Source organism: Elephas maximus, chromosome 25 (assembly GCF_024166365.1).
Source record: "Elephas maximus indicus isolate mEleMax1 chromosome 25, mEleMax1 primary haplotype, whole genome shotgun sequence".
In the NCBI taxonomy this organism is placed as follows: Eukaryota; Metazoa; Chordata; class Mammalia; order Proboscidea; family Elephantidae; genus Elephas; species Elephas maximus.
The window spans coordinates 59,254,430-59,542,787 of NC_064843.1; the positions used below are offsets into that span (position 1 = coordinate 59,254,430).

Sequence of the window (288,358 nt, forward strand, 5' to 3'; positions counted from 1 at the left end):
TAAATTCTATAGAATATCTCAACACCTCCACAACAAAAAGAAAAATAACCCAATTAAAAAATGTGCAAAGGCTATGAACAGACACTTCACCAAAGAAGACATTCAGGCGGCTAACAGACACATGAGGAAATGTTCACAGTCATTAGCCGTTAACCCAAACCAAACTAAACCAAACCCAGTGCCGTTGAGTTGATTCTGACTCATAGCGACCCTATAGCCATTTAAACTACAATGAGATAACATCTCACTCCAGATGTGAAAGCTGAACAGTGAAAAAGGAAGACCAAAAAAAAAAAAAAAAAACCCAGAAAATAAATAACAAATGTTGGACAGGTTATGGGGAGGTTGAGCGTTTATTATTGAACAGTGCTGTACTAGGGACGAAGCCCTGGTGCCATAGTGGTTAAGAGCTTAGCTGCTAACCAAGAACCCAGCAGTTCGAATCCACCAGCCACTCCTTGGAAACCTTTGGGGCAGTTCTACTCTGTCCTATAGGGTTGCTATGAGTCAGATCAATTCGATGGCAACAGGCTTGTATTTTTTTGTTTGTTTTTGTTTTTACCAACAACACAGTTTGAATGCATCAATTCTTCCTTTTTCATTATCCAACTTTCCCATGCATATGAGATATTTGAAAAGACACAAGTTAGTCATCAAAGTGACATCTTTGCTTTTTAAAACTTAAAGAGGTCTTTTGCAGCAGATTTGCCCAATGTAATACATCATTTGATTTTTTTAAATTAACTTTTATTGAGCTTCAAGTGAACGTTTACAAATCAAGTCAGTCTGTCACATGTAAGTTAATATACATCTTACTCCTTACTTCCACTTGCTCTCCCCCTAATGAGTCAACCCTTCCAGTCTCTCCTTTCGTGAAAACTTTGGTAGCCTCCAACTCTCTCTATCCTCCCATCCCCGCTCCAGACAGGAGATGCCAACACAGTCTCACGTGTCCACCTGATATAATTAGCTCACTCTTCATCAACATCTCTCTCCCCCCCACTGTCCAGTCCCTTTCATGTCTGATGAATTGTCTTCGGGGATCGTTCCCGTCCTGTGCCAATAGAAGGTTTGGGGACCATGACAGCCGGGATTCCTCTAGTCACATCCAGACCATTAAGTATGGTCTTTTTATGAGAATTTGGGGTCTGCATCCCACTTATCTCCTGCTCCCTCAGGGGTTCTCTATTGTGCTCCCTGTGAGGGCAGTCATCGATTGTGGCCGGGCACCAACTAGTTCTTCTGGTCTCAGGATAATGTAGGTCTCTGGTTCATGTGACCCTTTCTGTCTCTTGGGCTCTTAGTTGTCGTGTGACCTTGGTGTTCTTCATTCTCCTTTGCTCCAGGTGAGTTGAGACCAATTGATGCATCTTAGATGGCCGCTTGTTAGCTTTTAAGACCCCAGACGCCACATTTCAAAGTGGGATGCAGAATGTTTTCATAATAGAATTATTTTGCCAATTGACTTATAAGTCCCCTTAAACCATGGTTCCCAAACCCCCGCCCTTGCTCTGCTGACCTTTGAAGTATTCAGTTTATCCGGAAACTTCTTTGCTTTTGGTCCAGTCCAGTCCAGTTGAGCTGACCTTCCATGTATTGAGTGTTGTCCTTCCCTTCACCTAAAGCAGTTCTTTTCCGCTAATTAATCAGTAAAAAAACCCTCTCCCTCCCTCCCTCCCTCCCTCCCCCCCTCGTAACCACAAAAGTATGTGTTCTTCTCAGTTTATACTATTTCTCAAGATCTTATAATAGTGGTCTTATACAACATTTGTCCTTTTGCCTCTGACTGATTTCGCTCAGCATAATGCCTTCCAGGTTCTACCATGTTATGAAATGTTTGACAGATTCGTCACTATTCTTTATCGATGCATAGTATTCCATTGTGTGAATATACCACAATTTATTTACCCATTCATCCGTGGATGGACACCTTGGTTGCTTCCAGCTTTTTGCTATTGTAAACAGAGCTGCAATAAACATGGGTGTGCATATATCTGTTTGTGTGAAGGCTCTTGTTTCTCTAGGGTATATTCCGAGGAGTGGGATTTCTGGATTGTATGGTAGTTCTATTTCTAACTGTTTAAGATAATGCCAGATAGATTTCCAAAATGGTTGTACCATTTTACATTCCCACCAGCAGTGTATAAGAGTTCCAATTTCTCCGCAGCCTCTCCAACATTTATTATTTTGTGTTTTTTGGATTATTGCCAGCCTTGTTGGAGTGAGATGGAATCTCATGGTAGTTTTAATCTGCATTTCTCTAATGGCTAATGATCGAGAGCATTTTCTCATGTATCTGTTGGCTGCCTGAATATCTTCTTTAGTGAAGTGTGTGTTCATGTCCTTTGCCCACTTCTTGATTGGGTTGTTTGTCTTTTTGTGGTTGAGTTTTGACAGAATCATGTAGATTTTAGAGATCAGGCGCTGGTCGGAGATGTCATAGCTGAAAATTCTTTCCCAGTCTGTAGGTGGTCTTTTTACTATTTTGGTGAAGTCTTTAGATGAGCATAGGTGTTTGATTTTTAGGAGCTCCCACTTAATCTGGTTTCTCTTCGTCATTTTTGGTAATGTTTTATATTCTGTTTATGCCTTGCATTAGGGCTCCTAGGGTTGTCCCTATTTTTTCTTCCATGATCTTTATCGTTTTAGTCTTTATGTTTAGGTCTTTGATCCACTTGGAGTTAGTTTTTGTGCATGGTGTGAGGTATGGGTCCTGTTTCATTTTTTTGCAAATGGATATCCAGTTATGCCACCACCATTTGTTAAAAAGACTATCTTTTCCCCAATTAACTGACACTGGGCCTTTGTCAAATATCAGCTGCTCATACGTGGGTGGATTTATATCTGGGTTCTCAATTCTGTTCCATGGGTCTACGTGCCTGTTGCTGTACCAGTACCAGGCTGTTTTGACTACTGTGGCTGTATAATAGGTTCTGAAATCAGGTAGAGTGAGGCCTCCCACTTTCTTCTTCTTTTTCAGTAATGCTTTGTTTATCCGAGGCTTCTTTCCCTTCCATATGAAATTGGTGATTTGTTTCTCTATCACCTTAAAAAATGACATTGGAATTTGGATCGGAAGTGCATTGCATGTATAGATGGCTTTTGGTAGAATAGACATTTTTACTATGTTAAGTCTTCCTATCCATGAGCAAGGTATGTTTTTCCACTTAAGTATGTCCTTTTGAATTTCTTGCAGTAGAGCTTTGTAGTTTTCTTTGTATAGGTCTTTTACATCCTTGGTAAGATTTCTTCCTAAGTATTTTATCTTCTTGGGGGCTACTGTGAATGGTATTGATTTGGTTATTTCCTCTTTGATGTTCTTTTTGTTGATGTAGAGGAATCCAAGTGATTTTTGTATGTTTATTTTATAACCTGAGACTCTGCCAAACTCTTCTATTAGTTTCAGTAGTTTTCTGGAGGATTCCTCAGGTTTTTCTGTGTATAAGATCATGTCATCTGCAAATAGAGATAATTTTACTTCCTCCTTGCCAATCCGGATGCCTTTTATTTCTTTGTCTAGCCTAATTGCCCTGGCTAGGACTTCTAGCATGATGTTGAATAAGAGCAGTGATAAAGGGCATCCTTGTCTGGTTCCTGTTCTCAAGGGAAATGCTTTCAGGTTCTCTCCATTTAGAGTGATTTTGGCTGTTGGCTTTGCATAGATGCCCTTTATTATGTTGAGGAATTTTCCTTCAATTCCTATTTTGGTGAGAGTTTTTATCATAAATGGGTGTTGGACTTTGTCAAATGCCTTTTCTGCATCAATTGATAAGATCATGTGGTTTTTGTCTTTTGTTTTATTTATGTGGTGGATTACATTAATGGTTTTTCTGATATTAAACCAGCCTTGCATACCTGGTATAAATCCCACTTGATCGTGGTGAATTATTTTTTTTATATGTTGTTGAATCCTATTGGCTAGAATTTTGTTGAGGATTTTTGCATCTATGTTCATGAGGAATATAGGTCTGTAATTTTCTTTTTTTGTAATGTCTTTACCTGGTTTTGGTATCAGGGAGATGGTGGCTTCATAGAATGAGTTGGGTAGTATTCCGTCATTTTCTATGCTTTGAAATACCTTTAGTAGTAGTGGTGTTAACTCTTCTCTGAAAGTTTGGTAGAACTCTGCAGTGAAGCCCTCCGGGTCAGGGCTATTTTTTTGTTGGGAGTTTTTTGATTACCATTTCAATCTCTTTTTTTGTTATGGGTCTATTTAGTTGTTCTACTTCTGAATGTGTTAGTTTAGGTAGGTAGTGTTTTTCCAGAAATTCATCCATTTCTTCTAGGTTTGCAAATTTGTTAGAGTACAATTTTTCGTAATAATCTGATATTATTCTTTTAATTTCAGTTGGTTCTGTTGTGATGTGGTCCTTCTCGTTTCTTATTTGGGTTATTTGTTTCCTTTCCTGTATTTCTTTAGTTAGTCAGTCTAGCCAATGGTTTATCAATTTTGTTAATTTCTTCAAAGAGCCAGCTTTTGGCTTTGTTAATTCTTTCAATTGTTTTTCTGTTATGTAATTCATTTAGTTCAGCTCTAATTTTTATTATTTGTTTTCTTCTGGTGCCTGATGGATTCTTTTGTTGCTCACTTTCTATTTGTTCAAGTTGTAGGGACAGTTCTCTGATTTTGGCTCTTTGTTCTTTTTGTATGTGTGCATTTATCGATATAAATTGGCCTCTGAGCACTGCTTTTGCTGTGTCCCAGAGGTTTTGATAGGAAGTATTTTCATTCTCGTTGCATTCTATGAATTTCCTTATTCCCTCCTTGATGTCTTCTATAACCCAGTCTTTTTTCAGGAGGGTATTGTTCAGTTTCCAAATGTTTGATTTCTTTTCCCTAGTTTTCCTGTTATTGATTTCTAGTTTTATTGCCTTGTGGTCTGAGAAGATGCTTTGTAATATTTCGCTGTTTTGGATTCTGCAAAGGTTTGTTTTATGACCTAATGTGTTGTCTATTCTAGAGAATGTTCCATGTGTGCTAGAAAAAAAAAGTATACTTTGCAGCAGTTGGGTGGAGAGTTCTGTATAAGTCAATGAGGTCAAGTTGGATGATTGTTGTAATTAGGTCTTCCGTGTCTCTATTGAGCTTCTTACTGGATGTCCTGTCCTTCTCCGAAAGTGGTGTGTGGAAGTCTCCTACTATAATTGTGGAGGTGTCTATCTCACTTCTCAGTTCTGTTAAAATTTGATTTATGTATCTTGCAGCCCTGTCACTGGGTGCATAAATATTTAATATGGTTATGTTTTCCTGATCAATTGTCCCTTTTATCATTATGTAGTGTCCTTCTTTATCCTTTGTGGTGGATTTAAGTCTGAAGTCTATTTTGTCAGAAATTAATATTGCTACTCCTCTTCTTTTTTGCTTATTGTTTGCTTGATATATTTTTTTCCATCCTTTGAGTTTTAGTTTGTTTGTGTCTCTAAGTCTAAGGTGTGTCTCTTGTAGGCAGCATATAGACGGATCGTGTTTCTTTATCCAGTCCGAGACTCTCTCTTTATTGGTGCATTTAGTCCATTTACATTCAGTGTAATTATAGATAAATAAGTGTTTAGTGTTGTCATTTTGATGCCTTTTTATGTGTGTTGTTGACAGTTTCATTTTTCCACATATTGTTTTGTGCTGAGACGTTTTTCTTAGTAAATTGTGAGGTCCTCATTTTTATAGTGTTTGACTTTATGTTTGTTGAGTCGTTATGTTTTTCTTGGCTTTTATCTTGAGTTATGGAGTTGTTATACCTCTTTGTGGTTACCTTATTATTTACCCCTATTTTTCTAAGTAAAAACCTAACTTGTATTGTTCTATATCGCCTTGTATCACTCTCCATATGGCAGTTCTATGCCACCTGTATTTAGTCCCTCTTTTTGATTATTGTGATCTTTTACGTATTGACTTCAGTGATTCCCTGTTATGAGCATTTTTTTTTTAATTAATCTTAATTTGTTTTTGTGATTTCCCTATTTGAGTTGATATGAGGATGTTCTGTTTTGTGATCTTGTGTTGTGCTGGTATCTGATGTTATTGGTTTTCTGACCAAACAGTATCCTTTAGTATTTCTTGTAGCTTTGGTTTGGTTTTTGCAAATTCTCTAAGCTTGTGTTTATCTGTAAATATCTTAATTTCGCCTTCATATTTCAGAGAGAGTTTTGCTGGATATATGATCCTTGGCTGGCAGTTTTTCTCCTTCAGTGTTCTGTATATGTCGTCCCATTCCCTTCTTGCCTGCATGGTTTCTGCTGAGTAGTCTGAACTTATTGATTCTCCCTTGAAGGAAACCTTTCTTTTCTCCCTGGCTGCTTTTAAAATTTTCTCTTTATCTTTGGTTTTGGCGAGTTTGATGATAATATGTCTTTGTGTTTTTCTTTTTGGATCAGTCTTAAATGGGGTTCGATGAGCATCTTGGATAGATATCCTTTCGTCTTTCACGATGTCAGGGAAGTTTTCTGTCAGGAGATCTTCAACTATTTTCTCTGTGTTTTCCGACCTCCCTCCCTGTTCTGGGACTCCATTCACACGCAGGTTATCCTTCTTGATAGAGTCCCACATGATTCTTAGGGTTTCTTCAGTTTTTTTAATTCTTTTATCTGATTTTTTTTCAGCTATGTCGGTGTTAATTCCCTGGTCCTCCAGATGTCCCAGTCTGCATTCTAATTGCTCGAGTCTGCTCCTCTGACTTCCTATTGCGTTGTCTAATTCTGTAATTTTATTGTTAATCTTTTGGATTTCTACATGCTGTCTCTCTATGGATTCTTGCAACTTATTAATTTTTCCACTATGTTGTTGAATAATCTTTTTGAGTTCTTCAACTGTTTTATCAGTGTGTTCCTTGGCTTTTTCTGCAGTTTGCCTTATTTCGTTTCTGATGTCTTGAAGCATTCTGTAAATTAGTTTTTTATATTCTGTAACTGATAATTCCAGAATTGTATCTTCATTTGGGAAAGATTTTGATTCTTTTGTTTGGGAGGTTGTAGAAGCTGTCATGGTCTGCTTCTTTATGTGGTTTGATATGGACTGCTGTCTCCGAGCCATCACTGGGAAACTAGTTTTTCCAGAAAATCTGCTAAAAAAAAATGCAGTCAGATCCCTATCAGAACTGTGTTTGGATTATAACCGCCACCTTGTTCCCTGTAAGGGGGAAAGTCTGAGATTTGGATCATATATGCTTGGCTGTAGCTGGTTCTGTGTTTTTAGTCCAATTAGGGGTGGATTTTTTCATTTGATTTCTTGACTGCTACTTTCATGATCCGAGTAGAATGAAATCATTGACAACTTCAATTTCTTCTCCATTTATCATGATGTTGTTTATTGGTCCAGTTGTGAGGATTTTCTTTTTTTTAAGTTCAGGTCTAATCTGTACTGACGGGTGTAGTCTTTGACTTTCATCATTAAATGCTTGAAACTGTCTTCACTTCCGGCAAGCGAGGTTGTTTCATCTGCCTGTCATAGGTTGTTAACGAGTCTTTGTCCAATCCTAATGTTGGGTTCTTCCAGATATGGTCCAGTTTCTCACATTAATTGTTCAGTGTACACATTGAATGTTGTTGTTGTTAGATGCTGTCAAGTCACTTCCGACTCATAGAGACCTTATATACAACACAATGAAACACTGCCCAGTCCTGTGCCATCCTCACAGTTTTTGCTATATTTGAGCCCATTGTTGCAGCCATTGTGTCAATTCATCTCATTGAGGGTCTTCCTCTTTTTCACTGACCCTGTAGTTTATGAAGCATGATTTCCTTCTCCAGGGACTGGTCCCTCCTGAGAACATGTTCACCGTACACAGAGACACAGCCTCAGCATCCTCACTTCCGAGGAGCACTCTCGCTGTATTTCTTTCAAGACAGACTTGTTCGTCCTTCTGGCAGTCCATGGCATATTCAGTATTCTTTGCCAACACCATTAATTCAAAGACATCAATTCTTCTTTGGTCTTACTTATTCATTGTCCATATTTAGCATGCATATGAGGTGACTGAAAACATCAAGGCTTGGGTCAGGCGCACCTTAGTCCTTAAAGTCACATCTTTGCTTTTTTAACACTTTAAAGAGGTCTTTTGCAGCAGATTTGCCCAATGCAATAAGTCCTTTGATTACTTGACTGCTTCTTCTATGGGTGTTGATTATGGATCCAAGTAACACGAAATCCTTGACAACTTCAGTCTTTTCTGTTTATCATGATGTTGATTATTGGTTCAGATGTGATGATTTTTGTTTTCAAATTGACTACATCTGTGGAAGGAGATGATGAAGAACCTCAAGATCATCAGTCAAGACAAATCCAGGAGTTAAATGCAGGACATACAATAAATTGCTTATGTGCAAATTCCAGTTGAAGCTGAAGAAAATCAAAGCAACTCCATGAAGGCCAAAGTATAACCTTGAACACATCCCACCTGAATTTAGAGACGATCTCGAGAATAGATTTGACACACTGAACACTAATGACTGAAAATAAGAACTGTGGGAAGACATTAAAGACATCGTACATGAAGAAAGTAAAAGATCATTAAGACAGGAGAGAAGGAAAAGGCCAAAATGGGTGCCAGCAGAGACTCTGAAACTTCCTTTTAAGCACAGAGTAGCTAAACGGAACAGAAGAAATGATGAAGGAAAAGAGCTGAACAGATGTCAAAGGTTGACTCAAAAAGACAAGGTAAAGTACTATGAAGAAATGTGCCAAGACCTGGAGTTAAAAAACCAAAAGGGAAGAACACCGTTGGCATTCTACAAGCTGAAAGACCTGAAGAGAAAATTCAAGCCTTAAGTTGCAACAATGAAGGATTCTATGGGTAAAAAATGATGCGGGAAGCATCAAAAGAGCATGAGGAACACAGAGTCACTGTACCAAAAAGAATTGGTTGACATTCAACTATGCAGGGGGTAGCATATGAGATTAAAAACTGCTGATAAACTGAAGGAAAAAGTTCAAGATGCACTGAAGGCACTGGTGAAAAATAAGTCTCCAGACATTGACAGAATACCAGTTGAGATACTTCAACAATGTCTGTAACAGTGGAAGCACTTACTCATCTATGTCAAGAAATTTGGAAGAAAGCTACCTGGCCAACTGACTAACAAAGCTACCAAAGGCTAAAGCTACCATATGCATGCTCATTCCAAAGAATGATGATCAACAAAAGGACAAATACTGTATGAGAGTACTACTACAAACTCATGAAAAGGTTTGCACACAAAAATAAACAATCTTTGACAGTTACGAGGGCGGCAAGGGGTGGAGATGGAAAAATACTAAATAGATAATAGATAAGTGGTAACTCTGGTGAAGGGTAAGACAGTACACAATACTGGGGAAGCCAGCACAGCTTGTACAAGGCAAGGTCATGGAAGTTCCATAGACATCCAAACTCCCTGGGGGACTGAATTACTGGGCTTAGGGGCTGTGGGGACCATGGTCTTGGGGATCATCTAGCTCAACTGGCATAATACAGTTTATAAAGAAAACGTTCTACATTCTACTTCGGTGAGTAGCCTCTGGGCTCTTAAATGCTTGTGAGTGGCCATCTAAGAGGTTCCAATGGTCTCACCACATTGGGAGCAAGGGAGAATGAAGAAAACCAAAGACAAAAGGGAAAGATTAGTTCAAAGGACTAATGGACCACAACTACCACACCCTCCCTCAGACTGAGACCAGCACAAGTAGATGGTGCCCGGCTATCACCACTGACTGCTCTGATAGGGATCACAATAGAGGGTTCCGGACAGAGCTGGAGAAAAATGCAGAACAAAATTCTAACTCACAAAAAAGACCACACTTACTAGTATGACAGGAATTGGAGAAACCACGAGAGTATGGCCCCCAGACACCCTTGTAGCTCAGTAATGAAATCACTCCTGTGGTTCATCCTTCAGTCAAAGATTAGACAGGCCCATAAAACAAAACCAGGCTAAAGTGGCACATGAGCCCAGGGGCAAGGACTAAAAGGCAGGAGGGGACAGGAAAGTTGGTGATTGGAAGCCCCAGGTAGAGAAGAGAGTGTTGACACATTATGGAGTTGGTAACCAGTTCGCAAAACAATGTGTACTAATTGCTTAATGAGAAGCTAGTTTGTTCTATAAACCTTCACCTAAAGTACAATAAAAAACACACACACAAAGAATGGTCATCAAATAGGATGTGAAAATTATCAAACAGTATCATTAACATCACATACTAGCAAAGTTTTGCAGAAGGTAATACAAAAAGTACTTCAGCCATATATCAACTGGACACTACCAGACGTTCTAGCCAGATTCAGAAGAGGATGTCGAACAAGGGATATCATTGCTCATGTCAGATGGATCTTGACTGAATGCAGAGAATACCAGAAATATCTTTATCTGTGTTTTATTGATTACAGAAAGGCATTCATCTATGTGGCTTGTAACAAATTATGAATAACATTACAAAGAATGGGAATCCCAGAACACTTAATTGTGCTCATGTGGAACCTGTACATAGATCAAGAAGCAGTCATTCGAAAAGAACAAGAGGAGACCGAGTGGTTTAAAATAAAAAAAGGTGTCCCCCAAGGCTGTATCCTTTCATCTTACTTATTCAGCTCAAGAATACAAAGTAAAATATCATAATGAAATTTTCAAAGACCTAGAGTTAGAAAACAAAAAGGGAGGAGCACACTTGGCATTTCTGAAGCTGAAGGAACTGAAGAAAAAATTCAAGCCTCCAGTTGCAATTTTGAAGGATTCTATGGGCAAAATATTAAATGATGCCTTCAGTGCAGCTTGAACTTCTTCCTTGAATAACATCTGTTCTTAGTCATGTGCTACCTTCTGAAATGGTTTGTAAAAAGTTGAACATACACTTATAGTATGACCCAGACACTTCACTCCTCGTTATTGACCTCCCTCCCCCCAAAATGAAAACATATGTCCACACAGACATGTACACGGATGTTCATAGCAGCTTTTTTCATAATAGTAAAAAATGGAAACAACCCAAGTGTCCATCACCTAACCAATGGAAAAGGAGATGGACTGACACAGTGGGCTCAAGCATACCAATGATTGTGAGGATAGTGTAGGACTCCCAGTGTTTCCTTCTGTTAAACATAGGGGCGGTATGAGTCGCAGTTGACAGGCGGACACCTAACAACAAAACAATCTTCATAAAAGTGGACTGCCACATCTTTCTCCTGCCAAGCGGCTGGTGGGTTCAAACCGCTGACCTTTCAGTTAGCACTATAGCCTTTAACCACTGCGCCACCAAGGCTGCTGCTCCTGGAGGGATTGTTAGGAGACCAAAGATTCACCCAGACGAGGATCCAGGAAGAAAAATGGGGAAGAAGATGGGTAGAGGAGGGTCAAGTTGTATCTCCACAAACCTTGGAGGCGAAAGAGGAGATGAAATTCACCTTTTACAAATACGGTCTGGAGCCTCTGTAAGGTATTCATTACAATGCCTTTAGTAAGTGGTAAGTTTCCGCTCAGAGAAGGCATCTCGCCCCCATCTACTAGAAAGCACTGTCGACAGTCCGCAGTTGAATCTTGAAACCGCCCAATCCTAAACTCCCCTGCCCCAGTCAGAATCCGGTGGAGACGCTCCGGGACCACGCGCCCCAAGATGCATCGGGGCTGGCGCAGGAAGCGGCCTCCAGCGGCCGGCTTCCCATTTGCGGCGGTGACGCGCTGGGCGGAAGGCCCGCCTCTGCCCTGGGCCTCGGAGGACAGAGGTGTCTCCCGAGCGCTGGCATGCTTCCTCAGCAGGCCAAGACCTGGTACCTGCGGATGTCTGCGCTCTACGCGTTTGGCGCCTGGACTGTGCTGGGCTCCTTGTTTTTACTACCCCGGAAAAAGGACGAACTTCCAGGTAAGGCTCTCCAGCGGGGTCTGTCGCCAGACGCGCAGTCTTCATGGACGGCGCTTCGCTGCGCCATTAAGCCCAGGTTTTTTCTGCAGAGCTCGTTGAAACAGGTGCTGAGAGCCGTTTGTTATAAAGGAATGTGCAAGAACTAGACGCTGGGGATTATTACCCTCTATTTTAAATCCACTTGCCTAAATCTTACTGAATAGGGCCTTCATAATCAAGCGCTTGAAGAATTTGTGTGTAGAGTTCAAGATAGAATTTCGGAGACCCTGGGCTATACGACTTAAAAGGTGATGTTTCTGTAACGTTAGCCTGTATCGTATTCAGCAAGCAACCAAATGCAGGTCTCTGACCAGGCAAGGAACAGTAAATCTTTCCAGTTACTCGGTGGGAAAGGTAGCTTCTCAGCCTTCAAAAATGTCCTGGAAATCTGTAGTAGATTGAGTGGATCTCTGGTAAATGAGTTAGTGGTTGCTAGGGGTTGAGGTTACTAGGAGTGGGAATCGACTCGATGGCAAGTGTTTTTTTTTTTTTTTTTAGGGGCTGAGGGTATTGGGGAAAGTGGGGAGTTGATGCTTTTGTGATGGTTGTACAGCTGTGAATATACTAAAAACTTTTGGGTTGCACATTTTAAATGGGCCAATTGTGTGAGTGAAGTATATCTCAGTAAAGGTTTTACATTAAAAAAAAAGTAGTGAGGATTATATTTGGTGATGAAGATTTTCAGTAGCCTGAGAATATGCATGTCCAGCATTAAACATTTAAAAGCATTTAATGTCTGCAGTGGTCCTATTTCATATCTTAAGCTGAACAGCGAGCACTGGACGTTTGTTATATTGGTCTAAATGCCTTTTGGCGTGTTGTAACTATTTCTGTCTTTTTTTGAAGAAAGAAAATGGTATCAGGAATCTGATGGGGATGGAGGTAATTCCTACTTTATTTCCAGGACTTTACTAGTAATTTTAATGACTGCTCTCTGAGTTAAAAATTAATAATTACAATGTCGCTTTTTTTTTTTTTTTAATTAAAGGCGATGAAGTAGAGCAGAAGGAAGTCTCAACAATTGAACTGCCTGAGCTCCCGAAAGGGTTTTATGTGGAGACGATTGTCACTTATAAAGAAGGTTTTGTTCCAATTACTGAGAAAATCTACAACTATTTGAAGTCATGGACTGGTGGCCCAGGTGCAGAGTCATGATCCATGGCTGAATTCTGAAAACCAGGGCTGTGGTTCAGTCCGTAAATTTGATAAAAGCTTTGATTACCATTTCATGGTTGTGAGAAGTGTATACGTTTAATTTAATTTTACTGTAAATTGTGATCATTAATGATCTGCAATAAATACTTCCTGAGAAAAAACTGAACCTGTATTTCAGGAGGCATCTTTCAACATTTACAAGAGTAAAAGGTAGAAGTCAAGTTTCACTTTGAGCTTCCATAAGCTCGGTTTAGTGTTGCTGTTAGACACGTCTTCATGGTCTCGTTAAGGTTAGATTCAGCAAAGCTCCACGTTCAGGTCGGCATTTACAGCAGTCCGTTGGGTACTATTGGGTCCTGGCTGAGTATGTTATGAACTGGAATATAACTCTTGGATTGAATATTTGCCTACATTCGATCTGTTCTTTAGGACCAGTACACATACCTCCTCATTCCTTTTGCAGACACGGTGTCTTAGTTACCTTGTGCTGCTGTAACAGATACCACAAGTGGAAGGCACCCAAATACTGGGATCTGTAAGTCAGTTTTCTCAGAGAAAAATTCCCTAATGTCACACTTTAGGGTGGATGCCTGGTTGTGGGATTTCTTGGAGTTGTGGCGGGTGGTGGTGGGGGTGCGGGGAGGGAGCTTGGGAGGCTTGTTCAGAATATTTTCACTTAGTCCATTGCCGTGTCCCTATCCATTGCTCTGGCTGGTATCCCTGAGTCCCTCTGGAGTTAGAAACTTCAGGTTTCCTGAGTAAGGTACAGTGAGATTCTCTGTCTGTGGCGTGGGGTGGGACTTGGGAGTCCAGTTACTTATTATGCAGACTCAAATAGCCCCTCTCTTTTCAGCTCACCTCCCCACCCCTACCTCCACTTCTACCTGTGGCTCCCAGTTCCCGTGCCCTTTCAAGTTTCCATGGGGCGAAATAGCCAACTCCTTGTGGGTATTGTCATGCAGGTCATGAGGCCTCTGGTTCTTCTGCTCTGTTGAGTCAGTCACCACTCCACCTGATTTCCCTCTTCATAGATTGTATTTTGGGGATACAGATAGTTCCAAGTTTATTCAGAGTTGGAGCTTGTGTTTGTGCATAAAAAGATCTTTAAAAAATGTGTGTGTGTGTATGTGCATATTGTTGCTGCTAAGTGGACTCCAACTCATGACGACCTTATGTATAACAGAATGAAATGTTCCCCAGTGCTTTGCCATCTTCATGATTGTTGGTCTGTTGGGGCTCATCTTCCAGCCCCAATAAAGACCCTGGGTATAGAGTCTCTAATGAGCTTCCCTTGTAGACAGCATTTCTCACATGTGGTGTCCAAGTTTGTTGCTGGAGGAATTAAGCGTGCCCTGTGACTCGATGGAAACCCTGGTGGTGTAGTGGTTAAGAGCTATGGCTGTGAACCAGAAGGTTGGTAGTTTGAATCCCCCAGGCACTCCTTGGAAACCCTAAGGGCAGTTCTGCTCTGTCCTGTAGGGTTGCTGTGAGTCAGGATCGATTCGATGGCAACGGGTTTGGTTTTTGGCTTTTTTGTGACTTGGGGAGAGGACTCTTGGGAGCTTGCACTTGGTTTCTTCCAGATTTCATGCCACGTACCATTTCCCTTTGCTGGTATTGCTTTGTATTTTTTTGCTGTAATAAATCCTAGCCGTGAGTCTGACTATATGCTGAGTCCTGTGAGTCCTCCTAGGGAATCACTGAAACAAAGGATGGTCTTGGGGACCCTGAAACACTACCTGTGCAAAGTATGGAAGGTGGCTGTTATTGTTGTTAAATTATAAGGGCTGAGGATTGTCAAAATACACTTTTCAAAAAGTTTAAAACATAAACTACATAATGAACATATATATATCAAAGATTTTTTCATCTCATTCATGAGAAAACTAGCAGGATGGTAAGGCTGATTAAAAGAAGAGAGGAACAGGGGTTAGATAGGCATTGGAGAAAGAAAGGTTAGAATAAGGCTATTAGTTAATGTTCTACAGGGAAGTAAGAGTCTCACCTTTGGGGTTGTCTTTTTTTTTTTTAAGTCACTTGCGTCTTCACTGAACAGAAAATTGCAAGTTAACACATGACTTCCCAAAATTCAGGCCTTCGATAAAAAGTAGTGGATCAAAGGACGGTCATTCCCCCAGATGATTAAAAAAATCCTTGGGTGGGTCTGTTAGACACGGTGCTCTAGTATGACACTGAGAGGACATGCTGTTTTAGTCATCTAATGCTGCTATAACAGTAATACCATAAGTGGATGGCTTTAACAAAGAGAAATTTACTCTCTCAGAGTCTAGTAGGCTAGAAGTCCGAATTCAGGGCACTGGCTCCAGGGGAAGGCTTTCTCTGTTGGCTCTGGAGGGAGGTCCTTGTCATCAGTCTTCCCTTGGTCTGGGAGCATCTCAGTGCAGGAGCTTCAGGTCCAGAGGACATGCTCTGCTCCTGACACTGCTTTCTCGGTGGTATGAGGTCCCCCAACTCTGTTTGCTTCCCTTTCTTTTTATCTCTTGAGAGAGAAAAGTTGGTGCAGGTCACACCCCAAGGAAACTCCCTTTACATTGGATCAGGGAGGCAACCTGAGTAAGGGTGGTGTTACAATCCCACCCTAATTCTTTCAACCACAGGCAGAGATTATGATTTATAACACACAGGAAAATCAGAAAATGGAGGACAACCACACATGGCCTAACTAAGTTGACACATATTTTGGGGGGACACAGTTCAATCCATTATACATGCTAAGTTCTTGCTTTATATTCCAAGTTTTGGATAAGTTTTATTAACAGTATTCTGATAAAACCCAGTCATTTGATGAGCGAAGGCTAGGTTGCTGAATTGCCAGCACTGCTGTGTAATAGCTGCCTCTCCAGACACCACAGACGAGACAAGGGTAACATCCAAGGTGAGGAGGTATTTTGAGCAGGTTCCCTGAAAGGGTGTGTTTAATTGAGGACTAAGCATGTAAGGCTTGTGGGTCTTCTTTGTGATGTCACCTCAGAGAACTACCTTGTCATGGTATGTCCACGCTCCAGTTGCTGTCAAGTTGATTGCTATACATGGCAATCCCACGTGTATCAGAGTACAGCTGTGCTCCATAGGGTTTTTTTTTTTTTGTTAATAGTTTATTGTTTTCTCCCTGAAAGTTTACATAGCTTACCTGGTTCCCATTTGACAATTCCTACACAAATTGGTCAGTGACATTTATTATGTTTTTCACAATGTGTCAACATTCTCTTTAATTGCCTTCAGGTTATTCTGTTTCCAGAACGTTAGTTTCCCTGTGCCCCTTATCCTCTCATCGTTGCTTTAGAGTGATTGTTGATTTTTTGGTCTCATATAGATGGCTTTTTACTAGAGTACTATACTCATGGGTTGTCATTGTTGTTAGGTGCCGTTGAGTTGGTTCCAACTCATAGAGACACTATGTACAACAGAACGAGACACTGCCCAGTCCTGTGCCATCCTTTGTCGTTTGCTATGCTGAGGCCATCATAGCAGCCACTGTGTTGATCCATCGCATTTTCACTGAACAACCCTTTACTTTACCAAGAGTGATATCCTTCTCCAGGGACTGGTCCCTCCTGATAAAAAAAAAAAAATTTTTTTTTTTTTTTTACATGTCTAAAATACATGAGATGAAGTCTCATCATCCTAGCTTCTGAGAAGCATTCTGGCTGTTCTTCTTCCAAGACAGATTTGGTTATTCTCTGGCAGTCCCCAACAACACAATTCAAAGGCATCAATTCTTCAGTCTTCCTTATGCATTGTCCAACTTTCGCATGGATATGAGGCGACTGAAAACACCGTAGCTTGTGTCAGGCGCACCCTAGGCCTTAAAGTGACATCTTTGCTTTTTAGCACTTTAAAGAAGCCTTGTGCAGCAGATTTGCCCAATGCAATATGTCGTTTGATTTCTTGACTGCTGCTTCCATGGGTGTTGATTATGGATCCAAGTAAAATGGAATCCTTGACAACTTCTGTATTTTCTCCATTTATCATGATGTTACTTATTGGTCCAGATGTGATGATTTTTGTTTTCTTTAAGTTGAGGTATAATCCATACTGAAGGCTGTTGTCTTTGATCTTCACCAGTAAGTGCTTCAAGTCCTCTTTACTATCAGCAAGCAAGGTTGTGTCATCTGCATAACACAGGTTGTTAATGAGTCTTCTTCAATCCTGATGCTGAGTTCTTCTTCATAATAGTCCAGTTTCTCAGATTATGTGCTCAGAATACAGATTGAATAAGTATGGGGAAAGGATACAACCCTGAGGCACATCTTTTATGATTTTAAGCCACGGGATATTCCCTTGTTCTGTTTGAACAACTGTCTCGTGGTCTATGTACAGGTTCCACATGAGCACAGTTAAGTGTTCTGAAATTCCCATTCTTTGCAACGTTATCTGTAATTTGTTATGATCCACACAGTCAAATGCCTTTGCATAGTCAATAAAACACAGGTAAACATCTTTCTGGTATTCTCTGCTTTCAGCCAGGATCCATCTGACATCAGCAATGGTATTCCTGGTTCCGTGTCCTCTTCTGAATCCGGCTTGAATTTTTGGCAGTTCCCTGTTGATAAGCTGCTGCAGCTGATTTTGAATGATCTTCAGCACAATTTTATTTGTGTGTGGTATTAATGATATTGTTAGGTAATTTCCTCATTCTGTTGGATCACCTTTCTTGGGAATAGGCATAAACATGTGTCTTAGTCATCTAGTGCTGCTGTAACAGAAATACTGCAGGTGGATGGTTTTAACAAACAGAAGTTTATTCTCCATCAGTCTTCCCCTGGACTAGGAGCTTCTCTGGGCAGGAACCCTGGGTCCAAAGGACATGCTGTGCTCCTGGCACTGCTTTCTTGGTAGTATGAAGTCCTTCTGTCTCTGCTCACTTCTGTCTTTTATATCCCAAAAGAAATGGGCTCAAGGCAAAATCCAACTTGTAGATTGAGTCCTGCCTTATTAACATAACTGCCTTCTATCCCCGCTCATTAACATCATAGAGGCAGGATTTACAACACATAGGAAAATCACATCAGATGACAAAATGGTGCACAGTCACACCATACTAGGAATCATGGCCTAGCCAAAGTGATACTCAAGTTTTTGGGGACACAATTCAATCCATGACAGTATGGATCTCTTCCAGTTGGTTGGCCAGGTAGCTGTCTTCCAAATTTCTTGGCATACGTGAGTGAGCACTTCTAGCACTTCATCCATTTGTTGAAACATCTCAGTTGCTATGGAATGTCTTTTTTTGACTATGAAGCGACGCCATTCGTCTTTAGTTCATCACTCCCAGCATAGTAGACTATATGATTGTCCAATTTAAAATGGCTAATACTTGTCCATTTTAACTCACTAATGCATAGGATATCAATCTTTATGCATTCCACTTCATTTTGGAACGACTGCCAGTTTTCCTGATTTGTACTTCATACATTCCATGTCCCGATTATTAATGGATGCTTGCAGCTGTTTCTTCTCATTTTGAGTTGTGCCACATCTGCAAATGAAGATTCCGAAAGCCTTACTCCATCTATGTCATTAAGGTTGACTCTAATTTGAGGAGGCACCTCTTCCCCAGTCATATTTTTTTGTCCCTTACAAATTGAGGGGCTCATCTTCCACCACTGTATCAGACAATGTTCTGCTGCTACTCATAAGGTTTTCACTGGCTAATTTTTCAAAAGTAGACTGTCAGTCCTTCTTCCTAGTCTGTTTTAGTCTGGAAGCTCTGCTGAAACCTGTTCACCATGGGTGACCCTGCTGGTATTTGAAATACCAGTGGCATAGTTTCTAGCATCATAGCAACATGCAAGCCATACAGTATGACAAACTGACAGAGGAGTGGTAGTAATATCACGGGAAATGTTCTTTATTTTGTTTGACAATCTGTTATTTCATTAAAAGGTAACCTCGGGATAGTTTCAGTTCAATATCTAAAGAGTATATGAGGGCGATAGGGAGTCTTCTAGTCTCAACTAGTCAAGTAAGTCTGGACTTCTTAAGAATTTGAGTTCTCTTCCATGTTATTCTCCCATTCTATCAGGCCCCATTTATTGTGGCCCTGATCAGAAGGGTAGGTGATGGTAGTGTAGCCAAACGAGAGTTCTTGTCCTGTCCTATTAGCTGATGGAAATAAGATGGGCGCCACACCACCAGTTGCAAGGGCAACAGGAAGTGGAAATTTTTTGTATGCACAAACAGAAGCCAAAAGACTACGTGCTCCCTGTCTGAAGAGGTTGGGGAGATTTTTATTTCCAGTGGCATCTGGGGGTTGGGTTTGGTGCCCAGAACTCTCCGCCCTTAACCCTCCCATGTCCACGTTTGGAGGTCCGGATGTTGAATCATGTTGATGACGTTCAGGTCCAAGGACAGAATGAAGACACAGCTCTCCAGGTCCTGCGCATGTGCCAAAATCCTGGTTCGCACTTGCGCGGGATTCTGGCACCAAATTCAAACTGCCGTTAGGGCCACAGCGTGCTCAGGCCAAACCACGATTAGAAGCAATGGCTTGGTGGGTTGCAAGGCCAGGGGGACTGCACGGGAGCAGGGGAAGTCTCGGCGGAGGCTTCGGTAGCTGGGCACCATCTAGTTCTTCTGGTCTCAGAGTAGATGAGGCTGTGGCTTGTGTAGGTTATTAACCCTATAGACTAGTTTCTTCTCTGAGGCTTTGGTTTCCTTCTTTGTCTTTTGCTCTGGGTTTATAGAGGCCAATAGTTGCATTTTAGTTGCTTAGGACGTTTTAAAATCTCAGACGCTACTCACCTCTCTAGGATGCAGAACATGAACTTTGTGGTGCCAGTTGACTGTCCTATGAGACTAAGGACCTCAGCCTTCAAACCGAGAAAACCTTTCTCAAGGTATTTGGATGTGTCTAAGTATTATCTGTAACCGTGTCTTCTATGAATATATATGTGTGCTCACACATATCTGTACGTACATGTACATATAAATCCTTCTGTGTGTGCACACATATCTACTCACTGTACCCACCTATACACACATATGCCTATACACCTACGTATGTGACCATATACTAGTTTTTTGGCTGTTATTGGTGTTGTTGCCAAATTATATACGTTATATTCTTTAGTACAAACATTCTTTTCTTTTGTGTGCTTCTTAGTGGCATCATTTACTTCAGTCAGGCTGTGCTCACTACACCCACGTTCAGTGCTACCTTTTCCATCACCAAAAATAACAAGTATCTGTGATCTAGAGAGTGATTCCCCCTCCTCACTCCACCCATCCCTGGTAACCACCGGTGAACTTTGGTCTCTCTCTGTGTATCTATTCTTGTCTTCTTGTAAAAATGGGATCATATAATATTTGTCCTTATGTGATTGACTTGTTTCTCTTAGTATTGTATGTCCTCCAGATCCATCCATGTAGTAATATGTTTCACTCATCATTGTTCTTATGGTTGTGTAGTATTCCACTGTATGTATGTGCCACAGATTGCTTATACAAGCTCCACAGGGTTTTCAGTGGCTGATTTTTCAGAAGTAGATTGCCAGGCCTTTCTTCCAAGGCACCTCTGGGTACACTTGAACCTCCAACCTTCTGGTTAGCAGCCGAGTACATTGACCATCTGCACCACCAGGGACTCTGTTCCCATGCTAAGTACTTCTACTTCTGTTGGGGGAAAACCCAGCAGCAGGGTTTATGGTGAGTTGGCACTGATGAGAATATTTCTGTATTTTCCTGCCTGAGATTTAGCATATGTCAGGCAAACACGGGCCTCTCCTGGACTCACAGTCAATTTTCAGAGAAGAAGATCACTTCTCAGTGATGTACTGATGGAGTTAGAGAAAAACGTCTGAATGGCTGATGTCAAAGACGCAATGGAGTTAAGGTTCTCTTAGCAACAGTAATTCACCTGGATGGACAGAAGAATGTGTTTTTTAGGATATTCTAACACGCTCTAGCATGCAGAATGCTGAGCTTTAAATACTTGGGGATCTCTGCTTTAGCTGCCTAAATTAGACTTTTAAGTTTTGTTATATGATCTATTATCATTTCTAAAACAACAGATATGACCCAATCATATTTGTGTGGCTGTGAAAATACACTTAGAATATTTGCTCCAAGTACATTTTCTGAGTGCCTCCTGAGTTCCGTTTAATACTCACCACAATCCTGAGATCATCCCCATTTTACAGATAAGAAGACTGACAGTGAATGAAGTTAAATCACATTTCCTAAGGTCACATAGAAAGCGGCAGAACTAGGACAGAAACAAGGGTTTTTCTGGTGCTAAAGCCTAAGCTTTTGCCACCATACCAACTTCTTTTCATAAAGCAAAGAAAGGAACTGTTGACTATAAGCTTGGAAAAGAAACCGAAAACCTATCTTTTTCTAAAATCCAAATGCCAGAAAACTCAAGTTACCAAAATATTTCATGCTTTTGTGCCAGCCTGATAACAAGTAAAATACTATTGTCAGGGAACGATCAAAAACAAAAGCACAGTGGATTTAAAGTAAGTAACAGTTTGGCTACATTATTTACTATCTACTGTAGTAAACCTGGTGGTGTAGTGGTTAAGTGCTGTGGCTACTAACCAAAAAGGTTGGCAATTCAGAATCTATCAGGTGCTCCTTGGAAACTCTCTAGGGCAGTTCTAGTCTGTCCTATAGGGTCGCTATGAGTTGCAATCGACTCGATGGCAACAAGTTTGGTTTTTGGTGTAGGATCACTGCAGGGTTGCTATGAGTCAAAATAGATCCAATCGCAACAGGTTCGAGGTTTTGTTTTTTGGTTTTCTAGAATCACTATGAGTCAGATTCTACTGGACAGCAACAGGTTTAGAATGATGGTTAAGGGGCCCTGGTTTTGCAATGGTTAGAACCCACTCTGCAGCCCCTTGGGAGAATGGCCTGCCGATCTGCTTCTGTAAAGATTAAAACCAAAAACCCAAACCCTCTGCTGTCGAGTCGGTTCTGACTCATAGTGACCCTTCAGGGCAGGGTAGAACTGCCCCATAGAGTTTGCAAGGAGCGCCTGGTGGATTCGAACTGCCGACCTTTTGGTTAGCATCTGTAGCATTTAACCACTACGCCACCAGGGTTTTCTAGTGACCCTGTAGGACAGAGTAAAACTGCCCCATAGGGTTTCCAAAGCTGTAATCTTTATGGAAGCAGACTGCCACATCTTTCTTCTGCAGAGTGGCTGGTGGATTCGCACTACTGACCTTTTGGTCAGCAGTGTAGTGCTTTAACCACTGGACCACCAGAGCTCCTTCCTGTAGAGATTACAGCCTAGAAAATTCTATGGGGCAGTTCTGCTTTGTCACATGGGGTCTCTGTGATTTGAAAACGACTCAGTGGCACCCAACAAGAATGATGAAGTCCCTGGTGATGCAAATGGTAAACACACTCAGCTGCTAACCAAAAGGTTGGAAGTTCAAGTCTACCCAGAGGTTCCTTGGAAGAAAGGCCTGGAGATCTACTTCCAAAAAACATCAGCCACTGAAAACCCTATAGAACACAGTTCTACTCTGACACACATGGGGTTGCCCTGCCAACTGGTTTGTAGACTGATGGTTGATGGTTTGGTACACAGAAGCATCCTGTATTATCAAAGAAATGCTGAATATGCAAAGAGGAAGGTCAGTTTTAAGTGTATCTTATTTTATTTTAGTTTTAAAAAGCATTATAGCCAGGTATTACTGCTAAGCAGAAGACATCTTCCGTACTATGACTAACTCTTAAGCAGAAGTTAGCCAGTTCATTTCATTTTATTTTCACTCATTCTTCATTCTGTTATTCATCCACCTATTTATGTCACATCTATAAGGCACCAACCATAGTCATCACACTGAAAGGAACATAAAAATAATAATTAAATTCATAACTCACAGAAAAAAACAGAGGCTCAGGTAAACAGTTACTTCTCTATGTCAGATTTATATGAGATCAGTAATATTTTCTACTTAAAATGTCAGCCATCTGCGTTGGATTTCTTATTTCGTGCAGCCAAAAAACATGCCAACTGGCTCAGACCTGAATGCTCACCATTAGGAGATTAGTTAGGTGAATCATGACACATACACTGGCATCCCAATCATTAACACGATTATCTGCCTACCTGTTAACAGAGAAATATATCCATGATACATCATTGATGCATCATTGAGCCTAACAAACAAACAAACCCGAGTCTGTATAACATTTATTCATTCAGCAATATTAACTGAGCTCCAGGCACTGTGTTAGGTGCTGAGGATGCAGTGGTAAGCACGAGAGACACAGTGTAGCAGGCAAATAAAGTAATTGAATTTGCTAGAAATGTTTGAGGGAAAAACTACAGGACAGCACTGCAGAGTAACAGGGAGCAGGACACCTACTTTTGTTTGTATGGTCAGAGAAGACCTTCCTGAGGAGGTGACATTTAAGCTGAAAACCTAAAGGAAGAAGAGGAGCAAGGTGTGTGAAGGATGGGGGACAAGCATTCCAGGTGGAGTAATAGTAGATGCTGAAGTCCTGAGGTAGGAATAGGTGAATTATTTGAGGAATTTAAAGAAGCCCAGAGTCTGGAACTTAGGGAGATGGGATACAAGACAGAGTTGCATAATAAACATGAGAAGTTTGGATTTTATTCCATTGTGACGAGATTTAACTGCAGAATTTGAAGAGTTTATATTGAAGTTGTCAAGGACTTCATTTTACTTGGATCCACAATCAACACCCGTGGAAACAGAAGTCAAGCAATCAAACGATGTGTTGCATTGGGCAAATCTGCTGCAAAAGACCTCTTTAAAGTGTTAAAAAGCAAAGGTGTCACTTGGAGGACTAAGGTACACCTGACCCAAGCTATGGTGTTTTCAATTGCCTCATATGCATTCCAAAGCTGGACAATGAATAAGGAAGCCTGAAGAAGAACTGATGCCTTTGAATTATGATGTTGGCAAAGAATATTGAATATACCACGGACTGCCAGAAGAATAAACAGATCTGTCTTGGAAGAAGTACATCCTTAGAATTGAAGATGGCAACACTTTGCCTCATGTACTTCGGAAGTGTTATCAGGAGGGACCAATCCCTGGAGAAGGACATGGTACTTGTTAAAGCAGAGGGTCAGTGAAAAAGAGGAAGACCCTCAAAGAGATGGACTGACACAGTGGCTGTAACAGTGTGCTGAAACAGGATGGTGCAGGACTGGGCAGTGTTTCATTCTGTTGCACATATGGTCGCTACAAGTTGGAACTGACTTGATGGCACTTAACAACATCAACAACAACATATTGCAAGAACCCTGGCACACACCTCTTCTAATTTTACACCAAAGGAAAAAGTGTATGCTAGGGTTGTATTATTTCACCACACTTATTCAATCTGTATGCTGAGCAAATAATCTGAGAAGCTGGACTATATGAAGAATAACGGGGCATCGGGACTGGAGGAAGGCTCATTAACAACCTGTGATATGCAGATGACACAACCTTGGTTGCTGAAAGTGAAGAGGACTTGAAGCACTTACTGATGAAGATCAAAGACTGCAGTGTCCTACACCTCAACATAAAACAAAAATTCGCACAACTGGACCAATGAGCAACATTATGATTAACAGAGAAAATGTAGAAGTTGTAAAAAGATTCCGTTTTACCTGGCTCAAAAATCAACACCCATGGAAGCAGCAGTCAAGAAATCAAAGAATGTATTGCACTGGGGAAATCTGCAAAAGATTGCTTTTGTGTTACAATGCAAAGATGTCACTTTGATTACTAAGGTGCACCTGACCCCAAGCCATGGTTTTTTCAGTTGCTTCATATGCATGTGAAAGCTGGACAATGAAAAAGGAATACCGAAGAATTCACACATTTGAATTATAGTGTTGGCGAAGAATATTGACTATACCATGGACTGCCAGAAGAATAAACAAATCTGTCTTGGAGGAAGTACAGCCAGAATGCTCCTTAGAAGCGACTTCGTCTCGCTTACTTCGGAAATACTCTCAGGAGGGACCTGGGCAAGGACATCATGTTTGGTAAGGTAAAGGGTCAGTGAAAGAGAACATCCTCAATGAGATGAATTGATACGGAGTTGCAACAATGGGCGCAAACATACCTACAACTGTGGGGATGGCACTGGACCGGCAGCATTTTGCTCTATGACACATGGGGTCTCTGTGAGTCACAGCCGACTCGCCAGCACTGAACAACAGTGATGTTGCAAAAACATCACCTTAATCTCTGTGTGGGGAATGGGTCACAGGAGGATAAAAATGGAAGTAGGGTATGGTGAAATGAGTTCCTTTATGTAGTCTTTTGCTTTGGTTCTATGAAAAAACAAGAACAAAAACAGCGTGGGAGATTTTTCCTTAGAGACATGAGAAGTTGTTATTGTTGCCTTACTTTGGAGAAGCTTATTACTTTTGCCCAGGGAAGAAGCCAGTGGCTGCTGGCAGAAGATGTTGGTTATTATGCAAATAGGTGGAGTCACTTGTGGTCCAGCCAGGGGATTTGTCGCTTGTCATGCAAATAGTGGCTTGAAAATCTGTCCGTAAAGGATTGAGCTACTTGACTATAGGAGGAGCCAACCCCACACAGACAGTCAGAAGCAAGGAAGGCAGAACGAGAGCCAGCTGAGCGCCTTGCCAGTGGAGCTACAGGTGTCAAGGCTAGAGGCCCAAGAGAAGGGGTGTGCATGGCCAAGAGGGCGTGCACAGTGGAGTGAGAGCTGAGAGAGCTGTCTGCGCTGCAGCGAAGGGGGGAGGGGGGATGTGCTCTTCACTTTCAGGGCAGCTTCCAGGCCTTTCCTGTGTGCTTCTTGATGCTGATCCTGAGTTGTATCCTGTTAACTTCCAAGTTGATCCTGTTACTTCCTGATCACTGATACTTTCCTAAGAAACCATGTAACTGTAAGTACAGTTTGTGAGTTCTCTGAGATGTTGCAGCAAATTACTGAGCCCCACAAAGACAGTAGAAGAGAGCCGAGGGGAGGGAGAAATGATCAATGTCAGAGATGATGGAGTCGTGCAGCTTGGAGAAATTGGAAACCTGGGGCACTTTTGACCTCGGCTGCCTCAGAGGAACCAGCCTTGTGCTGATTCTAATTAATGGAATAATGCGTTTATAGTGAGACCAGTGAGGAAGCTGTGGTAGAAATCCAGGTGAGATATGGTAGTGGGACCTGGACCATGATGGTGCAGAGGTGGACAGAAGACGGCATTTCATGTTATATTTTGGAGAGTGAGATTTATTCACGGGCTAGTTACTCAGGGAGAGTGGAAGAGAGCACTCACTGGTCACTTCTGGCTTGACTATGTGTGGTGGAGCCATTTATTGACACGGGGATAACGCAGGTGATGGGGATGGAGGGTCTGGGGGCTGGGTCTTGAACTCCATTTGAAACCTGTTAGCTTTGTGATGTCTGTGTCTCAGGGAAATGGAGATGTCAAGAGGGCTTTCGGATGCAAGAGTTCAGAGGAGATAGCTGGGGTGGAAATGGAAATTTGGCAGTCAACAGCCTGAAGGTGGAATTCAAATAGGTGAGAATGGAGAGTTAACACTAAAGAGAAAAAACTGATCAAGAATCCGCACATTCAGGAGCTGCGTGGAGGAGGTTGAGCAGGGGTGAAGGAGGGAATTTGAAGCAGGCAGTCATGAAAAGGTTATTAACCATCCCGTAATAGTTGTTTTTCAGAAAAGTCTACTCTTGCTACATTTTTTAAAATAATTTTTATTGTGCTTTAAGTGAAAGTTTACAAATCAAGTCAGTCTTTCACACAAAAACCCATATACACCTTGCTACACACTCCCAATTACTCTCCCCCTAATGAGACAGCCTCCTCTCTCCCTCCACTCTCTCTTTTCGTGTCCTTTTCGCCAGCTTCTAACCCCCTCCACCCTCTCATCTCCTCTCCAGGCAGGAGATGCCAACATAGTCTCAAGTGTCCACCTGATCCAAGAAGCTCACTTCTCACCAGCATCCCTCTCCAACCCATTGTCCAGTCCAATTCATGTCTGAAGAGTTCGCTTCGGGAATGGTTCCTGTCCTGGGCCAAGAGAAGTTCTGGGGGCCATGACCACCAGGGTCCTTCCAGTCTCAGTCAGACCATTAAATCTGGTCTTATGAGAATTTGGGGTCTGCATCCCACTGCTCTCCTGCTCCCTCCCTCCTGTGTTCCCTGTCAGGGCAGTCATCGGTTGTAGCCAGGCACCATCTAGTTCTTCTGGTCTTAGGATGATGTAGTTGCTAGTTCATGTGGCCCTTTCTGCCTCTTGGGCTTGTAATCACCTTATGTCCTTGGTGTTCTTCATTCTCCTTTGATCCAGGTGGGTCGAGACCAATTGATGCATCTTAAATGGCTGCTTGCTTCTTGCTACATTTTTGTTACAGCTTTTGCTACAGCACTTCACTATGACTGGTCCAATCCCCAGGTTTCTTCTCTTCTCCTGGAGGGAGGCTGTGGCTCCGGTGTACTGACTCCGAATTTACCTGCTATATAACCTTCCTGGGGTGGCAGCAGTGAGCATTCGCCAGTTTTGAACCATACTTAAAGACCCAGTCACCAAAAATTAGGCTTTCGCCACCTGCGGACTGCGGGTGCCTCTTCCTGTCACAAGATTGAAGATGCTCCCCTCACTGTTCATGCATATGTATGTCACTCCCTACAAAAGGAGCAAATCTGCCCTGGTTCAGAGAGCTGGCAGCCTTAGGTCATGAGACCCCGCCTTCTCTCAGTTTGCAAACTATGAATAAGCCTTCCTGTTCTTCCAACTCTGCGTCTGGCTGACTTCAATTTGCTAGTCTGGTTGATAAGAACCTATTGGTTGACGGCTTCAAATTCAGGAGAGAAGGGCAATTTGGAGGTCACAAGAGAGCACGCAGTGGAGAGGCGGCCACCGTAAGAGATGCTGCTAGATGCTTTTGCCTCCTGATAGTGATCTTTTCGAGTTAAATAAACATAAAGAAGACCAGTGTTTTGATATATTTTAAAAGCTTTATTTTGAAATGATTTCAAACTTAACAAAAAAAAAATAAGTACCCTTCACCTACATTCCTGGTTATGAGTATTTTCCTTTATTTGCTTTATCATTCTCTTTGTTTTCTCTGTATATATTATTTTCTTCCGAAACATTTGAGAGTGAATTGCACATAGAATGTACCTTTACTGCTAAATACTTCAGTGTGTGTTGTCTGAAAACAAAGACATTCTCTTACATAAAAGTTAGGAAATAGACATTGATTCAATACTATTATAGAATCCAGCAGTTCTCAGAGTGTTCTCTGGGAAGCTTTTTAAGGATCTGGTAGCTCCAAACAATTTTCATCATAATATAAAGACATTTACTTTTTTCATTCCCATTCTTGCTCTAGTATTAATACGTAATGGATTTATTATTGTTATATTAAAATGTATTAATAAATATTTAAAAATTTTTCTTAGTTGTAATTGGTAATACAGTAAATATCTTTTGATATAACCCACATGTTGTGTTGTTGTTGTTAGGTGCTGTCAAGTCGGTTCTGACTCATAGCGACCCTATGCACGACAGAACGAAACACTGCCCGGTCCTGCGCCATTCTTACAATCGTTGTTATACTTGAGCTCATCGTTGCAGCCACTGTGTCAATCCACCTTGTTGAGGGTCTTCCTCTTTTCCACTGACCCTGTACTCTGCCAAGCATGGTGTCCTTCTCCAGAGACTGATCCCTCCTGACAACATGTCCAAAGTATGCAAGATGCAGTCTCGCCATCCCTGCCTCTAAGGAGCATTCTGGGTATACTTCTCAGACAGATTTGTTCGTTCTTTTGGCAGTCCATGGTATATTCAATATTCTTCCCCAACATCACAATTCAAAGGCGTCAACTCTTCTTTGGTCTTCTTTATTCATTGTCCAGCTTTCACATGCATATGATGATTGAAAATACCATGGCTTGGGTCAGGCGCACCTTAGTCTTCAAGGTGACATCTTTGCTCTTCAACACTTTGAAGAGGTCCTTTGCAGCAGATTAGCCCAATGCAGTGCATCTTTTGATTTCTTGACTGCTGCTTCCATGGCTGTTGATTGTGGATCCAAGTAAAATGAAATCCTTGACAACTTCAATCTTTTCTCTGTTTATCATGATGTTGCTCATTGGTCCAGTTGTGAGGATTTTTGTTTTCTCTATGTTGAGGTGCAATCCATACTGAAGGCTGTGGTCTTTGATCTTCATTAGTAAGTGCTTCAAGTCCTCTTCACTTTCAGCAAGCAAGGTTGTGTCATCTGCATAACGCAGGTTGTTAATGAGTCTTCCTTCAATCCTGATGCCCCGTTCTTCATATAGTCCAGCTTCTCCTATTATTTGTTCAGCATACCAGCTTTTCGTATTATTTGTTCAGCATACAGATTAAATAAAATAGGTATGGTGAAAGAATACAACCCTGACGCACACCTTTCCTGACTTTAAACCGATCGGTATCCCCTTGTTCTGTCTGAACAACTGCCTCTCGATCTATGTAAAGTTTCCTCACAAGCACAATTAAGTGTTCTGGAATTCCCATTCTTTGACTATTATTAAAATTCACGTACCAACCACTAGGGCCAAAGATGAAGAAATAGAAGATTTTTATCAGCTGCTTCAGTCTGAAGTTGATTCAACATGCAATCAAGATGCATTGATAATTAGTGGTGATTGGAATGCAAAAGTTGGAAACAAAGAAGAAGGATCAGTAGTTGGAAATATGGCCTTGGTGATAGAAACAATGCCGGAGATCGAATGATAGAATTTTGCAAGACCAACAACTTCTTCATTGCAAATACCTTCTTTCACCAACATAAACGGCGACTATACACATAACCCACACAAGGAAAAGCTATTTGGCATGCTCAATTATTTTTTTTTTAAATGTAAAAGGGCCCTAAAATAAAAATGTTTGAGATATGCTGATTTAATGTAAAGAATATATTCAAATTTTACCAATTATCCCAATAATGAACTTTAAATCCCCCCAAAAACCAAACCCATTGCTTTGCGAGTCAATTCTGACTCAGAGTGACCCTATGGCATATATATATATAATTTATTTTTATTTTGCTTTTATTCTGGCAAGGATACAACCCAGATGCGGGTTATTGCGTCACATTTCGTTTTTCTGTTTTTAAAAAGTCTCCTTTAATGTGGAATAGTTGCTCTGACTTTCTTTGCCTTGATGTTTTGAAGAATCCTGGCTAGTTATTTTGTAGAATGTTCCTCAGTTTATGTTTGGGTGGTTCAGTGGCAGAATTCTTGCCTTACTTGAGGTGACCCAGTTGGATTCCTGGCCAGTGCACCTCATGAGCCGCCCCTCTGTCAGTCTGTGGAGGCTTGTGTGTTACTATGCTTAGCTTCCAGACTAAGAAGAGTCCAAGAAGAAAAGAAAGGCCTGCTGATCTACTTCTGAAAGTCAGCCAGTGAAAACTTTGTGGATCTTAATGGTTGGATTCACAGTGGACCACGGGGATTGCCCAGGACTGGCAGCGTTTCCATCTGTTGTGCATTGGGCCCCCATTAAACACAAGCTAACAAGAACATTTCTTCATGATTAGATTCCGAGTATGTGTTTTTGACAGAAATGCTGAAACACTCACACTGTATCTTTCTCAGTGGAACATTAGGAGGTACATAAGTCCGATTGTCTCATTACTGGCGATGTTAACCTTGACCTTGACTTTGATTAAGGTTATCTAGCATTCAATATTCAAACATAGTAGTTTGTAGTCCTTTCTGGCGAAACGGTGGTCCTTGCTCTCCATTTCCATTCTTTCTCCACATCCACCAACGATATTAGAGGACTTCAAGGGGGAAAGCACACTGTGACCGAATGATTCCTCTCAGGGATGATAGTTTCCCAGGTTGCTTAGCGGGGGCCCAGGGCGGAGCCTATCCGTGGGCGGTGGGTCGCCTCTGGGTGGGCGTGGCCGACGCGGGGCGGGGCACCGCCCACCTGGGTCAGACCGGTCGGCTGCCGCACTTCGGAGTGTCACCTTCAGAGGGCGCCGGCCGCAGAGCCTCTCGGCATCGCGAGGCCCGAGCGTACGCGGCGCCGCCCAGCCGCCGAGCCGCCGTCATGAAGGCCGTGGTGCAGCGCGTCACCCGGGCCAGCGTCACAGGTCAGTCGGGCGGGGCCGGGGCCCGGAGGAGCGGTCCGCGACCCTGTGCCGGGCCGCCCCCGCGCCCCGCGGGGTCCCCGAGGCCGCTCGGCCGCCGCTGCCCAGCGCGAGTCGCCGCAGCCGCTAGGCCAGCCGCTAGGCCGAGCGCTCCGTCCCCGTGGCGGGGGTCCCGCCGTCCCTGCTCTAAGGCTTTCCCCTCGGGGCTGGTGTTCCCCGGCTTGTGCGGGTGGCGAGCCTGCGAGGCTACGCGCGGCCCGACCCTCAGCGGGATGCTGCGCGAACAGCGTTTCGGGAGCACTTCCGGAGCAGGGGCTCCCCCTCCACCGTTCCCGCTCACAGCTTTCATTTTTATGTCATTTTTAAATAACGCAGTTTTTGTGGAGCTGGACTCCCGATGAAATGTACAGATCTGAAGAGGTGGATGAGGTGACAGTGGGTGCAGCCACAGGGCCAGCGCCCAACGGGACACAGGACGCGCCTGCCCACGCCGTCTGCCTCCTTCACTCGCCGAGCCCCGCGCTGCCGGGGTCAGAACCTACAGAATTCCAGAGGAAATACCTCTTTTTTCCCTCGTTTCTTGTGGACCGAGCCACCCAGCCGTTAGTCATGACTCGGTCACTGTAGCCTGGTTTGAACGTTTGTTCAGAGGTTCCAAATGATAATTGCAGAGAAGGGAGCCGTTTTAAAACTCAAATCATGATATTAAATACAGCAAATAAAAAAATATATGGTTTTCTAGTCTTTTCTATTCTTATTGGTAAAATTACATCGTTTCAGTTTAAGTATTTTTTCTTTCCATCTAATCTACACCAAATACGGGTTCTTGTATCCACAAGAGTATAACTCTCAAAACAAAAAACCCTAAAGAAATAACAAAACCCACACAAACCGTATGCTTAGATCTAAGATTCTGCTTTCAACCCTGACTGATGATTTCTAAGCCCTTCTGGCAACTTTGGTTTTGGGTATGGCCTTGGTCTAAAAGAGAATAGGTAGCACTGTGAGTTATGAGATTGTTAAACAAGGGTTTTATAGCTGAATTTCAGTCAATATTTAAGTTCACTAAAAGTGGGAAAGTTAATAGGTGACAAGAATTTTTGCTTTTTGAGCAGAATCTTCCAGCCTGCTGTGTGAGAGTTGATTTTGTCTTTTCCGCAGTTATCTTCTCCTGAATTCACCGTTCTGCGTATGTGGAATATTGAAAACGCGTATTCTGTGAGATTTGTGGAATGCAGTTAGAGTTATTTTAGTTTACTATGCAAATTATATGCCTTTAATTAACAGGAACAACGAGGACAACAAAACCAAACCCTGTGCGTTAAAAAAGATAAGGGTGTTACTTGAGGGCAGGTGTTCATGGTTTGTGACTTCTAGTCTGGAGAACCACGCAGTTCTAAGTTGTTGGAAGGACCTTCAGTTTATCCAGGCCTTCTAGTTGAATTGTAATGAAAGGGATTTTCTGATTCTTTTAAAATGTGCCAGACCCTACTGAAATGTGGCAGTGTTTGAATGACATTTTATTTCGGGGATTCTAAAATACCACTTTCTGTTTTATGGTTGTAAACTCTGGTGGTGTAGCGGTTAAGTGCTGCGGCTGCTAACCAAAACGTCGGCAGTTTGAATACAGTAGGAGCCCCTTGGAAACCCTATGGGGGCAGTCCTACTCTGTCGGATAGGGTCGCTATGAGTCGGAATCGAGTCGATGGCAGTGGGTTTGGTTTTTTGGTTTATGGTGAGGATAGAGTAGAATGTTAGTAGGAGTCACATCTCATTATGTGATAGATTCGATTTATAATATTTATTGGATCTATTTGATGCCTTAACATGGTGATTGTGATAATCTAATTAAAAAAACTTTATTATGGAAAGTTTTAAACATATTCAGATGTAGAAAATCTTTAGTGTCAGTCACCACAGTGTTATTTATTGAAGTGAAACTTTGAAACAAGCTATGTATCCAACAACATGAGATGGTTAATCCACTGGTTAGAATACAACTCTTCATGAGATGGGATGCAGCTATTAAAAAGTGTCTAGGAAAAGCTGATGATACAGAAAGATCCCTATCAAGAGAAGAGATAAGATAAAGTTAGATACAATATTATTACAGTGGTTGAAAAGAAATGTAAAATAAAATCTGCAAATGGAGAAAATATAAAGAGGAAATCATTAAAATGCTTATCTATGGGTATTCTTTTTTCTTGTATTTTCTGAGTTTTCTATAGTGTGCATACATTAATGGTGGGCATAGCTGAATAACTTATTTTTTAAGCTTTTAAAACATACTTTGGGAGGAAAATTTAGAAAGCGTATTGACATGTAAGGAAATGCGGATTTATTTAAAAACAAATAAAGCCAAAGGTTTTTCCTAAAGCAGTGCAGACAAGCACACACACTGCAGTTATTTACTGCTTATGTCAGGATAAGTTATTTCTATTTCAGCTTTTGAATTAGTGACTTAATGGATGGTAAGTCATTCATAGTTTGTTAAGAAAAAAGCAACACAAAGGAAAACATTAAAAACTAATTTAAGCATAAAACTGGAGAAATTAGGCTTTACTGATATGTGTGTATATGTGTGTGTATATATATATATATATATATGTATTTATGTATGGAAACCTTGGTGGTGTATTGGTTAAGTGCTACAGCTGCTAACCAAAAGGCCAGCAGTTTGAATCCACCAGGTGCTCTTTGGAAACTCTATGGGGCAGTTCTACTCTGTCCTATAGGGTCGCGATGAGTCGGAATTGACTCGACGGCAGCGGGTTATATATATATGTGTGTATATGTATATTTACTGTGCGTTAGGTGGAAGTTTACAGAGCAAATTAGATTCCCATATGATAGTTTGTACATAAAGCGTTTCATGGTCTTGGCTTCATTCCCTACTGTATGCCAGCGCTTTCTCCATTTCTGCCCTGGTTTCCCTTTTCTTTCGTCCTGATTTTGTACTCCTTTCTGCGGTCTCATCTTTGCTTTTGGGCAAATATTGCCCTTTTTATCTTGTATAATTGATTGTTCTAAGGAGCACGTTCCTCTTGGGTATTACTGTTTATTTTATGGGCTTGTCTATTGTTTGGCTGTAAGGCGGTCTCTGGGAATGGCTTCAGTTCCAGCTCAGAAGGGTGTGTTAGGGCCATAGTCTTGAGATGGTATCTCACTGTAGTTTTGATTTGCATTTCTCTAAGTTGGGAATGGCTAATGATCCAGAGCATTTCCGCCTGTGTCTGTTAGCCACCTGAATGCTTTTGGTGAAGTGTCTGTTCAGATCCTTTGCCAATTTTTTTTTTAAATTTTATTGTGCTTTAAGTGAAAGTTAACAAATCATAGAAAAATTTATAAACACCTTGCCGTATGCTCCAAATTGCTCTCCCCTAATGAGACAGCACACTCCTTCCCTCCACTCTCTCTTTTTGTGTCCGTTCCACCAGCTTCTGACCCCCCTCTATCCTCTCATCTCCCCTTCAGGCAGGAGATGCCAACATAGTCTCATGTGTGTACTTGATCCAAGAAGCTCATTCTTCACCAGCATCATTGTCTGTCCCATAGTCCAGTCCAATCCCTGTCTGAAGAGTTGGCTTTGGGTATAGTTCCTGTCTTGGGCTAACAGAAGGTCTGGGGACCATGACCTCTGGGTCCTGCTAGTCAGTCAGACCATTAAGTCCGGTCTTTTTACGACAATTAATTTGGGGTCTGCATCCCACTGCTCTCCTGCTCCCTCAGGGGTTCTCTGTTGTGTTCCCTGTCAGGACAGTCAGTAGTTGTAGACAGGCACCATCTCGTTCTTCTGGTCTCAGGGTAATGTAGTCTCTGGTTTATGTGGCCCTTTTGCCTCTTGGGCTCATAATTACCTTGTGTCCTTGGTGTTCTTCTTTCTCCTTTGTCCCAGGTGGGTTGAGACCAATTGGTACATCTTAGATGGCCTCTTGCTAGTGTTTAAGACCCCAGACGCCACTCTCCAAAGTGGGATGCAGAATGTTTTCTTAATAGGTTTTTTTATGCCAGTTGACTTAGATGTCCCCTGAAACCGTGGTCCCCAAGCCCCTGCCCCTGCTATGCTGGCCTTGGAAGCATTCAGCTTATTCAGGAAACTGCTTTGCTTTTGGTTTAGTCCAGTTGTGCTGATCTCCCCTGTATTGTCTTTCCCTTCACCTGGAATAGTTCTTATCTGCTATCTAATTAGTGAAAACCCCTCTCCCTCCCTTTCCCCCGCATAACCATCAAAGAATATTCTCTGTTTAAACTATTTCTTGAGTTCTTATAATAGTAGTCTTATATAATATTTGTCCTTTTGCATCTAATTTCACTGAACATAATACCTTCCAGATTCCTCTGTCTTATGAAATGTTTCTCAGATTCATCATTGTTCTTTATCGATGTGTAATATTCCATTGTGTGAATATACCATAATTTATTTATCCTTTCATCTGTTGATGGGTACCTTGGTTGCTCCCATCTTTTTGCTATTGTAAACAGTGCCGCAGTGAACATGGGTGTGCATGTATCTGTTCGTGTAAAGGCTCTTATTTCTCTAGACTATATTCCAAGAAGTGGGATTGCAGGATCATATGCTGGTTCTATTTCTAGTTTTTTAAGGAAGTGCCAAATCAATTTCCAAAGTGGTTGTACCATTTTATATTCCCACCAGCAGCATGTAAGTGTTGCAGTCTCTCCACAGCCTCTCCAGCATTTATTATTTTATGGTTTTTGGATTAATGTCAGCCTTGTTGGAATGAAATGGAATCTCATTGTAGTTTTGATCTGCATTTCTCTAATGGCTAATGATCGTGAGCATTTCCTCATGTATCTGTTAGCTACCTGAATGTCTTCTTTAATCTGTTCATATCCTTTGCCCATTTTTTAATTGGGTTGTCTTTTTGTTGTTGAGTGTTTGCAGTATCATGTAGATTTTAGAGATCAGATGCTGATCAGAAATGTCATAGCTAAAAACTTTTTCCCAATCCGTAGGTAATTTTTTTACTCTTTTGGTGAAGCCGTTGGATGAGCGTGGGCGTTTGAATTTTAGAAGCTCCCAGTTATCCGGTTTCTCTTCTGCATTGTTAGTAGTGTTTTGTATGCTGTTTATGTCATGCATTAGGGCTCCTAGCGTTGTCCTATTTTTTCTTCCATAATCTTTATCATTTTAGATTTTATATTTAGGTCTTTGATCCATTTTGGGGTAGTTTTTGTGCATGGAGTGAGGTATGGGTCTTGTTTCATTTTTTTGCAGATGGATATCCAGTTATGCCAGCACCATTTGTTAAGGAGACTGTCTTTTCCCCATTTAACTGTTTTGGGGCCTTTGTCAAACATCACCTGCTCATATGTGGATGGATTTATGTCTGGATTCTCAATTCTGTTCCATTGATCTATGTATCTTTTGTGTACCAGTACCAGGCTGTTTTGAGTACTGTGGCTGTATAATAAGTTCTAAAATCAGGTAGAGTGAGGCCTCCCACTTTGTTGTTGTTTTTCAGTAATGCTTTACTTATCCAGGGCTTATTTCCCTTCCATATGAAGTTGGTGATTTGTTTCTCCGTCTCGTTAAAAAATGTCATTGGAATTTGGTTCGGAATTGTGTTGTATCCATAGGTGGCTTTTGGTAGAATAGACATTTTTACAATGTTAAGTTTTTCTGTTCATGAACAAGATATGTTTTTCCACTTACGTAGGTCTCTTTTGGTTTCTTGCAGTAGCTTCCTGTAGTTTTCTGTGTATAGGTCTTTTACATATCTGGTAAGATTCATTCCTAAGTATTTTGTCTTCTTGGGGTTACTGTCAACGGTATTGATTTGGTGATTTCCTCTTGGATTTTCTTTTTGTTGGTGTAGAGGAATGCAAATCTTGTATCCTGATACTCCGCTGAGCTATTCTATTAGTTTCAGTAGTTTTCCTGAGGATTCTTTAGGGTTTTCTGTGTATAAGATCATGTCATCTGCAAATAGAGATACTTTTACTTCCTTACCAATCTGGATGCCCTTTATTTCTTTATCTAGCCTAATTGCTCTGGCTAGGGCCTCCAGCACAATGTTGAATAAGAGTGGTGATAAAGGGCGTCCTTGTCTGGTTCCTGATCTCAAGGGGAATGCTTTCAGACTCTGTCCATTTGCATGATGTTGGCTGTTGGCTTTGTATAAATGCCTTTTATTATGCTGAAGAATTTTCTGTCTATTCCTATTTTGCTGAGGGTTTTTATTATGAATGAGTGTTGAACTTTGTCAAATGCCTTTTCTGCTTTAATTGATAAAATCATGTAGTTGTTTTGTTTTATTTATATGATGGATTACATTAATTGTTTTTCTAATGTCGAACCATCCCTGCATACCTGATATGAATCCCACTTGGTCATGGTGAATTATTTTTTTGATACGTTGTTGAATTCTGTTGGCTAGAATTTTGTTGAGGATTTTTGCATCTAAGTTCATAAGGGATAAAAACCCCCAAGGGATATAGGTCTGTAATTTTCTTTTTTTTGTGATGTCTTTACCTGGTTTTGGTATCAGGGATATGCTAGCTTCATAGAATGAGTTTGGGAGTATTCTGCCCTTTTCTGTGTTCTGAAATACCTTTAGTAGTAGTGGTGTTAACTTTTCTCTGAAAGTTTGGTAGAACTCTGCAGTGAAGCCATCCGGCCCAGGGCTTTTTTTTTTTGTTGGGAGTTTTTTGATTACCTTTTCTATCTCTTCTTTTGTTAAGGGTCTATTTAGTTGATGTACCTCTGTTTGTGTTAGTTTAGTTAGGTAGTGTGTTTCTAGGAATTCATCCATTTCTCCTAGGTTTTCAAATTTGTTAGGGTACAATTTTTCATAGTAATCTGATATGATTCTTTTAATTTCAGTTGGGTCTGTTGTGATATTGCCCATCTCATTTCTTATTTGGGTTATTTGCTTCCTCTCCTGTTTTTCTTTTGTCAGTTTGGCCCATGGTTTATCAATTTTGTTAATTTTTTTCAAAGAACCAGCTTTTGATCTTGTTAACTCTTTCAGTTGTTTTTCTGTTTTGTGTTTCATTTAGTTCTGCTCTAATTTTTATTATTTCCTTTCTTCTAGTGCCTGAAGGTTTCTTTTGTTGCATTCTTTCTATTCAAGTTGTAGGGATAATTCTTTGATTTTGGCCCTTTCTTCTTTTTGTATGTATGCATTTATTGATATAAATTGATCTCTGAGCACTGATTTCACTGTGTCCCAAAGGTTCTGATAGGAAGTGTTTCCATTCTCATTGGATTCAATGAATTTCTTTATTCCATCCTTAATGTCTTCTATAATCTAGTCTTTTTTGAGGAGGGTATTGTTTAGTTTCCAAGTGTTTGATTTCTTTTCCCTGCTTTTTCTGTTATTGATTTCTACTTCTATAGCCTTATGGTCAGAGAAATGCTTTGTAACATTTCAGTGTTTTGGATTCTGGTAAGGCTTGCTTTATGACCTAATATGTGGTCTATTCTAGAGAATGTTCCATGTGAACTAGAAAAGAAAGTGTAGTTGGCTGCTTTTGGGTAGAGTGTTCTGTATATGTTTGTAAGTTTGAGTTGGTTGATTGTGGCATTTAGATCTTCCGTACCTTTATTGAGCTTCTTTCTGGATGTCCTGTCCTTCACTGAAAGTGGTGTGTTGAAGTCTCTTATACAATTATGAAGCTGTCTATCTCACTTTTCAATGCTGTTAGAGTTTGTTTTATGTATCTTGCAGCCCTGTCATTGGATGCATAAATATTTAATATGGTTATATCCTCCTGGTATGTTGTCCCTTTAATCATTATATATTGTCCTTCCTTATCCTTTTTGGTAGATTTATCTTTTAAAGTTTATTTTGTCAGAAAAATTTTCTTTTCTAGTATTGCCACTCCTGCTCTTTTTTGGTTGTTGTTTGCTTGATATATTTTTTTCCATCCTTTGAATTTTAGTTTGTGTCTCTGTCTCTTTATCCATGCTTTTAGTCCATTAACATTCAGTGTAATTATTGATATGTATGAGTTTAGTGCTGTCATTTTGTTCTCTTTTTTTGTGTGTTTTTTTTGACAGTTTGTATTTCCCACTTAGTTTTTTATGTGGTGTAGTTTTTATATTGTCTTTTCTTCTTCTTTGTAGTTGCTGATTTTGTTTCTGCTGAGTCTCCATTTTTTTCTCATATTTTATTTTGATGAGTAGGATAGTTAGTCTCCTTTGTGGTTACCTTCCTTTGCCATTTTTTAAATTGGATTATTTTCGTTGTTGAGGTGTTGCAGTATCTTATAGATTTTAGAGATTAAATCCTTGTTGGATATCTTCTAGCCAAAAATCTTTTCCCAGTCTGTAGGTTCTTTTTTTACTTTTCTGAAGAAGTCTTTTGTTGAACATAAGTGTTTAATTTTTAGGAAGTCCCATTTATCTAGTTCATCTTCTATATTTGGTATTCTATTTATGCCATGTGTTATGGTCCCTAGCATTGTACTTATTTTTTTCTCCATTTTTATAGTTTTAGGTTTTATATTTAGGTCTTCGATCCATTTTCATTTAGTTTTTTGTATGGTGTGAGGTGTGGGTCCTGTTTCATTTTTGTACCGATAGATATCCAGTTTTGTCAGTATTAAAAGGTGTTTAGGAAAAGTTGATGACATAGAAAGATTCCTATTTAGAGAAAAGATAGGAAAGTTAGATTCAATATCATTATAGTGGTTGAAAAGAAATGTAAAATGGGGAAGAGACTGTCTCTTCCCCATTTAATAGGCTTTTGTTGAAGATCAGCTTTCTGTATGTGGATTGATTCACATCTGGATTCTCAGTTCTGTTTCATTGGTCTTTGTGTCTGTCCCTGCACCAGTACCAGGCTGTTTTGACTGCTGTGGCTGTCCAGTAGATTTTGAGATCAGGTAATGTGAGGCCTCTCCTTTGTTCTTCTTTACTATTCGGTGCCTCTTTCCCTTCTATATAAAGCTAGTGATTAGTTTTTCTATCTTGTCGAAGAATATTTTTGGGATTTGGATAAGGATTGCATTATATCTATATACTGCTTTATATTGACATTTTCACAACATTAAGTCTTCCTATCCAAGAGCATGGTAGGTTTTTCTAGGTACGTAGGTCTCTCTTGTTTTCTTGCAGTAGTGTTTTGTAGTTTTCTTTGTATAAGTCTTTTATGTCTGTGGTTAGATTTATTCCTAAGTATTTTATCTTTGGGAGGGCTTCGTAAATGGTATTGCTTTCCTGATTTCATTTCAAAGTTCTCTTTGTTGATGTAGAAGAATTCTATGATTTTTTATGTTAATCGTGTATTCTGCAACTTTGCTGAACCCTTCTATTAGTTTCAGTAGCTTTCTTGTGGAAGCTTTAGGATTTTTTATGCATAGGAACATATTATCTGCAAATAGGGGTGGTTTTACTTCTTCCTTACCAATTTGGATGCCCTTTATTTCGTTTCTTGCCTTACTGGTCTTGCTAGGACTTCCAGTACAATGTTGAATAAGAGTGGTGATAAAGGGCATCCTTGTATAGTTCCTGTTCTCAGGGGAAGTGCTTTCAGTCTCTCTCCGTTGAGGATAAGTTGGCTGTTGGTTTTGTATATATTCCCTTTATTATATTGAGGAATTTCCCTTATATACCTATCTTGCTGAGAGTTTTTACCAGAAATGGGTGTTGGATTTACAGAGACTTTTTCTGTGTTGATTGACATGATCATGTAATTCTTTTCCTTTGCTTTATTTATATGGTGGATTATGTTGCTTAATTTTCTAATATTGAACCATTCTTGCATGCCTTGTATGAATCCCAGTTGGTCGTGGTGTATTATTTTTTTGATGTGGTGTTGAATTCTATTGGCTAGAATTTTGTTCAGATTTTTGTGTCTATATTCATGAAGGATATTGGTCTGTACTTTTCTTTTTTATTGATGTTTTTGCCTGGCTTTGATAACAGGGTTATGGTGGCTTTATAGAATGAATTTGGGAGTATTCTTTCCTTTTCTTTGTTCTGGAATAGTTTGAGTAGAATTGGTGCCAACTCTTCTCTGAATGTTTGGTAGAATTCTCCAGTGAAGCTGTCTGTGCCGGGACTGTTTTATGGGGGAGGTTTTTTTTTTTTTTTTTTAATGATCACTTCAATTTCGAATTTTGTTATGAGTCTGTTCAAATTTTCTACCTCAGTTTTTGTTAGTACAGGTAGGTAGTATGTTTCTAGAAATTTGTCCATTTCCTCTAGGTTTTCAAATTTGTTGGAATACAGTTTTTTGAAGTATTCTGTTATGCTCCTTTTTATTTGGTTGATTCTGTCATAATGTCACCCATCTCATTTCTTATTTGGGTTATTTGCATCTTTTCCTGTTTTTCTTTTGTCAGTTTGGCCAGTGATTTATCAATTTTATTGATCCTTTCAAAGAATCAGCTTTCGGTCTTGTTGATTCTTGTTTTTCTGTTCTCTTTTTCATTTACTTCTGCTCTAATTTTTATTATTTTGTATTTTCTGGTGACTGTGGGCTTCTTCTGTTGATCTTCTCCTAATTATTTGAGTTGTAGGGTTAGCATCTTGATTTTTGTATTCTCTTCTTTTTTGATGGGTGCATTTATTGCTATCATTTGACCTCTGAGTACTGCTTTTGCTTTGTCCCAAAGGTTTTGGTATGTTTTGTTTTCTTTCTTGTTTGATGCTAGGTATTTTTTAATTCCATGTTTTGATTTCTTTTATCGCCCGCTAGTTTTTAAGCAGAGTCTTATGTAGTTTCCAAGTATTGGATTCTTTTTCCTTTCTCTTCCTGTTATTGATTTCTGCCTTTAGAGTGTTGTGATCAGAGAAGATCCTTTTTATTGTTTTGATGTTTTTCAATTTGTTGAGGCTTGCTTTGTGGCCTAAAGTGTGGTCTGTTCTGGAGAATGACCAACGAGAATTGGAGAAGAATGTGTACTTTGCCACTGTTGGGTGAACTATTCTGTATATATCTATGAGGTGAGTTGGTTGATTGTGGTGTTTAGATCTTTGGTGTCTTTGTTAAGTTTCTTTCTAGTTTTCCTGTTCTTCATTGAGAGTGGTATGTTAAAAGTCTCCTAGTATTATTATGGAAGTGTCTGTTTCACTTTTTAGTGCTGTTATAGAGTTTTATGTACTTCGGAGCCCTGTCACTGGGCGCAGATATATTTATTATGGTTATATTCTCTTGGTGGATTGACCCTTTAATCATTATGTAATGTCCTTACTTGTCTTCATGGTGGATTTTGCCTGAAAGTCAGTCTGTTTTATCAGAGATTAATATTGCCGCTCCTGTTCTTTTTTTGATTATTCTTTGCTTGGTATTTTTTTCCCCGCCTTTAAGTTTTAGTTTACTTGTATCTTTGTGTCTAAGTTATGTCTTTTGCAGACAGCATATTGATGGGTCATGTTCTTTTTGTCCATTCTACCACTTTCCCTTTCCTTACTGGTGCACTTAGGCTATTACATTCAGTGTGATTATAGATAGGTGTGAGTTTATTGCTGCCATTTTGTTGTGCTTTTACGGTGGTGTTGATAGTTCTCTGTTCCACTTAATTTCCTGTGCTGAGTTTTTATTTATTTATTGTGGTTGTCTTTTTTTTGTTTTTGATTTTGTGTTACTGAATCTTTATGAATTTCTAGTTTTATATTTTGATGAGTAGACTTACTTTCTTTGTGGTTGCCCTGCAATTTACCTTCCTAAGTTTAAAGCAGTAATTTTAATTCTTAATATTGCTTTGGTTTCCTCTCTGTGTGGAAGTTCTAAACCCTTGGTGTTTTGAAGTGGTTGTCAGTTACAGGTTGATGTCTCTGGTTCCAGTTTTCCATCTCTTAGCTTTATTTTATTTTTGAGGTTTTTTTTATCTGGGTTGTTATCTGGCTGATGTTGTCATGTGTGTTAGTCTCAAGTTGTTGTCTGGTGTTGTCAGTTTTCTGTCCAAAGGACTCTCTAAAATTTTTTTAAAGTTGGTCTGGTTTTCACAAATTCCTTTAATTAATTTTTATCTCAAAATGTTTTAATTTCACCATCATGTTTGAGGGATAATTTTGTTGAATATAACATTGTTGGTTGGCAGTTCTATTCTTTCAAGATTTTATGTCATCCCATTGCCTTCTCTTCTGCATGGTTTCTGCCAAGTAATCAGAGTTTAGTCTTATTGATACCCCTTTGTAGGTGATCTTTTGTTTTTCCCTATCTGCCTTCAGGATTCTTTCTTTGTCTTTGGTTTTGGAAAGTTTGATTATGATATGTCTTAGTGTTCTTCTTTTGAGATCTGTCTTGTATGGGGTTTGTTGTACTTCTTCGGTGGTTGTCTTCTTGTCTTTCATGATATTAGGGGAGTTTTCTGTCAGGAAATCTTCAACAATTCTTTGTGTGCTTTTTTTTTGTTGATTCCTCCCTTTTTGGGATTCTGATCACACGTTAAGTTATTCTTCATGGTGTCCCACATAACTCTTAGGCTTTCTTCATTTTTCTTGATTCGTTTTTTTTGATTGTTCCTTGAACAGATTAGTGTCAAGGGAGTTGTCTTCTATTCCACTGATCCTTTCTTCCGTTGTTTCAGTTCTGCTCCCATGACTTTGCATGCAGGTGTCTGTTTCTAATTTTATTGCTAAGCTTCTAGATTTATAGTTGCTGTTTTTGTGTGATTTCTAATTGTCTGTTTTGCCATTTTGTTCTTGTATTATTTTCCCAAATTCTTCTGGTGTTTCATCTTTGCTTTCCTTGGTTTTGTCTGTGTTTTCCATTGTCTTGTCTTTGTTTTTCTTGATTCCTTTGATGATCCTATATGTAAGTCTTTTGAATTCCTTATCAGGAAGTTCCATTACCTTTTCTCCCTCAGGGATATTTTCTGGTTCTTTAATTTGATAGCTTACTGGAGCCATCTTGCCCTGCTTCTTCAGGTGATTTGCTCTTGTCTGTTGTCTCTGGGACATTAAGGGGTTATTGAATGTTTTTTTTAAATTGTATAATTGTTTGCTGGTTCCTGTTGTTTTGCTGATCCCTGGCAGACGTGGCTGGCATGGTGGTCTGGTTGTGGAGTGGCCATGCTGGGGCACTCCTTGCTTGTCTCCAGGTGAGTGGGATGGCAGGTAGGTGTGGGAGATTGTGTCTCTGTTTACTGGTCTTGTTGGGTGGCTGAGGGTGAGTTGGTTGGGCTTTGGCTTCCGACTGTCCTTGGTTTGGTTTCACAGGAGCAGGCAGTGGTGCTCTCTTTGCAGGTAGAGCGGCCGGTCTGATGGGTGTGTTGGGTGAGTGGTGGTGGGTTGTCACCTCTTGCTGGTTCGGGGGGGAGGTGTGGGTGGTAGAGAGGGAGCAGTGGGCAGACGCACACACAGTCACTCTACCTCCACCTTCTCCTGGTGGGAAGAGGAAGGAACAGCAGGTGGATGCTTGCTCAGTCTTGCTGCATCCGCCTATTGGTGGTGAGAAGAGGGAGGAAGGTGCAGTGAGCGGATGTGTGCACACTTGCTCTGCATCTGCTCTGCACTGGCGGGGGAGAGAGGAAAAGGGCTGCGGGGAGATGTGTGTGCAATTGCAGCTCCTCTGCTTCTCACTGGATGGGTTAAGGGAGGGAATTGTGCCTGTTGGATGTGTGCACAGTGGTGCTTCCTCTGCTTCACACTAGGCAGGGAGAGGGAGGAGAGGAGCTGTGGGATGTGTGTGGAGTCGCGACTCCTCTGCTCCTCACTGGGCAGGTCAAGGGAGGGAGTCACACCTGGTGGATGTGTGCACAGTGGCAATACCCCCACTTTGTGTGAGGTGGGGGGAGGGGAGATGGGGTGGCAGAGGGGTGTGCATGCAGTCTCGTCTCCTCTGCCCCTTGTGAGGCAGGGGAGAAGGAAGAGGAAGTGGTGGGTGGACTGTCTTGCTGCCACTGCCCTCTACCGGGGCCTTAGTGGGGGGCGTAGGTGGCTGATAGGGGCATGCCTAGTCTTGCTCATTGGGTGGGCAAGGGGGAGTAGTGGATGGTGTGGGGTTGGGTTGGGTTGGGGGGGAGGATAGGCTCGTGTTGTGGTCCCCGGTCAGGCGAGGTGGTCAGGGTATGGGACTCTCTGCTGCCTACGATCAGGAGGATGGGGTGAGGGGAAGTCCGTCTCTCCAGCTAGGATACACAGGTGCCGGGGCACCTTGCACCCATTGCAACTAGCAAGTGGGACCTGTCACCTCGAGTGTGAGGAGGGGGGCCGCCTAGGGACTGGTCGGGTGGGAGACCTCCCACTGCCAACACTCCACAAGTCCACCGCCTCGTGCATGCCACTTACCCCTGAGGTCAGGGGCTGCTGTTCCTGGGCGTCTATGATTCTGGATCCTGGCTCCCTCCCTGCCTCTGGTTTTTTGCCATGTGTGTCTGTAGAGTTCCTCTGTCCCTTTTGGAAAAGTCATGAAGTTGCCTTTCTGTTTTTTTCACCCAGGGTCGCCGCTGGCTTTGTCCTAAGATGGCCACATAGGGCTGGGACAGCTGGCTCAGCCCCTCTGTTCCATGTTACTGCTCTTTCACTGCTTTCATTCATTTTTTCTTCCAGTCAGTGTTGAGTTCAGTTCTTAGACTTGCTTTTCTGATGTTCACCATTCCCAGATTGTTACCTGCTTCTGTGTTGCTTGGTTTTTTGGGTCTTTGGTACACAGGGATGTTACGGTACATGTGACTAAGCTGCTATCTTGGCTCGGCCTCTTTACTGATATTTAAGTAATGGATTGATAGTGGTGCCCCCAGTGTGAATGTCAGGTGGTCCCCTGAAAGAAGAGGGGAGTTTCTGTTTCCTTAGCTGCCAGTACATTCCAACATGGCAGAGCCTATGTTGCCTGGCTAGGTATATTTACTGGTATTATTATCCAGTATAGTAACAAGAAAACAGTAGGAAAAATAACAAGAAAATGGCAGAACTGACCCTTGTACTCCTTATTGTAACATAGTTCAGCATATGATGAGATAAACCCAGTGCCGTCAAGTCAATTCCGACTCATAGCAACCCTATAGGACAGAGTAGAACTGCCCCATGGAGTTTCCAAGGAGCGGCTGGCGGATTCGAACTGCCGACCCTTTGGTTAGCACCCGTAACACTTAACCACTATGCCACCAGGGTTTCCATGATGAGATAAAACAACCATAATTAATAAGATTTGGTAAAAGCCCCCCCCCCCGAAAGAGAAAATTATCAAGATCACCATCTCAAATATGGATTTAAAATCACCCTCATAATGAGGAATTTTGGCTTAAATGAACTGTATTAATGTTTGGGATATTGTCTAATGGTGGTAGTGCTTTATTTGATTATAAGTACAGAATGTTAGGGGTGTGTGCTCATATTTTTTATGAATGAGATGCATGATTGAAAAAGCTCAAATGATCATTGGCTTAGAATGTAACTTCAGTGCTAAACTGGGAAATAATAGTTTGCTGAGTTGAATCTTAACACAAAAATCATAGTTCCAGTGTATAATCATCTTCTCTGCAGTAAGTAGGAGAACCATAGTTTGTTTTTTTTTGCCGGGGGGGGGGGGGGTTGATTTTTTTCCATTTCTGCTGTTTGTGTGTTGTGTTACCAGCTTTGCTGATTTCTCTGGGGGAAGGAAACACTGTTCTGTAGGTACAGATGGGCAAATTCAACCATAGGAAGTTGTAGGTGTACAACTTACACAGATGAAAATGTACCCCTAAAATCCTGCTTAATGGGTTGTTCACTTCATGGCTCCCCTTATTCTAGACACAAAATCAGAATGAACGTGACTTATGATCGTCTCACCGCATTTGTGTAACTCCTTCACTTTTAAACGCCTACTGACTTTAGCCAAAGTAATGACAAGAAGTACGCGGGATGTTTAAAACATTCTCTTCAGTTATAAGTGCGTCATGGTGTCTGCTTCTGAGTCTTTTTCCCCTTGTGTTTCCTTCTAGTTGGAGGAGAGCAGATCAGTGCCATTGGACGGGGCCTCTGTGTGTTGCTGGGTATTTCTCTGGAGGATACACAGAAAGAATTGGAGCACATGTAAGATGCGAATTTCCAAGTCATTGCTATTTGAATGGTACAGGTGGTGGTCATTCCGGGAGTTTCTGTATTATTTTGTGCCCGTATCAGTTGTCCCATTCTATGTAGTATGGTTTCCTCTGTTGTTTAGAGACTGAGGAAGAGGAATCTATCATCCACTAGGTCAGCATGAAGCAGAAGTCCTGATTTGCTGCTACGTTGTGAACTAGGCCTCTTTTTCTCTTTATACAAACACCGAGCTCATTATGTATGATTTTCGTTTTTTAATTTTATTAGGGCAATATAATCTGGGCACTATTTATGCATTTTTAAAACGCCCCATTGTTCACTGTACACATAAGGACCTGGAGCTCAGAGACATTATATTAGATGCCCAAAGTCATGCACACACTCTCAGTGAAAAGCCTGAGCTTGAGTAGAATCTAGGTGATCTGACCCTGAAGCCGAGTGCTCTTTTCACTGACTTAGGGGAGGTTGCCATTGCTGCTGCCTTGCAGGCTGTCATAGTACAGTTGATCCACCCTCATCTTATGTTTCCCCCCCACCCCCCAGCACCACTTGACCCAATTACTTTAGATGCTTAACATCTGTTTATTTTGCTCCTTGGTACCCAGAGCTTGGGCATAACTTGCCCAGTCTTGCCTCTTCCTATCAGTTTTTACTATTTTGTTGTTGTTTCTTTTGCATTAGGATGAAAATCAGACTCAGAACCTAATTCTTGCTAAGATGCCGATGACTGGTAATGCACAATTCGGTACACTTCAGATGTTGATATTTTAATATTTGTCCCCTGGATACTCAAGAGGCAGCAAAAGGGTGTAGTGGTTGAAAACTGGGCCTCGGGTCTACGTCTTCCTATGGCCCTGATGTGCTAGAGAGCTAACGCTTAACTTGGTGGTTAAGAGATATGACTCATCATAAGACAAACCCACCACTTAACTGTTACAAGGTTCCATGAAATTAGTATTTGTAGAGCTTTTGGAACTTCGACCCATAGGAAGCACGCTGGAAGTGTTAACTGCCATTGTCTTCAACACCATCCGAAAGGGTGGCTTTCAGGTGGTGGAATTTCAGCTTTCACGTAGGTGATTCTTTGCCGTGCTTCTCAAATCTGACCATCTACATCTTACCTGGTCCACTTCCTTGACCAGGTGGCTTTCTTTGTCATGTACAAGTATTGGTCAAACCCCTCTGAGGCTTAAGGAGCATGTGACATAGTTGTCAAGCTTCCTTTCTCTAGATCCCTTTGCGTATTTGCAACAAGGATGGGTTTTCTCTCAGAGTATTTGCTGAGTTGTTTATTTTGAGTAACTCCAAGAAGGTGTGTAAAAATGAGGTATTATTTATCCCAGTGTAAAGATTGAATTTTTCTATAAAAAATTCTGTAAAATAGATGTCTGTGTTTTATTAACTATGCAAAGGCATTAGCTGTGTGGAACACAGCAAAGTATGGAAAACATTGCAAAGAACAGGAATTCCAGAGCACTTAATTGTGTTCCTGTGGAATCTGTACATAGACCAAGAGTTGTTCGAATAGAACAAAGGGATACTGTGTGGTTTAAAATCAGAAAAGGTATGTGTCAGGGTTGTATCCTTTCATCATACTTATTCAATCTGTGTGTCGAGCAAATAATCTGAGAATCTGGACTTTATGAAGAAGAATGAGGCATCAGGATTGGAGGAAGACTCACTAACAACCTGCAACATGCAGATGACACATCCTTACTTGCTGAGAGTGAAGAGGACTTGAAGCACTCACTGTACCGATGAAGATCAAAGACAACAAACAGCCTTCAGTATGGATTATACCTTAACTTAGAGGAAACAAAAATACTCCCATCTGGACCAATAAGCAACATCATGATAAATGGAAGAAATCACGAAGTTGTCAAGAATTTCATTTTACTTGGATCTACAGTCAACACGCATGGAAGCAGCAGTCATGAAATCAAATAACGTATTGCATTAGGCACATTTGCTGTGAGAGACCTCTTTAAAGTATTAAAAAGCAAAGGTGTCACCTTGAGAACTAAGGTGCACCTGACCCAAGCCATGGTATTTTCAATTGCCTTATATGCATGCGAAACCTGGATAATGAGTAAGGAAGACAGAAGAATTGACGCATTTGAATTATGGTGTTGGTGAAGAATATTGAATATACCATGGACTACCACAAGAATGAATAATTCTGCCTTTGAAGAAGTACAGCCAGAATGCTCCTTAGAAGTGAAGATGGTGAGACTTTGTCTCGCATTCTCTGGACATCTTATCAGGAGGGACTGGTCCCTGGAGGAGGACCTCATGCTTGGTAAAGTAGAGGGTCAGCAAAAAAGAGGAAGACCCTCGGTGAGATGGACTGACACAGTGGCTGCAACAGTGGGCTCAAACATAGCAATGATTTGTGACCATGGCACAGGACTAGGCAGTATTTTTTTCTGTTGTACACAGGGTCACCATGAGTGGAAACCAATTGGACAGCACCTAACAATAACGACAACATAAAAAATTAGAATTTGGCTTTTTTTTGAAATACCCGCCCCCCCCCAGTTTGAAGGAGCAGATAATGAGTGGTTGTATTCTTTACCCCAGTTCCTACCAGTAGCTCCAGTGAATTGGAGGAACTGGCAAAAAAGAAGAAAATCATGAAATAATCCTATGAGATAGGACTGTTATTACCCCTGTATTACAGATGAGGAAACCCTGGTGACGTAGTGGTTAAGTGCTATGGCTGCTAACCAAAGGGTCAGCAGTTCAAATCCACCAGCTGCTCCTTGGAAACTGTGGGGCCGTTCTACTCTGTCCTATACGGTCGCTATGAGCCAGAATCGACTCGATGGCGCTGGGTTTGGTTTGGTTTGATTACAGATGGGGAAACTGAGGGATGGAGGCATTAAGTAACTTGCCCAAATTCATGCCTCCTGGAAGTGATGGAGTCAGCATTCTGTCCTTATTTGGCAGGATGCGGGTCCTGCTTTGGGGGTGTAGGGTGTGGTGGGGCCTTGTGATTCTTCAGGTAGTTCTCACTGCTGTTTTTCACTGCAGGGTCCGAAAGATTTTAAACCTGCGTGTGTTTGAGGATGAGAGTGGGAAGCACTGGTCAAAGAGTGTGATGGACAAAGAGTACGAGGTGCTGTGTGTCAGCCAGTTCACTCTCCAGTGCGTCCTCAAGGGGAACAAGCCTGACTTCCACCTGGCCATGCCCACGGAACAGGCCGAGGGCTTCTACAACAGCTTCCTGGAGCAGCTGCGGAAGGCGTACAGGCCGGAGCTCATCAAAGGTAAGCAGGAAGGGAGTCTCCAGGACACTTCCAGGCACGGGGAGAAAGAATCTGCAGTTGCAACATCTCCTTTCCCGGAAAGTTTATTGTTTAGGTTTATTACTTACTTAAAACAACGTAATAGCTGCCGCTGCCTCTGTTGTTGTAGCACTTAACCTGTGTCCTCTGAATGCACCTGACACTGCTTACCGGTCTTCATTCCTCTGGTTGCATTTTGAAAATGTTCAGGAACCCAGAAGTACATCTGATATAGTGTTGCTTCTGTGGTTGTTTAGGTCAGTCCTATCCACTAGAAATACAGCGTGAGCCACAAATGCAAGCTGCGTGTCATTTAAGATTTTCCAGTAGTCACGTTAAAAAGAATGAAAAGAAACAGGTGAAATTAATTTTAATAATTTATTTAACTCAGTATATCTAAAATATTATATTTTACCATGTAATCAGTATAAAAATATTATCAATGAGATATTCGACATTCGTTTTTTAACCTTCAAAACCGGTTATGTAATTTATACTTAGAGCACATGCCATTTGGACCAGCCACATTTCAAGTGCTCAGTAGCCACATGTGGCTAGTGGCAACCATATTGGACAGCGCAGGTTTAGGTCTTTTCTTACCTACGTGTCTTAGTTATCTAGTGCTGCCGTAGCAGAAATATCACAAGTGGCGGCTTTAAAAAGCAGAAATTTATTTTCTCATGGTTCAAGGTTTTGGCAGTAGGGAAAGGCCCTTGTCAATCTCAGCTTCTAGGAGCCAGCAGTCTTTGGAGTTCCCGGGCTTGTCGATTCATCTGCCTCCATCATCATCAGACAGTTCCTGTCTTTCCCGGTTTGTGTTGCCCTATCCCTGTGTCTGTGCTGCTCTTTATGTCACCCAGAAGTGATTAGGTTTAGGACCCATCCAGCACTGATATGTCCTCCTTAACATATAAAACCCTATTTCCAAATAGGATTATTTTCACAGATATAGGGGTTAGGACTTCACATATTTTTGGGGGATACGTTTCAATCCATAACGTTGCATATTGTTAGGAACAATAACCTGCTTTGATTAATCAAGATTTAGCCTAGAAAACATCTTAGAATAGTAGTCCTAGTTTATGGAAGAATTATGAACCTGAACGACTTTTTAAGAAGGACATTCGTCTCTAGTCTGATTGCACATTTCTGGGGGTAAATTGCATTTACTACCGTCCCAGAAAGAGAATGTTCTGCCCTTTTTTTCAAAAATAGTAGGAAAAATTATTCTGCTTCTTCTAGGGGTACACTTCAATGTGAGCCCTTTCTTCATAGGGTGCTGCCTTAATGCCCTTTAGCAGTGGAAACATCCAGTAGTTGTTACCATTAACCCTATAACGTTTCCTGTACTTTAACTTTCTCTCTCTAGGTTAGACAAACCCAGGTCCCTTTTTAATTGGGCCTGTTTGCGACCTTAATTAGTGAAGTTTATGAAACGTGTTTTAAGCTCTGTAGCAGATCTCCATACTGTGGATTGTCCTTGGCGAGTGATGAGTGGTATTCCTATCCCTCTGTGACATTTCCTTTAATTTTTCTTTCACTAGTGTCCCTGGGTGGTGCAAACAGTTGAGTGCTCAGCTACTAGCCAAACAGTTGGCAGCTCAAACCCACCCAGAGGCACCCCAGAAACAGGCCTGGTGATCTGCTTCTGAAAGGTCACAGCCTCGAAGACCCCATGGAGCAGCTCTGCTTTGCACGCACAGGATTGCCATGAGTCAGAATCGACTCAGTGGCAACTAATAGCAGCAGCAGCAGGGAGTGTACAGCGTCCACTGGCTGTGGCCATGTGCACTGCCGGGCGCTGTGTGGTCAGGATGCTCCTGCTTTAAGTCAGATCCCACTTCACTTTGATTCTGCTAGAGCAGAGTGTTTGTCTTTTCTGGAAATATTCAAGTGAGAGCACTATTTAGGAGTTCCATCTAGGTCAGGTCATAGAAGTTGCCAGCATTTTCCCCACCCCATGTGTGTCCACCAGGATCCTCCGACACAGCTTTGCTGCAGAGTGTTTCTTCACTAGTAATTAAGTCAAGTCTTCTGAATAACTTTTGTTCTTTGCTGAGCCAAGGGTTAGCTGCTGCCAGCGGCCTTCTCTGCTTAATGTTGGTAGAATCATTTTACTTTGCTGTCTTTGGTTGATTTTGAGAATTGGCTTTCAAAATGGAAAGTCCTCTGTGAGCTGGAGGGATGTCGGAATGCAGATGAACTGCAGAATACATTTTCGTTGTTTTAGGGTTTTCAGGGCTACTGGAGCAACTTTTATTCCTTCTCTGTCTCCCTTCACTGCCCCAGGCCATGTCCATGTTCCTGGAGTCACTGCCGTGACCAGCCATATCTCTGCCCCACATGGACCCAGCAGTGGTTACTGAGCTGGACATCAAAGTCAACTGATCTTATTTTCCATTCTTTTGTGACCTGGTTGGTGATATGGCCCAAGCTGTGTCTCTGCATTTCCATATAGAATGGGAACCCTGGAAGGCAAGCCAGTTGTGGTTTGTCCTCATGCACTTTTATTATTACTAGTGGTTAGCATAACAAAGTACATCTGTTGAGGGCTTATTATGTGCCAGTCTGTATGCAAAGTAAACACTCTCAATTCTTTGTCTCCTGGAATCTTCACAGTAGTCTTATCAGGTGGGCATTGTGCAGCTGGGGAAACTGAGGTATAGTAGCGTCACCTGTGGAAGGTCATGTGGCACACAGGTGGCAGGCAGAGCCTGGAATAGAACCAGCAGCAACCTCCAGAGCCTGACCTCCTAACCGCTGAGCTTCACTGACAAAATCCACGTCCTCTTGATCTCTGTCCCTTTCCTGTTACCATTTGGTGTTCATCAAGGCTACTGGGGCTCTCCTACCTCCTCTGCTATGTTCAGGGAAGTCAAGGAGGGGTTTTTGGACCTCCAGTGGACCTAGTAAGAGGGGAGCAGTATATCCTGAGGCCAGGTTGTCCTCTATTTCAGAGCCCTGCTTTTAATGCAGGATCCCTGGTAGCACAGCAGTTAAAGCACTCAGCTGCGAACCAGAAGGTCAGTGGTTCAAACCCACCAGCTGCTTCATGGGAGGAAGATGTGGCAGTCTGTGTCCGTAAAGATTTACAGCCTTGGAGAACCTATGGAGCAGTTCTACTGTGTCCTGTAAGGTCACTGTGATTTGGATTGACTCCGTGGCAGTGGGTTTGGTTTTGGTGAGTTGTTAATACAGAATTTTAGATCCTGTTTTTGCTGAGGGAGATGTTATTGGTTTTCCTTAAATCATATTTTTGTCCCTTCTTTATTGGTAAGGTACTGCTTATCTGCCAACCCTGCTACTGTTGTTAGTTGCTGTCGAGTCATCTCCGACTCATGGCGAGCCCATATGTGCAGAGTAGAACTGCTCCATGGGTTTTCAAGGCTGTGACCTTTTGGAAGCAGATCACTAGGCCTGTTTACCAAGATGTGTCTGGGTGAGTTCCATCCACCGAACTTTCAGCTGGTAGTCAAGCACTTAACAGTTTGCACCACCCATGGATTCAATCCTGGTTCTAGGCTCTGGGTATACAATGTTGAGCAGGGGAGATGCGTCCTTGCCTAAAGGTGGCTCAAGAATTTGAATTCTCTCAAAAATCTTAGGAAGAAATAAAAGCCAGTCTCATATAAGAATAGACATAAATACTTCCCAGCTCATTTTATGAGGGTAGCATAACTGTGATACCCAAAACCTATAAGTAAATTATAAAGAAAATAATAAGCCAATCTTTCTTATGAATTTAGATGGAAATATCTGAAAAAGAAAATAAACTGAACCTCTCGATACAGGAAAAGACTCATACATCAAGACCAAGTTGGATTTATTCGAGGAATGCAAGATTAGCTTAACATTTGAAAGTCACTGTGGTACACACACACAATGGAATACTCCTCAACGTTAAAGAATAATGATGAATCTGCAAAACATCTCACGACATGGATGAACCTGGAGGACATTATGCCAAATGAAATTAAGTCAATCACAAAAGGACATATATAGTATGTATATAGTAAGTCAAGAAAAGGTTTATACTCAGAAGGAAACATTTTTCAGTGGTTACCAGGGCTGGAGGCGGAGGGAGGGAAAATTACTAAATAGATAGGAGGCATGTATTAATTTGGGTCAAGGGAAAAGCAATCCAGAGGGGGCTGTCAGCACAACATGGCCAAGACAAAGGAAGACACTGGAAGGAACACAAGAGTAAAGGGAAACAACAGTCAATACTATACATACACAATTCTGCGATAACAGTAATAACAAGAATTTAAGAGTGGATACGTAGATAGGTGTGTAAGCCGAACAGGTGTGGGATGGTGTATGGGAGTACACCCACCAGCATATGTGGGTTTGGCAGAAGATATTCCTACATACGTATTTGTATGTGCTGCAAATACATCCATGTATATAGTGGGCAAAGTTAAGAAAACTTCATAGCCATAACCAAACGCCTTGAGGGACTGGGTCAGTGGGCTTGAGGGCTTAAGACCATAGGCTCAGAGGAATCTAGATCCGTTGGCATAAAAAAAGATAACATTTTTTCTCTACTTTGGTAGGTAGAGTCTGTGACCATAAAAGCTTATGAGCGTGGATAGGAAGACGTAACGTAGTAAAAATGTCTATTCTACCAAAAGCCAGCTATACATACAATGCACTTCCAATCCAAATTCCAGTGACTTTTTTAATGTGATGGAGAAACAAATCACCAACTTCATATGGAAGGGAAATAAGCCCTGGATAAGTAAAGCATTACTGAAAAAGAAGAACAAAGTGGGAGGCCTCACTCTACCTGATTTTAGAACCTATTGTACAGCCATAGTAGTCAAAACAGCCTGGTACTGGTACAACAACAGGCTCACAGACCAATGGAACAGAATTGAGAACCCAGATATAAATCCATCCACATATGAGCAGCTGATATTTGACAAAAGCACAGTGTCAGTTAATTGGGGAAGAGATAGTCTGTTTAACAAATGGTGCTGGCATAACTGGTTATCCATTTGCAAAAAAATGAAACAGGACCCATACCTCACACCATGCACAAAAACTAACTCCAAGTGGATCAAAGACCTAAACATAAAGACTAAAACGATAAAGATCATGGAAGAAAAAATAGGGACAACCTTAGGAACCCTAATACAAGGCATAAACAGAATACAAAACATTACTAAAAATGATGAAGAGAAACCAGATAACTGGGAGCTCCTAAAAATCAAACACCCATGTTCATCTAAAGACTTCACCAAAAGGGTAAAAAGACCGCCTACAGATTGGGAAAAAAATTTTTAGCTATGACATCTCCGACCAGTGCCTGATCTCTAAAATCTACATGATTCTGTTAAAACTCAACCACAAAAAGACAAACAACCCAATCAAAAAGTGGGCAAAGGATATGAACAGGCACTTCACTAAAGAAGATATTCAGGCAGCTAACAGATACATGAGAAAATGCTCTCGATCATTAGCCATTAGAGAAATGCAAATTAAAACTGCGATGAGATTCCATCTCACTCCAACAAGGCTGGCATTAATCCAAAAAACACAAAATAATAAATGTTGGCGAGGCTGCGGAGAGATTGAAACCCTTATACGCTGCAGGTGGGAATGTAAAATGGTACAACCACTTTGGAAATCTATCTGGCGTTATCTTAAAAAGTTAGAAATAGAACTACCACACAACCCAGAAATCTCTCTCTTCGGAATATACCCTAGAGAAATAAGAGCCTTTACGTGAACAGATATATGCACACCCATGTTTATTGCAGCACTGTTTACAATAGCAAAAAGCTGGAAGCAATCAAGGTGTCCATCAACAGATGAATGGTTAAATAAATTATGGTATATTCACACAATGGAATGCTACGCAGCGATAAAGAACAGTGAGGAATCTGTGAAACATTTTATAACATGGAGGAGGAACCTGGAAGGCATTATGCTGAGTGAAATTAGTCAGATGCAAAAGGACAAATACTGTATAAGACCACTATTATAAGATCTAAGAAATAGTATAAACTGAGAAGAACACATTCTTTTGTGGTTACGGGAGGAGGGAGGGTGGGAGAGAGGGTTATTTACTGATTAGTTAGTAGATAAGAACTACTTTAGGTCAAGGGAAGGACAATACTCAATACAGGGAAGGTCAGCTCAACTGGACTGGATCAAAAGCAAAGAAGTTTCCAGGATAAACTGAATACTTCGAAGGTCAGCGGAGCAAGGGTAGGCGTTTGGGGACTATGGCTTAAGGGGACTTCTAAGTCAATTGGCAAAATAAATTCTATTATGAAAACATTCTGCATCCCACTTTGAAGTGTGGCGTCTGGAGTCTTAAATGCTAACAAGCGGCCATCTAAGATGCATCGATCGGTCTCAACCCACCTGGATCAAAGGAGAATGAAGAACACCAAGGTCACACGATAACTATAAGTCCAAGAGACAGAAAGGGCCACATGAACCAGAGACTTACATCATCCTGAGACCAGAAGAACTAGATGGTGCCTGGCCACAACCGATGACTGCCCTGACAGGGAGCACAACAGAGAACCCCTGAGGGAGCAGGAGAACAGTGGGATGCAGACCCCAAATTCTCATAAAAAGACCAGACTTAATGGTCTGACTGAGACTAGAAGAGTCCCGGCGGTCATGGTCCCCAAACTTTCTGTTGGCCCAGGACAGGAACCATTCCCCGAGCCAACTCATCAGACATGGATTAGACTGGACAATGGGTTGGAGAGAGATGCTGATGAGGAGTGAGCTGCTTGTATCAGGTGGACACTTGAGGCTATGTTGGCATCTCCTGTCTGGAGGGGAGATGGGAGGGTAGAGAGGGTTAAAAAAAAAAAGTTTTTTTTTTTTTTAATAGAAACTGGCAAAATGGTCACGAAAGGAGAGACTGGAAGGAGGGAGTGGGCTGACTCATTAGGGGGAGAGTAAATGGGAGTATGTAGTAAGGTGTATATAAGCTTATATGTGACAGACTGACTTGATTTGTAAACTTTCACTGAAAGCACAATAAAAATTATTTTAAAAAAAGCTTATGAGCAGCCATCTAAGATACAACTATTGGTCTCTTCCTGTCTGGAGCAAAGAAAAGTGAAGAAAATCAAAGTCTCAAGGAAACAATTAGTCCAAAGGACTAATAAAACACATGAATCACAGCCTTTACTAGCCTGAGACCAGAAGAACTAGATGGTGTCTGGCTACCACAACCGGCCGCTCTGATGGGGATCACAATACAAGGTCTTGGACAGAGTGGGAAAAAAATAATAGAACAAAATTCAGATTTATAAAAAAATAGCAGACTTACTTATCGGTTAGAGACTGGTGGACCCCTGAGACTTATGGCCCTAAGATGCCCTTCAACCCTGGAACAGAACCCACTCCCGGAGATCACCTTTCAGCCAAACAGTAGACAGCCCTATCAAGTGAGCAGTAACACCTGTGAGGAACGTGCTTCTCCGAACCATCAACCATGCGAGACCAAAGAGGCAGCATTTACCCAAAAACAAAGTTCAGATGGCAGGACAGGAAAGATGGGCCGATGGAAATGGGAATCCCAGGGAGAAACAGGGTAGAGTGCTGTCACATTGAAGGGATTGCAACTAATGTCATGAAACAAAATATGTATAAATTGTTGAATGGAAAACTAATTGCCTTGTAAACTTTCACCCAAACCACAGTAAAATGTTAAAGAGAAAAATCAACATAATTAACCACAGTAACAGAATAAAGCAGGAAAATCATGATTATCATTAAAAAGCAGCTGATAGAATTCAGCACGCATTCATGACACAAAATCTCATCAGAGTAGAAATAGAGGAGAATATCTTTAATCTGAAAAAGCATGTTATTGTTATTTCCATTCATGGTGACCCCATGTGTTTCAGAGTAGAATTGCACTCTGCAGGGTTTTCATGACTAACTTCTCAGAAGCAGACCACCAGGCCTTTCTTTCTTCCAAGGTGCGTCCTGATATCCACTGAGCAGCCCACAGTCCATGGTTGATTTCCGAGTATTGATTTTTGCATAAGAAATGAACTAGTGAAGACTTCCCAGCACCTGAGTCCACCGGCACCAGCACCGTTACCCGATCCGGGGAAGCCATCTCCTTGTGGGCGGAGATACTGAACAAGCACAAATATCTCTGCCACCTAACCCTAACCTAACCCAGTGCTGTCGAGTCGATTCCCACTCATAGTGACACTACAGGACAGAGTAGAACTGCCCCATAGAGTTTCCAAGGAGCGCCTGGTGGATTCGAACTGCCAACCCTTTGGTAAGCAGCTGTAGCAATTAGCCACTACGCCACCAGGGTTTCCATCTCTGCCTCAGCAGGATGCATGTGTTCCTGAAAAATCTCATGCTCTGCAAAGTTCCCACTGAAATGATTGGGCCTCGTGGAAAAAAACGGGTCAAGAGCAAAGCACTGAAGACTTGTGGCTGGGCGGGAGGGGCGGACTCTGCTTGGGGAGGGGTCCCCAGTGCTGCCCCTTGTTTCTCATTTCACATAATACAGTCAGAGGCCTCCTGGTGCCGGTGCTCAGGGCTTTTCTCTTTTCTGCTGAAGGCTGTCGTCTTACCCCGCTGTCTAGCTTTTTCTTCCATTCTATCCTGGACCAACTACTGTGACCCTGGTCAGAATGGCCAGTGGTGGTAGCTGGGTACCATCTAGTTCTTCTGGTCTCAGGGTGGACGAAGTTGTGGCTTTTGTAGACTTATTCCTTCTCTGTGCTTTTGGTTACCTTACTGTTTTGCTCCTGGTGAGACGAGATCCGTAGTTGTATCTTAGATGGCTGCTCGCAAGCTTTTAAGATCCCAGGTGCTACTCACTTCACTAGGATGCAGATCCTGATTTATGTGAACTGTGTTATGCCAGTTGACTGAGTTGTCCCATGAGGCTGTGGTCCTAAGCCTTCAAACCCAGAGAACCAGTGTAGGAAGGTGTTTGGTTACGTCTGAGGAGTGTCTGTATTTGTGTCTTCAATGAATATGTGTCTGCACTCAGTTATTTGTATTTACACATACCTGTAGATACTTCTGGAAACCCTGGTGGCATAGTGGTTAACAGCTTTGGCTGCTAACCAAAAGGTTAGCAGTTTGAATCCACCAGGTGCTCCTTGGAAGCTCTGTGGGGCAGTTCTACTCTGTCCTATAGGGTTGCTATGAATTGGAGTCGACTCGATGGCAACAGGTTTGTTTTTTTTTTCTATACATCTGTCTGTTCTTGCCTGTGTACGCACCCATCCATGCTTGTATACCAGTTCACCTGCGCCCATGCGTATGTGCTCAAACGCTTGTTTTCGCTTTGGTTGTGCTGTGCTCATTACGTCATCCACAATCGGTGCCACTTTCCCTATCACCGTAAGTAATCTCTACCGCAGGAAGTGAGTTTCCTCCCTCTCCCCGCCGCCGTAACTGCCGTATTTATCTATTCTTGTCTTATTATAAAAGAGGGATCATGCAATATTTGTCCTTTTATATTTGATTTATTTCACTTAGCATTATGCCCTCCAGGTCCAACCATGTTATAAAACATTTTGCAGACTCGTCATTTTTCTTTATGGTTGCGTAGTATTCCGTTGTATGTATGTATGTACAACAGTTTGCTCATCTGTCCGTCTGTTGATGAACACGTCGATTGTTTCTATTTATTTGCTATTGTGAATAAAAAAGCAGTGAACATAGGTGTGCGTATGTCTGTCAATGTCATCGTTTTTAGGTCTCTGGGTGTTTACCTATGGGGCAATTCTTACTCTGTCCTGTAGGGTTGCTATGAGTCAGAGTCAACTTGATGGCAACGGGTTTGTGTTTTTTTTTTTTTTTGGTTAGGGTACATACCTCAGTGTGTGTCTTTGTCACTTAGTACTGCTGCAACAGAAATACCACAAGTCGATGGCTTTAACAAAGAGAAGTTTATTTTCTCACAGTCCAGTAGGAGAAATGTCTGAGTTCAGGGTGCCAGCTCCAGGGGAAGGCTTTCCCTTTCTGTCAGCTCTGAAGGTAGGTCCTTGTGATGCATCAGTTTTCTCTTGGTCTGGGAGCATCTCAGCATAGGAACCTCAGGTCCAAAGGATGCGCTCTGCTCCCGGCTCTGCTTTCTGGTGGCATGAGGTCCCCATGTCTCTCTGCTCACTTCTGTCTTTTATAGCTCAAAGAGATTGGCTTAAGACGCTATCTAATTTTGTAGATCTCATCAATATAACTACCGCTAATCCATCTTATTACATCATAGTGATAGAATTGACAACACATAGGGAAATCACGTCAGATTTTAAAATGACAGACAATTATACAGTCATACAAGGGAATCATGACCTAGCCAAAGAGGTGACAGATATTTTCGGGGAACACAGTTCAGTCCATGACAGCATGGGATTGCTGGATCATAGGTAGTTCTAGTTCTAGCTTTTTAAGAGAGCGCCATAACGTTTTCCATGGTGGTTGTACTGTTTTACAGTTCCATCAGCAATGGATAACGGTTTCAGTTTTGGAGGGGAGACTCTTGAGTCTGGCTTCGCCGTGGCCCTGAACATCAGATGGACTCGGGCCATAGTTCTAGTGCTATACACCTAGTCTGACCCTCCCACCTGAGGGACCCAGCTGCCAGGGCCTGGAGGGCCTATTATGTGCCCTTTCTCTAACCACCCAGTCATTGTCCTGGCCAAGCCACTTAGGGCACAGCATTCCTCTGGCCACTGGGCCCTGCCTGGGCTCTTGGCTTTTGCTTTCTGGCCCCTGTGCTGGGTATCTCTCTGGTGCCGTGTTCGAATCCTTGCCCAGGCAGTGGCACATTGGCATTGGCCAGGCTCTCTGGGATGAGGGCACTGAGGAGCATTCCTGCCTCTATAGGAGCAACCCACACTGGAGGACCGAGTTGGCATAGGTGCCAGTGGCCCACCCAGGGCACATTTCCTCAGGCTGTAAGGTGCAGTCTGAGCCTGGCCGCAGCCCAGAGTGGTGGCTCCAGGCAGGGCAGTGGCACCAGCCCTTGTCTAGTGTTTATTTTGAGCCCTCAGTTCCATTCGCTTGCTTGATTCCTTAATGTTTCTAGCCTATACCCACGTTGTTCAAGTCTCCACCAGTGACGCCCTCTGCCCTGCCCAGGTTTGGAACAGGTCAAAAGCTAAAACAAAGGGGAAGACTGGGTGATGAGAATGCCATCTGGACGGCAGAGCTGCTCTGGGGAACTTGGATGGGCTGCCCAAGGGCTCACAATGCCAGCCCAGAGGGAGGCTGAGCCTGGCACAGTGGACATTTCAGGGCTGGCTTTGGAGGGCCGGGGACATGGGCTGGCTGGAAGCAGGCCAGTTCCCAACATGGTGAAGAAGTAACAGTATGTGTGCCCCTCCTCCTCCCGTTTCTCTTCAGTAGCGTGCTTTTTGGGTATGTTTTCCTGTTCTGTCCCTTCTCCTTGCCCGCCCCCTGTTTGTGCTTATGCCCACCATGGACAGTGTGATAATAGTAACTAAGATTTACTGAGCCCTAGTGGTGCAGTGGTTAAATCGTCAGCTGTTAACTAAAGGCCGGTGGTTCAAACCTACCAGCCGCTCTGTGGGTGCAGAGATGTGGCAGTCTGCTTTTGTAAAGATTACAGCCTTAGAAGCCGTATAGGACAGTTCTCCTTTTGCCTTTAAGGTCACCGTGAATCAGAATTGACTTGATGGCAATGGGTTTTTAAGATTTATTGAGCGCTGACCGTCTGGGCCCTCTGTCTGTGCTCCCTCAGGCACCTCCTCCACCCATCTCAGGACGACTTTCTTCCCAGGTGTGGGGGTCTCCCTGGTGTTTTCTGGCAAGTCAGTCAAGGATTTCAGAAGGGCCTCAAAACCCACCCTTGCAGTTAAATGGTAAGCAACAAATGAGGTAGTTCTGGGTCATGGTGTTGGGGCCTCCTGCAGCTGGAGAGTCTTTCCAGTTGGGTTCGGCTCCAGCTGGGCGTTTTCCCGTTGTAGAATGTTGCATAAACACCTCTGACACATGCCGGTCCTTCAGCTCTGGCCCCCATCTTAGGACTTACGTTGAAGAGCAACTTGATTCTATCGCTGTAGGAGCCCAGATGTACTTTTGTAGATACGTTTTTATCTTTTAAGATTATTTTAGAAAACGTATTTATTTTCCCTGGCCGCCAATATGATTTTTCTTGGGGGCTTTACTCTGATCCTGGACTGGAAAAAATGCTCCCATTTTAAGACCTCTTAAAACTTTTCTTTTGGATTTATTGTCTGCACAAATGGAAATTCAGAGAATAGTTCTATTCCAAACTGATGAAAAACAGGAAAAGAAAATACATTTCTTGCTGTTTGGAGTGATGAACGTGGTGACGTATATGCTGTATATCCTGGCAACAGAAGTTCAAGGTCGGAAATAATTCCTTTCCTCCTGAGTCTGCCTTCAGCTTCCCCAAGGAGTGCAGACCAAAAACCAGACCAAACCAAACCAAACCCGCTGCCGTCGAGTCGATTCTGACTCGTAAAAACCAAAACCAAACCCGCTGCTGTCGAGTCGATTCCGACTCATAGCGACCCTATAGGACAGAGTACAGCTGCCCCAGAGAGTTTCCAAGGAGTGCCTTGTAGATTTGAACTGCCGACTTCTTGGTTAACAGCTGTAGCACTTAACCACTACGCCAGCAAGGAGTGCAGCGGCTGAAATTCACTCCTAATTGTAGCCATAACTTTAGCATGCAGTTAAACACATGATTTCCTTCCCAGCTGACGTCTGTTTAGCTAGTCTGATATGGATAAAGTGGAGAGCCCGGTTTGTTTGAACGGCCACTTTGATCTGATAGTAGGTCACAGAAAGTCACCATTATTTGAGTATGTTTGGCTACCCAGGAGGAACTAGATCAATCTTGCCTGTAAAAATGGTACACAGCTCAGGCACTTCCCACACGGGAAAAGTGCTGCTGTCTTTGTGCATAAGGAAACCAATAGTTGGTGCATCCATTTTGCTATAACCCTGCACGAGGTTAAGGATTGTTGGGAGGGTGCGACCCCAGCTGGGGAAGAATCCCAGGTGGATATTGTAGTGGCAGCAAGCAGGGGTGCCTGCAACTTGCCTCAGGTGGTAGAGGGTCAGGCGTCCAAGGAAACCCAGGAGTGAGGCCTGGTGAACCCATCAGGCCTGGGGCAGAGCCAGCCTCCAGGGTAGCCATGGGGATGGGAGGGGCTCCAGGCCCCACCTGCCCGCCTTGGCATTGGTGGGCCTACTCTCTGCTTTTCTCTTCTCAGCTTTTCCTGGAGGGTCACCTGCGCAGTGCAAGGATGTTCCATTTGAAATGAGGACTCCCTGCCCAGGGAAGTTTGGGAAACCCCAGAGTCAAAGAAAACAAAGTGGGTTTCTGTACTCAAAGGTATCCTGAGAACCTTAACTTGCTGCTGTAGTTGGTGATTCTGCAAGGGAGAGTTAAAACAAGTGTGATTTCCAGAAGTACTGAAGACACACCTTGCCAGGCACAGTTTGGGTGGCATTGCTCCGCTTGTGTGGACCCTCCTGAACTTACCTTTTGGTTTTGCACTGTCATACACTAGCTGTCGTCCCCAGCACTTGGCATGTACTGTCTTATTTAATTTTCAGCATGATTTAGGTCCTGTTATTAGTACCTGGGTTACAGATGAGAAACCAAGGCGTTGAGACGTTAAGAAATTTGCCCCAGGCCACATAGCTAGTAGGTGGCTGGGCCTCTCCTCTTGCAGCCTGACTCCTGGTGGCCCTTTTAGACTTAGACTGTGCGTAGCCCCATCCAAGAAGCCTTTTCTGATTCCCTCCCCAGGTCAGGGATGCAGACCCTTTTCTGGCCTTGAGGGCCAGGATCCGGCATGGCCCTCAATGTGCTGCCCTGTCACTATGATGCCTCTCTGTCTCCCACACTAGACTCTGGGGTCAGGAGTGCCAGCCAGGGCTGGTCTTATCTAGCACTGTGCTTTGGCACATAGTTGCCAACTATAAGTGAGAACCAATGAGTGATTTCTAGATACGGACTGGATTTGATGTGCTCTCTTTGCGCTTTAGTGGTGGGCGGGGACAGAATTTTCTCTTAATTTTGGGTTAGAGAAATTGTTTTATCAGACATGGTATATGAGGAACCCTCTCTAGTTTTCAGGAACAGTGTGTCAGTATGTGCCATTAGCATGTTTAGACCCAGTGTTTAACAGAGGCTTTGATTATTCTACAGCCTCATCTCTCCAAGCATAGTTTTGGCTTTCTTTATAAATGTAATTCAGCATTTGGTCCTTGATCAGAAACAAACGAGTGGGTTGGGTGTCAGAACAGGCGGTTTGGAGTTCTTCCTCGCAGGCGGAGTGAGGCACTCTGTCAGAACAGCACAGTGGCTGGTTCGACCACGCAGCCCGGGGAACAGAGTGGCTCTGCGGCCTCACTTTGGTCGGCGGGGGAGTGGGGGGGTATGTGGGGCAGGGGCAGATGAGGGTCTTGGACCCTGTGTGCCAGCTTTGGGCATCCGGTCCTGTGAGGCGTGAGGTGTCTCCTCAGCTGTGCCCCTGTGGTGGCTTCTGTAGTGTGAGCTGCCTTTTGACTCCCCCAGTGAGGGAGCAGAGTCCCCTCCCCCAACACTGTACACCAGGGAAGCACGCAGGTTATTGAGCAGCAGTTTTATGAGGTTATTTTAGGGAATCTCCTAAGAGTTCTTTCCCTTTTAGATTTCATTTGTTAAAAAAAATTTAATGATGAAGCATACCGAAAATAGGTATCTGTTTACTTGCCATTTAGTTTGTCCAGTTCGCTTCAGAATCCCGCCCCCGCGAAATCCTGCCGACGGCTGCCCTTTCTGTAGCCTGTTGCTGCTCTCTTGCCATGTTAGGCTTTCAGAAGCGAAAAGGTCATAGGACATCTTCGCAGTTCAGCCGCCTTGACGGATGTAGCTCGGGTTTGTTCACTGCCGTGTGGTATTGAACACGTCAGGTAGGGCTATGCGTACGTCACTGAAGGGCAGTTAGATTGTGTCCACTGCTTTCCTTTATAACACCCTTGAGCGTTTTCCCTTGTTTACATGTGTCAGAGTTTCTAGGCTAGACTACCCAAGTTGTCTAGGGTTTAGTCAAGTTGAACTTCGCTGATGCAGCGCCAAATGCCCTCTAAAGCGGTTGTATCAATTTGCCTTTCCACCGTTTTGCATTTCTGTTAACCCGTATTCTTTCCAACACTGGTGTTACCAGACCTTACAGCTCCTGCCAAGTCTTTCAGGTGTGTGGCGGCATCTCTGCTGTTTAACTTTGCGTTTCCTTCATTGCTTACGGGGTTGGCCACCTTTCCTGCATGGACTGGTCAGTCTCCTCCCCAGGTTTCTGGTCACTCTGGTCTAGGTGTGCTTCTGAGACGGTGCCATCTGGTGTCTCCAATTCCTGTAACGATTTGCATTGCTCTTTCAGACGGCGAGTTCAGTGCCTACATGCAAGTTCACATTCAGAACGATGGGCCTGTGACCATAGAACTGGAATCCCCAGCTGCCTACGCTGCCACCTCCGATCCGAAGCAGGTAAGCCCAGGAAGCCCCGAGTCAGGTCCGGGTCCCCCCCGGCCCCGTCGTGTCTGACGGCTTTGGTCTCGTCTCCGGAGCCGTCTGCAGTCGGGGGGCGCCGCGGTCTTCAGTTGCTGTGGAGCCGTCTGCAGTCGGGGGGCACCGCGGTCTTCAGTTGCTGTGGAGCCGTCTGCAGTCGGGGGGCGCCGCGGTCTTCAGTTGCTGTGGAGCCGTCTGCAGTCGGGGGGCGCCGCGGTCTTCAGTTGCTGTGGAGCCGTCTGCAGTCGGGGGGCGCCGCGGTCTTCAGTTGCTGTGGAGCCGTCTGCAGTCGGGGGGCGCCGCGGTCTTCAGTTGCTGTGGAGCCGTCTGCAGTCGGGGGGCGCCGCGGTCTTCAGTTGCTGTGGAGCCGTCTGCAGTCGGGGGGCGCCGCGGTCTTCAGTTGCTGTGGAGCCGTCTGCAGTCGGGGGGCGCCGCGGTCTTCAGTTGCTGTGGAGCCGTCTGCAGTCGGGGGGCGCCGCGGTCTTCAGTTGCTGTGGAGCCGTCTGCAGTCGGGGGGCGCCGCGGTCTTCAGTTGCTGTGGAGCCGTCTGCAGTCGGGGGGCGCCGCGGTCTTCAGTTGCTGTGGAGCCGTCTGCAGTCGGGGGGCGCCGCGGTCTTCAGTTGCTGTGGAGCCGTCTGCAGTCGGGGGGCGCCGCGGTCTTCAGTTGCTGTGGAGCCGTCTGCAGTCGGGGGGCGCCGCGGTCTTCAGTTGCTGTGGAGCCGTCTGCAGTCGGGGGGCGCCGCGGTCTTCAGTTGCTGTGGAGCCGTCTGCAGTCGGGGGGCGCCGCGGTCTTCAGTTGCTGTGGAGCCGTCTGCAGTCGGGGGGCGCCGCGGTCTTCAGTTGCTGTGGAGCCGTCTGCAGTCGGGGGGCGCCGCGGTCTTCAGTTGCTGTGGAGCCGTCTGCAGTCGGGGGGCGCCGCGGTCTTCAGTTGCTGTGGAGCCGTCTGCAGTCGGGGGGCGCCGCGGTCTTCAGTTGCTGTGGAGCCGTCTGCAGTCGGGGGGCGCCGCGGTCTTCAGTTGCTGTGGAGCCGTCTGCAGTCGGGGGGCGCCGCGGTCTTCAGTTGCTGTGGAGCCGTCTGCAGTCGGGGGGCGCCGCGGTCTTCAGTTGCTGTGGAGCCGTCTGCAGTCGGGGGGCGCCGCGGTCTTCAGTTGCTGTGGAGCCGTCTGCAGTCGGGGGGCGCCGCGGTCTTCAGTTGCTGTGGAGCCGTCTGCAGTCGGGGGGCGCCGCGGTCTTCAGTTGCTGTGGAGCCGTCTGCAGTCGGGGGGCGCCGCGGTCTTCAGTTGCTGTGGAGCCGTCTGCAGTCGGGGGGCGCCGCGGTCTTCAGTTGCTGTGGAGCCGTCTGCAGTCGGGGGGCGCCGCGGTCTTCAGTTGCTGTGGAGCCGTCTGCAGTCGGGGGGCGCCGCGGTCTTCAGTTGCTGTGGAGCCGTCTGCAGTCGGGGGGCGCCGCGGTCTTCAGTTGCTGTGGAGCCGTCTGCAGTCGGGGGGCGCCGCGGTCTTCAGTTGCTGTGGAGCCGTCTGCAGTCGGGGGGCGCCGCGGTCTTCAGTTGCTGTGGAGCCGTCTGCAGTCGGGGGGCGCCGCGGTCTTCAGTTGCTGTGGAGCCGTCTGCAGTCGGGGGGCGCCGCGGTCTTCAGTTGCTGTGGAGCCGTCTGCAGTCGGGGGGCGCCGCGGTCTTCAGTTGCTGTGGAGCCGTCTGCAGTCGGGGGGCGCCGCGGTCTTCAGTTGCTGTGGAGTCGGCTCCGACTGATGGCGACCCCGCGTAAAACAGAGCGGACTGTCGCTGGTCCTGCTCCGTCTTTGCTCGTCGGTGTGCTCGAGTCCGTCGTTGTGGTCACTGTGCATTTGGAGTGCCTTCAACTTCTAACACTAATTGGACTCCAGGTCTTTCTTCCGAGTCTGTCGTAGTCTGGGAGCACCACTGACACCTGTCCACCGTGGGCGACCCTGCTGGTATTTGAAATACTAGTAGCATAGTTGCAGCATCATAGCAACACACAGGTCACCAGAGTGTGACGCACTGACAGGTGTGTGGCGGTCACCACCATAACCTAGTACTTAATACATTCCTTCCCGGGCACGTTCAGCACGTCCACGCATCTGTTCAGAGTGCGTCTCTTAGTGCACCCCCGGGGCTGGGGCAGCACTTCCCCTTGACTCCTCCTGCCTTTGCAATCCAGATATCTTGCCACAGAAAATACAGTGTCCTTCTTAGAGCCCAGTTCTTCCTCTGGGCTCCTGTTCCCCAGGGAGGCGCCATGCTCCCACAGGCCGCTGGGTGGCAGCAGAGTAACGGCACAGCCCGACTGCCCCGGAGTGGCCAGGCACCTATTCGGACAGGATGGGTTACCTGGAGAAAATTTTATCACAGGTGTGGGGGATTGTGTCACCTGAGGTTCTTTGTAAATCTTCGTTTCTCTAAAGTGACATCTGACCTGAATTTGCTGCCAACTCTGTAAGCTTTCAGAAAGAAATTTAATTAAAACAGAGAAAGGAGATCTTGAAGAGCCCCTGCAGCCTATGTGAATCTCATAGATGTTTAGCTCACTTTTAAAGACTTTCATTAACGCTCCCACTTAATAACCTTTGAGGCAGAGAGAGAAGTAAGGGCTGAAGGACGTTCCTGCTCTTCCCAGCCCCGCTCCGTCCCTCGCTAGGATGCTGTGAGTGGAATGATGGGGTAGCTGTGTGTGGGGGAGACACTACATAAACCTAAAGCAGCATGACTTCTCAGAGCCGTGCTCTTTAAGGGGAACATGCCCTTTCTTTTTTGTTACTGACCGTGTGGATTGATGCCAAAGCAGGTTGGGTAGTGGTACGAGAGTCCTGAGTTATTGCCAACAATTAAAAAATCACAGATGAATAATCTACATGAAAAGTTTAACTTTTTATTTTGAAATAATTTGAGACCCACATAAAAGTTGAAAAAATAGAGTTCTCACAAAATCTTTTACTCAGCTTCCTCTAATTTTAATGTCTTACCTAACTATAGGGTCGCTTTGAGTTGCAATAGCGGTGAGTTTTGGTATGTAACCCCAGTACCATGATCAAAACACTGAAGTCGGTATTGATACATTACTGTTAACTGAACTACAAACCTTATTTACATATTACTAGTTTTTTTTCTCTAATGTCCTTTTTCTATTCCAAGATCTAATCTAGGATGCCACATTGCATTGAATTGCCGTTTCTTCTTAGTCTCCACCAGTTTGTAACTTTTCCTCAGCCTTTTCTTGGCTTTCATGACCACGACACTTTTCAAGAGTACAGTCACATGCCACGTAACATCCGTTTGGCCAACATCTGACCGCATATACGTCCGTGGTCCCATAAGGTTATAAAGGAGTTCAGAAATCCTGATCGGAAGATGTAATGTAGCAGAAGGAACCAGACGTAGTAAATGCAGCAGCTTCCGGCAAGCGGCATTGTATCTCATGTCTTATATACGGAGCTGTCGTGCTGCCAGGGGTGTAATGGTACCGTGCGTGTATAACCGACGATACATATGTCTTGACAGTCATAATAAACGCTTAAGTTCATAGTTTATGTATGTACTGTACTTTCTGTTGGTATTTTAATGTAAATTTTCTGCACTTACAGGTAAAAAGTTCACCGTGTAACAGTGTGTGCTTCAACTTGTAGGCAGCAGCATCTCATCTTGTGTATCACGTGTCTCTTGAGTGTAGTAGCGTTATCTCTCTGTTTAATTTTCTTTCAAAAATGTTACCATGAAGTGCATCACGGCTCGCAAACACAGCAAAACCAGTGCTAGTGATAGCAGCAGCAAGAGGCAAAGGAGAAGTGTGGATTTGGAAGTGAAACAAAAGGTCATTGAACAACACGAATGTGGAATATCAGTTGAATGCTATTGCTCGCGATTTAGGCATTTTCACACAAAGTCCAAATCACATAATGCCCTGTTTCACAGAACGTATCGTGGACGTTGAGTGATGCATGCCTGTACTGGTCAGGTATTTTGTAGAATGCCCCTCTATTTGGGTTTTCCGTGATCACGTTGGGGTTTTACCTCTTGGCAAGAATAACACAAAAGTGATGTTCCCTTCTTAGTGCATCACATCAGGAGGCGGTTGGTATTGATTGTCGTGTTACAGGTAATGTTAACCTTGATTACTTGGTTCAAATGGAATCTACCAGATTTCTTTACCCTACACGAAGTGTTAATCTCTGTCTTCTTGTCTGTTCTCTTGCACTTTCTCAGCAGATGACTTTTCTTTCTGCTTCACAGAGAACAGAAGCTATTGGGTGGTGTTGACCCTACTTCCCGCTACCAGACCAGCTCCTTTGGTTGCCATCCATCTCTTCTTGTCTCTTCTAGTAGCAGAGCTGCCCTTCCCTGGCCCAGGGCCAGGACTGGCTATATAATTTGTGAGGACCATTGCAAAGTGAAAATGAGGGGCCTCTTGTTAAAAAATATTGATAATTTTTCAAGATGGTGACAGAGCATTAAACAAGAGTGGGGCCCTATTGAGTGTGAGACCCCGTGTGGCTGCATGGGTTATGTGCCATGAAGCCAGACTGACTGGGGCCTTGGAGCTCTCCCCTTTTGCCTTGACAGCCTCAAACTAAGCCCTTTGTCCTCTTGTCTAGTCAGTCTGTCTCTCCCTTAACTCATTTGTCTTACTGTCTTTATGCTTAGGTATCTACAGTTAAAAAAATGTCTCCCTTCCTGCTCACTCCACAGTCTTTTAGCCAGTGTTCCCATCGAGGTCCCCAGTGACCTCCATGTTGCTTAATTTCATGGCCATTTTTTAGTCCCACTTTACTTGACCACTCAGCAGCTTTTGCCACTGTTACCCACTTCTTCCTGGTCACTTGTGAACCTTGTTTTCCACAACACCATTTTCTCCTGGTTATTCCCTCCAGTGTTATTTGATAATTATCCTGTAGTTTTGCTTTATCATACTTTAATTCTATTTGAAGAAAAAAATTTTTTTTTAATTTTTATTGTGCTTTAAGTGAAAGTTTACAAATCAAGTCTGCCTTTCATACAAAAATTTATATACTCCTAGTTGCTCTCCCCCTAATGAGTCAGCACACTCCTTTCCTTCACTCTCTATTTTCGTGTCCATTTGGCCAGCCTCTGACCCCCTCTACCCTCTCATCTCCCCTCCAGACAGAAGCTGCCCACATAGTCTCATGTGTTCGCTTGATCCAAGAAGCTCGCTCTTCACCAGTATCATTTTCTATCCCATAGTCCAGTCCAACCCCTGTCTGAAGAGTTGGCTTTGGGAATGGTTCCTGTCTTAAGCTAACTGAAGGTCTGGGGACCATGACCTCCGGGGTCCTTCTAGTCAGACCGTTAAGTCTGGTCTTTTTATGAGAATTTGAAGTCTGCATCCCACTGCTCTCTTGCCCCCTTGGGTGAAGAAAAATTTTGGTCAAGTATTTTTTCTCTTCTAAATACTTTTGGAAATGGTAATGTGTTATATCTTTAGGATATTCAACCTTCTTTCAACTAGTAACCCTCTTTTCTTATTCAAAAAATAAAAACATATAGGCATTTTTTAAACCTCTAGAGAGCCAATGGTTAAGCGTTTGGCTGCTAACCCAAAGGTCTCTGGTTCCCATTGCCAGGTGCTCCTTGGAAACCCTATGGGGCAGTTCTACTGTGTCCTATAGAGTCGCTACAAGTCAGAATTGACTCTGAGGCAGCAGGTTTGGTGTTGGGTTTAGAGAGACATTTTAACTTATGAGAATAAAAATCCTTTATTTTAATTGTTTCTGAATCTTTTAGGAGTTTCCCCTTCAAAAGCATAAATTGTCTGTGTTGTTTTCAATTGTTCGTAGCAGTTAACTGATCCCCAGAAGTCTCAGACCCTAGAAAACTGCACGAATCTCATTTGCTCCTCCAGTTCTCCAGTAGGTGGTGACAAGTAGGCACAGAAAGGGCCTGTGTTACGTTGTGGTGCTGGCATATGCCTGTGATGAGGTTGTGTGATGGGCCCGTCTCCGCCTTTCCCTTCTCACTGAGAAGGGGTTCCTCTTGGAACAAATAGCTAAGTTGTCTGCTTTTGTGTTGGTAGGAAGTCTACAGCCAGATTCTTTTTACTGTAGATAAATTTGCATTTCTATCAACTGAGCTTTTAGTTCTAATTTTTATTTTCCGATTATAATCCAATTAATAGTGAAACTGCATACGTTACAGAGAATGTGGTTATTTTGGGAAGTTGTTTTTAAATACAGATTCTTTAACCCATCTTAAGAACGTGTGTGTGTGTTTGTGTGTGTGTGTGTGTTTATGTGTACGTAGATACAAATCAGGTGTCTAGTTAGTATATGACTGTGCTGGGTGCTGTGAGGAAAAGACCAGTCCCTGTCCTCAGGGGTAGAGTTAGGGCTGCATAAACCTGAAAGGTTAGTAACAGTGAAAGGAGTAAATAACAGTATAGGACAACTTAGGAAATGTCACAAGGCCGTCCATTTTGTGCTCCTCCTTGTAGCACTTAAATGCCTTCCAGGTGCATTTAGGTTAAAATCTACATTCCTTCCTGTCCTTAACCAAGGCCTGGACGACCAGGTTTCTGTGGCTGTCTCCTGCCTGCCCTGTCAGCTGCCTTTCCCTCAATCCCTACACTTAACCTATTCTTGCCTCCTCTCTGTTCTGACATTAGGTTGAACTCTTTCCTTCCTCAAAGCTCTTGTCTCAGTTGCAATGTCTCCTCCTCAGAGGGGAAATTCCTTGCCCCTTCAGCAACAGGTAAGCCCCCACTGACTGCTCTGTTGGGTTGCTCTGATGATTTCCTTCTCAGCATTTGGTACCATCTGTTATTACCTGCTGTTTCCTTGCTCCTCATGTGTCCGTACCACTCCTAAACCTTAAGCTCCGTGAGTCTTGTTTACAGCCATGTCCCCAAAGGCCTGTGTGAGGTGCGTAGTTTGCTTTGGAGTGACGCATTGTAGTGGTGCGCAGTGCTGTCTCTGCATGTCCTGAATTCCCAGGAGGCTGGTACCACTGAGCTGCGCAGGCCTCCCAGGGGACCAGAGGTTTCTTCTGGTTTTTAACATACAGAAAGAAGCATTGTCAGTTGTTGTTTTTCAAACTAGTACTTCAAATAGGGGTGAGTTCTTATTTTTCCAAGTTCCAGGGCTCTCTTTGTGGGTGATGCCGCCACTGCTGCTGAAGACCAGGTGGTGAAGGTAACTGGGGGCTGGCTTGCCCTAACCAGGCCCTCATTGTTTTGGAACTGACCGCTGCAGCCTCTGAGTGTTCCCCATGACCAGGTCAGCAGCACAGCCCGTGCACACATAGGCTGCTGTGTGGGTCCCATGGTGCGTTCTGATAGTGAGGACAAGATGAAGAATATGAAGTTTGTGTTCTCAGGGACATGCTTCCAGAAGGAGCAGAATACAGAGCAGCAGCAGAACCACCGAACAGAAGCTGTTTTCCCTGTTGGAGTTTCCGGAAGATGATGATTCTGGCAGGAAATCCCGACTGTTAGCTAGAGAAGATCGCTGGTGCACAGACGGGTTCTCCCACGGGAAGCCAGATACTGGGTGGTTTACTACCCAGGCAGCCATTCCTGGCAGTAGAAGCTCGTTCTTGCTCTTGTTTTAATCTCAAATGTCCTTCCCTTTGGTGGAAGTTGTTTTCCAGGTCTCCTGTGGACGGAGTTACCCATGTGTGAGAGCAGGTGCTGTGAGAGCAAGAGCCCATTGAGGGGCTCTTCCCTGGGGCCCAGGAGCCACCTAGTTCAGAGTGTTGCCATTATTTATGTTTTCATTTATTTAGTGCGATTGAAAACCTCACTAAATTGAAATGCTGGAAGGAGCTGTAAAAATGAACTTTGAAATACACGTCTTTGAATTAACTTGTGTGTTTATTGACAAGCCACTGGGATGAGTTGACCCTTGAAAAATGGTTCCAGAGCTTTAATTTTCTGCCTCTGCAAAGATCACCACAGCTTGACCTATAACCTCTGTGCACTTGTATCAGCAAGCATCCTTCCTCATGCCTGGAAACCTCTCTAGCTTGAAACATTCACGGCTTCTGCGGCAAGAAATATGCCGGGTAGAGCAGGAGATTAATTCCATTTACTCATGCTTGCAGTGACAGGAGCAGCTCTTTTCATAATACCTGCTGTGAAGTCCAGAATGTGAAGTAGAGGACAGTCTGGGACACAGTGGCTGCCTTCTGTTCGGCACCCCCATTGCAGGTTCATACCGGCGGCCTCTCAACCACTGCACATTGCAGTCTGAGGGGCAAATTGAATGAGAACCATTCTGAGTATTAAAAAACCCAAACCTGTTGTCCTCCAGTGAATTCCAACTCACAGCGACCCTATAGGATAGACTAGAACTGCCCCATGGGGTTTCCAAGGAGAGGCTGGTGGATTCGAACTGCCAACCTTTTGGTTAGCAACTGAGTCTTAGCCACTTTACCACCAGGGCTCCATTCTCAGTATAAAAAAAAAGAGGGGAGAATTATCTTGATGCCAATAAGTTGGGATTTCTTCATAAAGGAACATTTATTTAAATGTGTTTATTTCCCTTTTAGTTCTTTTCCTAGGCTTGCACCCTAGATTCTAGTTCCACAGTTTTGGGTGGCTTCAGCTTCAGTTTTCGCACAGCCCCATAGCAGGCCCAAATTGTTGACTTGCCACAAAAATGTGTTTCTAAATCTGGTTGCCAAAATGGTACCCAGGTCATGTCAGTTATTCCAAACATATTAGTTAGTTTCGTCACATTAATTTATTGAAAAACGTTGATTGAGAATTCGGCTTTATTTATACGTTATTAAGACAAAAGTGGGAGTCTCTGTAGGGTCCTATGAGTCGAAATCGACTTGATGGTAGTAGATTTTTTGTTGTTGTTTTTGCGTGGCGTGGACAGTTAACGTGCTTAACTGCTAACTGAAAGAGGCGGTTCAAGTCCACCCAGAGGTGCCTCAGGAAAAAGGCCTGGTGATCTACTTCCAAAAAAATCAGCCTTTGCAAACGCTATGAAGCACAGTTCTGTTCTGACACACATGGGGTTGCCATGAGTCAAGGTTGACTGAATGGCAGCTGCTTCGGACAAAAGTGGGAACGTAGAAATAGCTTCACTGTGGTGTTTTGTTGTTGCTGTTGTTCGTGGTGTCATGGTGGACATGTCTGATCTTCTCCTGTTCTCCTTTTGACACATAAAACGTTTCTAATCTCCAACCATTAACAAAACATCCTTTTTGCTCTAAATCATTCTCTCAGGACACCGGTGGGATAAGTACATTTAAGGTTTAAGGGCTTTGTTTATACCCGTGTATGCGTTTTGGGTAGGATCCTCAGTTATTTTAATCTTATCTTGCTTGTGGGTGTATTATAAGGAAACCCCCACAGAAACTCCTTACTTTACTGACTTGCCAAAGATGAACAGCATCCTTTTTATTTCCAAGGGAAGGAGGTAGAGTTTATCCTTCCATGAATTTATATATGGCGTACAGCAATAATTTAATTACGCTGACTCAGGATTTTACTGGGAAATTCTTAGCTTCTTAGCTAATTCATTAGGAGCTTCACAGTCCTAGGCAATTGTAGGAAAGTGTTTTGTAGAAAGCCTTGTTCAAATATTTGCATTACTAATAGAGAAGAATGATCCGGAAGTGATACAAATGAGAAAATGAAGCTCTTCCTGTAGGTTTGTTTAAAGGACTGCCCGGTGGGTAAAACACTTAAGTACAGAGATGTTTTGCCAACCTGACCTTTAAGAGAAGATAAGGATGGGTGAGTGAGGTGTGAAGTGGGATCCCTTAGATCAGAAGTCAAAGTGGGCTTTTAGGAGCTCACGAGCTGGCCTGTGCGTGCCCCCTAAGGTTTGTGTGTTCACATGTGTGTGAGTGCCTTTGCTGGAGAAAGGGCCCAGGGCCTTCACTGAGTTCTTGAAGGCCCCAAAGAAGTGAAGATGCTGGTGGGGTGGGAGCTCTTATGTGCGTGGATTACGTTTTCTCTCTGCTAAAGTCACTTAGGAGCTGGTAGTAGTATTCCTCCAAAGGCTGACTGTGGAGTACCAGGCTCAGAGCCACCAAGGGTGCGTATCGAAATGCAGAGTCCTGGGCCCCCAGGCTTTCTGAGCCAGAGTTCCTGGTATGTCTGTGTGTGAGGGTAGAAGAGTACCAAATTTATGTTTTCAACCAGATCTTCTTATGCTCCTTAAGCACCCTGACATTTGAGAATTACTGGCCCAGAGGAAATTGAATGTTGTCCTTATCTGTTCCGGGGTGGGTCCTTTCTGGACTCCCCCCTTTCTCCCCCATCTGCAGCTGAAATGTCTAAAAATACTTTTCCACCTGTGTTACTACAGCTGCCAGGGATGGAGATGACTGGGCTTGATTATTGAGGTCACATCTGAGGCTGTTTTCATTTATCAACACCGCCTCAGTCCCCCAACTCCTCCCGCCCCTGCCACACAGCAGTGATGAAAATGTTCCCAGAGCATGAGACCTTCTGTACACAATTACAGATGCGTCAGGGAGAAGCCAATGGAGCAGTAACGGCGCAATAGACTAGTGACTTATGGCCGGCCACCATGCGAGTGATACTCAGGCATGAGCTCGTGGCATAACTTGTTTCTTAAGAGAGATAAACACACTGTGCACTGTGTGGATTGCTCGGTGGCTAGGCAAGACTGCAGTGGTGTAGCCTCTTGACATTTTTAGCTGAAAACCAATTTATAGATAAGACATTGTTCTCTTGGTTTTAAGGGTACCAGAAATGGAATGAATGCCTTACTCATCTGTTGACATATTGATGGAACTAGAATAAAAACCCAGGATGATGCGCACCTAAGCCTCTGCCTGGAGAATTAAAATTTAATGAACCATGTGAGTGTTTAACCTTTGGTGGGCAGTTTACTAATCATTTACATTTAGACCTGGGAAATTAAGTTCGTAGTAAAAGCGTTTCACGTGGAGTTACAGGCCTTGTTTTCTGTAGACTGTTTGCCATTTCTTGAATAAGTGTCGTGTTTTTTCTCCTTTCTGTTTCTGTTCATCTGCCTGAAATGAACTCCTTCCCTGTCTCTACCTGTCGGCATCTTCCCTGTCTTTGGCGGTCCATTTCAGACCAGGCTCCGTTCACTGTGCTCACCGCAGTGCCCATCCAGGCGAGAGTCTCCTGCCTTGAGTCCCCGTCACATGGTGTGGCTCTGATAGAATGAAAGACCATACTCATTTGTTAGTTTGCTAGCTTGTTGGTTTGTCCACCCATGTGTCCATCTCCTCACTTGCCCACTACCTCCATCCAGTCACTCATCAGCTTATATTCTTACGGGGAGACAAAAACAAGTATAACTTGTAATGATATTAAGAAATGGAAATAGAGTGTGTGCCAGAGAGTGCTGTTGAGGGGGGAGCCACCCTAGGTACTAGTGCGGGGAAGAATTCTGAGGAAGGATGTTGGACTGAGAGGGAGTCAGCCACGGGACAAGGGGAAAGAATGTGTTAGGCAGAGGGGCCAGCGAGTGCTGAGGTGACCAGTGGAAGGAAGGCCAGTGTGGCTGGGGTTTCGAGGGGAGCAGGGAGAAGAGGACAGGGATGAGAAGGCAGAACTGTGCCCTGGGCTGGTCGCGTGAGGCCTCATGGCCAGATAGAGAATTTGAATTTCATTGTAAGTGATCTGAGAGTTACTGGGTTGTTGAGAGCATCTGGTGTGTGTTTGCAGGGGTGGGCGAGACTGGATGGCAGTGTGGGGCCAGAGGTGCAGCCCCCAGGCAGGTGGCAGGGGGCAGCAGGAGCACCTGTAGCAGGCTCCCGCAGGAGGAAGATGGGTGAAGTGAGGAGATTGGGAGATATTGGGAGCTCGTGGTCACCCTGGCCTCCCACCTCCTGTGGTAGAGCCTCTGCAATGCTCATGTTTGAGTTCTTTTGCCCTGTGGTTGAGCGTGAGGACAGCCTGTAAAGCCTGGCTTCCCACAGTTCACTTCATCACAGACCTGGTTCCTGCCTCCGGGCCAGTGCTAAGAAGGCGTTCCGTAACGCCAGCTTCTCTGGCAAGGCTGGGCACAGTGCTGAGACAGCAGGGAGGACCCTCGGGCACAGTCTGGGTGCAAAGCCAGCACCTCTGTGTGTTGGAGTCAGGTTTGATGGGGTTAAAAAAAGAGAGAAAGAGAGAGAAGGAAAGAAAAAAGCCAGTGCCAGGGGCGCAGGCTTCTTCTGCAGGTCAGCATGAAGCCAGATGCTTCAGTACTGCCTGACTCTGCCCCAAATGCAGAAACTTTAATTATAAAAAGAAACTGTAAAAAACCTAAAAAACAACATGTATATTGAAGTTGACTTAAATATATCATCTTAGCTGATATTGTCAGGTAAGTTTCTAAATCTAAGTCCTTGGAACTTATCAGAGGAAAAAAAGGATTTATTTCTGGAAGAAGTATGTTTCCTGGAGTTCATTGATCTAGGAAATGGGGGGAAGTAACTTGTTAGAAGAGAAAAGGTAGCTCCCAAGGCTGAAGCGGAAATCCAGGTTGTAGACACCACTACGTCTCTCACTGGTAGCGAGTCAAGCTTCTCACAGTAGCCACTTCTACCTGACCTGTTCCTCCACCTTACTTGTTTTGTCTATTTGAAACCCAAAAGAATAGCAGACCTATGGTGATTGCTCGCATAAAGTATATTCCTTTGACTATTTTCTGTACAATGTAACGTTGATGTCTTTTTCTATTTTTAATCATGAAAGCGATGCCCAGAAGCCTTGACTTCCACGTGATGGAAAGATCGGATTTTGTGGCCTTGTTTTCGTTTTCCACCCCTCCTGCTAAGTCTGCTCAGCAGTCCCCATGCTGTTGGCTGCAGAGGGAGGGCAAAGGCTGTTGTTAACCGTTGTGGCACTCGTGGGTCATGACTAGACCTGATCTGTGGTTTCATGTGGTTGCTTTGCTCCCTTCGTTTTCTCCTCGGAAGGGTCTCTTATTATTTTTATTTTAAAATTTCAAGCACGCAGTGTATTAACTGGAGAGTACCAATTTAGAATATTTTTTGAATTACAAACATTTATAGTATTTCTAGGTAGAAAGGTATTTTTATAGAAACGATTCTTTTCCTGTCTTTTATTTTTCTCATGAGCCTATAAAATAGCATTTTTGTATTAATTTTTGTTACACGTATAATACGTAAAATCAATATCCTTTAACAAAATTAGAAGTTTAGGATACACTGATGATGCTTTTGACTAGCCTCTCACTCCCAGCGGTAACACCATTGATGAGTTCAGTATGTTTCTTTCCAGGCCTGATAAAGCTATATGTACCCACGTTTACCAGTGCTCACAGAAAATACATGCTATCTCTGGGTGTGTGTTGTCGTAAGTTTTTTACTTGGAGACATGTTGGAAGGACGGTGCCATTTGAGAGTAAGTTACTGATCTGTTGCCCTGTTAACCCCCGAACATGTGTTTCCTGCAAACGAGAACAATCTCTTACAGAACCCCACAACAACCATCAACATCGGAAAATTACCATTGACGTTTTACTACCGTCCGATCTTCAGACACCACTCACATTTCATACCTACCCCAGTAAGGTTTTTTATAGCAGAAGGACCCAGCTGTGAATCATGTGTTGTATTCAGTTGGCACATCTCTTTATTCTTTTTCACTCTAGGCCGGTTCTTCAGTCTTTTGCCTGATATTTCTTTAGAATTGGACCCAGGATGTGTGTGTGTGTATGCACATGTGTGTTTGAGGGTGTGTGTGTGTGTCTGTGCATGTGTGTGTGCATTTATGCATGGACGTGTGAGGTAAGCACATGCATGCGTGTGTGTATGTGTGAGGGTGTGTGCATGTGTGTGTCTGTCCCTGTGCATCTTAGCTGTCTGGTGCTGCTGTAACAGATATGTCACCAGTGGATCGCTTTAACAAAGAGAAATTTATTCTCTCACAGTCCAGGAGGCCGGAAGTCCAAATTCAGGGTGTCAGCTCCAAGGGAAGGTTTTCTCTCTCTGTCGGCTCTAGAGGAAGGTTCTCGTCATCAGCCTTCCCTGGTCAAGGAGCTTCTCAGCACAGGGACCCCGCTCTGCTCCCAGCTCTGCTTTCTTGGTGGTATGAGGTCCTCATGTCTCTGCTCACTTCTCTCTTTTATATTTCAGAAGAGATTGACTTAAAACACAACCCAATCTTGTAGAATGAGTCCTGCCTTATTAACAGGACTGCCGATAATCCCACCATGTTAACATCATAGAGGTAAGATTTACAACACATCGGAAAATCACATCAGATCACAAAACGGTGGACAGTCACTCAGTACTGGGAATCATGGACTAGCCAAGCTGACACACACATTTTTGGGGGACACAATTCAATCCATAACACTGTGTGTATGCATGCACGTGCATATGTGCCTAACCTAAATGACACCGCACTACGTTCATGGTTCTGAAGCGTCCTTCTTTTCCCACCCAGCAGTATCATTTTTGTTACATACACAGCTACTTCATTCATTTTAAGGGTCAGGTAGGATTCTATCATGAATATACTGCGTTTTGTTTCGCTCTTCTCCTTTTTATGGACTCACAGAGTTGTTGGCAATTTTTTGCTGTTACTAGAGATGATGCAAAAGTCATCCTTATTTACATTTCCTTTTGTGGATGTAGGTTTTCTAGGGAATTGGATTTTATTGTTATTTAAAAAATGTGAAATATTTCAGATGTAGTGAAACTATAGAGAATAATATAAGAACGCCCAGCTTTAGCAAATGTTAGTATTGGCAATATCATGATAAACAGAGAAAATATTGAACTTGTCAAGGGTTTCATTTTACTTGGATCCACAATCAACACCCATGGAGGCAGCAGTCAGGAAATCAAATGATATATTGTTTTGGGCAAATCTGCTACAAAAAACCTCTTTAAAGTGTTAAAAAACAAAGAGGTGACTTTGAGGACTAAGGTGTACCTGACCCAAGCCATGATATTTTCAGTTACCTCATATGCATGCAAAAGCTGGACAACGAATATGGAAACTTGAGGAAGAAGAATGGATGCCTTTGAATGATGGCATTGGTGAAAAATATTGACTATACCATGGACTGCCAGAAGAACAAACAAATCTGTCTTGAAAAAGTATAACCAGAATGCCCCTTAGAAGTGAGGATGGCAAGACTCATCTCCTGTACTTTGGACATGTTATCAGAGAGACGAGTCCTTGGAGAAGGACATCATGCTTGGTAAGGTAGAGGTTCAGCGAAAAAGAAGAACCTCCATGAGATGGATTGACACAGTGGCAGCAATAACAGGCTCAAACATAACAACAATTGTGAGGATGGCACAGGACTGGACAGTGTTTCGTTCTGTTGTAGGGTCGCTGTGAGTCGGAAGTGACTTGATGGCACCTAACAACCAACAACAACAACAATATCGGCTCTAGACTTTTTAAGTTCGTAAAGGTGTCAGTCCCTTCAATAAATGGTTAAACTGGGAGTTTTACTGGGACTTGCTCAAAGTTAGTCAGTGTCTTGCTGAGTGAGAATTATCTACTGTTAATGATAAAATTGTCCTCAAAAGTATGAAGTTTTATTTAAAGGAGAGATATTTTGGGAAAATCAGTGAGATTTAAAAATGGAAAATATGGGCCTACTACTCAGATGTGAACTGTGAATAAAATACCAGGTAGGCTCAGCCAGCTTTTAGGCTTCTTTCATGTCTTCTTAACTAGAATTTAATAAAATGAAACAGGAGGGGGACTCATCAAAGGTTGAGAATAATGGGTCTGAAAAACTGTTAGGAGCCCATGCAGAATCGTTTCTCGTCACGGGTCCCTTACTTGGCTCTGGCACTGGGGAGGGCAGAAGTGCGCTCAGGAATTTATTCCAAGCCTGTTTGAATGCTCAGGACAGATCTGTGATAAATCAGTTCTATCCTCATGCGTGACTTTAAACACATCAAGGGAAGGAGACATAAAGAAATCGGGCCAGAGGCCAGCTTGGTTCACCGCAGCACGAGAAATGAAATTCTCTTGAAAACAACAACAGCAGCAACAAAAGCTCAGCACTTAGGAGCTTAATAATAGGCAGTATCCAGAGTCTCAAGGAAGTGCCTCATTTCTCATCTGAGAAAATGGCAACACTGAGAGGAGGATCCTGACTCCCGATTCACACTCCAGTAGGGGATGCGGGATCTCCGGCGGCCCTTCGCCAGACGAAGGGCGTGCAGCCATTGTGTTTTCCCACCAGCTCTGGAGAATGATAGCCACTTAATCAGCAGCTTTTACAACCTTTTGAGAGGCAGTGGTGTTTCAGTGGTGGAATTCTCACCTTCCACGTAGGAGACCCTGGTTCAATTCCTGGCCAGTGCAGCTTGTGTACTGCCACCACGCGTCTGTCAGTGGAGGCTTGTATGTTCTAATGTTGAACAGGTTTTGGTGGAGCTTCCAGATTAAGACAGACTAGGAGGAAAGGCCTGGCAGTCCACCCCCCTGAAAACCAGGCAGTGAAAAGCCAGTGGGTCACAACAGCCCTATCTACAACCAATCAAGGGGATGGCACAGGACTGGGCAGTGTTTCATTCTATTGTGCTTGGGGTTGCTTTGAGTCTGGGGCCAACTCCATGGCAGCTAAAAACCACCACCACCCCCTTTGGAGACATGGTCTCAATACCTACAAGCAAAGGCTCCATGTTCCCAAAGTGGGTGTTTCATGTGTTTCTTTTTTAATGCCCGATAACACTCACGAGGGGATTCCTCCTGGCTTGTTAATTGTGGGATACAGAGGAACCATAGAGATTTCTTAATTTTTTATATTACATTGGAATCCTATTTCTGGCTGAAATGGTGTTTGGTGGGAACACGGCTTTCGTTTTACATTATGATGCCTGGATTATTTGTACGGATAAAATGCCTGCGGCCTCCTGCCCGAAAAACAATAACCATAACTAGGAGCTCGTATGGGGTATTTTGTGGAGTCATTTTCTGTAGAGCTTGAAGTACTATATATTTTAAGGCTGTAAAATGAAATGTCAGTATTTCAGCATGTAGTAGAGTAGACATAACTTGTTTTAGTAATTGGTTTAGCATTCCAAGAGTAGATAGTAATTCTGAGTGTTTTTTGCACGTAGAGGAGCCAGCCCTAGTGGCACAGTGGTTAAGAGCTCGGTTGCTGACCAAAAGGTGGGCAGTTCGAATCCACCAGCCGCTCCTTAGAAACCCTGTGGGGCAGTTGTACTCTGTCCTATGTGGTTGCTGTGATTTGGAATTGACTTGATGGCAGTAGGTTTGGTTTTTGTTTTGGGTTCAGGGAAATAGAATGTTGGGCATTTGAGGTGATGCCACCCATACCCTCAGATTGCTCCAGCAATCTTGGAAGACTGTAGCTACCAGTGTAATGAGTGCCAACCTGCATTGGCCCCAAAGGCCTGGGAGAGACCAGGGCAGAAGTGTAGCCCTTTCTGGATGAGGGCCAGGGCAGGGCAACCATGTCTGACCTTTGCCATGTCCATGTCTCTGTAGTGATCAGGGCCTGTAGCAAGCTGGGGCTGGTTTTGGTCTGCGTTTGTTCTGTAAGAGGCCAAGTGCCCATTGTGAATGAAAAATGTCATCATGGGGTTGAGAAGAAAGGGGGTTTCCTTTTGCTGCAGGTGCATGCTGGGGTTCCCAGAGCTTTTCTTGGACCTTGGGGTCAGCATGCATCTCAGCCATGGAGGGCAGATAAGTTCCCCAGGGTTCTGGTATCCCTGAGTCTACTGTTCACCCCCTCTACATCTTCACTGAAGGTTAGGGGAATGCACAGAATGCAGAAGATAGCATTTTTCTCCTTCCTTGATATTACCCCTGAAATCTCTTGGGAAGTTTACAGGAAAGGAAAAAGGAGTAGTCAGAAGTTTACTGGGCCAGGAATTGGGCACCTGGAAATTCTGACTGGACTGCTGACTCAGTGCCCTGGGCCATGTCATAGATACCCAAGGATTCAGTGTCTGTATGTGGCAGGTAGGGGGGTTGGGCAGGTGATCCTCTGGGCTTTTCTAGCTCTAGACGTCTGTGATTCTGTGGTGTTGAAAGTTGGCAGTTTGTAGGCCTCCTCCTTTATCTGCTCTCAGTTACTCTCTCTCGACATTGTTTTCCTTAGGCCTTTATTTTCCGGGAGAAATCCACAGCTGGCAGTGATTTTGAGATCTCTACTGGAGACTCTTAGAACTCCGCAGGCATCGGTTTCCGTGTACCTTGATGGGAATCAGATGTCGGAAGGAGGGGGCTCACATGTTAGTGAGCCGTGTTGTCCCGATTGCTTTTCGGGTTCATCAGCCCTGACCTTGTGAGACGAGCCATTTATATTTTCACTTGAACTTAAGCTCAGCAGAACAAAGTAAAGCCCTGACTATTGGGGAAAGGAATTCCATCTTCCTCTGTGTCTCCAGTCAATCAACCTGAAAGTTTCAAAGGCCAAGTATTTCATAAATAACATCCAGAGATTTTCATTGCTTTGTTCACTGTGTCCATTACCCTGCAAATCATTTCATGTTTGCATTGGGAATATACATCTTCCAAAATGTATTGGTGTTTTCATTGACTTCGAGTGGGAGGCTGATTTCTACACTTGACCCATAACTATATAAAAATTGGATCAGTTACCTTTATTTGGTTCCTTTTCACTGATGTTTGTTGATTCCTTTTCATGTGCCAGATTCCATGTTAGTTATTGGTTCTAGAATGAGAAACAAGGCATGGTTTCTTTCTTGAAGAGGCTTGTATATTAGTGAGGTGGAAATCACACAGGCAGTTCTTAGAGGACACCATTTGCCTGGTGCTGAGGGAGCAGAGTGGAATCCAAGAGCCTGGGTGGGGATGTGTCAGGACGGTGTCCATGATCAGATGACAGACACCTGAGTTGAGTGTTAAAGGATGAGTAGGAGTTGGCTAGGTCGGAGAGCTTGGCGTCTGGAAGAACATGAACAAGGATAGGGAGGCTTGAAACTACCTGGTGGGTTTCTGGAATGACGAAGAGTTGAGTCTGGTGGGGTGAAAGGTGGTGGGGTGAAAGGCAGTGGGGTAAGAGGGGTGAGCCTGGAGAGGTAAGCAGATGATAACAGTGTTCTGTGCCCTGGTAAGGAGCTTGGGTTGGGACTGGAGTGGGCAACCCCTGAAGAGGGTTCAGTAGGCTGGGATGGGAAGGTCAGCTTTGCTCTTTAGCTGTGACTTCCTGTAGCAAGATGGCAGATAGACTGGGCAAGACTAGAGAGGTAGGGGTCTGAGAGGTTAGCACTGCAGTGGGCCCAGCTGGAGAGGTGCAGAGTGTGAACCAGAGGGACAGGGCATGAAGATGGAGCCAGAGAGGTGGGGACCTCAACCAGAATTCCAAGCCACATCCCTGACTGCCTCTAGCCCCTCCCTTCGATAAGTTCACACCTCTCTGATGAGCAGGGAAGGACTGAAAGGAAAAGATACTCTGGGTTGTCCTATCTTTTTCTTTTCTTCTGTCATCATTTTCAGAGTAAGTGATTGGCTAATACAGGGCAATAACATGAGTAAGAAAGCTTATGATTGGGCTCCCTGATTATTCATGTTTCTTAGAACACTTTTGGTCTCTTTCTGTGTTCAAATGGAGAATATGACCTCTTGGGCTGTCAGCACCCCATTACTCCAACTAGACATAACAGGCTTCCCTTATACTCACACTGAGTCTTCCTGAAATCCCATGCATTGTGGTTCCACAGGAATTTTATGTTCATGGGGCATCGAGATGCTATATGTGATTGAGATGGCAGGGAATGGCAACAGACACACATGTTGTGTGTCTTCATTGCCCCATTGGACTTAGCCTGCAAAACACACATTCAAAGATAAGATTATTAAGACTTTCAAGATGGCAACAGGAGTGCATTAAACCAACCACAGGCTCTTTTGAGCGTGGGGCCCTGTGTGACTGTTTAGGTCACACAGCCATGAAGTCAGCCCTGCCACCTTTGTCATACTACAGGCTGTCCGCATTCCCTCACACCTCATACTCCAAACCCCTATCCTTACCACCCTCCTTCACAATGGAGACTGCCTCTTATCCCTGTTCAGTACCCTAGCTTCCCTGACCCTGCTCCACTTCTTACTTTTTTGTAAACTACTCTCTAAAATATTGTCACTGTATCTACTGGCTATGTATTTTTTGTTTATTATCTATTTTACCTTGCTAGAATAAAAGCTCCCCAAGGGCAGGCATCTTAAACCAACTAAAGGAAGATATTAAGCAGTTCAAATTTGCATGTGTGATATTTACTCTGCAACAATGTATTATGTGATGAAGTAGACATTACAAGTTAATGGCAGATGGAAGAATTTCTCAGTAAGTAGTAATTGGCAACTGCCTGGCAAGTATGGTTTGTCAGTTTGTTGTACTATGGCAGCTTGCATGTTGCTGTGACGCTGGAAGCTATGCCACTGGTATTTCAAATACCAGCAGGGTCACCCATGGAGGACAGGTTTCAGCAGAGCTTCTAGACTAAGACAGATTAGGAAGAAGGACCTGGAAATCTACTTCTAAAAAAATTGGCCAGTGAAAGCGTTTTGAATAGCAGTGAAATATTGTCTGATATAGTGCCAGAAGATGAGCCCCTCAGATTAGAAGACCCGAAAATACAACTGGGAAAGAACTGCCCTCTCTAAGTAGAGTTGACCTTAATGACATGGATGGAGTAAAGCTTTTGGGACCTCCTTTGCTGATGTGGCATGACTCAACATGAGAAGAAACAGCTGCAAACATCCGTTAATAATTGGAACATGGAATGTATGAAGTATGAATCTAGGAAAACTGGAAGTTGTCAATAATAAAATGGAATGCTTGAAGATAGATATCCTAGGCATTAGTGAGCTGAAATGGACTGGTATTGACCATTTTGAATTGAACAGTTATACGGTCTACTATGCTGGGAATGACAAATTTAAGAGGAACAGCATCATATTCATTGTTAAAAAGAACATTTCGAGATCTATCCTGAAGTATAGTACTGACAGTGATAGGATGATATCCTCTGCCTAAAAGGAAGACCAGTTAATATGACTGTTATTCAAATTTATGCACCAACTACTAATGCCAAAGATGAAGAAATTGAATTTTTTTTCCAGCTTCTGCAATCTGAAATTGATCAGACATGCAATTGAGATGCATTGATAATTACGGGTGATTAGAATGAAAAAGTTGGAAACGAAGAAGGATCTGTGGTTGGAAAATATGGGTTTGGTGGTAGAAACGACACCAGGGATTGCGTGATAGAATTTTGCAAGATAAACATCCTGTTCATTGGAAATACCTTTTTTCAGTAACATAAGCAATGACGGTACATGTGGACCTTGTCGGATGAAATACACAGAAATCAAATTGATTACATCTGTGGAAAGATGATGGAAAAGCTCAGTATCATAAGTCAGAACAAGGCAGAGGGCTGACCGCAGAACCAGCCATCAATTACTCACATGCAAGTTCAAGTTGAAGCTGAAGAAAATTAAAACAAACTCATGAGAGACAAAGTACAGCCTTGTGTATATCTCACTTGAACTGAGAGTCCATTCCAAGATAGATTTGACACATTGGTCACTAATGACCACAAACCAGATGAATTGTGGGGTGACATCATACATAAAGAAAGCAAAAGGTCATTAAAAAGACAGGAAAGAAAGAAAAGATGAAAATGGATGTCAGAAGAGACTCTGAAACTTGCTTCTGAATGTAGGGAAGCTAAAGCAAATGGAAGAAATGATGAAGTAAAAGAGCTGAACAGAAGTTTTCAAAGGGTGGGTCAAGAAGACAAAGTATTATAAAATGAAATGTACAAATGCCTGAAGTTGGAAAACCAAAATGGAAGCACATGCTCAGCATTTTTAAAGCTGAAATAAGTGAAGAAAAATTAAAGCCTCAAGTTGCAATACTGAAGGATTCTATGGGCAAAATATTTAATGGTACAGGAACCATCAAAAGAAGATGGAAGGAATACACAGTCACTGTACCAAAAAGGGAAACCCTGGTGACGTAGTGGTTAACTGCTAGAGCTGCTAACCAAAGGGTCCACAGTTTGAATCCACCAGGCGCTCCTTGCAAACTCTATGGGGCAGTTCTACTCTGTCCTATAGGGTCGCTATGAGTCGGAATCAACTCGACGGCACTGGGTTTGGTTTTTTTGGTTTGATACCAAAAAGACTTGGTTGATGTCCAAACATCTCAGGAGATAGCATACGATCAAGAACTGATGGTACTGCAGGAAGAATTCTAAGCTGCACTGAAGCATTGGAGAAAAACAAGTTTCCAGGAATTGATGGAATGCCGATTGAGATGTTTCAGCAAAATGGATGCAGCGCTGGAAGCGCTCACTCGTCTATTCCAAGAAATTTGGAAAACAGCTACCTGGCCAGCTGACTGGAAGAGAACTATACCTGTGCCCATTCCAAAGGAAGGTGATCAAACAGAAGGCGAAAATTGTCAGACGGTGTCATTAATATCACACACAAGTAAAATTTTGCTGGAGATAATTCAGAAACGGTTGCACCAGTACACCAACAGGGAACTGCCAGAAATTCAAGCCAGATTCAGAAGAGGACATGGAATGAGGGATATCATTGCTGATGTCAGATAGATCATGGTTGAAAGCAGAGAATACCAGAATGATGTTTCCTGTGTGTTCTTGACTATGCAAAGGCATTTGACTGTGTGGATCATAACAAATTGTGGATAACACTGCAGAGAGTGGGAATTCCAGAACACTTAATTGTGCCCACTAGGAACAGAGACAGTCATTTGAACAGAACAAGGGAATACTGCATGGTTTAAAATCAGAAAAGGTGAGAATCAATAAAGATCAATAAAATTGACAAAACTGTAACTACACTGACAAAGAAAAAAAGAGAAAAGATGTAAATAACCAAAATAAAAAATGAAAGAGAGAATGTTACAACTGACCCAATAGAAATAAAAAGAGTTATGACAGACTATGATGAGCAGCTGTGTGACAACAAACTGGATAACCTAGATGACATGGACAAACTCGTAGAAGCACACAACCTACCCAAACTGACTCTAGAGGAAATAGGAAGTCTGAACAAACCCATAATAAGTGAGGAGATTGAATCAGTTATCAGAAACATCCCAACAACAACAACAAAAAAGTCTTGGACCACATGGCTTCACTGGGGAACTCTACCAAACATTTAGAGAAGAATCGACACCAATACTGTTTAAGCTCTTTCAGAAGATAGAAAAGAAAGAAATACTCCCTAATTCATTGTATGAAGCAAACATAACCCCGATACCCAAACCAGAGAAGATACCACAAGAAGAAAACTGCAGGCCAGTATCCCTTATGAATATAGATGCAGAAATCCTCAGCAAAATACTCACGAACTGAATCCAACGGCATATTAAATGAGTCATACACCATAAGCAAGTGAGATTTATTCCAGGAATGCAGAGATCATTCAGCATTAGAAAATCAATCAATATAATACACCACATTAATTGAAGAAAAGAATTATAGAAAATCCCAAAGAGTCCACTGGAAAACTTCTAGAGCTGTTAGAGGAATTTAGCAAAGTTTCAGGGTACAAAGTCAACAAACAAAAATCAGTTGGTTTCTATACATCAGTAATGAGAAATCTGAAAGGGAAATCCAGGGAAAGAGTTCCATTTACAGTAGCATCTCCTAGGAATAAAGCTAACCAGGGATGTGAAGGACTTACACAATGAAAACTCTAAAACACTGCCGAAAGAGATTAAAGAAGATTTAAATAAATGGAAAGATATTAAACGTTCATGGATTGGAAGATTTAATATTGTTAGTATGCCAGCACTACCCAAAGTGATCTATAGATTCAGTGCAATCCGGATCAAAGTTCCAACAGCCTTCTTTACAGAAATGGAAAAACTAGTCAGCTTTATATGGATTTGCAAGAGTTTTTGAATAGCTAAAACAATGTTGAAAGAGAAGAACAAAGTAGGAGGATACACTTCCTGATTTTAAAACACACAGTGTAGCTACAGTAGTCAAGACAGCCTGGTACTGGTATGACAATAGATACATAGACCTATGGTATGGAATTGAGAGTCCAAAAATAAACCCACACATATGGGGTCAACCTTTTGACAAGGGTGCTAAGTCTGTCTGATGGAGAGAGCAGAGTCTCTTCAATAAATGGTGCTGAGAAAATTGGATTTCCACATGCAGAAAAATGAAGCAGGGTCCATGCCTCACACCATACACAAAAACATTCAGAATGGATTATGGGCTTGAATGTGCAAACTAAAACCACAAAATTCTTAGAAGAACAAAGAGGGGCAACACTTTTGGGCCTAGCTTTCAACGATGGATTGTCTAATAAAATAACAAAAGCACAAACAGCAAAAGCCAAAATAAATAAATGGGACCTCATAAAAATTAAGAACTGTTGTTCATCAAAAGACTGCCAAAAAAATGAAAAGAGAAACTACTGACTGAGAAAATACCTTTGGAAACCATATATCTGAGAAGAAACTAATAACCAGTATATATATAAAACTTCAACAGCTTAACAACAAAAAGACAAATAACCTAATCATAAAATGGGCAAAGGACTTGAATAGACATTTCATCAAAGAGGACATTCAAATGGCCACCAAACACATGAAAAGAAGTTCGACGTCATTAGGCATCAGAGAGATGCAAATCAAAACCGTGATGAGATACCATTTCACTCCCACTAGGATGGCTTTGGAAACCCTGGTGGTGTAGTGGTTAAGTGCTACAGCTGCTAACCAAAAGGTCAGCAGCTTGAGTCCACCAGGTGCTCCTTGGAAACTATGGGGCAGTTCTACTCTGTCCTATAGGGTTGCTGTGAGTCAGAATCGGCTCAAAGGCAGTGGATTTCGTTTGGTTTAAGGATGGCTTTGGAACCCTGTGTGTCGACCATGAGACAGTCCTGTGAACAGAACAAGGGGATACTGAGTGGTTTAAAATCAGAAGAGGTGTGTGTCAGGATTGTGTCCTCTCACCGTACTTACTCAACCTGTGTGCTGAGTAAGCCAGACTATGTGAAGAAGGTGGATTGGAGGAAGAATTATTAACAACCTGCAATATGTAGATGACACAGCCTTACTTGCTGAAAGGGAAGAGGACTTGAAGATCAAAGAATAACAGCCTTCAGTATGGATTACATCTCAACATAAACAAAAATCCTCACAACTGGATCAGTAAGCAACGTCATGATTAATGGAGAAAAGATTGAAGTTGGCAAGGGTTTCCTTTTACTTGGATCCAAAATCAACACCCATGGAAGCAGCAGTCAGAATATTAAAAGGTGTATTGCTTTGGGCAGATCTGTTGCAGAAGACCTCTTTAAAGTGTTAAAAAGCAAAGATGTCACTTTGAGGACTAAGGTGTGCCTGACGCGAGCTGTGGTATTTTTAATTGTCTCATATGCATGCAAAAGCTAGATAATAAACGGGGAGACTCAAGAACCGACACCTTTCAGTCACGATGTTGGTGAAGAATACTGAATTACCACGGACTGACAGAAGAACGAACAAACCTGTCTTGAAAAAAGTACAGCCAGAATCTCCTTAAGAGTGAGGAGGCTTTACCTCACGTACTTTGGTCATGTTATCAGGGGAGCCCAATCCCTGGAGAAGGATATCATGCTTGGTTAATTAGAGTGTCAGTGATAAAGAGGAAGACCCTCAATGAGGTGGATTGACACAGTGGCAGCAGCAATGGGCTGAAACGTAGTAATGATTGTGAGGATGGTACTGGACCAGGCAGTGTTTCATTCTGTTGTATATAGGGCCGCTATGAGTTGGAATGATCTTGACGGCATAACAAGAACAAGATGGCTAAGATTAAAAAAACAGAGAGAAAATAAAAAATGTTGGTGAGGATGTAGAGAAATTGCAGCCCTTATCCATTGCTGGTGGAAATGAAAAGTGGTATAGCCGTTGTGGAAAACAGCGTGGCTGTTCGTTAAAACAAAAACAATAAAAAAACTAAAAACAGAACTACCGTATGACCCAGGAATTTCACTCCTAGTTGTGCACCCAAAAGACTTGAAATCAGAGAGTCAAAAAAGAGACTTGTACACCTATGTTCATTGCAGCCCTATTCACAATAGCCAAAAGGTGGAAACATCCTAAATGCCCATGAACGTATGGATAAAGAAAATGCAGTGCACTCATGCAGAGGAATACTACTCAGCTAGCAGGAGAGATGAAGTTGTGATACATGCTACAGTATAAATGGAGTTTGAAGATACTGTGCGGAGTTAACTAAGGCAATCACAAAAGGACAAATATTGAAGGACCTCACTTATATAAAGAAACAAGAAAAGGAAAATATATAGAGATGAAAGTTTATTAGTGGTTACCAGGGGTGGGAGGAATGGGCAAAGGGGGGCTAATGGTGATGGAAAAATCGCACTGATTAAGGATAAGGTTGCACAGCCAATTATTGTAATTGCTATCAATTTACTCCTGTAAAAATTTGGATTGGCAGAGTTGTGTGATTGATATGTTTACAATAATGACAAAAAAGAGTAGTTGCCGAGACTGCTTACGTACAACTAAACACCTCATGGGATTTGCTCCTTGGTTTGGAGGTTTAGGGTCATGGTTTCATGGGACATATCAGTTAATTGGCCTAATGTGTTTAGTGCTTCTGTTCTACCTCCTAGTTTGTTGTGTAGTGCCTGGGGTCTTAAAAGCTTGGAAGCGTGAGACCAGAAGTACTGGATGGTGCCCAGCTACCATTACTGAACATTTTGATCAAAGATTCCATGGAAGATTTCTGATCAAAAGGAGAAAATTCAGAACAGAATTTCAAGTTCTCAGACTCCATACTTTCTGTAGTCATATGAAGGCTAGATGGAGCCCTGAAAGTGTTGCCCTGAGATAATCTTTAAACCCTAAACCAAAAGTATCCCCCGATGTCATCTTAAAATCAAGCACTAGTTTAACCTAATTAGTAAAAAAGCCTTGAGCATTGTGCTCTTTTAAGAAATATCTGTAGGGGATCAGATTGACGATAGTAACTTAAAAGATTAGGTAGTGATCTTAGTGGGCACTGAGTTTATGTTCATGAGGGAGGAACAATTTAGAAAAGGAGGGTGAGAAGGGTTGCATAACTCAAATGTAATCAATGTCAGTGCATTGTACGTATAGAAACTGTTGAATTGGTGTATGTTTTGTTGTGTATATTTTCAACAACAAAAACACAATAAAGTTTAGGAAAAATATCAGGAAAGGGGTGCATCAGGATTGTATCCTTTCACCATACTTAATCTGTATGCTGAGCAAATCTGAGAAGCTGGACTAAATGAAGAACTGGGCATCAGAATTGCAGAAAGACTCGTCCAACTACCTGCAATATGCAGATGACACAGCCTTGCTTGTTGAAAGTGAAGAGGACTTGAAGCACTTACTGATGAAGGTCAAAGACCACAGCCCTCAGTGTGGGTTATACCTCAACATAAAGAAAACAAAAATCCTTACAACTGGACCAATAAGCAACATCATGATAAATGGAGAAAAGATTGAAGTTGCCAAGGATTTCGTTTTACCTGGATCCACAATCAACACCCATGGAAGCACCAGTCAAGAAATGAAATGATGTATTGCTTTGGGCAAATCTGCTGCAAAAGACCTCTTTAAGTGTTAAAAAACCAAAGATGTTACTTTGATGACTAGTGTGTGCCTGACCCGAGCCGTAGTGTTTTTAATCCCCTTGTATATATATGAAAGCTGGACAACGAATAAGGAAGACTGAGGAGGAATTGATGAACTTGAATTATGGTGTTGGTGAAGGTTATTGAATATACCATGGCCTGCCAGGGTTTTCAAATCTCTCTTGGAAGAAGTACAGCCAGAATGCTCCTTAGAAGCAAGGATGGAGAGACTTTGTCTCACATATTTTAGACATGTTATCAGGAGGGAACAGTCCCTGGAGAAGGACATTGTGCTTGGTAAGATGGATGGTCAGCCAGAAAGAGGAAGACCCTCGACAAGATGGATTGACACAGTGGCTGCAACAATGGGCTCAAACATAGCAAAAATTATGAGGATGGCGCAAGACCAGGCAATGTTTTGTTCCTTTGTATATAGGGTTGCTATGAGTTGGAACCAACTTGATGGCGCCTTACAACAGCAACGACAGTCATTTTACATCCTTCTTTTATACACTTTAAAATAAATTCCAGTTAAAATGAAGACTAAATGCAATTTTTAACAATTGTGCAGATGGTACTGTATTTCCTAGATATTAAAGTCTGTTTCAACATACAATAATGAAAACAGATGGGGCTGGCTGACCAAGAGAGAAACTTTTTGCTGGACTAGAAAAGAGCTGAATGAGAACCTGATTATTTATGGGAACTTTGGTACAGAATAAAGATAGCATTTCAAATTACTGGGCAAGAGGTGGGTTTTCAGTAGAGATGTTGTGACATCTGGCTAGTTTTAAAAATTGAATGCAGTAGAGATATATGCCCTTATATTGAAAAATATAGTAAGTGTATTACTGTATGAAATAAGCACATCTCAGAAGTCACGTAGTATGATTTTTACCTGTAAAACAAACTGTATGTTGGTATGTAGTGTATTTGTCTGCCTTTCGCCCTTCTGTGGATTGCTTTGGTCTGGTAACATTCTGGTAAAGAGAGGGTTTCTCTCAAATCTCGAGCATTACCTCTTTGTGTCTTGGGGCCCTCTCTGCAGGGCTCAGCTGATTGCATTCCTAGCAGCGTTGGAATTTTGGGTCCTGTCAGAAGGGTCAACATGGAGCCACCTGGGCTTCACCCTGATAGCAGTCTGAGCATCAAGACTTGTCAGAGTTCGCTGGATGAGTCCATTATGCAGCTAAGGCTGAGAACCAGTGTTCTAGATGGATCCAGGAAGAATCCTTCCTTTTGGGGCGTAACACTGCTCTAGGCCAGAAACGCTGCTGCAGAGGACTCAGGTGCAAGGTTGGCCAGATTCTTACGTTTATATAGGGATGAATGTGCATCTGTGGTCTTTCTAGCCAGTCCACTTATTTTGAACGCCCACTCACCTCGCAGTGAAAAGTGATTTCTTCATCCCTTGTACTGATTAACAGAGAGAACCTCTTGTGTAGACTCAGACCGAGATAACTGAAGTCTGGAGACTGGAATCCTGGTTGTGGGTCATGCTCACCACCCTGTGTTGTGGGTTCCTAGTTCGGGTGTTTCCATGGTACCAGACCATCCCTCACGTGTAGATGGAGACTGCCACTGTGTGTCTACAGCTCACACTGCCTGCTCAGGTCTTTTACAAGCATTGTCATAGCAGAAAGTCTCAGTTTTGGTTCCCCTAGAAGCAGAGCTTGAGTACAGGTGATCCCAGGAGAGTGAGGCAGGGAAGGAGCTAAAGAATGTGTTGTTGAGGTCTCTGCTGTGGGCGACAGGAGTTTGTTTCCACCAGGACCCCTGGGAAGTATATGGATGCCTTCCAGAATTGTCTGCCCTAAGGAGAGGTGACGGGGCATTTAGTCACTGTCTCCTGCCCCCATTGGCCGTCGAGGGCTTCACAGAGGGCGGGAGGCAAAACCACTTCAGTGCTTGCCTGAGGAGTTGAGGGGGCTGGCTGTCAGCTTAGCTGGAGCCACACGGGGGGGTGGGCCTGAGAACTGGAGGCCACACTCCAGCACGTATGCATTTCAGTCCTGGCAGGTCCCTATGTACCAGTACCAGTCACTGTTGAGTTGGCTCTGACTCACAGCGACCCCATGTGTGTCAGAGCAGAACTGCACTCTGTAGGGTTTTCAGTAGCCGATTTTTCAGAAGTAGATCCCAGGCCTTTCTTCTGAGGCGTCTCTAGTGAGCTTGAGCCTCAGCCTTTTGGTTAGCAGCCCATTGTGTTCACTGTTTGTGCCACCCTGGGACTTCATATCCTTATAAACCCCGTCTGTAAGTGCACTGCTAGGGTTTTTGTTTGGGGATTCGCAGTAAACCTTAGCTGGAAAATAATAATAGTTAGAATAAAGTATTCTCTAAAGCAGTGGGAGAAAAGTCCTATTTCTTTTTTGTTTCAGTCTTGTTAAGAGTGCTTCTTGGAAAGATTAAAAGTCAATCAAAACCTTAGGTGACCTTTTGACTCCCTAGTTCCTATTCAGGAACAAGCAGGATGAGCCTGGTGGGACCAAGCCAGGTCCAGCCTGGAGGCCTCAGCGGGCAGTGGCAGTGGAGGTGAGCACCCTTCCAAGGCCACATGCAGTCACCATCCTGGGCCCACTGTTGTGAGGTGTGTCCTCTTGTCTTGTGTGTTGTCTTGAAGGCATGGGCTCAGGAGGACCCACGTGAAAGGGGCCCTGCCAGGTGTAATGTTTCCAGGCCACTGGACCACGTGGTCCTCCCTTCTGAGGAGCCTTCTCAGCTTCGGCTCTGGGCAGGCCTTGGCCTGGAGAAGCAGCCTCTGTATTTGCATCAGTGGGAAGGTGAGAAACAGTAGGAAAAATGCTTTGTGGGCTCTAATACTCTATGAAGATGCTGGGTGGGATTAAACCTAATAAAATAAATTGTAGGTTTTTGCTGGATGGAATTTAGAAAAGAATGTGAGAGGCTCTCATACCCGAGTAAGGTCCAAATCGCACTGGGGATAAGAAGAGAGAGGTGCCTGGGAGCAGTTGTTGGCTGCCTCGCTCGTGAAATGGAAGTTTTGCCAGTGTGTTCCTGAAGCAAAAAGGGGTCCTACTGCTGGGGTTGTGGCTTTTAAGAAGTGTATTGTGGCTGAATGCTAGTCTTAGCTAATATTAGAATTAAGGAGCAATTAGCAGATTCAGGAAACCCTGGTGGTATAGTAGGTCAGCAGTTCGAATCCTCTAGGCGCTCCTTGGAAACTCTATGGGGCAGTTCTGCTCTGCCCTGTAGGGTCTCTATGAGTCGGAATTGACTTGACGGCAGCAGGTTTGGTTTTGGTTGGTAGCAGATTCGTAAATTATCTTTGCTTGAACTTAAGTTAAATATGAATCTAAGGTATGTTGTTACTAGGTGCCATCGAGTCAGTTCCAACTCATAGCCACCCTGTGTGCAACAGAACGAAACGCTGCCTGGTTCTGAGCCATCCTCACAATCGTTGTTATGTTTGAGCCCATTGTCGCAGCCACTGTGGCAATCCATGTCATCGAGGGTCTTCCTCTCTTTTGCTGACCCTCTGCCTTACCAGCATGGTGTCCTTCTTTAGGGACTGGTTCCTCCTGATAACACGTCTGAAGTATGTGAGATGAAGTCTCGCCATCCTCGCTTCCAAGGAGCATTCTGGTTGTACTTCCTCCAAGACAGGTTATCTGAAGTATACTAATACGTAAAAGTGGTAGATGAGTTCGATTTTTGAGTGTGAAATAAAAATACTCTGAAAAATTAAAGCAGCTTATGAAATCCAGATACTTATTAGTGGTGTGTAATCAATGTATATCAGTTAAACAGACAAAAACACCACTTATTTAAAAGTTAGATGCTAATTAATAAATTTCTCAACAGCCTTCTCTGCTCTGGATAGTAACTTCTGGTGTTCTTTCCAATAGTTTCTTTTCTTTTTTAGAATGAATTGTTGGGAATCTGTTTTTGGAAATGCATGACTGTAAAAGTAAGCCTTGTTTTTGAAAAATGAAGGGGGATTACAATAAATAGCAGACCATCACTGTTATAAAAACAAATTGAGAACTAACAGTTTCTAAGTTTCACATCCATGCATCTGGCCCTCAACTGCCGCCAGAGGGAAAAAAGCTAGGTTATCACCTTATGTGACTTGTTCAATGCCATATGCTGTGGCGGTTAAGTAACGGAACCAGGCTCCAGCAGAGGGCAGTCTTTCAGATTCCATGGTCTCAGACTTCTTCTGACTCAACTTTTATAAAATGGGATTTTTCTGCTTTAGCATATGGTTTGTTTAAACAAATAAAGACTCAGAAATTCTCAGCCCAGTGGGTGGCACTTGGAAGTGTATTCATATCCTTGCCATCAGCACACCATATATTGGCATTGTGGTTTCCAGGGGTATGTGTCTTCCTCCCCAAAGGTCTGGTGGTCTTGACAAGGGTCCCTCAGTGCCCTGTTTGCTGGGCAGCTCTTCAGAGTCTACCCTTCTGTTGTATTTCCCCAAGCCAGAGTTCTGGGAATCACACTGTCCCATTGTTTTCAGAACCTGTGTGCCTCACTGTTAGAAGTATTGTCTGTATTTGACAGGTTGGAAAAAAAAATCTGTTGAGTAAAAGGTTAGGATAATAAGAGAGACTTCAGTTTTATACATATGCAAATAAAAGTTTTTTACAGTGTTAAACCACCACCCCCCTGTCAGTTTGTTCTACTCTGGTGGCTTACGTGTTGCTGTGATGCTAGAAGCTATGCTACTGGTATTTCACGTACCAGCAGGGGCACCCGTGGCTACAGGTTTCAGTGGAGTTTCCAGACTACATAAGATAGACTAGGAAGAAAGGCCTAGTGGTCTTACCTCTGGGAATTAACCAGGCAAAACCTTATGGATCACAACAGCACATTGTCTGACTTGCTTGCTTTGCGCATGTCATCAGGAGGGAGCAATCGCTAGAGGAGGACCTCGTGCTTGGTGATACAGAGGGCCTGTTTAGAGGGTGGGGGAGACCCTCAGTAAGATGGATTGGCAGAGTGGCTGCAGTGATGGACTTGCACATGCTAGTGACTGTGAGGATGATACAGGTCTGGGCAACATTGCATTCTCTCGTATGTAAGGTCGCCATGAGCTGGAGTCGACCTGGCGGCAGCTGGTAACAGCACAGTGTTCAGAGAAGCTCCTTTTTTGAGCGTTAGTCAATTCTAACAGTATTCTTTTTGGTAAGATTACGTTTTTATTTTAAAAAGTGGTTATAACTTGGAAATGAATAAATGTTTATGGCTCACGCTTCTGTATTTTAATCTGTAATTTAAAATACAAAGTTATTTCCAAGAGTGCTTTTGGTTATTAGAATATTTAGCTGTGTTGTAATAGTCCATTTAAATTTAATTTCAGTAACATCAACAAAATAAGGACTCTGAATTTCAGGGTCTGCAAAGAGTCTTGTGTGTGGTGCAAATGATTTAAGGTGCTTGGCTGCTAACCAAAAGGTTGGAGGTTCAGGTCCACCCAGAGGTGCCTCAGAAGGAAGGCCTGGTGATCTGTTTCCAAAAAATCAGCCACTGAAAACCCTGTGGAGCACAGTTCTGTTCTGCCACCCTTGGGGCCACCGTGAGTCAGAGCTGGGCCGGAGAGCAGCTGGTTCGGGTTTAGGACTGTCTAGGAAGCGGGGGTCCGCTGGGAATGCTCCAGTTCAGTATCTCGGTTTCTCAGACAAGGTCGTGAGCTCTCTGAGGTTAATCTTCAGTTGTCACTGAACTCATGAGAGTTTTTATAGTGTACTGATTAATCCGTTAATAACCTGTTCTAACTGCTGATGTACCAGACCAGTTGCTCTCTCTGCCTGCTTTAGTTTTCTTGCATCTTTTAGTGAGTGTAGTAGTTTCTGTTTATTGTAAGGGTTAATCAGTTTTAGTTATGGCAGTTTTTCTGAAACATACATTTTTAAAACTTTGTGTTATAGAAAATCTCAAATTCACATGAGTGGAGAGAATGGTACAGCAAACTGCCATGTGCCGCTCATCCTGTATCAGTGACTGTTGGCGTCACAGAGAATAAGCACGCGCTGGGTGTCTCCTCTGTGTGTGGCGCGACAGGACTGTGCCTGTCCTCTCAGGACTGAGTCCAGCTGGACAGGACGTGTCGCAGAACACACACTGGGGAATGTGGGGGGACCATATCTCCACCTTGTTGGGGTGTGTGTGTACCTGTGATTCAGCCTCTTCACTGCGGGGAGGGGTCAGGGCACGGGGAGTGATTCCCCAGCAGACTGCGTCTGGCGTCCCCCTACACCCAGCGCAACCTCTGATGGTTGTATTCTTTCCCCATTTGATGGTCGTTTGATTTGTTTTCGGTTTTTTCTAACAGAAACAGGGTGGCAGTAAACATTCCCATACATGAATCTTTGCTTACTTGTGTATTTCTGTAGGATCATGGAGGAGACGTCATATAGTAATTCCATTTTTTCAGGAACTGCCACACTTTTCGACAGCAGCTGCACCATTTTACATTCCCACCAGCAATGCACAAGGGTTTCAATTTCTTCACATCCTCGCCAGCACTTGTTATTTTCCATTTTTCTGATAATAACCTTGGTTTTGATTTCCAGTTCCCTAGAGACTAATGACACTGAGAATCTTTCCATGTGCTTATTGACCATTTGTGTGTCTTCTTCGGAGAAATGTCTGTTCAGGTCCTTTGCCCATTTTTTAATTGGGTAGTTGTTGAGGTATAGAAGTTCTTTATATATTCTGGATACTAAGACCTTATCAGATATATGGTTACCAAATATTTTCTCCCATTCTGTAGATAAAGTCCTTTGATGCACAAAATTTTAAATTTTTGATGAAGCCTAGTTTATCGCTTCTGTTGCTTATGCTTTTGGTGTTATGTCTGAGAATCCATTATCAAACGCAAGGCTTTGAAGCTTTACCCCGACATTTTCTTCTAAGAGTTTTACGGTTTTAGTTCTTATAGTTAGGGCATTGATGTATTTTGAGTTACTTTTCATGTATAGTGTCAGCTAGGGTACAGCTTCAGTTTTTGGACATGAAGATCCTGTTGTCACAGTGCCATTTGTTGAGGCAATATTCTTTTTTGTTGTTGCTTTAAGTGTATTAAAAAAAAAAAAAACAGGCTCATATCTTGAAATAATTTTAGACATATAAAAACTGTGTACCTTTTCCCATCTTTCCCTAATGTTAACATCTTTTATAATCATTGTGTAATCATCTAAACCAGGAAATTAGCGTTGATACACTACTGTTAAAATGGTGTGGGGACAGTGTCTGACCTCCTCTAACTTCACAAGGGAGAAGGAGAATCAAGATCAACAGCCCAAGGCTGATTCCTATGAGGCGGAAGTCAGACGTGCCTCCTCCTTCCACCATCTTTACTGATTTTCATACCAATTGCACCTTCCACGGCACTCTCTACTTCTTTGCTGGGCTCCATAATTTATTGCAGCAGCCACACAGAACTCACAGATCATATTGACATTTATGAGGTTTATTAGGGAAATAGCAGGTTACAGTTATGGTTCCGAAACGCTCAGGATACAGTTCTTCCATCAGGACAGTCTCTTCTCAGCTGTGTCCACAGACATGCCTCTTTCTGGTGCCTCAGCCTCTGCCCTGCTTGGGCAAGTGTTACAGAGCTCTCCTAGCTCTGCTGATAAGAGCCCAGAGCCACCCTGCTGTGTCAGTAAGCCTTGGCCCCAAGGTGCTCAGGTGTAGCTCGGTGGGTCGGCAAGCCTAGCTCCACCAAGTGCCTAGAGGCACCCTACTCTGCCATCCCGGTTGAAGGCACTTGGCTTCCTCGCTCTGTGGGTCGGGAAGCCCACCGCACCATCTCTTGCTGGTCTCCTGCCTCTGCTGCCGCTGTTTCTCTGCCGCCGCTTCTTGCCATCTTTGGTGTTACAGCTCTCTCTCTCAGTCTCCTGGTTCCAGGAGCTTCTGAGGGCAGAGATCCTGGGCCCTTTGGGACACACTCCACTCTTGGCTCTTCTTTCTTGGTGGTGGTGAGATTCTCTTCTCTGACTCTGGGAGGGCCCATTTTAAGCCTAGAAGGATGGCAAAACTGACCAGTCCCCTTGTTAGGGTTCCATACACCTTATTTGCATAGTCCCACACAAGTGATTGTCTTCGTTTTCTTTTGGCCCCACAAGTCCTCTCTTCCACCTGCGTGGGGATGGACAGCATCTCGGGCCTATTTTCTCTCTGCGTCATTTCCGTGGTCTCGCGCTGGGTCCTTACAAGACCATGGCAGGAAAGGCTTATAAATGTGATCCATTTGAGTTTTGTCAAAGGCAGTACTCTTCTACCTGAAGGCAGAGTTGTTCACAAGTTCTTGTTTACACATCACATCTCTCACCTGTGGTCTCTCTCTCTCTTTGGTTACCTGCACCCCTTTACAGATGAGTAGGATAAACTGAGAATCGCTCAGAGCACCCCAGTGTGGGCCCCACTCTGCTGAGTAACATGTGACCTGGGACTGGGCCTTTTGTAGTCTGTCATTACTACTCCGTTGGCAATGTTCTGGGGGGAAAAAACAAAACAATTGGCAGAGAAGCCTTTCTTATTGGAAACTGAAAGAAGAATCTCTATAGTCTTGGAGACTTTTAAGATAAATATGACCTAAAACTCTACTTTGACCATCACCTTTCCACAATCCTTCTACTCTCTGTGGTGACAGATGGTATCTCTAAGCTTAACTAATTGAATTACCTAAATGCACAGCTGGCCACAAAAAGGGCAGCTTTTCTCCACGTAGGCTTCTCCACAGAGCTGCTTAACACAGGGCTGGCTTCCCCCACAGTGAGCAGTTCAAGAGAAAGCAAGGTGGAGTCCACAATGTCTTTTAGGACCTAGCCTTGCAAGTCACACACTGTCATTTCCACAATATCCTGTTTGTTATACAGGCCAGCCCTAGTCTCTGTGGAGGGGAGTACACAAGACATGAATCCCAGGAGGTGAGGATTTTGGGGGACCATCTTACAGTTGGCCACTACAGTGGCAGCTAGAGAAGAAGTGACAAGGTCCTGTGATATAAACTTGTTGTTTATTGTAAAGATAGTGTTAATTAAAATTACATAAAGTGGTTCTTGTGGCTTTTAGAGGCGTTTTGAATTTTAATGAAAAGCAAACGAAATCTAAGCAAAGCCCGGAACACTGAAAAGAAGGTGGCCTACTCTCCTTTGTGGTTTGGCGGAGAGGATTAGAGCTTTAGAGTCAGGAGGCTTGGTTCTGGTACTGGCTCCTTGGCTTCCTGCAGGGTGGCCTTGGAGGAGTGCTGTGGCTCCTCAGGTGATACAGGTGATAGAGGTGATATGGAGATGATCAGTCCTACCCTAGGCACCTCACAGGTTGCTGTGAAGGATGAGGTCAGTGGGAGGGGATGAGTGAATTGTGCACTGTATTATGGGAATATTAATATGGTAATGATGGAGACTTTTGAGTGCTTTGAGATTTGCTCAATATCTAAACCTACGAGCAACTGAGTATATTTTTAAAGTGAAAATTTTAGAATTGAGCTTTATTTATTTATTTTGTGCTGGATGGAAATACAGGTGACTGAGTGCCTTTATTTTGTGTAGCTGCCATGTAAAAACTATGGGGATGGCAGGAGAAGCCTTCACAATTCTGTGAGGAAGTTTAAATCCAGGTGATGCCTCCACTTGGAGCTTTCCTCAAAGCCTTTTCCATCTAGATTTGAGTCTTCACCCTGTTCGTCATCTCTACGCGTCCAGTCCTGAATTTTTGCCTCTGACTTCCTTTCATATATCAAAGTTTTAAATCTAAGTATTCCCTCCTTGGTCTTTTATTGTGGGGAGGCAAGAACTCACTCAGGGGCCTCATCCCTGGGGTCTGTGGCTGAATATCTGGGGGTATAGGATAACCCCCCAGGTTCTGGGCGACAGGCCTCTGAGAAATGGTTAGAGAGTTCTTTTAAAGAGCAGCAGGGTGAGTGGGTGGAGGTGTGTGTGGGTGGGGTGAGCTAAAATTTATTTGGCTTTTACAGAATCTTTTCTCCCTTCCTTCTTAAGCAGCTACATATACATGTGCTTAAGGTCACGATGTTTAATTTCTTGTCATATCAATTTAAGCCCGAGACTGAGGTCATGCAAACATCATTCTTTGAAGGTCATGCTCAGTTTGTTTAATTTTCTTATGTTATCTTTTATAGGGTTTCTTATGGTTGAAAAAAAAAAAACTTCCTGCTATAAAGGTACTATCCGCTTATTTTAGCAACTTCAGGAAAATCTCAAAAGTATAAAAAATGAAATCAATCCAGGAGACATAAAGAGAAAGGTAATTTTGACTAGCTAAAAACTGACATCCCTACAGCATAAAGAAATTCAGAAGATAAAAGTTAGACTAGGAGAAAATATTTAAAATATTTTTGAGTTTTTTACCGAGGTGATCATAGGTTCACGTGAAATTGTAAGAATTGATGCAGAGAGGTAATGAGTACCTTTCAAACCCAGTTATTCCTAATGTAACATCTTACAAAAACTGTAGTACAATGTCATAAGCAGGATATTGACAGTGGTACGGTCCACCTATCTTTAGGTCATGTTTCATTTTTCTTGCTTATGTATGTCCAGTCGATCCAGTATCATTTGTTAGTATCATTTCCTCCATTTGTATACTTTTGTCAAAATCACATTGGACTATTTGTGTGAATCTATTTCAGGTTTTTCTCTTCTGTTCCAGGTGTCTATCCCTTTGCCATACCACATTGTCTTGATTACTCTAGCTATATAGTAAGCCTTAATATTGGGCAGAGTGATTCCTCTCCATTTATTCTTCCTTGTCAAGCTTGTTTTGGCTAAAAAGCTGTGCCTCCATATAATTTTTAGAATAAGCTGTGTGTGTCTACAAAAAATCTTCCTGGAATTTTGATGGGAATTGCATTTAACTTATAGGTTAATTTGTAGAGAATTGATTTCTATGTTGAGTCTTCTAATTCATAAACGTGGTATGTCTTGCCATATATGAAACATTTATTTGTAACAAAAACTAATATTCTGAATCTGTAAAGTGCATGTATAAATCAGTAACAAAAAAAGGCCAAAAACCTGTAGGCAACTGGGAAAATGCTGTTAACAGGCAATTCAGAAGAGATACAAATGGCCACTAAGTTTTGAAAAGATAATTGTACTGATGATTCAGGAAATGCAAATTATAAGATCCAGTTGTTTTGCCTGTTTAGATTGGTAAAAATTAACAATTGATAATATTCTTGATTGACGAGAGTACAAGGAAATGTGCACTTTGATATACTGTCGGTGGGAGCAAGCTGGTGAAGCCTCTGTGGGAGGCAGTTGGCCATACTGATCAAAATTAGAACTAGTTGTAAGTGGGCTGAGCAGTTCCATTTCTGTGAACCTCTCCTTCAGAAGTACTCGCATGTGTGCACAACAGTATTGGCCCAAGGGTGTTCGATACAGAATTATCCAAATAGCCAAAGTGCTAATCGGTGGAGGAAAGGCTAGATAAAATATGCCTGATCCACCGGTAGAATGCTGTGTGCCCCTTAAAAAACCTGAAGTCGACCTATCTGTGCTGACCTTTCAGGCTAGATAGGAATAGGCCCTGTTTTCATTTAAACAGCTATAAAACAGCCTCCTGGCCAATTCTGACTTTCTTGCCACATTGTTGAACTGATACAGGTGCTTTGTGTAACCCAACTGTCGCTCTGGGAGGTTAAATTACTAATAAATTAACTTGCTTTTTATGGCTCTTATTGTTCAGGCCTTTGAAGATAAAATACAAAGTGCTTAAAATGATGTTGCTGTGTGGGGATGGGTTTTGGTTTTGGTATCTCTCTGGTGTTTTCACTGCTTTAGTTGTTCTTACCATTGTGTTCTGGGAATGGGGAATGAGGGTCCAGGCTGGTGGGGGCAGGGGGTTGCGGGAGGCGGAGGGGGAAGTGGGGGGGGGTGGGGGGTGAGGGGGCAGAGGGGGCGGGAGGCGGCGTGCCTCAGGCAGGAACAAGGATTCTCTGGCTAAAGTGGTTGTCTTGCTGTCTCAGTTCCCTTTTTATTTGTTACCTACTCAGGCCAGAGGGGCGTTGCCAGCCTCCCTGAGGAATGGCTTGTCCCTGGAAAAGGTCTTAATAGGGCTGGCATCCTGAGAAGTCTTGCTTTTATGAACCAGTTTTGAAGAAAATTGCCATAAAAAGTATCCGTATAGTAGGTGATTAAACACCTTGATAATGAACAGTTTCTTTAATTTAACCAGATTATTTTTTCCAAAAAAAAGTTCAGAACAGAATTGCTTCTGTGAGTAGAGCTTATTTTGTGTATGTTCTTTCCACTTTTTCCCTAATTAAAATGTTTTACTATGCATTATCGTTTAAGCACCTGTGTAGCCACTTCCCAGCATAAATTCTTTTCACGTGTAGATTCTAGAAGATGTTTTAATTAGAGGTGGGGATGGGGGGAGGGAACTGGCCATTTTAAAGCCCCATCATGCCACTGCTTTCTGAGGAGTGTGGGTGTCTGGGGCTCAGCGCCATGCTGTGTCTTGTAGTGGCCTCGGTGGTGGGGAATTCAGCAGGATTCCAGATTCTGCAGTGATGGTGTCCTGGAAGAGAGAGCAGGCCAAGGGGCCAGACTCAGGAATTGGCTTCCTGAGACTTCTTTGTAGAAGAAATTTAGTGTTTAAGACAAGGTTAATAGGAAGTTGGCACTCTCCTTTTGCCGGAGCTATTGCAAGACTGTCACCCTTAGGTGAGCAGGTGAGGCTCTTACCCTTTGCAGTACAGGAGTCCAGTTCTAGTCCTTTCCCCTTGCCTGCCTCCCTCCCTTCATCTGTCACATGCATCCAGCTGTCCAACCATCCGACCATTCAGCCAGCCAGCCATCCATCCATGCGTGCATCCATCCATCCATGCATGCATCCCTCTATCCAGGCACCCATCCGTCCATCCAGCCGCCATCTGTTCATCTGTCCCATCCATCCATTCAGCCATCCATCCATCCAGGCATCCATCTGTCAGTACATCTGTCCGTGCCTCCCTCCCTCCATCCATCCCCCATCCGTCCCTCCCCCATCCATCCCTCCTCCATTCCTCCCTCCCTCCCTCGTTCCCTCCCTCCCTCCCTTCATCCCTCCCTCCTTCTGTCCCTCCCTCCTTCATCCCTCCCTCCATGTCTAGGGAGCTTGGTACAGGCTTTGGACACCATTTTAAGCACGTCGTATTTTATCTTCAGTCACATCATATGCATATGAAAGCTGAAAAATGAATAAAGAAGACCAAAAAAGAATTGATGCCTTTGAATTATGGCGTTGGCAAAGAATATTGAATATACTGTCATGGATTGAATTGTGTCCCCCCAAAAATATGTGTCAACTTGGTTAGCCCATGATTTCCAGTATTGTGTGGTTGTCCTCCATCTTGTGAGTGTAATTTTATGCTAAAGAGGATTAGGGTGGGATTGTAACACCACCCTTACTCAGGTCACCTTCCTGATTGAATGTAAAGGGAGTTTCCCTGGGGTGGGGTCTGTACCACCTTTTATATCTCAAGAGATGAAAGGGAAGCAAGCAGAGAGTTGGGGACCTCATACCACGGAGAAAGCAGCACCGAGAGCAGAGCGCGTCCTTTGGACGTGGGGTCCGTGTGCCTGAGAAGCTCCTCGACCAGGAGAAGATTGAGGACAAGGACCTTCCTTCAGAGCTGACAGAGAGAGAAAGCCTTCCCCTGGAGCCGACGCCCTGAATTTGGACTTGTAACCTACTAGACTGTGGAGAAAATAAATTTCTCCTTGTTAAAGCCATCCACTTGTGGTATTCCTGTTACGGTAGCACTAGATGACTAAGACATAAACCAAGGACAAACATCTGTCTTGGAAGAAGTATAGACAGAATGCTCATTAGAAGCGAGAATGGTGAGACTTTGTTCGTGTTGTCAAGAGGGACCAGACCCTAGAGAAGGACATCATGTTTGGTAGAGAGTAGAGGGTCAGCGAAAAAGTTGAAGACCCTTGACGAGATGGATTGACACAGTGGGTGCAACAATGGGCTGAAGCATAACAACAATTGTGAGAATGGTGCAGGGCCGGGCAGTTTTGTTCTGCTGTACGTAGGGTCGCTGTGAGTCAGAACTAATTTGACGGCACCTAACAAGAACAACAACATTTTATCCTCATAGTCCTGGGGAGCCCTGGAAGGATTTTAAACAAAGAAATGATTTTCTTTTCCAATTTACAACTCTAGTAGAGGTGTGGCACACAGGGAGGCAGGGTGTATGATCCAAGGGCCGGTGGCAGTGGTTCTCGTGGAGGTCCTGGCAGGCCTTACCCTCTGCAGGGCATCTGGAGCTGCTGCGGGCCCCCAGTTGCCTCAGATCGTGCCTCTCTGCCCCCCACTTCTTTGTCCTTAAGGGAGACCCCGGCACACAGGGTCGAGGGGCTAGAGACTTAGCAAACCAGCAGTCTCCAGAGCGGGCTGTGGGTAAAACAGAAGACTTTTGGAAAGTAAATATTACCACTTTTACTTATGTGTATCTTATTTTAAGAATTTCTGTTTTTAGGGCTATTTTATAATGTGAGTACCATGGAAGATACATGTAATTTATAAGCAAGTGTGCAATATTGTGGGTACATGCCCAAATCTTTTTCATCAGTGCAGTGGGCAGTTGCAGAAGTTCGGAGACCACTGCTGAGAGCGTGCCAGAGGCCATCCTGTGGGGGACCCAGAGGTGGGCAGGTCTTGGCTGTCAGACCTAGTGTCTGCCTCAGTGATTGGCTGCTTTAATAGAGGCCCTGGCATCTCCAGTAGCACCATCCTCAGAAGACTGATGCCAACAGGGTGCTTTCTTAGCCCTCTCGCGGTGGCTGTGGTGTCTGCCTGCCCCCGCTGATTTCCCTTTGTGAGCTGGGCACATTGTGGGGAGCCATCTCAGGCATCCTGTTGTGTCTGGACTGCTGGCTGTGGAGTCAGCCTGGATTCATACCAGGCTCAGTTAGGATTGGTGTTTCTGCCCTGAGCAAGTTGTTCGTTTCTCTGAGAGTCCCTCTTCTGGCTTGTGAAACAAGGGTAATGCTCCTGAGCAGGGTCCTTAGGCGGGAAGGGCCTCACTCGGTGCCTGGCACACAGAATTCTTTTCTGCCTTCCCACACCCCACGCTACACAAAGGGTCAGTGGAGACTGAATACTTGTTATTTTGCATAATTTTAACTTTATAAAGTTGTTGCAGAGAAGGTACAGAGAGCTCCTGTATACCTCACACCCAGCTTCCCCCATTGTTAATACCATGGCACGTTTGTCAAAATAAAGAAACTGACATTAGTGCGTTGTATTAACTGAACTCCAGAATTCATGTGGATTTTACCAGTTTTCCCATTAATGCCCTCTTTCTGTTCTAGGATCGAGCTGAGGGCACCATAGTGCGTTTAGTTGCCTGTGACAGCTCCTCAGACTTTGTTTTTCTTCACCACCTGGACAGTCTTGAGAAGTACTGGTCAGTTATCCTGAACAGTGTTCCCCAATCTGAGTTTGTCTGATGTTTTTCTCATGATTAGGCTGGGACTCTGGGTCTTTGGAACACCACAGAGGTGAAGTGCCTTCTTGTCATGTATCAGGGGAACATGGCATCCACATGACATCACTGATGATGGTGATCTTGTCCCTTACTTAAGGTGGTGTTTGCCAGGCCTCTGTACTGTCAAGTTGCTATTTTTCCCTTTCCCTGCTTATTTTGAAAGCAAGTCACTAAGCACAGCCCCCTGTCAAGAGGCTCTGGGAGAGGGAAGTAGCTATACACGTTACTATTAGGATCACAGGACACTCGGATAAATTTGGTCTTCAGATAAAAAACGAATAATTTGTTAGTATAAATATGTCTCATGCAATATCTGAAATTCACATTTAACTGGGCACCCTGTATTTTGTTACATCTGGTAACCCTAATTATTTGGAATTCTGTAAGAAATATTGGTCCCTTCTTCCCCTACATTTGGTTTTTAGTTTGATTCCACTATCTTCTTGGTCATCCTTTAGCAAAGTTTGGTATAGTGATTGTACTTGGTCTACTTAATTCCCTTTAAGGGAACATGGAAACATGAAAAATAATTTTGTTTTCCTCAGAAAAGGAATTTTTTTTGTGTGTGTTAATCAAAGGATTTTTCTTATTGCATGAGCCAAAAAGGACATTAATTTCCAGTCCTTATAAATGAAAACCAGCGTTGAAGGAAACAAGAGATTTGTGCCGAATTTCCAAGTCCAGATTGTGGGAGGGGCAGGGAGGAAAGCCAGTGATGTTTTTTTAAGCAGCCCCAGGCAGCTAACACAGCAACAAGCGAATGAGTCCGGACAGAACTTGGCACTGGGAGGTACTTGCCATTGCCTAAGATCCCGACTTCTCCTGGCGGGTGTGAGAGAATTCAGACTAAGTGGATGTGGAAAAGAAGGAGACCTGGGGTGGGGATGCCAAAGGGATCTGTGCAGTTTTGTTTTCAAAGAAAACCAGACCTCTCGTTCCCTGAAGTGCACCTAGCCCATCACATGGCCTTGCTCTTCATTAAGGTGATTCCGCAGCCACGATTACCTGGAGTATTTTGTCCCTAGCAGCTGGTGCCCATCAAATCAGGGTCTGCTTTTCATCAGTAGCAGGTGTTCCAGGAGGGACTGCAGAAGCCTTTCCAGAGCTGAAGGATCGCAAGCGGAGTCAGGCAGAGAGGGGCGCTGGTTGCAGTGAGCTGCTCTGCAGACAGGTGCCTTCTTTAACGGTTCGTCTGAAAGAAGAATGGCACTTGGGAGGGTGATACGTCCCTTGAGGTCAGGTGAGATCCTGCCTGGCACATGAGGCACTTTATTAAACAATTGTTGAACACACGAAGGCATTCATTTCTCACGTGCTACATGTCTAGCAGACCTCAGTGACTGCAGCATGAGTTCAGGCACCTCACCTAATCTGGGAAGCTCTGGTGGCGTAGTGGTGAAGAGCCGTGGCTGCTAACCAAGAGGTCAGCACTTCCGCTCCACCACGCACTCCTTGGAAACTCTGTGGGGCAGTTGTACTCTGTCCTGTAGGGTCGCTGTGAGTTGGAATCAACTCAACAGCATCTGCTTAACCTAATCTGACCACTGTCATCTTCATTAAAACTCCAGTCACTTGTCATTTCTTACCTAAATCCACTTTCCTGGACTGTGGGGGTCTGACTCCTGCTGGGTCTCCGCAGGAATCCTCCCAGCACTCCCTGGGGGTCTGTGCCTCTGATTGGATGCCCTGCTGTTCTCCACACGGGGAAGGCTCCCAGGCCTTTGCCCCTGGAGCTGGTGTCTTGTGCTGCAGTCTTCCTGGCACCTGCCAAGGTACTTGACCTGGAGAAGACCTTCATTAGGTACTTGGAGGAAGGAATAAATACCTACCTCAAACTGAAATTATGTGTATATCCCAAATAAGAAAGGCTTATAGGTACAGAACAGAGCCTTGGTGGCACAACTGTTAAGCACGTGGCTGCTAACTGAAAGATTGGTGGTTTGAACCCACCCAACAGTCCCTTGGGACAAAGATCTGCTTTGGTAAGGATTACAGCCTAGAAAACCTCCAGGGCAGTCCTACTCTGTCACGTGGGGTTGCTGAGTCAAAATCGACTCGATGGCACCCAACAACAATAGGTACAGAGATGCCCGGGGCAACTCATTAAAATATCTGCACACGTGTACAGTTAATAAATGTAGTAAGAAAACGAGGAGCATCGATTTTGACATAGCTTCCTAAGGTGCTACAAATGTTTGTGTTTGGTTATTGTAATACTATTAAACAGAGAAACATATGCTTGTCCATGTGTTTTTATTTTTTAAGATAACAGATGTCTGTAGTAGAACTTTTTTATTATCTGTTTTGGAATTATGTTTGGAAACTAAAAACGCAATCTAAGATATTAGTATAGAAGTGAGTGCTGAGTGCTTCCTGGTTGTAGGATATGTTTTGGCAAGATATTTTGAGCTTCAGATTTTCTTGAATTTCTGTTTATTGGATGCCAGTTGGTTAAATACACAAATTGTAAGCAAGTGAGGTCAGATCCTAACATCTGGAAAGAACAGGCATTATATTTTCTGTGAAGATTTTGGAGTGAAAGGATAAACCATGGAGCATGGCAGCCGACTTCCACCACTGTTCAGAGGTGAGGGGGGCGGGAGACAGTGGCACGGGTTGCAGTTCTCCATTGTCAGGTGAGCTGAGTTTGACCCACACCTGAGAGAGCACCGTCCCAGGTGTGGCCTCTGTCCTGAGGGCTCCAGAGAGCCCATGACTTGCATACCATGGCCACCACTCTGATCATCGGGGGTCAGTGGAGCAGGAAGGGAGCCCTCCGGGAATAATTATGAGGTTTAGATCACCGGCTGGTGCCATTCTGGGGTCTAGAGCCAAAATGGAATTGTTGAGTGAAAGGGGAGCTTTCCTTTTCACAGCTTTCCTTTTCTGAACTGCTCACTGTTCTTTGATGAGGAAGCTTCAGCAGCTGTATCTGTCCTTTTCCAGATTTTTCTGCTGCTTTTTATAGCAGAATATGAGATCACCAGAGGATTTCTTATCAGCGTTAATGCTCTTGAATTGAACGTTGTTGCAGCTGTGGCCTTCATCTCCAGTTATTTGTCTCCCTTAGTTCTGGCTAATGAGCATCTCTGAGGCAGAGAGTTCCCTGCTAGAATAGAACTGACTTTATGAGAGGTGCAGCCCACCCTAGGCGGCTCGATTTCAGCCTCTTAACAGTTTGGGAAGGCTGCCCCATCTTGCACTTGTTTTCAGACTTTATTGGAAGGAGATACCTCTGAAGACTTAATTATATCAGGACACCAGTGTAGCAGCAGCATGAGCAGCCCTGCTGATGTGCGAGCTGGGGAGCAGCGGGATGGGGTAGAGGGCTTAGAGCTGCACCTCTGGGAGGGGGTGAGAAGGTATCCTCAGACTACTGCTCATGAGCCCAGCTCTGGACTTAGACGTTAGAGGGCAGGTCATCTCCCAGGAAAGGATCTGTCCTCAGTGCTGCCTGATGTTCTCGCTGTTGAAGGTGTCGCCACCTCCCTCGGCCCAGGGACTGGTCTGAAACTGGGGGCCAGATATTTCTACCTGCAACTAAGTCCAGTCTCAGCATTTCTTCTGCTGGGTTCCTCTTTTTCCTAAGACTGATGACTCTGTCATTGGTTCAGCTCCTGGGACTTAATCCTCTTCGTCAACCTCCCATTTCCAACATCTTGACAATAATGAAAGCCACCTTAGTAGCCAGCATTAACTGAGCACTCACCGTGCTAGGCTTCCGCTTAGTGCTTTACGTGTGTTGTTGCTCTTGCTCCCTGCCCCAGCCTCTTCATGTGAGGTGTGTGTGCCTGTGTTTCTCACTTCTTATGTCACTGCTGGCTGGACTCAAGGCCTCATCCCTTTAAACTGGGATTATTTGTCATCGCCCCCTGGTGAGTCTGCGAACTATGTCTTGCGTACCATGGCCTGCTTGGTGTTTCTCAAACACTTTGATCATAGCAGTTACCTCCAAAAATCTTTGCTGGCCCTGCTTCCTATAAGGTAAAGATCAAACTCTTTAGCCAGGTACTGTCTACTTCCAGCCCCATCTCCCACTGCTGTCCTGTAGGAATCTCCCGCTCTCTGCCAAGCTTTTTTCCCTGTCATCAGCAAACATACCTCGTTTTCTTATTTTCAAGCTTATGCTCAAACTTCTTCATCTGCCTGACTTCAGATTATATTATACCTTCCCCCCGCCCTCATCTGTTTTTGGTGTGGCCTAATCTCTCTGCTCTTGGATTGGAATGGCTGTGAGGTTGTCTGTGGACACTGCTAATATGTGCAGTGTAGTCTTGGAACTTTATTAAATGTCCTTAATTTTTGACTTCTCATGAGCTTGCCCCTTGTTTTGCAGCTGAATTATGAACTCCTTAAGGCAAGAACCATAACCTAAGATTCTCTCCCAGCACCCATCTCAGGGCACAGAGGAGGTGGCCAGCAAATACTTGCTTTTGAGTTCTAATGGAAGTTAACGCTGAGAATGGAGGAGGCACTGCGTGGCTTGTGTGAGAACACTGCATTCTCCTTGCGCGCATCCTGTACTGTTCTCCGTTGGTTCACAAGCGACTCGTGGACACCTAATAGGACAGAAGAACAAAGACTTCAGTGGAGTGAAACTTCCTAAGGTTTATGTACATCTGAACAGTAAGAACATTACCATCATCAGTGTTGTTATCTGTTAATAGAAGGTATGAGCCTGAAGCTCCAGTGGCATTTGTAATTAATTAATTTGTATTGTTTTTGAAATGTTTACGACATGGAACAGCTCTTCAGATCCCTGAGGGTGTTCCCCATGTGGCCTAGGTTCGGGGAAGTGGGATATGAGAGTTGCTTCATCATTCCTTAGTGTTCCTTTTTTTTTTTTTTTTTAGTATTGTGGTTTGGGTGAAAGTTTACAGAGCCACTGACTTTCCCATTCGACATTTTATACAATTCTCTTTTGTGATATTAGCTACAATCTCCTCAATGTCACAGCGTTCTACCACTTCCTCCCTGAGCTCCCTGTTCCCATTCACCCATCTTTCCTGCACCTTCCTGCCTTCTGAACTTTGTTGTTGGGAAATTCTGCCCTTTCGGTCTTGTATGGTTGATTGTCCTGAGAAGCATTTTCCTCATTGGTGTTATTGTTTACTTTATACTCCTGTCTATTATTTGGCTGAAAGGTGAACTCTGGGAGTGGGTTTTGTTTCAGGTTTGAAGGGTGTCTAAGGGCCATAGTCTCAGGGGTTCCACCAGTCTCTATTAGACCAGGAAATCTGGTCTTTTTTATTAATTTGAATTTTGTTCTACATTTGTCTCTTACTCTGTTCAGGACCTTCTACTGTAATCTCTGTGAGACTGGTTGGTGGTAGTAGCCAGGCACCACCTAGTTATTCTGGTCTCAGGCTAGTGGAGGCTGTGGTTTGTGTGGGATTTTAGTCCTTTGGACTAATTATTTCCTTGAGATTTTGATTTTCTTCCATCTTGTTTGCTCCAGATGGGAAGAGACCAGTAGTTGCATCTTAAATCCTTAGCATTCTTGTTTTGTGTCTGCCCTTGAATTTGCAGCATAGTTTCTGTTGCTGGAATTAGAATAAAGGAAGATTTCCCCTTCACATGAAATTCTTAGACTGAGGGACTCCTTTTTCATTCTCTAGTATTTATTTTACTCTCAGACCTTGGTCTCTTTACAGATTAAATTGTATTCTCTTAACTTTAGCGGCTTATTTAATAGAGAACATCTCAATGAAAACAGTGTTTGAAACATTGCAGTTGTAAAGACCTGGGGTCATGCAGAGGTTTTAATTGATCCCTGTGATGAATGGAGGTAACTGCCACGGTGAGGGCATCTTTTCCAGTTTTTTCAAAGCCTTTATTCCATCTCAGTCAGCACAAAACAGCTCAGTGCTTCCGGCTGATCACACACTGAGTTATGTTACTTTTGAAGCACTGACTTCGTAACCGAGAGGCTGTGCCAGAGTGAGCCAAATAACAGCCCTGTGCTATTATTGCAGAAAGCATTAAGAATATTAACTTGGTCATCTGCCTTGTTTTTTGTAGGCTCTGTCATCACTTTAATTGGTTATTGTTAGAACAGATGTATTAAAAGGAGTATTTTGGCACGAATGTATTTGCTTAGTTAATTTCTCATGACTTGCAGGATATTTACATATACATTTTTTAAAAAGAACTGTGGGCTATGGGAGCAGAGCAACCCATGGCCCTTATGCATCCCGGTCCTGTCCTAGGAGACATAATGAGGTTGTTACGGGGAGTTTTGTGAGGTGGGGAGAAGCAATGTTTGAGGGAAGGAAACATAAACTTGAAAAGTAAGGGCCAGTATGTAGAAACCTCCCCAATTACAGAGAATATTCAGTAACAGCCCATGTGGAACCATCTTGAAAGGTGACTCTTAAGAACGCTAAAACCCAAGTCACCATTGTTGTAAGTAAGCAAAATCCAGAACAAAATTATGGACCCGTTCAGAAAAAGTTTATGAACCAGTTAAGGCCTTTATAACTCCCGTATCTTTGAAAAGTATGAAACAGCTTCAAACTTGGACACTAGCTTGTTTTATATGCCATAGCTAAATAATCTGATGAGTTTAAATAGCTATTTTTCGTTCTTTGAACTTTGACATTTATAAAAAAGCTTCTCAGTACAACTTAAAAAAAATGACTTACTTCCATGGTTAGGTCAAAATACAGTTCTCAAGTTGCTATTTGAAAACAATATTTATAAGATAATTAATAGCATAACTCAGTATTTTGAAGACTTTTAGATCAGAAATAGTCTCTAAGGGTGAAAGGATTATTTTAAGGGTTAACAAGTGACCAGATGTCATTTGTACATGATGAGTAGCTTCTTAGTGAAGTATCGTCAGGTTCCCACGGTCTTCTTGTTATCTGGAGATGTTAATTAGTAGCCTAGTTGTTTGTCCAGTATATTCAGGTTCTCAGTTGAAATTCTGAGGTTTTCTTGGATGTTAGTGTGACTGTTGTTTATGTTTGGTGTTTTAAACCATTTGAGTTCAATCTACCAGCCTTTTTTTTTTTTTGGTGCCTATATCCAGTGGTTAAGAGCTCAAGCTGCTAACCAAAATGTCAGTAGTTTGAATCTACCCAGCCGCTCCTTGGAAACCCTATGGGGCAGTTCTACCTTGTTCCATAGGTTCGCTGTGAGTTGGAATCGACTCGATGGCAATGGTTTTTTTTTTAATGTATTCACCTAAGCACCTTAGAAGGAGCCTTGGTGGCACAGTGGTTAATTGTTTGGCTACTAGTTAAAAGACTGGCTGTTGAAACCCACTAGGCATTCCGAGGGAGAAAAAATGTGGGAGCTTGCCTCCATGAAGATTGCAGCCTGGGAAACCCTGTGAGGCAGTTCTGCGCTGTCCTGTAGGGTCATTATGAGTTGGAAGTGAGTTGACAGGAGTAGATTTGGTTAAGCATTTTAGGGAGTCCCTGGTGGTACAGTTAAGGTGTTTGGCTGATAACCAAAAGGTTGGAGGTTCAAGTCCACCCAGAGGCGCCTCAGAAGAAAGGCCCAGGGACCCGCTTCTAAAAAATCAGCCATTGAAAATTCGTGGAGCACAGCTCTGTTCTGGCACACTCGGGGTTGCCGTAAGCCAGAATCGACTCAGCAGCAGCTGGTGGCTAAACACCTTGGAGATAATAGAATAAGTTTGAGCTTTTCTGGTATGAAAAATGCTGCAAATCAAAGTACGTGGCAGAACATACTTACGAATCATGTATGTTTCGTGACTGTTACTCGTATTTATGTGTGATGGGGAAAGAGCTAGGTAGGGCACCAGACTGGTTGCTGTTGATTCCGACTCATAGCGACCCTGTAGGACGGAGTAGAGCTACACCACTGGGTTTCCAAGGAGCGCCTGGTGGATTCGAACTGCTGACCTTTTGGTTAGCAGCCATAGCTCTTCACCACTATGGCGCCGGGGTTTCCATAAGTGGGGCAGGGGGACTTAATTATTACCAGGTTCCTGCTCTTACATCATATAAAGGGAAAGGTCTGGAGGATGAAAATTATTGTCAGGTTTATAATTCTTGACCTTTTAAGACTGATATCTGTAGAAAAATAAGAGTGCAGTTTCTTTGAAATGTTGCCACTCATCATCTTCAAAAAGGCTTTAAATCTTTAATGTTTGTTCACACCTAAAATAACACTAAATTCTGCACCCTTGGAGCATAAGGGAAATGGCATTTCTGGTTTTTGACTGGGGGAAACAAGCACAGCAGTGTTTTTACCGGAGATAATAGAGCCAGTTTGGTGGCTGAGTTGGACTAGAGTATTTTTCAGCCAAGTGTCTGGCTAAATCAATCTGGAAATGGTTATGTGATTAGATTTTCTCCACAGAAAATGTACCCAAAATGAAATAAAACCCTCCAATGAAGTATTGTCCCATTTAGAATTCATAATTAAAAGTTTTTATTATATTCTATTCCAATACATGCCATTTCAGAATCACCTGTTCAAAAATAAAAAGTTGGCAATAAAGGGGAAAGGGTGCCTAATTTCCCCCTCCATAAATTACCAAATTAAGTTTCTGAGGTTTACATTTTTTCCTGTAATTGTATTGCTAAATTTCTTTATTACCATGTGATACCAGATGTACTTCTCTCCTAGTTGATTTTTTTCCAGTTTATTAATTCTATTCGATGCTCTAAATATACATGGAAACCATTACAATTGAAATATGCTGAGCAATAATAATTTTATTGACTTGGAAGCCTGGGCTGTCTTGATTTCCAGAGGTTGCTTGTAGTGTTCAAAGTAACTGACAACCCTGAGAACATTACCAAAAGTTTATAATTTAAAAAAGAGAGAGAAGAGAAAAAAAAGGAGAGGATGGGGTGGGGAATGGAAACAAGCTGTTTCTATTATAAATTGCCTGTAGCAGTTGCATAGGGGGGCACTGAAGCCAGTCACTTGAAATATGGTCAGACTGTTGAGAGTTAAAACTAATTTTACTCGGGGAGGACTTCAAGAGCAAATATCAAAAAGTCCAAATGAACTTCAAAGTACATGAAAGGAATTGCTAGGCGGCGTGCACCATTTCAAGCGCTCCTTTGTGGCAGGTCTTCCTTTCTGTGGGTTCGCCTCCAATTTGAGGCCGCACGTGTGATCTAGTAACCCCAGACTGTTGACAAGATCAGATGCCGTGTTCCCTGGGGAGGTGGTTTCCTGGTCAGGGTGTTCATTAGGCAGAACTGAGGGTTAGCCGGCCTCCAGGTATCACCGCAGGGAGAGCCCTGCCTCCGTTCTCCGGGGAGCTCTGTGTGCATGCCAGTTCAAGACCTCCCAGCTCTCACTTGCAGCTGTAATGGTGAGGACCCCCAGTCCCTGCAAAGTGAATTTAGCTTGTGCCACATGGGTCATATTTTATGTCAGACCATTAGTATTATTTATTGCTGCATAGCAAACTGTACCCAAACTCAGCAGCTTAGCACAATAAGTGTTTATTGCACAGTTTCTGTGGGTCAGGAATTTGGGATCATTTAGCTGGGTGGTTCTGGCTGGGGATCTCTCATGACAGTCAAGATGTCAGCTGTGGCTGCTGTCAACTGAGAGCTTGACGGCAGGAACATCTGCTTCCAAAGGGGCTCATAAGCCAGTGTTGGAAGGAGACCTCAATTTCTGGCCATGTGGATCTTCCATAGAGTTGCTGGAGTGTCCTCATGATGTGGCAGTTGGTGTCCCCCAGAGGGAGCTAGCGAAGCGAGGAGAAAGTGGAAGCCGCATTGTCTTATATGAGCTAGACTTGGAAGTCACAGAGCCATTCCTGTAGTATCCTTGTGGCTATCCATGTCAGCCCTGTTCAGTGTGGCGCTGCAGGGTCCTGAGTACGAGGAGGCAGGAATCATGGGACCATCGTGAAGTGCTGGCTATTATATGCAGAGGTGACTAACTAGACATAACACAGAAAAGCTCTGAGTACATGATGGAAACATTTTATCCAAACCTTTATTCTTTTAAATCAATGAAACACGTAATCTTGTTTGTACAAAGAAGAAAATAATACCACCTTTCATTTTACCCTCTAAACAAACAAACAAAAAGCCCAAAAAAACATTGCCATCAAGTCAATTCCAAGTCATAGTGACGCTATATGACAGAGTAGAACTGCCCCATAGGGTTTCCATGGAGCGGCTGGTAGACTTGAACTGCTGACCTTTTGATTAACAGCTGAGCTCTTAACCAGTACACCACTGGGCTTCTACCCTGAAGAGTACCAAAATGCTGTTAGTCTTTTTTCTTTGCAGCCTTTTTTTTCCCTCTGTGTGTGTGTGTGTGTATAAAGCATATACACCCTTTTATAGGGTCGTTGGAGCCCTGGTGGTGAAGTGGTTAAGAGCTTGGCTATTAACCAAAAGGTCAGTGGTTCAAATCTGCCAGCCTCTCCTTGGAAACCCTGTGGGGCAGTTTGACTCTGTCCAATAACGTCAGTTTGATTCTGTCCTATAAGGTCGTTATGAGTCGGAATTGACTTGATGGGTTGGGTATGGGTATAGCTCTGTATGGAGTCCTTGGATGGAGCACACGGTTAATCGCTCGACTGTCAGCTAAAAGGCTGGCTGTTCAAATCTACCCAGAGGCGCCTTGGAAGACAGACCTGGTGATCTGCTTCTGTAAGGTCATGGCCTTGAAAATCCTGTGGAGAGCTCTGCTCTGCACGTGGGGGGTCGCCATGAGTCAGAATCAACGGCAACCAGCAGCAACAACATTACCTACATATGTATATATTTACAAAATAGGGTCAACACAGGCATACCTTACTTTATTGCACTTCACAGATACTGCATTTTTTTACAAATTGAAGGTTTGTGGGAACCCTGCGTCAAGCAAGTCTATCAATGCCATTTTTCTAATAGCATGTGCTCACTTCATGTCCCGGTGTCACATTTTGGTAATCCTTGGAATATTTCAAGCTTTTTCATTATTATTATATCTGTTACGGTGACCTGTGATCAGTGATATTTGATGTTACTGTTGTAATTGTTTTGGGACACCACAAACCATGTCCATATGAGACGGCAGACTTAGTCGATAAATGTATGTGTTCTGACTGCTCTACCAACCAGCCGTTCCCCTGTCTCTCTCCCTCTCCTCAGGCCTGCCTATTCCCTGAGACATGACAGTATTGAAATTAGGCCAATTAATAACCCTACAATGGCCTCTAAGTGTTCAAGTGAAAGGGAGAGTCACACATCTCTCACTTTAAGTCAAAAGCTAGAAATGTTTAAGCTTAATGTCTTGGTTTTCTAATGCTGCTGCAACAAATACCAGAAGTGAATGGCTTTAACAGAGAAGTTTATTCTCTCACAGTCTAGTAAACTACAAGTCCAAATTCAGGGCATCAGCTCCAAGGGAAGGAAGGCTTTTTCTTTCTTTGTTGGCTCTGGAGGAAGGTCTTTGTCATCAATCTTTCCCTGGTGGAGGAGCATTTCAGGTGCAGGGACACTGGGTCCAAAGGATGCGCTTTGCTCCTGGTCCTGCGTTCTTGGTGGTATGAGGTCCCTGTGTTTCTCTGCTCTCTTCTGTCTTTTATATCTCAAAAGAGGTTGGCTTAAGACACTCGCTCGTCTTGTAGATATCATCAATTGCTGCTAATCCATCTCATTACATCATAGTGATAGAATTTACAACACACAGGGAAGTCACAACAGATGACAAAATGGTGGACAATCATACAATACCGGGAATCATGACCTAGCTAGCTTGACAGATATTTTGGGGGGGGACACAATTCAATCCATGACAGTTAGTGAGGAAGGCATGTTGAAAGCTGAGACAGGCTAAAAGCTAGGCCTCCTGCACCAAACAGCTAAGTTGTGAATGCAAAGGACAAGTTCTTGAAGGAAATTAAAAGTGCTACTCCAGTGAACACAGGAATGATAAGAAAGCAAAACAGCCTTGTTGCTGATACTGAGAAAGTTGCAGTGGTCTGAATAGAAGATCAAACCAGCCACAGCATTCCCTTAAGCCAAAGCCTAATCCAGAGCAAGGCCCTAATTTCCTTCAATTCTTTGAAGGCTGAGAGAGATGAGGAAGCTGCAGAGGAAAAGTTTGAAAGTAGTAGAGGTTAGTTCATGAACTTTAAGCAAAGAAACCGTCTGTATAACATAAAAGTGTGCAAGGTGAAGTACCAAGTGCTGATATAGAAGCTACAGCAAATTATCCAGAAGATCTAGCTAAGATAGTTGAGGAAGGAGGCGACACTGAACAACAGATATTCAGTGTGGACGAAACAGCCTTATATTGGAAGAAGATGCCATCTAGGACTTTCATAGCCAGAGAGAAGTCAATGCCTGGCTTCAGAGCTTCAAAGGACAAGTTGACTCGCTTGTTAGGGGCCAATGCAGCTGGTGACTAAGTTGAAGCCATTGCTCATTTACCATTCCTAAAGTCCTAGGGCCCTTAAGAATTACGCTGAATCTATTCTGCCTGTGCTCTCTATAAATGGAACAACAAAGCCTGGATGACAGCACATCTGTTTACAACGTGGGTTACTGACAATTTTAAGCCCACCATTGAGACCTCCTGCTCAGAAAAACAGATGCCTTTCAAAATATTACTGCTCATTGACAATGCACCTGATCACCCCAGAGCTCTGTTGAAGATGTGCAAGGAGATTAGTGTTGTTTTCATGCCTGCTAACACAGCATCCATTCTGCAGCCCATGGGTCAAGGAATAATTTTGACTTTTAAGTCTTACCATTTAAGACATACGTTTTATAAGGCTATAAAAACTATAGGTGTCATAAATAGTGATTCCTCTGATGGATCTGGGCAAAGTAAGTTGAAAACCTTCTTGGAAGGATTCACTGTTTTAGATGCCATTAAGAACATTTGTGATTCATGAGAGGATGTCAAAATATCAACATTAATAAGAATTTGGAAGAAGTTGAATCCAACCCTCATGGATAACTTTGAGGGGTTCAAGACTTCAGTGAAGGAAGTAACTGGAGATGTAGTGGAAATAGCGAAAGAATTTGAAGCGGAGCCTGAAGATGTGACTGAATTGCTGCAATCTCATGATAAAACTTTAGTGGACAAGGAGTTGCATCTTATAGATGAGCGAAGAGGATGGTTTCTTGAGATGGAATCTACTCCTGGTGAAGATGCTGGGAACATTGTGGAAATGACAACAAAGGATTTAGAATATTACATAAACTTAGTTGATAAAGCAGCGTCAGAGTTTGAGAATCGATGTGGCTAACCTCGTTGTGGTCCTGTTTTAAGAAATTGCCACGGTCATCCCAACCTTCAGCAACCACCACCCTGATCATTCAGCAGCCGTCCACATCGAAGCAAGACCCTCCACCAACAAAAAGATTACAATTGGCTGAAGGTTCAGATGATGGTTGACATTTTCTAGCAATGAAGAATTTTTAAATTAAGAAATGTACATTTTTTTTGACATGATATTGCACACTTAATAGACAACAGCATATTGTAAATATAACTTTTATATGCACTGGGAAGCAAATATTTGTGTGAATCTATTTTGATACTTGCTTTACTGCAGTGGTCTGGAACCAAACCTGCAGCATCTCTGAGGTATGCCTGTACATATATATACACACACACACACGTATTTATGTTGTAAGTATATATATATATTTAAAAAACAGGTATCAGATTCTGCTGCTTTTGTACCTGATTTTCTTCATTTGCAACATGGTGGGTATTTTCTCACATCTTCAGTCTTTTCCAACCTCACTTTTAATGGGAGCCTACGGCAGTGGGTTTGGTTTGGTTTTTTGGATCTAGTATTCTGCCATAAGAGGCATCATAGTTTAGTTAATTTACTGTTGTTGGACGTTTAAGTTATTTACTAGTTATTCCTTTTATAAACAGTGCTGTGGTGAATGGCATTGTGCACTACATCTTGGCTATGTCGCCGGGATTGATCCCATAAGTGTAATTGCTGGGGCAAAGGACATGGCATGTTTAAGATTTTGACACTTCTTACCAAGAGCCGCCCTCCACGATGGTTGTCGTGGTTACCTTTACCTGGTGGAGTCATGGGTGCCCATCCCCCACCTTGGGCTAAGCAAGCTGTTTATCGTTGTGAATCTTTGCCAGTTTGATAGATAAAAAATGGAATAATACAGAAGCTTTGTTTTTCTGGAGTATGCCTCCCTTAAAAAAAAAAAAAAGCCAGCTAACTCCTAATTGCCAAAAAAAAAAAAAAAAAACTATGTAGGGAAAGGGTGGCAGGAGCATGTCTAGGGTGAATTGCAGCTACCAGGCAATTCCAGCAGAAACTCAAGCAGCCTTCCCTTCCAGGAGCCGCGTTCTCTGCTTCATGCTGTAGCAAATACATTGGAAAATTGACTGTTCTGTGTTTCATCCCTCATTTCTCTCTGCCCACCCGAAATCTGAAGTTTCCGCTGAGCAGCAAAATAGGCAAGAGCAAAGAGCAGACACACAGGGTGGCTCATCCCCAACGCGATTGATTTCTTTGCAGAGCGCCAGAGCCGACCACGCTCTGGACAACTTCGCTGACTCCGCTGTTACTCAGGATTGCGTTTGGTCGTGTCCGTTCTGGGCTTCTGGGCTGGTTAACTCAGGGCTCAGCTATCAGCCAGCCTTTGGATCCCAGGCTAGTGTCTCACCCATGTGCACTGGGTAAATACTTGTTGGCCCTTTTAATAATTCCATCTCAGGCCCCCATAAGGACAGGAATGGCAAGGAGAAGGGAGCTAACACTTACTCAATAGCTAGCTACTACTCGCCAGGCATTTTTCTTGTTTCTATTCCTACTAAGCTCCCCCACCCCCAAATAAAAAGAAATGGGCACTGCAGATACATTATTGTATTCATTTGTAATCATAATTACAAATAACATAAAACCAAAGACCAAACCTGTTGCTGTCGAGCTGATTCCAACTCATAGTGACCCTAAAGGACAGAGTAGAACTGCCGCATAGGGTTTCCAAGGCTGTAATCTTTACGGAAGCAGACTGCGTATCTTTCTCCTGTGGAGCAGCTGGTAGGTTTGAACTGCCAACCTTTTGGTTAGCAGCCTAGCACTTAACCACTGTGCCACCAGGGCTCCCCTAAATAAAATACAACTTAAAATTTCTCTTAAATGTTAACTTTGTGAGCAAGTCTAGAGCTGTTTTCTGCTTTAAATCCTGTATGCACTTCAAATGGTCATTTATGGTTGGAGGTTTTGGTATACTTTTTCTAGCAACCTAGAGAAAATGCTGACAACGCCTTTAGTGGGTGGGCGATAACAGCCTGCAGCTTTTTGTTGGCCGGAGCCCTGACAGCACCGCGGCTACTGAGCCTGTTGATAAAGAGTTCACCATATCTCTGGGCAGCTCTGAACCATTTAGGAAGCACTTTCTTTTCTTTTTTTGGCTTAAACATTTATTAATACATTTATTATCTTAGAGTTCTATAGGTTAGAAGTCCAACATGGGTCTCATTGAGTTAAAATCAAGATGTCAGTAGGGCTGTGTCCCTTTATGGAGGCTGTAAGGGAGAATCCATTTCCTCGCCTTTTCTAGCTTTTAGAGGCTGCCCGTATTCCTTGGTTTATGGTCCCCTTCCCCCATCTTCAAAGCCAGCAATGGCAGGTTTGAGTCCTCCTCATGTAGCACCTCTGGGACAGCTGTTCTGTAGTCATATCTCCCTCTGCCCCTCTGTTCTGCTCCTTCCCTCCTCCCCCTCTACTTTTAAGGACACATGATTAGATTGGCCTGCCGGGATAATCCAGGATCATAACCTCATCTCAAGATGCTAAGTTTAATCACATCTGCAAAATACCTTTCCCATGTAAGTTAACATATTCATAGGTTACGGGATCAGGACTTGGACGTCTTTACCAGTTGCCCTGCAGTTGATTCCAACTCTTGGTGACCCCATCCGTGTGTGTCAGAGTAGAACTGTGCTCCATAGGGTTTTCTTTCTTTTTGCATTTGCTTTTCAAAAAAATTATTTTATTTTTGTTGTTGAGAACACACAGTAAAACATACATGAATTCAGCAGCTTCTACATGTACAATTCAGTGATAATGATTATATTCTTTGAGTTGTGCAGTCAGTCTCCCCCGAATACTCTGAGTTATTCCTCCCTATTAATATAAGCTCATTGCCCTCTAAGGTGCCTGTCTATTCTCTGGAGTTACGGTTGTCAGTTTGATCTCATATATTAGTTCTTAAAAGAACATAATGCTCAAGGCAGACATTTTTTATACTAGTTAAGCTAAATTATTGTTTGGCTTTAGGAAGACTTCGGGGAATATTTTTGGTTTAAGGTTTAAAGGTTATCTCAAGGCAATAGTTTCAGGAGTTCATCTAGCTTCCATGGCTTCAGAAAGGCTGAATTCCATGAGAATTTGAGATTATGTTCTGTCTCTCCCCCTTACCCCCCCCTTTTTTAAAAATTATTTTCCTTGTGTCTTTGACATTCTTCATTCTCCTTTGCTCCAAGTGGGTTGGGACCAATTGATGCATCTTAGATGGCCATTGAAAACCTTTTAAGATCCCAGATGCCACTCACCAAAGGGGATGCACAACATTTTCTCAATAAACTTTGTTATGCCTGTTGGCCTAGATGTCCCCCGAAACCATGATCCGCACACCCCAGCCTTTGCTACTCTGTCCCTCGAAGTATTTGATTGTGTTCAGGAAACTTCTTAGCTTTTGGTTTAGTTGTGCTGACTTCCACTGTATTGTGTGTTGTTCTTCCTTCCCTTCACCTAAGATGGTTCTTGTCTGCTATCTAATTAGTGAGTCCCCCTCTCCCTGCCTCCCTACCCTTGTAACCATCGAAGAATGTTTTCTTCTGTGTTTAAACCTTTCCTTGAGTTCTTATAATAGTGGTCTCATACAATATTTGTCCTTTTGCGACTAATTTCACTCAGCATAATGCCTTCCAGATTCATCCATGTTATGAGATGCTTCACAGATTCATCGTTTTTTATCGTTGCTTAGTATTCCACTGTGTGCATGTACCGTAATTTGTTTATCCGTTTGTCTGTTGGTGGGCACTTCGATTGTTTCCGTCTTTCTGTTTTTGTGAACAGTGCTGCAGTGAACATGGATGTGCATATGTCTATTTGTGTGACGGCTCTTATTTCTCCGGGATATATTCCAAGGAGTGTGTGGTACTTCTATTTCTAGCTTTTTAAGGAAGTGCCAAATCGATTTCCAAAGTGGTTGTACCATTTTACATTCCCATCAGCAGTGTGTAAGTGTTCTAGTCTCTCTGCAACCCTTCCAACATTTATTATTTTGTGTTTTTTGGATTATGGCTAGCCTTTTTGGGGTGAGGTAGTATCTCATTGTAGTTTTTATTTGCATTTCTCTAATGGCTAAATGATCAGGACCATTTTCTCATGTATCTGTTAGCTGCCTGAATGTTTTCTTTGGTGAGGTGCCTGTTATGTGCCCTTTACCCATTTTTTAATTGGGTTATTTGTCTTTTTGTTTTTGAGGTTTTGCAGTATTTTGTAGATTTTAGAGATTAGACCGCAGTCAGATATGTTGTAGCCAAATTTTTTTTCCCAGTCTGTAGGTCGTCTTTTTACTTTTTTGGTGAAGTCTTTTTTTTTTTTTTAAATTTTTATTAAGCTTCAAGTGAACATTTACCATTCCAATCAGTCTGTCACATGTAGGTTTACATACACCTTACTCCCTTCTCCCACTTGCTCTCCCCCATCGAGTCAGCCCTTACAGTCTCTTGTTTCGTGCCAATTTTACCTTCTTCCCTCTCTCTCTATCTTCCCATCCCCCCTCCAGTCAAGAGTTGCCAACACACTCTCCCGTGTCCACCTGATTTAATTAGCTCACTCTTCATCAGTATCTCTCTCCCCCCCACTGACCAGTCCTTTTCATGCCTGATGATTTGTCTTTGGGGATGGTTCCTGTCCTGTGCCATCAGAAGTTCTGGGGAGCATTGTCTCTGGGATTCCTCTAGTCGCAATCATACCATTAGGTGTGGTCTTTTAATGAGAATTTGGGGTCTGCATCCCATTGGTCTCCTGCTCCCTCAGGAGTTGTCTGTTGTGTTCCCTGACAGGGCAGACATCGATTGTGGCCGGGCACCAACTAGTTCTTCTGGTCTCAGGATATTGTAGGTCTCTAGTTCAAGTGGCCCTTTCTGTCTCTTGGGTTCTTAGTTGTCGTGTGACCTTGGTGTTCTTCCTTTGCCTTTGCTCCAGGTGGGTTGAGACCAATTAATGTATTTTAGATGGCTGCTTGTTGGCATTTAGGACCCCAGGTGCCACAATTCAAAGTGGGATGCAGAGTGTTTTCATAATAGAATTGTTTTGCCCATTGATTTAGAAGTCCTCTCAAACCAAGTTCCCCAGACCCCAGCCCCTGCTTCGCTATCCTTTGAAGCTTTCATTTTATCTCGGAAACCTCTTTACTTTTAATCCTGTCCAATTAGGCTGACCTTCCTTGTTTTGAGTGTTGTCTTTCCCTTCACCCAAAGCAGTTCCCATCTACAGATTGATCAATAAAAAGCCCTCTCCCTCCCTCCCTCCCTCCCTCCCTCCCCCCTTTGTAACCACAAAAGTATGTGTTCTTTTCCGTTTTTTCTATTTCTCAAGATCTTATAATAGTGGTCTTATACAATATTTGTCCTTTTGCAACTGACTCATTTCGCTCAGCATAATGCCTTCCAGATTCCTCCATGTTATGAAATGTTTCAGAGATTCGTCACTGTTCTTTATCGATGCGTAGTATTCCATTGTGTGAATATACCACAATTTATTTACCCATTCGTCCGTTGATGGACATCTTGGTTGCTTCCAGCTTTTTGCTATTGTAAACAGAGCTGCAATAAACATGGGTGCGCATATATCTGTTTGTGTGAAGGGTCTTGTATCTTTAGGGTATATTCCGAGGAGTGGGATTTCTGGGTTGTATGGTAGTTCTATTTCTAACTGTTTAAGATAACGCCAGATGGATTTCCAAAGTGGTTGTACCATTTTACAATCCCACCAGCAGTGTATGAGAGTTCCAGTCTCTCCGCGGCCTCTCCAACATTTATTATTTTGTGTTTTTTGAATTAATGCCAGTCTAGTTGGTGTCAGATGGAATCTCATCGTAGTTTTAATTTGCATTTCTCTAATGACTAATGATCGAGAGCATTTTCTCATGTATCTGTTGGCTGCCTGAATATCTTCCTTAGTGAAATGTGTGTTCATATCCTTTGCCCACTTCTTGATTGGGTTGTTTGTCTTTTTGTGATTGAGTTTTGACAGAATCATGTAGATTTTAGAGATCAGGCGCTGGTCTGAGATGTCATAGCTGAATATTCTTTCCCAGTCTGTAGGTGGTCTTTTTACTCTTCTGGAGAAGTCTTTAGATGAGCATAGGTGTTTGATTTTTAGGAGCTCCCAGTTATCTGGTTTCTCTTCATCATTTTTGGTAATGTTTTGTATTCTGTTTATGCCCTGTATTAGGGCTCCTAGGGTAGATCCTATTTTTTCTTCCATGATTTTTGTCGTTTTAGTCTTTATGTTTAAGTCTTTGATCCACTTGGAGTTAGTTTTTGTGCATGGTGTGAGGTATGGGTCCTGTTTCATTCTTTTGCAAATGGATATCCAGGTATGCCAGCACCATTTGTTAAAAAGACTATTATTTCCCCAATTGACTGACACTGGTCCTTTGTCAAATATCAGCTGCTCATAAATGGATGGATTTATATCTGGATTCTCAATTCTGTTCCATTGGTCTATGTGCCTGTTGTTGTACCAGTACCAGGCTGTTTTGACTACTGTAGCTATATAATAGGTTCTGAAATCAGGTAGGGTGAGTCCTCCCACTTTCTTCTTCTTTTTCAGTAATGTTTTGCTTATCCGGGGGTTCTTTCCTTTCCATATGAAATTAGTGATTTGTTTCTCTATTCCCTTAAAGTATGACATTGGTATTTGGATTGGAAGTGCGTTGTATGTATAAATGGCTTTTGGTAGAATAGACATTTTTACTATGTTAAGTCTTCCTATCCATGAGCAGGGTATGTTTTTCCATTTAAGTGTGTCCTTTTGAATTTCTTGTAGCAGAGTTTTATAGTTTTCTTTGTATAGGTCTTTTACATCCTTGGTGAGATTTATTCCTAAGTATTTTATCTTCTTGGGGGCTACTGTGAATGGTATTGATTTGGTTATTTCCTCTTCGGTGTTCTTTTTGTTGATGTAGAGGAATCCAAGTGATTTTTGTATGTTTATTTTATATCCTGAGACTCTTCCAAACTCTTCTATTAGTTTCAGTAGTTTTCTGGAGGATTTCTTAGGGTTTTCCATGTATACGATCATGTCATCTGCAAATAGTGATAGCTTTACTTCCCCCTTACCAATCTGGATACCCTTTATTTCTTTGTCTAGCCTAATTGCCCTGGCTAGGACTTCAAGTACGATGTTGAATAAGAGCGGTGATAAAGGGCATCCTTGTCTGGTTCCCGTTCTCAAGGGAAATGCTTTCAGGTTCTCTCCATTTAGAGTGATATTGGCCGTTGGCTTTGCATATATGCCCTTTATTATGTTGAAGAATTTTCCTTCAATTCCTATTTTGGTGAGAGTTTTTATCATAAATGGGTGTTGGACTTTGTCAAATGCCTTTTCTGCATCAATTGATAAGATCATGTGGTTTTTGTCTTTTGTTTTATTTATGTGATGGATTACATTAATGGTTTTTCTGATATTAAACCAGCCTTGCATACCTGGTATAAATCCCACTTGATCAGGGTGAATTATTTTTTTGATGTATTGTTGGATTCTATTGGCTAGAATTTTATTAAGGATTTTTGCATCTATGTTCATGAGGGATATAGGTCTAAAATTTTCTTTTTTTGTAATGTCTTTACCTGGTTTTGGTATCAGGGAGATGGTAGCTTCATAGAATGAGTTGGGTAGTATTCCGTCTTTTTCTATACTTTGAAATACCTTCAATAGTAATGGTGTTAAGTCTTCTCTGAAGGTTTGGTAGAACTCTGCAGTGAAGCCATCTGGGCCAGGACTTTTTTTTGTTGGGAGTTTTTTGATTACCGTTTCAATCTCTTTTTTTGTTATGGGTCTATTTAGTTGTTCTACTTCTGAATGTGTTAGTTTAGGTAAGTAGTATTGTTCCAAGAATTTATCCATTTCTTCTAGGTTTTCAAATTTGTTAGAGTACAATTTTATGTAGTAATCTGATATGATTCTTTTGATTTCATTTGGTTCTGTTGTGATGTGGTCCTTCTCGTTTCTTATTTGGGTTATTTGTTTCCTTTCCTGTTTTTCTTTAGTCAGTCTAGCCAATGGTTTATCAATTTTGTTAATTTTTTCAAAGAACCAGCTTTTGGCTTTGTTAATTCTTTCAATTGTTTTTCTGTTATGTAATTCATTTAGTTCAGCTCTAATTTTTATTATTTGTTTTCTTCGGGTGCCTGATGGATTCTTTTGTTGCTCACTTTCTATTTGCTCAAGTTGTCGGGACAGTTCTCTGATTTTGGCTCTTTCTTCTTTTTGTATGTGTGCATTTATCGATATAAATTGGCCTCTGAGCACTGCTTTTGCTGTGTCCCAGAGGTTTTGATAGGAAGTATTTTCATTCTCGTTGCTTTCTAAGAATTTCCTTATTCCCTCCTTGATGTCTTCTATAACCCAGTCTTTTTTCAGGAGGGTATTGTTCATTTTCCAAGTATTTGATTTCTTTTCCCTAGTTTTTCTGTTATTGATTTCTAGCTTCATTGCCTTGTGGTCTGAGAAGATGCTTTGTAATATTTCGATGTTTTGGATTCTGCAAAGATTTGTTTTATGCCCTAATATGTGGTCTATTCTAGAGAATGTTCCATGTGCGCTAGAAAAAAAAGTATATTTTGTAGCAGTTGGGTGGAGAGTTCTGTATAAGTCAATGAGGTCAAGTTGGTTGATTGTTGTAAGTAGGTCTTCCGTGTCTCTATTGAGCTTCTTACTGGATGTCCTGTCCTTCTCCGAAAGTGGTGTGTTGAAGTCTCCTACTATAATTGTGGAGGTGTCTATCTCACTTTTCAATTCTGTTAAAATTTGATTTATGTATCTTGCAGCCCTGTCATTAGGTGCGTAAATATTTAATATGGTTATGTCTTCCTGATCAATTGTCCCTTTTATCATTATATAGTGTCCTTCTTTATCCTTTGTGGTGGATTTAAGTCTAAAGTCTATTTTGTCAGAAATTAATATTGCTACTCCTCTTCTTTTTTGCTTATTGTTTGCTTGATATATTTTTTTCCATCCTTTGAGTTTTAGTTTGTTTGTGTCTCTAAGTCTAAGGTGTGTCTCTTGTAGGCAGCATATAGATGGATCGTGTTTTTTTATCCAGTCCGTGACTCTCTGTCTCTTTATTGGTGCATTTAGTCCATTTACATTCAGCGTAATTATAGATAAGTAAGTTTTTAGTGCTGTCATTTTGATGCCTTTTCATGTGTGTTGTTGGCCATTTCATTTTTCCACATGCTTTTTTGTGCTGAGACGTTTTTCTTAGTAGCTTGTGAGATCCTCATTTTCATAATGTTTAACTTTGTGTTTATTGAGTCATTACGTTTTTCTTGGCTTTTTTCTTGAGTTATGGAATTGATATTCCTTTTTGTGGTTACCTTTTTATTTACCCCTATTTTTCTAAGTAAAAACCTAACTTGTATCCTTCTATTTCACCTTGTATCACTCTCCATCTGGCAGTTCAATGCCTCCTATATTTAGTCCCTCTTTTTGATTATTGTGATCGTTTATCTATTGATTTCCATGATTTCCTGTTGTGTGTATTATTTTGTTTATTTATTTATTTTTTAGAATTAGTCTTAATTTGTTTGTTTTTGTGATTTCCCTATTTGAGTTGCGTTGATATCAGGACGTTCTGTTTTGTGACCTTGTATTGTGCTGGTACCTGATATTATTGGTCATCCGGCCAAACAATCTCCTTTAGCATTTCTTGCAGTCTTGGTTTAGTTTTTGCAAATTCTCTAAACTTGTGTTTATCTGTAAATATCTTAATTTCTCCTTCATATTTCAGAGAGAGTTTTGCTGGATATATGATCCTTGGTTGGCAGTTTTTCTCGTTTAGTGCTCTGTATATGTCGTCCCATTCCCTTCTTGCCTGCATGGTTTCTGCTGAGTAGTCTGAACTTATTCTTATTGATTCTCCCTTGAAGGAAACCTTTCTTTTCTCCCTGGCTGCTTTTAAAATTTTCTGTTTGTCTTTGGTTTTGGCAAGTTTGATGATGATATGTCTTGGTGTTTTTCTTTTTGGATCAATCTTAAATGGGGTTCGATGAGCATCTTGGATAGATATCCTTTCTTCTTTCATGATGTCAGGGAAGTTTTGTGTCAGGAGTTCTTCAACTATTTTCTCTGTGTTTTCTGTCCCCCCTCCCTGTTCTGGGACTCCAATTACTCGCAAGTTATCCTTCTTGATAGAGTCCCACATGATTCTTAGGGTTTCTTCATTTTTTTTGATTCTTTTATCTGATTTTTTTTCAGCTATGTTGGTGTTGTTTCCCTGGTCCTCCAGAAGTCCCAGTCTACATTCTAATTGCTCGAGTCTGCTCCTCTGACTTTCTATTGCGTTGTCAAATTCTGTAATTTTATTGTTAATCTTTTGGATTTCTACATGCTGTCTCTCTATGGATTCTTGCAACTTGTTAATTTTTCCACTATGTTCTTGAATAATCTTTTTGAGTTCTTCAACAGTTTTATCAGTGAGTTCCTTGGCTTTTTCTGCATTTATCCGAATTTCATTTGTGATATCTTTAAGCATTCTGTAAATTAGTTTTTTATATTCTGTATCTGATAATTCCAGGATTGTATCTTCATTTGGGAAAGATTTTGATTCTTTTGTTTGGGGGGTTGGAGAAGCTGTCATGGTCTGTTTCTTTATGTGGTTTGATATGGACTGCTGTCTCCGAGCCATCACTGGGAAACTAGATTTTCCAAGTAGTCAGCTGGTGCGCTGGCTCCTAGTTCTGAAAACAGTCGCTGTCTGCCCGTATTTGTTCGTTTTCCGTCTCTAAGTCTGTGCTTGTTGTTCAGAGTTCGTAGATTGTTATGTATGTGATCGATTCCCTTGTTTTTCCGAGTCTTTGTTGCAAGAGGGATCCGCGGTAGCGTCCACCTAGTCCGCCATCTTGGCCCCCCCTTCTTTTTGGTGAAGTCTTTTGATGAGCTTAAGTGTTTGATTTTTAGGAGCTCCCAATTATGTAGTTTCCTTCTGGTGTTTGTGCATTGTTAGTTACGGTTTATATTCTGTTTATGCCATGTGTTAGGGCTCCCAGTGTTGTACCTATTTTTTCTTCCATGATCTTTATCGTTGTACATTTTATATTTAGGTCTTTGATCCATTTTGAGTTAGTTTTTGTACATGGTGTGAAGTATGGATCTTGTTTCATTTTTTTGCGGATTGATATCTAGTTATGCCAGTGCTATTTGTTAAAGAAACTGTCTTTTCCCCAATTAACGGGTTTTGGGCCTTTGTCAAATATCAGCTGCTCATAGGTGGATGAACTTACCTCTGGATTCTCAGTTCTGTTCCGTTGGTGTCGGTCCCAGGCTGTTTTGATTACTGTGGCAGTATAATAGTTTCTAAAATCAGGTAGTGTGGGGCCTCACACTTTGTTCCTCTTCAGTAATGCTTTACTTATCTGGGGCCTCATCCCTTTCCTTATGAAGTTGGTGATGTTTCACCATCTCCTTAAAAAATGTCGGAATTTGGATCAGATTGCACTGTATCTGTAGATCGCTTTGGGTAGAATTGACATTTTCACAATGTTGATTGAGTCTTACTGTTCATGAGCAAGGTATGTTTTTCCACTTATGTAGGTTTTTTTTTTTTTTTGCAGTAGTGTCTTGTAGTTTTCTGTGTATAGGTGTTTTACATCCCTGTTTAGATTTATTCCTAAGTATCATATCATCTTAGAGGCTATTTTAAATGGTATTGATTTGGTGATTTCCTCTTCGAAGTTCTTTTTGTTGGTGTAGAAGAACCCAGCTGATTTTTGTATGTTTATCTTGTATCCTGATAATTTGCTGAACTCTTCTATTAGTTCCAGTAGTTTTCTTGTGGATTCTTTGGGGTTTTCTGTGTATAAGATCATATCATCTGCAAACAGGGATACTTTTACTTCTTCCTTACAAATTTAAATGTCCTTTATTTCTTTTTCTTGCCTTATTGCCCTGGGTAGGACCTCCAGCACAATGTTGAATAATAGTGGTGATGAAGGGCACCCTTGCCTGGTTCCAGTTTTCAAGGGGAATGCTTTCAGACTCTCTGCATTTAAGATGATGTCGGCTGTTGACTTTGTGTAAATGTCCTATAGTATGTTGAGGAATTTCTCTTTTGTTCCTATTTTGCTGAGAGTTTTTATCATGAATGGGTCCTGGACTTTGTCAAATGCCTTCTCTGCATCAATTGATAAGATCATGTGGTTCTTGTCTCCTGTTTTATTTATGTAATGTATTACATTAATTGTTTTTCTAATGTTGAACCGTCCCTGTGTACCTGGTATAAATCCCACTTGGTCATGGTGAAATTTTGATGTGTTGTTGAATTCTATTGTCTAGAATTGTGTTGAGGATTTTTGCATCTGTGTTCATGAGGGATATTGGTCTGTAATTTTCTTTTTTTTTGTGATGTTTTTACCTGGTTTTAGTATGAGAATTATGCTGGTTTCATAGAATGAGTTTGGAATGTTCCATCCTTTTCTATGTTCTTGAAATACATTTGGTAGTAGTCGTGTTAACTCTTCTCTGAAAGTTTGGTAGAATTTTGCATTGAAGCTGTCAGTGCTAGGTCTTTTTTGTCAGTGCTAGGTCTTTTTTTGTTGTTGTTTGGAGTTTTTTAATTATCTCTTCAGTTTCTTCTTGTGTTATAGGTTTATTTAGTTGTTCTGCCTCCGTTTGTGTTAGTTTAGGTAGGTAATATGTTTCTAGAAATTTGTCCATTTCCTTTAAGTTTTCAAATTTGTAGGAGTACAGTTTTTCGTAGTAATTCTGATATGTCTTTTAATGTCAGTTGGGTCTGTTGTGATGTTGCCCATCTCATTTCTTATTCCGGTTATTTGGTTCCTTCCCTGTTTTTTTTTTTTTTTTTGTCAGTTTGGCCAATGACTTATCAATTTTGTTGATTTTTTTCAGAGAACCAGCTTTTGGTCTTGTTAAGTCTTTTCAGTTGTTTTTTTATTCTCTGTTTCATTTATTTTTGCTCTAGTTTTGATTATTTGCTTTCTTCTGGTGCCCAAGGGTTCCTTTTGCTGCCTTCTATTTGTTCAAATTCTAGGGTTAATGTTTTGATTTTGGACCTTTCTTCTTTTTGAATGTGTGCATTTATTGCTATAAATTGACTTCTGAGAACTGCATTTGCTGTGCCCCAAAAGTTCTGGTAGAATGTGTTTTCATTCTCGTTTGATTCTGTGTATTCCTTTATTGCATCCTTGATTTCTTCTATAACCCAGTAGTTTTTGATCAAGGTGGTGTTCAGTTTCCATGTATTTGATATTTTTTTCTTTGCTTTTTGTTATTGATTTGTACTTTTATGGCTTTATGGTCAGAAAAGATGCTTTGTAATATTTCAGTGTTTTGAATTCAGCCAGCGCTTGCTTTGTGGCCTAATATGTGGTCTATTCTGAAGAATGTTCTATGTGTGTTAGAAAAGAAAGTATACTTGGCTGCCCTTGGATGAGTGTTCTGTATCTGTCTATGAAATCAAATTGGTTGATTGTGGCATTTAGATCTTCTGAGTCTGTATTGAGCTTCTTACTGGATGTTCTGTCCTTCACCAAAAGTGGTGTGTTGAGGTCTGCTACTATTATTGTGGAGCTGTCTATCTCTCTTTTCAGTGCTGTTAGAGTTTGTTTTATGTATTTTGGAGCCCTGTTGTTGGGTGCATAAGTATTTATGATGGTTATGGCTTCCTGGTGTATTGACCCTTTTAGTCATGCAGTGTCCTTCCTTATCCTTTGTGGTGGCTTTTGCTTTAAAGTCTATTTTGACAGAGATTAATATTGCCACTCCTGCTCTTTTTTGATTGTTGTTTGCTTGATGTATTTTTTCCATTCTTTGAGTTTTAGTTTGTGTCTTTTGAGTCTAAGATGTGTCTCTTGTAGGCAGCATATAGATGAATCGTTTAATCCATTCTGCGGCTCTCTGTGTCTTTATTGGTATATTTAGTCCATTTACGTTCAAAGTAATTATTAGTAGGTATGAGTTTAGTGCTGTCATTTTCACGTATTTTGTGTGTGTGTGTGTGCGCGCGCGTGTGGTGTTGACGGTTTCTTTGTTCCACTGAATTTTCTGTGCTGAATCGTTTGTCTTTATGTATTGTCTCTTCCTCATTTTCATTGTTGTTGATTTTGTATTTGCTGAGTCTTTTTGTTTCTCTTGTTTTTTATTTTGATGTGTAGGACTGGTAGTTTCCTTTGTGGTTACCTTAAAACTTATCTCTATTTTTTTAAGTTTACACCAATTTTTTATTTCTTGATATTGCCTTAACTTTCTCTTCATATGAAAGTTCTATGACTACACTATTTAGTCCCTCTTTTTAGATTTAATGTTGTTATCTTTTACATATTGACATCTCTGTTTCCCTATTTTCAGTGTTTTTGCTTTGACTTATTTTTATTACTCCCCTATCTGGGTTCATATCTAGTTGTTCTATCCTGTGTTCTAGGCTTAGGTTATCTGATGTTATTGATTTTCTAACTGGAGGACTCCCTTTAGTTATTTCTTATAATTTTGGTTTGGTATTTACAAATTCTCTAAATTTTTGTTTTTCTGGAAATGCCCTAATTTTGCCATCATATTTGAGAGACAGTTTTACTGGATATGTAATTCTTGGCTGGCAGTTTTTTTCCTTCAACGCTTTGTATATGTCATCCCATTGTCTTCTTGCCTGCATGGTTTCTGCTGAGTAGTCAGAGGTTAGTTTTATTGACTCTACTTTGTAGGTGACTTTTCATTTATCCCCACTTCTTAAAATTCTCTCTTTATCTTTGGTTTTGGCATGTTTGATTATGATATGTCTTGGTGACTTTCTGTGTGGGGTTTGATTGGCTTCTTGGATAGATATCTTCTCATATTTCACAATATCAGGAAAGTTTTTTTCCAACACAATCTTCAGGAATTCTGTGTATTTTCTGTTATTTCCCCTCTCCCCCTCCCGCCTTGTTCTGGTACTCCGACCACTCGTAGGTTATTCCTCTTGATAGACTCCCACATAATCCTTAAGGTTTCTTCATTTTTTTTAATTCTTTTATCTGATTTTTACACGAGTAAATTGGTGTCAAGTGCTTTATTTTCAGTCTATGTAATTCTGACTTCCATTACTTCAATTCTGCTTCTATGACTTTCTGTTGAGTTGTCTAATTCTGAAATTTTATTGTTAATCTCTTGGATTTCTCTTCGTTGTCTCTCTATGGATTCTTGCAGCCTATTAAATTTGTCGTTTTGCTCTTGTATAACCTTCCTAAGTTCCTCTTTTGCCTTGTCTCTGTGTTCCTTGGCTTGTTCTATGTTTTACCTGATCTCCTTCCTAATCTCTTGAAGACCTTTGTATATTAATCTTTTGAATTCTGTCTCTGGTAATTCCAAGACCTTCTCTTCCTCTAGGAGGTTTCCTGGTTCTTTGTTTTGGTCGCTTGCTGAAGATGTTATTGTTTGCTTCTTTATGTGTTTTGACATTGACTGTTGTTTCTGAGCCATCAATAAGTTATATTTATTTATTTTACGTTTACTTACTGTGTCCTGGCTTCTCATTTTGTTGTGATATGCCCACATAGTCTTTTTGTGTGAACTTCTTTGATTATTGGCATCTTAGAAGCTCTCAAGTCCTGTCACCAGGCTTTTAGAGCTGCTAACTAGGTATGTGAGCCCAGGAGTCTGTTTACTTTTCTTGTGTGGATTCAGCTCAGGTGTCCAGGTCATTGGTCACTGAGTGTGTGCTGCAGGCTCTCACCTACAGTTTTAGATGAGCAGGGCTACGTAGGGGTGATTGGAGCAGGCACAGGTATCTGGCTGTAGTAGGGGGTTATGTGCTGAGCAAGGTAGGGGCTGACAGCTGCCCCTGAGTACCTGGGTGTAAGGTGTGTCCCTGTTCCTTAGAGCATGTGTGTGGGTGAGTTTTGCAGCCAGACTTGGGGCACCCAGTGCTGTTGGCTGTAAGGACTGGGAGGTACCACTTATTCTTAGACCCCTGTCATGGGTGGGTTGGTGGAGTGGGTGTAGCCACCAGTCTTCAGGCCCTGGATGTGGGTAGGTGAGGACCCTGCTTCATGGGCAGGGCGGTGTCTAATGTCATGAATTTGCCAGTCACCCTTAGCTGTTGCAATTGAAAATAGGCTTCAGGTATGTACCCTGTTGTATTATGCTCATGAGGACCTACGCTGTTGAAACGGGCCCACACAGGTCTAGGTCAGGGTGAAAGGCATTCGAAATCTGTGGACCCCTTATGCCTGTGCCTGGGTAAAGGGCCTGTGCCTGCCTTGAGGTCCGGGCTTAGGGGAGCTGGCAGATTATTTTTTCCTGTTATTTGTTTGTTTATTTGTTCCCTCTCCAAAGCTGGGTCCCTGGCTTGGGCTCACATGATGGGTCCCACTTCCGGCCCAGGGGGTGCAGCAGCCACTCATGCTGGACCAGGACCAGGGCAGAAAAAGGAGGGGGTGGGTGAAGGGGAGAGAGGAACTTCCCAGAGGGGAAAGAGTTATTTTGATCCTGAAAGGTAGGTCAGATGCTTACGCTTAACTTTTGTAGATCCAGTGGTGCTCCCCCTGGCTCTGGAGGCATGTGCAGACTCTCCGCTGCTCGATTTCTCCCGATGTGGAAAACTTGCCCTGAGCTCTGCTACTTGCCTCAGCCTGTATATGCTCACGAAGCCAGCCTGCAGGGTGCCAGGCAGGTCAGGTCTGGCAAATCCTCACAACTTCTGAACTGTCTCTCCCTCCCCCTGCCACTCAGTCCGACTCTTCAACTTTGTCTTTGATGTTCAGGACTCCTGGATTGTCATATATAATTCATTCACTTGTTTTTTTGGTCTTTGTTGTAAGAGGGACCACAGGAAGTATCTGATTATTCTGCCATCTTGGCCTCGTCTCTCCCTATTTTCCCCCTTTTGATCAGGATACTTCTGTAGAATCTTTAATCAAGATGTTCAGTGATTCTTCTGATCTCATGGGAAAGGAGGCAGTTGTTCATGGAGGCTATTATCCACACATTCCATGTCCCCCTCCTATTCCTGACTCTCCTTGTTTTCTTGTTTTGGGTGACTAGGGAACAATTGTTGTGCCTTGGGTGGATGCTTGCAAGCTTTTAAGACCCCAGGCACTACCAGTGAACCAGGAGGTAGAACAGAAACACTAAACATGATGTTAGGCCAACTAATTGGGATGTCCCATGTATCATGAGGTGTTGGTTTTACATAAGCCACTTCAGCATCTACTCTTTTTGTCACCGTTGTAAATATATCTATGATGCAACTTTTGCCAGTTCACCTTTTTACAGGTGTAGAACTTACTAGCAACAATTATAGTAACTGGCTGTACAACCCTACTGTTGTTGTTATTAACTTGTTAGGTGTAGTCAAGTCAGTTCCGACTCATAGCAATCCTGTGTACAATAGAACAAAACACAGCCCGGTCCTGCACCATCCTCACGATCCTCGTTAGGCTTGAGCCTATTGTTGCAGCCCCTGTGTCAATCCATGTTGTTAAGGGTCTTCTTTTTCTCTTGTCCTCTACTTTAGCAAGCATGATGTCCTTCTCCAGGGACTGGTCCCTCGTGATAACATGTCCAAAGTGTGTGAGATGAAATCTTGCCATCCTCGCTTCTCAAGAGCATTCTGGTTGTACCTGTCCCAAGACAGGTTTGTTCATTCTTCTGACAGTCCGTGGTATTCTTTGCCAACACCATAATTTAAAGATGTCAGTTCTTGGGTCTTCCTTACTCATGGCCCAGCTTTCACATGTACATATGAGATGATTGAAAACGCCATGGCTTGGGTCAGGCTCACCTTAGTCCTAAAAGTGACATTTTTGCTTTTTAACACCTTAAAGAAGTTTTTTGCAGCAGATTTGTCTGATGCAATGTGTTGTTTGATTGGACTGCTGCTTCCGTGGGTGTTGATTGTGGATCCAAGTAAAATGAAATCCTTGACAACTTCAGCCTTTTCCCTGTTTGTCATGATGTGGCTTGTTGGTCCTGTTGTGTGGATTTTTGTTTTCTTTATATTGAGGTGTAATCCATACTAAAGACTGTGGTCATCAGTAAGAGCTTTAAGCCCTCCTCACTTTCAGCAAACAAGGTTGTGTCATCTGCACAACACAGGTTGTTAATGCAGTCTTCTTCTAATCTTGATGCCACATTCTTCTTCATATAGTCCAGCTTCTCAGCGTATTTGCTCAGCATACAGATTAAATAAGTATGGTGGAAGGATACAACCCTGACATGCACTTTCCTGACTTTAAACCATGCAGTATCCCCTTGTTCTTTTCGAACGACTGCCTCTTGATCAGTGTATAGGTTCCTCATAAGCACAATTAAATGTTCTGGAATTCCTTTGTTTTCTCAGTGTTATCCATAATTTGTTATGATCCATACAGTCGAATGCTTTTGCGTAGTCAATAAAACACAGGTAAACGTCTTTCTGGTATTCTCTGCTTTCACTCAGGATGCATCTGACATCAGCGCTGGTATCGTTCATTCCATATGCTTTTCTGAATCTCTGGCAGTTCCATGTTGATGTACTGCTGCGATCGCTTTTGAATAATCTTCAGCGAAGTTGTACTTGCATGTGATATTAGTGATATTGTTCGATAATTCCTGCATTTGGTTGTATCACCTTGTTTTGGAGTAGGCATAAATATGGATCTTTTCTAGTTAGTTGGTCAGGTAGCTGTCTTCCACATTTCTTGGCACTGATGAGTGAGCACTTCCAGTACTGAATCTGTTTGTTGAAACATCTCAGTTGGTATTCTGCCAATTCTTAGAGCCTTGTTTTTTGCCAATGTCTTCAGTGCAGCTTGGCCTTCCATTAATAACATTGGTTCTTGATCATATGCTACCTCCTGAAATGATTGAATGTTGTCCAGTTGCTTTAGGTACAGTGACTTTGTGTATTCCTTCCCTACCTTTAATCAGTGTGATTTTTCTGTCACTATAAACAGAAAACTCAAGACTCATAAGCAACAATCCCCCCTTTTCCACTCCCTTCTGCCTCTGGTAACCACTAATACACTTTGGTCTCTATACATTTGCCTGTTCTTGTCTTTTTATATAGTAAAAAAAAAAAAAAGCAACAATCCCCCCTTTTCCACTCCCTTCTGCCTCTGGTAACCACTAATACACTTTGGTCTCTATACATTTGCCTGTTCTTGTCTTTTTATATAGTAAGGTCATATATTTGTCCTTTTTCAATTTGTTTCGCTCATTGTGTCTTCAAGCTCTGTCCTTATTGTATCGTGTATCAAGATTTCTTTTCTCCTACTGGCTGAGTAGTATTCCATTATTTGTATGTACACATTTTGTTTATCCATTCGTTCATTGATGGGCATTTAGGTTGTTTTCACCTTTTGACTATTGTGAATAGTGCTGCAGTGAACATTGGTATATAGGCCTCTGAGTCTGTGCTTTCAAGTCTTTAGGTATATATCTAGAAAAGAAATTGCTGGATCATATAACAGTTCTATTTTTAGTTTTAGTTTTTTGAGGAACCACCATACTGTTTTCCGCAATGGCTGCTGTGTCATTTGTATTCCCGCTAGGGATGGTTAAGGGTTGCAATTTTCCCATCTGTTATTTTTTATCTTAGCTATCCTAAAAAAAAAACCTAATGGGAGTTAAATGGTATCTCATTGTGGTTTTGATTTGCATCTCTCTGATTGCCAGTGATGTTGAGCATCTTTTTATGTTTTTGTTGACAACTTGAATGTCCTATTTGATGAAATGTCTACCCGTTTTTGGATTGGGTTATTTGTCTTTTTGTTTTTAAGCTGTCCAAGTTTTATGTATGTTTTGGTTATTAGATTCTTATTGGATATATGATTTCTGAAGATATTCTCTCAGTTGGTAGCTTGTTTTTTCACTTTTTTTGGTAAAGTCTTTTGATGAACAAAAGTTTTTTTTTGTGCTTTTATTATTAGATAATCCATTGTTAAAAGCTAGGCCCGAGAGTGTTGCCCCTGCATTTTCTTATAAAATTTTATGGTTTAGTTTGCACTTTTAGAACCTTTGTCCATTTTTAATTTGTTTCTGTTTATGGTGTGAGGCATGGGTCCTGTTTCATTTTTCTGCATGTGGAAATCTAATTTTCCTGACACCATTGATTGAAAAAGCTCCTGTTTCCCCATCAAATGGACCTAGCACCCTTGTCAAAAATCAATTGAACATAGATGTGTATCTTTATATCTGGACCCTCGGTTCTATTGCATTGTCTATGTGTCTGTTGTTATACCAGTACCAGGCTGTTTGATTAGTGTAGCTATATAACATGTTTTAAAATCTGGAAAGGTGATTCCTCTTACTATGTTCTTCTCTTTCAACATTGCTTTGCTGTTCGGGGCCTCTTGCCATCCCATATAAAATTGAGGATTGATTTTTCCATTTCTGTAGAGAAGGCTGTTGAAATTTTGGTGGGGATTGTGTTGAATCTATAGATCACTTTCAGTAGTATTGACATCTTAACAAAATTAAGTCTTCTAATCCACAAACATGGAAGATCTTTGCATTTATTAAGTGTTCTTTAATCTCTTTCGACAATGTTTTATACTAAAATCCTTCACTTCTCTGGGTAAATTTATTCCTAGTTGTTTTATTCACTTAGTTGCTGTTATATATGGAATTGTTTCTCTAATTTTAGCTTTCAGATTTCTCGTTGTTGGTGTATAGAAACCCAACTGATCTTTGTTTGTTGACCTTGTACCCTGCAACTTTGCTAAATCTCTTTATTAGCTCTAGAAGCTTTCTTGTAGACTTTTTGGAATTTTCTATTGTGTAGGATCATGTCATCTGCGAGCAGTATAATTTTACTTCTTTTCCGATCTAGGGAGCATTTCATTGAAGAGTTGCTCTGAGTTACTTTATTTTTCCCCCTTCTCTGAGCTGTTTTCTATCATTTAAGAATACTGGACACACAAAGGGTCTACTCTTTGCTGAGTAGACCCATTGCTGTTGCATGTGGTGGAAATCTGCCTCAATGAGTGATTTTTACAAGGTCTGTATTTAGCTCAGTCCCCCATACTTTGGGTGCTTAGAAATATTGCTTAGTGAAGACGTTTTACTTTCCAGAGCATCCAGAACCTCCCACACATAACTGTGTTGTTAAGTTCTCTTCACATCTCAAAGGAGACTCTTTTGCTTTTACTGATGGAAAGGACAGAGAACAAGGAAGTTGAGTCAGAGAGCCAGATCCTAGCTTCCCTCTGTTTTCCCCTCTTTCCTTAGACTATCAGACTCTTGTCCAAATACATCTAAAAAACAAAGGCAAAATTCAGAAGCAGCTACCCTACATTAATCTTAAGCAGTAATTTGAGAAATGGAGATGCTGTTTCTGAAAAATTTAACCTTAACTGTCTTTAATGGACACACGAGTGTGATCTTCTTAAATGTGTTTCCTGAGGGAAAGAGAAGGGCTGGCTTCTGTAACACTACGCTTAATGGTTCTTTAGTCTCTTGTGGAATAAATTATAAATGCAGGTTTCCTGAAATTTCAAGATGGTATGAGAGTCTTATGAGTAGAAGTAGAAAAGAAAGGCTGGGGAAGAATTGAAACCAAGAGGTGCTGTGAACACCAGCAGGACCAGAATGGACCACCACACAAGTGGACGGCTGCTTGTGTATCTGAGGATTGTGATACTGCCAGACTCTGGATTGAAGGGGCCTGGAGAGGAGGGCCTGATCCACCTCTTAGCCAGCTGTCTTCATACCAGGTCACCCTGGATGAGTGGAAATAGGATGGAATTTAAGAGACTTCTAGATGAAGGATGGACTTTTAACAGCTCCCTTTGGTCATTCAGCTTTATGGTCCAGAAATTATTCTTTCTTTGGAACTTGAGCTTTTCAGAGTTAACCCACTGCTAACTTTTCCCCACATCTAATTGGAGATAAAATACCTAGAATTGTGAAACTTACTGTTTTCTGTAAACTCATTATAGTACCTTTCAAGGAGTTTCTATTTTGAAACTTTATTACAAATGAGACCATATTGTAAGTATGTTCTATTCTGAAGAAGAGATTGGAAAGTAAATCAGAAATAAAAGTTCGGGATTCAAAGTGGGTAGTATATAAATGCCTGATGTCGAGAGGAAGTTGCCCAGGTGGACTGCTTTTTCTCAAAAGAAAAAAAAAGTTGTCAAGTCGATTCCAACTCACAGCGATCCTATAGAATAGAGTAGGACTATCCTGTAAGGTTCTCAAGGACCAGTTGGTGGATTCGAACTGTTGACCTTTCAGTTAGCAGCTGTAGCTCTTAACCACCATGCCACCAGGGCTCTGTCAGGAAGGCAGTAATCTACCGTTTTTAATCCCATGTTTATTTTCTTCCGCTCTCCATGTCTGTCCTGTCCATTCGCTTGTCACCGCCCGTTCCACCAACTGCATCACCAGCTCTGCTTTCTTCTCTCTTCTCTGTTTACCCTGGTTAATTGAGACAGAATTGACTTTGTTTATCTATTTTCAGTATATTTTGGGCTGGGAAACTATAAACTCTAGCAGATACAGGTCTTGTTCTCAGTGTCCTGTACCTTGGCTTTCTGGCAGTGCTCTTTTATCTGTGGTTGGTCTTGTCATCATAAGACGCTTATGAGGAATGGAAGGAAAAGCTAGTGAGATCCCAGGCATTAAGTCAGTGAGTACTCTTTTAATACTAAAGAAATGTCGAATTCAAGGTCAGAGTTAAACTGGTAATGAGCCCATCTTCAAGCAGGTCCCTGAGTGAGCCAGCAACTAGTTTCCGGGTTTCTTTAGACTGAACTTTTGAGTTGTGAAAGCATGTTTCTTGATTTACATTTTTTGTGATTGTATCTGAAAAGACATGTTGGCCTGACCACAGTTGCTATGGGAACTGTATTTGTGGGGAGTGCTGTTGGGCAGTCACCATTATCGAAAGCATTAGGAGCCTGTTTGTTCGCAGTATGGAATGAGGCTCTGTTTTAAAGCACATGAAAATTACTTGCCCTAACTTTGCTGTCTCCCATCTTATTATAGGCTGGGAGGTCTAAGTATATATACCAAACTGTGGTAGTGATTTTAATTTACCACTTTTGTCTTTATTTTTCTAAGGAGTCTTGGAACTTAAGGTACTCCCTTTGAAGAACAGATATTAAAAATGCAGTTTAAAACAGTTACCCTCTCTAGTATGAGCCGTATGTAACACTGACCTGTCTAATTGACAGGAGGAAGAACACGTAAACTACAGTTGATAACAGACATAATCAACTGGGCCACATACAACTCATAAAGGCTATAAAAACAGTGAGGGGGCAATGTCTGACCTCCTCTAACATCACCAGGGTGGAGGTGAATCAAGGTAATAGCCCAAGGCTAATTCCTATGAGGCGAAGTTCAGACATGCCTCCTTTTTCCACCATCTTTACCAATTCTGACACTAACCATCCCTCCCATGGTACTTTCTACTTCTCTTCTGGGTTCGATAATTCATTACGGTGGCCACAGAACTCACAGACAATACTCACGATTATGGGGTTTATTAGGGAAGTAACAGGTTACAATTCAGGTTCAGGAACACTCAGGATACAGTTCTTCCATTGGGTTATTGTCTTCACAGATGTGCTCGCAGGCATGCCTCTCTGGCCCTCAGCCTCTGCACTGCTCAGTCAAGTGTTACAAAGCTCTTAGCCCTTGCCAGTAAGTGCCCAGAGGCACCCCACTGTACGCCCTTTCCTGCCAGTATCTCCTGCCATCGATTCTATGCCTCTGGGTCTCTGCTACTGCTTCTCACTGTCTTCAGTGTTATAGCTCTTTCTCTCTCTGTCTCCCGGTTCCAGCAAGTTCTTAGCTCAGGAATCCTGGGCCCAAAGGACATGTTGTCCGCTCCTGGTTGTTCTTCCTTGGTGGTAGTAGAATCCTCTCTCTCCCACCTCTGGGATGGCTCCTCTCAAGCCCAGTGGGATGGGAAAACTGGCCAGTCCCTTTGGTGACCCACAATTACCCTATCTGCATAGACCCACCCAGTCACTTGGGTAGGAGTTAGAAAACCATGGCGAGAAAGGCCACACGAAAGTGATCCATTGCACACAGATGCTTTTTGGTAGGTGAGAGTTGCCACCAAAATGTTTGAGGCTGAGGTTTAGCTGGAAGCTTATAAGGAGATTATATCGGAGATCTTATTTAATGTGGCTGATTTCTTTAAGCTTGTAATACATAAAATACAGCGTTTAAATGATGGGGTTCATGGTGTTTTGACAGTAATGAAGATGATAGATTTCCAACATTTGAGAAAATGTGTTTGCAGAGGCTGTTTGGACATCTGTCTCCTTAATCTTTAAGCAAGGTGCCATCGTGTCATTTTGTTCGGCTTTGGAGGTTGTTCAGTTAGATGTTTGTATCTTTAGGCAAAGGGCTATTTACTAAAAGAGTGATCTAATGCCAGGGACCGGTTTCAAAGGGAGAGAAATAGAATATCCCTATGAGTAAATGAAACTCGTGTACCTGACCGCTTACATTTGAAGCTGAAGTTATAATGATGAGCAAAACTGACACAGTCCTTCAGTCTCGCGGGGATGGGGCAGATGTTCTTCAAATAATCGTACAATAAATATGCAGTTATAAACCATGATAAGGGCCATGAAGGATAGGTACAAGATGTCATGAGAATGTGGAACTGGGGTGCCGGGAAAGCTTCCCTGAGGCAGTGAGGTTGAGCTGAAGAATGAGGGCGTTACGGAGCTGAAGGGGGCCAGGAACAGCATTCCGGGGAGAAGGAGCAGTATGTGCTGAGGCCCTAAGGGGGAGGGAACAGGGCCCTTCGGGGGGATTCTCGAGTAATAGCAGGGAAATAGATCATGTTCTTTAAAAACTATTGCTGCTGAGTCGATTCCAACTCGTGGCGACCCCATGTGTTACGAAGTAGAGCTGCTGTGTAGGGTTTTCTTCACTGTAATCTTTGTGGGGAGCCCTGGTGGCACATTGCTTAAGCGTTCGGCTGCTAAACAAAAGGTTGGCAGTTCAAATCCACCAGCTGCTCCTTGGAAACTCTATGGGGCATGTCTACTCTGTCCTGTAGGGTTACTATGAGTCAGAATAGACTCGGTGGCAACAGATTTGGTTTTTTTATTTTTTGCTAATCTTCACAGAAACAATTTGCCAGGACTTTCTTCCACCGTGCTACTGGGTGGGTTTGAACTGCCACCTTTAGGTTAGCGGTTGAGAGAAAAGTTGTTTGCATGGCTCAGATGGTTAAATAAGCCTTGGGTCTCTGGAAGGTTACCTCTCTGGAACAATCTGCCTTACTAAACTGGATCACTGAGTGCTAATTTTGTTGCCTGCTATCATTTTATTTTCTAGTGTTTGGTCTGTTACTGTGATGTGTTTGCAGAAATTATCTGAGCAAAGATTCCTTCTTTAGGAAGGTGTTTAATTGGGCCACATGTGTTCCTGGGAGGAAACGCCTGTAGAGCATTGTGCTCAGTGTCAAGGAAGTCGGCCCTGTCACTTGCTGTCACTTGGGCCAGGTGAGGGACATACCTTGTGCAGGTGGAGCTAGCAGCAGTCAGGAGAGGTTGACCGAATGGGAGCTGAAAAATTCAGAACCGTGTGAAAGCGTTGTAGGCCATTATGGGAACTGAAATTAGAAACACTGTGTGCATTTTTAATATTTCTGTTAGGAAAAAGACTGTAGGCATGTTGATGTTTAATGCATGGACTGTCACAGAGAACTGAATAGCTCTCCTCTGTCCATTTCCTCCAGTCATGTCCAGAGGAACACAGTTGGGTTCTATTTTAGGCCTGTACTTGGGAACTGGACACAACCATGGCATTAGAGCCCTGGGGCCAGATTGGCCAATTCTCTCTTCTCTATGCACAGGTACACCTAATAGGTGGAAAATCATTTGCTCGTGTTATTTGCCCTCTCCTCATTTTTTTTTTTTCTACTTTGTTTTCATTTTTAGTTTTATTCAACTCTAAGCTAACAGTGAAATTAATGCAAAGTTCAGCAACTTCAGATTAGCTTCTCTTATACCAGTGAAGAGTGATCAGTTTAACAGGCACTGTTTAAGGCTTCTTGATAACCTCTCACCTAGCACTGCTGCTTGTCTAGATGGCCAGGCCTCAACACATGACCTTTCCTTAAAGAGTCATTAATGCTTTACTCTGTTACTGTAGACTTGGCCTTTCTACATGCAATTTTTTCCTCTTTAAATTCTGGGTTGCTATTTTTATAGTGGAACTCTGGTGGCGTGGTTGTTAAGCGTTCAGCTGTTAACCAAAAGGTCAGAAATTCAAATCCACCAGGTATTCCTTGGAAACCCCATGGGGCAGTTCTACTCTGTCCTATAGAGTCGCTATGAGTCAAAAATCAATTGGACAGCAATGGTTTTTTTTGTTGTTGTTGTTTTTTAATACTAACAATTTGGTGACCCATCATGGTACCAAACTGTTTCTCAAAATTGAGTTCAGATTCAATCAAAACCATAAGCTGGGGTGTGTGGCCTTCTAGAATTAGGATGGACTGCAGGAAAAGTCACCTAAACTGCTGTCTGAAGGTCTCACCTGTGAGAGTGGGAGTGTGAAAGAGGAGGAATCCACATGTATCACTGAATTCTACAGCACTGCCAGGGCCTCTGGACGGTTTGTGTTTCCCAGCTTCTCCCTACTTCCCTGACAGCTGCTCGCAGAGTTTGGGGCACACAGTCATCCCATTCAGCCTGGTAAAATGTGCCGGCAGTCAGGGGCTTGAGCTCGTACTTTTTATGGAAAAATGCCACTATGAATTTGCCACAGTGGTCTCCAGATTGGTTTTTCAGAATGGGCTCGTCACACTTCAGTGGCCTGTCCTGCTTGTAAACCATCCAGGTGCAGCAGTGGAGGACTATGCTCTTGGGAGGCTCAGAGCCCACCTCATCAGAGGGGACCGTACCACCGCTGATGTCCTTGCCTTTCATGCTGACCACCAGAAAACAGTGCTGTTCCCCCAGCAAGGCTAGCAATAATCCAAAAAAAAAACACATAATAATAAATGTTGGCAAGGTTTTGGAGAGACTGGTACACTTATAAACTGCTGGTGGGAATGTAAAATGGTACAACCATTTTGGAAGTCGATTTGGTACTTCCTTAAAAAGCTAGACATAGAAGTACCGTATGATCCAGAAGTCCACTGCTTAGAATATGTCCTAGAGAAATAAGAGCCATCACAGGAACAGATAATATGCACACCCATGTTCATTGCAGCACTGTTCACAATAGCAAAAAGGTGGAAGCAACCAAGGTGCCCATCAACAGATGAATGGATAAACAAATTGTGGTGTATTCACACAATGGAATATTATGCAACGATAAAGAACAGTGATGAATCTGCAAAACATCTCATAACATGGATGAATCTGGAAGGCATTATGCTGAGTGAAATTAGTCAGTCACAAAAGGACAAATACTATATGAGACCACTACTGTAAGAACTCAAGAAAAGGTTTAAACATAGAAGAAAACATTCTTTGATGTTTATGAGGGTGAGGAGGGAGAGAGTGGGGTATTCACTAACTACAGAGTGGACAAGCATTATCTTAGGTGAAAGGAAGGACAACACACAATACAGGGGAAGTCAGCACAACTAGACTAAACCAAAAGCCAAGAAGTTTCCTGAATACAACAAAACACTTCAAGGGAGAGAGTAGCAGGGACAGGGGTCTGGGGACCATGGTTATAGGGGACATCTAGGTCAGTTGGCATAACAAAGTTTATTAAGAAAATGTTCTGCATCCCGCTTTGGTGAGTGGCATCTGGAGTCTTAAAAGCTAGTGAGCACCCATCTAAAAGGCATCCATTGGTCTTCATCCACCTGGAGCAAAGGAGAATGACGAATACCAAAGACACAAGGAAAATGTGAGCCCAAGAGATGGAAAGGTCTGCGTAAACCAGAGACTCCATCAGCCTGAGACCGGAAGAATTAGATGGTGCCTGGCTACCACCAATGACTGCCCTGACAGGGAACACAACAGAGAGACCCTGACAGAGCAGGAGAAAAGCGGGGTGCAGAACTCAAATTCTAGTAAAAATACCAGACTTAATGGTCTGACTGAGACTGGAAGGACCCCGGAATACATGGCCCCCTGACTCTCTGTTAGTCCAGAACTGAAACCATTCCTGAAGCCAACTCTTCAGACAAAGATTTGACTGGACTATAGGACATAAAACAATACTTATGAAGAGTGTGCTTCTTAACTCAAGTGAATACATGAGACTAAATGGGGAGCCCCTATCTGGAGGTGAGATGAGGAGGCAGGAAGGGACAGAAGCTGGTTGAATGGACACGGGAAATCCGGGGTGGAAAGAAGGAGTGCGCTGTCACATTATAGGGATAGCAACTAAATAATTGTAATTTATATAACAATGTGTGTATAAATTTTTGTATGAGAAACTAATTTGAACTGTAAACTTTCACTTAAAGCACAATAAAAAAAAGAAAGAAAGAAAATGGTGCCATTCCCTGTATTTGCAGCCCTTCCTGCTGGGACCATCCCCAGGTCTGTCAGGACAAAGGTATAGGCCATCCCATGTAATACTGGTGGGGCGGTTCTTCACATGGGTGGTGGCAGCACTGTGTTCCGCTCACTGACCTTCGCTCCAGTGTATTTGACCTGTACAGGTTGCTGTGGCATTCGTCTGCTTCCCACAGGTTCAGGGCCCATTTGTTGAGGTCCATGAGTACTGCAGGCCAAGAGGGTGGACAGCGGGAGCGCAGCACCAAGTGAAGCCAAGGCCAGCCTGGCAGTACTGACTTGGAGCTGCTCACCCTGTTGGTTTCTTTTTTTAATTTTTTTATGGTATATTATGTACAGTTTGTAGGGGTTATACACAGTTTAATAATTATAAGTTCTTGCATAGGTTTTCTCTCCTGATTTTTATAGACTAAGCTGTAGACTTTCTTCCAGGTACCTTTTAGAGATGGAAAAGGGGAGTGAAATACTCATTAATGTTTTTTCATTTTCAGCATTCTGTTGTGTAGTGATGCAGCTGAGATTTTAGTTTGCCCATCACTAGGCAGGTTTATCTGGGCCTTCAGACCATCACTTGGGAACAGTGGCGTGATGGGGGATGGGAGATGATGGGGGCTGGGAGGAGTACTTTATTACTGATTTTGTTTAGCATTGCCATTGCATGGTGACAATAAAAGCCAAAATGACTTTTAGTACATTTTATTATTATTTTTAAACTACCTGGAGCAGCATTGTACAATAGAGTTTTCTGTGATGATGGAAGTGTTCTAATTTGCACTGTCCAGTATGGGGTTTTTTTTAGTACATTAGTCACTAACCACATGTGACGAACAAGCACTTTAAATGTGGCTAGTGCAACCATGCAACTTAAAATTTAAGCTTATTAAGTTTAAATTCAAAGAACCACATCTGGTTAGGGGCTACCTGGACAACGCAGGGCTGGACAATGCAGCACCTTGTTGCCTGCACCCGGGTGGATTGCCCCCACTAGTGGCAGCATCTCACACCAGGTGCAATTTGAAGCCAGCTTTTAGGTTGCCACTTGTCTTTTGGTGTCAGTGCCAAGAGCAGAGGCAGAAGAGGGTGTGCCTATGTCAGAAATTAATACTGTGTTTGTAATTTAAGGCACAGAGTGAAATGCATAGAAGAGCATACTCTTATTTAGTACTCATTGTATACCAGAGACGTGTAAGGCATACCCTTTTCTAGTTTGTTCTTTCATTAGTGTATACAGTTGGCCATTGCAAGGACTTTAGTGGAGGAGGTTTCTCTCTTTCATGTGTAATTGAATATTAACATGACTCCTAAGAAAAGGAGATCATCGTGATGCTCTGTTCGAAACTGATGGAGGTGATGAAATGGTTTCTTTCTAACTTTGTAAAGTTACTGGCATGTGGATCATTTATACCATCTATAAGCTCTGCGGAAACCCTGGTGGCATAGTGATTAAGTGCTACGGCTGCTAACCAAAGAGTTGGCAGTTCGAATCCACCAGGCGCTCCTCGGAAACTCTATGGGGCAGTTCTACTCTGGCCTATAGGGTCGCTATGAGTTGAAATCGACTCAACGGCACTGGGGTTTGGTATAAGCTCTGCATCTGTGCTTCTTTTGGCCATTTGCTAGCAGGAATACATTTCCTTTGCAGCGTTTGGGCCAAGTGAGTAGAAGAAGGGAGTCCCTGGGTGGTGCAAATGGTTAACAAGCTCAACTGGTAATTGAAAGCTTGGTGGTTTGAGTCTTCCCAGAGGTGCCTCAGGTTTGGTGGTCTACTTCCAAAAAATCAGCTGTTGAAAACCCTGTGAAGCACAGTTCTGCTCTGATACACATGGGGTTTCCGTGAGTCCTGTTGACTCAAAGGCAGCTGGTTTGGTTCAGTGGAAGAAGAGGACACCCTATCCTGCCTCTATCACGAGACTAACTGGTTTTACCAGGACTAGGGCAGGCCTTGATTTGGGGGTAGGATTGTTTAGGAGAGAGGACAGATGCTCTGCTGAACCTTGATCTGGTTGTCCGTGTAGGTCAGTGGCTCAAAGGGAAGTGTTTGAGGCAGGGCCAGCCAGGTTAGCATCAGGAGGAGCTCCACTGAATGTTTGGAAGAGACAGCATTGGCTCCAAACCTTGGCTCTTAGCAGTCTGTGCCATAGGCTTAGAGTCATGTTTACTTCTATAAAATCACCCCGACAGCCCTCCTGCACAGCTGTCCACGAATTGATCAGCACTCTTTCTTCTTAAAACATTTCAAATTCTGAATTATTTTAAGTTGGTACGTGCTAGTTGTGCATTTGAACATTTCCTAGGAAGATAACATGGATGCCGAATAATCCTTTCTGCTTTTAATTTGACCTAGGTAACCATGACTCAGATTTTTTGATAACTGGTAACTTTGGGAACAGAATTATTCTTTGCTTTTCTTATTGACCTTTAGTTACTTTTTCTTTTGGTAGTTGGTAAGTGTGTGGGGGAGAGTGGCATTTGTTCTCATGACTCATTTATGTCAATGAAGAGAAAATGATTCATGAATGACACTGTTGTTTCCTCCAGCTTTTGTTGTAATCCAGAAGTTGTGTTTTCAGAATGAATCATGCTTATTTGATACTCCCTTAGTCCCCTGTTCCTTAACTAAACACCTTCAAAGTAGCCATATTAACACTTACGGGTGTGCAGTGCTAGCATGGCGTTACTGTAGATGTGGGCCTGTGCAGGCATAGTGCCTGGAGCAGAGGCCTGAGGTGTCATCTGCAAAGGGGCAGGGTAATCTTAGAAATTAGCATAGTCAGGCCTGCACTGTCCACCATGGGAGGCACCTACCACTTGTAGCCATGTAAATTTTAATTTTTTTAAATTAAAATTTTAGTTCCTTCATTGTACTGGCTGCATTTCAAGTACCGAACAGCCACATGTGTCTAGTGGCTGCTTACTGTATTGGACATCTCCATCATCATGGTAGGTTCTAATGGGCAGTGCTGCGATAGACATTTCTGGAATGAGTTTTATTCATCCACTCAGCAGGTATTTGCTGAGTATCATCTCCTTGTCAGACCATTCTGACCACAGGCACGCTGTAGGGAACAAGAAGGAGAAGGCCCTGGCCCTCACAGGGCCACAGTGTATGTGAGGAAGAAAGCGTAGAAGCTTAACTGGAAATTCCCACCTGCTAAGTGTTCAGTACTCCCGTGCTTGCTTCTCCCTGGGGATGCAGGGTACTGTCCCCAGCAGGGAAGGAAGATAATGAGTAGTGTGTTTTACAAAAGGGAAAATGATTAGTGCAAAGAAATTTAGTGTTGTGGTTAGTCGCTTAACCTCTCTGAGCCTCGTTTTCTTCCATCTTATCAGCGGAGCTCTTAGAACCAGCCTAATAGAGCAGTGGTGAGTACTCAGAGCAAAGAGTGTTTGTATAGCCTGGTCTTTAGCACTCTCTATTAAATAAATTAACACTAGTATTGTTCTAACCTTTTATAAAATAAAAATGGTTTAGAAGCTAAGAAGCAGCTTGAGCTGGAGGCAGGGGAAAGGGAGGAGGTCTTTCTGGGGTAAGGAGCTGTGGCGTTAAGGTCCAGCCAGCCTCATAGAGCTGGCCCATTGCCGGAGAGTCTTAGATACATCCATGAGAAATGACTCGCTGACCAAAGAGGAAGCTCCTTGGTAAAATCTGTGCTTTAAATGTTACACTTTGTAGACTTCTATTTTGACAGCACTTTTATGGCGGCTCTTTCAGTATTTCTGCTCACTTCCGTTGCCTTCCATGTAAAGTGCACATCTCTACTCATGAGTCTTTGTAGAAGAGTTCTCCAGGAGGGAGAGGAGTGTGGGACCCAGAATCTGCCTGTCTGCTTGCTGCCTGTGTGTGTCTTGACCTCCACTTGGAGCTGCATGTCTTGAGCCGGATGGGTCCCCTGTCGAGGACAGTCTTGTATGTACAGATGGAGAAGAGTGGGGTTACAACCTGGAGGGTCTCAGGAAGAAGGTATCTGCAGAGGTTCTGTGTTTCCCTGATAACTTGCTTGTCTTCTCCCCATCTCTCCAGGTCATGCCAACCTGCAGCCAAAGCAGGTGTGCCCACACTAGATCTGGGGTCCTGTGGGGTAACAGACATGGCACAGATTAGTGAGGACATTCATGACAAGTGAGTAATGTGTTCCAGTAGTGTCTAGAAAAGAGTTATTGTGCTCGTAGGTGAACCATACTTTCTTAATTTGCTTTCTTCTGGTGCCAGAGGGCTTCTTTTGCTGCTCTCTTTGTATTTGTTCGAGTTGTAGGGATAATTATTTGATTTGGGGCCTTTCTTCTTTTGGGATGTGTGCATTTATTGATATAAATTGACTTCTGAGCACTGCTTTTGCTGTGTCCCAAAGGTTCTGGAAGTGTTTTCATTCTCATTCGATTCTATGAATTTATGTATTCTGTGCTTAATTTCTTCTGTAACCTGGTAGTTTTTGACCAAGGTTTTGTTCAGTTTCCATATAGTTGATTTTTTTCCCTTGCTTTCTCGGTTATTGATTTCTACTTTTGTGGCTTTATGGTCAGAAAGATGCTTTGTAATATTTCAGTGTTTTGGATTCTCTTAGGCCTGCTTTATGACCGAATACGTGGTCTATTCTGGAGAATGTTCCATGTGCGTTGGAAAAGAAAGTATACTTGTCTGCTGTTGGGTGGAATGTTCTATATATGTCTTTGCAGTCAAGTTGGTTGATTGTGGCATTTAGATCTTCTGTATCTTTATTGAGCTTCTTTCTGGATGTCCTGTCCTTCACCAAAAGTGGTATGTTGAAGTCTCCTACTATTTTTGTGGAGCTATCCATCTCTCTTTTCAGTGCTGTTAGAGTTTGTTTTATATATTTTGGAGCCCTGTTGTTGGGTGGGTAAATATTTATTATGGTTATATCCTCCTGGTGTATTGACCCTTTAATCATTATATAGTGTCCTTCCTTATCCTTTGTGATGGATTTGTCTTTAAAGTCTGTTTTGTCAGAAATTAATATTGCCAATACTGCTCTTTTCTGATTGTTGTTTGCTTGATATATATTTTTTCTGTCCTTTGAGTTTTAGTTTGTGTCTTTAAGGTTTGTCTCTTGTAGGCAGCATATAGACGGATAGTGGTTTTTTTAATCCAGTTTGCCACTATCTGTCTCTCTATCGGAGCATTTAGTCCATTTACATTCATGATAATTATTGATAGGTATGAGTTTAGTGTTGTCATTTGGATGTCTTTTTTTTTGTGTGTTTTTGACAGTTTCTTTTTCCACTTAATTTTCTGTGCCGAGTAGCAAAATATTATCTTTTCCTTTTTTTCATTGTTGTTGCTTTTGTATTTGGTGAGTCTTTATGTTTTTCTTCTTTTTTATTTTGATTTGAAGGATTGTTAGTTTCCTTTGTGGTTACCTTAATATTTACCCTTCTTTTTCTAAGCGTAAACCAATCTTTTATTTCTTTATATTGCCTTGACTTCCCCTCTATATGGAAGACCTATGACTATATTTTTTAGTGCTTCTTTTTTGATTTAATGTTGTCATCTTTTACATAATGACGTTTCTGTTTCCCTGTTTTGAGCGTTTTAGCTTTGATTCATTTTTGTGATTTCCCTATCTGGTTTGATGCCTGGTTGCTGTGTCCTGCATTCTAGTCTTGAGTTGTTACCTGATGTTACTGATTTTCTAAACAGAGAACTCCCTTTAGCATTCCTTGTAATTTTGGTTTGTTTTTTGCATATTCCTTAAATTTCTGTTTATCTGGAAATGTCCCAATTTTGCCTTCATATTTGAGAGACAGTTTTGCTGGGTATACAATTCTTGGCTGGCCATTTTTTCCCTTCAAGGCTTTATATATGTCCTCCCATAGCCTTCTTGCCTGCATGGTTTCTGCAGAGTAGTCAGAGGTTAGTCTTATTGACTCTACTTTGTAGGTGACTTTTTGTTTATCCCTAGCTGCTCTTAAAATTTTCTGTTTATCTTTGGTTTTGGCAAGCTTGATTATAATATATCCTGGTGACTTTCTTTTGGGGTCTTCCTTGTGTGGAGTTAGATGAGCATCTTGGATAGATATCTTCTCGATATCAGGGAAGTTTTTTGCCATCAAATCTTCAACAGTTCTCTCTGTATTTTCTGTTATACCTCCCTGTTCTGGTACTCGAATCACTCTTAGGTTATTTATCTTGATAGAACCCCACATGATTCTTACGGTTTCTTCACCTTTTTAAATTCTTTTATCTGATTTTTCCTCAAATATGTTGGTGTCAAGTGCTTTATCTTCAGTCTCACTAATTCTGACTTCCATTGCCTCAATTCTGCTCCTATGACTTTCTGCTGAGCTAATTCTGAAATTTTGTTGTTAATATTCTGAATTTCTGTTTGTTATCTCTCTGTGGATTCTTGCAGCCTATTTAGTTTGTCATTATGCTCTTTTCTGATCTTCTTAAGTTCCTCTAACGCTGTCTGTGTGTTCTGGCTTGTTCTGCGTTTTGCCTGATCTCATTCCTGATCTCTTGAAGAGTTCTATATATTTATCTTTTGTGTTCTGCCTCTGGTAGTTCCAGGAAGTTATCTTCATCTGGAAGATTTCTTGAATCTTTGTTTGGGAGCTCGTTGAAGCCATCATGGTCTGCCTCTTTATGTGGTTTGGTATTGACTGTTGTCTCCGAGTTATCAATAAGTTATTATATTTATTTATTTTATTTTCTTACTGTGTCCTAGCTTCTCGTTTTGATATGCCCAAATAGGCTGCTTCAGTGAGCTAGTTTGATTATTGGCACCTTTGAAGCTTTAACGTCCCGTGACCAGGTGGTTAGAGCTGTTACTAGGTATATGAGCCCAGGAGTCCGTTTATTTTTCTTGTATGGATTCGGCCCAGTTGTCCCAGGTAGTCGGTTACCAAGTGTGTGGTGCAGGCTCTCACCTGCGGTCTTAGATGAGCAGGGGTGCTTGGTGTAGGCACAGGTATCTGGGTGCAGTAGGGGGTCATGTGCTGCACATGGCAGGGTACTGACAACCGCCCCTGTCTGTGAGGAAAGTATGTCCCTTTTCCCTAGAGTGCATAGGTAGGTGGCCTTTGGGCACCCAGTGCAGTTGGCTGTATGGACTGGGAGGCACCACATACTGTTGCACCCCTGTCGAGGGTGGATAAGTTGTATGAGTGAAGCCACCAGTCCTCAGGCCCCTGACGTGGGTAGGTGAGGACCCCGCTTAATAGGCAGAGTGGCATCAAACATCAGGAACCTGCCTCTCCACCTTGTAGCTGAAACAATTGAAGTTAGGCTTCAGGTATATACCCTGTTGTACGGTACTACTGAGAGCCCATGCTGTTGAAATGGGCTCACATAGGCCTATGCAGGGGTGAAAGGCATTCAATGTCCATGGACTGCTTATGCCTGTGCCTAGGCAAAGGAGCTGTTTCTGCCCTAAGTTCCCAGCTTAGGGGAGCTGACAGATTATCTTTTCCCCCTGTTTGTTAATTTATTCCTTCTCTAAAGCCGGGAAGATGGCTCAGGGTGTGCAACAGGTCCTACTTCCAGCCCAGGGAAAGCAGCTATCAGTGAAGCCAGCTCAGAACCTGGTACAAAGTGGGGAGGGGTCAGTTAGATGGGACAGTTTTTTCCAAAGTGGTATTTTTTGGTCCGCGTGGTAGGTTAGACACAAGTACTTACCTTTTGCCGAGAACACCGCTTTTCACCGAAACTCTCTGCTGTTCTGTCTTTCCCGATGTGGAAAAGGCGTCCCAGATGCCACTGCTTGCCTCGCAGCATTGCAGGGTGCCAGTTTCTGCCGGGTCAGGTCTGGCAACTCCTTACTGCTTCTGAACCATCTCTCCCTCGCCCTGCTGCTCAGTCCAATTCCTTAACTTTGCCTTTGATGTTCAGGGCTCCTAGATTGTCATATATAATTGATTCACTTGTTTTTTCAGGTCTTTGTCTAAGAGGGACCACCAGAAGTGTCTGACAACTCTGCTGTCTTGGCCCCGCCTCCTGAACCATACTTTTTTTCTAAATTGCTTTTCATTTAAAAAATCTGAGAAACTAGAAAAAATTGTACACTCAAAATTCTGGCATATCTCTTAAAAATGATTAAAACAACATTATAAAACCTCTAGTACAATTTAAAAAGGAAAACAATTTACTTATCTTAATGCATATATTTTAATTCATTTTTCTTTATAACCTTTTCTGAATATTCACGTATGCTTCATATTGATGTAATCATCATGCATTTTGTCACTTAAAACTTTTCTTAAATGTTTTCAGTGAAGATGGAATAATTTTTATATTTATCATTTTTATGTTTATATAATACCAAATCAATGTGCCACAACTTACTTAACCTTTCCTTTATTGTTAGACATCTAGATTATTTTTTCCCAATTATTGTGCCAAAGCAAGCATCTTTATGCAGATAATGTTTTTCTTTGATTAAAGAGAAATTCTAAGAAGTGGTATACACACCTTTATTACTTATTAAATTTATAATCAAATCAGTAAAACTTTTAACAAATCCCATATAGAATTTTACTATTCCGGTAGCCTTTTCTAGGATGTGCTGATGCATACATTTTTAACAATAATTACATAGTTCAGTTCTCTATTATTAACCTTGAAAGGCCTAAAGTTTTTAATATGGAAAATTTTAAATGCATACACAAGTAGAAGAATATATACTGAACCCCCATACACCCATCATCTGGCTCCAATAATTATTTAGTCATGGCATCTCTTGTGTTACCAACCCTCTGATTCCCAGTAATATTTTGAAGTGAATGTCAGCATCATCATCATTTCATCTATAAATATTCAGTGATTTTTAACTTACCTAGATTTACATCCAAGATCCTTCCTTCGCCTTTCTAGCTGCATAACCCACGTGTATACTGAGTATCCCCTGTGGGCAGTGGGAAACCACTGACTTATTGAGCAGAGGAGGGATGATGTCGTGAGCTGTGCTTTACAAAATGAATTTCTTAGCTCTCTGCAGGCTGCTTAGCGTGGAAAAGCCTGGAAATGAGGAGATGGACATCTCTGTCCACCCCTCTGGTTGACAGTGCTGCTTTACAATTCTCCCTCTCTTCTTGTCCTCTTCTGAGCCCTGCCTTAGTTGCAAGTAGCAACCAAAATGGAAATCTTGGTCTCAAAGAAGGAGACTCCAGGGTTGGTTAATTTGGCAGCTTAGTAGTGCCAGGGTTTTGTCAGCTTCTCTGTCGTTCTCGTGCCCCCTTGTGGTTGGAAGATGGCTGCTATAGTAGTGCCTTCAAAGTGCCTATCCCCAGAGGGTTAGCATTTTTCCTCATTTTTCTTCCTTTATGAAGAAGGAGAGTCATTTCAAGAAGTGTCCCAGTGTTCTTACTCTCAGGTCCTCTTGGCAGAGCTGGTCACTGTTCCAAGGAGTCACCAGGGGGGTGGAAAAGCAATTTCTGGCATTTTCCCCTTGTGGAATAGAAGCTGCAGCAAGGAAGAAGGGATATCGGGCCAAGTGGGTCTGCCATAGGTGGTTCTTATTTAATAACCTGCTTCACACATGGAAAAACCCAAGTCTACAAGAGATTATTCCAAAGTCACAGGTACGCAGTGGCAGAGCTGGCCTCAGATCCGCTAGGACTTCTGACCTGTGTTTGATGTGCCTTCCTCCTAGGTCCATGCAAGAGGCTAGAGAAGGGAAGAGAGACCCAAGGACAGGTCAAGGAGTAGGAATAGAGAGGGCAATGGAAGTGGAAGAAGGAATCTAAGATGACACCAAGGGCTTAAGATGGAAGGAGGAGCAGGTTGACAGGAATGTGATGAGATTCAGCTTTGGGGTTTTTGCACCATGTCAGACTAGCCATGTGTACCTGCCCTGCAGGAAGTGAAGGTCTGATCCTGGGGCTTACTCAAGTCTGTCAGATGGAGAGGAATCCTACAAGCTCATCCTACTTACCTTATGGGGTAGTACAGAGTCAGTGAGGAATGCAGATGACAGTGCCATCTACATGCTGGGAGTAGGGAGGATTTCGGAGTCATCCCTTCAGTGGTGGTCCTTGAAAAGGTCTGAGCACAAGGAGGAAGGAGCCCAGGTGAGGAAGGGACCTAGCGGTAGAAGGGAAACCAGGAAGGTTATCATGGTGTAGAAGCCCTGCAAGGAGAGAATTTTTAGAAGGGTGGCTCCACAATGTTTTGCTTTAAAGACTTTGAGGAAGTGAACATTTGGAAACTACTGTTGGACTTGTTGGCCACACAGTCTTGAGTTATCATTTATATATTTATGTATGTATATACACAGTACATACACACACACCTTTTGTGCTATTTATTTCAAATAATTTCAGACTTACTATGAAGTTGGAAAAATAGAACAAAACTTCTATTCCCAGCTTCCCTAAATGTTAACATCTCACATATCTGTAGTTAGGTGAGCAAAACCAACAAGTCAACATTGATAAAATGCTACAGTGCTGTACAGACCTTATTCAAGTGCCTGTTTTCCCTCTAATGCCCTTTTTCTGATCTAGGAACCAATCCAGAATCCCACATTGCATTTAGGTCTTGTGTCTCCTAAATCTCCAGTATGGGACAGTCCCTCTGTTATTCTTTGTCTTTCTTGATCTTGATGCTTCTGAAGAAGACTAGCTAGTTATTTTGTAGAATGTCCCTCAGTTGGATTTAACCTGCTGTTCCCTCGTGATTCAGCTTATACATTTTGGCAGGAACACCCCAGAAGTAATGCTGTGGACTTCTCGGTGCATCTTATCAGGAGGCACATGATGCCCCTGTGTCTTGTTACTGATGGTATTGACAAGGCCGTGTTTGACAAATTTCTCTATTTTAAAGTTATTGATTAGTTATTTAAAATAATATTTTATGTTGTTTTCAATGAAGTTTAGCAAAGCAGTTTAGGTTCCCATTCAACAATTTCTACGCAAGTTGTTCAGTGACATTGGTTACATTCTTCACAATGTGTGAACGTTCTCATTATTTTTGTTCTAGTTGTTCTGTTCCCGTTAATTTCGTTTCCCTGCCCCCTTATAGTCACATCTAATTTATTTTTAAAAAGAATATTCCTTAAACACAAACATTTTGTGTTTTTTAAACAAATATTTAAAGAGAAAAATGGCTCATCATTTGACCATTTCTGATAACCTCTGCTGACGTATTAAAAAAAAAAAAGTAACATACACTTGATTAGAAAATTCAACCCCTGGTAACCACTAATAAACTTTGGTCTCTATACATTTGCATTTTCTTGTCTGTTTATATAAGTGAGTTCTTAACGGTATTTGTCCTTTGTGATTGACTTATTTTACTCAGCATAATGCCTTCAAGCTCTATCCATACTGTGACATGTATCAAGACTTCATTTATTCTACTGAGTAGTGTTCCATTCTATGTATGTACCACATTTTGTTTATCCCATTCAGCTGTTGATGGGCATTTAGGTTGTTTCCACCTTTTGGTTATTGTGAATAGTGTTGCAGTGAACATTGGTGTACAAGTATCTGTTTGAGTCTCTGCTTTCCAGTCTTTTGGGTATCTACCTAAGAGTGGGTATATATATAGGAGTGGAAGTGCTAGGTCGTGCTGTAGTTCTGTTTTTAGTGTTTTGAAGAACTGCCACACTGTTTTCCACAACAGCTGTACCATTTTGCATTCCCACCAGCAATGGATAAGGGTTTCAGTTTTCCCAAATCCTCACCAATGTTTTTTATTTTCTTTTTTTGTTTTTTAATCTTAGCCATCCTAAAACAAAAAAACAAACCTGTTGCCGTCAAGTCGATTCTGACTCATAGCGACCCTAGAGGGCAGAGTAGAACTGCCCCATGGAGTTTCCAAGGAGCACCTGGTGGATTCCAACTGCTGACCTTTTAGTTAGCAGCCATAGCTCTTAACTACTATGTCACTAGGGTTTCCTAGGCATATTGTGGGAGTAAAATGGTATCTCATTGTTTTGATTTGCATCTCTCTGATCACTAATGTTGTTGAGCATGTTTTCATGTGTTTGGTGGCTATTTGAATATCCTCTTTGGTGAAATGTCTGTTCAAGTCCTGTGCCCATTTTATGATTGAGTTATCTTTTGTTGTCAAAGTTTCATATATGTGTATTGGTTATTAGATTCTTATCGTGTATATGGTTTCCAGTGACATTCTCCCAGTTGGTAGCTTGTCTATGCACTTCTCTTAGCAAAGTCTTTGGATAAACAAAAGCTTTTAATTTTTATGAGGTCTCATTTATCAATTTTGTCTTTTGCTTTTTTGCTTTTGTTATTATATTAGGCAATCCATTGTTAAAAGTTAGGCCTGACAGCATTGCACCTGCATTTCCTTCTAAGAATTTTATGATTTTAGGTTCTTAATTTTTAGGTTCTTAATCCATTTTGAATCTGTTTCTGTGTATGTTGTGAGGTATGGATCCTGTTGCACTTTTCTGCATGTAGAAATCAAATTTTCCCAACACCATTTATTGAAGAGACTCTTTTTTCCCCCATTGAATGGACTTAGCACCCATGTCAGAAATCATTTGGTCATAGATGTGTGGGTTTATTTCTGGACTCTCAATTCTGTTCCATTAGTTATGTGTCTATTGTTATACCATTACCAGGCCGTATTGATTCCCGTGGCTATATGGTGTTTTGTTTCATTTTTTTAATTTAACTTTTATTGAGCTTCAAGTGAACGTTTACAAATCAAGTCAGACTGTCACATATAAGTTTATATACACCTTACCCCGTACTCCCACTTGCTCTCCCCCTAATGAGTCAGCCCTTCCAGTCTCTCCTTTCGTGACCATTTTGCCAGCTTCCAACTCTCTCCATCCCCCCATCCCCCCTCCAGACAGGAGATGCCAACACAGTCTCAAGTGACCACTTGATATAATTAGCTCACTCTTCATCAGCATCTCTCACCTTCCCACTGTGCAGTCCCTTTCATGTCTGATGAGTTGTCTTCGGGGATGGTTCCTGTCCTGTGCCAACAGAAGGTTTGGGGACCATGACCGCCGGGATTCTTCTAGTCTCAGTCAGACCATTAAGTCTGGTCTTTTTATGAGAATTTGGGGTCTGCATCCCACTGATCTCCTGCTCCCTCTGGGGTTCTCTGTTGTGCTCCCTGTCAGGCCAGTCATCGATTGTGGCCGGGCACCAACTAGTTCTTCTGGTCTCAGGATGATGTAGGTCTCTGGTTCATGTGGCCCTTTCTGTCTCTTGGGCTCTTAGTTGTCCTGTGACCTAGGTGTTCCTCATTCTCCTTTGCTCCAGGTGGGTTGAGACCAATTGATGCATCTTAGATGGCCACTTGTTAGCATTTAAGACCCCAGACGCCACATTTCAAAGTGGGATGCAGAATGTTTTCATAATAGAATTATTTTGCCAATTGACTTACAAGTCCCCTTAAACCATGGTCCCCAACCCCCCACCCTTGCTCCACTGACCTTTGAAGCATTCATTTTATCCCGGAAACTTCTTTGCTTTTGGTCCAGTCCAGTTGAGCTGACCTTCCATGTATTGAGTGTTGTCCTTCCCTTCACCTAAAGCAGTTCTTATCTACTAATTAATCAGTAAAAAACCCTCTCCCTCCCTCCCCCCCTCGTAACCACAAAAGTATGTATTCTTCTCAGTTTATACTATTTCTCAAGATCTTACAATAGTGGTCTTATACAGTATTTGTCCTTTTGCCTCTGACTGATTTCGCTCAGCATAATGCCTTCCGGGTTCCTCCATGTTATGAAATGTTTCACAGATTCGTCACTGTTCTTTATCGATGCGTAGTATTCCATTGTGTGAATATACCACAATTTATTTACCCATTCATCCGTTGATGGACACCTAGGTTGCTTCCAGCTTTTTGCTATTGTCTTATCCATGAGCAAGGTATGTTTTTCCACTTAAGTATGTCCTTTTTAATTTCTTGTCGTACAGCTTTGTAGTTTTCTTTGCATAGGTCTTTTACATCCTTCGTAAGATTTATTCCTAAGTATTTTATCTTCTTGGGGGCTACTGTGAATGGTATTGATTTGGTTATTTCCTCTTCAATGTTCTTCTTGATGTAGAGGAATCCAAGTGATTTTTGTATGTTTATCTTGTAACCTGAGACTCTGCCAAACTCTTCTATTAGTTTCAGTAGTTTTCTGGTGGATTCCTTGGGGTTTTCTGTGTATAAGATCATGTCATCTGCAAATAGAGATAATTTTACTTCCTCTTTGCCAATCCGAATGCCCTTTATTTCTTTGTCTAGCCTAATTGCTCTGGCTAGGACTTCTAGCACAATGTTGAATAAGAGCAGTGATAAAGGGCATCCTTGTCTGGTTCCCGTTCTCAAGGGAAATGCTTTCAGGTTCTCTCCATTTAGAGTGATGTTGGCTATTGGCTTTGCATAAAAAAAAAAAACAAAACATAGATGCCTTTTATTATGTTGAGGAATTTTCCTTCAATTCCTATTTTGGTGAGAGTTTTTATCAGAAATGAGTGTTGGACTTTGTCAAATGCCTTTTCTGCATCAATTGATAAGATCATGTGGTTTTTGTCTTTTGTTTTATTTATGTGGTGGATTACATTAACGGTTTTTCTAATATTAAACCAGCCTTGCATACCTGGTATAAATCCCACTTGATCGTGGTGAATTATTTTTTTGATGTGTTGTTGAATTCTCTTGGCTAGAATTTTGTTGAGGATTTTTGCATCTATGTTCATGAGGGATATAGGTCTATAATTTTTTTTCTTTGTAATGTCTTTACCTGGTTTTGGTATCAGGGAGATGGTGGCTTCATAGAATGAGTTGGGTAGTATTCCGTTATTTTCTATGCTTTAAAGTACCTTTAGTAGTAGTGGTGTTAACTCTTCTCTGAAAGTTTGGTAGAACTCTGCAGTGAAGCCATCCGGGCCAGGGCTTTTTTTTGTTGGGAGTTTTTTGATTACCGTTTCTATCTCTATTTTTGTTATGGGTCTATTTAGTTGTTCTACTTCTGATTGTGTTAGTTTAGGTCGGTAGTGTTTTTCCAGGAATTCATCCATTTCTTCTAGGTTTGCAAATTTGTTAGAGTACGATTTTTCGTATTAATCTGATACGATTCTTTTAATTTCAGTTGGGTCTGTTGTGATGTGTCCCTTCTTGTTTCTTACTCGGGTTATTTCCTTTCCTGTATTTCTTTAGTCAGTCTGGCCAATGATTTATCAATTTTGTTAATTTTTTCAAAGAACCAGCTTTTGGCTTTGTTAATTCTTTCAATTGTTTTTCTGTTATGTAATTCATTTAGTTCAGCTCTAATTTTTATTATTTGTTTTCTTCTGGTGCCTGATGGATTCTTTTGTTGCTCAGTTTCTATTTGTTCAAGTTGTGGGGACAGTTCTCTGATTTTGGCTCTTTCTTCTTTTTGTATGTGTGCATTTATTGATATAAATTGGCCTCTGAGCACTGCTTTTGCTGTGTCCCAAAGGTTTTGATAGGAAGTATTTTCATTTTCGTTGTATTCTATGAATTTCCTTATTCCCTCCTTGATGTCTTCTATAACCCAGTCTTTTTTCAGCAGGGTATTGTTCAATTTCCAAGTATTTGATTTCTTTTCCCTAGTTTTTCTGTTACTGATTTCTACTTTTATTGCCTTGTGGTCTGAGAAGACGCTTTGTAATATTTTGATATTACAAATTCTGAAAAGGTTTGTTTTATGACCTAATGTGTGGTCTATTCTAGAGAATGTTCCATGTGCGCTAGAAAAAAAAGTATACTTTGCGGCAGTTGGGTGGAGAGTTCTGTATAAGTCAATGAGGTCAAGTTGTTGATTGTTGTAATTAGGTCTTCCGTGTCTCTGTTGAGCTTCTTACTAGATGTCCTGTCCTTCTCCAAAAGTGGTGTGTTGAAGTCTCCTACTATAATTGTGGAGGTGTCTATCTCACTTTTCAGTTCTGTTAAAATTTGATTTATGTATCTTGCAGCCCTGTCATTGGGTGCATAAATATTTAATATGGTTATGTCTTCCTGATCAGTTGTCCCTTTTATCATTATGTAGTGTCCTTCTTTACCCTTTGTGGTGGATTTAAGTCTAAAGTCTATTTTGTCAGAAATTAACATTGCTACTCCTCTTCTTTTTTGCTTATTGTTTGCTTGATATATTTTTTTCCATCCTTTGAGTTTTAGTTTGTTTGTGTCTCTAAGTCTAAGGTGTGTCTCTTGTAGGCAGCATATAGACGGATCGTGTTTCTTTATCCAGTCCGAGACTCTCTGTCTCTTTATTGGTGCATTTAGTCCATTTACATTCAGCGTAATTATAGATAAATAAGTGTTTAGTGTTGTCATTTTGATGCCTTTTTATGTGTGTTGTTGACAGTTTTGTTTTTCCACTTACTTTTTTGTGCTGAGGCGTTTTTCTTAGTAAATGGTGAGATCCTCATTTTCATAGTGTTTGACTTTATGTTAGTTGAGTCGTTACATTTTTCTTGGCTTTTATCTTGAGTTATGGAGTTGTTATACCTCTTTGTGGTTACCTTAGTATTTACCCCTATTTTTCTAAGTAAAAACCTAACTTGTATTGTCCTATATCGCCTTGTATCACTCTCCATATGGCAGTTCTATGCCACCTGTATTTAGTCCCTCTTTTTGCTTATTGTGATCTTTTACGTATTGACTTCAAGGATTCCCTGTTATGAGCATTTTTTTTTTTTTAATCTTAATTTGTTTTTGTGATTTCCCTATTTGAGTTGATATCAGGATGTTCTGTTTTGTGACCTTGTGTTGTGCTGGTATCTGATATCATTGGTTTTCTGACCAATTTCCTTTAGTATTTCTTGTAGCTTTGGTTTGGTTTTTGCAAATTCTCTAAGCTTGTGTTTATCTGTAAATATCTTAATTTCGCCTTCATATTTCAGAGCGAGTTTTGCTGGATATATGATCCTTGGCTGGCAGTTTTTCTCCTTCAGCGCTCTGTATATGTCATCCCTGTATGGTGTGTTTTAAAATCAGGAAGTATGAGTCCTGCTTTGTTCTCTTTCAACATTAGCTATTCAGGGCTTCTTGCCATTACGTGTAAATTTGAGGATTGGTTTTTCTATTTCTGTAAAGAGGGCCGCTGGAATTTTCACTGGGATAGTATTGAGTCTGTATAGCACTTCGGGTAGTATTGATACCTTAACAATATTATCTTGAATCCATGAACGTGGAAGATCTTTCCATTTATTTAAGTCTTCTTTAATCTCTTTCAGCAGTGTTTTATAATTTTTGTTGTAAAAGTCGTTCCCATCCCTGGTTAGATTTATTCCTAGGTATTTTATTCTCTTAGATGCTATTATAAATGGAATTGTTTCCCTAATTTCCCTTTCAGATTTCTCGTTGCTGTTGTGGAAACCCAGCTGATTTTTGTTTGTTGAACTTGTACCCTGCAACTTTGCTAAATTCCTATATTACTCTAGAAGTTTTCTTGTAGACTTTTTGGGTTTCCTATATATAGAATCATGTCATTTGTGAATAGAGATAATTTTACTTCTTTTCCAATTCTGATACGTTTTACTTCTTTTTCTTGTCTTATTACTCTGGCTATGACTTCTAATACAGTATTGAATAGAAGTGGTGGGAGTAGGCACCCTTATCTTGTTCCTGATTTCAGGGGAAAAGCTCTAAGTGTTTCTTCATTAAGTATGATGTTGGCTGTTGACTTTCCATATAAGCCCTGAATCATATTGAGGATTTTCCCTTTTATTCCAGTCTTGAGGATTTTCATGAAGAAAGTGTATTGAATTTTGTCAAATTCTTCTTACTCTTGGAGATGATCATGTGATTCTGTTTCTTCTTTCTTATGATGTAGTGTATTATGTTTGCTAGTATTTTGTTGAGAATTTGCATCTATATTTGTAAGAGATATTGGCCTGTAGGTTTTTTTTTCCCCCCCCGTTGTGGTATCTTTGTCTGGCTTTGGTATAGGGCTATGTTTGCTTCATAGAATGAATTTGGCACTGTTCTTCCTTCTCTATCTTTGGAGGAGTTTAAACAGGATTGGAGTCAATTCTTTTATAAATGTTTGGTAGAATACCCCAGTAAAGCCATCTGGTCCAGGACCTTCTTTTGTTGAGAGGTTTTTTGATCACCGATTTGATCCCTTTAATTGTTATGAGTCTGTCATGACTTTCTGTTTCCTTGTGAGTCAGTTTGGGTACGTTGTGTGCTTCTAAGAATTTGTCCATTTCATCTAGGTTATCCACTTGGTTTCTGTACAATCGCTCAAAATATTTCTTCATAATTCTCTTTATTTCTGTCGGGTCAGTTGTAATGTCTCCTCTTTCTCTTCCTATTTTGGTTATTTATGCTTTCTCTTTTTTTTTTTCAGCCTATCTGAATGTTTGTCAATTTTATTAATTTTTTTCAAAGTACCACCACCTAGTTTTGTTGATTTTATTGTTTTTCTGTTTTTAGTTTAACTCTGCCCTCATCTTTGTTAATTCCTTGCTTCTGGTAGGTTTAGGCTTATTTGCTTCTCTTTTTCTAGTACCTGGAGTTGTTGAGTCAGGCTATTGATTTGACATCTTTTTGCTTTTTTGTGTAGGTGGTTATTGCTATAAGTTTCCCTCTGAGTACTTGCCTTTGCTGGATTTCATAATTTTTGATATGTTGTGCTTTCATTTTCATGTGACTCTAAGAAATTTATTGATTTCATTTTTGATTTCTTCCTTGACACATTGATAGTTTAATAATTGTTTAATCTCTATATGTTGCTGTAGTTTCTTTTTTTTTTTTCTGTTACTGATTTCTAACTTCATTCTGTTGTGGTCAGAGAAAATAGTTTATATGATTTTATCTTTATAAATTTAGCAAGACTTGCTTTGTGAACTAACACGTGATCTGTCCTGGAGAACGATCCATGTGCATAGAGTAAAATATATATTATGCTGTTGTTGGGTGGAGTGTTTGTATATATGTCTCTTAGGTCTAGTTATCTTATAGTGTCATTCAGGTCCTCTGTTTCCTTGCTGATCTTCTTTCTAGATGTCCTGACCAGTATTGAAAGTGGTGTATTGAAGTCTCCAGCTATTATTATAGCAATCTTTTTCTCCCTTCAGTTCTATCAGTGTTTGATTTATATACGTAGGTGCTCTAATGTTAAAAAAAAAGTGCATATATTTTGATGATTGTTAAATCTTATTCATGAACTGACCTTTTTATTACTATATGATGTCCGTCTTTATCTCTTATAATATTTTGTCTTAAAGTCTACTTGTCTGATATTAAGATTGCCACCCCAGCTCTCTTTTGGTTATTATTTGCATGGAATTTTTTTTCCCCATCCTTTCACTTTTAACCTACTTGTGTTCTTGGTTCTAAGGTGTGTCTCTTGTAAACAGCATGTAGTTGGGTTATGTATTTTTTTAATCCGTTCTGCCATTCTCTACCTCTTGATTGGAGCATTTATTCCATTTATTTTCACTGTAATTACTGATAAGAAGTGCCTTCTGCCATTTTGTTATTTGTGTGTGTGAAATAAGGCTTTCTTGTCCTTTGCTACTCCTTGCTTTTGTGTTTTGTTGGTTTATTGTGATGAGCCATTTTGGTTCCCTTCTACTTCCATTTTGCGTATGTTTTTTAGATATTTTCTTAGTGGTTACCATGAATATTACTTTTAAAAGCTTGTGTTGATAGCATCCTCTTTCCACAGATGTAGTCGATTTGATTGCTGTGTATTCCATTTGGCGAGGTCCATGTATACAGTTGCCGTTTATATTGCTGAAAAAAAGGTATTTGCAATGAAGAAGTCATCGGTCTTGCCTAATTCTTTAATGCGACCTCCAGCATCGTTTCTGTCAACGAGGCCACATTATCCAACGATCTGTCCTTATTCTTTGTTTCCAACTTTTGCATCCCAGTCACCAGTAATTATCAGTGTATCCTGACTGCATGTTTGATCAATTTCAGACTGCAGAAAATAGGTAAAAATCTTCAATTTCTTCATCTTTGGTGTTAGCGGTTGGTGCATAAATTTGAATAATAGTCGTATTAACTGGGCGTCCTTTTAGACATGTGGATGTTATCCTATAACTGACAACATTGTACTTCCGGGTAGATCTTGAAATGTTCTTTTCAATGATGAATGCAATGCCATTCCTCTTCAGTTTGTCACTCTTGGCATGGTAGACCATATGATTGTATGGTCTTTCTTCCTAGTGTGTTTAGTCTGGAAGCTCAGCTGAAACCAGTCCACCATAGGTGACTCTGCTTGTATTGAAGACTGGTGGCATAGCTTCCAGCACCACAGGAACACACAATTCCACACAGTGTGACAAACTGACAGATGCTCATATGCAAATTCAAGTTGAAGTTGAAGAAAATTAGAACCAGCCCAAGAGAGCCAAAGTACAACCTTGAGTATATCCCACCTGAATTTAGAGACCATCTCAAGAATAAATTTGTTGTGTTGAACACTAATGACTGAAGGCCAGAGGAGTTGTGGAGTGACATCAAGGACATCATAGATGGAGAAAGCAAAAGATCATTAAAAAGACAGGAAGGAAAGAAAAGACCAAATGGATATCAGAAGAGACTCTGAAACTTGCTCTTGAATGTTGAGTAGCTAAAGCAAATGGAAGAAATCATGAAGTAAAAGAGTTGAACAGAAGATTTCAAAGGGTGGCTTGAGAAGCAAAAGGAAGTATTATAATGACACATGCAAAGACCTGGATATAGAAAACCAAAAGGGAAGAACATGCTCGGCGTTTCTCAAGCTGAAAGAATTGAAGAAAAAATTCAAGCCTTGAGTTGCAGTATTGAAGGGTTCTGTGGGAAAATATTAAATGATGCAGGAAGCATCAAAAGAAGATGGAAGGAATACACAGTCACTATACCTAAAAGAATTGGTCGATGTTCAACCATTTCAGGAGGTAGCATATGATCAGGAACTGATGGTGCTGAAAGAAGAGGTCCAACCTGTACTGAAGGTATTGGCAAAAAAATGAGCCTCCAGGAATTGATGGAATACCAAGAGAGGTGTTTCAACAGCTGGATTCAGCACTGAAAGTGCTAACTTGTGTATGCCAAGAAATTTGGGAGACAGCTACCTGGCCAACAGAATGGGAGAGATCCATATTTATGCCTATTCTCAAGAAAGGTGATCCAACAGGATGTGGAAATTACTGAACAATATTATTAATATCACACTCAAGTAAAATTTTGCTAAAGATCATTCAAAAGTGGCTGTAGCAGTACATCAATAGGGAACTGCCAAAAATGCAAGCTGAATTCGGAAGAGGATGTGGAAGCAGGGATATCATTGTTGATGTCAGATGGATCCTGGCTGAATGCAGAGAATAGCAGAAGGATGTTTACCTGTGTTTTATTGACTATGCAAAGGCTGTGTGGATCATAACAAATTATGAATAACATTGTGAAGAAAGGGAATTTCAGAACACTTAATTGTGCTCGTGAGGAACCGGTACATAGATCAAGAAGCAGTCATTTGAACAGAACAAGGGGATACTGCTTGTTTTAAAGTCAGGAAAGGTGTGTGTCAGGGTTGTATCCTTTCGCCATACCTATTCAGTCTATATACTGAGGAAATAATCCAAGAAACTGGACTATATGAAGAACGGGTCATCAGGATTGGAGAAAGCCTCATTAACAACCTACATTACATTATGCAGATGACACAACCTTGCTTGTTGAAAGTGAAGAGGACTTGAAGCACTTACTGATGAAGATCGAAGACTACAGCCTTCAGTGTGGATTACACTTCAGCATAAAACAAAGATACTCACAACTGGACCAATAAGCCACATCATGATAAACAGAGAAAAGATTGAAGTTTTCAAGGATTTCATTTTACTTGGATCCACAGTGAACACCTATGAAAGCAGCAGTCAAGAAATAAAATGATGCATCACATTGGGCAAATCCGTTACAAGAGACCTCTTTAAAATATTCAAAAGCAGAGATGTCACCCTGAAGAAGACTAAGGTGTGCCTGACCCAAGCCATGGTGTTTTCAGTAATCTCATAAGCATGTGAAAGCTGGTCAATGAATAACGAAGACTGAAGAAGAATTGACACCTTTAAATTATGATGTTGGCGAAGAATATTGAATATACCATGAATTGGCAGAGAACGAAGAAATACGTCTTGGAAGAAGTACAGCCAGAATACCCCTTAGAAGCAAGGATGGCGAGACTTCATCTCACATGTTTTTGACATGTTATCAGGAGGGACCGGTCCCTGGAGAAGGACATCATGCTTGGTAAAGTAAAAGGTCAGCAAAAAAGAGGAAGACCCTCAATGAGATGGATTGACACAGTGGCTGCAACAGTGGACTCAAGCATTACAATATGAAGATGGCACAAGACCAAGCAGTGTTTCATTCTGTTGTACATAAGGTTGCTATGAGTCGGAACCAACTCGAGTGCACCTAACAAAAACAGTGACTTTTATAACATCCTAGGGTAAGCTGGTACCAACTTAACTTCAGTAACATACAAGAAATTCTGTATTTATACCATTCCTCTCTTGCCTTTTTGTTGGTGTTATCGCTAAATATGTTTTATAGTTTATGTGCCCTGTAACATAATTTTGTCCTTGCTTTTTATATATGTGTTATTAAAGAAGCATGAAGGACAAAACATTTAATATTATCAAGCATAAATACCTGTTTACTTGACGGATGTTATACTTGTCTATGCAGTTCCCTTTATCAGGAATCTTTTTCTATGTATAGCTTTAAATTACTTTCTAGTGTCCTTTCCCTGCCATCTACAGAACTCCCATTAGTGTTTTTGTAGGACCAGTCTGGTGGATATGAACTCTTGGCCTCTGTTTGTCTGGGAGTGTTTTAATTTCACCCTCGTTATTGAAGGACAGTTTTGCTGGGTATAGTATTCTTAGTTGACAGTTTTTTTTCTCTCAGCACTTTAAATATATCATTCCAGCTGGCCTCCAATGTTTCTGAGGAGAAATTGTACTTAATCTTATTACGGATCCTTTGTACGTGACTGGTTGGTCCTCTCTCACTGCTTTCAGGATTCTTTCTTAATCTCTACTTTGTGAGAGCCTCACTATGATGTGTATTGATGTAGATGTCTTTGGGTTTGTCCTTGGGGTTCTTGAGATTCTTGGATTTGTAGATTGATGTCCTTTGTCAGGTTGGGGAAATTTTCCATTATTATTTCTTTAAATATTCTTGGCTGTCCCTTTTTCTCTCTCACCTTCTGGAATCCCATGATGCGTACATTTCTTAGGTCTCTTGTCTCATAATTCCATTAAACTGTGCTCAGCCTTGTTGAGCCTCCATTCTTTTTGATCTTTAACCTCTGTAATTTTGGGTATCTTATCCTCTAATTCACTGATTCTTTCTACTGCCTGATTAAATCTGTTGGTATGTCCTTTATTGTGTTTCTCACTTCAGTTATTGTACCTTTTAATTGCAATATGTCATTTTTTGGATCCTCATTTTGTTCTTGAACTGTTTTTATTTCTTTGAGATCTTTGTGTTTTCCTTTAATTCTTTAATTATGTTTAATGTTGTTGTATTATATTCTTCTATTCTTTTCATTGGTCTTCCATAGATGTGCTTTCACTCACTTTATCATACTCATTTGGATGGGTCATCTTTTCTCCTTTCTTAGTGTCTTGTGAAATTGTGTTGGGGCATTGGAATTAAAAAAAAATTTTTTTATTGTGTTTTAGGTGAAACTTTACAGCTCAAATTAGTTTCTCATACAAAACTTTATACATGTATTGTTACGTGACCCTAGTTGTAATCCCTGTAATGTGATAGGACACTCCCTGTTTCCACCCTGCATTTCCTGTGTCCATTCAACCAGCTCCTGTCCCTTTCTACCTTCTCATCTTGTCTTCAGACAGGAGCTGCCCAGTTAGTCTCTTGTGTCTACTTGAACTAAGAAGCATACTCTTCATGAGTATTTATGTTTCATAGTACAGTCTAATCTTTGTCTGAAGGATTGGCTTTGGGAATGGTTTTAGTTAACAGGGAGCCTGGGGGCCATGTGTCCTGGGGTTCCTCTAGTTGCAGTCAGACCATTAAGTCTGGTCTTTTTGCATGAATTTGAGTTCTGCACCACATTTTTCTTGTGTTCCATCAGGGACTGTCTGCTGTGTTCCCTGTCAGGGTGATCATTGGTGGTAGCCGGGCACCATCTAGTTCTTCTGGTCTCAGGCTGATGGAGTCTCTGGTTTATGTGGCCCTTTTGTCTCTTCGCCTCATATTTACCTTGTGTCTTTGGTGTTCTTCATTCTCCTTTGCTCCAGGTGGGTTGGGACCAATTGATGCATCTTAGATGGCCACTGGCAAGCTTTTAAGACCCCAGACGCCACTCACCAAAGTGGGGTGCAGAACATTTCTTAATAAACTTTGTTGTGCCTGTTGACCTAGATGTCCCCTGAACATTATAATTCAATAATGCCTCCTCCACATGCACACAGAAACTCACACACACAGCATGATCCCCACCAGCACAACCCAAGCGTTCATGGTTGGTTCATTGTTAATACATGAAAAGGGATGGAACTCAAGCAGTTGGAAAATGAGAGCAGCTTTAGGTGTTGTCCAGGAAGTTTCCCAGGAAGTTCCAGGTAAGAGATGGTTCATGCAGAGTCCTTGAGTGCTACTGAGATTATCATCCTGGCCTCACTGGAGCCCATGGTGTCTTATTGGGCTGGGTGTTCTTCTGGGACCTGATGTCACATTCAGATGTCTTCTCCTGGGCTATGGATATCCATGAGATAGTGCTGACGCTCGAGAACAGGTCACAAGATGTAGTCTGGTACAGTAGAATGTCAGATTTGGGGCCAGATTTAGCACCACTGACAAAGGAAGTGAGGTCAAGGGCTTGTCTAACCATAAGAAGTTATCAGTAATATTAGAGGAAATTAATATTCAGTGGAAATAACAGATTCATTCCACAAGTGCTGCTTCACTGGGGGGATACAGATGAGAATGAGTTAGTCATTCTATGATGGCTTATAGTGGAGGGTGAGAATCTCAATGTCTTCCTGAAAGGATGCTAAAGAATTTGTGCCATTCACAACACAATCATGAGTGCAAACACAGATGTCTTGGTGGAAAGGAAGAGTTAGGTGGAAATGATTTAATTCAGCCATGGTGGTCATCCTATGTTAGGAGATTGGCTTGTGGGAGAATACCAGAATCAAAAACAAGGAGACTTGATGATTCTCTGCCCCCATCTTCCTTCACCTGCATAGAGAGGTACATGTCTGCCACAGGTAGACCTTGCTGGGCAATACAGTGACACGGTCACCTTTATAGACTTTAAAAGAACTTAGAGTGTAGAGATTAGTTACAGACAAGATGCCTAAGGACAGAGCCATTGGCGTCTCAAACATGTGAAAATGGAAGTTTTTGCTCTTGTATCCAAATGTATTTTAAGCTCATTTTCTGGTTTTTGAGCCTGTGTCACTCTGAAGACGCAGTCATTTGACCCATCTTGTATGCTCTGATTCCTTCTTGGCTGTCAGCATTGGTGGAACCATGACTGATGAAGCCATCAGCTAAGATCATACTGGAAAAGAGAATAGGCTCAATGTGTGTGGTTTTCTTTAGTTCTTTTTCCTTAGACTTGGATAAAGAGGATAAAGGCCAGTGAGTTGCTAGCCTTTATTGTTTTGTGTCTGGAAAGATCTTTTTTAAGGACCTAGAGTGAATGAAGAACATCACTGGAGCTGGAATACAAATAATTAAAAAAAAAAATCTCTTTGCTGTTAATGTAGATTTTCTCCTTGCTGTCATGTCTTTTGGAATTAGGATCTTCTTTTGACTTCCAAGGAAACAGGTAACCTGTCAGGTGGGTGAAATTCTCCCAAGATTGGGCGATTCAGGGTTTCATGTTTGACTGTGAAAAAGGGACAGGAGTATTGGGCCCACTTTATGGATGGAGGACCCACTACCTTTAAAAAATGAGATTTGATGCTTTGACAATGATATAGGAAATTGCCTCCAAGGAGCCAGATTAATAACTAATCTCTTGGAAAAATAACACAGCAAATGACCTTTTTTTTTCTCTGAGGCAGATCAAATGGAGTGTATTTTAAGGCAGAAAATCGTTTTGTGTGCATTATACCCGAGGAAGCACTCGATGTAACTCAGTGCTCTGTAATTAGCCCTGTCCTGGTATTTAAGCTTCTGAAAGGAAGTGCTGCCTTTGTAATTGAGTTCTTTTTAATCCCTTTAGTGGTGCATTTACATATTTTAATTGAATGTTTTAGAATTTGTCAGGTGAAGCGTTTTTGAGTGTTGACATCCTATCTATCAAGCGTGCCCTGTGGAGGACTGTGGACTGCAGGGAATGAGAAGTAGTGTGGGTAGAAGTGACCGCTCGGGTGGTGTCCCGCACACTTTGTTCTTCCTGTATGGCTTGCAATTTTCCCTGTGTGTTTATCACCTCTAACAATTAATATATTTATGATAAAAAAAAAAAGAGATGCTTAACTCTTACGAGATAGAGTTCATGTGACTCCTATCTTTTTAGCCCCCTTGGACGTTATCAGGATTTCAGTTATATTCAAAAGACAGGATGTTACTGGTAATGGATTAGGGGAAAAGTAGAGGCCTGCTTGTCTAGGCTCACCTTCTTCTGTTTAAACAACCTCTTTAAACCACACATAGTTACCTAAGTGATGTAATTCTGGAATACATTAGATTATTTTTTGAGCACTCTGTGTCTGGGACTAGTTTTGCTTGCTTATATATGCCCCTGGTCTTACCAAATATGTCAAGCTGTGGTGGTAGATGGCTTGGAAACATGCCAGCTCCTTTGGCCATAGGGTACTACCACTCAGTGTCACCAGGACTCACAATGGAGCCCTGGTTGCTGAAATGGTTAATGGCTGTCTTAAAGGTGAACTTGAAGATGAACTTCCAGGTAAACAAGGGTGTCTGTTCACAGGCATCATGAGTTGTCTGAGTGGAGACTTGTTGTACACTTACTGGGAGTGGAACTTGGAGCTAGTTCTTTTCTCTTTGGACAAGTAGACTTTGACACAGAAAATGTTACCGTGCACGCTAACACACACACATTAATGTCTTCTTTTTTCCTTTCCTTCTCAGATCCTACTGAGAAGAGTAGAGGGAACCTGAGCAGAGCATATATTTTTCTCTGCACAACCATCTGTGGCTTGCACAGTACCTGCATGGCCTGTTGTTGGCCCTAAACCTGTTAGACGTAGAAGAGAGACTAAAGCAGTATTTTGAAGACTGGCTTTCAGTTTTGTTTGGAGGATTTTATCAGCAATAGTGAATGCCCAAGCCATGCATTTGTGGACTGTGGGCAGTACAGACGCAGTAGTGGAATAAGGAATAAGCATAGTGACCTAAATGTTAGAGAGTGAAGGTTGCAAACTGGGAGCCCACACACATGTGTTGGGCCTGTTCTGTATTTACACTTTTTAAAAATTTGGTTACCATTGTTATTGAAAGCTTGAGTTTTCAGCTTTGCCCCCAGAATCCAAATATCTGGCCACTCTGGGCCTATGTAGCCTGTTGGCCACAGTCCTTAGCACCTCCACCCAAAAGTCTCATCAGGGGGTTGGATCATTCCTGACGTCAATGGTGGGTAGACGCTCGCTGAGGGTGATATGGGCAGGATATCCAAGTCTGTTAGAGCCGTCATTTCTTTCTTTTTTTCTGAGTGTTGGGCTGAATTCATGTAAATTAAATCCATCCATGATGCCAGTTACAATACTGGTATAGCCCTGGTACAAAAATCTTAACAGTTTCTCTGCCAAACCTCACAGTTGAAAGAAAGGAAATGGAAGCAGCCGGCCAAGACTTAGTAAGCCATCTAACACCCAGGAGGTAGGGGCTGGGGAGAGGTGGGCCATTTTTATTTGCCTTTTTTTTTTTTTTTTCTTTTAACACCTGAAAAACTATATAGAAAATGAACAATCTGAAAACTTTGGACCTTAATTGTAATTTCATTTTGATTCTAGGATTTATCAGGGTAAATTACTTGAGTCTGAGGGTTTGATCACTTTTCCAGTGCTTTCAAGGATTAGAGGTCCTGAGAGTACAGTTTACTCAATTCTGTTATGAATAAGGTGACCCTATAATTTATTCTCCAAACTGGGGCAGTTTTGAGAGTGAAGGGGACAATGGATATAAACCTTGTTTTTCCTGGTTCAGTGTGGGTTATTCATCCTAAAATCACCAATTTTGATGCAGCTGAGAAACAAGGCACCATCTCTTGAGAAAATTTTCTATTAAAGCCACGTAAGTTTAGTTTTATGAAATAAATCTATACCAAGATCATGTCACAAAAATGGAGCTTTTGGCAAAATAAAAAATGGTATTATACTTTAAGAATCTTATTAAAATATTCTGAGAAATATTTTTTATTGACAGTGTTTGAAGTAGTGTTTATTCTGTTAAGGATTTGTGTATAAAACAGCCACTTGTTTAAAATTACCTTAAAGATTCGTAAATCTCACTCAAATCTTTAATCATCAGTCAGTTTATTTTCATAAGACTGGCATTGCTAGTAAAATTATATCATGTGATATGGAATTTTGTCAATAAGATAAGCTTTATAAAATGTAAAAGGGAAAATAGCCTTAGAGACAACTGCAAAGTTAGGACTTGCCAGCACCTTGAAACGCTGTAGGAAGAGACCTTCTGTACTGCCTCTCAAACAGCAGTCCGTAGCTGAAGGAGCTTAACCCAAGTAGAAGATGGACTTGGGCAGAGGGAGCCTGCTGGCTGTGGCCAGGCATGCCGCTGAGGTCGGAGCCTCCCTGTGGAGCCAGGCAGGGCTCGGGGCATCCAGGGTACCAGGACTGTGTTTTTTCTGTATTCTCTCCTTTAGCCATTTCAGGTTTAAGAAGGTTATGCAGATTTCATACAGTTTTTACCTTCTTGGGTGCTAGAGATTTTTGTATTCCTATCAACATTCTTGGAAACTCTGGTGGTGTACTGCTTAAGAACTATGGCTGCTAACCAAAAGGTTGGCAGTTCGAATCCACCAGGTGCTCCTTGCAAACCCTAGGGGCCAGTTCTAGTCTGTCTTACAGGGTCATTATGAGTCAGCATCGACTTGACGGCAAAGGGTTTATCAATATTCTTGAGCTTTTAGTTAAGTTACTTGGAATTAGTTTGATTCTTTGGATGTTGCTTTTATGGTTTGTTAGGTGAGTCCAGAGCAGTGCTCATTCGAGGGATAATCATGAGGCTCAAAGAACAGGCTGGCTGGGAGCACAGGCAAACTCCCTGCCTTGTATGAGCATAGGGTGCTGTAGCCTCTAATCCTCCTGAGTTGTGCTTTCCTGCCACTGGTTTCCTCACAGCATGTGCTGATCAGGACCCAGCCTAATACCACCTGCAGATCCCCGAGGTTTTCTGTGCAGCAGTCTCCTTTCCAGGACTCTGAGAACCCCAGCTGCCTTGGCCTCCCAGGACTCTCAATGCAAGAAGTCCACCAGGCCCTGCCCCAGTTCCCCTCTGTGCCTCGGCCTGGAGACTCAGTCAGCCCAGTGTTTCCTCTCGACAGTTTCATCTATTGTTACCTGCCACTCAAAGGGATCACTGTCCTCTGTTGCCTGATGTCCAGTGTCTTGAAAACTGTTGTTTCTTACGGTTATCTTTTTGTTCTGTTTTAGTTCAGATAGAAGGGTAAATCCTGCTCCTGTTGCTCCATTTTGGGCAGAAGTGAAAGTCTCAGGATAGTTTTTTCAAGAAAACCTTGAATTGGTATTTTTGTTATGAGCTGTTGTGGTTTACAGTCCTCTCTCTAGGTCAAGGGTGGCATCTGGGTTGCATTAAACTTCTTTCTTCTCCATTCTGCATATTTAGATCCAGACAGTCCTTAAGAACCAGCTCAAATCCAAATGCTACTTCTGCTTCACAGCTTTCTTCGTTGACTCCAGGTTGCATGGGTTTTCCCTTCTTAGAGTATGGAGAGATTGTAGCAGCCCATGGTGTCTTGCCCAGCGGCGTTTCTTCTTTTCTTTATGGTGACTAAGTCTTGGCTTCCCAACTTCCTGAGCCAGGGGTCCTTGTTTATACTTTCCCGTGTCCCTCATAACAAGCAGCACAGGAATAAGCCCATAAAGTATCAACAAATACTTGGTGGGATGCTTGCCTTTGTGGCTAAGGAATGTAAGATGCCATTTGGATCAATACCTTGTGTGTATGTGTATGTCTTTGTGTGTGTGTGTATATGTTTGTGTGTTTATGTGGATTAAGGATGGAGAAGTGACTCTCACCCCCTTGGTTAGATGTCAGTAAGACTGTCCTGGCAGCTGTAACAGCCTCCTCTCTCTCTCTCTCCCTCTCTCTCTCTCTCAATCTTTGTTTCTGGTGGCTTTTCATTCACCATGGGATTGTTAGCTCGTAAGTCAGCATGGGACTTGACCTGAGATACCATTTGAAAACTAAGCTTTAACAGTTGAGATGCGGCCACTCAGTTAGATCACACACCTCTCACGGCCTCTTTGTTAAAGCATTGTGTGGTGGGCTCATTGCATCTATGTAGGTCCCAACTGTGCACATTTGAGAGCAGCAGGCTTAGTGGACACCTGTCAACTGTGGCCCTCTAGGCATCTTGGCACGAAGAGGTCAAGACCTTTTGCTAACTCACACGGACCCGATTTTACCAATTGCTGTGCTGACGCCAAGTTTTTTCTTTCTTCTGTCCACCCAGAGCCTTTCGCCTGCAGACCTCCCTCCTCGCTGCAGTACATAAGGCACTAATTTCAGCAGAGGGGTCTGGCAAAGCTCTCGCGGTTTGACTGTCACTAGATCTCCCTGTAATGGGATTACCATTTTAGCGTGGTCTGTTTCCCTCTCCAGCCCCTGGATTGCCATTTCCCTGGGGTCTTTGTGTTCCTTCCACGTTGGCCAGAGGGGCTGCTGGAGAGCTGCTCTCGGGATCAGCCTCTGGGCTAGCTTCCCGCCAAGGCTGGCCCACAGGGATCCTTTGCAGAAGTCACTCTTTGAAAGATGTCTTTTTTGTGCTTCTCTTCCAACTGCCCTTTCTTCCTAGCACTTGTTGTCTTGGCATTTTGGGAGCCATTTCATGTAGTGTTTTGACTTTGTGTTAACTAATGGAAATAAAAAAGCTTTATTTTTAGACAGCAGTTTTCTCCCGTAAAAACCTTTTGCCCCTTCAGAAGTGTCCTCTTGTTAAAATCTTTCCAGGGTCCCTCTGTGTGGTTGAGAATGCAACTCTCCAACATGATTGAATGAGTCAGCCCAGCATAATGTCACATGTTCTGTAGACACGTTTGCTCTGTTTTAAGAGTTTGGGAACGGACCAGGCAGGATCATAGCAACCGCACATGTTGCCAGTTTAGCTGCCCCAGTGTTTCTGGTGCAGAGAGACTGGAACTGGGACCCCTGGTCCTTGGTGCAGGAATAAGGGTTTGGAGAATCCTCAGCCTGGCTTCCACGCCCTCCAGATTGTCATAAGGCTCAAGGAGAACATAAGAGTGTGAGTTTTTGGCTCAAATCATAGGACCTCTTAGACACATTTTCCTGGTCCATGAAATCAGAAGGTGTTTTGGGACCAAATCACGTCTTTGGTCTTCCCATTTCTAAGCACCTGAGGTTTGTTTATTTGTCTTTGACCTGAGGTGGCATTTCACTGGGGATCATGTCCTAATGTATCACCATGGACTTGTGTTGAAGCTTTTTAGTGATGTGAATCCCCATATTCTGTGCTGATGAATGCTTGCTACAGAAATAATTCTCTTTTACCTCAAATTCTGATTTTGTAACCTTTCCTAAAATCATAGGGTGAGTGGATTTTCCCTTTGTTTGATTCCTGGCGCTTGTAGGCTGTGTGGTTATGCATGACCCTGAGTGGCGGATTAACCGGTTCTGCCTCCATCACTGCTGCCCCTGAACCAAAGCTGAGGCTAGCCTGGCCGATGGTCATCTTCTGGGTTGCGCACACTGTGGCTGCCCTTTAGGGGTACTCAGGCCCCTCCTCTGATGGCCTAGTGGTTCAGAGCTTAGAATTCTAACCAAAAAGCCGGCAGTTCAAATCCATCAGTTGCTCCTTGGAAACCCTATGGGGGCGGTTCTCCTCTGTCCTATGGGGTCACTATAAGTCAGAATTGACTTGACAGCAACGTTTTTTTTTTTCTTTAGGCCCCCCTTCTGGGCATCCTCCCCAGATAGGGAGCTGTGAAGGATAGTATCCTATTTGGTAAATCATCTCTTAAGTCCTGGAAAAGTTTTAAAAATTTCCCTTCAGAGCAAGACTTTTTTCGTATTTCTACTTGGGGCTGTTTTAAATAGGCAGCACCTTGAGGGTAAACAGAGTCTGGGTTGCTGACACGGTTGCCCCTTCAGCCAAGCCTCTGTGTAGGATATGAACCAGTACCCATTGTCTCTGATTCCAGCTCCCAGGCCCGTCCTGCATTCTTCCCCAGGTGCATGCTTAGTCACAGCCTGCAGACCAGTCCTAAATTTGGACACGAGGTGGGCCAGCTGGGACGCTCTGTATCTGCTCTCAGTCCAGCTCTGAACTTTGGCCTCTGTTCTGATAGTGGTCCTGTTCCCTGGTTACTTCCCGAGTCCTGCCGCAGTCCCCTTCCCTCCTCTGCCGACTCCCCTAGGGCCTGAAGACAGCAAGTCTTGTCCTTGAACTTACAACTAGAGAAGACCTTGTTGTGGACGAGTGCCTGCTCTCCACAGAACGCTCCCTGAACCTGAGGCGCCTACTTGGTTATGGCATGCTGCCTGCCCAGCTGGCCTTCCCACCACTCCAGGAGTTGGGGAGCCCTTCTGGAGCCCTTCTGTGCACCTGCCGGCTGTCAGAGTGCACTTCTCCCACTCCCTACCCACAAGGCTGCCCTGTCCTACAGTGGTTCCTGCAGCTGTACCTGGCAGCAGGCAGGCAACATAAAACATTAGTGGATAGAGCAACATCGGGAGTGAAGACTAAGCTAAGTCACAGAGCAAAGCAGGCATTTAGCACTTTATTTTGGCGGGGAAAAGGCTGGAACCATTATTTAAAATGAGATTTTGGAATTTTCTGTGGATATAACCTGTAAATGATCACTAATCAAAAGCTGGCAAGGCTGTGACTGCTTTCTCTCCTGGTTACAAATTCTTTGAGCTCTTTGAAAGAGAAAAATTTACCATAAGCTCTAAAGGCTCATGTACCAAGTTGCTCCAGTTCACAGGGTTCATGTTCTGTGCAAACAACAGGGGTCTGTTTTCTTCACTGTCTGTCTTTGGGAGGATTTTGGTGTTGAACTGCTGGTATGCAGGTATTCTGGGTGTGTTTTGAGTCTACCATTGGCAGTGACTCTTATCTGGTCTTCATTTATATCATGTTTGAGACACAAATTGAGTAATTTGAGGTTGGATCCATCTAGTGTACTTCCAGACTTTGTGCTAAGGAAAGACCTGCCCTGTTGTGCTCTGGGTTACTGGGTGTTTCAGACCATTTCCCTAGCCTTGGCATGCACTGAAACCCAGCACATTTCAATGGCACCTTCTCCATCCATTTTCAAAACCATGCGTTTTTTGAGAAAATGCAATCCATGTGGTTCTGATTCTGTTTCGCTTAATTCATCCAAATGTTGCTTCATGATCTGAACCCTTTGATATCCCAGAAGAATTTAAGAGGCCTCCCCTAAAAGGCTGGAATGTTCCCCACTTGCCAGAGAGGAGAAATAGTATTCGAAGACTGCAAAGGCAACCTGAGCTCCAGAATGCATCCAGGTTATGGTTTGTGGCCCGTGGAGTTTGACTCATTAGAGCAGCAGTGTCTACTCATCCTCCCCACACAGAGACAGGCTGCTGTCTGGGACACACACCTGCCCCAGCCCCTCCCCCAGCCACACACCCGGCTCACACTCCTGCCTCAGCCCCTCCCCCAGTCACACACCAGGCTCACACTCCTGCCCCGGCCCCTCCCCCTGGACACACACCAGGCTCACACTCCTGCCCCGGCCCCTCCCCCTGGACACACACCAGGCTTACACCCCTGCCCCAGCCCCTCCCCCTGGACACACACCAGGTTCACACTCCTACCCCAGCCCCTCCCCCTGGACACACACCAGGCTCACACTCCTGCCCCGGCCCCTCCCCCTGGACACACACCAGGCTCACACTCCTGCCCCGGCCCCTCCCCCTGGACACACACCAGGCTCACACTCCTGCCCCGGCCCCTCCCCCTGGACACACACCAGGTTCACACTCCTGCCCCGGCCCCTCCCCCTGGGCACACACCAGGCTTACACCCCTGCCCCAGCCCCTCCCCCTGGACACATACCAGGTTCACACTCCTGCCCCAGCCCCTCCTCCTGGACACACACCAGGTTCACACTCCTGCCCCAGCCCCTCCTCCTGGACACACACCAGGTTCACACTTCTGCCCCGGCCCCTCCCCAGTCACACACCAGGCTTACACTCCTGCCCCGGCCCCTCCCCCAGTCACACACCAGGCTCATACTCCTGCCCCAGCCCCTCCCGCAGTCACATACCAGGTTCACAGTCCTGCCCTAGCCCATCCCCCCCGGACACATACCACACTCAGACTCCTGCCCTGGCCCCTCCCCCTGGGACACATACCAGGCTCAGACTCCTGCCCCGGCCCCTCCCCCTGGACACACACCAGGTTCATACTCCTGCCCCGGCCCCTCCCACTGGACACACACCAGGCTCACACTCCTGCCCTGGCCCCTCCCCCTGGGACACATACCAGGCTCAGACTCCTGCCCTGGCCCCTCCCCCTGGACACACACCAGGCTCACACTCCTGCCCTGGCCCCTCCTCCTGGACACACACCAGGCTTACAGCCCTGCCCCAGCCCCTCCTCCTGGACACACACCAGGCTCACATTCCTGTCCCAGCCCCTCCCCCTGGACACACACCAGGCTCACACTCCTGTCCTGGCCCCTCCCCCAGTCACACACCAGGCTCACACTCCTGCCCTGACCCCTCCCCTGGGAAGAGTCCTGAGAATTCATGTAAGGTCGACTTCCTAACTCCTGAAAGGATTAGACCTGACCTGTCTGAAGCATTGGGAATTTCTTCAATCTCAGATTTTTAGAAAGGAGATTTCGCACATTATAAACATAACAAGCCAAGCGATGATATAATTTTGGTTTAAGTACAAGAGTAGTTCATCTTCTGTAATGAAATCAGTTCATTTCATCTTAGGTTTTGTGATTATAAGATTTCATGTTACTTTAATCTTTTTGTCTATCCCTTGGGAAAGCTAAGTCTTAAGCTAAATATAGTCAGTTAGAACTTGGAATTAAACTAGCCACTGTTCTTTGGTTCAAGATGCTCTCTGCAGAAGGGCGCCAGTGGAAGTGGAGAAATTAGTGCAGCGTTCGCCTTAAAACTGGAAAAAGATCTAATGTTGTATCTGACACTCCAGGATTAAAGAGTTCAGGTGAAAAGAGCTAACAAAATGTAGAATAAAGATAGTCTGCCTGGAGTCAATAGGAAACTGGTTTCCAAGCCCCTCTCCAAACCAAAGAGAAGGAGCAACAAGGGGTTCAATTCAATATTTGAATTAGATTTTTCTTAACCAGTGTTTACCAGTTTATCCTAGCAAGTCTTGGATTGATTTCTTTAAAAATTCTCAGAAAGAACAATGAGCTTGAAGGTTCAGGTAACATTGCTTTACTAAAGAGATTTATTTTGCTTGAAAAGCTGGAAATCTGTGGTTGTGAACCTCTCATATTTCTGGGAAAACAGTGGTGAGACTGTGTGACCATAGGGTGGTACCGGTGGCCGCCAACCTCGGAGGCAAGTGCGGTAACCAGGGCAGCAGTGCCCTGCAAGGACTCGTACTTTGTGGTGTGTGGTGGGATCCTAGAACTCATGGTCCCAGAGATAGGGCTTGAGGAACCACTAGGGGGAGAAATGTTTAAATTTTGAGAAACTAGAGATATGGAGCAAGGAGCTACCTTTATATTTATAGATATTTATAGATATTTATAGATATTTATAGATATTTATAGATATTTATAGATATTTATAGATATTTATAGATATTTATAGATATTTATAGATATTTATAGATATTTATCGATATTTATCGATATTTATCGATATTTATCGATATTTATCGATATTTATCGATATTTATCGATATTTATCGATATTTATCGATATTTATCGATATTTATCGATATTTATCGATATTTATCGATATTTATCGATATTTATCGATATTTATCGATATTTATCGATATTTATCGATATTTATCGATATTTATCGATATTTATCGATATTTATCGATATTTATCGATATTTATCGATATTTATCGATATTTATCGATATTTATCGATATTTATCGATATTTATCGATATTTATCGATATTTATCGATATTTATCGATATTTATCGATATTTATCGATATTTATCGATATTTATCGATATTTATCGATATTTATCGATATTTATCGATATTTATCGATATTTATCGATATTTATCGATATTTATCGATATTTATCGATATTTATCGATATTTATCGATATTTATCGATATTTATCGATATTTATCGATATTTATCGATATTTATCGATATTTATCGATATTTATCGATATTTATCGATATTTATCGATATTTATCGATATTTATCGATATTTATAGATATTTATATTATCTCTCTAATGTATAGTTTTAAACACATAATATACCATGGTATATAACATAAATTATATTAGGTTTAACAATGTGAAAATGCCGATATTTGACCTTTTTTGATTACAAATACTATAATTTCATATGGTTCAATCTAATATAATGTCCATATAATAAGTATTTGGGTTCAGAAACTTCTCAGAAAGAGATTGGCTTGTAGTTGAAGACACTAGTTTGTTAACTAGCCATTTTCCAGTTAAGAAAAACATTGCCTTTGGCTCACAGAAGAGCTTAGAGTTCAGCAGGACAGGGGTGGTAGTTTTGTTCTCTTTGCCTTGGCTGGAGGCCACACTGGAGGAAGGGCTTGTCTGATCCTCTGCTGTGAGCAGGGAGCTACAAGTCTTTGTCCTGCCTTGGGGCATGGTTTCCCTATTTGTGCTTTTGTGTGCCTTTTGACGTGTGTGTGTGTGTGTGTGTGTGTATACATGAGCCCTGGTGGCACAGTGATTAAGAGCTCGGCTGTTTACCAAAAGGTCGACAGTTTGAATCCACCAGTCGCTCCTTGGAAACCCTATGGGGAAGTTCTACTCTGTCCTATAGGGTCTCCATAAGTCAGAATCAACTCGACGGCAATAGGTTTGGGGAGTTTTTTTTTTTGAGGGCACGTTCTAGACCAGTTTTCCTAGGTGATTGCTTACAATATGGCATCTGAGGAATTAGCTGCTAAAATGTCCCAACATCTGGAGTGGCTAGAACATTTGTATGAAATGGGTATTGGAGGACTTCATATTACAACGTATCTAATAATTGTTGTCACCACCCATCTGTCAGTTTGTGCATGTTGCTATGATGCTGGAAGCTACTCTGTCAGTATTTCACCAACATTAGTGGATAGAGCAACATCAGGAGAAAAGACGAAAACCCATGGTGGACAGGTTTCAGTGGAGCTTCCAGACTAAGACAGACTAGGAAGAAAGGCTCGGTGATCTACTTCTGAAAATTAGCCAGTGAAAACCCTATAGATCACAGCGGAACACTGACTTGTTTGCTTTGGACACATCATGAGGGGGGACCAGTCACTAGAGGAGAACATCATATTTGGTGAAATAGAGTAACAACCCGGGTGTGGGAGACTGTCGAGACCATCAGTGAGATGGATTAGCACGAAAGCTGCAATGGTGGACAGGCCAGTGATGGTGAGGATGATGCAGGACTGGGCAACATTTCATTCTGTTGTACATAAGGTTACCATGAGCCAGAGATGAGTTGGCAGCAGCTGTCCACCTATTTAATAATTACTGGGACCCACAAAAACCACTGCTGTCCAGTCTATTCCGACTCATAGTGACCCTATAGGACAGAGTAGAACTGCCCCATAGGGTTTCCAAGGAGCAGATGGTGAATTCGAACTGCTGACCTTTTGGTTAGCAACTGATCTCTTAACCACTGTGTCAACAGGCTCCATTTATTATTGGGACAGAAGTTATCAATCACAGACCTCATTTTTGTGGTTACCAGAGCACAGAGGTTGTGACTTGAGTTGTTTTCCCAAGAAGAAGAGCTACCAGAGACTGAGAGGTGTATTTCAAGCCTTTGAGCCACCCTGATACCAGCTGTGAGTAGCAGGGATGACTTGCTTCTCTACTGAAAATGGCACTCCCACCACACTGATGGCTCTGACATCCTAACTCCTGGCAGTTTCTATGACTTAGAACACTTATTTTTTTAATTGTAGTAAAATATGTATGTAACAAAACATTTGTCAATTCAACATTTTTAACGTGTACTGTTCGGTGACATTGATTATGTTCGTCATCTATACAGGCATCACCCCTATTTGTTTCCAGATTTTTCCACTACCATTAACAGAAACCCAGTGCCCCCTAAGCAAAGACTCCTCCTTCCTCCCTCCTACTCCTGTAAAAAATACTAATAAAATTTTGTCTCTATACATTTGTCTATTTCATATAAGTGAGATCATACAGCATTTGTATTTTTGAAGACACTTTTATGTAGTAGCAAGCATTTTAAAATAATTTTGTCATAATAATTGCATTATCAGAGAGTGAGACATTTTATGAATTAGAAATCTGCTGACATTCCCGAATTCTCATTTTTGAGTTTGATATAATTTAGTTATCACCTTTTACCTAAATAGAGTATTTAAAAAGGTGAGACACCAAAAGCCTTCAGCCTTTGCTTACTGTTCTCTTTTTCTCTCTGATAGCTCCTTCTCACTCCCTGGTTTAATTAGGATTTGAACGTTTCGGATCTTGTTTTTCAACTTTCAGCGCCTCCCAGATACACCAGAGAACATGCTGTGATCATTCTGTCCACCAGTGGGCACCGCCATTCAGGCGAGATGATTGTGCTGTGATCAATCTGTCCAGCAGGGGTTGCAGTCCTCTCTGTCTGGTTATTGCTCCCTTCCTCTCTGTGTTTCTGCAACCATGTTTTCAGTTGGAAAACTCATACCCAGCAAGTCTCCTTCAGGCCTGATTGTAGCCCTCTGCTTTTGTCTGAGGCTTCCTTCCCTGCTCTGTGGGGGCTACTTATATCTGAGCTGGCGTTCAGGGGAAGCACAGGTAGACTTTCCTCCATTTCAGGATGAGGAGGGGCTGGCACTTCCCCGAAGTACCTCTGAGAGACCTGTCTTGTTGGTTTCAAGGTCCTGGTGGTCCTGTGGTGGTTGGGGGAGCATTCTCCACTTAGGTGACCACCCTCCTGGCTCCACTGCAGTAGTTCGCATCAGTCCAGCAGCCGACAGTTACCAAGTGGAGGAAGGGTTGTCACATTCTGAATGGATCCCCCAGGAGGCCTACCTTGTTGCTGTCAGACCCCACCCCTTAGTATGTTGACTGTGGGTATCGTCTCTACTCAAGATGCCTGCTCCTAGCACACAACAGCCTTAGTCAGCAGTTCTCAGTGCTGGCTGAAATGCAGAGCAGAAAGACCCAAAGTGACCTCCAGGGAGGTCTGTCCTGTTGGTGTCAGAGGGTCTAAGCTATGGGGTACACAGGGAGGCAGGCAGGTAGAGTGCTGATAAGGGAGCAGACTCCACTGCAGGGGCGTTTAGTAGCAGTTTGCAACAACCTGGCATCCAACAGTTACCAGGTGGGAGGGGTGTCATGCTCCAGTCACATCTCCAGGGAGGCCTGTCTTGTTGCTGTCAGAACCACGCTGGTAGAATGTTGGCTTTGAGTGCAGCCTCCACTCCAGACACCTACTTCCTAGCTCACAGCAGCCTCATCCAGCAGTACTCAGCTCCAGCCAGAAGTGGGGGCAGACTAACCTGAATTGGCTCCCAGGGAGATTGTACTGTTGGTGTCAGAGGCCTGAGCTGTGGGGTACGCAGGAAGGCTCCTGCAGTACAGTCAGCTCCCATAGTCAGCACTCTACCTGCCTTCCTGCAGACTTGCAGGTGACAGTGTCTGGAAGGGAGAGGGGTTGTCACTCTCCAAACAGATCTCCAGGGAGGTCTGGCTTGTTATCAAAGCTCCACCTGTAGGTGTAGCCTCCACTCAAGATACCTGCTTCCTAGCACACTGTTTAAAGAAAAAAAAAAAAAGAAAAACCTGTTGCCTTCAAGTTGATTCCAACTCATAGCAACCCTATAGGACAGGGTAAAAGTATCCCCTAGGGTTTCCAAGGAGTGGCTGGTGGATTTGAACTGCTGATCTTTTGGTTAATAGCCAAGCTCTTAACCACTGTGCCACCAGGGCCCCAAAACATAGCCAGTAGGTGTGGCTGCCCATGAAGTGCATTGGTTAGGAGTAGAACCTGAGTCTCCCACATGGAAGGCAAGAATTCTACCACTGAACCACCACTGCCCACTCCTGGCACACAGCAGCCTCAATCAGCAGTCCTCAGCACCAAATAGAAAGGGGAGCAGATATACCCGAACTGATTGCTTGGGAGTTGTGTCCTGCTGCTTTCAGAGGCTTGAGCTACAGAGTGGGCAGGGAGGCAGGTAGAGTGTGGACTTTGGGAGCTAACTCCACTGCAGGGGCCTTCTGCAACGATTTGCAGTAGGCTTGCAGCTGACAGTGTCCGAGTGGGGGAGGTCCTGGCACACACCCTAAACGAACACCAGGGGAGGTCTGCCTTGTTCATGTTAGAGCAGAAGCTTGGCATCCTGTCTCTTCGTGTAGGCAGGGGGTGTGGTGGTTAAGGAAGCAGGTACTTTTGCTGGAGCCACTTCCCAGTTCATAGAAGCCTGTGCCCTTGCGGCTGGAAGGAAGGACAGAGGTGGGAGAAGCGATTTCCTTACCTTACCTTTCCTTACTCATTGTTGATTCGTTGACTGTCTGCAGTTCCCCCGCTGCTTTCCTCTTCTCCCTGATTCAGAATCCTTCAGTTGAGAACCGTTTCTTTGTTGTATTTGTAGGGGAGGGTCAGTACGGTGATCTGTTTACCCTGTCATCTTCCCTGAATACCCTCTACCGTTGAATTTTAAGAACATTTTACAACACCACAAATGCATAAGGCATGTTTAATATAAACAAGATAACTTCATTTGCACCTAACTGCAAAGTTGTTTAAAAAGCAGGTCTCATTCTTGAAAGACATAAGACAAACTTAGCTGTTTTCCTTCTGAATTAGCTTTGTAAGATTTTCAGTACATATTTTTTGCTTTTAATATTTTTTTTCTTTATCTCTGTTATATTTCTAGTATTCTATCAGCAGATTCTCATTTCTTTTTTCAGCAAGTAATTTTTATAAGTTTATTAACATGTAAACTCTAGTTGTACAGCCAGATTTTGTTTCTAAAGGCACATATTAATTTAGATATTATATCCAACAACCTTGGTAAACAGATTTTCTAATTTGTAATCTATAGATTCTGTTGGAGTTTCCGTGTAGGTATTCATATCATTTGAAAAAATGCCAATTTTGTTTTCGACTTCACAATCCCTGTGCCTTTTATTTCCTTCTCTTGTCTTACTACGCTGCTTAGTACTTCAGTACAATGTTGAATAGAAATAGTGAGAACAGACTTATTTTTCTTTTCCTAATTTTAAAGGGAATGTTGTATTGTTTCATCATTGGGATCACGTTTGTGTATTTATATGTGTGTATATGTGCGTGTGTGTGTGTATATTTATATATACAGTAAATACTCTTTGTCAGGTTTAAAGAAATTCTTTTTTGTTCCTAGTTTCTTGAGAGCATTTATCATGTATGAATGTTGAATTTTATCAAATGATATCTGTTGAGAGAGCTACATGGTTTTCCCTATTAACCTGTTAGTGCACTGATAACCAAGAAACTCGTTGCCATTGAGTTAATTCTGACTCATAGTAACCCTATGAGACAGAGTAGAACTGCCCTATAGGGTTTCCAAGGAGCAAGCTGGTGGGTTTGAACTGCTGACCTAGTGGTTAGCGGCTGAATTCTAAACAACTGATTCTCTAACATTAAGCCACGGTTGTTGTTAGGTATCGTTGGGTGCCTCTGTGTATAACAGAACAAAACTCATAGCAACCCTATGTACTGCAGAACAAAACAGTGCCTGGTCCTACACCATCCTCACAATCCTTGTTATGCTTGAGCCCATTGTTGCAACCACTGTGTCAGTCCATCCCATTAAGGGTTATCCTCTTTTTCAGTGGCACTCTACTTTACCAAGCATTATGTCTTTCTCAAGGAACTGATCCCACCTGATAACATGTCCAAAGTGTGAGACATGGTCTCACCATCCTTTCTTCTAAGGAGCATTCTGGCTGTACTTCTTCCAGGACAAATTTGTTGGTTCTTTTGGTAGTCCATGGTATATTCAGTATCCTCTACCAACACCGTAATTCAAAGTAATCAATTCTTTTTCGGTCTTCCTGATTCATTGTCCAGCTTTTGCATGCATATGAGACAATTTAAAATACTATGGCTTGGGTGCACCTTAGTCTTTGTCATGGGCTGAATTATGTCTCCCCCCAGAAAATGTGTTTATCAGTTGGGGCCGGGCCACGATTCCTGGTATGGTGTGATTTTCCTATATGTTCTAAATCCTGCCTCTATGATATTAATGAGGGAGGATGGGTGGCAGTTGTGTTAGTGAGACAGGACTCAACCTATAAGATTAGATTGTGTCCTGAGGCAATTTCTTGAGATATAAAAGAGAGAAGTGACCAGAGAGACAGGGAACCTCATACCACCAAGGAAGCAGTGCCAGGAGCAGAGCACATCCTTTGGACCCAGATTCCCTGCGCAGAGAAGCTCCTAGCCTGGGGGAATATTGATGAGAAGGCCAACAGAGAGAGAAAGCCTTCCACTGGAGCTGACACCATGAATTTGGATTTTTAGCTTACTTTACTGTGAGAAAATAAACTTCTCCTTGTTAAAGCCATCCATTTGTAGTATTTCTGTTATAGTAGCACTAGATAACTAAGACAGAATTTGGTACCAAGAGAGTGGGGTGCTACTCTAACAGATATCTAAAGTGCAGAAATGGTTTTGAAACTGTGAATGGATAGAGGAGCAGCAGAGAACCAGCAACAGCAGAGGACCAGCGCAGCAGAGAACCTGCAGCAGCAGAGAAGCAGCAATTGCAGAGAACTGACAGCAGCAGAACCAGGAGACCAGCCCGAGACGGTGCTGGAGCCGACCCACAGAGCAAGAGAGCTGAGTGCCTGTGCGTAGGAGGCTTCCCGGTGGAGTGAGGAGCCCTCTGGGTGCTTATTGGTGGAGCTAGACTTGCTGACCCATGGGGGCAGAGAGTTTAGTGCCTGTGTACAGGAGGCCTCCTGGCAGAGTGGGGTGCCTCTGGGTACTTATCAGTGGAGCTACAGAGCTTTGGAACACCTGCCCCAGCAGGGCAGATTTAGGTATGAAGCCCAAGGAGCCGAAAGGCTAAGAAACCAGAAAGCAGAAGCTGAGGAGATGAGGAAGACAAGAAGCTGAATTGCCTCAGTCTCAAAAGATTTGGCCAGGACCTCTGGAGTTTCAGAGGGTGGAGCCATGGCCTCTGGTGTTTCTAAGGATAGAGTCACCATTCAAATGGACTAGGAGAATGGTACGCCTAAAGCTGGGGGAACAGAGCTGCTGTCCCAGTGGTCCTGGAAGGCGGAGCTGAAGTCCAGGGCCAAGGGGCCTCCACTCAGAATCTGAGGATTGTGTCCAGTACCTAGAGTCTGGAGGGCAGGGTCATTGTGTAAATTGTCTCAGAGAACAGATGATGATTTTCAGAGCTTTGAGGGCTAATATAATATATTCTGCTGACTTGCTTGGTGCCTGTTATCCCTTCTTTTCCTCCAGTTTCTTCTATTTGTAATAGAAATGTCTAGTTTGTGCCTGTTCTGCCGTTGTACCCTTGGAAGCAGATAATTTGTATTCTGAATTTCTCAGATGAGGAGGAATTTTTGGATTTTGGACCTGGAGTTAAGACTTTTGCTATGATATGATGGGGTGAATATGTTTTGCATGTTGCAAGAATGTGATATTTTGGGGGCCAAGGGGTGGAATGTTACAGATTAAATTATGTCCCACAAAAAATGTGTGTATCAATTTGGCTGAGCCATGATTCCTGGTACTGTGCGATTTTCTTATATGTTGAAAATCCTGCCTCTATGATGTTAATGATTGAGGATGGGTGGCAGTTGTGTTAGTGAGGCAGGACTCAACCTACAAGACTGGATTGTGTCCTGAGGCAATTTCTTGAGATACAGAAGAGAACCACAAGCAGAGAGACAGGGGGCCTCATACCACCAAGAGACCAGTGCCAGGAGCAGAGCACGTCCTTTGGACCCGGGTTCCTTGTGCAGAGAAGCTCCTAGTCTGGGGGAATATTGATGAGAAGGCTGACGGAGAAAGAAACCCTTCCCCCGGAGCTGAAACCCTGAGTTTGGACTTTTAGCCTACTTTACTGTGAGAAAATAAACTTCTCTTATTAAAGCCATCCATTGTGGTTTTTCTGTTACAGCAGCGCTAGATAAGACAGTCTTCAAAGTGACATCTTTGCTTTTGAACACTTTAAAGAGGTCTTTTGCAGCAGACTCGCCCAATGCAACACGTTGTTTGATTTCTTGACTGTTTCTTCTACAGGTGTTGATTGTGGATCCAAGTAACATGAAATTCTTGACAACTTCAATCTTTTCTCCATTTATCATGATGTTGCTTATCGGTCCAGTTGTGAGAATTTTTGTTCTCGTGTTGAGGTGCAGTCCATACTGAAGGCTTTAGTCTTTAATCTTCATCAGTAAGTGCTTCGAGTCTTCCTCACTTCCAGCAGGCAGTGTTGTCTCATCAACATATCGCAGGTTGTTAATGAGTCTTCCTCCAATCCTGATGCTGCGTTCAAGGGTAGAAGTGCCATTTTGGTTACAGCTTGGAGAATCCCACCAACAAGGACAAGACAGCAGCACCAGTGCCCGAGCTGGGAACCTATTAAAACTGGGGGTGTAAATGTTTCTGAGAGATTAGGAATATCCAGTGTTAACACAGGTTAGACCAGTTACTACCTGGAAGGTGGCATCAAGCCACTGATGTTCACAGTTTCCACATGACCCTAGTGATAGTGGGGAAGACCAGCCCTGAGCCCCCAACCACCCATGGAGAAGGAAGTGGGAGAGGCCCAATGCCCGTGCATAACCCCTTCATGCCCCGTGACCCTTCCTGCTGGTAAACTGGGCCAAGCAATTTCCTGGAATTTTGGCCAGTCAGATTCCTTCCTCTGAGGTATAGAAGTAAGGGAAAGAGGAGTGTGAAGAGACAGGCAAAGGGGCGCACACTTTCACTTCCCTACACATACATTTAGGCCTGGCAAGAGGCCTTCTAGCCCTGCCTTAAGCATCTGACTCCATCCAAATGATTTCAGCCTAGAAATGCCAAGCCCAGGGTGTATGGGAAGGAAAGCTTCCCCCCTGCTCTCCAGGGATATTACTCCTCCTCTACCAGCCCTAGAATTAGAAAATGTGAAGGGAAATGTGATGGAAACCTAAAACAGTGATCAGTGCGTTAGATGAGACAGTCCTCTTATGTTTTGTGACTCCCATTGCTTCTTGCTGGTTTCACATTCTCATGAGCTGGAGATGCATGAAGTGATTGGCCTGCATTTAGAAAGCACCCATCAAGAGGAAGATAGCAAACCTGATTTCAGTCCAGGCAGACTCTCAGTGTTCAGAAATCCACAGTAAAACTCAAGTCCGTAAAGGAAGCAGATACTTAGGATTGGGCATCTCAGAGAGAAAAGCTAACATAGGTTTAGTGGGGACACCAAACTCCTATTACTATAATTCACTTTGTGTGTATCTTTTGGGGTGGTGGTGATGGTGACCATTGCCCTGAGCCTTGTATTGAGAATTTCAAGACCAAAAATCCCAATTCTTTTATCATGATACTGACTGCGTTTCATAAATTGGCTCATACTAAATGGTACTCGATTTCTGAAGTTCAGCAATTTTTTTATAACAAAACATTTAAAATACCAATGATAAATACTTAATTATTATCAAATTATTATCACAATGCACTGTAATGTGTGAACATCAACTTAGAGCTTAGTCATAGTTTATGTATCTCTGACCTAGAATGTGACCCAGGTTTCTGACCTAGAATGTGATTTGGGATCTATAATGGGCACTAAATATCGTATATATTTTTCATTTTTCTTCAAATAGCCCTAAAAATAAGACCTCTTCTCCCCCTGTCAGGATTTAAAATACTTGAAAATATTGTTTTGGTCCCAGATAAGGGGAAGGAAATCCCTATGCTGCCAGCAAACCCTTCTAGGCCTCACCAGAACAAGCTGGTCTTTACTAATAGAAATTCCATGGCAGTCCCCGTTTTTTGTTCTTTCACTACAACACTGAAATAGATGGAATGGATAGTGGAATAGATGATAAATGGATTTACATTTTTATTGTAGTTCATGGGAAAATAGCTATGAAGCTATTCTATTCCTCAGCTTCCTCTCCTGAAGTCAGAGGTTTATGCATTTCTGTTGGGACTGTTTTTTGATCTGATGTTCTAATCTGACCAGTGCTTCATGCCATGGAGGGGCCACTTTCTCTCTGCAAAATCCTCCAATCTCCTTTGAGTGAGAGGCCCCGATAGCCTCATAGTGAATTCTTGGGGTGTCTCCTGGCTTGGCTCACCCTTAGAGCCAGGCCCGTCACACTCTGATCACAGTGTCCCCCATCTCTCTGTGGATGACATCCGTCAATGTCATTCTTTTACCACAATGGCATTTCCTTGGACTTGGCCTCCCAGTTACCTCTGTCTCGGCTTGTATCTACAAGGAACCTTAGAGACATTGTCAGTGTTTTCTTTCATTCCTGCATTGTGGTCTGTGTCTGCTGTGGCATTTTATCCCTAAAATTCAGACAGCCTTTCCCAGATGGGTTGGAGGCAGTTATCAAGCAGAACTAGAAGCCTCCCTCCCTCCCTCCTCTCCGTTTTCTTGATCTTGCCAGGTACGTGGGACCCATGGTTGGTTCTAGCGAGCTGGCATCTTAGTGTGCTGCTCCCTCCTTCTAGACCATTGTGTTAGGGGAGGAGATTGCTTTGTGCCAGAATATTGGATTGTCCGAAAGTTCACTTGCTCGAGATGCTCACAGGTCCAGGGATTTATTACAATGTATAGATGTGGAGTGGGAATGCCTCTGGCCTAGAAATTCTGTGAATAATTGCTTGAATCTGAAATTTAAACATTTATCTTGCCAGTCTGACCTTCATAGTAATAGCAGAGAGATTTTCTTTTTATGCGTTGTCAAATTCATTCTTCATCTGTTTGTCCGGAAATGGTTCCTGATCTTGATTCAATAATTGAAAATCATGCAATTTATTTGTCGGCCTCCGAACCTCATATTTACATTAATTCTCATCGTGAAGCTGCATTGTCTGAGTTATCTATCATCATAACGCCTCAGGGATGGGAGGGGGTGGTGGTTTTGCCAATAAGTGGTTCTTTTTTTACCAGGTTAGTGACATAACTCAGTCAGTTTATCATCAGTAACGGTGTCCACTGCTGTCATCTAAATGCAGTACCTTGTGCTTGGATGCAAAGAGGCTGAAGTCCTGAGAGTCCTCCAGAGGAAGCCCAGTGGGAACAACTGAGAACTCTGTTCAGCATTATCAGGGAGCTGGGTCCCGTACAGAAGGTCACTCCTTTGGCCACCGAGCAAATCCAGACTTTGTCCCTAGAGCTTTGATACAATTTCTAGTATCTTCTCTTCCTCCCTCCCTCCTTTCTCGCAACATCCCCTCTTCTTCCTCCCTTAGGTCCTGAAAGACCAAAAGCTCTTGGGAGAGACAGCCTGACACACGGTTTTCCCTTTTCATGTAGTAATTAATGCTACTTGTCTCACTCTTGTGCACAGTCCAGACAAAGGAGATGGGGACAGTGTGGTTTTGTGAGATGTTAGTTGCCAGTGGGTGACTAGGAGGGTGCTCCTTGGAGCTGACTGTGGCTTTCACTGGAGAAGGGAAATGGAAGGTTGGAGACTGAGGCTGATGAGTTCTCGTCTTTGCATTCCCAGAGCCTGCTGGCCTTGTCCAGCCTGAGAGGCTGTGAGGACGGTGTGTGGACTCCTTTGGAATGGGGCCTGGAGCCACGTGGAGTGAGCAGGATGTGGTAAGGTAGTAGAGGCAGGGCCCAGGGCTCAACTGCCATAGGTTTGGGCCTGGTCAGAGCCGAGGTGTAGAGGCGGGGGGCCCTAACTGTGGCTCTAGAGCTGTATACCAGACATTAGGAGCTCTCTGATCTGAGGGGAGCAAGACTTTGTGGAGTGGGAACTCAGGGGGGCGGAGCCCTCAGCCCACTCTGCGAGGAGGCCAGGGCGCTGAAGCAGAGACCTTGGTGGTGATTAGGAGTTAGGTGGCAGAGACCTTCCAGGCAGAAGGAACAGCATATGAACGTGACTTGTAGGGAATGCAGAACCCTTGAAGGATTCGAAACGGGAGTGACGTGTTTTATTGAGATACAGTTTACATACATACAGTTCACCCATTTAAAGTGTACAATTCAGTGGTTTTTAGTATATTACCAGAGTTGTGCGGCCATCATTCCAGTCAATTATGGAACATTTTCATTACCCCCAAAAGAGCTGTGCTGATGCATTGGGAATGTGCCTGTTGCCCTGGATCTGTGCATTTTGAAGCAGGAGATCAAAATAGTAGGAGGCTGTGAGCATTACATCTCCTCTCTAATTTCATTGTTAGCAAATTTCCTCTCAGGAGGTGATAATTCATGATAGCATCCTGAAAACATGAGTTGTAGCTAATGGCAAAAATATCTTGAAGCTGGGTAGAACAGCTTTTGTTTGTACTGAAACTATAGCCAATGCTTTTATAAATACATATTCTCCCGTAGAAATGGAATTCATGAGAGCTTTGTGGTAGTTTGCTAGCATTTCTTTTTAGAAATAAATGGTAATGACAACAGACCTTAGATTTACAAGAAATTTTGCTGAGTACATTTCTGTTCCTAGTAGAGAATTCCCAGATGCAATTCTGCAACTGAAGTTCAGGTCACAGGAGTGTTTAGAGCTGAGATTCCAATTAAATTTGCTGAAGTGTGATAATAACACTTTTGAAGAGCACTTCACTTTCTCTGACAGGCAGTATACTCAAGAATTTTAAGTTTGTGGTCAGTAGTAGATTTTTTCCCCTTTATTCTGTTGGGTGTCAAGTCAGATTAGATTGTTAGGGGCATTTGGGTAAAGGTGGGACTGAAAATGAAGTATTGTCATTCATATGTATTTTTTTCATAATTTTTATTGTGGTTTAAGTGAAAGTTTACAAATCAAGTCAGTCTACCATATAAAAATTTGTATACACCTTGCTATGTAGTCCTCGTTGCTCTCCCCTTAATGAGACAGCACACTGCTTCACTCCACCCTCTATTTCTGTGTCCATTCAGCCAGCTTCTGTCCCCCTCTGCCTTCTCATCTCCCCTCCAGACAGGAGCTGCCCACATAGTCTCATGTGTCGACTTGATCCAGGAAGCTCACTCCTCACCAGTATCATTTTCTATTCTATAGTCCAGTCCAATTCCTGTCTGAAGAGTTGGTTTTGGGAATGGTTCCAGCCTTGGGCTAACAGAAGGTCTGGGGACCATGTCCTCTGGGGTCCTTCTAGTCTCACTCAGACCATTAAGTCTGGTCTTCTTACGAGAACTTGAGGCCTGCATCCACTGCTTTTCTGCTTCCTCAGGGGTTCTCTCTTGTGTTTCCTGCCACGGGAGTCATCAGTTGTAGCTGGGCACCATCTAGTTCTTCTGGTCTCAGGCTGCTGTAGTCTCTGATTTACGTGACCCTTTCCATCTCTTGAGCTCATAATTACTTTGTGTCTTTGGTGTTCATTCTCTGTTCCTCCAAGTGGTCTGAGACAAATTGATTGCTAGCATTTAAGACGCCAGAAGCCACTCTCCAAGGTAGGATGCAGAATGTTTTCTTAATAGATTTTATTATGCCAATTGACCTAGATGTCCCCTGAAACCGTGGTACCCAAACCCCTGCCCCTGCTACACTGGCCTTCAAAGTGTTCAATTTATTCTGGAAACTTCTTTGCTTTTGGTTTAGTCCAGTTGTGTAGACCTCTCCTGTATTCTGTGTTGTCTTTCCCTAAAATAGTTCTTGTCTACTATCTAATTAGCTAATACCCCTCTTGCTCCCTTCTTCCCCACCCTTGTAACCATTGAAGAATACTTACTTCTCTGTTTAAACTATTTCTTGAGTTCTTACAGTAGTGGTCTCATACAATATTTGACCTTTTCCAACTGACTAATTTCAGCATAATGCCTTCCAGATTCCTCCATGTTACGAAATATTTCACAGATTGATCATTCTTCTTTATCGATGCATAGTATTCCATTGTGTGAATATACCATAATTTATCTGTTCAACCATTAATGGGCACCTTGGTTGCTTCCATCTTTTTGCTATTGTAAACAGTGCTGCAGTGAACATGGGTGTGCATATATCTGTTCATGTAAAGGCTCTTATTTCTCTGGATATATTCCAAGGAGTGGGATTGCTGGATCATATGGTAGTTCTATTTCTAGCTTTTTAAGGAAGCGCCAAATGGATTTCGTAAGTCGTGCCATTTTACATTCCCACCAGCAGTATATAAGTGTTCCGGTCTCTCCACAGCCTCTCCAACATTTATTATTTTGTGTTTTTTGGATTAATGCCAGCCTTGTTGGAGTTTTTTTTTGTTGGAGTGAGATGGAATCTCATTGTCATTTTGATTTGCATTTCTCTAATGGCTAAAGATCGTGAGCATTTCCTCATATATCTATTAGCTACCTGAATGTCATCTTTAATGAAGTGCCTGTTCATATCCTTTGCCCCTTTTGTAATTGGGTTAATTGTGTTTTTGTAGTTGAGTTTTTGCAGTATCGTGTAGATTTTGGAGATCAGACGCTGATCAGAAATGTCTCAGCTAAAAACTTTTCCTAGTATGTAGGTAATCTTTTTACTCTTTTGGTAAAGTCTTTGGATGAGCACAGGTGTTTCATTTTTAGGAGCTCCCAGTTATCTACTTTCTCTTCTGATGTTTGTGCATTGTTAGTAGTGTTTTGTGTACTGTTTATGCCATGTATTAGGGCTCCTACCATTGTCCCTATTTTTTCTTCCATGATCTTTATCGTTTTAGATTTTATATTTAGGTATTTGATCCATTTTGAGTTCGTTTTTGTGCATGGTGTGAGGTATGGGTCTTGTTTCATTTTTATACAGATGGATATCCAGTTACGCCAGCGCCATTTGTTAAAGAGACTGTCTTTTCCCCATTTAACAGACTTTGGGCCTTTGTTAAATATTAGCTGCTCATATGTGGATGGATTTGTGTCTGCTTTCTCAATTCTGTGCCATTGGTCTATGTATCTGTTGTTGTACCAGTACCAGGCTGTTTTGACTACTGTGGTGGTATAATTGGTCCTAAAATCAGGTAGTGTGAGGCCTCCCACTTTGTGCTTCTTTTTGAGTAGTGCTTTACTTAATCCGGGGCCTCTTTACCTTTCATATGAAGTTGGTGATTTGTCTCTCCATCTCATTAAAAAATGTCGTTGGAATTTGGATTGGAATTGCATTGTAGCTATAGATTGCTTTTGGTAGAGTAGACATTTTTACAATGTTGAATATTCCTATCCATGAGTAAGGTATGTTTTTCCACTTATGTAGGTCTCTTGCAGTAGTGTCTTGTAGTTTTCTTTGTATAGGTCTTTTACATCTCTGGTAAGATTTATTCCTAAGTATTTTATCCTCCTGGGGGCTACTGTAAATGGTATTGATTTGGTGATTTCCTCTTGGACTTCTCTTTGTTGGTGTAGAGGAATTCAACTGATTTTTGTATGTTTATCTTGTAGTCTGCGAACGCTTCTTTTAGTTTCAGTAGTTTTCTTGACGATTCTTGAGGGTTTTCTGTGTATAAGATCATGTCGTGTAAATAGAGACACTTTTATGTCTTCCTTACCAATCTGATCGCTCTTTATTTCTTTATCTAGCCTAATTGCCCTGGGTAGGCCCTCCAGCACAATGTTGTATGAGAGTGGTGATAAAGGGCATCTTTGTCTGCTTCCCTGTCTCAAGGGGAATGCTTTCAGGCTCTCTCCATCTAGGATGATGTTGACTGTTGGCTTTGTATAAAAAAATAATACCCTTTATTATGTTGAGGAATTTTCTTTCTATTCCTATCTTGCTGAGAGTTTTTATCATGAATGGGTATTGAACTTTGTCAAATGACTTTTCTGTATCAATTGATACCATGTGGTTCTTGTCTTTTGTTTTATTTATGTGATGGATTACATTAATTGTTTTTCTAATGTTGAACCATCCCTGCATACCTGATATGAATCCCACTTGGTCATGGTGAATTTTTTTTGGTTTATGTTGTTGAATTCTGTTGGCTAGAATTTTGTTGAAGATTTTTGAATCTAAGTTCATGAAGGATATAGGTCTATAATTTTCTTTTTTTGTGATGTCTTTACCTGGTTTTGGTATCAGGGATATGCTGGCTTCATAGAATGAACTTGGGAGTATTCCATCATTTTCTGTGCTCTGAAATACCTTTAGTAGTCGTGGTGTTAATTTTTCTTTGAAAGTTCCGTAGAACTCTCCAGTGAAGCCTTCCAGGCCAGGGCTTTTCTTTGTTGGGAGTTTTTTAATTACCTTTTCAATCTCTTCTTTTGTTATGGGTTTCTTTAGTTGTTCTACCTCTGTTTGTGTTAGTTCAGGTAGATGGGGTGTTTCTAGAAATTCATCCATTTCTTATAGTCTTTCAAATTTGTTATAGTATAGTTTTTTGTAGTAGTCTGATATGATTCTTTTAATTTCAGTTGGGTCTGTTTTGATATTGCCCATCTCCTTTCTTATTTGGGTTGTTTGCATCCTCTCCTGTTTTTCTTCTGTCAGGTTTTCCAGTGGTTTATCAATTTTGTTAATTTTTTTCAAATAACCAACTTTTGTTCTTGTTAACTCTTTCAGTTGTTTTTTGTTCTCTATTTCATTTAATTCTGCTCTAAGTTTTATTGTTTGCTTTCTTCTGGTGCCTGAGGTTTTCTTTTGTTGCTTTCTTTCTGTTTGTTCAAATTGTAGAGATAATTCTTTGATCTTGGCCCTTTCTTCTTTTTGTATGTGTATATTTATTGATTTAAATTGACCTCTGAGCACTTACTTTCACTGTGTCCCAAAGGTTCTGATAGGAAGTATTTTCGTTCTCATTGAACTCTATGAATTTCTTTATTCCATCCTTATAGTCTTCTATAACCCAGTCGTTTTTGAGCAGGGCATTGTTCAGTTTCCAAGTGTTTGATTTCTTTTCCTTGCTTTTTCTGTTATTGATTTCTACTTTTATAACCTTATGGTCAGAGAAGATGCTTTGTAACATTTTGATGTTTTGGATTTTGTCATGGCTTGCTTTATAACCTAATATGTGGTCTGTTCTAGGGAATGTTTCGTGTGTGCCGGAAAAGAAAGTATACTTGGTTGCTGTTTGGTGGAGTGTTCCGTACATGTCTGTGAGGTCAAGTTGGCTGATTGTGGCATTTAAATCTTCTGTGTCTTTATTGAGCTGCTTTCTGTCCTTCACTGAAAGTGGTGTGTTGAATTCTCCTACTATTATTGTGGAACTGTCCATCTCACTTTTCAATGCTCTTAGAGTTTGTTTTATGTATCTTGAAATCCTGTCATTGGATGCATAAATATTTAATACAGTTATATCTTCCTGGTATATTGTCCTTTTAATCATTATATAGTTTCCTTTCTTATCCTTTGTGGTGGATTTAACTTTAAAGACTATTTTGTCAGAAATTAATATTGCCACTCCTGTTGTTTTTTGTTGTTTGCTTGACGTATTTTTTTCCATCCTTTGAGTTTTTGTTTGTGTCTCAAAGTGTAAGGTGTGTCTCTTGTAGGCAGCATATAGACGGATCATGTTGTTTTAATCCGTTCTGCCACTCTGTCTCTTTATTGGTGCATTTAGTCTATTTACATTCATCGTAATTATGGATAGGTATGAATTTAAAAAAAAATTTTTTTTTTTAATGAATTTAGTGCTGTCATTTTGATGTCTTTTTTTTGTGTGTTGTTGACAGTTTCTTTTCCCCACTTAATTTTTTCCGTTGAGTAGTTTTTATATTCTTTTCCTCTTATTCATTGGTATTGATTTTGTTTTTGGTGTGTCTATTTTTTTCTTGTATTTTACTTTGATGAGTAGGATTGTTATGCTCTTTTGTGCTTACCTTAATATTTACCCCTATTTTTCTAAGTTTAAACCTAACTTTTATTTCTTTATATCGCCTTGACTTCCTCTCCATATGACAGATCTATGACCACATTTCTTAGTCCTTCTTTATCGTTTTAATGTTGTCATCTTTTATGTAATGATATTGCTGTTTCTCTGTTGAGCTTTTTTTTTAATCTTGATTTATTTTTGTGACTACTCTGTCTTTGGTGACGTCTGGTTGCTCTGTCCTGTGTTCTAGCCTTGGGCTGATATCTGATATTATTGATTTTCTAGCCAGAGAACTCCATTTAGTATTTCTTGTAGTTTTGGTTTGGTTTTTACAAATTCCCTAAACTTCTGTTTGTTTGGAAATGTCCTAATTTTGCATTCATGTTCAAGAGACAGTTTTGCTGGATATATGACTCTTGGCTGGCAATTTTTTTCCTTTATGTAATGCTTTATATAAGTCATCCCATTGCCTTCTTGCCTGCATGCCAAGTAGTCCGAACTTATGCTTATTGACTCTCCTTTGTAGATGAGTTTTAGTTTATCCCTAGCTGCTCTTAAAATTCTCTCTTTATCTTTGGTTTTGGCAACTTTGATTATAATATGTCTTGGTGACTTTCTTTTGAGATCTACCTTATGTGGAGTTTGATGATCATATTGGGTAGATATCTTCCCATCTTTCACGACATCAGGGAAGTTTTCTGCCCACAAGTCTTTAACAATTCTCTCTTTATTTTCTGTTATCCCTCCCTCTTTGGGTATTCCTGTCACTCGTAGGTTATTTCTCTTGATAGAGTCCCACATGATTCTTAAGGTTTCTTCATTTTTAAAAAGTCTTTTATATGATTTTTCTTGAAATATATTGGTGCCAAGTGCTTTATCTTCAAGTTCAGAAATTCTGCGTTCCACTTGCTTAATTCTGTTTCTCTGACTTTGTATTGAGTTGCCTGATTCTGTAATTTTATTGTTAATCATCTGAATTTTTGATTGCTGTCTCTCTGTGGATTCTTGCAGCCTATTCAGTTTTTCATTATATTCTGGAATAACCTTTTTTATTTCTTCAGCTGCTTTATCTGTGTGCTCCTTGGCTTGTTCTGTGATTTGCCTGATCTCCTTCCTGATCTCGTTACTCATGTTTTGAAGAGTTTTGCATATTAATGTTTTATATTCTGCATCTGGTAATTCCAGGAATACACCTTCATCCAGAAGAATCCTCGATTCTTTGTTTTGAGAGCTTCTTGAAGTTATCATGGTCTGCTCCTTTATGTGATTTGATATTGACTATTGTCTCTGATCCATTTATAAGTTATTGTATTAGTTTATTTTATGTTTGCTTACTGTATCCTAGCTTCTTGCTTCTTTTTGTTTTGATATGCGCAAATAGGCTGTTTGAGTGAGCTAGCTTGAGTATTTTCACCTTTGAAGCTCTAACGACTTGTTATCAGATTGCTAGAGATGTTACCAGTTATATGAACCTAGGAGTCTCTTCACTTTTCTTATATGAATTCAGCTCAGGTGGCCAGGTAATTGGTCGTCAAGTGTGTGATACAGGTTCTGTCCTACAGTGTTAGAAGGGCAGGGGTGATTGGTGTAGGTGCAGGTATCTATTTTCAGCTCTGAACAAGGCAGGGGGCTGACAACCATCCCCTGAGTATTTGTGAGGAAAGTGCTTCCTTGTTCCCTAGAGCAGACAGGTGGGTGGGTTCTGCAGCTGGACCATGGGCACCCAATGCTTTTGGCTGTAAGGACTGGGATGTACCACTCATCCTTGGACCCCTGTTCATGGGTAGCTAGGTGATATGGGTGGAGCCACCAGTCCTTATGCCCCTGATGTGGGTAGGTGAGTACCCTGTTTAGTAAACAAAGCGGTGTCAAACATCAAGCACCCACCTCTCTGCTGTTCAGCTGAAACAATTGCAGTCTACAAAAAAGTGCCTATTCTTCTAAAACGGGCCCACACAGGTTCATGCAGGGGTGAAAGTTATGCAAAGTCCACGGACTGTTTGTGTCTGGACAGGAGTCACTTCTCTCCTGAGCTCCCCAGCTTTGTGGAGCTGGCAGATTATCTTTTCTCCCAATTGTGAATTTATTCCTTCTTCAAGGCCGGGAGAATGGCTCAGGGGATGTAGCAGTACCTATCTCAGGCCCAGGGAAATCGACAGCCACAGAAGCTGGATTGAGGGCTGGGGCCATGGTAAAATAAATGCAAGTACTTAGCTTTGGCCGAGAGCACCGTTCTTCTCTGGTTCCAGAGGTGTGAGTAGGCTGTGCATCTCGCTGTCTCTCCCTGAGGAAACTGCGTCTGGAATGCCACCACCAGTCCTGCTGCAGTTGATCCAGGGAATGGTATCTGTGGGTTCCTGGTGATTTAGTTCTGTCAGCTCTTCTCCACTTCTAAACCATCTCTCTCTCCCCCTGCCACTCAGTCCTTTTCTGACTTTGTCTTTGATATTCAGGGCTCCTATCTTATCATAAGTATAATCGCTTCACTTGTTCTTTTGGGTCTTTGTTTTAAGAGGGATCACTGGAAGCATCTGACTACTCTGCCATCTTGGCTCCCTCTCTGCATATGTATTTTTAAACAATTTTTGTTATGTAATATTTGATAGCTGAAAAGAATACACGCAACACATATATATGTAAAACACATAGCAATAAAGTGAATCGCCTCCCAACTTTTGAAGTAGAACCTCATCGCTCTGCAAGGACCTTCCTGTTTGCTGCCCCACCTCACCTGTCCAAGGTGACTGTTAATTGTCGCCATTCTTCTCCCTATGTAGTTTGTAGCAGGTATGTATGTCACTTGCTATCTTGCTCAGCTTTCTTGTTTGAGGGCTTCATCACCTGGAGTGGTGGATGCTTCTGTCCCTTGCTCTTTCTGCCTTGTTGTGGGCACTCAGGCTTCCCGCTGTCTGATACCAGAGAGCCCTCTGAGCTGACTTTATCCTTTTCTCCCCCAAAATCTTTTTTTTCAGATAAAGAAATGGGAGTTCTAGTTTTTGGTTACTTTAGCCATAAATTTTCAATAACAACACCTGAAATGGAAAATAGATTTCTTTTTTAATTGTACTTTAGATGAAGGTTTACTAAACAAACTAATTTCTCTTTAAACAGTTAGTACACATATTGTTTTTTGACATTGGCTAACAACTGCATGACGTGTCAGCATTCTCCCTTCTCGACCTTGCGTTCCTTTATACCAGTTTCCCTGTTCCCTCCTGCCTTCTACTCCTTGCCTCTGGGCTGGTGTGCCCCTTTAGTCTTGTTTTATGGGCCTGTGTAATCTTTGACTGAAGGGTGAACCTCGATAGTGAATTCATTACTGAGCTAAAAGGGTGTCAGAGGGCCATATTCTCAGGGTTTCTGCACTCTCTCGTCAAGCCAGTAAGTGTGGTCTCTTTTTGTGAGTTAGAATTTAGTTGTACATTTTTCTCCAGCTCAGTCCAGGACCCTCAATTTTGATCTCTGTCAGAGCAGTCAGTGGTGGTAGCTGGGCATCATCTAGTTGTGCTTGACTCAGTCTGGTGGAGGCTGTGGTAGTTGTGGTCCATTAGTCCTTTGGATTAATCTGGAAAATAGATTTTGATATAATATCTCAGAATTTATTTAGAGAATCCTCTTTTTTATGGGCATTTAGATTGTTCCATGGTTTTTACTTTTATAAAAGTAAGGCACATATTAATTGTCTCTATTTGCCTGGAGCAACAGAGGAAAGGAGTCGGGAATAGGAGGAGGAGATGGTGTGGCTAATTGCATCCATGAACAACTGCCTCCTTTGCCATGAGACCAGAAGACCTGGATGCTACCTGGGCACCATTACTGAACATTTTGATCAAAGATTATGTAGAAGAATCCTGACCAAAAGGGGAAAAATGCAGAATAGAATTTCAAATTCTCACAGACTCCAGCCTTTCTAGAGCCATAGAGGCGAATGAGCCTCTGAAACTATTGCCCTGAGATAATCTTTGAACCTTAAAAGAAAAATACCTCCTAAAATCTTAAAACCAAACAGTAGTTTAGCTTAACTGCTGCCCTGAGCATTACGCTGTTTTCAGATCTATCTATATGGGATCAATTTGACAACAGCAACTTGAAAGGTTAGATAGGAACCTTGCGGGGAGGGGGGACACTGAGCTTATGTCAGTGGGGGAGAACAACTCAGAAAAGGAGGATGAGAGTGGTTGCACAACTCAAAGAATGTAATCACCGAATTGTACATGTAGAAATTGTTGAATTGGTGTTACATTTTTTGCTGTATATATTGTCAACAACCACAACAAGCAATAAAATAAATTATTTAAAAAAAGAGAAAGAAACAGGAAAGAAAAAGATAAAATAAAACCAAGGCATTGAATATCCTTTTGCATAAGCCAGTTATTTCCACAAGATCAATCCCAAGAGGCGAAATTGCTAGGTCATAGTGTGTATATTTGTAGTGCTTTGAAATGTGCATAGCCAAATTGGGCTCCCCAAGGTCTACATGTAGCCCCTCCACCACCCACGTGTTGATGTTCCTTTCCTGGAGCCATTACAAAGGCTGAGTATTAAAATTGTTTAATCCTTGTTGGCTCAGCAAATCATAAATTATATCTATCTCATTGTTTTATTTGCATTGATTCAGTTGTTAGTGAAGTTGAAATTTTTTCCGTAAGCTTATTGGGCATTTCCATTTCTTCACTGTTTTTAGTTGCTTGTGAGTGTGGGTTTTAGATCCAGATAAGTTTGATTAACTTATAATTTGCTGGAGCTCTGTGTTTGCTTAGGCCAAGCCTTGCCTTCTCTCCTAGGTCATGTCCACTGTTTTTGTGGGTCCTATGTCTTCCTTTCTGGTTTATTTTTATTTTGCACAGTAATTCTTCATTGTTCCAGGTCTACTCTGTTGGCATCTGTGCAACATATAGACCAAGTGGGGGAGAGAACAGGTTTCTTTTTTTTTTCTTAAGCCTCTTACAAATTGAAGAAACATTTTGAATTATTTAAAGAACTCTATTAGTTTAAAATGCTCATAAACAGTTTTCTGTTACCAATTATGCATTGAAATACCAAAACAGAAATTGTTTAAGCATCTCTTTAAACTTTGTCAGTCCATGATTATCAGCCAGACATGTGCCAGTGGTATGATAGATGCTGACCAAAGTAGGGATGCTGTTATTTCTGCCTTCAGATCACTTGCAGCCTAAAAAAATGATAAAGACACACAGACTCAGAGGATGCAAGGAGAGGAGAGGCCATTTGCTCCAAGGGTGGAATGGACAGAGGCCCCTTGTCCTCTGGAATGCCAGGGGCTGTTGCTTCTCTTTTGGTGGAGGGGAAATGGTCACTTCTCTCCTGTAACTCTTGAAGTCTTACCATTAGCCCCCATCAGAGGAAAAGCCCAGGCCACAGGTGTGTTGGAGAGAGGGCAGCTTCAGCACTGGGAGGTGTTAGAAATGCTGCCTTGCTCCTCAGTAGGGTTGGGGACAGAGTCTAACATAATATCCTGGTTACTAGTTTGCCATGTATATGGATTACCAGGTTTCAAAGAATCAGGCTATATAATGTAAATGTCACAAGATTATACTCAAACTTGCTCGACTGTTGCTTCATGTTTGAGTGTTTTTCAGTGTCTTGGGTAGAGGTAATTCTAAAATCTGCCCTTGCACTCTTGTGTCCAGATGCGTAAACCAATGTAAAATTCTGATTAATAGAAGGCCAGATAACCAAGAAGTTACACATAACGAATTATCAAACTCAGCACGGCTTATCTCAAAGAGGAATCCCTGGGTGGTGTAAGCTGTTAATGTGCTCAGCTGCTATCTGAAAGTTGACATTTGAGTCTACCATTGGCACCTCCTAAGATAGGCCTAGTGATCTACGTCTGAAAAAATCAGTCATCGAAAACCCTACGGAGCCCAGTTCTACTGTGGCATACATGGAGTAGTCCTGAATCAGAATTAATTCAATGACAACTGGTTTTATTTCAAAGTATTTGAAATGTTTCTGGTTTAGGTCCCCTCCCCTCCAAAAGTAAAAGGATTTAGGTATCGGTAGTTGATTTTGGAGGTCTTCCTAGGAAGGATGATGAGGGGTGGCACGTGGGACAGGAAGGAGAAGAGGAAAAAGGGCACAGGAGTGGTTAAGCAGCAGGCCTGGCCCTGAGTCCCCCTGGGACACCGTGGAACATGTCTCAGAGTTGGCCCTATGAGGAGTGAGAAAGCTTGGGTTTTAGCACTGACTAAGCTCTCAGGGGTTGAGGGTCACTTGTAGAGGTGTTTATTCCTGACACTTTCTGCCAGCCTTGCACTCTGGTGGCCTTACACTCTCCTGTGGCCCGATGATGCCTCAGGCAGAGGGACGCAGGGGCTGGTGCTGGGAAGTGGTGGGCTTCCATGGCAATTGTGCGGTGGAGCTGGGCCGGGGACACAGGGCTCGGACAGTGCCTGCTGGTTTACTTGGAAGGTGTGAGGGCTGTTGTGCTGACTGAGAAACACACCTGGGCTGACCTCAGTCGGACCCCTCGGTCTGCCCCACCGTGACCTACAATAAGGAACCACTCGGGCCTGAAGGCTGGAGTGGTTTAAGCCTGAGCCTAAGCAGTAAAGGAGTGGACCAGCGAAGACCTAGTGAAGTGAGAGTGTAATAGGAAAGGCTGCTTAACACTCCCCTACCCTGCTATTTTTGCTTGCCTGAGAGGGTTTTTGTAAACGATGGGGAAATTAGAAAATAAAATTAGCTTGCATGATTTCAGATGGGGACAGATGCCTGCTTGCTTGATTTTATGTTTATAATTCCCACGAAAACCTCAAGCAGAGTTAATAATGTATAAAAATTGGGTACCATGTGTACACTTTGCTTTGTAATGTTTCTGTTAAGCAGCCAGATGATTTAAAAATAACACTACAGTTAGCACAATGGTGGGCCCTACAGTGTGGTGGAAATGCCCTCTTTGGATGTTCTCTTAGGTTTTTCATTACACAGGTACGTTTTTCAAGAAAAGCTTTCAGAATTATCATATAATGTGAAATTATATCCAGCTGCAATTTGAGAAGACAAATTATCTACATATAAATTCCCATTGCTTTTTTTTAATGGCTTAGGCACCTTGAGATAATCTATGGAAGTAGGTTTCTGCTGATTTAAAATGCCACAGTTGATTGAAACTTGTCTTCTCAAATTTTTACCAATATTATTTGCCAATTGGCATTTGCCTTCTCTTCTTTCACCTTCCCATCCTCTGTCATTCTGAGCAGCAGAAAGAAGAAAAGGAGGAAGCAGCAGGTCATAGACTTTCAAAAGCTCCAAAGATGTCCTGATCGTGAAGGCAAAAGTCAGCCTGCAGTGGTGACATGTGGTCACTGGACTAGCAAGTGGGGGCAGGCCTGCTCCAGAGCTGGAGCGTGGATCTGTCTGATTGACGGGGTAGTCCATTCCTGCAGCTGTCTCTGTCCCTTACAGAGAACAGGGGCTCTTCCGGGTTGCTGTTCCCTTCTCTTTTGGGGCTTTATTGCATCTCCACGATGTGGCCTAGCAGAGCAAACTGAGGCACAGAAAAGTTACTCGTTCCTTTAGTGCCTTATGTCATCAGTCAGCAATTCAGCCAACACCTGAGGAGGCTTCCTGTGGAGTTAATGTATGCATATTCCGTAGCATGTTTTACTTATTACATATTGCCTCGAACTTACTAGTTATACAGCAAAACAAATATCTGACGTCAGCTCATTTTGTGTGTCCAGGTGAGAGGATGATCGCACAGGGCGGTTTGAATGACTCCACAAGGTCAGGACGTTTCTTACTGGTGGTGGCAGTTGGCTGGCATTTAGCAGGACAGTGAGCATTGTGGAGAAAAAATGTCTAAAGCTATTGAAATGAGTCAAAGGGCCAATCGGTTTCAGACCTTTTGTCCATAGTCTAAAGGAACCTGTTGGGCATGTCCTTCCTTTGCAGTATCCCGTGACTACCCAGTTTCTTCCTGACATCAGCAGGAGCACAGTTGTGGTCCACCACCTTCAGAGTAATCAATACCTTGTGGCTTTTTACAAGTAACTGCAGAGCAGATGTTTGATCTTTATGACTTGCACCATAAGACTTTCTTGGAATCTTTGCAGGGGGTTGGTTGGATTAGAACTTTTCCATCCCCATCATGGTCTATAAAAATCATAGTAATTGACTTCATGAGGCTTGTGCTTTCCTTTTGTTATTTCCTTCACTCTTTATTTAGATTTTGCTCATATTCAGGGCAAAACATCCTGGCAACAAATAACTAACATTAAAATAACCCAAAGGCAGGCATACCTGGCATCGTCTTAGAAAGAATAAAAGCAGGGTTAGACCTGTGGAAGTCCCCAGAAGCCCCTGTCCAGGTGAGTCAGGTTGACTAGATACCTGGCTCAGAGTCCAGAGACCTGGAGCTTTCCCTAGTCTGACCACTGACTGGCGGAGTGGCCTTGGGCGTGTTCTCTCCTAACTGACCTCACCTCCACCACAGAAACAATCTGGGACTAATAGCATCTGCTCTTGACTTCTCAGAATGCTAAAGGTGACAAGGATCGGTTGTCAGAACCTAAGGAATCATTTGTTTCCCAAGTGCGGAGACAGCCTTTAAAGAGCTTAAATTACAATTTCAGGCTATGTACATGTTTACATGGGTCCTTGAGGAAAGAGGTGCTCTTTTATAAATATTAGGCTCAAATAAGAGAGAGAAGTAAGACCTAAACTGGTGGGACTTGCCACCAAAATGGACTGTAGGACATCTGTGAGAGGCTATATGCTTTTACCATCATTACCCAAATCATGTTGGAAGCAAGTTTAAGATATGAGTTCACTCTAAGAGCAGTCTTCCCATCATGAGTTCCCAGGTACCTGTTTTTGTTCTGAAATGATTCACAAAGAAATTGATTTTCTTGACTCCTTCTAAACTGAATCTGATGCTTAACAGCCTGGCGGGTTTGGACGCTCCACAGAGGTGAGGTGATGGAGACGCAGACACAGGCCACCTGCCAGCCTGGGTGTGTGATAATAGCTGCAGGGCAGCGAATCTTGTCTGATGTTCCCCCAGAATGAGTGGAATCTTAGGGAAGATTCACAGAGTGTGACACCCTCAAATTTATTTTTTGAGGTGTTCCTTGCAGCTAATGAATGTATGTGGAAGCCTGAAGTTATTCATTTCATGTTTTATGTCATCATTCATACTGGCTCATTTCACAGTGTGAAGGGATCAGTCTTTAAAGACGCTTCAGAAGTGACATAAGGGATGTGAAAGGACAGGAGCAGGCAGTAATGATTCTGTTTACTCGGTGCCTTTTATGTCTCTGAGCCCGTGCAAGTCGCAGTCACATTTGAGCCTCCCAGGGCCCTGGGAGTCAGATGGGGCAGGTGATGGCATGTCCTCACAGGAAGGGAAATGGAAGCATGGGGAGATGAAGTGGACTGCTCAGTGGACTGCTACCTGCTTCAGACACTGATATTTTAACCAAAAGCGGGTTCACCACCTGGCAGTGCCAACACTCAAAACTCATTGCCATGTGGGGTCCACGCCATTTCCTCTCCTGGTTGCTGATGAAGAGTGATTTAATTACTCAGCTGATATAAACAAAAGCTTGAGCCTTCTCCTGGGAGGCTTTCACTTTGTCTGTCTTTCCAAACAAGAGAGACCCGACAAAGCTTTGAGTTTTTGCAGGCCCTGTGGTAGAGCATTGTAGTGCTCACCTTCACACTAGCTTATTCTTATATCACACAATTAGAGGTGGTGGGTCTTAACTAATAATGAGAAAAGTCCTATTCTGTCAGTGGATTTACTCATGTTAAGCTGAGTTGGAGAAGTTTGGATCTTCATATTCCAGTCCTGGATCTTTTGGCCCCCACCTTCCCATGCTTCACCAGGAGAGAGGTGCAGGCTGACCCCGGGGCTGTCCGCAGGCTGCTGTGGGCCAGGAGCTGCCTCTGCAAGGTTGGATTTCTAAGGCACTTTAGCCAACAGACTTGAGACAGTCTCCTTCGTAGTGTACGCACCATCATTGGTTGGTTAAAAAACAAACAGAAGCTCTGCATCTTGGTGTTCATGGATTCTATGTCACAGGGCCTGTAGTGGTTTCTGTTCTCCTTGACATACATCTTACTGTTAATTGGAAAGCTCTTGCCATTTTAGGCGATAAGCTTGTATGAAATACCAAATTATTTTCTTCTTTTTCATTTGTTTCCTAAAAAAAAAAAAAACTCAGGCGCTTTCCTTGCCTTGAGATGTAAATTCCACATTTTGGATGCACTGGATTCCAAGTTTTCTGAGAAAAGGCTTAAATTTATTAGATCAGTTCACGATGTTCTCACAGAGAACTTTACTTTGAAGCATGGTGCCATATGTGGTTGGTTTGTTTCAAGGAAAATAATGTAAGGGGATCAGCAGTACGTCATTTACAGAACGTGGGCTCTGCCTCTCACATAGTTACCACAGGTGGTTTAAAAGCTTGGTCCACAGCAGAAGGGGCAGAGTTAGGGTGGAGGGTCAAGGTAGTGTTCCTGCATTCCTGCACTTTTTGCTGACAGTACCTCTGAACCCATGCAGAACCAGATGGACATCACAGGGTCTAAGAAGCCTCCGGAGCAAGCATGCTTTGGGAGCTATTCTCCCTTACTCTCTCAGAATTTGGCTTCTCAGTAGCACTGAAGAGTGGAATATGGACAGCAGGGTGTCACACACAGGCCTTTGTGTGAGACTGAGCCCTGGGCAGATGGGGACAGCCTTGAGTTACTTGGATTTGAATGTTCCTACAGATAGCGAGCCAAGATGATGTCTCAGTGTGTTTTTTTTTTCTCAGTCACCTTCAATAAATGGGGGATTGTTTTCATTAACCTTTAGAAAACAGTAAGTGGGAAGACAGCTTAGGAAGAAAAAGCTGTAGAACTATCAAAGAAACTTTAACAACAAAAAACCTTTATTATTTAGAAAAAACAAACCTGTTGCCATTGAGTTGATTCCAACTCATAGTGACCCCGTATTTTCAGTGACTGGTTTTTCAGAAGCAGATCTCCAGGCCTTTCTTCCCAAGCACCTCTGGAGGACTTGAGCCTTTCAGCTAGCATGTTAACTGCACCTCCCGGGAACTGTTTATCACTTATAAAGCTCTTCTAAGCCAGTTGAAGAAGCTATTAGTTGACTCCTTCCTAAATACCGTAAGACAGGTTGAATTATGGGTAAGAAAAAGGTCAGCGGGAGAGTCCAGGCGTGGCTGATCTGCACTAATGATTCCGGTGGCTGACGGGTAAGTGCTGTGTGTGTAATTTGCTGTATTGAACTACCGTGGCATGCCAGGTTACTGGATAAAAGCTCTTTCAGTGGTTGTCACCTGTGTAGTAATTGGTGTTTTGGATATACAGGCACATATTCACATTTGTAAAATCATTTTCTTTTTTATAATCAGCTGTCAAAGCTTGAAAAACAGCAGCAGCGGAAAGAAAAGACCAGAGCCAAGGGGCCTTCTGAATCAAGCAAAGAGAGAAACGTTCCTCGGAAAGAAGACCGCAGTGCCAGCAGCGGAGCGGAAGGGGACGTGTCGTCGGAGCGGGAGCCGTAGGCGAGGAAATGGGGCACTCAGGTGTGAGTCCCCCCACTCCAGATAATTGTGTCTTCTCACGTTTTGGGGAAACTGTAATGAGCAGGGGACAGAATGGCTTCCGAGGCAGAATTCCTGTGTAGCTGTTGCTGCTGCTGCTGCTGCTTTAAAAAAAAAAAAAAACTTTTTTTCTATTATGGTAAAATATACATGGCAGAGTATTTGCCATTTTAACTACTTTTATGCCTTTAACTGATGGACGTTAATCACATTCACCATGTTGTGTAGCTGTCACCACTGTCTGTTTCCAAAAGTTTCCATCACCCCGAGCAGTAAGTCTCATCCTCTCCTCCCACCCAGCCCCTGGTAAACCCACTAATAGATTTTGTCTCCCTGCGTTTGACTGTTCTAGATATTTCATATAAGTGGGATTAGACAATATTTGTCCTTTCGTGACTGACTTGTTTCACTTGGCATAATATTTTCAAGGTTCATCCATGTGGTAGCATGAACCACAACTTCACTTCTCTTTATGGCTGAATAATATTCCGTTGTATGCATATACCACATTTCGTTTATCCATTCATCTGTTGAAGGACACATGGGTTGTTTTACCTTTTGGCTACTGTGAATAATGCTGCAATGAACATGGGTGTACAAGCATCTGTTTGAGTTCTTGCTTTCATGTCTCTTGGGTAAATACCCAGGAGTGGAATTGCTGGGTCACATGGTAATTCTACGTTTAACTTTTTGAGTAATTGCCACACAGGTTTCCACACTGGATGCACCATTTTACATTCCCACCAGCGGTGCACAAAGGTTCTAGTTTCTCTACATCCTCACCCCCACTTGCTGTTTACCATTTTCCTGATAATAGCTGTCCTAGTGGGTGTGAAGTAGTATTTCATTGTGGTTTTGATTTGCATTTTTTGATGATTAATGGAAGCAGCCCTGTTGGCGCAATAGTTAAGCACTCTGCTGCTAACCAAAAGATCAGAGGTTCGAAACTACCAGCAGCTCTACGGGAAAAAAGAACTGGCAATCTGCTCCCATAAAGATTTCGGCCTAGGAAACCCTACCGGACAGTTCTACTCTGTCCTATACAGTTGCTGTGAGTCGGAATTGACTCGATGGCACCTGACAACAACAACATTACCAATGATGTTAAGCATTTTTTTCACGTGCCTATTGGCCATTTATATTTCTTCTTTGGTCAAGTGTCTATTCCAGTCCTTTGACGCCCCCCCCCCTTTTTTTTTTGGTGCATTAAGTGGAAGTTTACAGAACAAATTAAATTCCCACTTGATAGTTTGTACATAGTGTTTCAGGGCCTTGGCTTCACTTCCCACAATTTGTCAACCCTCTTCCCATTTCCATCCTGGGTTCCCCTTTTCCTTTTTTGGCTGTTTATAAATTGGGTTATTTGTCTTTTTGTTGCCGATCATTTATAGCTTAAATCTGCTGCTTTCCAGGATGGAGAGAAAAGTTGGCAAATGAAGTTGTGTTTTATTCTTTGTGATGCAGGCAGTCTGTTACCCACAGGACTCAGGGTTACTCACCAGGAGTTGGTTCAGGGTGCACCACCTGCAGAGCTGCCTGTCAGTGGACAGCTGCAGCTGGCATGTGTGTAGTACTGGCAGACACACAGTCCACACCAAGCACAGTCATCGAGTCTCCCGTCGTTGCTCCTCCTCCCCATTCTTGCTCTCAGCTCCTCTCACAGTCTCCTGCCTCAGCTCTCGCCATCCTTCCTGAATGATGTGGCCCAGTTTGCTTTTCCTAACCTGGTGCTTTATTCTTACCACTTCCATACCCAGGAATTCACCGTGGTTCACTGTAGCCTTAAGACCCCTGTCTGCCTGAAAGTCAGAGGCCTCCACAATTTGATTCATTCCCCAAAGGCCCTTTGCTCATGCTATTCCCCCAGTGAACATACTGCCAGGAGCTTCTTACCGGCCAGGCACAGAACCACACACTGGTGACATAGAAACAGGAAACCAAGGATCTGTCCCCAAGGAGTTCACAGCTCAGTGGAGAAGCAAGAATAGTGATGTGGCAGCATAGTGTGTGGGGGTGGGCATGTGAATATGGTGAGGGGTAGATGCTGTCAGGGAAGGCTCCCCAGAAGGGAGGACTTGGGACTCAGAGTGGAAGGACAGGTAGAAATGGAGAGATAAAAGGAGAGGGTGGAAATAGCTGCCCAAGCAGAGAAAGAGCAGGGGCACGTGCTATTTAGGGTTCAGGAGGAGGGAAGGGCAAGATTGTGGGACAAAATAATGAAGAGTTACTGCACCGCTGGGTGTAAGTAGGAGGGGTCCAGGGCTTAAGTTAGATAAGTAGGAGGGTTCTGGGTCATAGAGGGTCTGGTATGCAATGTTGAGAAGTTTGGATTTCATCTTGGGGTGATAGGGAACCTCTGGAAGATTTTAAGTCTACAAGTGTTATAATCAAATATACTCTTTAAAAAGATCACCCTAATTAGGCTAGACAAAGAAATAAAGGGCATCCGCATGGGCAAGGAGGAAGTAAAATTATCTCTATTTGCAGATGATGTGATCTTATACACAGAGATCCCTAAGGAATCCTCCAGAAAACTACTGAAACTAATAGAAGAGTTTAGCAGAGTCTCAGGTTATAAGATAAACATACAAAAATCCTCTACATCAACAAAAAGAACATCGAAGAGGAAATCACCAAATTAATACCATTCACAGTAGCCCCCAAGAAGATAAAATACTTAGGAATAAATCTTACCAAAGATGTAAAAGACCTATACAAAGAAAACTACAAAGTACTACTACAAGAAACTAAAAAGGACCCACATAAGTGGAAAAACATACCTTGCTCATGGGTAGGAAGACTTAACATAGTAAAAATGTCTATTCTACCAAAAGCCATCTATACATACAATGCACTTCTGATCCAAATTCCAATGACATTTTTTAATGTGATGGAGAAGCAAATCACCAACTTCATATGGAAGGGAAAGAAGCCCCAGATAAGTAAAGCATTACTGAAAAAGAAGAACAAAGTGGAAGGCCTCACTCTACCTGATTTTAGAACCTATTATACAGCCACAGTAGTCAAAACAGCCTGGTACTGGTACAACAATAGGCACATAGACCCATGGAACAGAATTGAGAACCCAGATATAAATCCATCCACATATGAGCAGCTGATATTTGACAAAGGCCCAGTGTCAGTTAATTGGGGAAAAGATAGTCTTTTTAACAAATGGTGCTGGCATAACTGGTTATCCATTTGCAAAAAAATGAAACAGGACCCATACCTCACACCATGCACAAAAACTAACTCCAAGTGGATCAAAGACCTAAACATAAAGACTAAAACGATAAAGATCATGTAAGAAAAAATAGGGACAACCTTAGGAGCCCTAATGCAAGGCATAAACAGAATATAAAACATTACCAAAAATGACGAAGAGAAACCAGATTAAGTGGGAGCTCCTAAAAATCAAACACCTATGCTCATCTAAAGACTTCACCAAAAGAGTAAAAAGACCACCTACAGATTGGGAAAGAGTTTTCAGCTATGACATCTCTGACCAGCGCCTGATCTCTAAAATCTATATGATTCTGTTAAAACTCAACCACAAAAAGACAAACAACCTAATCAAAAAGTGGGCAAAGGATATGAATACTCACTTCACTAAAGAAGATATTCAGGCAGCTAACAGATACATGAGAAAATGCTCTCGATCATTAGCCATTAGAGAAATGCAAATTAAAACTACCGTGAGATTCTATCTCACTCCAACAAGGCTGGCATTAATCCAAAAAACACAAAATAATAAATGTTGGAGAGGCTGCAGAGAGATTGGAACTGTTAAACACTGCTGGTGGGAATGTAAAATGGTACAGCCACTTTGGAAATCTATCTGGCGTTTTCTTAAAAAGATAGAAATAGAACTACCATACAACGCAGAAATCCCATTTCTCAGAATATACCCTAGAGAAATAAGAGCTTTTACACGAACAGATATATGCACACCCATGTTTATTGCAGCTCTGTTTACAATAGCAAAAAGCTGGAAGCAACCAAGGTGTCCATCCACGGATGAATGGGTAAATAAATTGTGGTATATTCACACAATGGAATACTACGCATCAATAAAGAACAGTGACGAATCTGTGAAACATAACATGGAGGAACCCGGAAGGCATTATGCTGAGCGAAATTAGTCAGAGGCAAAAGGACAAATATTGTATAAGACCACTAGTATAAGATCTTGAGAAATAGTATAAACTGAGAAGAAGACATACTTTTGTGGTTACGGGGGGGGGAGGGAGGGAGGGAGAGGGTTTTTTACTGATTAATTAGCTGAAAAGAACTGCTTTAGGTGAAGGGAAGGACAATACTCAATACACGGAAGGTCAGCTCAACTGGACTGGACCAAAAGCAAAGAAGTTTCCGGGATAAACTGAATGCTTCAAAGGTCAGCGGAGCAAGGGCGGGGGTTTGGGAACTATGGCTTAAGGGGACTTCAAAGTCAATTAGCAAAATAATTCTATTATGAAAACATTCTGCATCCCACTTTGAAATGTGGCGTCTGGGGTCTTAAATGCTAACAAGTGGCCATCTAAGATGCATCAGTTGGTCTCAACTCACCTGGATCAAAGGAGAATGAAGAACACCAAGGTCACACAATAACTATGAGCCCAAGAGAGAGAAAGGGCCACATGAACCAGAGACTTACATCATCCTGAGAGACCAGAAGAACTAGATGGTGCCTGGCCACAATCGATGACTGCCCTGACAGGGAGCACAACAGAGAACCCCAGAGGGAGCAGGAGATGAGTGGGATGCAGACCCCAAATTCTCATAAAAAGACCAGACTTAATGGTCTGACTGAGACTAGAGGAATCCTGGCGGTCATGGTCCCCAAACCTTCTGTTGGCCCAGGACAGGAACCATTCCCGAAGACAACTCATCAGAAATGGAAGAGACTGGACAATGGGTTGGAGAGAGATGCTGATGAAGAGTGAGCTACTTGTATCAGGTGGACACTTGAGACTGTGTTGGCATCTCCTGTCTGGAGGGGAGATGGGAGGGTAGAGAGGGTTAGAAACTGGCAAAATCGTCACGAAAGGAGAGACTGGAAGGAGGAAGCGGGCTGACTCATTAGGGGGAGAGTAAGTGGGAGTATGGAGTAAGGTGTATATAGGCTTATATGTGACAGACTGACTTGATTTGTAAACTTTCACTTAAAGTACAATAAAAATTAAAAAAAAAAAAAAAGGATCACCCTAGCAGCCTTGGGGATTGAGACCAGAAGCAGATGGGCCAGTTAGGAGTCAGTTGAAGAGATGAAGAGAAGAAATTATAGTGAGAAGAGAGGGAAAGATTGGCATCTTTCAAGCTGTAAATAGAATCATTTAAACTTAGTGGCTAATTTGATGCTGAGGAGGAGACATCTAGATGACTTAGGTTCCTGGTGAACAAACAGAAGATGGGGGGAGGGTTGCTGACGGTACTTATTTTGGACATGTTATGTATCAAGCCCCCACTGACAGCCAAAGATGTTGTCTTGTGGATTGCTGAGCCAATGGGTCTTGGGCTGAGAAGTGAGGTTGAGGTGTAGATTGAGAGCCATCAGCTCATAGACTGGTTAAAACCAAATCAGCAGATAGGTTCACCCTGGAAACATCATGTTTCAAGAGAGGAGACCAAATAAGGTGGTTTTCTGCCTTCTCTTTCCTTTCCAAAAGGGAGTACGTGCTAGAAGTCTATCTATGAAATGTACTGTAGGACAGAAACTACCAGATTTTGAGATATATTTTAAAACCCATAGTAATAAGGAGCCCTGGTGGTGCAGTGGTTAAGAGCTTGGCTGCTAACCAAAAGGTCAACAGTTTGAATCCACCAGGTGCTCCTTGGAAACCCTATGAGGCAGTTCTACTCTGTCCTATAGGGTTGCTACCAAAGGAACAGAATAGAGAGCTCATAAAGGGTGGTTTATTTAGGGGGGAGACTGGCTTACTATTTAGAGAAAAGTAGAATGAGATCCTTGATTTATGTAATGATGGACTCCAGATCAGTGGCTTTGTAGAAAGAGTTGTGTTCAGAGGAAGAGTATTTTCCTCCCTAAGCAGACTGCTGACGCAGTGACATCATGGTCTATCTGTTCTTCTTTTTAGCCCCATACAGCTTTGCCATAGTAAGTGACCCAGAAATATTTGTTGACTCATTGGTAGTTTTAAGGAGGAACTGGATAATAAATCCTGTTGACTTTTCCTCCTATAACTATGTTTTCTTCCAAGTATAATTGTGAGGAGGTGATGGAGGTGTGGTACCCACCTTGGCTTGTGTGTCTCTTATGCGCACAGGAAAGCAAAGAGTGGATCAAAGGGATTTACTTCATATTGTGCCTCCTCTGTCACCATCACCATGTTCATGGCCTAAAGCTGCTGGTTTTTCTTCAGGAATGGAAAAAGCTGGTGTGAGTTAGGGAGAGCCTTCTGAGATGTGATATTTGAAGTCTGAAATATGTTAAATACTCGTGAGTACACAATAACATTTCACGTTACATTTATGTAACGTAAAACTTTTGTTCCCACTTCCCAAAAAACACAACTTGATGATTTGCTCATACCCATAGTCATTTTTGTTATCACAATTATTGCTAGTATTTCTGAACTATAACCTAGCCAGATTCTTAGATCTGTAGAGTTGAACCGTGCCGTAGTTTATAGTACATTAAGGGTCTCCTTCCACCATGCGGCTGTCGGTTTGTCAAACTGTGGTGGCTTGTGTGTTGCTGTGATGCTGGAAGCTTTGCCACTGGTATTTCAAATACCAGCAGGGTCACCCTTGGTGGACAGGTTTTAGTGGAGATTTCAGACTAAGTCAGGCTAGAAAGAAGGACCTGGAGGTCTACTTCTGAAAAAAGTTAGCCAGCCAATGAAAACCGTATGAAAGCAGCAGGACACTGTGTGATACAGTGTCAGAAGATGAGCCCTTCAGGTTGGATGGAACTCAAAATATGACTGGGGAAGAGTTGCTTCCTCAAAGTATAGTTGACATTAATGAATCAAGCTTTCAGGACCTTCATTTGCCAATGTGGCACAACTCAAAGTGAGAAGAAACAGCTGCAAACATCCATTAATAATCAGAATGTGGAATGTATGAAGTATTAACCTAGGAAAATTGGAAGTCGTCAAAAATGAAATGGATCTTATAAAGATTGATATCCTAGGCATTAAAAAACCAAAAACCAAACCCAGTGCCGTCGAGTCGATTCCAACTCATAGCGACCCTATAGGACAAGGTAAAACTGCCCCATAGAGTTTCCAAGGACCACCTGGCGGACTCCAACTGCCAACCCTTTGGTTAGCAGCTGTAACACTTAACCCCGCTACACCACCAGGCTTTCCCTAGGCATTAGTGAGCTGAAATCAGACAGTCATATGGTCTACTATGCTGGGAATGACAAATTGAAGAGGAATGGCATCGTGTTCATTGTCAAAAAGAACATTTTGAGATCTATCGTGAAGTACAACACTGTCGGTGATAGGATAATATCCGTACAACTACAAGGAGACCAGTTAATACAACTATTATTCAAATTCACACACTAAGCACTAATGCCAAAGATGAGGAAATGGAAGATTTTTACCAACGTCTCCAGTCTGAAATCGATCAAACATGCAGTCAGGGTGCATTGATAATTACTGGTGATTGGAATGCAAAAGTTGGAAATGAAAAAGAAGGACTTGTAGTTGGAAAATATGGCCTTGGAAAATATGGCCTTGGCAATAGAAACAATGCCAGAGATCGAATAATAGAATTTTGCGAGCCCAATAACTTCTGCATCAGAAATACCTTTTTCCAACAACATAAATGGCAACTGTACACATGGACCTCACTGGATGGAAAACACAGGAATCAAATGGACTACATCTGGATATGGAATGAGACTGTGGAAAAGTTCAGTATCATCAGAACAAGACCAGGAGCCAACTGCAGCACAGACCAATAATTGCCCATATGCAAGTTCAAGTTGATCCTAAAGAAAATTAAAACAAGTCTACAGGAGCCAAAGTATACCATTGAGTATATCCCGTCTGAATTTGGAGACCATCTCAAGAATAGATTTAACTCATTGAACACTAATGACTGAAGACCAGATGAGTTGTGGGAAAACATCAAGGACAGCAATACATGAAGAAAGCAAAAGGTCATTAAAAAGACAGGAAAGAAAGAGAAGACCAAAATGGATGTCGGAAGAGACTCTGAAACTTGCTCTTCAAAGTAAAGTAGCTAAAGCAAATGGAAAAAATGAAGTAAAAGAGCTGAACAGAAGGTTTCAAAGGGCAGCTTGAGAAGACAAAGTAAAATATTGAAATGTGTGCAAAGACCTGGAGTTAGATCCTTTCCTAACTTCTTGAGCTGAAACATTGAATGAAGAATCTGTGCTTAGTGGACCCATATCAGTAAACTCATAGGGCCCCTATGGCTCAAAACGGACTTGACGACACCTAACTACAAGAACAAGGGACTCCTTAAGTTAGCTATTCAGTTACATTAATTAAGTGGGTTGAATAGTATCTCAGAAACTCATGAAGTTCATATTTCCATTCTAGTAATTTCTGTGTGATAGTGAGTGTGATGGCTAAGATTTTGTGTCAACTTGGCTGGGCCATGATTCTCAGTGTTTTGGCAATCGTATAATTTTGTGATTGCTTCTCTGTTGAGATTTGATGTGTGGTCATCCCCATGATGGGATCTGCTATGAATAGCCAGTCAGTTGAAAGGGAGTTTCCTTGGACATGTGGCCTGCATCCGAATATAATTGGATGTTCTGGCTTCTGCCTGCTCTGGATCCTGCAGCTTCCTCCTGTTCGTCTGACCTCTGGTTCTTGGTACTTGAGCTACCAGCTTATCTGCTGTTCTTGGGATTCGTCGATCTTCACAGCCTGTGAGCTAGAGCTCTGCTCTCCAACCTGTCGATCTTTGGTTCATCAGCCCCTGTAGCTACATGAATCAGGAGAAGCCTTGCGGTCATGCCCGCTCTTCTTGGGATCCGTTGATCTCCACAGTCTGTGAGCAAGAGCCCTGCTTTCCGACCCACCAGTCTTGGGTTTGCCAGCCCTTGCGGTTATGTGAATCAGAAGAAACCTCTATCCTGATCCATGGAATTGGGATGTTCCTCTACAACCGTGTGAGCCATTTCCTTGACATCTATATATGTATTTATACAATTTACTGGTTTTGCTGCTCTACAGAACCCAGCCTAAGAAAGTAAGTTATGTAATTTCTGCTTCCTTGACTTTTCTGCTGTTAAATAAGAGAATAAAACTAATCTCCTTGAACAGTGATACTGTGAATGAGCAGGGCAGGTAAAAGTCACAATACCTGGTCCCTGGTGGGCTGGGGCAGGGAAGCAATAAGTTAACTGCCCCATCTGCCCCCTTGTTTCTGTGCAACTTCTTTTCAAGCTTCCCCTCTGCACAGGGGAGGGTGTCACAGAGAATATCCGGGCCCCATCTTCTGCTTCCTGACTGACAACTGGCAAATCTGATTGCTAGGGGCCGACATTCACTCAGCCAGGTTTGTTAATGGGGAGTTACTTGGTTCAGAAGCAAACCTAGACTGGACGCTTCTTGTTTTCACTTCTTGGGCTCAGGGGCTGCTGCCCAGTGTTTCTGCTCTTTACTCTCTGGGCTCCACTCAGGCATAGAACCATGCCCGTCCCTTAAATCTTGCTCGAGACAGTAAGCAATAGCTTTTTCCCCAGTGAGCTGGGACTTTTCACAAGTTTAAAGTATTGAATTTTCAGATACCTATGATGAATGCAATGAATGGGAAAGGAATAAAAATATAACCACTCAAGTCTAGCAACCAAACCCAGCTTGTCAACCTAAACACACACACAGTCAAATGTACCTTGGAGCTTTGTCTTTTCAAAAAATCTTTAAAAATTTTAGTGCCACCTGGCTGATTCCTTTCTCTATTGTATGATTAACCTGATAATATATTTTATTAATCTGATGTTTTGATTTTTGCTTTAACTATATCTGATCAGTACCTTGAAAATCTATGTTTTATCTATTGAAGGGGATTGAGTTGTTCTCTTAGTTTTTAGTACAAAACATAACAACTTGAAGATTCTGTTTGCTTTAGTTATTGGCCTCAGAGTAAATCCCAGGAGAGAGTACGCCACTGTGGTAGGTATCCTGTGGCCCCTGGGCATCCTGGGGGTAATTTTGCTATTTCTGTGAGCAAGAAAATACCTGTGGGCCACATGCACAGAGCAAAGGGAACTGTGTAATGTCATAGCACCCCCAGGAGGACATGTTCAGAGAAAGAAAACTGAGCTCAGAAGCAGAGGGCAGGAGGTAAAGCGGACATTGCTCTCCAGCATTTCCCAAGCTTAAGAGGTAAAATTTCCCATAGGCTTGTAAGCATCTAATTTTCCTTCTCTAAAATCAATGAGCTTGACTATATGAAGAAAAATGGGGCATCAGGATTGGAGGAAGACTCATTAACAACCTGTGTTAAGCAGATGACACAACTTGGCTTGCTGAAAGTGAAGTGGACTTGAAGCACTTACTGATAAAGATCCAAGACCGAAGCCTTTAGTATGGATTACACCTCAACATAAAGAAAACAAAAGTTCTCACAACTGGACCAATAAGCAGCATCGTGATAAACAGGGAAAAAATTGAAGTTGTCAAGAACTTCATTTTACTTGGATGTGCAGTCAACACCCTTGGAAGCAGCAGTCAGGAAATTAAAAGACACATTGCGTTGGGCAAATCTACTGCAAAGGACCTCTTTAAAGTGTTGAAAAGCAAAGATGTCACTTTGAAGACTAAAGTACACCTGACCCAAGCCATGGTATTTTCAGTTGCATCATATGCATATGGAAGCTAGACAATGAATAAGGAAGACCGGAGAAGAAGTGACACCTTTGAATTGTGGTATTGACAAAGAATATTGAATATACCACAAACTGCCAAAACGATGAACAAATCTGTCTTAGCAGAAGTACAACTAGAATACTTCTCAGAAGCAAGGATGGTGGGACTGTGTCTTACATACTTTTGACATGTCAGGGGGGATCAATACTGGAGAAGGACTTCATGCTTGGTAAAGTAGAGGGTCAGTGAAAAAGAGAAAGACCCTCAACAAGATGGATTGACACACTGGCTGCAAAAATGGGCTCAAGCATAGCAACGATTGTGAGCATGGTACAGGACTGGGCAGTGTTTCGTTCTGTGGCACATAGGGTAGCTGTGAGTCAGAACCAACTCAATGGCAGCTAACAACAACAACAAAATCAATGACATTGTTTTAAGCTTGTAATTGTATTTATTTTCTTCTCAGGGTAGTGCAGATTGAGCAGATTGAGTAGCGATCTTACTGTTGTCCCACCAACCAGACAGAGAGGTAGAAGCAAAGGAGGGCCAGAAGTTTCAAAAATAGTATACAGGTGTGGTTTTCCCTTTCCTTCCCTGCAAATCAAATTCACTGCAGCCATATTACCATTTTGGCCCTAGGGAGTAGGCAGGGAGATGATGTTGGGGAGCCCTTGCTTGACAGGAGGGAAGCCCTCAGGTTAGAGGTGTCAGTGGGAAAGGGAAGAGGGACAAAGGGAAGGGAAGCCAGAGGCCACACCTGAGTGTTCTGGCTCTCCACTCCAAGCCAGACTCCTTGGGGGTGGGGAGCTCCATTGATGGGAGAGATGGAAGCAATGAGGCCTGTGAAGGAGACCACTGTGCAGGACGACTCCAATCTCCATGAGCTGCTGCAGTGAGTAGAGGGGCAGCAAGGCATGGTTGGGCAGCAGGGAGTGCCTTCTAGTGTCCTTTACTCTCATACGGTGTGAAAGAAATCCGGAGTGTCCCCCTTGCCTTGTGAGAGGTGCAGAAGAGAGCCCTGCTGGGGTCCAGTGGGCTGGTCAGGGCCATGCGGAGGAAGAGGTAAGGTACACCTGCCCCTAAGGTTGTGGGGTCATGGCCTCGGCCTTAATTGCACTAAAGACCCCTCCAGGCTTCAGCTATGATCTCTCTGGCTCCCTGCATGAGGTTTGGAGAGGTCTGTTCTGCTTGTGGGAGTTGAGGTGAGGCTAGGTCAGCCAGTGAGGGCCTTGGGTTCCTGTCTTAGTTATTTAGTGCTGCTATAACAGAAATACCACAAGTGGATGGCTTTAACAAACAGTAATTTGTTCTCTCACAGTCTAGGAGGCTAGAAGTCCGAATTCAGGGTGCCAGCTTTAGGGAAAGGCTTTCTCTCTCTGCCGCTTTTATGGGAAGGTCCTGTCATCAATCTTCCCCTGGTCTAGGGGCTTCTCAGCGTAGAGACCCTGGGTCCAAAGGATGCACTGTATTCCAGGTGCTTCTTTCAGGGTGGCATGAGGTCCCCACCCCTCTCTGCTAGATTCCCTCTTTTATACCTCAAAAGAGATCAACTCAGCCTAACCCTATAGATTGAGTCCTGCCTCATTAACATAACTCCCTCTAATCCTGCCTCATTAACATTATAGAGGTTAGGACTTACAACACATAGGATAATCGTATCAGATCACAAAATGGTGGGCAACCACACAATACTGGGAATCATGGCCTAGCAAGTTGACACACATTTTGGGGGGACACAATTCAATCCGTGACAGCTCCTGAACAATCAAGAAACCATACCTCAGGCAGTCATCCACCCTCATGCCTTGACGCCAAGGTAGGACACTGAGCTAGACCAGCTCTCCAGCCACAGAGACCACTGAGGACCTGCAGAGATGTTGACACCAAGGCAGCAGTGAGTTACTGTTGCAGCTACTGCTGCTACTCGTTAGAATGCGGGTGCGTGAGGAAGTTCCGACTGGCCCATAAAAATAAAGACGCCATGTGTCTTTGCACATTTGTGTGGTAGTGTCTGGGTGTTTGACCATACATACAAAGAAAACTTCATTTATTGAAAGTTTACGGTCAGTGTCCTGTTGTAGTTATTCAAGTCAGAGGCCTGTGGCTGGTGCTGGTGTCCAGGCACAGATGGGTGTGAAGGGGAGGGCCTTGTTGCCTTTGTGCTTGTAACCTCTGTAGCCCCCACAGCCAGCCAGGGCCAGGGAGGGATGGGATGCTCCCACTTCTGGTCGTTCAGCCATGTTCCCACGCTTGGGGGCCAGGACTAAATGGCAGCTGGTACTCCAGTTGGGTATTTGGTTCTTTTATTGCCCATGGGATTTTGTTGCCCCGTCTGATGATATTTGTCATCCCAGTAGATGCATAAAATCTCCACCAAATATTCAGGTATCTGTAAGAGCTGGCGTTAAGTAGTGACAGAAAGAAGGTGACCTTGGCATTTGCTTTGCTCCACAGAAAAACAGCAGTCCTACCTCTGCGAAGAAAGCTGCCGTTTTCATTTGCTCTTCTTTAAAAACAGAAAAAGCCCTAGGGAGCCTCACAGGCCCTAACGGGGGGCAGCTTTGAGTTTCTAAGGGATGAGAGAGAAAGAAAGGGCACAAGAAAATGGAACAAGAGACCGCATGATCTTGGGCATAGTTTTCTTTGAAAATGAGTCAGAAAGCTTCCTGGTTCAGAGGACATTTTGAGTGTCAACATTTCTGTATCACATTGCAAACGAGGGTTCTTATTTTATTAAATGGATGTGAAACTGCTAAAATTGACTTCTGTTTTTGTCCTCTTTCTCAATTCTTTCAAGCTACCACACCTTGCTGGGAGAATTCAAGGTTTTTATGAGGCTGCAGCTCAATTATTTCCCCCTTTCTGGCCCGGAGTTGAAGGTGTTGGGGCAGCTTTTCACTAAAACAATGCCTCATTTGAGTATTGGATTTTGATGTTAGCTGCCATAGTTAGATTGTGTGAGGAGTGTGCCCTTGACCAGCTCCCTACATTTCTGCCCTTAAACACCAACACACTCGAAACCAAAAAAGGATAGTGTTTTGGAAGCTCTGTCTGTTTGCTTATTCAATTTGACCTTTGTAAGATATGTCCTGGCTGAGCACATTTCTTCTTAATGAGCTAGAGCAGTTGAGGTGTGTGTTTTCTGTTAAAAGGAATATTCAGTCACATTCTTCCCTGTAGAAGAGGGGATTGCTGTCATCCCCAGATAAGCTTACAGATAACCAGAGTGCATTGTCAGTTACAGTAGCCACCAGCTACATGTGGGTATTTAAATTTAAATTAATCAAAATTAAATTCTCTAAATTAAAATTAAAGACTTCTTTAAAGTGTTAAAAAGCAAAGGTATCACTTTAAGGATTAAGGTGCACCTGACCCAAGCCACAGTGTTTTCAGTCACTTCATATGCAAGGGAAAGCTGGACAAGGAATAAGGAAGACTGAAGAAGAATAGATGCCTCTGAATTACGGTGTTAGTGAAGAATATTGAATATACCATGGACTGCTAGAAAATGGAATAAATCTGTGTTGAAGAAAGTATAGCCAAAATGCTCATTAGAAGCAAGGATGGTGAGACTTCATCTCATATACTTTGGACATGTTATCAGGAGGGCCTAGTCCCTGGAGAAGGACATCATGCTTGGTAAAGTCAGCGGAAAAAGAGGAAGACCCTTAATGAGATGGATTGACACAGTGGCTGTAACAGTGGGCTCAAGCAAAACAACAATTATGAGAATGGCGTGGGACGGGGCAGTGTTTTGTTCTGTTGTATATAGGGTTGCTGTGAGTTGGAACCAACTCCGTGGCACCTAACAACAACAACAACAAAATTCAGTTCCTCAGTTGCAGTAGCCACATTTCAGGTGGTCAGTAACCAAAACCAAACACCAAACCCAGTGCCGTTGAGTCGATTCCAACTCAAAAGGTGGTCATTAGTCACATGTAATTAGTGGCTACTAAATTAGATATTGCTGATGTAGAACAATTCTGTCATTGCAGAAAGTTCTGTTGGACAGCATTAATTTGGAGGGATCAGGTTACAATTTTGAGATCACCTGAACCACCGTGAACTCTGTAAGACTGATGTGGTTAAATGATACAGACATATATGAGAAGTCGATGAGGGAAGACGTATGATGAAAAGTCCAATTCTAAATTTTTGTGGTCAGAGTTCCTTCTACTTTCAGATAACTTTTTTTTTTCCTGCATGTTTTCTTGCATTACACCAAGATGTCTTTTCTTAATTAGGAAATTTAATCACTCATCCTATATTCTCATCAGTCAAGACTATCAACACTTGAGCAAAGGAAGAGATTCTCTCTTTTGACAATTAGGTGGAGGGCTACTGGACCCTACAGGAATGTTAGAAGGTCAGAATGAAAACTTCATTGATGACATTGACTTCGTAACAATGCTCATATTTATGCATAGAACCACCTTGTTTTTCTAGGTGAAAGAATTTAGATGAGATTCCCAGCTGTGACCTAAAATAAATACATAAGTAAACGCTCTCTTGACAGTCACCTGGAGAGAGGTTCTGTGGAGTGTGTATGTCCAAAGTCAGCACTTAGGTCTTGTAGTTGCTCGGTCACCATGAAGCCAGACGTTGGTCATCTAGAAGGCAGCATCTTTGACACACTCTTTTTAATAAACAAGCTGTTGAGGGATTCCTCACTTCTGGTCCTGAGCTGCCTCACTGATGAAGTTCACCACTGCCCCTAACGTTTGAAGGCACTAGAAGAGAACCACCCCAACAGCTGGAGGAAGGCTCTGGTCCCTCTACTTCCTCTATAATGCTATGAAATTGTGATGCTCATTGATCAGGCACTTCTTCCCACTGTCTGCCTGGTGTCCCAGCCTACAGATCATGTCTGCCCTCAAATGGTTCACCTGGCCCAAAGGGACATCACAAGAATGCATTGAGATAGACAGATTGGTTTTCTAAAGACCAATGTGGGAGCTAAAATTTCAGGATTTCACTTTATTGATACACCAAGTGGAGAAGGAGTATTAATACGCCCAGGTTCTGAAGTTTGGGTTAACTTCTTGAATAAAATATAGGTGCAGATGGGTTGCTTTTTTGTTTTGGACTTAAAAATGGAAGTAACATGGTTTCTAGGAATTACACTGTGTGTTTCCCATTCCCTAATGGTCCCTGGTGGTCTTTTAGATATCTCTTAGAAAGTAGTACAGGACTGTAACAGTGGGTTAGGCCTCAGGGGAGTTTGCAATCCTTGTATGGTTCTGGATGGAACTTTTCATGGACTCCCTGTGCTTCCAAGTAGCCTTACTTGTGTGGGTCTGGAGGCCTTGATACCAAGCTGGAGCATAGAAATGGGAGGCTGTTAATTCCATCTAGGCGCCTCCTCATCATCTCAGGAACCATGTTTACAGAAATGATGTCACCATGGGCACACCTACTGCTAGCAGAATCTTTTTGCTTTTGCTGAAATCCATCTGATTAGAAGTTAGATCTGAGGGAATGAAAACCATTCTGTTAAGCTTTGATGTTTAGTTAAACTCTTAGGTAACAGATTCCTAGAAGCACCACAAATCTTGGTAAGATCAGCTGGCTTTTGTTGTAGCCTCAGAATTGCGGAGGGAAACCTGAGACACTGGGACATTTAATGTCCAAGAACCAACCGTTTTGATATATTAATACGCCAAGAATAAGCATTTAGTTTATTCTTTGTGCTTGTGCTTTCTTTGGGCTCCTGACCCCTTTGTCTCACTCATTTTCAAAAGAATGAGACTTTCATATCTTTTGTCAGGGAGTTTTTCATTTCATCTAAGTTGTCAGATTTGTAGGCAAAAAGTTGTTCCTGATACGTCTTTATTAATGTCTGTAAGATCTGTTGTGAGGTTGCCTCTTTCATTCTTCATACTGGTAATTTGTGCCTTCTCTTCTTTTTTTCTTGGTTAGTCTGGCTAGAGATTTATCAATTTTATTCATCTTTTATTTTCTGTGTTTAATTTCATTCGTTCCTGTCCTTTACCTTTATTATTTCCTTCTCGTTTCTGTTGTTTATCTTATTTCCTTCTTTCGGCTTACTGTGGGTTTAATTCTCTCTGACTGGTTTTCTAAGGTGGAAACTCAGATTATTGATTTGACAGCTTCTTTTTTTAATACATAATTTGATGCTATTATTTTCCCTCTAAACACTGCTTTAACTGAGTGTCAGAAATTTTGATGTTGTATTTTAGTTTTCATTCACTTCAAAATATTTTCAAATTTGCCTTGTGACATTAATGCATGAGGCATCAGAGAAAGCACATGTAAGTGTGTTGCTTAATTTCCCGATAATTAGTTTGGTGTCTTTTTGACTCTCAGAATGAAGTCCTGAGAAATTGGAGACTCTTTGACAAGAAGATAAGGGACTTACGCATGAGAACATGCAGATTTTTCTCAGTGAAGTGAAATGTTGTCACGTTACTGTCATTGTATGAACTTGAAAGAATGTGGTCAGCTATTTTGCTATGCTTTGTTTGCTATTTTTTTTCTCAATAGGATGTAAAGACACAAATATTGGGACTCTGAGTAATGTGTCTTATCTTTATTCTTTTTAGTGCATTATCATTGGGCAGAAATGGATCCTGAAAAATTCATAAAAGATGTACAGCACCTATACTGCTTTAAGGATTTGGAACTGAAATATGAAGAGGAAGACAGAAATAAGAAATTGGGAGCCTGAGTAGCCCTGCAAAAAAAGCAACCAAAGGAATGTTAGCGTTTTCTGTTGTTGCCATGGTCCAATAGAGGCAGTGGGTCCTGCGGGCCTGGAGGCGTACACCCATCGCATTCCTTGCAGCTTTAGAAATGCACATGGCAGCAGGGCACACACACGCCTCCTGCACAGAAAGGCTTTTTGGCTTCCTACAATGCCTTGGCTTGCTTTGGAGCAGGCTGGTCCAACATCATTTGTCACCGAGTCCTCCTTTCATGCCGTGGTGTATTTCCACATGTCTGTGGTGGATTTCTGACACGCTCATGCTGTCCATGTTCTTTGCAGCACTGGTTCATAAGCCAGAGCCAGTGTGAAAGTGTAAAGGAAAAAAATCATCAATGATAATGTATTGTGTGAGACCTCTGGATCTTGTGTGTTTTCTCTTTTTTTCTAAAAAGAAATAGTAATAAAATCCCAAACCTCAGCAAACTACCTATTATTTAACAAATTCTGCTGTGTTTCTGCTTAATGATGTTATCTGTAGAACACGTGTTTGACCTCTGTCCGTATATATCTACACTTCTTTTCAAATAACCCTCTTGCAAGACTGAGTGGCCTGCGCAGGTCGCGATTCCACGGTGAGAGCTGACCTATTGTAATTTACAGTTGATGACATTTTACTTGGAGATGAGATGGCAGGAAACTGGAGAGTAAATGGGAAGGAAGTCCAGTTTCAGAATGGCCAGATGATTGAGACCAGGTGTGGCTGGTACATCTGGTTTATCCACCTTTAGGGAAGTTGGAGAAAGGTTAAACCTGTATCAGTTCCCTTTATCTAAGAGCTTTGTGGTTGACCATGTATACAAGCCAATATCCCCCCAGATGTGTAAAGAAAGAGCCAAATCCTGCCAAAGTAGTTTCTCAGGTAAATTTTAATCTACTAGGTGGCATAGTGGTTAAGTGCTACAGCTGCTAACCAAAAGGCCTGCCCCTTGGAAACCCTGTGGGGCAGTTCTACGCTGTCTAATAGGGTCACTATGAGTTGCAATCAACGGCAGTGGGTTTGGTTTTGGTTTTAGTGGCACATCTAAGGAGCCTGGGTGGCACAGGCGGTTTGAGATCGGCTGCTAACCTAAAGGTTAGCAGTTCAAACCCACCCAGAGGCTCCGTGGAAGAAAAGCCTGGCAAACTGCTTCCGTTAATTTTACAGCCAAGAAAACCCTACGGAGCAGTTTACTCTGTAACACGTGGGGTCGCTGTGAGTCAGGGCTGAGGCCACAGCAGCTAACGATAACAGCGGCACATTTGTAGTGGCTATTTTTGATAGTATATAATGTTATTATGTAATGCTTATGTAAATAGAGTCTTCCCCTCTTGACTTTATTGCTTAACGACAGAAGAGAAATCCTTCCTTGGCGTTTTTGTAATGCTAAACCTCTGTTCGTCTGTGACCTTTATAATAACTTCTGAGCCCTTCTAGTCTGACCCAGTTGTCGACTTCAAATGAAAACATGGTTAGAAGTTGTGGGGAAAAAAAAGGCTGAGATCACATCTCCAGTGTGCATGCAAATACCTGGAGTGTGGAGCTGGAGAGGGCTTTGTTGGACTGCTTTATTCTGAATCAGTACAGACTGTCCAGCATAACCCATGATAGTTTACCTTCTAGATGTGCCATCGTTACATCCCAGAATGCAGATCCCTGCTCAGCCCTCCCAGCGCTGTGGGCAGTGGGGCCAAGAAGCTCTCCTCTTTGAGCTATCTGTGTGGTATTTTGCAGAGTGAACTCACACTTACTTCATAGTTACCTGAATCTACATTTTGTAACCTTAGCTGTGGGGCTGCGGGCTGCTGAACAGAGTTTCATGCATTCCCTGCCATCACATTTTATCACCACCAGTTAATGTTTGATGAGCAGCTGTTGCCTGTCCTTGTAATGGGTAATGAGGACCCACAGAGAGAAGAGCTAATGTGCCTGATGTGTGGGCAGCGGTGAAATGATAACACCCTCGTCACCCACAGCCCAGTGCCTGGATGCCACTTTAAAAAGACATTGATAAATGGGAGCGTCAGCAGAGTCCTGTGGTCAAGTTGTTGAAGGGCCTGGAGGCCATAGAGGAAGGAAAGCTGAAGGATCTGTGGCTATTTAGACTGCAAGACAGACAAACCACTTTTGTGAATATTTGAAAGGTATGGAAATGATGCTGGGTCAGGGATAAAAATAGGAACAATGTGTATCAGTTGTAATAAAAAGTGCTGGCTTGATATGAAGTAAAGTTTTCTAACAACACTATTTGAAAATGGATGGCAGTGTTGGGATATACTGGTCACCAGAAGTGTTTGAGCAGAAGTACTGAGCCTACTTATGTGGGGGGAGAGATTTTATTTAATTAATTAACTAATGAGTTAATTTAAAAATCACCCTTTTTCCTCACCGTAGGTAAGGAACTTGGTTAAATGTCAAAAAATGCATGCAATCTTTGTAGCACTGGATCGGAGGAAGCTTTTCCATCATCCTGGAGGTCATTTCCAGTCCTAGGAACAGAAAAGAAAACAGTGTACACACTGAAGACTGGCTTGAGAGATCAACAGATCTAACCATAGGCAAGGTTAAAAAAAAAAAAAGCTCAAGAAGGACCCTGTGGTAGCCACAGCTGCATCAAAAAGGTGGTTAATTCCCACCCCTTCTCCCCATCCTGCCCTGCTCACCGTCCTTCTGAAGGTCATTTCTGACTGTTACCGTGGGACTAATGGCTAAAATTAGATTTTGGGTTCAGCTCTACTTGCAGAGTATAAAATGACCAGTCTTTACATCCCTTCTAACATCGCCAGCTCCTGCTTTCTGCTGATTTCTAAAGTTGCTGTTTACTGTCCCTTAAGCCATCAGTTATAATGAGCATGGGTGAGGAGGACCGGACCATGTATGGCTTTTCTGAGAACCCCGGCAGCTCACGTGCCCAGTACTTTAAACAGAGTGTCGTGCCGATAAACTGGTACAAGGACCCGTTTAATCTTGCCTCCGTGGTTTACTTTATAGGAGACTGAACTCTTGTGGTTGCACAAAACAGAGACCAAATAAAGGCATCTTCTGGGGCCGGTCGCCCCGCAGCCCACCACCAGCTGGTGGGCCTGGAGAAAGCCTTGTTCTCCACCAAGCTGTGTCCTCGCTCATAGATGAGTGCCGACTGATGCATGGAAAACTTGGCTTTTTGTCGATTCAATTGTACTTCCACAGATGCCGCCTTTCGCCTGGCATGGTGTCATTCTAGTAACTAGCCAGTGAGGTGATCCATTGTCAAACTGATTTGTTAGATTTTCTGTCCTTTTTCAGACGAGCACTTTCAGAAGTGTTGTCAACTTGTGATACATTGTTTATTTGGGCCTTTGAAAAATAGTTAAAGAACCTCATTTCAGAAGACATGGAAGAATGTCAAAAGTAGGACACCCTGTCAATAATCTTAGAAAGGCAGATGGGCACTGCTGTTTGGAGGGAGGTCCGCCTTCCACAGACGCTGCTGTTTTCATTTTTCTCCTGGAGTATGAACGCCTGTGTCTTACATTTTTAGAGGTACTGGAAAACAAAACCTTCAAGTTCCAATAGGAAAGCATCTCTTAGTGATGACATTTTGCATTTGTTTTGTTAAATTGATTTTTTGCGAAAGCCAGAATCTGTGTAAGACAGAAACCTGTCAGAAGAAGGAAAACGCAAATATTTTCCACTAAAACAAGCGATAGAAAAGCGGTAAGACCACACCCTGTCAAAGACAGAAAACTTGTGAGACCCAGAGACACAAGACCATACTGTTGAGTTTTGGCTCTCACAGGTTGCACTGTACATTTCACACTTAAACCAAAAACCAAACCCGTTGCCATCAAGTCTATTCTGACTCACAGTGACCCTATAGGACAGAGTAGAACTGCCCCATCAAGTTTCCAAGGAGTAGCTGGTGGATTCAAACTGCCGACTTTTTGATTAGCCGCCGTAGCACTTCACCACTATGCCACCCACCGGGGTTTCCTTCACAAATACAACTTTCCTTGGTTTTGGATCTTCCCTGAGGGATTGGTAAGTTAGAGGCACAGTCCTCAAGCAGGAGCTGTATTGGTGATGGGTCTGTTGAAGAAGCATCAACTGACGGCCCCCTTCCCCACCTGCCGCAGGGATGGGCTTGGACCAACTGGGGAGGGTCAGACAAGAGGTGCAGCAGTCTAAAGGTGTGAGAGGAGGTGTGGGTCTGAGACCTGCCCCAGGTGGGTGGGCTGGATGTGGGGAGAGGGGAGTGGAGGGGCATGGAAAGAAACCAGCCCAAGAGGTACACAGGTGCACAGAGACGACCACAGGAGGCCTGGTAAGTCATGTTCAGGAGTCCTGTCTCCCTGCTTCTCCAGCTGACTTGTTTCGGTCCCCAGTTCTCATATAGTGTGGCTGAGAGTGACGCTGAGAACAATGGGACTCTGCAGATTTGGCGTGGCCTGTGCTGAGGCCCCGTGATTGGACTGTGGTGTCTCTTGGTGGCCAAGGGGTTGTACGGACTCGGGCTGACTCCTGTTTGCTTGCTGGGTGACCTTGGGACAGTTTATTGATTTAGCTTTCAGGGCTTTCTTTCCTCATCTCTAAAAGGGAGGCAGTAGTAGCCACGTGGAGAGGGTTGTAAGGGCCCAGCGGGAGGGCTCGCCACAGCACTTACGCAGCACCTGGCCCGTGGTGAATGGAAGTGCATGTGGGCGCTGTGACTGTGTTAGTGCAGCTCGGTGTGATGTCAGCTGCCTTCTCTTAGCAGCTGCATCACACTGTGCTTTCACACGGAGGTTGCAGGTGACTAAACCCCCAGGCTTATTCCATATAAGCCATTGCAGCCAGTGAAGAGCCCAAATGAAGAACTTCATCATATATTGTCTCAGCCCATGGTTCTGGTCTATTGAAATATTTCAGATGTCAGGTTGGCTATTCCCCCCAGCATGTGTCATCTTCAGGCGTGTTTATCTTTACACCACCCCCCCCCAACAAAAACCAAACCTGTTGCTGCCGAGTTGATTCTGACTCATAGTGATCATTTAGGACAGAGTAAAACTGCCCACAGGGCTTCCAAGGAGTGGATTTGAACTGTCGACCTTTTGGTTAGCAGCCTGACATTTCACCACTGTGCCACTAGGGCTCCATCTTTACCCAAGTCTTGGCTAAAGATGATACGCAGGGTAGAGGTGGGCTCTCCATTAGAAATCTTTCAGATCGGCAGATATATTCTCATTCACCTCACATTCCTCCTTCCCACATTGCCTGTTCTTGCTGAAATCAGGCTACACTGTTTTCACAGTATTTTGGTAATTAATTCAGTGATCCAGTTAGAAAAAATAATAGTGTAGCACATAGCATTATTTGTGAACTCGTATTGGCTTCCAGTGATCAGTGCTGCCTTCCCCACGGGCGCACAACCATCTGTTAGATCATCTATTCTAGGGAGCCACGTCAAACTGGCCTGTCTGTAGTGTCTGGAATCCGTCTTTTCGAAATTGGGACTTTTGAAGTGTTTGGTATCTGCTCCCTCTCTTCTTTGTGGAATGTTTTTCAGTTACCAGTTATCGGCGACCCTGGTTCTGTACCGTAACTTCATCAACTCTTGTAATCTCCACAACCATTTATTACTCCTGTCTTACAGCTGAGGAAACTGAGACTTAGGTGCAGTAACCTCAAGAACTATGAGGAGTAGGAGACTTCACCCTGTTTACCAGTAACCACTCAGCCTGCCACAGTGTCACGGGTGCTGGCAGGAGACAGGAGAGGCCTAATGCCATCAGCTCCTTCCTGCAACCAGCTCCTTTTTACTTACTCATGATCTTGCTCTCATTCTCTTTCTAATCCCCTTTTTCTTGCCCCTGTTTCTGTCCATCTGGGCCGGATTCCTCTCTGTGTGGATCTTCCCTGCTGTTGCCTGAGAGGCCAGCTGTGGACTTGTTGTTTGGCCTCTTGTTGGTCCAGCCAGTAGGAGGTGCCAGCAAGTGATGCCAGGTATTTCCTTCCAGCTCCTCCCTGTGCCCTGAGGACAGTGGAGGCTCCTTTCTTAGGCTCCCTCAGGCTGGGCCAGTGGCCCTTCGCTGCTGCGTCCCACTCTCACTGGCTGCCCTTGGCCCACCCCAGCACTAACCCCCTGAGCCTCCTCATCCCACCTGCTCCTGGAGACCGGCTATGCACCACTGTCCAGCAGTCCTTCATGGCCTGGCGGCTGTGCCTACCTACAAGGCCCAGTGTTTTCCTTCCTGTGTAAGATGGAAGTCCTTTCATTACTCTTTGAGTTCCCAGGTGGCACTAATGGTTAAGTGCTGAACTACTGACCAAAAGGTGGGGGGTTTGCCTTCGAAGTAAGGCCTGGCCGTGTGCTTTTGAAACCCTGTGGTGCAGATCCACTCTGCGCACATGGGGTCACCGTGAGTGGGAATCGACTCCCCAGCAACTGTGACAACTCTTTGCCGTTGCTCAGTGTGACGGAAGTCATGGGGACTGTTGCCAGCCTCTTTCCTGCTATTTTTGTTTGTTTATTTCTGGAAAATCACAGGGCGGGGGGTTCTCCTGTATGATCCTTTGTTCTGTGTCACCTGCCTTGCTCTCTGTTGCCAGTTGAATCTGTTTTCTCTAAATTCCCTGTCAAGGCCCTGCACCTCCTGCTCACAGGGGGCCCTGTCGAGGAACCATTTCCCAGCACTGCCGGCTGACACAGGTCTTGGCCTGCCTTCTCTTCCAAAGCTCACCATACACTGAAGGAAGAAATTGAAAGGCCCTCTGTCAGGCTATGTCTTTTGGTTTCCACCCAGAACTTCAGAACCTCTAGAACTGCACTGACAAATACAGAAGCCACATGTGACCAAATTGATTAAAACCCAGGTCCCAGTTCCCACGTTTCAAGTGCTCAACAACTGCATGTAACTAGCAGCTACCATGTTAGTGCAGATACAGAACACTGCTATCAGAGGAAGACCCTCAACGAGATGGGCTGACACAGTGGCTGCAGCAATAGGCCCAAAGATAGCAATGATTGTGAGAATGGTGCAGGACCTGGCAATGTTTTGTTCTGCTGTATGTAGGGTTGCTCTGAGTTGGAATTGACTCGTCGGCACCTAACAGCAACAACCATCATCCCAGAAACTTCCAAGGACAGCTGTCTTAGTTATTTAGTGCTGCTATAACAGAAATACCATAAGTGGATGGCTTTAACAAAGATAAATTTATTCTCTCACAGTCTAGGAGGCTAGCAGTCCGAGTTCAGGGTGCCAGCTCCAGGGGAAAGCTTTCTCTCTCTGTCAACTCTGGAGGAAGGCCCTTGTCATCAATCTTCTCCTGGTCTTGGAGCTTCCTTGTGCAGGGACCCCGGGTCCAAAGGATGTGTTGTGCTCCTTGTGCTGCTTTCTTGGTGGTACAAGGTCCCCGTGTCTCTCTGCTCACGGCTCTCTTTTTATCTGAAAAAAGATTGACTTAAAATACAACCTAATCTTATAGGTTAAGTCCCACCTCATTAACATAACTGCTGCTAATCCCACCTCGTTAACATCATAGAGATAGGATTTACAACACAGGAAAATCACATCAGATGACAATGTGGACAATCACACAATACTGGAAATCATGGCCTAGCCAAGTAGGTACATTTTTGGGGAGGAACACGCTTCAATCCATGAGAACAGCACTGCCAGGTTTCCTGTGACTATAGAACCTCCATCTCACATGAACAGGCAGAGCAAGTGAGGCTGGTGGGCCAGGGTCTGCTCTCCTAGGAAGACCAAAACAAGAAGAAGAACTGATCGTCATGGAGTGGGCCCTGACACATAGTGCTCCCATATGTGTCAGAGTAGACCCGTGCTCCATAGGATTTTCTTTTGCCCTAAATTTTCTTTATTTCGTTGTTGAGAATATACACAGCAAAACATACAATTCAACAATTTTTACATGTACAGTTTAGTGACATTGATTACATTCTTCGAGTTGTGTAACTATTCTCACCGTCCTTTTCTGAGTTGTTCCTGCCTCATTAACATAAATTCACTGGCCCCTAAGGTTCCTATCTAATCTTTCAAGTTGCTGGTGTCAATTTGATCCCATATAAATAGTTCTTAAAAGAACGTAATATCAAGCGAGACTTTTTTTTTTTACTAGTTAAGCTAAACTATTGTTTAGTTGTAAGGTAATTTAAGGGGGTATTTTTGGTTTAAGGTTTAAAGATTATCCCAGGGCAATAGTTTCAGGGGTTCATCCACCCTGTATGCTCCAGAAAATCTAGAGTCCATGAGAATTAGAAATTCTGTTCCACATCTTCCCCCTTTTGGTCAGGATTCTTCTATGGAACCTTTGATCAAAACGTTCAGTAGTGGTAGCTTGGCACTATCCAGTTCTGGTCTCATGGACTAGGAGCAGTTGTTCATGAAGGCAATTGGCCACACATTCCATATCTTCCTCCTTTTCCTGACTCTCCTTTTTCCTCTCTTGCTTTAGGAGAATAGAGACCAATTTTTGGGCCTTGGATGTCTGCTTGCAAGGTTTTAAGACTCCAGGCACTGCACAGCGTACACAGAGATAGAACAGAAGCACTAAACATGTTATTAGGCCAATTAGCTAGGCTGTCCTATGAAACTATGACCCTAAACCTCCAAACCAAGGAACTAAACCCTATGAGATGTGTGGTTGTATATAAGCAGCCTCAGTAGCTGTTTTTTTTTTTTTTTTGTAATTGTATCTATCACAATTTTTGTCAATTCAATTTTTTACAGGTGTATAACTTATTGACAACAATTGCAATAATTAGCTGTGCATCCCTACCCTTAATCAATGCAATTTTTCCATCATCGTTACCCCCTCCTGCACCGGTGACCGCTAATAAACTTTGTTCTCTATACATTTGCCTTTTCTTGTCTTTTTATATAAGTAAGGCCATAGGAGGTTTGTTCTTTTGTGATTGGTTTATTTTGCTCAGCATAATGTCTTTGAGCTCCCCATGCTGTAGTATGTGTCAAGATTTCATTTTTGCTACTGGCTGAGTAGTATTCCATTGTATGTATGTACCACATTTTGTTTATTCATTCATCTGTTGATGGACATGTAGGTTATGTCTACCTTTTGGCTATTGTGAATAGTGCTGCAGTGAACATTGGTGTACTTATCCCTTTGAGTCTCTGTGCTTTTGAGCCTTTTGGGTATATATGTAGGAGTGGAATTGATGAGTCATAAGGTATTTCTATTTTTAGTTTTTTGAGAAATCGTCACACTGTTTTCCACAATGGCTGTACCATTGTGCGTTCCCACCAGCGATGGGTAAGGGTTCCAGTTTCCTCACATCCTTGCTAACTTTTGTTATTTTCTGGTTTATCTTAGCCATTCTAGTGGGAGTGAAATGGTATCTCAGTGTGCTTTGATGTGCATCTCTCTGATGGCTAATGATGCTGAGCATCTTTTCATGTGATTGGTGGCCATTCAAGTGTCGTCTTTGGTGAAATGTCTATTCAAGTCATTTGCCCATTTTATGAATGGATTATTTGTCTTCTTGTTAAGTTGTTGAAGTTTTGTATATATTTTGGTTGTTAGATTCTTGTCAGATAATGTGGTTTCTGAAGATATTCTCCCAGTTGGTAGCTTGTCTTTTCACTTTTTTGGTAAAGTTTTTGATTTTTATGAGGTCCTATTTACTTATTTTGTCTTTTGTTGTTTGTGCTTTTATTATATTAGATATTCCATTGTTAAACACTAGGCCTGACAGCATTGCCCCTACTTATTCTTCTAAGAATTTTATGGTTTTAGTTTGCACATTTAGGTCCTTAATGCGTTTTTAATTTGTTTTTGTGTGTGGTGTGAGGCATGGATCCTCATTTTTCTGCCTGTGGAAATCCAATTTTCCCCACACCATTTATTGAAGAGACTCTTCTTATCCCATCGAATGGACTTAGCACCTTGTCAAAAGTCATTTGATCACAGATGTGTGGGTTTATTTCTGGACCCTCAGTTCTATTCCATCAGTCTATGTGTCTGTTGTTCTACCAGTATCAGGCTGTTTTGATTACTGTAGCTGTATAGTATATTTTAAAATCAGGAAATGTAAGTCCTCCTACTTTGTTCTTCTTTTTTAATTTTCTTTTTTTTTTTTTAGCTATTCGGGGCCTCTTGCCATTCTGTGTAAAGTTGAGTTTCGATTTTTTTTTTAGCTTCTGTAAAGAAAGCTGTTGGAATTTTCATTGAGATTGTGTTGAATCTATAGATCGCTTTGGGTGGTACTGATATCTTAACAATATTGTCTTCCAATTCATGAACATGGAACATCTTTCCATTTATTTAAGTCTTCTTTAATCTCTTCCAGCAGCGTTTTATAATTTTCATTGTATAAGTCCTTCACATCCCTAGTTAGATCTATCCCTAGGTATTTTATTCTCTTAGATGCTATTCTAAATGAAACTGTTAATTTCTGTTTCAGGTTTCTCATTGCTGGTGTATAGAAACCCAACTGCTTTTATTTGAACTTTTACACTGCAACTTTACCAGATTCCTCAATTAGCTCTAGAAGTTTTCTTGTGGACTCTATGGGATTTTCTATATGTAAGATCATGTCATACTCAAATAGAGGCAATTGTGCCTCTTTTCTAATCTGGATACCTTTTATTTCTTTTTTTGTCTTATTTCTCTGCCTAGGATTTCTAATACAATATTTAATAGAAGTGGTGAGAGGAAGCACGTTTGTCTTGTTCCTGATTTCAAAGGGAAAGCTCTCAGTCTTTCTCCATTAAATATAGTGTTGACTGTTGGCTTTTTATATATGCCCCAAATCATACTGAGGAATTTTTCACCATTACAATCTTCTTTAGGGTTTTCATCAATAAGGACTGTTGGATTTTATCAAATGCTTTTTCTGCATCCATAGAAATGTTCATGTGGTTCTTTTCCTTTCTTCCATGCCTTTGAATTACAGTGTTGACGAAGAATATTGAATATACTATGGACTGCCAGAAAAACTCGCAAGTCTGTCTTGGAAGAAGTACAGCCAGAATGCTCTTGGAAGTAAGGATGGTGAGCCTTTGTCTCACATACTTTGGTCATGTTATCAGGAGGGACCAATCCCTGAAGGACATCATGCCTGGTAAGGTAAAGGTTCAGCAAAAAAGAGGAAGACCCTCAATGAGGTGGATTGACACAGTGGCTGCAACAATGGGCTCAAAGACAGCAATGATTTGTGAGGATGGCATTTCGTTCTGTTGTACATAGGTTACTGTGAGTCAGAACCGACTTGGTGGCATCTAACAACAACAACATTAATGTGTATTACGTTGATTGATTTTCTAATGTTCAACAATCCCTACTTTCCTGGAATAAACCCCAGTTGGTCACGGTGTATGACTCTCTTAATATGCTGTTGGATTCTGATCTCTGGTCTTTGTTGAGAATTTTTGTATCTATATTTATAAGAGATGTTGGTTTGTGGTTTTTTTTTTTCCTTGTGGTATCTCTGTCTGGTTTGAGTATCAGGGTTATGTTTGCTTCACAGAATGAACTAGGGAACTAGGGAGTATTCCTTCTCTATCTTCTGGAAGAGTTTAAACAGTATTGGTGTCAATTCTTCTCTAAATGTTTGGTAGAGTTCGCCAGTGAAGCTGTCTGGTCCAGGACTTCTTTTATGTTAGGAGGTTTTTGACCACTGATTTGACCTGTTTACTTGTTATGGTTGCATAAAGTTTTCAGTGACTGATTTATTGGAAGCAGATTGCCAAGCCTTTCTTCCTGGGCACTTCGGGGTGGAGTCCAACTGCCAACCTTTTGGTTAGCAGCTGAGCATGTTAGCCATCGAGGGACTTGTAGGAAGAGATAACTCACTTAACACAACACATCACGTCATCTGTCACCTCTGCTGCCTTTACCAGATGACTTTCCTTTCATCAGGAGAACAGCGTTTGTTCTCCTACCGCTTTGTTTTACCTGTGTCTGTGTACCGTAGTGCGGGCATCCCTGCTGCTCACGTTGGCCAGAAGAGCCTCCTAGGTGTTGAGCCTTACGTGGTGCCAGGTCCTACTCTTCCTCTTACCCTCTTCTACCCACTCACAACCCTTTTTTCCTTTCTTCCCCTTCCTAGCTATTGTCCCTGTTGTTCCTTCTGTCCTTTTTCTTATAAAGGTAGACAGCAACAGTGCTCTCCCTAACCTCTTTCCACTCTTTTTCCTAAGAGGCAGGCCAGCTAATACGGCCAGCCATGAGGAGGGCAATATGGCCAACCTTCAGAGGCAGGTAAGCGAACATACACTCTGCAGGTCAAGGGAGCATCTCCCTGCACCTGGCACCATACTTGGGGCTGTCCTTGAGAAGTGACTTCAGAAGCTGCCTCTGACCACACTTCACCACCATTCCCCTGGGTAAAGACCCCTCCTGCAAGGACATCTTTTACACCGGCTGTAACTCCTTGCCTTGGAAGCTTACCTTTTACCACTGCCTGGCCCGAGAGTAGTTAATGAGTTGTCATCTGATCCTGTAGGACATAGTGACAAGCACTGGGCTTATGCTTGCCCTTCTCAGGGAGCACCGTTTTGCTCCCTGCTCCCTCTTTTCCCTGGGACCTTCAGATTTATGGGGATGCCCAAGTGTCCCTACAGCTTTCCCTTTGCCTCTGCCTGCCTCTTCTTCTCTCCATCTCCCAGCCATCCTGGTCTAAGTTGCTGTTCCTCTTAACTGGACAATAACAACCACTTTTAATAGGTTTCTCTGCTTTCCATTCTTGCTTCCTCCAATCCATTCTATGGCCATTTAAGGACATAAACTGAACCATGCCGCTTCCCTACATGAAGCCTTCAGTGGCTTCCTGGCTCCTTATAAAGGGCTATAAAGTTCGCCTTGTCTCCCACCCACCTCTGATATCACCTCCTGACCCAGCCCCATTTTCATCTCTAACCTCGCCTCCAGCCTGATCAATTTGTCCCAGTTTGCTGGGCCTTTCCTGGCTTTAGCACTGGAAGTCCTGTGTCCCAGAAACCAGAATGGTTGGCCACCTTGTATCACTTCCTTGTCTCACCTCATGCTCTGCTCCCTGCATCATGTCTGACCTGGATTTTCACCCTTCTCCCCTTTGCTGTTCATCCTTTATGGCCTTTGTTTTCAATAGTTGAGCCAAGCCCCTCCTACCTCAGGGCCTTTGCATGTGCTATTTTCTATGCTGGAATTCTCTTCCCCTGTTCTGTCTCTAGTTCCTCTCATCCCTTAGGCCTCTGCTTAAATGTGCTTGTTCTAGACGGCTTTTCTCAGCGAAGGTGGGATCAAGTAGACCCCGCCCCATTCTTTTAGAGCACTCTCTTCTTTTCCTTGCTAGTGCCTAATGAAGTTGGACATTTCACACTCCCTGGTGTGTTGACTTGGTTGTTGTCAGGCTCTTCCACTGAACTGCAGGCTCAGTGAGGGCAGACATGTCTGTCTTGCTCACTGTGTAACCCCCAGCCCCAGCACAGGGCCCAGCACCTGGTGAGGGCTCACATCTTTGTTGAGTGAATGAATAAATGTATGTAGTGAAGTCACCTGCTGGAAAAACCTGTCTTCATCTTACTAATATTTTTAGTCTCCTCAGGGAAAAAAAGAAGTGATTTTCTACTATTAGAACTTTTTTTTTTTTTTTTTAGTGAAACAGTTACGTATTCCATTAGAGTTTTTTCAGAGGTGTTTCTATTTGTTCCCTCATCCTTCCAGTTAAATGTTTATTTCCTGGTAAGAATGAAGGAGAATTAATTGCATATTGTAGTGACAAAATGATATCACCAGGCCTTTGCTTTGTCGTGGTGAAGGGCATTGTGTTTCAGTGGGACAAAGGAGACCTGTGTCCATGTGTCACTCTTTCAGTGTGCTTAGAACGCCCCTCCAGGACAGGTGATGCACAGCCCATGTGGGTCACTTAGGATGAGTGGTTCAGTGGTGTGCATTCGGAGCTGACAGAGCTGCTGCTTCTTCCTGTTACACACACACACACACACACACACACACACACGGTCTTTGCAGGGCAAAACTAAGAGTTCCTTGCAGCTTTCATCAGCCATAGAAATGGTCACAGAATCACCCCACTATACACCAGAAAAACTGAACTAGTTACCATCAAGTTGATTCTGACTCATGGCGACCCCACGTGTGCAGAGTACAGCTGCTCCATGGGGTTGTCAGGGCTGTGACCTTTCAGAAGCAGATCACTAGGACTGTCTTTGGAGGCACCTCTGGGTGAGTTCAAACCGCCAACCTGTCAGTTAGTAGCAGAGTGCTTAACCATTTGGGCCACTCAGGGAGGTCCTCAAATCTACATGGTGAGCAGAGTCACTAGCAGAGTTTGGTAAAGACTCAGATTCCAGAGACCGCGATTCAGCAGGCTGGAGCTGCCACTTGGTATGTTTCAAAAGTTCCATAGGAGATTCTGATTGGGGAATCACTCACTACCCTAACCAAAAAGAACGCTGGTGATGCAATGGTTAAAGCACTCGGCTGCTGACTGAAAGGTCAGAGGTCTGAACCCACCAATCCTGCCCTGCAGAAGAAAGATGCAGCAGTCTGCTTCAGTCAAGTTTACAGCCTTGGGAACCCTATGCGGCAGTTCTACTCGTCCAGTAGGGTCACTGTGAGTCAGAATCAGCTTGATGGCAATGGGTTTGGTACCCTAACCAAGTGGTTCTCAAAGTGGGGTCCCCAGACTAAGCAGAATCAACATCATCTAGGAACTTGTTAGAAATGCAAATTCTCAGGCTCACGTCAGACCTACTGAATCAGAAACTGGGGGTGTGGCGGCCTAGGCTTCAAGTCCCCCAGCTGGTGCTGATGCAGGCGAGCTTTGAGAGTCACTGCCCTCCCCTGTCCCAAATAGAAGACCTGAGGGCTTTTATCTCTGATCATCTGACCAGCTTCACATCTCCGGCTCTACCAGAAGGTCTGAAGCTGAGCTGCATTTTAGAGTCTCCTGGGAGGCTTTTAAAATCCCCTGCCCAGGCTGCCCGTCAAGCCAGTGACATTCCCCACGAGGTTCCAATAAGCAGCCAAGGCTGAGAACCACTGGCGCAGGAAATCTTACACTTGGTAGCACAGCATGCTTTCCATCTTACAAAGCCTTTTAATCATGCTCTTCTTATCTTAAAATGTAAAGAAAATGTAGATGGACATGGTATTTTACATAAAAAATACTTTTGTAGACATCATCCCTTTACTGAAACAATTCTGTGGTATATAACCAGAGAAGAATGATCACTAATTCGTAGATGAGGCAACCAAGAACAAAACTGACTTGCTCAGGAGCAAAGAAACCTTGATTGTGTGGGCTACGGCCCCAAAGCCTTCAGGGAGTTGGCTGAACAAAAATTTCCAGACCATTCAGGAAAAGTGACATTTGAGTGAAATTGCCAAGGTGGCTTTGTTGGTGGTCTGGGGCACGTAGGGGATATTCCGGTGGAAGCGAACAGCTTATACAAAGGTGCATAGAGAAGAGATGTGAAGAAGCGCAGAGTATTCTAGGAAACTCCAGGAAGATTTAAGGTCCTATTCAAAGTCTTGCTGGTCTTTTCTATCTTTGTCTTCTCGTTCTGCATTAATAGGTTATTCAGTGAAATCAAGGCAGTGTCCTGAGGCCAAAACCAGCAGTCCTGGGCCTGGATCATTTTTGGTGATACCCCAAGAGAAAATGAGCTTTTGGTCTAGGGATCTGTTCTCTCTCTTCTCAAGCTCAGAGGCGGGCTTTGCCTTCTTCTTTGGTATAGTGAAATGGGGTACCACACTAAGGAAATGTTGGGGGCAGGGGGTGTTGGTACATGAGATGGGAAAAGTAGATGATGGCCCAGAGCTCAGTATTGGCAGAAGGAAGAGCAGACAGAGGGACAAACATCTGGTCAGAAGCGCCAGGTCTGACTTCTTGTTTCTAGAGGTTTGACTTTGGTTAAGCCATCTGACCTTTGAGTCTCTTGTCTGCACAGTGGCCATGATCTGGCCGCAGTTAGCCTTCAAGGTAATAACACATGGGACCAGGCTCCACACGCGACACTGCTCAGTGAACATTGTGTCTGCAGTGGAGAAGGGAAGGGATGTTGGGAGTGAATGGTGGACTGTGATCTACGGCTGTTTTCCCTCAAGACTTTGGCAAAGTTGCAGGCAGGGTCAGATGAGGGAGTGCGATGGCATGAGGTAGGCCCACTGGGTCTGCTGGGCATGCTGCTCTTTTCCACATTGAGTTTCTTTCTGGCAGACATTGGTTGCTGCTTGACCAGTACGCAGAAATACTACCTGGTGAACTGACAGCCAATTTTCCCCACATTTCCTACTATTTCCTGAAAATGGGATACTTCTGAATAAGGACAGAAGTGGTGCCCCAGGGAGACACAGCGTGGCTGTGCCTGGGGAAAATAGCAATGGCCTTGCCGTGGCTGTGGTCCTTCCCACCGTGGCAGCACTTGCTTCTGAGGAGAGCGGGACCTTCCCCTTCCCTACACAGGGTCTCCAGGTACCCCTCTCCTCAAGACGATGCTAACTTTCACAGTAAATTCACCATTCTGAAAAGCAGTTTACAGTAACAAAAATAAATTTTATTTTGACATTTTGGGGAACCAGCCATATGGAAGACACTAGAAAAAATTCCTGGATTTCCATGAATTTAGAATTACAACTTATTATAGTAAATGATCTAAAGGATTAAAAAAAACTTTTTATTTGAAATAATTTCAAATTTAAAGAAACGTTGCAAGAACGGTGGAAAAAAAATACCCTTATACCTTTTTTTTTCTATACCTTTTATCCAGACTTACCTATTGTTAATATTTTGCCTCATTGGCTTTATCTTCCCCCTTTATACATTTTTTTTTTTATACATATGTACATGTTTCTGAACCATGTGAGGATAAATTACATTCATAATTGAGAGTAAGCCATGTCCTTCATGGCCCTTCACCCCTAAATGCCTCAGTGTATCTCCTGAGAATAGGGACCTCCTCTCAGGAAGCCACTGCACGGTTGTCACCTTCAGTAAGTTTAACGTTCTTTTATCCAATTCACTGTCCTTACTCTAATTCTCCCAATTAGTCCAATAATGTCCTTCCTTCAGTGCAGGAACTGGACTAGGACCGGGCTGCCTTCCTGAGCTTCCTTTTCTTTCTTATGTGCCATGAACAGACTACTTCCCTGTGTGGGGCTGTACTTGCCTCGTCTGTTGGGTGCAGGGCAGAGTAGGCAACGTCCAACTCTGTGATCAGCTGACCGTCCCAGAGTGCCTAGCACAGCACTCTACGTGAGAGATGCTCCTGAGATGTTCCAATGAAACCCTGTTTCTAGAGGGGTCAGGAGTAGACTTCACTGTCTAAATGAGGACTGCTGACACCAGAGACAAATCTAAAGGCTCTGCCTGGTACTGTGAGGAGTCCCTGGGTGGTGCAAATGGTTAATGCGCTCGGCTGCTAATGAAAGGTTGGAGGGTCAAGTTCACCCAGAAGTGCCTTGGAAGAAAGGCCTGGTGATCTACTTCTGAAAAAAAAATTAGACATTGAAAACTCTGTGGGGCACAGCTGTACTCCGACACACATGGGGTCCCCATGAGTCAGAATTTACTTGATGGCAACTGGTTGATATTGTGAAAGAAAGCCTCTCCTGGTGTTTAAAAGATCTAAGAATAGCTGTTTAAGGTAATGATGGCAACAATGCATTTGTTGATTTTAGCCAGCAATGTCACAAGGGATGGGAGGGAGGCCCTGAGAAAACTCTGGTTATAAGGTACTTTCACTACATGTGAAGTGGTGTGCTGTGATTTGAAGATGGACTATATTTGTCAAAAATGTATATTGAAAACTCTAGGGTAATTATATGTATGTATATTTTTTTTTATATGTATATTTTTTACAAGAAACTCATTTTATAAAGACTCAGATTAAAAGTAAAGAAATGGAAAACATTATACCATGTTAACACTAATCAAAAGAAAGCTGAAGTGGCTGTATTAATTACCCACAAAGCAGACATCAGAACAAGGAAAATTATCAGGGATAAAGATGGACACTATATAAGGATAAAGGGGTCAATCCTGCAAGAAGACAACCATCTTAAAAGTGTATGCTCCTAAAAACGGAGAATCAAGATACATGATGCAAAAACCGATTGCACTGAAAAGAGATAAAGACAAACCCACTATAACAGTTGGAGACTTCAACATCCCCCTGTTGGTAATTGATAGGTCAAGCAGGCAGAAAATCAATAAGGATAAAGTTTAACCGAACAGCACTATTTATCAACTTGATCTTATTGATATTTATAGAATATCCCATCCATTAACAGCAGAATACATATTTTTCTCAAGCTTGCATGGAATATTCACCAAGACACGCCACATTCTGGGTCATCAAGCATACCTTCACAAACGTAAAAGAGTAGAAATCATACAAAGCCTGTTCTCAGACCACAGTGAAAACAAAAAAATTTTTTTAAAGAATATTGTGTTTTTGGTGAAAGCTTACACAGCAGGTTGGGTTCCTGTTTGACAATTTCCACACAAATCAATCGATAACATTAGTTACATTTTTCACAGTGTGTCACCATTCTCATTAATTGTTTTCTGGTGGTTCCATTTCCACTACTCTAGTTTTCCTTTCCCCTTATCGTCTCATAGACCACAGTGAAATTAAACTAGAGATCAATAACAGAAAAATATTTGGAAAACCCAAATATTTTGAGATTAAACAACACACTTCTAAATAACCCATGGATCAAAAAAAAAAATTCTCAAGAGAAATTAAAATATATTTTGAACTAAAGATGAAAACACAACTTATCGAAATATGTGGGACACAGGGAAAGCAGTGCTTAGAGGGAAATTTATAGCATTAAATGCAGGTATTAGAAAAGATCTAAAATCAGTAACCTAAGCTTCCACTTTAGGAAAACAGGAAGGCAGAGCAATTTCAGCCTAGAGCAAGTAGAAGAGAAAAATAATAATTCAGCTCTCTGGCAAAAGGAACAAGAAAAAGATCCATTGCTTGGACAAATAATTGCAATAATGACAGTAATAATAATAGCAACAATAATGATAATGCTGTTATGGATTGAATTGTGTCCCCCAAAAGTGAATGTCAGTGGGGCACTGTGGCACGGTGGTTAAGCATTTGGCTGCTAACCAAAAGGTCGGCAGTTCAAATCCACCAGCTGCTCCTTGGAAACCCTGTGGGGCAGTTCTACTCTGTCCTCCAGGGTCGCTAGGAGTCGGAATTGACTGGACAGCAACTGGCTTGGTTTGGCTTTTGGGTTTACCTAGCAGTACATCCCAGGGCAGGGCTGCTATCTTCCTTCTCTTGGCCCAGACCCAGTCACAGTTTAGATGTTTCAAAAGGGATACCAGAGTTCTCCATTCCACGCTCTCCAGGACTCTGCCTGGTGGTGGAGAGGTGGTCGTGAGAGCAGCTGCAGAGGGACCGCCCTTCTTTGCACATGTTTGTTTATACTGTAACTTGCTGTTCCAGTGTCTACTGCTTTGTAACAAATTACTCCAAATTTAGCAGCTTAAAACTACCATTTTATAATGCTTGAAGGATTCAGTGAAGCCCTGGTGGTGCAGTGGTTGACAGCTTGGCTCCTAACTAAAAGGTCAGCAGTTCGAATCCACCAGCCACTCCGTGGAAACCCTACGAGACAGTTCTACTCTACCCTGTAAGGTTGCTATGAGTTGAAATCAACTCAACAGCAATAGGTAAGCAATTCAGTGGGTCAAGAATTTGAGCAGAGCATACCAGGGTAAGTTATCTGTGCTGCCCAATTTCTAAGGTCTTGGGTGGAAAGCCTTGAATGTGGCAAGTGACTCAATAGTTGGGAACTGGAGTTATCTGAAGACTCCTTCAACTCTCACGTCTAGTGCCTAGAGTGGGAAGACTTGAAGACTCAGACTTCTGGCCAGAGTGCCCACACTCGGCTTCTCCATATGGCTGAGCTTCCTCCCAAAATGGTGGCTTCCACATAGTTGGAATTCCTGTATGGGAGCTCAGGCTCCAAACACCATGTTCCAGTGAACAAGATGGAAACTTGATGGCTTTTTTTGACCCATCTTGGAAGTCACACAGCATCACTTCTGCTGTCCTCTATTGCACCCAGATTCAAAAGGAGGGAAAATATGCCCCATTCTTGATGAAGAGAGTGTAAAAAATTTCAGGGGTGTAGTTTTAAAACCACCATACTTGCAAATGGGCGAGTAGGTTGATTTGCCTTGTAGAAAGTTACCAGTTGCCATCAAGTTAACTCCATCTCATTGAGACTCCACGTGCATCAGAGTAGAACTGTACTCCCTAGAGTTTTCAATGGCTGATTTTTTTTATTGTGATCTAGGTGAAAGTTTACAGAGCAAATTAGTTTTTCATTAAACAGTTAATACACAAATCGTTTTGTGACGTAGGTTGCCAACTCTGCGATGTCAACACTCTTCCCTTCTCTACCCCAGGTTCCTGGTTTCCATTCATCCAGTTTTCCTATCCCTTCCTGCCTTCTTGTCTTTGCTTTTGGGCTTGTTCGCCCGTTTGTCTCATATACATGATTGAACTATGAAGCATGTCCCTTACATGTGTTATTGTTGGCCCTATAGACCTAACTTTTGGCTGAAGGGTGAACCTCAGGAGTGACTTCAGTACTGAATTAAAAGACTGTCTGAGGACCATATTCTTGGGGTTTCTCCAGTCTCTGTCAGACCCGCAAGACAGTTTTTTGTGTGTGTGCGTATGTGTGAATTTTAATTTTGTTCTACATTTTTCTCCCATTTTGTCAGGACCTTGTATTGTGATATTTGCCAGAGCAGTCAGTGGTGTTAACCAGGCACCATCTAGTTGTTCTGGGCTCAGTCTTTTGGAGGTTGTGGTAGTTGTGGTCCATAAGTCCTTTGGACTAACGTTTCCCTTGTATCTTTGGTCTTCTTCATTCTCCTTTGCTGCAGCCTGGATGGGACCAGTACATGTATCTTAGATGGCTGCTCGCAGGCTTCTAAGACCCCAGATTCTACTCACCACAGTTGGATGAGGAACATTTTCTTTATTGCCTGTCTTATGCCAATTGAGCTAGATGTCCCCCTAGACCATGGACCCCAGCCCTCAGCCCAGTAGCTCGGTCTTTCTGGGTGTTTGAATATATCCCTTAAGCTGCTATGACCTTGCCTTGGTCAAGTTGTGCTGCCTTCCCCAGTATTGTGTACTGTCTTACCCTTCACCAAAGTTACCACTTATCTAATATCTTGTTGTTGTTCTGTGCCGTCAAGTCAGTTCCAACTCATAGAGACCCTATGTACAACAGAAAGAAACACTGTCTGGTCCCGTGCCATCCTTACAATCATTGTTATGCTTGAGCCCATTGTTGCAGCTACTGTGCCAGCCCATCTTGTTGAGGGTCTTCCTCTTTTTCACTGACCCTTTATCAAGTGTTATGTTCTTCTCCAAGGATTGGTCCCTCCTGATAACATATCCAAAGTATGTGAGACGTAGTCTTGCCACCTTTGGTTCTAAGGAGCATTCTGGTTGTACTTCTTCCAAGATAGTTTTGTTCCTTCTTTTAGCAGTCCATGGTATATTGAATATTCTTCACCAATACCACAATTCAAAGGCGTCAGTTCTCCTTCCATCTTCCTTATTCATTCTCCAGCTTTCACATGCATATGAAGCGATTGAAAATACCATGGCTTGGGTCAGGTGCACCTTAGTCTTCAAGGTGACATCTTTGCTTTTCAACACTTTAAAGAGGTTCTTTGCAGCAGATTTACCTAATGCAATGCATCGTATGATTTCTTGACTGCTGCTTCCATGGCTGTTGATTGTGGATCCAGATGAAATCCTTGACAACTTCAACCTTTTCCCCATTTATCATGATGTTGCTTAATGGTCCAGCTGTGAGGATTTTTGTTTTCTTTATGTTGAGTTGTAATCTGTACTGAAAGCTGTGGTCTTTGAGCTTCATTATTCAGTGCTTCAAGTCCTCTTCACTTTCAGCAAGCAAGGTTGTATCATCTGCATAATGCAGGTTGTTAATGAGTCTTCCTCCAATCCTGATGCCCTGTTTTTCTTTATATAGTCCAGCTTCTTGGAATATTTGCTTAGCATAAGGATTGAATAAGGTATGGTGAAAGGATACAACTCTGATGCACACCCTTCCTGACTTTAAGCCATGCACTATCCCCTTGTTGCCTTCAAACGACTGCCACTTGATCTATGTACAGGTTCCTCATGAGCACAAATAAGTGTTCTGAAATTCCCATTCTTCATGCTGTTATCCATAATTTGTTATGCTCCACACAGTTGAATGCCTTAGCATTGCGAATAAAACACAGGTAAACGTCTTCCTGGTATTCTCTGCTTTCAGCCAGGATCCCCCTGACATCAGCAATGTTGTCACATCCCTGGTTCCACATCCTCTTCTGAATCCAGCTTTAGTTTCTGGCAGTTCCCTGTTAATATACTGCTACAGCAGCTTTTGAATGATCTTCAGCAAAATTTTACTTGTGTGTGATATTAATGATGCTGTTGAATAATTTCTGCATTTGGTTGGATCACCTTTCTTGAGAATAGGCATAAGTATGGATGTCTTCCAGTCAGTTGGCCAGGTAGCTGTCTTCAAATTTCTTGGCACTTCCAGTGCTGCGTCTGTTTGTTGAAACCTCTCAATTGGTATTCTGTCAATTCCTGGAGCCTTGTTTCTCGCCAATGCCTTCAGTGCAGCTTGGACTTCTTCCTTCAGTACCATGGGTTCCTGAGCATATATTACCTCCTGAAATGGTTGAACATCGACCAATTCTTTTTGGGATAGTGACTCTGTGTATTCCTTCCGTCTTCTTTTGATGCTTCCTGTGTTGTTTAACATCTTCCCTGTAGAATCTGTCCCTATTGGAACTCGAGGCTTGAATTTTTCTTCAGTTCTTTCACCTTGAGAAATGCCAAATGTGTTCTTTCCTTTTCGTTTTCTGTCTCCAGGCTTCTGCATATGTCATTATAATACTTTACTTTGTATTCTCAAGCTGCACTTTGAAATCTTCCATTCAACTCTTTTGCTTCATCATTTCTTCCTTTTGGTTTAGCTAGTGTTTTAGTTAGTGTTTTTCTCTCCCCACCCCTCCCCTCCCTCATGACCATCAAAAATTGTTTCTTTCTGTTGCGGAAACATTTTTATGTGTTTTTATAGAGTGGTCTCATACGGTATTTATCTTTTCGTGATTGACTTATTTCACTCAACATAATGCCCTCCAGATTCATCCATATCGTGAGATGTTTTGCAGGTTGTTCTTTATCGTTGAATAGTGTTCCACTGTGTGTGTGTACCATAGTTTATCCATTCATCTGTTGATTGGCACTTAGGTCATTTCAATCTTTTTGCTACTGTGAGTAACAAATAATGCTGCAGTGAACATAGGTGTGCATTTATCTATTCATGTGATGGCTCTTATTTCTCTAGGATATATTACTAGGAGTAGAATTGCTGGATCTTGTGATATTTCTATTTCTAGCTTTTAAAGGAGGCACCATATTGTTCTCCAAAATGGTTGTACCATTTTGCATTGCCACCAGCAGTGCGTAAGAGTTCTGATCTCCTCGTAACCTCTCCAACATTTGTTATGTTCTGGGTTTTTTATTTGTGCCAGTAATGTTGGGGTGAAATGATATCTCAATGTAGTTTTGGTTTGCAATTTTCTAATGGCTAGTTATCATGAGCATTTCCTCATGTGTCTGTTAGGTGCCTGAATGTCTTCTTTGGTGAAGTGTCTGTTTATATCATTGCCCGTTTTTTAATTGGATTATTTGTCTTTTTATAGTAGAGGTGTTGGATTTTCCTTTAGGTTTTAGAGATTAGAACTTCGTTGGATATGTCATAGCCAAAATTTTTTCCCAGAGTGTAGATTTCTCTTTTTCACTCTTTTGGTGAAGTCTTTTGGTGAGGATAAGTGTTTAATTTTTAGGAGATCCCATTTATCTAGTTGTTGTGTTTTGTTAATTATGGTTTGTATGCTGTTTATGATGTATATTAGGGCCCCTAGTGTTGACCCTATTTTTTCTTCCATGATCTTCATAGTTTTGGGTTTTATATTTAGGTGTTTGACCCATTTTGAATTAGTTTTTGTGTATGGTGTGAGGTATGGGTCCTGCTTCTTTACAGATGGATATCCAGTTTTGCCAGCACCATTTGTTAAAAAGACTGTGTTTTGTCCATTTGTTGGACTTTGGGCCCTTGTCAAAGATCAGGTGACCATAGGTGGATGGATTTACCTCTGGGTTCTCAATTCTGTTCCATTGGTCAATGTATCTGTCGCTGTACCAGTACCAAGCTGTTTTGACTACCGCAGCTGTATAGTAGGTTCTGAGGTCAGTGGGAGGCCTCCTACTTTGTTGTTTTTCTTCAATAATGCTTTACTTATTCAAAGCCTCTTTCCTCTCCATATAAAGTTAATGATTAGTTTTTCCATCTCTTGAAAGAATGCTGTTGGTATTTGGATTGGAATTACATTGTATTTTTAGATTGCTTTGGGTAGAATTGACATTTTCACAATGTTCAGTCTTCCTGTCCATGAGCATGGTATGTTTTTCCATTTATGTAGGTCTCTCTCTTTTTTTTTTTTTTGGCTTCTTGCAGTAGTTTTCTTTGTATAGGTCTTTTACATCCCTGGTTAGATTTATTCCTAAGTATTTTATTTTTTTAGGGGCTATTATATATTTGTATTGTTTCCCTGATTTCCTTTTTGTAGTTCTGTTTATTGGTGTATAGAAATCCAACTGATTTTTGAATGTTTGTCTTGTATCCTGCTACTTTGCTGAATCTATTAGTTCCAGCAGTTTTCTTGTGGAGTCTTTATGGTTCTCTCTGTATAATATCATCATATCATTCACGAAAAGGGATAGTTTTGCTTCTTCTTTACCAATTTGGATACGCTTTATTTATTTATTTGCTTTATTACTCTAGCTAGGACTTCCAGCACAGTGTTAAATAGAAGAGGTCTTCTTCCTGTTCTCAGGGGAAGTGTTTTCAACTTCTCTCCATTGAGAATGATGTTGGCTGTTGGTTTTGTATATACGCTGTTTATGATGTTGATGAATTTCCCTTCTAATCTTATTGAGAGTTTTTATCAGGAATGGGTGTTGGAGTTTGTTGAACGCCTTTTCTGCGTCAATGCAGATGATTCTGTGATTATTTTCTTTAATTTTATTTATGTGGTGGATTACATTGATTGGTTTTCTAATATTGAACCATCCTTGCGTACCTGGTATGAATCCCACTTGGTCGGGTGTATTATTATTTTTATATGATGCTGAATTCCACTGACTAGGATTTTGCTGAGAATTTTTGCATCTATATTCATGAGAGAAATTTGTCTGTAGTTTTCTTTCTTTGTGGTGTCTTTGCCTGGTTTTGGTGTCAGGTTTATGCTGGCTTCGTAGAATGCATTTGGAAGTATCCCTTCCTTTTCTGTGTTCTGAAATGGTTTGAGTAGTACTGGTGCAAAGCTCTTCTCTGAATGTTTGGTAGAATTCTCCAGTGAAGCCATCTGGGCCAGGAGTTTTTTTTTGTTGTTGTTGTTAGTTTTTTGTTGTTGTTGTTGTTACCTTTTCAATCTTTTGTTATGGGTCTGTTCAGATTTTCAACATTAGTTTGTGTTAGTTTAGGTAGGTAATGTGTTTCTAGAAATTTGTCTATTTCCTCTAGGTTTTCAAATTTGTTGGAATACAGCTTTTCATAGTACTTTATTATGATTCAGTTATTAGTTCAGTTGGGTCTGTTGTAATGTCCCCCATTTCATTTCTTGTGTGAGTTATTTGTGTCCTCTCTTGTTTTTCTTTGTCAGTTTGGTCAATGGTTTGTCAATTTTTTTGATCCTTTCAAAGAACCAACTTTTTGTTTCGGTGATTCTTTCTATTGTTTTTCTATTCTCTATTTCATTTATTTCTCCACTGATCTTTATTATTTCCTTTCTTCTGGTGGCTGTGGGTTTCTTTTGCTGTTTTTCTTCCATTTGTTCTAGTACAGCTAGAATTTTGATTTTGCACCTTTCTTTTTTTTTTTCATATATGAGTCCATTGCTATAAATTGACCTCTTAGCACTGCCTTAGCTGTGTCCCATAGGTTTTGGTATAAAGTGTTTTCATTCTCATTTGATTCTAGAAATTTTTTGATTCCATCTTTGATTTTTTCAATTACCCAGTGGTTTTTAAGCTAGGTGTTAATCAGTTTCCATGCATTTGATTTTTTTCCCTTGCTCTTCCTGTTATTAATTTGTAGTTTTATGGCATTGTCATCAGAGAAGATGCTTTATATTACCTCATTGTTTTGGATTTTGTTCAGGGTTGGTTTATGGCCTAAGATATGGTCTATTCTAGTGGAAATTCCATGTGCTTTGGAAAAGAATGTATACTTTGCTGCTTTTGGATGGAGTGTTCTGTATTTGTCTATGAGGTCAAGATGGTTGATTATGGCCTTAAGGTCTTCTATATCTTTGCTGAGTTTCTTACTAGATGTTCTGTCCTTACCGAGAGTGGTGTGTTGAAGTCTCCTACTATTATTGTGGAACTGTTAATTTCTCTTTTCAGTGCTGTTAGAGTTTGTTTTATGTATTTTGGAGCCCTGTTGTTAGGTGCGTAGATATTTATCATGGTATTGTCATCGTGGCAGACTGTCCCTTTAAAGATTATGTAATGTCCTTCCATTTTGGATAGAATTGTATCTCTCCCCAAATTTGTGTCAACTTGGCTAGGCCATAATTCCCACCATTATGTGATTGTCCACCATTTTGTAATTTTCCTATGTGTTGTAAATCCTGCCTCTGTGATGTTAATGAGGAAGGATTAGAAGCAGTTATGTTAATGAGACAGGACTTAATCTGCAAGATTAAGTTGTATCTTAAGTCAATGTCTTGAGATACAAAAGATATAAAAGAGAGAAGCAAGCAGAGAGACAGGGGAACCTCATAGCACCTCACAGCACCAAGAAAGCAGTACCAGGAGCGGAGTGCATCCTTTGGACCCAGGGTTCCTGTGCAGAGAAACTCCTAGACCAAGGCAAGATTGATGACAAGGACCTTCCTTCAGAGCCAAGAGAGAGAGAAAGCCGTCCCCTGGAGCTGATGCTTTGCATTTGAACTTCTAGCCTACTAGCCTGTGATAGAATAAACTTCTGTTTGTTAAATCATCCACTTGTGGTAGTCTGTTATAGTAACGCTAGATAACTTAGACAACTTTTCTTGTCTTTTATGGTGGATTTTGCCTCAAAGTCTATTTTTTCTGAGATTAGTATTGCCACTCTTGCTTTTTCTTTTTTTTTTTTGGTCACTGCTTGATTTTTTTTCCCCATCCTTTGATTTTTAACATTTATGTCTTTGTGCCTAAGGTGTGTCTCTTGTAGACAACATATTGATGGGTCATGTTTCTTTTAATCCATTCTGCCACTCTCTGTCTCTTTATGAGTATATTTAAGGCATTTACATTCAGTGTGATTATCAGTAGGTATGAGTTTATTGCTGTCATTTTGTAATGCTTTTTTTTTTTGGTGGTGGTGCTTATGTTCTTTGTTCTTCTGACTCTCCTGTGCTGAGCTCTTTTTGTTTGTGAAATTTCTTTCATTATTGTAGATTTTGTGTTTACTGAGACTTTGTTTTCTTTATTTTGGTGGGTAAGTTTGTTAACTTTCCTTGTGATTATATTTAAATATGCACTATCTTCTTAAGTTTGAACAAGTCATTTATCACTTTATATCGTCTTGACTTCCTCCCCATTTGAATGCTCTATAGCTACACTGTGGATTCCCCCTTTTATTCTGATATTGTCATCATTTACAGATTGATGTATCTAGTTCCCTATTTTGAAACTTTTAGTTTTCTTTTATTCCTGAGAGCTCATTACCTAGGTCAGTAATTGGCTGATACCTGTGTCCTAGATTCAGGTTGTTGTCTAATGTTGTTGGTTCTGTAACCAAATGACTCCTTTTAATAATTCTTGTAAGATTGGTTTGATTTTTACAAATTCCCTTAATTTCTGTTTATCTGGAAATGTCCTAATTTTTGTACCATATTTAAGAGAGAGATTTTCAGGATATATTATTCTTGGCTGACAATTTTTTTCTTTCGCAGTTTTGTATGTGTCATCTGATTGCCTTCTTGCCTGAAAGGTCTCTGCCGAGTAATCAGAGCTTAGTGTTATTGTTTCCCCTTTGTATGTGATTTTTCATTTTTCTTGAGCTGTTTCAGCATTCTTTCTTTGTCTTTGGTTTTGGTGAGTGTGAATATGATGTTTTGGTGACTTTCTTTTGGGGTCTGTCCTACATGGAATCATTGAGTTTCTTGGATGTCCAGCTTTTTATCTTCCATGATATTAGGGAAGTTTTCTGTCAGCAAATCTTCAATAAGCCTCTCTATGTTTTCCATTTTTTCCGCCTGTTCTGGAACTCTGATCACATGCAGATTTTTGCTTTTGACTGCATCCCACATAAATGTGTTTTCTTCATTTGTCTTCATTCTTTTCTCTGATTTTTCCTCAAACAAAGTGACATCCATGGATTTGAAGAATTTCACTGATTCTGTCTTCTTTTTTTTTTTTTTTTCAAATTTGCTCCAAAACCTTCTGCATTGTCCACTTCTGAAATTTCTTATTTATCTTTTGGATTTCTAATTGCTGTTTTTGTATGAGTTCTAATTGTTTATTTATTTTGATGTTTTGTTCCCGTATTATTTTCTTGAATTCTTTTATTGCTTTTTCTGTGTTTTCCTTGATTTTGGATATGTTTTGGGTTTTTTTCTGTGTTTTCCATGATTTTTTTCCATGTTTTCCTTGATCTCTTTCCTAATCCCTTGGAGAGCCCTGAATATTAGACTTTCGAATCCCATATCAGGTAGTTCCAGTGCCTTTTCTTCTGCTGGAAGTTCAACTGGTGCTTTTTTCAGGTTGCTTACTTTAGCCATCTTGTTCTTTTTTTTAAATGTTTTGATGTTGTCTGCTGTCTCCTAGACATTCAGGTATTATTTTCTTTATTTATTGACTGTAGATTTGTCTGTTCTGTCCTGATTTTTTGTTTGTCTGGTTATCTCTGGGAGGGTGGGCTGGGTATGATTTGTTGCTTGCTTGTCCGTGCACATTATACTTCTCACCACCTTGTCCTGGTGTGCAGGGCTGGTTGCTCATCCATGGGCAGGTTCAGCAGGAAGGGAAGGGGCAGATATAGGTCATTTGTCTGCAGCATGAACTGGGCTGGGGGCTAGAGTAGGGCTACTGCAACTGGGGTGGATCCTGAGCTGGCGAGGAAGGCCCTGGCATTTGGGCTGGGACCCCTCAAGGCCACAGCAGGCAGTGGGAAGGGTCCAGAGCTGGTGGGAAGAGGTATGGGGTCTGGACCAGGCCCCCTTCAAGCTTCAAAATGCAGTGGGAAGGGTCCAGAGCCAGCAAGAAGGGGCCTGGGTTTGGCTGGGTGCCCTGAGTGCCCTAGCATGTAGTGGGAGGGGCCTGGAACCAGCGGGAAGGGGCCTGGGGTCTGGACTTGGTCCCCTTGGGAATCTAAGTGGTGGCAGAAGGGGTTTGGAGCTGGCGGGAAGGAGCCCGGGGTCCCTGGGTGTCATAATTCTCAGTGGTTTGGCAGTCACATGACATTGTGATCACTTCCATGATGGAATCTGCTGTGAGTAGCCAGTCAGTTGAAAGGGAGTGTCCTTGGGCATGTGGCCTGCATCAAATATAAGTAGACAATCTGGCAAGGCTCAAGGACTTTTTTTTGCACTGGATCCTGCAGCTGGCTCGTGTTCATCTGACCTCCCATTCTTGGGACTTGAGCTAGCAGCTGACCTGTGGTCTTGCCTGCCGATCTTGGGATTCGTAGATCTTTGCTGCTGGTGAGCAACAGCCCTTCTCTCTGACCTGCCAGTCTTGTGTTTGCTAGCCCCTGTGGCTGGCTACGTGAATCAGGAGAAGCCTCTACCCTGACCCATGGACTTGGGATGCTACAGCCTCTACAACCACCTGAGTTATTTCTTTGATATAAGTCTCTCTGTATATATATATTTATTTGCTTTACTGGTTTTGCCTCTCTAGAGATCCCAGCCTAAGACACAGCCCAACAGGATGCAGTTGTTGATTTTTTAACTTTCTTCCCTCAGGGTTGCAAGGAATTTCAACATTTAGGCATAAAGATGGCATAAAAAAGTTGACGTTTTCAGGGATTTCATTTTACTTGGGTCCACAATCAATGCTCATGGAAGCAGCAGTCAAGAAATCAAACAACATATTGCATTTGGCAAATGTGCAACAAAAATCCCCTTTAAAGTGTTAAAAGCAAAGATATCACTTTGAGGACTAAGCTGTGCCTGACCTAACCCATGGTATTTTCAATCACCATATATAGCATTCAAAAGCTTGAGAATGAAAAAGGAAGACAGAAGAATTCACGCATTTGAGTTATGGTGTTGGCAAAGGATGTTGAATATACCATGGGCTGTCAGAAGGATGAACAAATGTGTTTTGGAAGAAGTACAGCCAGAATGCTCCTTAGAAATGAGGATGGAGAGACTTCATTTTGCTTATTTTGGACATGTTATCAGAGTGGACCAGACCCTGGAGAAGTACATCATCCTTGGTAAAGTAGAGGATCACCGCAAAAGAAGAAGACCCTCAATGAGATGGACTGACACAGAGACTACAACAACGGGCTCAAACATGGCAACAATTATGAGGATGACACAAGATTGGGCAGTGTTTCTTTCTGTTGTACATTGGGTCTCTGTGAGTTGGAACTGACTCAAAGGCATCTAACAACATAACAACAAGAGAGGTGGTGCTACCATTGGGCTGAGCAAACTGTGGGATTAGGATCAGGAAAAGACAATATTCAAGGGAGGCTGCAGAAAAGGTTTAATTGATCAGAAGGGGAAGCCAGATTTGCCAATAGCTAACATGAGCTCTTAAAAGCTCTTAGGCAAACTGTAATTTAAAGAGAAGGGAAGAAAGAAGGGAGAGAGAATGAGGGAAAGGGAGAGGGAGAGGAAGAGAATGAGAATAACATAGGCCACGGCTGGCAATTAAATGATGAAGAGATTTATTTAGAGGGCTCTGGTAAAGTTTCACGAATGATCAGACTGGGACCTTTCTCCTGGATTTTGTGAAGCCAGATAGAAAATTCATACAACCATTAGACATTTTATGGGGCCTATTTTTTTTATGAGGGTAGAGGAAACCCTGGTGGCTTAGTGGTTAAGTGCTACAACTGCTAACCAAAAGGTCGGCAGTTTGAATCCACCAGGCGCTCTTTGGAAACTATAGGGCAGCTCTACTCTGTCCTTTAGGGTCACTATGAGTTGGAATTGACTTGATGCCAACAGGTTTGGTTTGGTTTTTTGGTTTATGAGGGTAGAATTGTATGATAAACATATATTAACAAAGCCATATTTTGCCATGGAACATCCTCAGGAGACAGAGTAGGCCCCCCACATGTTGACAGAGTCCCTTATAATAAATTAAAATCCAGTGGTTTCTGGCTACCTAGCTGGCTAAGGCAAATTGGCTCTTGACCTTATTTGGTTTTTCAATTTATTACCTCATTCACCCTTACGATATTGTGAAGCAGGCAGGGAAGGTATTATCATGCCTATTTTATGGATGAGGAAACTGAACTTGTGGTAGTTAAATGGTTTTTCCAAGCCAGGCAGCAACAACACTTGGACTGGAATCCAAGTCCCAAACCTCTTGGTACTGTTACAACTTCTGGCCTCCATACTGTAACCTTCCACGCTGAGCCGGGAGCTGGGCTCAGGTGTGCGGTGGGTTGGCTGATTCCCTCTCCCTGTAGCAGATGCGAGCAAAAATTGTTGGACTGTTCCTTGTAGATGGAGTCCATTTCATCTCCAATCTTCTTTCCTCCTGTGGAAGTCAAGCCTTTGAAATATTAGTAATTTATTCCTGTGTTTCCCTTAGCCATCTTATTGTCAGATATACAGGCACGTGCACATTCACCCCACCTGATACACAATGTTTCTGTGACAGTCGCCAGAGTGTCACAATGGTTGCAGTGTCCTGTATACTATTTCTTTCCTCGTCTATCAGTTATCTATTGCTGTGTAACAAACTACCTCAAACTTTAGTGGCTTAAAAGAACCACCATTTATTATTTCTCACATTTCTTTGGGCTGGCAATCTGTGTGGTTCTTCTGCTGGCCTTGCAGAATGGTCATCTGATGACTTGCCTGGGATTGAAGAGTCCAAGATGCCCTTACTAATATGTCTGGGTGTTGATGGAACACCTTGGTTCTCTTCCGTGTGGCCTCTAATTTTCTGCTAGGCTAGCTTGGGCTTCCTCATAGCATCGTATTCTCAGGGTTCCATTAAAGTGAAGGTAAAAGCTGAAAGGCTTCTCTTTTTTTCCTTTTTTTAAATTGGACTTTAGATGAAGGTTTACAGAACAGACAAGTTTCTCATCAAGCAGTTAGTACACACATTGTTGTTATGACATTGGTTAACAACCACATGACATGTCAACACTCTCCCTTCTCAACCCTGGGTTCCCTATTACCAGCTGTACTGTTCCCTCCTACCTTCCAGTCCCTGCCCCAGGGCTGGTGTGCCCCTTTGGTCTTGTTTCGTTCTATGGGTCTGTTCAATCTTTGGCTGAAGGGTGAACCTCAGGAGTGGCCTCATTACTGAGCTGAAAGCAAGCCATACTCTCAGGATTTCCCCAGTCAATGTCAGGCCAGCAAGTCTGGTCTTTCTTTTTGAGTTAGAATTTTGTACTACGTTTTTCTCCAGCTCTGCCTGGGACCCTCTATTGTGATCCCTGTCAGAGCAGTCAGTAGTGGTAGCCAGGCACCATCTAGTTGTACTGGACTCAGTCTGGCGGAGGCCATGGTAGATGTGGTCCATTAGTCATTTGGACTAAACTTTCCCTTATGTCTTTAGTTTTCTTCATTCTTCTGCAAGCCTTATTAAAGCCTACACTCATGAACTCACACAATCTCACTTTTACAATATTCTGTTGGTCAAAACAAGTCACAAATTCAGCCTAGATTCAAGGAGATAGAAAAATAGACTCCAAGGATGGAGTCTTGATGGGAGGACATCACATTGCAAAGGTGCATGGACTCATTGGGGATCATTGTTATAATGATCTACTATACCCCATGGAAACCCTGGTGGTGTAGTGGTTAAGTGCTACGGCTGCTAACCAAAGGGTCGGCAGTTCGAATCCTCCAGGCGCTCCTTGGAAACTCTATGGGGCAGTTCTACTCTGTCTTATAGGGTCGCTATGAGTTGGAATCGACTCAACAGCACTGGGTTTGGTTTGGTTTTGGTACTATACCCCATGGTCTGGTGAATAAGGATTAACCAAAATATGTCCTTATTAGGAACAAGCAAGCCTGTTTGTACCACAGCACTTGTATATGAGCTAGTGTTCTTTCATGGCAAGCAACAGAAACAGACTTTAGTTAAGTCAGTCAGATGCACACAGACTTGAAGGGAAGAATTTTACAATGAAATCTCAAAGGTCATAGAAATGGGGCAGCTCTAGAGACTTCTAAAGCAAGAATTAATATATAGCCTTCTTTAGGGAACTACCATTAGAATGACTTACTCCCAGCTTTTTTTTTTTTTTGGCCTTGGTGTCATTTGGCTTAAGATTCAGATTCCTTGAAGAACATTGGCCCATCAGTGCAATGGGTTACTGTTTATATATGGCCTTTCTGGCACTGGGTTTATAATTTTGCCAGAATGATTGGCTAGACCACAATCGTGCACAGGAATTAGTCTATTATACAAATATAGTGCATAAAACAACCCAAAGGGATTAAGTGATCTTACAGGAATTGGTTGATTACTTTGCAAATTAAGTAACTATGGCCTACTAAGGGGATTGGTCAGTTCATGGTCTGCTGGGAGGGCCGTGACTTAAAAATGACGAGAAGTAGGCTTACCTAAGGGCCAATTGCACAGAGATCTGGGGGGACCTCACTACCATGATGAAGAGTCTGGAGTGGAATGCATCCTTTGGACCCGGGATCCCAGTGCTGAGTACTTTCTAGACACAAGAGAGAGAGCTGTGATACTGGAGATGGCACAAGACTACAAGCAATAGCAGCAAACACAGCAGAGCTCAGTGGCAAAGGTATGATGGCAGTGGTAAGAGTGGTGAGAACCAGGAGACCGGTGTGAGGTAGCTACAGTGGGCCTGCTGAACCAAGGAGCAAGACAGAGCTGAGTGCCTTCAGGCAGGAGGCTTGCTGATGGAGTAGGGTGCCTCTGGGCAATTGTAAACAGGGTTAAAGAGCTGTTATACTTGCTTGAGCAGGGCACAGGCTGAGAAAAAACCTGGCGGGGGCATGGCCGAGAGAAGGGCCACCTGTCTGTGGGCATGCCAAGAAGCTGAGAGCTGTCTTGGTCGGAAGCTGTCCTGATTGACAAACTATATCCTGTTTCCTGAGCTGTATCCTGTTACCTCCAAGTTGATCCTGATCCTGAGTTGTACCCTTTACTTCCCTGATAAACCACAGAATTGTGAGTATGGTCTGTGAGTTCTGTGTGGCCATTGCAAGGAATTATTGAACCCCTCAGAGAAGTAGAGAGTGCTGTGGCGGGGAGGGGGAGTGCCTGGTGTCAGAAATGGTGAAAAAGTTGGAGAGTAGAGGTATATCTGACTTCCACCTCATAGGAACCAGCTTTATGCTTATCTTGATTTTCATCCCACCTCCTGAAGTTATAGGGCTTCTGATGCCACTAGATTACAGTTGGCATCAGAAGTGGGATATGTTGGAATGGCTCTTGACTCATGGAAGTATGGGGTTTTGGAAGAGAAACGATGAACAGATGTGGAATGTGAAATTTTTGATTCTTGGGTGGTTACTTTGGTTGTTGTTATCTGTAATGGCTAAAAGGAAAGTAAGAGATGTTATGCTGAAGCAGCAGATAGGAAAGCCAGTCTGGAGTGGCTTGGGGTGAAAGCCCAGCAAGGCGAGAAACTATTTTAATTCCCCTGGACTATAGACTTCTGGGTCCATGGAGTGGGAGGGACCCACCCAGGCCATTTGCCCTTAGATGTCCTTTTGAACACTGAGCCTTTAAGGAACTGCTTTTTCCAGAGTCACCTTCAGGTCAAACCATAGCCTAGTGAGCAGCTTAGCAGAGACCATTTTGCCTTAGGCATTGGGCTGTTTAGAATTATCTCTGTGCAGTCAGTTTCAAGAAGCAGGAACTCCAGAGTCTGATGGGAAGCTGTTTTAGGATACGTGGCATGTTCTTCCATGATCTTTATCGTTTTAGACTTTATGTTTAGGCCTTTCATCCATTTGGAGTTAGTTTTTGTGCATGGTGTGAGGTATGGGTCCTGTTTCATTTTTTGCAGATGGATATCCAGTTATGCCAGCACCATTTGTTAAAAAGGCCCAATTAACTGACACTGGTCCTTTGTCAAATATCAGCTGCTCATATGTGGATGGATTTATACCTGGGTTCTCAATTCTGTTCCACTGGCCTATGTGTCTGTTGTTGTACCAGTACCAGGCTGTTTTGACTACTGTGGCTGTATAATATGTTCTAAAATCACGTAGAGTGAGGCCTTCCACTTTGTTCTTCTTTTTCAGTAATGCTTTACTTATCCAGGGCTTTTTTCCCTTCCAAGTGAAGTTGGTGATTTGTTTCTCCATCATATTAAAAAATGTCTTTGGAATTTGGATCGGAAGTGCATTGTGTGTATAGATGGCTTTTGGTAGAATAGACATTTTTACTATGTTAAGTCTTCCTATCCATGGGCAAGGTATGTTTTTCCACTTATGTATGTCCCTTTTAATTTCTTGCAGTACTGTCTTGTAGTTTTCTTTGTATAGGTCTTTCACATCTTTGGTAAGATTTATTCCTAAGTATTTTCTCTTCTTGGGGGCTACTGTGAATGGTATTGATTTGGTGATTTCCTCTTCAATGTTCTTTTTGTTGATGTAGAGGAATCCCATGGCATGTTCTTAATGACTCTGTTTTTATGAATGACTGACCCTGAAACACTGCATGTGACCCTGAAACCAACATGAGAGGGATTTACAATGACTTTAGGAGACTACCCTGCCTGGACCCTGCCTATACAACCTGTTTTCACTATCCCCTCTTTGGAGTGCCTTCCCGATACTTTTGGTTTGGCACTCCCCGATTCAAATTGTATCTACTCACAATAAATATATTCTGTTACACTAATTTCTTGTGTTTTTCTATGCATTCAGGTTTTTAACAAGGATAAGCAAGGTGATTGATAGGGTCCAGGGTCCTCTGATTTGACTCAGCTAAGGGCCTAAGACCATATAAGACCATATGCATATGAATGGGAAGATAGTCAAGGGGTGGAGAAGAGAAGATGAAACTGTTAATGTTAAAAAGGTTTGTGCTTATCTGAATGTACTGTGAATATTGGTTTAATTAAAGGAATGTTCCTCTTACTTGGTATTGTAAAACAGACCTAAATGTATAATGGAAACAAATACTAGGTATGTAAAAGACACTAGGGCCAAAGATGAAGAAATTGAAGACTTTTATCAATTTCTGCTGTCTGAAATTGGTCAAACATGCAATCAGGATGCATCGATAATTACTGGTGATTGGAATGCAAAAACTGGAAACAAGGAAGAAGAATTGGTAGTTGGAAAATATGGCCTTGGTAATAGAAACGAGGAAACCGTGGTGGTGTAGTGGTTAAATGCTACTGCAGCTAACCAAAGGGTCGGCTGTTCGAATCCTCCAGGCGCTCCTTGGAAACTCTATGGGGCAGTTCTACTCTGTCTTATAGGGTTGCTATGAGTCGGAATTGACTCAACGGCACTGATTTTTTTTTGTTGTTGTTGTTTAATAGAAGCAATGCCAAAGATCTCATGATAGAATTTTGCAAGACCAGCGACTTTGTCATTGCAAATACCTTTTTTCACCAACATAAATGTTGACTATACATGTGAATCTTCCCAGATGGAATACACAGGGATCAAATTGATTACATCTGTGGAAACAGATGAGGGAAAAGCTCAATATCATTAGTCAGAACAAGACCGGGAGCTGACTATGAAACAGGCCATCAATTGCTCATACACAAGTTCAAGTTGAAACTGAAGAAAATTAGAAGAAGTCCATGAGAGCCAAAGTACAACCTTGAGTATATCCCACCTGAATTTAGAGATCATCCCAAGAATAGATTTGACCCATTGAACACTAATGACTGAAGGCCACATGAGTTGTGGAATGACATCAAGGACATCAGACATGAAGAAAGCAAAAAGTCATTAAAAAGACTGGAAAGAAAAGACCAAAATGGATGTCAGAAGAGATGTTGAAACTTGTTCTTGAACATTGAGTAGCTAAAGCAATCAGAAGAAATGATGAAGTAAAAGAGCTGAACAGAAGATTTCAAAGGGTGACTCAAGAAGACAAAGTAAAGTATTATAATAACTTGTGTAAAGACCTGGAGATAGAAAACCAAAAGGGATGAACACACTTGGCATTTCTCAAGCTGGAAGACCTGAAGGAAAAATTCAAGCCTTAAGTTGCAGTATTGAAGGATTCTATGGGGAAAATATTAAATGATGCAGGAAGCATCAAAAGAGGATGGAAAGAATACCAAAAGCCATTGGTTGATGTTCAGTCATTTCAGGAGGTAACATATGATCAAGAACTGATGGTACTGAAGAAAGAAGCCCAAGGTGCACTGAAGGCATTGTTGAAAAACAGGGCTCCAGGAACCGATGGAATACTAATTGAGATGTTTCAGGAAAGGGATGCAGTGCTGGAGGTGCTCACTCGTCTATGCCAAGAAATTTGGAAGACAGCTACCTGGCCAACTGACTGAAATAGATCCATATTTATCCCTATTCCCAAGAAAGGTGATCAAACTGAACGTGGAAATTATAGAACAATATCATTAATATCACATGCAAATAAAATTTTACTGAAGATCATTAAAAAATGGTGGCAGCAATGTATTGATACAGAACTGCCAGAAATTCAGGCCAGATTCAGAAGAGGACATGGAACCAGGGATATCATTGCTGATGCCAGATAGATCCTGGCTGAAAGTGAAGAATGACAGAAAGATATTTACCTGTGTTTTATTGACTATGCAAAGGGATTTGACTGTGTATATCATAACAAATTATGGACAACGTTGTGAAGGATGGGAATTCCAGAACACTTAATTGTGCTCATGAGGAACCTGTACATGGATCAAGAGGCAGTCATTTGGACAGAGCAGGGGGTTACTGTGTGGTTTAAAGTCAGGAAAGCTGTGCATCAGGATTGTATCCTTCACCTTACTTGTTCAATCTGTATGCTCAGCAAATAATCCGAGCAACTGGACTGTATGTAGAAGAATGCAGCATCAAAATTGGAAGAAGACTCATTAAGAACCTGTGTAATGCAGATGACACAACCTTACTTGCTGAAAATGAAGAGGACTTGAAGCACTTACTGATGAAGATCAAAGACCACAGCCTTCAGTATGGATTACACCTCAAAATAAAGAAAACAAAAATCCTCACAACTGGACCAATAAGCAAAATCATGATAAATGGAGAAAAGATTGAAATTGTCCAGGATTTCTTTTAACTTGGATATACAGTTAATGCCCATGGAAGCAGCAGTCAATAAATCAAAAGATGCATTGCACTGGGCAAATCTGCTACAAAAGATATCTTTCAAGTGTTAAAAAAGCAAAGATGTCACCCTGAAGACTGAGGTGCACCTGACCCAAACCATGGTTTTTTCAATTGCCTCATATGCATATGAAAGCTGGACAAAGAATAAGGAAGATAGAAGAAGAATTGATGCCTTTGATTTGTGTTGGTGAAGAATATTGAATATACCGTGGACTGCCAAAAGAATGAACAAATCCGTCTTGGAAGAAATACAGCCAGAGTGCTCCTTGGAAGTGAACATGGCAAGACTTTGTCTCACGTACTTTGGACGTGTTATCAAGAGGGACCAATACTTGGAGAAGGACATCGTGCTTGGTAAAGAAGAGGGTCAGCAAAAAAGAGAAAGTCCCTGTCATGAGATGGACTGACACAGTGGCTGTTTCATGGATTGCATTGTGTCCCCCCAAAAATATGTGTCAACTTGATTAGGCCATGATTCCCAGTATTCTGTGGTCATCCTCCATTTTATGATTGTAATTTTATGTTAAAGAGCATTAGGGTGGGATTGTAACACCCTTACCAGGTCACATCCCTGATCCAATGTAAAGGGAGTTTCCCTGGGGTGTGGCCTGCACCACCTTTCATCTCTCAAGAGATAAAAAGGAAAGGGAGGCAAGCAGAGAGTTGGGGATCTCCTACCACCAAGAAGGCAGTACCGGGAGCTGAGCGCTTCCTTCGGACCTGAGGTTCCTGTGCTGAGATGCTGCCAGAACAAGAAGACTGATGACAAGGACCTTCCTCCAGAGTGGACAGAGAGAGAAAGCCTCCCCCTGGAGCTGACACCCTGAATTCGGACTTATAACCTACTGTTGCCAGCACCTCTACGCCTTCAATTAAATAAGGTTCTTGCTTCTCACTGGTCAGGAGTGAGCAGGTAAGGCACGGAGAGTTTTCTGCACAAGCAAAGCTTTATTGAAGAGACTTGCAAGTGAAGACGAGGAGGGCCTAGGCAACACTCACCCCCGTCTCACAGAACAAAGGATTTGCGTGGGTTCTTAAAGGTTTTTGGGTGAGAAGAAATTTATGTTTATTCCTACGCATAGGCGGGGTTTTCCAGGAGGTGGCCCGTCTGGGTGGAGATACGTTAACTATGGTGCACAAGCAGCAGCTTTCTAAGATGGTTCCTGTCCTGGAGGCCTCTGGGATTCATAGCAGGACTTATTATGGGGTATCGTGCCTGTGCAGTCTCTTGCTCCTGCAGTTTGATTCCCCGGCTGCAGCTGCAGCTCCTCACTGCCCCTGGAAGGTCACACAGTGGTCACAGGTGGATGTTCTGAGCATGTCCCTGGTGCTGGTTTCATCTGGCTGCTTCTGAAAAACAATTTCAAGGAAGTTTGCAGGCTGTTTTCTAATATCCTGCCACATTGTCCTGGGGAGTGGCTTTGTTTCTGTGCCCTGGACCATTTCCTGTTACTTTGTTACTTTAATTTGTTTATGTGAATTGCAGATTTGGGGGCCCTCTCTGTTCCCTGTCTTACTACTAGACTGTGAGAGAATGATTTTCTCTTTGTTAAAGCCATCCACTTGTGGTATTTTTGTTACAGCAGCACTAGGTGACTAAGGCAGGCTGCAACAATGGGCTCAAGTATAGTGACTCTGCACAAGGCACAGGACTGGGCAGTATTTTGTTCAGTTGTATATAGGTTCACTATGAGTCAGAATGGACTCGAAGGCACCTAACAACAAAAGACAGATTACTTGTAACTCTACCCTTTGGGCAATACTGATTAGATATACTAAAAGAAGAAATAAGCTTTGGAAAAAAAAAAAAAAGGAACACAGGCTGTTTGTTTCAATGTAGTATTCCTCTGTATAAAGTATTGGGGACTTAGGTTGAAAACCTGAGCCCCACCCAGAAACTCTGGAGCAGGGAATTTGCATTTGAAGGACAATTGCTTGTGAAGAGGGAGGAGGACTGTTTTGCTTTTTGAATTGAGGGCAAGTGGATTGCCATTTTTAAATTTGTGCTTGTGGTCAGTGGTCTGCCTGTGGAGTTAGGTAAAATGGACAATTAGAAAATGCCCATGTAGGACACAACTCTGTGAAAATTGGAGGGATGCATCAAGGCAGGAAATGTCAGTACCTATCAGAAGAACTTCCTTCCAGGAATGGAAGTTAAAGGGAGCTAGCGAGTAGATAGCCTGGTATGCTTGGTTGAGGTTACCAGCTGGGCCCGTGATCTGAGTGGAAGTGGCAAAGTTGCAGCAGTGAAGAGATGAGCTGAGTTTGGACGTGTTCATTTGGCAGCCATTGACCTAGCCCCAGGTGGCCTGGGATGAGAGAGGGAGAGAAGGGGATGGTTGGTCTGAAGTGCAGGAAGTTGTGTGAATTCCTGAGCCTATGGCTGGTACCTACTGACCTAACCTATGGTGACTAGTGATGAGCTGACCCTGATTGAGTGGCATAGCTGACTAGACCATGACTGAATGGGGATGAAGATGACTTGGCCCTCGGTGAAGGGAGAAGACAGAGAGAGGGAGAGAGATTTTTGAAGCCACAAAATTGGCATAGACAGAAAGATTCACTGCAATTTGATGACTTGCCTTGGACTGAACTTTGCTTATGATGCAGATGCTCAAAGTTTCAGCCAGAACAGAAGATTCTTCAGATGAAAGAACATGCTTATCTCCTCAGAGTACTGGTTTGGTAGGGATGAGAAATTTAAACATTGGCTGTCTAAAATAGGGAGGTAAAGACATACTTCCATGGATGTGCTTACACTCAAAATGAGGGGGACAAGGAGAGTCGCCACTGAATAGGTTCCTCTTTTCCTGACGGGTCTAGGGAAGAGAAGGTGGAGTAAGATGCTGATATGACTGTATGATTCACCTGTGAGTATTGATTGCTGAACAGATGCAATTATGATTGTAAGAAATGTAATTATAGAAACTATAACTGAAATAGTAGACTACAGGGGAGGCACTGCTGGACTGGAGCACAGTGGCCAAACCTAAAATCCCTTAAAGGTTTTACTATGCTGATACCTGGAGAGGCTCAGAGCAACAGAATAAGATTCTCTGAGATGAATTTTATCAGAGGCCAGGAAAGGTGGAGCTGAGATGACTTTTGGGGAACCTGAGCAGATCAGATGAACACCTGCAGCAGACCCGAGTGGCTGGTGCCTGAGTAACCTCACCCTGAAAGGAGTTTTTGCCCTACGGAAGGACTAATTGCCAATGACTGATTTGGATTGGTAAAATGTTGGGAGAGGGAAGTAACCCTCTAAATGTTAAGTATGTGTAAGAACTCGTGGCCAAAAAAGGCCAGGGGGTAGTCTGCAGTGCAATGAGTTTCTATTTATATATGGCTTTTCTGGCCTTGGGTTTATAATGTGTTTTTACGTAAATAATGAGTGTCTCCTGCATTTCTTCTGCTAACTGCACCCCCACACCCCCTCCCCACCCCGTGAGATATTTTCATAGATGCTGGGATGCTGGTTTTTTTTACACGTTGCTGTGAAGAAAAATTAGCATAGCACACTTTCAAGGGTGCCTCCTGGGGGGCGGTGTGGCTGGCAAACAAATGCAAAGGGTACACACTATCTGCATAAAAATACAGTAATTTTGCCAAAATGATTGACTAGACCACAATCTAGCACGGAAATTGGTTAGTCTACTATGCAAATATGGTGCATAAAACCACATGACAGGATTATATGACCTTATGAGAATTGGTTGATTACTATACAAATTAAGTCACTGTGGCCTACCAAGGGGATTGGTCAGTTTGTGGTCTGGTGGGAGGGCCATGACTTGGAATTGACAAGAAGTTGGTTTACATAAGGGCCAGTTGCATAGAGATTTAGGAGGACTTCACTACCATCATGAAGAGTCTGTAGCAAAGCATGTCCTTTGGACCTGGTGTCTTTATGCTAAGAACTGCCTAGACGTAGGAGAGAGAGAGCTGTAATATTCAACATGGCATGAGACAGCAAGAAATGGCAGCAACCACAACACAGATCAGCAGCACAGATACAGAGACAGCAGTATGAGTGATGGAAACCAAGAGACTGGTGTGAGGCGGCTGCAGTGATGCTTGATGCCCCATGGAGCAAGAAAAAAGCTGAGCACCTCAGGCAGGAGGTTTGCTGGTGGGAGGGGGTGCCTCCAGGCACTTGCCATCAGAGTTAGAGAGCTATAACACTGCCCAAGCGGGACAGGAGGCCCCCCGGCAGGCACAGCTGAGGGGAAGCCTGGTGGCAGATACAGCCCAGCGAAGGGCTGATGGCCAAGAAAAGACCTGTCTGTGGGCAAGGCCGAGAGAAGAGCCACCTGCCTGTGGGCGCGGCTGAGAACAAGCTGAGAGCAGTTTTGTTTGAAAGGTGTCCTGATTGACAAACTGTATCCTGTCCCCTGAGTTGTATCCTGTTACTTCCAAGTTGACCCTGATCCTGAGATGTAGCTGTTACTTCCCCAGTGATCGACGTAATCATGAGATCATGAGTATTGTCTGTGAGTTCTGCGTGACTGTTGCAAGGAATTATCAACGCCCCCCCGCCCCCCGAGAGAGGCAGAGAGTGCTGTGGGGAGTAGGCAGATGGCTAGTGTCAGAAATGGTGAAAAAGTTGGAGAGTGGAGGTGTGTCTCCCCTCCACCTCATATGAATCAGCTTTGTGCTTATCTTGATTCGCATCCCTCCTCCTGAAGTTAGACGATGTCTAACGCTAGGAGATTGCAGCCTGATTTGGGACATGTTCTCACTGTTTGGGTGGGATAAAACCACATGGAGTGGGGATGGGGTAGTATTACAAAGAGAAAGTTAAGGTTCTGTGATAAAAAATGAGAGAGGGCTAGGGAGGGAAAACCATCAGTTGTCCCCTGGCTTCTCATCACTCCCTGTGTGAACTTATTTGGGCCTTTGGAGCCTGACAGTGATGTATATATGAACAACATCAGTCTATCTTAGTGACTCTGCTTTTCCCTTAAGAATGAAAATAATTATTAAAAAAGCAAACAAAAACAAAACAAAACTTTTTTCCCTCCTTCATGCAAAATAGAGTTTTATGTTAACTTTTGTTCTGCCAGACCTAACTTCTTAAATGCAGGTGTTCCAAAGGTACTGTCTTTTGTTCGCTCTGTTTTTTTCTCAGCATCCTCTCTAAGTCATTTTAGCCCCTATCCTGACTTCAGTCCTCACCTCCCTGCAGGTAGTAACTCCTCAGTCTAAGTCTTTGGCACTGGCCTTTTCCAGTTGCTATGAGAATTCTGTACCCCGGTTCTCTGGACTCACTCAGCCTGCCCTTCCTATAAAGATCCCCCGTATTGGCTCACTCAGCATCCATTTCAATCCCTGTATAGCATGTTGTAATGGATTGAATTGTGTCCCCGCAAAATATGTGTCAACTTGGCTAGGCCATGTGTGATTGTCCTCCATTTTGTGATTTTCCTATGTATTATAAATCATAATGTCTGCCTGTGGTTGAAGAGGATTAGGGTGGGATGTAACACCCTTGCTCAGACTACATCCCTAATCCAACGTAAAGGGATTTTTCCTGGGGTGTGGCCTGCATCACCTTTTATCTCTCAAAAGATAAAAGGAAAGGGAAGCGAGCAGAGAGCTGGGGACCTCATACCACCAAGAAGGCAGCGCCGGGAGCAGAGCACGTCCTTTGGACCTGAGGTTCCTGCGCTGAGATGCTCCCAGACCAAGGGAAGACTGATGCATCACGAGGACTTTCCTTCAGAGCCGACACAGACAGAAAGTCTTCTTCTGGAGCCAGCACCCCGAATTTGGACTTGTAGCCTACTAGATTGTGAGAGAATAAATTTCTTTTTGTTAAAGCCATCCACTTGTGGTATTTCTGTTATAGCAGCACTAGATGACTAAGACACATGTCTTCCTGTGCTATATAATCTAGAAAGCTAAAAATGACTTTTCTCAGATTTCTGTGCAGCTAGGGTGACACATTCAATTAAATTCCATGGGGCAGACCCAGCCACATGAGACATGGAAGGCTGGAGTGAGAAATGTGAGGTAGTGGGTGCTCCATGGAATTCATGTTCCACCTGAATGACCACTTGGGTGCCCACATGGTTGAGGAATCTTGTGTCAGAGATGTTTGGTTCTTCTGGGGCAGCAGAGGTGGAGCTTCTACACTCTTATCCCCTACAGTTAGTGGTGACAGCAGTGGGGTTTCTGCTAAAACATCCTATGAAGTAGTTGGTCGTATCTCCTGGCTGCATTGCTTCTGGCCACGTAGTACCTAAGCTTAGTTCCTGACCCTATGAAAATTCTGTAAGATACCTAATGGAATAAGCCTTTTCTTCTTAAACTAGCTAGAGTGAATTCTGTTGTCTGCATCTAAGACCCCTGTCTGATACAGACACTGACTAACTCCCCAGCGCTGTATTGTATATGTATCACAGGCAGTCTGGGAAGTGCTGTACCATTTTGTGCTCCCACCAGTAGGGTATGAGGGTTCTAATTGCTTTGTATTATTCCTGCCAGCACCTGGTTTTTCAGCACTTCATTGATGTTGGTGAAAGATACAATACGATTTTTGAAAAATGCACCAATATTTAAATGTGACTTTGGGCAGGGGCAAGATGTTAATATACACTTACCCAACCCCAGTGCCATCGAGTCGATTCTGACTCATAGCAACCCTATAGGACAGAGTAGAACTGCCCCATAGAGTTTCCAAGGATCGCCTGGCAGATGTGAACTGCCGACATATGTACATATTAAAAACGTTTTGCATCACAGTAAAAAAAAAAAAAATTGTTCTTAACATTGTCTTTTGAGCCCTGTTTCTCGGTTTTGCTGACACATGTTACTGACAAAGAATTTACGGAAGTGTAGGGATATCCCTTAAGGTAGCATTTGATTTAAACTAGAAAACCCTCTCAGAATTTATAGATGAAGCTTCCTTAAGTGTTCCTATTCTCTCCTCAGATGGATGGATGGAATGTGGGCAGGATAAATTTCTTTGCACCTCTGGACTGACCCATGAGTAGGACAGAAGAATATTAATAAAGTGGCTCAGGTATAAAAGTTCAAACTTAGGTCCATTCTGTAGTTTAGTCATCATTTTCATGTTGAATTAGGGAGCACATGCAAAGACAAGAGACATATGGTTAGCAGCTAATTAACTGCCTTGATGTGATTCTCGCCAATTCAGGAGACTGCACTAATTTCAAATCCTTGCCAGCTCCCTCAGTTATAAGCTGTGCTCCGTATCCTCCACAACACTTCCTCCTTGCCTTCCAAGGTCTGTTGCAGAGCTAACAGTAACAGATGAATGTTTCTGCCTGCACACCATCCAAGATGCAAACCTTGCTGCGGCTGGAATCTGACCTCAGGACCCCGACTTCAGTTTTTCTTCTCCCGGGAATTTTTCTTTTTTTTTTTTTAATTGAGTTTTAGGTGAAAGTTTACAGCGCAAATTAGTTTTTCTTTCAAAGATTTTATACACAAATTGTTTTATGATACTAGTTGTAATCCCTGTAATGTGTCAGCACTCTCCCCCTTTCTCTTTATACCAGTTTTCCTGTCCCTCCCTGCCTTCTGGGCTTTGCTTTGGGGCAGGTGTGTCTCCTATATTTGATTGAACTAAGAAGCACGTTCCTCACATGTGTTATTGTTTGTTTTACAGAACTATCTAATCTTTGGCTGAAAAGTGGACTTCGGTTCTCAGCAGGGTGTCCAGGAACCATAGTCTTGGGGGTTCCACCAGTTACTGTCAGACCAGTGAGACTGGTCTTTTTTTTTTATTTGAATTTTGTTCCACATTTTTCTTCCACTCTGCCTGGGATCCTCTTTTGTGATCCCTGTCAGAGCAGTAGGTGGTAGCCGGGCACCATCTACTTCTTCTGGGCTCAGGCTGGTGGAGGCGTGGTCCACGTGGTCTATTAGTCCTTTGGACTAATATTTTCCTTGTGTCTTTTGTTTTCTTCATTCTCCTTTGCTCCAAACATGCTGGGACCAATATATGTATCTTAGATAGCCACTTGCAAGCTTTTAGGACCCCAGATGCTACTCACCAAAGTAGAATGTAGAATATTTTCTTTATAAACTGTTACGTCAATTGACCTAGATATCCCCCGTGATCATGGTCCCCAGCACTGCTGTAATTCAGTCCCTCAAGGTGTTTGTATATGTCTAGGAAGCTTCTATGACTTTGCTTTGGTCAAGCTGTGCTGACTTCCCCTATATTGTGTGTTATCTTTTGCTTCACCGAAGTTAACACTTGTTTACTATGTAGTTAGCGATTTCTCTTCCCTTCCCCTCACTTATAACTATCAAAAATTGGGTTTTGCTGTGTGTAAACCTTTTTTTGGGTCTTTATAATAGTGGTTTCATATAATATTCATTCTTTTGCCATTGATTTATTTCACTCACATAATACCCTCCAGATACATATGTGTTATGTTACAGGGATTCATCCTTGTGTAGTATTCCATTGTGTGTAAACCCCCCCCCAAAAACCGAACCCAGTGCCGTTGAGTCAATTCCGACTCATAGCAACCCTGTAGGACAGAGTAGAACTGCCCCGTAGAGTTTCCAAGGAGCACCTGGTGGATTTGAACTGCCGACCCTTGAGGTTAGCAGCTGTAGCACTTAACCACTACGCCACCAGGGTTTCCCCATTGTATGTATGTACCATAATTTGTTTATCCATTCATCTGTTGATAGGCACTTAGGTTGTTTCCATCCTTTTGCTATTGCGAATAATGCTGCAATGAACATGGGTGTGCATATGTCTGTTCATGTGACAGCTCCTATTTCTCTAGGATATATTTCTAGGAGTGGGATTCCTGGATCATATGGTACTTCTATTTCTAGATTTTTAATGAGGTATCATATTGTTTTCCATAGTGGTTATACCATTGTACATTCCCACCAGCAGTGGATAAGAGTTCCAATCTCCCCATAACCTCTCTGACGTTTAGTATTTTCTGGGTTTTTTTTTGTTGTTGTTGTTACGGCCAGTAATATAGGAATGAGATGTATTTCAGTGTAATTTTGATTTGCATTTCTCTAATGGCTAGTGATTGTGAGCATTTCCTCGTGTGTCTGTTAGCCACCTGAATGTCTTCTTTGGTGAAGTGTCTGTTCATATCCTTTGCCCATTTTTTAATTGTATTATTTACCTTTTTGTTGTTGAGTTGTCAAAGTGTTCTATAGATTTTAGAGATTAGACCCTTGTCAGATATGCTGTAGCCAAAATTTTTTTTCCCGGTCTGTAGGTTCTCTTTTTACTCTTTAGGTGAAGTCTTTTGATGAGATAAGTGTTTAATTTTTAGAAGATCCCAGTTATCTAGTTTATCTTCTGTTGCATGTGCATCGTTAGTTATGGTTTATACTCTAATTATGACATGTATTAGGGCCCCTAGCCCTAATTTTGTCCCTATTTTTTCTTCCATGATCTTTATCGTTTTAGATTTTATATTTAGATCACTGACGCATTTTGAGTTAGTTTTTGTGTGTTGTGAGGTATGGTCCTGTTTCATTTTTTTACAGATGGACATCCAGTGTCGTGAGCACCATTTGTTAAAAAAGCTGTCTTTTCCCCCACTTAATGGACTTTGGGCCTTCGTCAAATATCAGTTGACCATACCCACTGCTGTCAAGTCGATTCTGACTCATAGCGACCCTATATAGGTGGATGGATTTACATCTGGGTTCTCAATTCTGTTCCATTGGCTTATGTGTCAGTCTTTGTACCAGTACCAGGCTGTTTTGACTACTATAGCTGTGTAGTATGTTCTGAGATCAGGTAGTGTGAGGCCTCCTACTTTGTTCTTCTTCAGTAACTCTTTGCTTATTCTGGGCCTCTTTCCTTTCCATATAAAGTTGGTGATTAGTTTTTGCATCTCAGTAAAGAATGCTGTTGGTATTTGGATCAAGACTGCATTATATTTGTAGATCACTTTAGGTAGGACTGACATTTTCACAATGTTGAGTCTGCCTATCCATGAGCATGGTATATTTTTCCATTTATGAAGGTCTCTTTTGGTTTCTTGCAGTAGTGTCTTGTAGTTTTCTTTGTATAGATCTTTCATGTCCCTGGTTAGATTTATTCCCAAGTATTTTATCTTTTTAGGGGCTATTATAAATTGTATTCATTTTTGGAGTTGTCTTTGCTGGTGTATAGGAATACAACTGATTTTTGTATGTTTATCTTGTATCCTGCCACTCTAGTGAATCTTTCTACTAGTTCCAGTAGTTTTCTTGTGAAATCTTTGGCATTCTGTATGTATAGGTCATATCATCTGCGAATAGGGATAGTTTTACTTCTTCTTTCCAATTTGGATGCCCTTTATTTATTTTTCTTGCCTTGTTGTTGTAGCTAGGACTTCCAGCACTATTTTAAATAGGAGTGATGATAAAAGGCATCCTTGCCTTGTTCCCATTCTCAGGTGGAATGCTGTCAGTCTCTCTCCGTTGAGAATTATGTTGGCTGTTGGTTTTTTATAGATGCCCTTTATTGTATTGAGGAATTTCCCTTCTATTCCTATTTTATTGAGGTTTTTTTTTTTTTAAATCAAGAATGGGTTTTGGACTTTATCAAATGCCTTTTCTGCATCAATTGAGATGATCATGTGATTCTTTTCTTTTGTTCTGTTTATGTGGTGAATTACAGTGATTGACTTTCTAATGTTGAACCTACTTTGCATAAGTACCTGGTATGAATCCCACTTGGTCTAATGTATTCTTATTATTATTGTTTTTGATATGGTGCTGAATTTTACTAAGAATTTTTACATCTATATTCATGAGAGATATTGATCCATAATTTTCTTTTTTTGTGTGTGTATCTTTGCCTGGATTTGGTATCAGGGTTACGTTGGCCTCATAGAATGAATTTGGGAGTATTCCTTCCTTTTCTATGCTCTGAAATAGTTTGAGTAGTACTGGTGTGAGCTGTTCTCTGAATGTGTGGTAGAATCTCTAGTGAATGCATCTGGGCCAGGGGTTTCTTTTTTGTTGTTGTTGGGAGTTTTTTTTTTTTTTTTTAATTACTTCTTCAATCTCTTCTCTTGTTATACGTCTGTTTAGATTTTCTACCTCAGTTTGTGTTAGTTTAGGTAAGTAGTGTGTTTCTAGAAATTTGTCCATTTCTTCTAGGTTCTCAAGATTTGTTGGGGTACTATTTTTTATAGTACTCTGTTATGATCGTTTTTATTTCACTTGGGTCTGTTGTAATATCCCCCATCTCATTTTGCATTTGGGTTATTTCCTTTCTCTCCTGTTTTTCTTTTGTCAATTTGGCCAGTGGATTGTTCATTTTGTTGATCCTTTCAAATGAACAACTTTTGGTCTTGATTCCTCTTGTTGTTTTTCTGTTCTCTATTTCATTCATTTCTGCTCTAATCTTTATTATTTCCATTCCTCTGGTGCCTGTGGGCTTCTTTTGCTGTTCACTTTCTGTTTGTTTGAGTTATGTGGCTAATGTTTTGATTTTGGTTCATTCTTTTTTTTCGATGTGTGCATATAAATTGCTCTCTGAGCACTGCCTTTGCTGTGTTTAAAAGGTTTTGGTATGATGCCTTTTCATTCTCATTTAATTGTAGGAATTTTTTAATTCCGTTTTTGATTTCTTCCATTACCCAGTTATTTTTAAGCAAGGCATTATTCAGTTTCCATGTATTTGATATTTTTCCTTGCTCTTCCTGTTAACAATTTCTACTTTTATGGTGTTTTGATCTGCGAGAATGCTCTGTATTATTTTGATGTTTTGGATTTTATTGAGGGTTGCTTTGAGGCCTAAGATGTGGTCTATTCTGGAGAATGTTTCATGTGGGTTGGAAAAGAATGTATACTTTGGTGCTGTTGGGTGGAGAGTTCTGTATATGCCTATGAGGTTAAGTTGGTTGATTTTGGCCTTTAGATCTTCTGTATCTTTGTTGGATTTCTTTCTAGATGTTCTGTCCTTTACTGAGAGTGGCTTGTTGAATGAAGTCTTCTACTGTTATTGTGGAACTGTCAATTTCTCTTTTCAGTGCTGTTAGAGTTTGTTTTATGTGTTTTGGAGCTCAGTCACTGGGTGCATAGATATTTATTAAGGTTATCTGTTCTTGGTGGATTGTCCCTTTAATCATTATGTAATGTCCTTCCTTGTCTTTTGTAGTAAATTTTGCCTTAAAATCTATTTTATTTGAGATTAGTATTGCCATTCCTACCTTTTTTTGTTTACTGTTTGCTTGATATATTTTTTTTTCATTTTTTGATTTTTAATGTATTTATGTCTTTGTGTCAAAGGTGTGTCTCTTGTAGACAGCATATTGAGGGGTTGTGCTTTTTTTTTTATCCATTCTGCCGCTCTGTCTCATTACAGGTGTATTTAAGCCATTTATATGCATTGTGATTATTGATAGGTGTGAATTTATTGCTGTCATTTTGTGGTGCTTTATTTGTATGGTGCCCATGGTGTCTTTGTTCCTCTGACTTCCCAAGGTGATTTCCTTTTCTTTCATTATTATAGATTTTCTGTTTACTGAGATTTTATATTTTTCTTCTTTTTTGTTCTGATGAGTAGATTTGTTAATTTTGTTTGTAGTTACCTTGAAATTTACTCTTATCTTCCTAAGTTTGAACTAGTCTTTTATTACTTGACATTGCCTTGACTTCCTCTCTATTTGAACATTCTATATCTACACTGTTTATTCCCCTTTTGTTGTTTTGACATTGTCATTTACAGATTGACACCTCTGTTTCCCTGTTTTAAGTCTTTTACTTTTCTTTTATTATTGAGAGTTCTTTGCCTAGGTTGGTATCTGGCTGATACTGTTCTGTGTCCTAGACTCCAGTTGTCTGTTATTGTTGGTTCTCTAACTGAAGGACTCCCTTTAATATTTCTTGAAAGTTTAGTTCGGCTTTTACAAATTCCTTTATATGAAAATGTCCTAATTTCACCATTGTATTTGAGAAAGAATTTTGCAGGTATATTATTCTTGGTTGGCAGTTTTTTTTCTTTTAAGTTTTGTATATGTCGTCCAATTGCCTTCTTGCCTGCATAGTTTCTGCCAAGTAATCAGAGTTTAGTCTTATTGTTTCCCCTTTGTAAGTAAATTTTCATTTTTCTCAAGATGCTCTTAGGATTTTTTCTTTATTTTTGGTTTTGGCAAGTGTGATTTTAATATGTCTTGGTGACTTTCTTTTGGAGTCTGTCCCGTATAGGATCATTGACCATCTTGGAAGGTCAGATTTTTGCCTTTCATGATATTTGGGAAGTTTTTTGCTGGCAAATCTTCAACGATCTTCTCTGTGTTTTCCATTTTCTCCCCTTGTTCTGCAATTCTGATCAGGTGCAGATTTTTTGCTCTTGATTGTGCCACACATAATTCTTAGATTTCCTTCATTTTTCTTTATTCTTTTCTCTGATTTTTTCCTCAAACAAAGTGGTGTGCATGGATTTGTCTTCAGTCTCACTGACTCTGTCTTCCTGTGTTTCAAATTTGATCTTAAAACCTTGTATTGAGTGTCTGTTTCTGAAATTTTTTTGTTCATCCTTTGGATTTCTAATTACTGTTTTTATATGATTTCTAATCATTTATTTTGACATTTTGTTCTCATATTACTATCCCGAATTCTTCTATTGATTTGACTGTGTTTTCCTTGATTTTGGCTTTTTTTTTTTCTGTTTTTTTCCATGATTTTGTCTATTTTTTCCTTGGTTTTATCTGTGTTTTTCTTGACCTCTTTCCTAATCTCTTAAAAAAAAAAAAATTGGAGATCCCTAAATAATAATCTTTTGAATTCCAGGTCAGGTAGTTCCACTGCCTTTTCTTTTACTGGAAGGTCATCTAATTCTTTATTTTGGTCACTTGCTAGAGCCATCTTTTTCTGCCTTTTTATATGTTTTGATATTGTCTCCTGTCTCTGAGACATTAAGGTATTCTTTTCTTTATTTATTCATTTTATGTTTGTTTGTTTAATCCTGTTTCTTTGTTTTGTTTTGATATGTCAGGGTGAGCATACCAGACATGCTTTGCTGTTTGTTTATCTGTGGACATAGTAGCTCTCACCACCTTGTCCATGTGGCCAGGGCAGTGGCAGGCAGGGTGAGCCTGTTTTTCTGTACACTGGTTTGGCAAGGTGGCTAAGAGTGGAGTGGGTGTGCACTGTCTGCCTCCTGATGTTGGTCCAGATGTGTGGGAACACTCACAGACCCTTGCCAGATAGGTGGGAGTATCAGATGGGAAGTGGTATAGGCTTACTTCCCTCTGTTCAGCAGCTGGTTGAGAACCAGGATGGGAGGTGCAGCACAGTCCTGTTGCAATGCTGCACCTGAGGCAGGGGTGCTTTAGCTGCAATGGCACTGTGAGGGCTGGCGGGAAGGGATGGTTGGGTACAGGGTTAAGTAACCCACTGCCATCGAGTCGATTCCGACTCATAGCGACCCTATGGTTATATGGTTATAGGGTTAAGTAGGGAGAAAGAAAAGGAAGAAAGGGAAAAAATGGTGTGGCAGGAGCCAGCAGGTGGGGGCAGCGTGGACTCTGGCTGGCAGCAGGCCAGTGTCTCTCTAGACTTGTCTAGCCAAGGTGGCATGTTATGGCCTGGTGGGAGATGGTAGAGGTGAGGTATGGGCCAGGTGGAAGGGAGAAAGCAGAGAGTAAAGGAAAAAAAAACTGGTGTGGCAGGAGCCAGGAAGTGTGGCGAGGTGGACCAGGGCTGGCAGTGGGCCATTAGCTCTCAAGCCAGGGCAGAAGGTTGAGGGGTGAGAAAGTATGTTTCTCTGGTTACTGGGCGCTCTGTCTCCTCTTGGGAGCTCTGTGAAGTTGCCTTCCTGTACTCCCTCTCTGGGGTCTTTAATAGCTGTGATCCAAGATGGCGATGCTGTGCTGTGTTAGTTGTCAGGGGACCTCCACTACGTATCTCTCCTCATTCTCTGTTTTCCTTCAGTTTCTTCTTCCATTCAGTGTTTGATCTATTTCTTTATCCCTTTATTTGATGCTTAGGGTTCCAGGATTGACATTTGTATCTGTTTTACTTAGTTTTTCAAGTCTTTGATGTGGAGGGACGGCATGACGCATCTGTCTAGGCAGCTGTGTTGGCACCACCTCCTACAGAAAATTTTCTTGTTTTACCTTCCAAGGCAATATTCTCAGAACATTATACCTGAGATCCAAAGAAATCTTCACAATATTAAGGTCTTTTAGGTCTTTAAGGTCTCTTTTAAAAAGAGAAAAGGGCCCAACATTGTGTTTGCTGATGTGCCAGGGGAAAGGAAGAGAGAGAACAACGTGGGTGGGAGGGAGGTGGCAGGGGAGCAGTGCACTCACTCTTTCCAAAGGACCAAATAACTTATTTATGGATAATCCATTATTTCAGTACTTCCTCTTGCATTTTTTCTCTCCTTTGGTGCTAATGATTATGACTGGACTGTATTTAATCAGGTGCTTGTAGCAGGATGGGCACATGTTCAACTGTCCAGGTAGAAACACCTTGGACTCTCTGCTTCTTTAAAGGTAAACATTGGAATTGTGTTCATTACCTTACATTCTACTTTTGAGGCCTGTAGAAATGGGAATTTTGTTGCCAGATCTCAGTGCAAGAAATTGCTTCCCCTAACAATAAAGAAGAATCTAAAATTGCTCGCTATGGGACCTGTCAAGTGAGTCCTCTTGTAAAATGTTAGGTTTAGCCTGTTGCTTGGTTTTAACCAACATGCCAAACCATAGGTGTGAATCTAACTCACTCTTGAATTCCATGGCTGCTGCTTATGTGTATTTTCTCATTTGTATATCTGAGTTTTGAGGGGTCAGAGATTTGGTCCCCCTTTGATTCATCTCCTCATCCAAGGGTTTGACCCAGCATATCAGTTAGCTTTTGCTATATAACCAGCCACCTCCAAATGTACCAAAACAAACAAACAAACAAAAAACTAAACCCATTGCCATTACGTTGATTCTGACTCATAGCGACCCTACAGGACAGAGTAGAACTGCCCCATAGAATTTCCAAGGAGTGCCTGGTGGATTCGAACTGCCGACCTCTTGATTAGCAGCCGTAGCTGTTAACCACCATGCCACCAGGGTTTCCACCCCCAAACACAGTATCTTAGAATAACACACATTTTTTATTTCTCATAA

At 42.3% G+C, this 288,358-nt stretch overlaps 1 protein-coding gene and 1 pseudogene across 2 annotated transcripts; one reads left to right on the forward strand and one right to left on the reverse strand.

Annotated features, from left to right (window-relative positions):
* The first annotated feature begins 11,508 nt into the window (after nt 1–11,508).
* Nucleotides 11,509–237,723, forward strand: DTD1 (D-aminoacyl-tRNA deacylase 1). 2 transcript variants are annotated; one of them, XM_049870019.1, is made up of 6 exons: nt 11,509–11,821; nt 46,928–47,018; nt 50,061–50,296; nt 65,698–65,804; nt 216,028–216,201; nt 233,606–237,723. In XM_049870019.1, exons 1-5 carry the CDS (start codon nt 11,704–11,706, stop codon nt 216,178–216,180), a joined length of 705 nt encoding a protein of 234 aa, XP_049725976.1. In that variant the 5' UTR covers nt 11,509–11,703; the 3' UTR covers nt 216,181–216,201; nt 233,606–237,723. The 2 variants fall into 2 exon arrangements, with proteins under 2 accessions (XP_049725976.1, XP_049725974.1); XM_049870017.1 differs by lacking the exon at nt 11,509–11,821 and adding an exon at nt 30,915–31,093 and having other exon boundaries at nt 233,606–237,722.
* On the reverse strand, nt 148,641–153,189 carry LOC126067798 (phosphatidylethanolamine-binding protein 1-like; annotated as a pseudogene).
* Nucleotides 237,724–288,358: the final 50,635 nt, after the last annotated feature.

What these genes read in the sequence shown, in the direction of transcription:
- DTD1 (XM_049870019.1), top strand. Translation starts at nt 11,704, where the DNA reads ATGCTTCCTCAGCAGGCCAAGACCTGGTACCTGCGGATGTCTGCGCTC. An exon ending in CAGAAAGAATTGGAGCACAT is followed by an intron (nt 47,019 to 50,060) that starts GTAAGATGCGAA and finishes TTTTCACTGCAG; the next exon opens with GGTCCGAAAGATTTTAAACC. An exon ending in CCACCTCCGATCCGAAGCAG is followed by an intron (nt 65,805 to 216,027) that starts GTAAGCCCAGGA and finishes TTTTATAATCAG; the next exon opens with CTGTCAAAGCTTGAAAAACA.